Raw genomic sequence first — 265,943 nt, 5'->3', positions numbered from 1 at the left:
ATATTATAAGCTTTTCATTTGGAAGCCCACTGAAAACATCACTGTCCACATACCAACAAGTTTTTTTCCAGAAGCTCGTTATTCCTTTCCATTACAAAATTGTTCGTTAAAAGATTCCAAAAGGGCAAAAAAACAAAATAAACTGTACAAGAGAGAAGTATGAGAAGACTTGTAACATGGATCATATAGGACCATATTTTAAGTAGTATCTTGTTGAAAGTTGCGTGTGTGCACGTGTGTGGAGGCATGCAAAGACTTCAACGGTATGTGTTTATCAGCTCCCGGTCAGAGAGCGAACTGGGTCTCAGTGAGACACCTCTCATTGTTTTCCCAGACACAGCCTCATGGAGCTATCTTTGAGTTAATAAAATTTTTGTGAGTATTGTTTTGACAAATCTGCCACTGACTGGATGTTTAGAATTTTAACAGTAATCTTAACTAAACACACTTAAGAATTACTTATGTATCAATCTACACACTGAATTATAGTTTCAATGATTATATGTAATTTAATTTATCCTCACTGAAAAATGAGCATTGTATTCTGTGTGCAGTGGTATTTACATTATTGTAGATACTTTTATCCATATATTCTATGTCATGTGAAAGTTACATTTCAGGTGGAGGTTTCCAGTAGGAGTATAAGAAAACCTGAAATGGATACCAGAAGCGTTATTTATTTTTCAAAAGCCAAACTGAAGTTTGTGGAGGAAAAATAAGTCAGCATTTAATGGATGGAACAGAGTGGAAACATCTGACTGAACAGTAGGAAACTCTGTACTGTTTTGAATGCCTCACCACTACTCACACCATCTGTCATGCATTTCTCATGAAATAAACAATTTTCAAAAATGTTTTGTCCCAGGAGAGAGACGTTTTACATGTTATTGATTTATTCCTTCTATGCGAACGTCACATAATGATATTTAAGAAAATTGCATATGAAGGAGGCATTTGTATACTAATAGCTAGTATTTTTTATCTGCAACATTTATGGAGTATAGGAGATGCGGATACACGTTGTAATAGATGGATCGAATGGGAAATGCAGGGTGGGGTGGTCTGGAAAGCAAAGACGTGCTGCCAAGAGCGAATGCTGAGTTTCCTGCCATTTTTATTTCCCAAAATCTGAGTTGCTGAGGAGGATCTGGCTGAGGGAAGGAACTGGGGGAGGGGAGAGGGAAGATCACTCTTCTCCAGGGGGTCTCCTTCATGAAAATTTTAAACTGTTGCCACAATCTGGCCATATTTTTATGCCAGAGGAAACATGACATTCTCTTCATTATTTACAATTTTCATATTGTGTCTCAGTTGATTATCAAGTCTCTTCCCGCTGATCCATATGTGAAAATTAAGTTTTCTTAAGTACTTTTCATTCCCTTAATAGTCCAGGATCATTTGCCATCAAAGTCCAGTGACACCTTTGACTTTGACCGTTGGTGACTAGTTGTAAGGTTTTTATCATCACACTTCTAGGATTTCTTCTATTCAATAATTTCTACTTAGTTTTTTTCCTTTTGTTTCTTCTGTCCTATAAATGCTATTTTTTTCCATATCAAGGAGACAGACACTGTGACACTAGCCTCTGAATCGAGTCTCAGCTTCAGTGTAGCTCTATCTGTTTTTGCACGGGCTACCTATCCTCCTGTTTCTTCAGGCCTGGAAGGGCAACGACGGTGAGCTGCGCTCCCCAGGACTGTGGTGAAGGCTGAATGAGATAATGTATTGAGATCATCTGGTTCCGATTAGGAAATAAATGTTTTTCCCTCCCTACACTTACTTCCTCTGTTTCTGGAATCATTATTCCATGACTGTATCCATCTTTTCTGGGCTATCTTTCATGCATCAGCTTCTCCCCCTCCCCTGTGTGCATGGTGCCACCTTTTCGTCCTTTTCGTGGATGGGTGACAAGGCAAGGGGCACGGTGTGCTGAGGCCAGGTGCTCCCCCGTCTCCTATGCTGTGTTCAAAACAACTTTCAGGCTCCATCACTCACACTTCCTGGAGCATACAAAGTAGCAAGAGTTCTCACACCACCAGAGCGATTCTGGCCTTTAGTCATGCTCCTTAAGTTTAATTTGTCTTTCTTCTGCATACTTCAGTGTCTTCTGAGGTCCAGACGTATCATAGTGTTTCTTTCCTTTGTGCCCCCTACCCTGGCTTTTCTCATTGCAATTTCATTATTCCTTTGACTTCTAGTAACACTTTTTATACCTTTTGACTATCCCCTAATTGGATATTCATTTGAGATTTGAAAGATTTTTTTGGTTAAATCCAGTGGCCTAGCGTTTCCAAATTTAGTTGCCCTGTGCGGGGCTTAATGCTAGTCCCCGACCTCGGGGTTTGCTCCGGTCTGTTCTCCTGTGGTAGCGCTCTCACCCCTTGTCTCTCAGAGCAGTCCTCTTTCTCGCAGGGAGCAGTTCACGTTATGGTGCCTCTTTCTCTAAAACATCTCTCGTAATCACTTGTTTTTTTTTCACTTTTTCCAGATACTAAAAAAATCCAAAATTCTACCTATTTTCCATTTAATTTGCTGCGACATTGCATTAGTCAGGGTTCCCTAGAGAAACAGAACCCATAGGATATATATAGAAACCCATAGGAGGAGATTTAGTATAGCAATTGTCTCTTGTAAGTGTGGAGGAGGCCAAGCAGTTCCCCAAGTCTGCTCTCTGTAAGCTGGAGGAAGAGGTAAGTGGGTGGTATAATTCAGTCCCAGTGGGAAGAACCAGGAGCTCTGATGTCCAAGGGCAGGAAAAGACAGATGCCCCAGCTCAGGAAGAGAGAGAGAATTTACTCTTCCTTCTTCTTTTTGTTCCATTTTGGCCTCCACCATACTGGAATGATGTCCACACACACTGGTGAGGACGATCTCTTAGTCTGCTCAGTCAAATGCTAATCTCTTCTGCAAACACTCCCACAGACACACCCAGAGGTAAGTTTTACCCGTTGTGTGGGTATCCCGTAGCCCATTCTTCTGCCTAACATGATACAACTATCCTGTGTACAACGGAAAACGCACTCAGAATGCTATGACCTGAATGCCTGTGCCCCTGACCCCAATTCTTATGTTGAAATCCTAACCCCCACAGGTATGGTGTTGATAGAGGGAGCCCTTGGGAGGTCATGGGGATAGAGCCCTTTTGACTGGGCTAGTGAAGGAGATCCCTAGATCCCCTAGGAGATCCCTAGAGGAGACCCCTTCTCTCTCTCGTGAAGGAGATCCCACTGAGCTCCCTATCCCTTGCACCACATCAGGCTATAAAAAGTCTGGGACCCACAAGAGGGCCCTCACCCACCATGCTGATCTCAGTCTTCCAGCTTCCAAAACTGAGCGTAGTGCATTTCTGCTGCCTATAAATTCACCATTCTGCGGTATTTTGTGATTGCTGTCCAAACAGATTAAAACAAACATCTTCCTGGAAACCCCTAAAGATCCTTCTAGCCTTTTCCCTCCCTCTCTATCTTTAAGCTAATAACAGTAGCTATAAGTAAATGTTCAAAAACCATTTTAATTATTGTTACCTTGTTCAGAAGCTTGACATGGCTTCTCAGTTGCTCGTTTCTTAAAATTAGTACTGAAACCAAGTTTCTAGGTTTTCCATCCATTAGACTCCAGAAATCTGCTTATTCTTGATCTTTCACTGTCTTTCTCTGTGAGTTTCCCACGTGGGCCTCTAGAAAAGAATTCCACAAAGGATGTATTGCTTTGTATTGTCCTTGGCCAATATTTAGGCAGTGGTAAAAGGCAGAGGAGCACATGAAAAGTTATTCACAACCATCATGGAGAAAATGAATTATTTGGTTGTGGCTCTCTGTGTTAATTTATGTCAAGGTACCAATGTACCTACCTATGTATAAGCTCACTAGCTTTTCTCAGAATCAGGGAACTGTTTGGGGACTATTTAAACCCATTAAAATGAGATAAGCTTAAGCAAGATAAATACGAGTAATTATAATATAAACTGTTTGTCTATATGCATTTATATATATTTATATCTGTATCTGTCTATAAATCTCTATAAATCATAAAATGACAGGTCTATGAGTGACAGGCTGGATGTTCCTGACCTTCAACCTCAAAAGATGTCACAGATTAAATATTTTGAAAAGTCACCTGCCTCAGACTCTATCTCATGATTTCTATCCTTGGTATTCCTTCACTTCTCATCTGCATGAAATGTCTTCCTGACTGCCTCCTTCAGAATTATTTTTAATACCACTCTATTCCAGATATAGAGCCTTACAGACAGAATTAGTGCATTATTATGTGGGCAGTTTTTGCACATTAGCCTAAGCAAATCTTGCTCTCAAATTTGTTTTATGATTTAAAGTAAACTAGATTATGGAACTAATGTTTTTACATTATTCGCTCTGCCTTTTCATTCTTTTTATCATTGCTATTATTTTTACCATAATTATTATTTTACTCCTGCATACCTCTGTAGCCTGAAGCTCATTAGAATGCCTTGAACATCATTTATTTTCTCATAATTAGGAAAAGTGTAGGAACAAAACTCTGTTTACCACAGGTCAGCCTATGTTGATATTCTCAGTGAGTCTGTAAAGGAAGACTTTCCATCACCAGCAGATATAAACTAAAATAAAAGTAAGAGAGTATTCTGAAACATAATGATTTACTTATTGACAGTAATGAGTTGTTTATTCTTTCTGATGCTTTTACTCCATCTTCTGGTCCATCAGCAGAGACCTTGAAAAAGTCACATTATTTATCTTTCAAACGCTGGAGGACACCTTCAAGAAATCATGCAATAAGCATTTAATGTTCAGCGGAAACATGCAAATCCAGGAGCCCAGCTAGAGCCCAGCCTGCCATATATATATGCGCAGACACACACAGTGGCTAAAATAAAGCTCCACATTGTTCGCCCTACTTCCTGTCCAACTTACCACTTCCTCCACCACCTACCAACAACTGGCCCTTCTCAATGCACTTGCATCTCTGGCTTCTTTTACTTTATCTGCAGCCTCATGACATATCTCTTGCCTTCTGGTTTGATAAGCTAGAAAGGACAGCAAATTATTTGATTTATCTTACTGGACTGAGGACTCCTTCTCATAAGAATTATTCTGGACACTGTTGCCTCCCTGGTTCTGGTTCCAGAGGAACCGATGTTGGTTGTTATCTGGAATGCTTGTACCCCTGTGGAAATAAGGACAGTGAAATACTTAAATTTTTGTCAATGTCTATGATTGAAAGCATGCAATTGTTGAACCCACTGCACTTTATAGGAAGGATGTTCTCTTCTAGGGTCTTTGCTGCGACTTAAAAACTTTATGATCTTTTAGACCAATCAACGCTGTCCTGTCCTCTTTTTGTAATAACTATTTTTCAGTGCCATCTTATGATTCCAAAATAAGTCATTAAAATAGAACTCATTAACCCATACATAGTTTCAAAAATCCATCAGTATAAGGTATATAAAAGAGAAACAAGAGAGAATAATTTGTTATAGGTCAGTAGGCATTTCATTATACGAATGTTTGGGAAGGAGCTTTCTAAAAGACACAATAATGTAGTCACATGGTTGTGTCTATGCGCCGACCCAACTTGTCACAACTACAAAGACAGCTGGTTAGAAGTGTGTTTTTTATTTGGAGACTAAAATAAATGGTGCTACTGTTAGACTATGATTTTTTTTTAAAAAAAGTGGTAAAGTCCAAATAAAACACAGCACAATCTTTCCTCTGGGAATGTAGTGTTGCTATACAAAATGGAATTAATTCTAAGCTCAGGTACTATAAACAAGTTTTTAACTTACATGACTATCTTGTGACATATTAAAAAGTTATGTGGCTGTAAGGTAATTATTTATTGCTCAGACTGTCTTACCTATTACAAGATACCTGGCATTCCTGGACCCTACCTATATGTATAGTCAGAGCCAGGAGCTTCTTTATCATGTCAACAACCAAAAACTGTTTCTCCCTCCATGTATAAAATGCCTCCAAGAGGGTGGTAGAGCCCCCACTGAGATCCACTGCTGTAGAGTAGCCATCTGCCAAGGAAGGCGGACAGGGAGAAAAAAGTGGCAGACATGGTGGGGGTGTAAATTGATGTTACATACCTCTATATTGCAACATATGTGAAGGAATTTTACGTGTTTCAGCTGCATCTTCAAAATCGACCCTTGAGGTAGGTAGCCTAGACAGGTTAAATCACATACGTAAGGTCACGCAGCTAGGAAGTAAAGATCCGGGTACAGCTTGATTCTCGCTGGCAGCATTTTTGCTCTCTGGCTGTGCAGAAGACTAAGAAATGGTCCACATCACACACGAAGAGTGAGAGTCCCCTTCATGGAAATGTCAGGGGGGTTCCCAGCTGAGCCGTGCCAGATGCATGAAAGCCTAAGCCAGGCAGTGAATGTCAATCAAGCTATTCAGAGGTTCCAGCTGAGTGAGGTCCTGTCCGCCGCTGTGCCACAGAGTCTAAATCTTGGCCCGGGACCCAGGCCTGGGACAATGCTGCTCTCTGTGGGATTTTTCTTTTTCTTTTTCAAAAAAAGTACTTCATTGTTTCCCCTTTATAACAGAGAAAATAGAAGCAAATTGTAAAATGTTTGCCACAATGTAGAAATGTATAAAATGGGAAGTGGAGATTCTGTAATCCCAACCCTCAAATATAATTGTTGCTAACTAATTGGTATACCTCCATTGGACTTCTCCTGAGCACACAAAAGTAGTAACTTTAAATGAGATCACACTATAAATACTGTTTTTAACTTACTATTCTCATTCAACAATATATTGTGTTTTTCTGTCCTTGTCTATAGGCAAAAACAGATCTCTCTTCTTTGTCTTTAATGGTTGCACAATATAGGATGGTTTGACTACTCTTGTACTGGGTTTGTAATAAAACTTTGCCTAGAGGAAATAGACCACAAAAGATAGCATTTTTTATACTTCTGCTATTACAAACAGTGCTATAGTGAGCATCGCTAGGCATATATCTTTGAGCAAGAGCACAAATACTTCTACAGGATAAAATTTTAAAAGTTTTTATTGTTGTTCAATTACAGTAGTCCCCCTTCCCCCCCATTACTCTTCCCTGCCCTGCCCACCCACCTTCCACATTTAATTTTCTCCCCCGCCACTCCCGGAAGGGTCAAGGCAAGGGATATTTATGGAAGACCCATGGATAAGGACACAGGATGAATTCTTAAAAATTAAATTGTCAAATTGCCCTCTAAAAGGTTTCACCAGTTCCCAGTTATACCAATAGTACATGAAAACCTGAATTGTCTGCCCCCTAACCAACTCTAGTTGTTAGCAAATTTTTTCAGCGTACTTTAGAAAAATATATAAAAAAGTAATAATCTCTTGAAATCACACTCTTCAAAGTTTTCCATTGGAATGTTAACTGATGCCCCCACAAAAGATGATGTCCCAGTGTGAACCTGTGAATGTGACCTATTTGGGGAAATGAATCAGTATCAGTGTCAGTACTCGGTATTAGTCAGGGTTCTCCACAGAAATAGAATATATACAGTATATATTTATATATAGATTTATTATAGGAATTAGCTAGTGCTATTATGGAGTCCAAGCACCACAGTTTGCTATCTGCAAGGGGGAGACCCAGGAGAGCTGGTGGTGAGGGTGGATATTTTTGCTCAGTGTACCTGCTCAAATGCTAGTTTCTTCCAGAAACACCTTCACAGATATGTTCAGAAATGTTTTGCTTGTCTTCTAGGCATCCTTAGTCTGGTCAAGTTGACATAAAAACTAACCATCACAGTGCTTGTTTCCTTTTTTATGGCCATGTCACTGCTTTATTCCCTTAGATGGCTAAATAATTGTCCATAGGATGGGTATTCGACATTTATTTATCTAGTTATCCATAGTAGATGTTCAGATTGTTTCCACTCTTTGGTTATTATGAATAATGCTGCTGTAAACATACTGTATATACATTTCTGTGTACGTTTCCACTCATTTGAGTATGTAACTAAGGGTGGAATCGGTGGATCACGTGGTGATTTAATTTTTAATTTTCAAGGAATGACCACCGTTTTTCACAGTGACTGCATCGCTTTACCCTCTCATGCACAGTATATGAGGATTCCGATTTCTCCACATCCTCACACTGGTTAGTCTCTTTCCCTTTTCTTTATTATAGTCGCCTAGTGGATATGAAGTGGAACCTCATTGTGGTTTTAAATGTCCTTAATGACTGATTTTAAACACACAATCACTTTTAATGGTTCAGAATATTTCATTGCATGTAGGTACCAGAATTTATTTCATAACTTATTTAAACAGTTCCCTACTGATAGGCATCTGCACTTAAAAAAATTGCCATTAGAAACAACTTTCCAGTGTATCTATCTACTTTGCCTAATAAATAAAGTTCTTCCATGTAGAGTCCTGGGATTAAGATTGTTGGTGAAAGAGTTGCTTATTTTACATTGTAACACATATTGTCAAACAGTCCTGAAAAGCTGTGCTTTTTTCTGGTAGTCCCTGTTTCTCCCCATACTGGTCAATAATATCACAGCTAAGCCAGTGTGAACTGGGTACACAAGCAATGCCATATTTCCTTATTTACCTAACATAAACTTAAATTAGACTCAGGGGTCTCTTCTGATGGACTGGGAGTAGGGATTAACTTACAGCCCTAACTGAGGATCTCCCCCAAGCCTCCCCTGCATCAGGGGCATGTAAAGTCCCTGGGGGTTCTTCCTATTCCAGTACAGTGGAGAGCTCCCTCCAGTCTCCATCCACAGGCTGACTGCACAGATGGTTGTTCTCCAAAGCCTTCCCACCCCTTGGCCTCTGATGACTCTGCAGTTTCCATGTAACACTTGGGGACCTTTAAAAAGCTATGAACCTGAATGTGGTGTCCAGACTCCCCAGGGTGCTGCCCTGAGTGGGCCTCGTGTCCTGCCGCTCTCAAGATCCTTTGAACTTCTGCCTTCTTCCTCTTCCTTGTGAATCACTCTCTATCTCTCTCTTTCCTCTGTCTGTCTCTGGCTCTATCTCTGTCCACCTTCTCCCCACCTCTCTCTGATGCCAGCTGCAATCACACCAATAAGTTCAGTTGTACACAAATCACAGGTAAGTGATGCAATCACTGACTGGCAGTGACCGTGGAACGCTGAGGATGGCTCATCAACATGCGAGAAAAACATACACACACAGAGACAACCAGGTCCTGTGGGGAAGTAGGAACGGAATGGCCACTCTCTCTGGTGGGGAGAACACCCGTCCCCCGCCAGAGAGGCTTTTTATTGGTTTCGTTTGCATAAGAATTCAGGTAAAGCTCATTACTCATTGCTAGGAAGTAAGGATCAAACAATAGATAACAAGGAAGTCTGAGGGCCTATTTTGAGTCAGGGTCAAACAGCTGTAAAAAATTTTAAGGAACAAACTAACTTCCTCCTTGGACCCTTCTCATTCAACTGAGAGCATTCTAAACAAAGCAGGTTTCACAGGATTTTACATATTCTTTCTTAGGCCTGATTACCTGGGGAACCCGCCCTTTTCAGCACAGAGCTGCACCACCCTGTCATTGTTTCAGGCTTAGGTGGAGCAAGGGAACTAAGGCAACCAAGAGATAAGGAGATTATCTCCCAGAGGATGAGGACTCAGGCTTTGTCAAAGCCGAGGGGTGAGGGTCCATCATCCCCTTTTGCTGTAGCCCCCCACGTCCTTTCTTGGGGGCCTCCCACGTGATCGTGCCTGTCTTAGATCGTTCCCCCCTTGGGGAATCTTACCCATCATTGGCTAACCGACCAAGCATTGGGGTTCAGTTATGAATGAAGCAGCAGAAGCAGTGCTCCTGCCAGGCAGATAAGCTTTTGTCTCTTTGGTGGCTATGGTCCAAGATCACTCCCTCAGCCTTAGCCTTGGTGGGTGCTACAGCTTCTGATACCAGGCAGGGTGGTTCCCAACAGGTAGGCCAGGCAGATTTTACCTGCCAAATCTGGAAAAATCCATGAGATAAGAAAACAGAAAGGCTGTAGTGGGGGCAGAAGATATCTAGAAGAAGAACCACCACACATTATTTGCTCTAATTATTCTGCTTAATTATATTTGTCCATCTTTTTCATTTCTATTAATCTGACACACAAAATTTCTTTTTCTTTCCTCCTTTTTCTGTCAATGTGTTCTTGTCTTCCACATTGATTAGCAATATTTTTAATCTCTGTGGTCTAACCAGTATTAGAGTATATGTCACCTTGTTTTAATTTCTTTGTATTTTATTTAGTGACATTGGCCAACTTTACTCATGTTTGTTGTTCATTTATAATTTTATCCCAAAAATTGCTTTTCTCTTTTTCTTTGTCCATTTCCTAATGAGTGCTTGACTTTTCCTTATTGACATGTAAACACCTTTTATAACAAAGATGTTCAACTCTTCAAAGGTATCACAAACATTTTCTTGTACTCTTTCACTTGCTGGCCAATTTCCTATGGTTTTTAAATCTCCAGTTGTATGTGATCAACTGTTGACATTCCCCTCTGTAGTTTTTGGACATTTTGTTGAGGATGACAGTAGGTCTTTTCTACACCAAGAAAGAGTCTCCTTTATTTTGTTTTAGTGCCCCCAAGTTTTATTCTTGATACTCTTCATTTGCATATTTAAACCATCTGGATTGGTACATACATAGTATGGGGAAAGAATATCACTTTTTTCTCATTTTGGTTATCAAATTTTCACAGAAGTATTTATTAATTAATCTGTCAGTCACCGATTTAATTTCTTCCCGCCATTATATTTTCTAATTAGTTTTGTTGATGTACCGGATTAATTCCAGTATTTCCATTATTGCTAGTCAACTTACTGAACTTTAATGTTAAACTATCAATTATTTCTCTTGGTTTTCTATAGATAATAATAATAGTCTCCTGAAAGCGGGAGTTTTAGCCCTTGTATAAACTTCAGTGAAGTTATACAGTTTCCCTCATATGGGTTTTATGTATTTTTTGTTAAATTTAGTGAACGTGGTTTCTTTTTCTCATTGTGTACATAGGACACCTTGAACAATGTTAAATAATAAAGACACATGTTTCCAGTGCTTCTGCTGTGCCTCTTCCCCCTCCTAAAAATCTTCATGAATGCCCATTTAAAGTATTTAAAGGACTTTTCAAGTTGTCCTCCTAAAATTTTTTTTCCAGTTTATGCTCCAATGAAAGTATCTAAGATTGTCTGTCTCTTATGCCAATGTGGGAAAAGGTCATCATTCAACTGGACGTGAACATGGTCTTTGAAAGAGCAAATCCAGTCACTCTGAGTAGTTTGTCATATTTCTCTCTAGGCCTTGCTCTCCCGATGCACCCACCGTGGGCTCAGATGCTCTGCTGTGCTGCTGACACTTCCTCCTCTGAGCTCGTAACCTCCTATCTCCCCTCAGTCTTGGCTCTAACTTGGCCATTTCTGCTCCTTGTTTGGTTAACGCACCCCTACTGATACTAGAAGGAGCTGGCCTGGTCAGTCAGATACTGATCAAGTGGAGGAAAATGCATCAGAGATTGGGTCCCTCAGGGACTGGAGCTGGAACTAAGGCAAAGTCCGTAGGTTGCAATGCAGAAGATGCCGTGTACAAAACCAGGAGACCATGTGCAAACACGGGACTGAAGCGTTCAAACCCACACACAGCTGACTCACTTTTCAGATTATTAGGCCTTCTCTGACCTCATAATAAATCTTGATTCATCATAGCTCATGTCAAAGCTTAAATTTTTAAAAATTGCCAAGTAAAACCATTATCATAACCACTCATATATTGGGATTTAGTAGCTTAAGTATGGTGAAAACTCATTTGTTCCCTGAGTAAAAGTGCAGAGGGGAGTAATCTAGGGCTAGTATAGTGACTTTGCTCTATGAAGTTCTCAGGGACCCAGGCTCCTTGTAGCCTTGCAGTTGACCATGACAAAAATAACCCTTTCTTTAAGCACTAAGATGGAGCTTCAGAAACAGCAGCCATGTTCCAAAGAATAGGAAATTGCTGCCTCTGATGATAGGGTCATGGATGCTTTTACTTAAACTCCATTGGTCAGAACTCAGTCACATAATCACACTAAGTTGTAAGGGAGGCTAAGAATGTAACCTTTGCTCTGAGTGGCCACGTACCTAGGTAGAAGTTTTATTAATGTGGAAGAAAGGGATACCAGATATAGAGGGGTCGTGCAGAGGAAGACAGATATATGAATGAAAAAATAAAATTAATTCTTATGTCTGTAAACTATACGAGAAGAGACTGAGGTAATGGGAAAAAAGTCATCAATTCTCCTTGAAGAGGGGTGTGGAGATTTCATAGAAGAGGTTTCAACTCAGTTTTTGTAGTTGAGTACATTTTTTGCTAGGTGACTTATAAGGAAGGATGTTTGGGGTTGTAGGAAGAGCTCAGGCATAGAGGAATAAAATATGAGGCATATGAAAATCAAAAAGCATTTCCATCTAGCTAGTAGGCACAAAAGAAGTGAATAGTGCAGTAAGAAAGAAGTGTGGAGAACTGGGCAGGGACCAGCCAATGAACAGCTATGTGTACCCTACTTAAGAATGTAGACTTTAATCTTTAATAAGAGAGATGAGATCTGAGCTATAGAATCACAAAATCATGTCTGATAATTAAAGAGTAATTTGAAGGTGATAATGACTGCATGAAAGTCATAAAGATTAGAGAGTGTTGAGGAAGTCTCTTGGATTCTTAGCACAGAGATCCACGTGGGCGGGGCATCGGTCAGAGTTCTCCGGAGCAGCAGAACCAGTCGCATCATGGATACGGGGGTGTCCGAAGGGTGAGGGCAGGCCAGCAGGCTGGAGACGCTTGGGAGGAGCTGATGCAGCTGTTTTGAGGCCAAATGTTCTTCTCTTCAGGGAAGCCTCTGGTTTGCTCTTAAGGTTTTACAACTGATCTGATGAGGTCCACTCAGATTATCAAAGATAATCTTCTCTACTTAGAATCAACTGATTCTGACATTAACAACATCTACAAATAACTTCTTGGCAAAACCTAGGGTAGTGTTTATTTGAGTAACTGAGTGCTATATTCTAGGTGAGTTGACACATAAAAGCAACTATAACAGACGGTGACTCTATTAACTGTTTAGGGCCTACAGAAGAAACAAATTTGGAAACTATTGAGAAATATAATAGGTTTGGTTTGGGGCATATTGACAGTGAGGAACCTATGGTGCATCCTGGGGAAACTGAGATGTGTGACAGTGTTTGAGAATGTGTTGTGAAGTGAAAGTCTATAGTGCGGTAGTTCAAACCATAAGGAAAGATTAGATGACATAAGGGAGCACATGAGGAGCAGTTGCAAATGCTCATTCATGTAAATGAATTAAAGAGGTAGGTCAGGGACTCAAGACGATAGAAAATGGCAAGGACTATATTGACTGTAGTAACATAAATGTTGGCCTCGTGTTATCAGAAATTTCCGTAAGTGAAAAGTTCAGGTTTTAAACACAGCATCTTAAATTTGCCTAAAACACTTTTGAGCCAAAATTGTACGCATCCGTGGACTGTTTCTGCTCTAAACCCAACTTTGAAATCTTTGAAAAAGAGAGAGAAAAGACAACGATGGATGGAACTTTGAGAACCCGGACACTGAAAGCTCCGGACACAGTAAGAGACTGTGTCAACTGAGTAACATAACAACTAAAATGAGGCCTCGAAATACGACCATTAGACGTTAATTGGTGAATTGGTCTGTGTGTTGTTTTACTAGTATGGTGTAGTTAAAAGGTGGATTATGCATATTGAAGGAAGTTGAAACTATTCTTTCAAGACTTGCCTCATACATTTTTTTTGCTATAAGCAGTTTAGTAACTTACTTTTAGCTTTTGGGAACACAGTGTATGTTTCTCACTCCCTTCCTGGCCTGTGCTCTGATGGGGGAATATATGGTTCTATGATCCTAGAACACTCTGATCTTCTTGGATCCTGGGTATTAAGGGGTGCAAAGAAAAACAACAAAGAAACCATAAATGCAATTTATTTCTACAAATAAGTTACATGTCAGTTTACAGGAAGCAATTACCCAAAGTAATACCTTGCAGCAATTGGTGAGCATTGTCTTAAAAGAATCACCTCCACTTCACATATTCAGCAAAAAGAATAAAATGGACACAAAGTACTCAGCCTTCCCAAGACCCTGCCAGACCCCCAGAGAGTTAAGTTAATCAAAGGTCAAGGAACTGGAGGTTTGTAACATCTACTCTTGTCAATTGACAATTCAGGATTTAATCAGACTCCAATCAAACCTGTATTTTTTTCTGTTCTACAACCAGAGAGGTGAAAAAGTGCCCGTTGTCGTTGAAATTGTGTTTACTAATGAGTGAGGAAGAAGTGCTACTTTGTGTGTACACGCACACGTGAACGAAAAACTTTTTTTCCCCATGAGTTTATGCCAATCAGCAGGACTCTGCCAGCTGCTTTCATGATCCAGGAACAAAGATGCATTCTTGGTGTCAAACTCCAGATGACAGCCAGAAGGGACTGCTAATCCTTAAGCAGTATCTGTTCTTGGGAAACACATGTGGAGTCTTCAAAGACTGGTCCTAACCAAAGAGAAGGGAAGCTTCACACATGAATTGAAAGTTAAAGGAATGAAGAGAAGTCTGTTCCCAAAGATATCCCTGTCCTTAACCTCAGTCCCCTTTAAATTGTGTGGGGTGTCACTAATTGTGTATGAGTATGGGTCAACCTGCTTACGATGTAACATTTTACAAAGGAAAAAGCAGTCACTCATGTTTAAGTCCCGATTACTTGGCTTTTCTGTTTAGACAGACGTCTTGGAGATCGGCAGGTTTAAGACAATGGGAGTCTGACAGAAAAGGGAAAAAGAAAGGTAGTGACCATCGTCGAACTGGAGAGCCTCTGGGCAGGAGTGGTTGGCAGGTCTGGAGATCTCAGACTCCCAGCGAGCAGGGTAGGAGTGTCTCTGAGAAAGGAGAGGGTGAGGAAGAGGAGGATAATGAAAACCAAGAGACTGAGGTAAAATGCCGGGTACCAAAGACACATTTTATTTGCATCCTAATGCCACTTGACTCTTTGCAGTTAGCTGACAAAGTACTTTACCAGTGGCAACTTAGCTGACAGCTTCCAAAGATGGGGCAGGGGAGAGATGCTGTGGGTGGGGGAGGGGAGGGGGCTGAGTCCACCCAAGGATGTTGGGCCGAAGTGAAAATGAGGAAGAATCTAATTAAAATATCTCAAATTAAGAAACCATCGCAGTTGAGAGATGAGTCATCAGAATACTGCCATAGAAATCACTTTGAAAATCTTTATCTACTGGAGAAAAATATTTCTCAAATCTAATTTCTTCATTTCGCTAAACTTAAATTGAGACCATGTAGGTATATATACATATATAATAGCTAATATAATTTAATTGTATAATTGCTCTTACTTGCTAGTCACTTGACTTTGTCTGTCACAGGTTATTTTTGTGTGTGTGACGGTGGTTGTGTTAGTTCTTGGGTTTTGAACACATTTTCCGTAATTCATATGTCAGGGGAGGAGTTAAAAACTGGGGTCTCATTATCTTCAACATCTTATATTCAAATAGAGACTTATAGTGCTTTTTAAAAACCTTAACAGGAAAGCTTAAAAGAGCATTTTAACATCTCAGTGCTCACATATCCTCTGAGGAAGTCATTAATAATAATATTCCTACTTTATAGCTAAGGAAACTGAGGCTCGGAGAGTTTAAGTAATTAGGTTGCTTAACCCCAACCACAGTGCTAACCTCTGAGCCCAAAACCTGGGCAGTAGTATCAGGACATCCTTCTGTTGTCCTTCAGAATCATTCTCAATACTGCGTGAAGAAGAAAACAACTTTCTTCGCCGCCCTGTTTGTGACTCTGCTGGAGCTATTTATTCACATGAGTTTTGTTCAGAGGGTATCAGGAATAGGCAAGAAATGAGTATATAATCTCACTAAAGTGCACACCATATAAAATGCCACAGAGTTTGATTAACATTACAACTATTGAGTTTTTTTTTAATGAAGAGTTTATTTCAAGCAGAATTGAGATGACATGACAGAGTTCTTTTTTTTAAGATTTTATTTATTTATTTTTAGAGAGGGAAGGGAGGGAGAAAGAGAGAGAGAGAGAAACATCAATGTGTGGTTGCTGGGGGCCGTGGCCTGCAATCCAGGCATATACCCTGACTGGGAATCGAAGCTGCAATGCTTTGGTTCGCAGCCCGCGCTCAATCCACTGAGCTACGCCAGCCAGGGCTAACTATTGAGTTTTTAAAAATTGATTTTAGAGAGAGGAGAAGGGAGAGAAAGAAAGAGGGAAGGAGGGAGAAACCGAGAGAGAGTTGTTCCATTTGTTTATGCATTCATTGGTTGAGTCTTCTGTGTGCCCTGACCAGGGAGCCAACCCACAGTCTTGGCATATCAGGACGATGTTCTAACCAACTGAGCTAGCTACCTGGCCAGGGCATATAAATATTGACTTTTAAAAGAGTAAAGTAGAACTTCAGATTCCTAACAATTTGGCTGTCCACATGTTTTTGTAGTACCTATGACTTAGTTCTACCAAATCTTGTCCTCAATTTGCTGTGAAAGGAAAAATCCTTATCACTGCTGTGTAGGTCTCTGTTTTGTTCTGAAGATGAAGTAAAACCAAATGAAGTAAAGAGTGTGTCTAAATATGATAGATAAAAATAGTAGAATTATGTGTCAGACATGAAAACTTTAAAAAGGCCTATGATATTCCTACACTGTTATTTCTCTAAAGTTTCCCAGGGTATGCTAAATTTTTGCAAAAAGTCAGGAGGTTTAGAAACCACACAGAGAAACATTCCTTGGAAAGAGGAACTCTTCAATGGTCTAAGATTACAGATCCTTGAATTGGAATGGTATGCAGTTGAGTTTTCCATTCACAGTTCCAGGAAAAATGGGATTTTTTCCCCATTAAGATACTGTTATTTAGTTATTTTGAAGTATACAGTACATACATGCTTTTTTCTAAAACCACTAGATTTCACAAGAGGTACACATTTGAGTATTTAAAACCTTCTCTGTTGGTTTTAGATCAGACCTGGAGCTCAACTGTAGAAAAAACTTCATGTGAAGTACAGAACAGAACAGGAGCAGAGGCATCCATCATATGGCTCATAAAGGGCTTAAATTTACTATTTATTTCTTGAGAATGACTCAGCATTCACATTTATAATAATAAAATGCTACACAACTGCCAATAAATATTGGAAAGCTGAACTTTCTAGATACAGCACAGTAATTACTCTACCCTGACAAAATTTTCTTAACTTTGCTGGAAATGAAAGAAAAAAGTGTTTTAAAACTTAAAAGAATCTTAATTAGATAAAACATAATTAAAACCTTGCTCTTTAAGTATTTTTTTTCCATTTTGCCTTATTAAATATAGGCCAAGCTATAGCAAGTTGCTAAACCTCTCTAAACCTCACTTTATTTTTCTATAAAATTGGGAAAATATTAACAACCTGACCAAAAGCATAGGACTTTTTTGATTACAAATAAGAGATACTCAGCTCATAGAAGTCCAAGGGTAGCTCTGCATTAGTGTGACTGGATCCTGGTTCAAACAAAGTCACTAGAACTCAGTCACTACAATAGACTGAATGTTTCTCCCCAAATTCATATGCTAAAACCTCATCTCCAATGTGATGGTATTTGGAGATTGGGCCTTTGGAAGGTGATTAAATCATGAAAGATGGAGCCCTCGTGAATGAGATTAGTACCCTTAAAAAAGAGGCTTCAGAAAGCACCCTGGCTCCTTCTGCCATGTGAGGACACAGAAAATGGCATCTCCGGACTAAGAAGCAAGCCCTTACCAGATACCGAATCCGCCGGCATCTGCATCATCTTACAGCACCTTTATCTGGGGCTTTCTGGCCTCCATGATCGAGGGAAATAAGTTTCTGCTATTTACGAACCACCCAGTCTATGATATTTTATTACAGTAGCTGGAACAGACTAGGACAGTCACTCTCTGTGCCTTTGCTCTGCTTTCTTCTTTTAGACCCAAACGTCAGGCAAGCTCTCTCCTCGTGGGACAAGATGGCCTCCAGTAACTCCAGCTGATATCTAACTAGCTTCAGAAAGAGAAGGTCTACTTCTCAGCTGTTGAAACAGCAGTCCGGTCATTGATTGGCAATGACTCCAGTTAGTATGACTTGAACGTTACGTATGTCTCTGAATCTCTCTTTGTAGTCAAGCAGATGTGAAGTTTGATTGGCCTGGTCTAGGCCACATGCCCACCCGAAAAATAGGAGATAGAAACAGTAGGAATTGGAGAGTAGATGAGGAGTAGTAGCTCTCCATAGAAAAATCTGAGTACCATCAGGAGAATTAAAGAGACAAGTTTAAGGTCATCATAATAATCAAGAAAAATAATACAGGTACATAAGATATTATGCAAACATATGCCAAATGTCATTTAATTAGAATATTTCTTAAAGACTATTTTTTTCAATAGTGACATCAAGATTTTGGAACTTGAGGCATCTGAGTCTGTTTCTCAGAGGTCTCCGTCAGTTTACCAAATTCTTCTTTGTAGTTATGGTGGCAAATTCTCAGAGAGCTGATTGCAGGAAAAAAGAACCACTAAGTATTATCTTCAGCATAAAAGTATGAGTTTCTCTAAAAGAGCTAAGCAAACCTTTGGCATCCAAATAAAAGTGTTTTAAGTGAGTAGAAAAGAATAGTGTGGACTCCTTTTGCAATTAGGAAATAAATGGTCATTCCTTGACCAGTAAATCCACATGGCAGCATAAATTTTGACTATGGGTATGTGTATTTGTTATTCGAGCACTTATAAAAACTAGCTCTTTGATTTTCAGTTGCTGTAGAGACAAGCTGAATGGTCATCAGTCTTAGTTCCAGTTCCTATTCCTGGGCACAGGTCGGGTCTGGATTTACCAGCCCCTCTGCATTGGGTGGAGACCACGTGCTCTACCTGGTCAATGGAAGGGGGGCAGAGGCGATTTAAACCACTTCTAGGTCTAGTCCTTAAATATATCAGAAAAGTCTTCAGTCTTACAACCTAATGGGACACCCTCAGAAATCACATTTCTAAGATGGCAGATTTAGAAGACTACAAGAACCTGAATGTTTGAGCTAGCAGAAAATTTTCCAAGTGGAACCACCATACCCACTTTGTAATATTACAAAAATGGGTAAATTTTTATTACACTAAATCTCTGGTTTTTGAATTGTTTATTTCGACTTGCTGCATATAAGTATGTCTAGAACAAAGTAACATTTACTAATAACATTATAATAATTATTATATATCATATTACATATCATAGAAGTGCATATCATTATTATATATCATAGAAGTGCATGAACTGATGAGGGCAGCAATCGATTCAAGCTTCTCTAGACCCTAGACAAAGTTCCTTCTATCTTTTCCATTCTCAGGATAGAAATAGTTAAAGACATAATTTAGAAGTTTGACTTATTTATTTATTTATCATATAACTCCTATACGACAGAGTCGTGTAAAAAAGCATACTATTTGCCTACAGGTTCTCAAGCTCAACATATCCAAGTTGCATACATGATCTTTCCCTAGGTGGTCCCCAAACCTCCACCTCAATTCCTTATCCCACTGAATGACATTACCCTCTACCGAGTTGCCCAGGACAAAAACTTGAGAATCTTCCTTAATTTCTACTTCTCTTTAACTAGGCCCTATAGATCTTACTCTTACATAACTCTTTAATTGTGTATTTCTCTCCATTATCATCACTACTGTACTAGTAATTATTACTAAAATTACTTGTTCTTCTTATCCTGGTCTGCCCCTTATCCTAAATTCACTTTGAAGCTAGGTTAATTGTTCTAAAAGGCCAGTTTGATTGTGTCAGTTTCATTCTCAAAATCCCTCATCAGCTCCTATTACTCTCAGGACAGCTCAAACTTTATAGTGTGGTTTACATGGTTCTTTATGATCTAGTCCCTTTTTCCCTCTCCAGCTTACCTCTTGATACTTTCCCCAACACTTATAATGCAACGGTTCATTACTGTGAACAATTCTTATGTATCTGACCCTTGCAAGATAATATTTTCATTAAATTCACAGACATTAGAATATTGAAAATAAGTTAAATCTATTTGGTGCTCTTCATTTTAATCCCTTGTCCCGCTTATATTTGTGGGGCCCCAAGAAAAGACTCACGTACTTTATGTCTAAATATCAAAAAGTTACCAATCAAACTCAAAGGCTGTTAAATAATATATATTTCATCCTCCCATCTTATCTACTATATTCATACTAACCTGTAATTTTGAATTCTCAGGTTCTTCAGCTATACTGAAGTACAACAATAATGTGAAAAAAGGTATCCACAATCAATGGAACAGAGAGTTCAGAAATAGACGTTTACATGAATTACATACCATGGAAGTGTGTATCATTATTATATATCATAGAAGTGCATGAACTGATGAGGGCAGCAATCGATTCAAGCTTCTCTAGACCCTAGACAAAGTTCCTTCTATCTTTTCCATTCCCAGGATAGAAATAGTTAAAGACATAATTTAGAAGTTTGACTTATTTATTTATTTATTTATCATATAACTACTATACGACAGGGTTCATGCATTTTATTCATTTTATTCGTAATGATCAGAAACTGCAAACAGCTTAAATGCTCATCAACAGATGAATGGATAAAAAGTAGAATACAATCACCATGACAAATAATGAACTATTTGATGTATGCAACAACACAAAACAATTCTTCATCTCTGTGGAAAGTGTTTTTATGGCTTGCCAATATTTGACATTCCTGAATATATGGTGTTGTGGAACCAATGTTTGTATACCCTCACCAATGAATATGTTGAAGACTTACTTCCCAATAGGATGATATTTGGAGGTGGGGGACCTTTGGGAGGCAATTAGATCATGAGGGTGGAGCCCTCATTAATGAGATTAGTGCCCTTATAAGAAGAGACACAATAGAGAGATGATCTTCTTCTCCGCCATGTGAGGATAGAATAAGAAAGCAGAACAGTAAGAGGATGAGCCAAGAACTGTATCAGGCTGCACCTTGATCTTGAATTTCCCAGCCTCCAAAACCATGAGATTTCCTAGTCTATGGTTTGTTGTTGTTGCTGTTGCTATAGCAGCCTGAACTGATGGAGACATATGGTTAGAGTGATCTCACCGTACCATGACTGCCATGTTGTAATACTTACAAAGTCTAGACCAGGCATTGGCAAACTTTTTATGCAAAGGACCAGATAGTAAATATTTTAAGCTCAGCCGGCCAGATGGTCTCTGTCACAATCATTCAATTCAAACCTTATAGCAGAAAAAAGAGCCATAGACAATACATGAAAATTGGTGTGGCACTGTTCCAACAAAACTTTATTTGCTAAAACAAACAGTGGTTGTATTTGGTCCACAGAATGCAGTTTGCCAACCTCTGGTTTAGCCTGTTAGATCCGGTACGTGTGTTTCAACTTTCCCTCTATTTGATGTGCTGGATCTGGGACCTGTTGGTCATTTGTCTAATTCACTGATCCTGGGTATCAGGAAAGGCATCAGTGAATCTCAGCCATTTCTGTGATGCCAGGATGCCTGGACACTTAGAGTAATCTGGAGACCTTTCCAGGGTCAGTGAGAAGGTTCTTTATTTCACAAGATGCCAAAAGCCTATGAGAAGTGTGATGGATTAGATACGACTGCACATTCTTTGTCTCCACGTTGGGGAGGTCAAGTTTATTTCTGTGCCCCTTGAATCTGGGCTAGCCCTGTGATTGCTTTAACCAATGAATACAATGGAAGTGATAGTATACATATTCTACACTTAAACCTTAAAAAGGCCTTAGAAGCCTCTGATTGTGAACTTTTGGGAGCCCTGAGTTACTATGTAAGTTGCCTGCTTAACCTATAAAGATGTCGTTGGGTGACATTTCATGGGTAACCCATGTGAAGAGCTAGACGAAGAGAGAAGCCCAGCCATGCAAGCATCCAAAGCTAAGTTCAGCCTCTTAGCCACCCTTTTCCAGGCATCAGAGTGAGCCATCTTGGATGTTCCAAGCCAAGACAATGCCTCTGATGACTGTGGACTCAGCTAGCACTATTTGGAACAGAAGAATTGCCCAGGTTCTTCCAGTCAACTAAGACAATAACATTGTTTTAAGCAACTAAGTTTAGATAGCTGAAACAAGGAGATAAGAACATCAAATGAGACCTCTGTCTAAATGAAAAGATTAGAGTAGATCAGTGATTCTCAAAGTAGGTTCTGTGAGATGCACACAGTTGTTCACAAAACAAGAGCATAAGGATTTCATGTTCAAATGAAGTTTGGAACTATTTTGTGAATTAAAATAAACAGGTGCATTTACTGCAGAAATTTTCAGAGGTTTTAATGTGTACATTTAATAATAAACATTATGAAAGTTCAAGAAGAGAATATATTCTTTGGCTGTGACTTTCTTAAAGATGTACTTACTCATATTCTGAGGAAAAACTCCCAGAAGATATGATATCTAAGCTATATCCTGACCAAGAAGTCAAGTCCAGAAGATTCTGGACAAGACAGTCTCTTGTAATTATCTGTACTCCATTACGGACTGGTGTCTCTTGGCATTGTCAGGTGTCTAGTATAAGTGGAGCAAGCACATGGAGCTCCTGGTGGGTATCCGAACCTCTCGCACAGCTTTCACACCATTCTAATCATTATGGGTAAAGGCTTCTGCTTTGACACATTGAAATAATTTTCACCTCAAATCCTAATCAATGACTTGAGTGAAAACAATGTATGAAGGACCCATGGACAAAGACAACAGGGGTAGGGAGGACTGACAGTGGGAGGTGGGGGGCGAGCAGGGCAGGGGAGAGTAATGGAAGAAAATGGGACAACTGTAATTGAACAACAATAAAACAATTGTTTTAAATAAAGCAAAACAAACAAAAAGGCTTCTCTGCAGTGTGGCATATAACACATGTAACAGCAAAAGATCAAAAATAGTATAAATATCCCAGAGAAAAGACTGAGTAGAATGTGCAATAAAATAAAATTTAATATTATTTAAATTTTACAGAAAGAGAATCATGTCATTGAGAATGGGGGGAAAGCCCAAATCATGATTTAATGGGGTGAGAACTCAGCAAAAACTTTATATAGACTGAGCTTGTCCCGTGTGTGATTATATTTCAAAATAATATCATTTCTTCAGTGACTCTGTTCTCTCATTTTAAAAATAGGCTTATAGGCTTTGCTTTCTTAAACTAAAAATAAAATAAAATAAAAATGAAACTGATAATAACATATCACTGCCTGAGCTCACTCACTTGTTAAGGTATTATCTTAATTGTTTGACTCGACATCTTAGCACCAAACTTCTTGAACTGGTTGTGCACACAGCTGGCATTTCTCCCCTCTCTTGCCACTCACTCCACAATCTACTACAATTTGGCCCCTCCTCTCACTCTCAGTTACTTTTAAAAATGGCACATTTTCCCAGGTGATCTCATCCAATTCCAAACCTTCAGCTCTTACCTGTGTACATTATGATGGGGAGTATGTTGGGAACCGCCCTGCCTGGAATCAGAAGCTGTAACCCCCGCCTAAGCTAAGGCTGAGGGAGTGGCCTTGGACTGTAAGCCAGCGAGGAGACAAAAGCTCATCTCCCTGGCAGGAGTGCTGCTTCTGCTGCTTCATTCATAACTGAACCCCAAAGTTTGGTCGGTTAGCCAATGACAGGTAAGATTCCCCAAGGGGGGAACAATCTAAGACAGGTACGATCACGTGGGAGGCCCCCAAGAAAGGACTTGGGGGGCTACAGCAAAAGGGGGTGATGGACCCTTGCTCCTTGGGTTTGACATAGCCTGAGTCCTCCTGTCTGGGAGAAAATCTCCTTATCTCCTGGCTGCCTTAGTTCCCTTGCTCCACCTAAGCCTGAAACAATGACAGGGTGGTGCAGCTCTGTGCAGAAAAGGGCGGGTTCCCCGGGTGATCAGGTCTAAGAAAGAATATGTAAAATCCTGTGAAACCTGCTTTGTTTAGAATGCTCTCAGTTGAATGAGAAGGGTCCAAGGAGGAAGTTAGTTTGTTCCTTAAAGTTTTACAGCTGATTGACCCTGACTCAAAATAGGCCCTCAGACTTCCTTGTTATCTATTGTTTGATCCTTACTTCCTAGCAATGAGTAATGAGCTTTTACCTGAATTCTTATTCAAATGAAACCAATAAAAAGCCTCTCCGGAGGGGGAACGGGGCGCTCTCCTCACCAGGGAGGGTGGCCAAGCCGCGAGCTCCCCACGTGAGTAGTGGTGTGAGGAGTGGCCATGGCACCCTCCAGGAGAGAGGGTGGCCAAGGCACTTCCCACGTGAGGAGTGGCCCTGCTGTTCCTATTCCCCCACAGGACCTGGTTTTCTCTGTGTATGTTTTTCTTGTGTTTTGACGAGCCATCCACAGCGTTCCATGATCACTGCTGGCCGGTGACCCACGCATCAGGAGTAAGGAGGGTTTGTAGATCTGTACTCCAGTCTGCCTTCCACCCATGCCATGAGCCCAATGCTCACACCTGTTCAAGCATTTATTCATTGATTGAGGACCTACTCTGGGTCCAGAATTTTGCTAGGCTATAGGTTTTATTTTTTATTTTATTTTATTCATTTATTTCCAGAGAGAGGGGAAAGGAAGGAGCAAGAAGGAGAGAAACATCAATGTGTGGTTGCTTCTCATGCACCCCCAACTGGGGACCTAGCGGGCAACCCAGACATGTGCCCTGACAGGGAATTGAACCAATGATCTTTTGGTTCACAGGTTGGCACTCAGTCCACTGAGACACATGCCTGATTTTAACCATTATGAAGACTCTGCTCTTGAGAACTTAGGATTCAGTGGTGGAGACAGATAAATAACCAAACCCTTATATGGAAAAGCACACGTTTCTGTGGAAACACCAAGGGGAAAACCTTCATTCGGCCTTGGTAGTGGTGGTAGGGGTTTGGAGGAGGCTGCTCTAAAGGCCTCCCAGAGACAAAAATGACTAAGTCAAGTCTTTGAGAAACATAGAAAAGAGAAGAGAAAAGCAGCCAGCCAGAACAAGTACCTTGTAGGGAGACACACAGGGGAGAGACTGAGAGACTGAGTCCCACGCTCACAGAACAGCAGGTCGTTCTGCATGGCGTGGTCAGGGATAGATGGTAGACACGAAGCCATCAGTGAGCAGTGCAGCTGCAGAAGGAGCTGTCCTTATAGAACCCAAGTTCATTGACCACTCTGGGGTTGTGCAACAATTATACATTTTTGTGTTTCCCTTGTAGACAGAATATTTCAAATGCATACATCATGTTTCTAATAAGGTTAAACATGCTTTTACCCCATGACCCAGCAATTCTATTCTCAGGTGTTTACCCAAGAGAAAGGAAAACATATTATGTCCACACAAAGCAAAGACTTTTCTTTCAAGAGTGATCAAAGTAACCTTATTCATAATAGCCCTCAACTGGAAAGGACCTAAATGTCCATGGATGAGAGGATGAATAAACAAATGTGGTACATTCATACAATGAAATGACACTCAGTTACAAAACAAAGCAAACTACCAAGACGCAAAACAACATTGGAGATCCTCAAAGTCATTAGGCTGAGCAAAATGAGATAGACACACATCACCCATGCTGCTTAATTCTACTCATATGAAGTCCAAGAATAGGCAAAATGTATTAAGGTGATATAAATCAGAAAAAGGTTGCCCCGGGTATCAGGGTGAATGGGAAAGGGAACATTGATAGAAAAGGAACAAGGGGGACTTTCTGGGGTGGTGGAAATGTTCTCTCTGTTGTTTTAGGTGGTGGTCACATGGGTTTATTCAAAACTCATCAAGTGAAACGCTATGATCTGTATATTTTATTGAATGGTAATTATACTTCATTTTTTAAACCTGCCAACAAGGTTATTTTTTTCAAGAGTTGAAAGGTAGCAGCGTGGTTTGTCCAGATGAAAGTTGCTCAAGTCCTTCAACCTGGTACATTGCAATATAATGACTCTAAAACACACTTTCAAAGCAGGGAAGAGAAACATAAACACAAATGTGATGTGAAGAGTTATTCAGAAAGGTGATAAAGCATGAATACTTCATGTCTACTATAATTTGGAACTTTTCAATTAAAAAATACCTGAGAAATCAATGACTTCTAATTTGAACATGTATAAAGGGCATTTCTTTTGTTACTTATAATTTATTAATTTCTTCTCAGTAGAAGAGAGCTAAATGAAAATTAATGGACTATAAAAGAAAATTGAGTGACAAAATCAATAGAAATTATTTTGACATCAAGAAATACATTCTAACACAACATTTGCTGGTAATACAAAGAGCACTCATTCATTTAGAAGAAGAAAGTTTTGAGTTAAAGTACTGAATAGGTTTTTTATTCTTTGATAAGCTAATTAATGAACGGAAATATTGGAAAATATTTAAATTTCTTTCAAATGGATATAAAATAGTGACATTGAAAAAGATGAAATAAAATTCACAACATAACATTACAACAAAGACTCCAATGGCAAGCTGATTCTTGAGTATTATCAACTGAAAGAGTACTTAAAGTCATTCCTACACAAGGAAATTCACAATGCCCTGAAATGTTACAGCTCTTACAGCCCATACACGAAAGAAACTTAATTGAGGATCTTACATACTTGACAACAACCCTGAAAATTTACTTAGGAATAAGTTGTGAACCATAAAGAACACAAATTTTGATCAAGCACATCAGAGGAATAAACTGCATTACTACTCTGTTCTTTTTATAAGAAATAATATAACAAAATTCTTGTCATTTGGTCAGCAATATGTAACCAAAATTTAGAACAAATAAAATTATAGCTGTGAAACAAGTAGTTCATTAATAATAAAATATAGGGGTTTTTCCTCTAGATTTTGTGATATTTCTGGAATTTGTCAGAATTTTAAAACTTATAATTCATTTTTATTTCTTTTCTCTCCACAGTAAATATTCACTTTCATTCTTCATTTTGTGTTTATAATTTTGAATTCCTCTTCTTAACATGAAGCTCCAAAGCTACATTAGTGTAAAACCCCACCAGACCTTGACCCACCTGCTTTATGTGAGATGGTGTCTTCCTCAAGGTCAGGGGTTGGGACCTTTTCTCCTTTGTCTTCCTGGCATGGTGTCTAGCAAAAAACAGGAACCTAGCAAAAATGTGTGAAATTAAATGGAATGGGGCCAATAGTCTGACAGTTTTGTACAAGGCAAACTGTCAGTGATGGAGGGCGCAGTGCAGATGTGGTAGATCACAGCCTGAATTCTCTCCGGGGAACAAATGTCCTTTCACCTTTTGGGATACAGGTCTGGCAGATTGGAATAACGTTTAGCCAATGTAGTTCTCTTGTAACCAAAATGCCCTGGATACAAGTCCTACTCAGTTAAAATTAATAATCGAATATAGGATTCTGTATATTGTTTTATTGATAAATTTCTTGTAAGGTCGTAAACTCATTACCTTTCTGGTTTTTATCATATTTGTAGGAAATATTACAAATGGGGATGGTTTGAACCTTTGCTGTAAATTCAACTATATTCTGAATGATTTAGTTACCTACCTTTACGTTGCAAAAATCAATGACAATAGATTTACAACAATTAAAATGATGGACATTGTACGTCCCAGTTTGCTAGGTGAACTGAAATCATTTGTTACTTTCCACAACCAGAAATAGAAATGGTAAGATCACCAGACTATAGGTTTGCTTTAGAAGCTGTCTACTCGGGCAGTGCTACTATTATCCCATCCCAACAGATGTGATCCTATTTATAAAGACTTCTGGGAAAGGGAGATTCCCTAACCTTCCTTAGCAACCCGTTCTGATGTTTGACAACACTTGCCGCGGGGGTGCTGATCCTCTGAGCCTGGCGAGAGTATTTTTATGTGTTTCTATGTGTCGGTGTTTCGCATTGTTTCCATTTCCTCGTTTAGCGTGTATTTTATTCCCTTACTCCTTTGCCTTTTCCCCCCATTACTTTTGCTTGTAGACATATTTTTTTAGAATAAAAATAAAATTTAAAATGAGAAAAAACTGAAATAAAAGCAGAACAGGTAGAGTATTACTTTCGCTGTCACATGTACTTATGGAAATGCATTATAGCTTAAATTTTACACAGAAGATACTCAGGCATTTGATGTTCTCTTCCCATCTGTGTCTAGCAGATGTTTGTAAACTTGGGTGAGTTGAGGATATGCATCATTTTATTGAAACACATTACATTTTGATAACTTTAATTATTTAAAATATTTATATATTTGTTTTAGTCTAGTCTCTTCTGAATGCCCTCCAAATTGTCTTATTTTTCCTTAAGTTGATGAGTTCTGAACTGGATGTGAAACTCTAATAGTGGTCTGCATAGTGCTGAGCGTCTTGGGCAGGAGCCCTTTCGCTGATTTATAGTGTTTGCCTGTGGATCCATCAATATACCTATGTAGCTGACCAGTAGGCTTAAGCACCCAGGTGGCCAGGTATCTCATACGAGAGGTGTGATTTGATAGGTACCAGGAAAATAGTGTTGTTTTGAAACAGTCCTTATTATCAGGTAACTCACTACTTGAAGTTTCACTATTAGAAATTCAGTTCATTTTAGTTTATTTGTGTTTTGTAAAATGGAAGAACCTTTCTAAAATTATGGGTGTTTAATGAATGTACTCCAAGTAATCAGCAAGTGACTGGAAGTACTGGGTGCCTCTGGTAGATAGAGGGCTGGGAGCGGAGAGATGTAGGGAGAGGATGACTACATGTCCCAGTTGGTCCCAGACTGTTTCGGTTCATACCAGTTACCCAGGCTTATTTATTACAGCTTCTCCTTTCACTCCAAAATGTACAGTCACCTTAGGAAAATCAGCCAAAGAGGAAAGTGGTTACTGAGTGCAGTTGTACGAGTCTGGGACTCAGCTTTAGACTCTAATCTGCACTTTCACTTGCTGGCTGGGTGATGATGGGTGGATTACTTAACTCTTCTCACTCCATAAACAAACATGGACTTGATATTGGCCATCTTTCAGCTATATCTAGTAATGATGCACAGCCATGATTATTAGAAATTCCTGGATTTGCATCTCTAAACTATTGAAATCTACCAACACACAGACACTTTTCTACTCTCGAGTCACTCTCTATGTTGTTGTTTGCATTGCAGTTCTAATTCTTTTCCTAAACTTTACGCTTTAAATTTTTCTTTTATAACCGCCCCCCAACTGATCATACTTACAACCTGCATGTCCCTTCAGTGCTCTCTTTCCCCTTCATCTGTCATTGGCTGTGGGTCTTTGTGTCTCATCTCTGTTCTTCCCACCATTTTCCAAGTTTCTTGAAAGCAATGATTCATCTTTTTTTAATACCAAAGCAACATGCAATTTTATTTTTTATTCTTCAATTACAGTTGACATTTAATATTATTTTATATTAGCTTTAGGTATACAGCATAGTGGTTAGATACTTATATATAATTTATGAAGCTATTCCCCTGATAATTCTCGTATCCATCTGGCAACATACATAATTATTACAATTGTTGACTCTATTTCCTATGCTGTAGTTTATATCCTATGACTATTTCGTAACTAACCAATTTATACTTCTTTATCCCTTCATCTTTTTACCCATCCCCTGAGCAGTAGGACTCATCTGGACTTTCTCATAACCTAAAACAACACAAAAAACAATAAAGAACTGTCAGATTGATGTGGCTTCTCCAAGTTAAAATTCCAGGCAATATAGCACTCTCAGCTTTACTGTCAAACTATTTTACCTGAGAATGAAAGGTGATGAAATTATCACCATTTTGTAATGTGTGCCACAGAGCTTAAAAGAAATCTAAACATTCTTAAAAAGCACAGGAGCTGCATTCTCGAGGACTGAGATCCAAAATAAAAACAGCTTTGATTTTGTGACAATTTCTTGTAGCACCAACAAAGAGAACGACTCTGCCTTGAACTAGAGGAAACTTCTACGGAGCTCAAGCTGTGTCTTCATGGTTCACTGGGTTCCTAGCCTCCTCCTGGGGCCTGCCAATCAAGACTCTTAGGAGAGTTCTTTTTGGCAGACCAGCCCTGACTACTTGAAATGAGACAGACATCACCAGAGCATCTCAGAGGCCAGACACCAGATGGTAATAATACATTTCAACTATTAGAAGTTTGGATCAGAGAGCTAGAGGTGAAGGTCTTATCTCATTTGTTAAATGATGTAATTCATTATTAAATCAGGACAAACCAGTTAACATCTGAAGTATAATTTTGGTTGCTATTTATAACACACTTGCCAGTTCATTTGGCCTGACTGGTTGGCTGACTTGTGTGTAGCATTTCACAAAAATCTTCGTAAGAGCTAGGAAATGGCCTACGCAAGTCACAGCTCGGGGTAAATCAAAACTTTTCTTCCTGTGCCCATTAAATGTCAGCATGCTCGACTTGCTTCACGGAATGATGTATTATTTAAAATATGAAGCAAGAAACTCACCGGGTAAATTTAGTAAGCTTTGACAACATGAATGGAATTTATTTATTTACTAAAGACAGACATGTCTCTTAAGATTTTACATAATCATTAATTTTTCCTAGTTCCATGCTCACATGCTCATGAAACTGTTGGTGCTCTAAGCTGCCCAAATACCCCATTTTCTTTGTAAAGGGGAGAAATTGGAAACGTAGGTTTTCAAGAGCAAAGTAAATTTGGAAGTTGCTTTCTTAACAGGGAGACGTGATTTGTACTTAAGTATCTGCTAATAAGAGAAAGGTACCCTTTATAGATATTCAGAAGGCTATTATTTTTACTCATCAACTCCGATAATACAAAGCATGTTCCAAGACAAGCTGGGGGTGGTAACCAAGGGCTTCATTTATCTGAAATTAGAAGTGCCCACAATGGGTTGGCAGGGCTGTGGGCAGCATTGTGTGTTTCCCGGCTCTCTCTAATTAGCCAGAGAAAAATGTGAAGAATAGCACCCACATTATCTAAATTCTCTTTAGGATTTGCTACCTTAAAAACTGTTTTCCTTTTGTTATGTGCAGCATGTATAATTATGCTTTCAGAAGGCACTCGGCTTTGAAATTCTTTCTTCGCTGACCTGCCATCCAGTTGTAAGTCCTATGTGGAAGCCACTGCTAATTTCCTGAAGGTTCTTTCTGGGAAAAGTTTTAAAAATTAATTAATAGAATAGGCCCAATATATTTTTATCTCCAATGTCTATCCACTTTTTTGTCAACCCGTTCCCCATAAAGGGATTTTCCTCTGGCTCCTGCTTGCTTCTCTTACGTTATCTCTTAGGACGAGCCACCTTCCCTGTCCAGCCACACTGGCCTTTCAGTTCCTCTGGCCCCGAGCTGCTTCTCGTCTTAGGGATGCTACACTTTCAGTTCTCTCTTCCTGGGGCACTCTTCCCCTGGCCTTCTTCACTGGGTTCTCAGCCCAAATGCCAACTCTGCAGGTATCTCCCTTCCCCATCCAATGTTGTGCTGTCCCACCTACTTACTGCCTATCAGTTATCTTGGTTTATTTTTCCTGTTATTTTTCACGATTTGAAATGGTCTTATTTGTTAATTCGATTACTACCAGTTCCCCAATGGAGCCTCGCAGAGCCCTGAGGCCCTCATCTTCTTTGTTTACCTCTGTATCTCTAGCTACAACACAGTGCCCAGCATGTGGGCACTGAATACATTAGTTTTGGGGATGGATGGATGGATGGATGGATAGATAGATAGATAGATAGATGGGTGAGTGGACAGATATCTTCATTCAGTAACATCTATGGAGATCGAATTTAGAATAGTGATTAACTGGGCAGGGGCTCCAGGGAGCTTTCTGGAGCGTTAAAAAGATTCTTTGTCTTGACCAGAATAATGGTTACACAAATACACACAGATTCACAAAAATTAATGTAGCTGTATACATACGATTTGTTTACCTAAAGTAAAAAAATTTTAACTGTTGTGTCAACTTGCTACCTTATTTTACATAAAATTTCTAGCTAAGGGTGTGAATCACTGCACAAGCTTTGTGACAACTATTTAACTTTGTTTTCTTTTCTCCTCTTAACTCAAGGTTCAACACTATATAAAAAGGTGTCAAATCTACCAGAGATCTGACCAAGAGATTGATTCGGAGTGGGTCAGGTCACTGTTCTCAGAAATCCTAAAAGTTTAAGGTAGCAATAAAAGACTTCATTGGCTAAATTAAAGAAAAATACATTTTCCTGCAAAATATTTTAAGGCTGATAATTACAAACAACTCTTCTTGTTTCTGAGCATATAGCATGTCAAGTTTATATGGCATTGGGTTAAACCAAAATCTCTATCTCCTTCATTCCTTAAAACTGGAAATTGAGGTTTTGCCCTAAGAAACCATATCAAGAGCTTGGGAGGGAAAACGGAGGTCCCTGATGAGCTCTCTACCCTCTTTTGCTCCGTTCTGCTCTCCTCTCTTCCTACCTTCGCGTTTTGTTTTTTTCCTGACCCTGCTGGATCGTTAGCAGTTTAATTTTCCGAGTCCATTACCATAAGGAATCCTATTGTATTTTGGATGAGGAAGTGGAGGGGCCTGCAGAGGGGAAGCAAGTCTCCTGCTAGTTCGGAGTCAGAGCCAGGGCCTGTACTCGGAGCTGCAGACCCACCTGCTCGCTCCTAAGAAGCCTAGATCATTATGTGCCCTGTGCACAGGCCCTGAGCGGAGGCATCCTCAGTTTGGCGCCCAACACCTTTGTCTGTCTCTCACTGCATCCTCCCACACCCTTCTTCTTCAGTCTGTGTCCAGTTCCTAGGCCTCCAGTGCACTCCTTCAAGGTCCAGCCCAAGCTTTCGATCTCGTTGTCTCACCCCATCTTATACTTTGTCGAGATAAATCAGTTTGAGCCCTAAGCTAGCTGTCACTCTGGAAAAGCAATCTAATAAACTAATCTCTCAGAAGAAGTTAATGACTTATTAAGAGCTTAGGATATTAAGAGCTCACTACTTATATTTGGATTGTAATGGAAGATTTCAGTAGTTCAAAGGCTTAGCCTCAAGCAACGACTGCTAAGTGGAGGAATTTCTACTATACTCCGTTCTGGAGTGGGGAGAGGATGATGGAAGAGAGTAGGATGGTGGATGGGCTAATGCGAGGCTCTTGAGTTGTTCATGATGGAGTTGTAACCCCGTGTTCCCCTATGTCTAAGGGAGCAGTTCAAGCTTCCGCAATCCTGGACAGAGTCTTATTTCTACTACGGATTCTTTTCTAATCTGATTTTTGTTCTTCACTCTAAGAAGGTTTTCCACGAGAGACCAGAGAACTAGTTTTCCTCAGGAGAAAGACCTGAGATGGGTATATCTTGAGTTCACTCTCTGGGATGTAAGAAACTAGTTTCATTAGCAGCTTGGACTGCTGAAATGTGCAGTTTCTTTTCAGAAACTGTGGATGTAGCTAGTCCAGAAAATCTAAAAAGCTAAATCAGAAAAGTATCAGAGGTTTGTTTGCATCCTGTTCATCCCCACCAACTTACCTCTCCCTCATCCTTCTGTCCTCTGTAATTTCCAGTTCTGTGCTCCAGAATGCCTTTGTCCCTACTCCTCTGAAGCTTTCATTTTCCTAACATATTTTTACACAGATGAATCTGGTTAAAATAACCATCACAAGAATATCTTTGAAGAGTAAAAAGGGCCAATAAGGGATCAGGTGGAACCTGAGAAATAGGATAGAGAAGAAAGCAGGGGGTTCTCAGGCAGCCAGTCAGCCCCAGTGGAATCTTAGGGGCAAAGTGTAAACCAATGTTTCTCAAGTTTTAATGAGAACAGGAGTCACTCACGGGAAGTATCTTTTTCACCATGGAGTTTCCCAGGCCTTAATCTTGAGGATTCTGATTCTGTAAGTTTAGGGGGCAGCACAGACATTTAAATCAGCGTTTCAAGAGATGATGCAACGGGTGGTCTTTGGAATATACCTACAGAAGTTCTGGGAGTAAAAGGTGACATGTAGTTGGTTGGGTGTCTTTGAGCCCCCCCCCCCCCCCCACATCCTAAGAAAGCTAGGAGGATGAGCACCTCATCATTAAGTCCTAATACATATCACTTCGAATCTCCGTAAGTATGACTCTGGCTGGCTGGTCCTTACCACTCCCTCCCTCCACTCCTCTATCAAAAAAGGTTATAGTGGAATAAAGAACCTGGTCTACATTAGAGTGTTTGACTTGTATCCTATTAACAATTTAACAGACAGGCAGATTTTCCTTCAAAATTCTTTTCCTCAACTAATTTCTGGAGACCTAAGTCTTCTTCACACCACGAAAATTATGACTCTGCTTAATTTTTCTCTATATACCAACTACTGTGGATGAGTAACAAGTGGGAGGTCCATCAGAAGGGCAGTTCTAAATCACCCCTTTTTACCAAGACCCAAGGCTATGCTCCATTTATTCAGGTGAATCCCGCAGCAGATAAGCCCTTTAATATTTATATATAGTTCTGTATTTTAGTACTACATATTATTTGTGGGCAGGGCACGCCCGTTCATTTATTTAGCACAGTTGTAGGGAGGGACTTATTACAGAGATTTAATTGAGAAACCAAGGCTAAAAACTTAAGGGCTATTTTGGACACGCCCTCCGACACAGCTCCTCTTTTTTCTGGCTGGGAACCGCCCTTTCCTCCAGGCCTACCCTGCAGGCCTAGGTCTGACCAATCAGACCATCCCATCCCCCTAGTCCAGTGATTGGCTTATGTACAAGGACAAGATTAAGGCTGCCTGAGCTATCTGGGAAGAAGGTCTTCTCTCCACTGGCGTTGCTCAACTAGGAGAAAAGATAATTTGGGACTCCTGCCACCACCCTGCAGAATGGCTGTCTGAAACAAAAATGAAACGGAGATAAGAAAATCCAGGAGAGATAGAAAGACTGAGCCAGGGTAACTTCATCTGAGCCTCAGGATCTTGCTGAGTTGAAATTTAGTCCTTTCAGTTGAGTCAATGAAGTCCCTTTAATCCTTCAGCTAGTTTAAATTGAGGATTGAAATTTGCAACTGAATGAGACCTATTGGGAACACAGGCTTCCAGGTACCCAGTTGTCCTGCGGGGTCTGTCAGCCTACGTGCTAGATGGCAGTAGATTTTGAGTTTTAGGATGCTTAAGAATCAACCGCAGTATCTGTTAAAACTGCAAATTGCTGGGCCCACAAAGATTCAGAGTCAGAGGACCTGGGTGGCAAAATCCGTAAATCTGTCCTTTACCAAGCCTTTCCCTGAGTGAGGAAAGTCCTTAGCGGGTGGCCTGGGAGGCTGTTCCCTTCACTGGCTGTTGCATTCTCTTTCCAGCCACACTGTTCCCCTTGAGGTCTATAAACAGGCCAGGCCTGCTCTGGCCTTAGAGCTTTACCTTAGCTGTTCCTTCTACCTGCAAAGCCCTTCACTCCAGATGATCTCCAGTGCTCTCAATTTAAATCCTCCTCAATTTAAACTAGCTGAAGGATTAAAGGGACTTCATTGACTCAACTGAAAGGACTAAATTTCAACTCAGCAAGATCCTGAGGCTCAGATGAAGTTACCCTGGCTCAGTCTTTCTATCTCTCCTGGATTTTCTTATCTCCGTTTCATTTTTGTTTCAGACAGCCATTCTGCAGGGTGGTGGCAGGAGTCCCAAATTATCTTTTCTCCTAGTTGAGGAACGCCAGTGGAAAGAAGACCTTCTTCCCAGATAACTCAGGCAGCCTTAATCTTGTCCTTGTACATGAACCAGTGCTTTCCTTCAGGCCTTGGCAGAAATGTGACTTCTCAACAAGTCCTATTCTGACCTCTGTATTTAATACAGCAACACAACACTCCACATCGCAGGCATTCTTACCCTGTTTCATGTCCCCCTCCCCATAACTCTTTTTACTTTCCAAATGCCATACGGTTCATTTCTTACTTGTTTTCTATCCCGTTTCTACTCCACTCCCGGCCCGCCCCCCCCCCCCACTAGTATGCAAGCTCCAGGAAATCGGGGATTTGTTCACTGATGTATCCTAAGTATCTTTAGCACACAGCAGGCACTTGATAAATATTTTTTTGAATGAAGGTGCTTTCAGTTTTGAAGTGATTTCCGACTGAGAAAATGCTATACTGCCATGTGGAAATTAATTATTTTCCCAAGGTTACTAGATTTTTCCTTCCTTTGAAGTGAGAACTGATAGGAAAGATGAGTAATAAAAAGGAAGTTGCTTCATTGTTGTTGATGCACCCTCTGGGTGCCCAGGCGAGGTCAGCTCTGCCCACGCAGCCCAACTTTCCTTAGAGCCTCCTTGGGCCCAGGGCACAGTTCACCAAGGCTGGTTTTGTCTTCTGAGGATATCTGGGAAGAGGAGTTCTTTTATGACTCTGTTATGCTTAGAAGGTAAGCAAGTGGACAGACATGCTGCAGCATTAGGGACTGGAGGCGGGGAGGCATTTACTTGAAAGAGAGTAATTCTTCCCAGTAGAGGGATGTCACCAAGTTCACGCATACTCACAAATATTTTTATTTCTGCATCAACTCGCTTCAGGTTATATTATTTCGAGCCTGATGATTTTGGAACAAGGTAAGGGGAATACAACTTTGAGTAAAGAGTGTCTGTAGGGGGGTCCTCTTTGGTGGTAGGATCAGGTCATCAAAAAAGCTGTATACTGGATTTTTTAAAAAAATCATTTTAGTAGCTCAAGTACCTGAGTATTCTAATATTCACATTTCAACATTCAATCTAGTCTTTTAAAGAGGCATTTAAGATGTCAACATTCATTTGTGCTAGTGAAGCAAAGCTGCCTGCTACTTCCTTTGCTTACTTTGTGGGAGCTTGGGCAGCTGCTGTGTGTGCTGAAGGGAAATTGAATTCTTAAAGAAACTGCTTAATCTTCTCTATTAAGCAATTAAATAAAATGGACTTTGGGAGTATGTAGCAGGTGGGTTTGGGAGTGAAAAAAATTCAAAAATCGCATTTTGCGTTTTAAATGGACGCTTAAGAATGCAACGGCATACACTTAAGATGATGATTGGGGGAACTTTTATTAAATGCATCAAGTTAAGAAGGGCGGAATAATAAAGAACTTATACAATGAAAGGAGCCAGTTAAGCAGAAGTAGGCCCTGAATTTAAATGAGATCAACCTAAAAGGACACAGTGAAACGTACTCCGCATTATTCACATTTTTCCGCTTTGGAAAAAATATCCATAAAACGTGTACCCATCGCTTTACCTGCAGTCGTCCTTGACGGCAATGTCGGCTTTGGATAGGGAGCGCAGAAATGCACCGATCACAGGTCGAAACGAAATACAAACCAAAACAAAAAGGAAACTAGCAGCGCGATTCTCACTGTCATTTAAGGGGCTGCCTCCCTTTTGACGAGTTCGTTTTTATTGAAAAGGGAAGGGAATATTTGATATACTCGGCATGTGGTCCTTTTCCGCGAAACCTGAAACTTGAGACGCGAAGCATTCCTCAGTTGGTGAAATACCTGCCTTAAAAGCAGAACCACAGTTAATGTCTTTGGCCCGGAATTCCAGAGGCTAATTTCCACCCCTCCCACGGAGTCACCTGCTCAGGGGGAACCCCGGCCAGAAATCCGGGTCGCGCCAGGTCAAATCTTGCGTCTCTTGTTTACTCCGCCCCTGGCAGGGCGGCGGCGCGGCCTGCGGTGGGTAGGGCCGCTGGGGCCCGCGGCGCCCGGGGCACCGGGTTTCGCTGGCCTCCGCCGGGCTGCTCCGACTCCCGAGAAGGGTGGCGCCCGGTACTTGCCCCGCGGGAAGACCACCCGGAGGTGGTGCTCCCCGCGCCAGCCCCGCCTGGCTGCCACTCGCTGTTCTCCGGCCGCCGCGGCCTTCTGGGAACCATCCCCGAGGGTTCACACGAGTCCACACAAGCAGGGTAACGGCTCGAGGGAGTCCCGGTGTCCCCCGGGTGTCGCTGGGGAGGAAGCCCAGAGCTCCGGCCCCCACTCGCCTGGGCTTCCCCCGCCCTCCGGCCCCGTTCTCCTCGCGTTGGGTGTGATTTCACCCGCGTCCCTTCCGAGGAGACAGGAGCGCGCAGACTGCAGGAGGCGGCTCGCCCCCGGGTCCCAGCACGGCCCACCAGGAAACCGGCGGTAGCTCTGTGCGCCGCTGCCCAAATCGGTTTGAATATTCTGGAGAGGGCGGTCGGCAGTGCCCGACTGGGTGCGCCCAGGGCGCCCTGGTGAGTGACCCCAGGGAAGGCAAATGGAGCATTTCGAGCGCGAGAAAAGTTCGTGCTTCCACAGGGGCACGGAAAGTGCTAGTCAAAACACTTTGCAAAGCTCCAGAAACGCTGCCAGGAGCTACCTACAGTAAGATTTTGTTTATCTTGACTGATAACATAACCGTGAGTAGAGGCGGGGACGAGGGAGACGCAATGGATCAGAGGTGCACGGAGAAAATCATAATGACAATACTAATTATTATATAATTCCGTTTGTTATCAAGCCCGGGAATGATTATAAGGGAAGTGAGGAAGATAGGTGGTGGGGGGAGGAGGAGGTTTCCACAGCCCTAAAGGAAATTCTCAGGCTCCTAGAGACGCCCAAGTGTTTTTTTGCAGAACAAGTAGAAACCCGCTCTCCAGGGAGTTCCCGGATCCCGGCAAGCGGGAGCGCGGCCGCGATCTTCCCGCTCCCGGCGGCGGCGGCGAGGCCCGGCCCGGTCCTCGGGGCCGCCTCCCCCCCCACCCCCCCCTGTCGCCCCGAGCACAGCAGCACATCCCTCTCTCCTTTGCCGGCTCCAGACTGGTTTTTCTGGTTCAGCCTCCCTCCCTGGGACGCGCTGGGGGATCCGATGACGTCGCTGGCTGAGTCTCTCCCTCTTCCTCCCTCCCTCCCTCCGCCTCTCCCCCCGCCCGCCCTCGCCGCGCACTCCTCCTAGTAACTTCTGTTCGGGGAGGCGCTGCCAGGAATAACCCGGTGCGTCCACAGACCGGGAGGGGAGGCGGCCGCCGCGGCTCCCACAAGCGGACTGCTGCGGCCCGGGCCTCTCGGCTCCCTCCCGAGCCCCGCGGCCCCTGCCCCGGCCCGTCTCCGTACAGTGTCAGAAAAATAAATAAAGGGAAGAGGAGCCCGGGCAGGCGGTCAGGATCTCTTCCCTCCCTCCGCGCCCGCCCTCCCTGTGTCCTTAAGGAAATGCTACCAGACACCCCCCACCAGACACGCTCAGCCTGGGCGAGGAGCGGCCGCCGCGGCAGCGAGAACAAGGGCACCAGGGGGGTTTCCTCCCCCACCTTCTCTCCCTCTTCCTCCTCTGCGTCCTCCTCCTCCTCCTCCTCCTCCTCAGCGGTGACTTTCCAGGTGAGCGGCTGCCGCTGCTGCTGCGAGGATCCCCCTCGCCCGCTCGGTCTCGGGCCGCCGCGTCGCGCCCTCTTCCCGCCCCTGTCACCCGGCGGCGGCCGAGATCTGACAGCCGCCCGAGGGGCTTGCGGCCCGGAGGCGGGCGGCGGGCGGGAGGCGGGCTGGAGGTGAGGGGGTGGAGAGCAGGCGAGCGGGGCGCCGCGGAGCGCTGTCTCTCTACTGGAGGAGGGTCTCCACCAAAACATCTCCGTTCACTGTGGCACAAGTCTTGGCCAAGTTGCGTCTTGGAGGTTGAGGCTCCCAGGACCCTGGAGCAACTTAAAGGGTCTCATGGCTCGTTGACATCAGTCCTACACGTCTCGACTTTGGGGTGCTGCATACACCCCGGGGGCGCGTGGAGGGCGGACTGAGCATTTGGGAAACAGAGCGGCAGAAATGTAGGTTCCTCGGCTCGGTAAGTGGCCTCGGCGCCGTGTTTTTCCTGCCTCCCGTAGCGTTGGGGAGCTTGTTTCACTTTATACCGAAATAGCCTCCTCCGGACTCCATCGCCCCTCCCGGCGCGCGTCCCCGGCTGCTTCCCGGTTTCCCAAGGGTGAGGGTCGGAGGGGGCGGGGATGGGGGGGAGACCTCGCGAGGGGGGTCCGGCGCGTTGGGAAATGCGGGGAATACCCTGGCCGAGAATCTATGCAGAAGAGGGGAGGCTGATTTGCGTAATGTCCTGGGGGGAGGGGGCCGCGCGGGAGAGCTGGAGGCTGGAATGTGCCTGGTTACTAATGAGGGACGTGCACCGGCGCGCACCGCCGGGCTACAGCTGCGGCTGCCGCGGCCGCCGGCCGCCAGTCTCCAGGTAGCGGGGGAGGGGGCCGCGGCCGCGCCGCGCGGGTAGGGGGCGGGCGGGCGGCGCGAGGGCCGGGCCGCCGGCCTGCGGCCGAGAGAGCGCAGCGGAGGCACTGGCAGTTGGCATTTCAGTGACTCCTTTCTCCTGCCGAGGAAGGAAGGAAGGAGAGAAGGAAGGAAGCGAGGAAGGAGGGGACTGTCTCGATGGAAGGTTCAGGCGGAGGCGCCCTCGCCTTGCGGGTGCACCGGCCACAGAGCGGCTCCCGGCGGCGCAGGCTGGCCGGGGGCGCGTGGAGACCGGTGGGGGCGGTTTGCATGCATGTTCGTCTGTGCGTCTGCCTGGGGACCGGGAAGGGACATGTGTTTGGGCTGTGCACTGTGGGGAGCTGGGTCTGCGCCTTTATGTCTGTTCCCTGAAGTGGGTGGAACGTTGGCCCGTTCCGGGAATGTTCCATGACGTCGTGCACCCACAGGAAGGGGGTTAACGAGGGGCTCTCTGCCGCGGCGGCTCTGCCGGCTGCTATCTTAGCAGATGTGCTGCTGGTCCTCTCACCTCCTTTCACCCCTCCCCCCGCCTTTCCATTCTGTGCGTCTGGTGCTGGAAGGGGTGAGACAGGAAAACATTGCTGTGGAGGTGGGTGGGTGGGTGGGAAGGGGTGGTGTGTGTGTGTGTGTGTGTGTGTGTGTGTGTGTGTGTGTGGTGTCTGTCGTATTGGGGGGGAGACTCCAGTTCAGCGCTGCCACCTCAGCTGTTATCACAGATCGATGCGCTTTATACGCATGTGCCTCCCGCGTTCTGTCCCTCTTACATAACACATCCAGTGCAGCAGAGAAATTGCGACCCCAACCCTCCAAGCCCAAATCGGATGAGGATATAGAAGGTCAGGAAGCGTGCGCTGGTGTTCTTCTTGGGGGGACGTGGTCCCAGTGGGGAAAAGCTGTAGAGGCAAGAAGGTTTTCTTCAAGTGGCTTCTCTCCTGTCTGGCTTGAAAGCATCTAACTAAAAAGGACTGCAGGAACTACTCCTCTCTAATGAGAAAGCTTTTACATGCCACGCCGAGGGCAACTTGAACCAGGGTACTTGAACCTGGAGAGTGTAGAGAAAAAATAGGGTCCTTAATAAAGACACTTGGAGGAGATGGGCAGTAATATATGCGGGGTACGGGGCTGTAGGGGTAGCTTTGCGGGGAGGGGACCAGAGGAATCCTCTGATAATAGGTTTCACCGGAGGCCTTAGGACACCTGTAATGGCTTAGAATTCACACAGGAAGCAGTGTGTGCAACTGACATTGCGAAAGCCTTGTTCTCTGTACAGTTACTTAGGCCTGAAATGAACATAAAAAGGCTTGTTTCCGGTACTTTCACTTACAATGGAAAATCTGAACTGATTTCCTCCCCCCGTTTTTTTTGCTATTTTAAAAATAACTCAGTTTACCTCCAAATGAATATCGGTATTCTCCCTTACCCCCAAAGGCTAGACGTTGGTAATTCACAAGAGAACTCTTTCTTTTCCCCTAGTATACTCGGAGCTCTGGTCAAAGGCTATTGATTTTTCTTTTTAGTACAGTTTTTTTTTTTTTTTGGTAGTGGTGTAATCAAGCCCAGAAATTACTTGAAATATTAATAAGATACATTTTAATTAAATTTGCAATGATCTGTCTTCCTACAAAAAGGCCATTTAACTTTATTTGCATCATTTCCTCCAGTGATATTGTAGCCTTTGGTGATGTTTGGCCTTGAGTGCAGCAAGTTATTTTAAACATTTACTTATATTATATAATATATATTTTATACATATTACATATATATTAGGATTTACAAATATCTTGTGTTTTTTCACCTTATAAGATTGCCAAAGCAAAATTTTAATCAAGTAAGTTGTGTAATGCATAGATTGGGTTTGGGTTTGATTTTTAGGATATAGGCCAGATAGTTGATTAAGACAGAAATGCCCTCCCCATGAGTGAAATGGGTATCATTTCCATTGTTAAGACAAAATTACTGTGGTATACTCAGGGTCACGAGGGGAGCTGTGCATTTGTGTTTTGAGGTGAAAGGGATTTACCAACCTCCCCTTAATGATGGCGAGGGCTTCGAGTGTCATAATCCCTTCTGACCACTAGGTTCGAAACCTTCAGTGCATTCCTGTGTACACAAATATGTTACCTTGCTATGGTGAATCTTTTTAAAATTGTCTGAGTTTCCCGCTTTCAACATAGGTGAGGTATAAAACGGAATTTGCTTATTGACATGTATATATACACACAGACACACACATACACATATATATGTATTCCTGTTACAGTGATTGTATTTTATGTGGTTGGTTTTATTAGAGATTGCTGATATTCATATATGGCTATTTATGATTAAATTGATGTGGAATTTGATTTGGGGGTAATTTTAGGAGTGTAAGTATATTAATGACTGAAATTAAAATTAAAATTTTAACTGATTTTTAAATGGTTAACTGATTCAAATTTAACTGATTTTTAAATGGTTACATCTACATAGAGGCCTTTGGAAAAATACCGTGAAAACAGATAAAACATTTCTGTATTTCCATTAAACATGGATTGTGAAAGGGGTTTACCACGTGCATATTATAACATAATGAAATCATGCTGTTTAGCTACATTGAAAGATTAGCCAGCAGAGTCTTTTGATGGCTCTGGTTCCTTTTACCTGAGATGTGTTTACAAATGTTCTTGTCACTATGAAAACAAAACAGAGACAACATGCATGCAGGTGTTCCTTGTGGAACAAGGGTGCATGTGTCTGCTTGAACCTTTGGCACTTTGTCATGATTCAGAAAGCCAGGTTGACTCTTTTATGCTTTTTCAATTTAAAATGAAAAACCTCTATTTAAGAAGTTGCCTATTTGGTTTTAAAAAAAAAGTAGGGCTCATTTTAATAGCGAATTAACAAATAACGAGTACTCTGTGTTGGTTTTAGATTTTTTGAGTTATTTGTTACTAGCTGAAGTTAACTAGAAGGCTTTAGCATAGGAAAAGTAGTTTTAAAGCAAAAAGTAGTTTATTGAACATGTTATTTGGCATAAGTAAAAGTATAACCCATAGGATATATGATAATTTATTACCGGATGTGGTAACTCTTATAATAAGGAAAAAGTGGCTAAGACCCACTGGATGGATGGTTTTGGATCAAACAGGCTGCTCTGCACCTAAGTCTGTTAAAAGTAAACACCGTTTTCATGGTTTGATTCACAGTCAGCACCAGCAGAACTCTGTTGGTCCACGCAGTAGACCTGTAGGTGGAGAAATGGTTCACAATTTCAGTGATGTGTTTCCAGTTAATGGATTTCCATGCGAATTCTTTGTGAATCCATAGTTTGGCTGAACCTGGTATGTAAGTGTTGCAACTTTTTCAGTGATGTTTAAAAAGGAGCAGAGGAAGTTTGCTAACTCAACTCAGTGGACTTCAGGTTTCAAGGAACTTCAAACCACCCAGCATGTGTGGGTTTGCTGTAACTACCTAGGCAGAGCCTTTATTAATCTTGAGTAAAACGTCAGTGATTGTTTCTGTGAGGCTCCCCAGTGCTTGAAGCTATGGATGAACACAGAAGATTGAGAGAAAATGGGCAAACTTGATGAAAATAAGATTGTGTGTATTTAAAGGAAGTTGTAGAAATGATATAATTTTCTGTTCCTGATAGTTGATTACAATCAAAAGCATTGCTTACTATGTGCTGTTATGGCAATGCTAACAAAAAGGAGGTTATAAATCAGTTTTCGTAGCCATGAGATGGCCCTAAGTAACTTGGAAAAAATGTTTTAGCACTTAATCTATTATTGTGTCGCAACTCCCAAGTCTTTATGTACAAGAGGATCATGACATGGCTTACTTGGTGTGTGCAGTCTTTGGCATCTGAGGTGGACTATGGGTACTAACAGAAAGATAGACATAGGGCTTACCCTATCTTCAAGACTGCATTTGGAATAGAATCGGAACTTCCTGATAATTTGTGTCATGAACCATTTGAGTTATTAACTATGATGTGATCTATTCTACAACTGTAGATTTCATAACTGTGGGATTCATAACTGTGGATTTCCTATCAGGTTAAATTTGAAGTCTGGGCTTATTCAGGCACATTTGAAGAACGTGCTTTGGAGGGAAGAGATGGAAGTGATGTTTGTGTGCCTGAAGTTGAACCTGGGTAGAAAGCAGGTAGAGGTCGGCCTGCCCTTTCTGAGTCCCCTTCTGAGTCAGGAAGTACTCGGGGGCCAGCCAGCAGCTTTGACTTTTACTCACATATGATCTTCCGTTCTTTAGGGCACTGGGACAGGGGCCTCAGTCATCATCAATGAATACATTTTTTCATTCATTTATTCAACAAGTGTTTGTTATGGGTTGGGCTTTGTGCTAGACACCAAGGGTATACTCATAATCTAGACCAGAAAAGGAACGTGTAATCTAGTGGGGTTGACAGATACTAATAATATCATGGACCAATATATGTAATGCCGCATTGGTTATATGTCCTGTGGAAGAAAGGTAAAGGAGCGTATAACAAGGGGTACAGCATGCCTGTCTTGGAACTGAACAAGAGACCTCTCTGAGGAGCTGATGTTTGAGATAAGACTGAAAAATAAGGGTCAAATAGAAAAAGGTGGGAGCAAAGATGGGGAGAGTATCATACAGAGGGGGAACAATGCAAATGCCGGCAGGCTGGGGGGTGTGCAGTGTTCTGAGGGGTTGATAGACAGCCGGTGAGGCTGGAGCACAGGTAAGAAGGGAGGTGATGCGAGGTGAGGCCGGACCATGTGGGCAGGGTGACCACGTGAAAGATCATCTAACCTGGCATAAATGGTTGGGGGAGGAGGGATTCTCCTTTGCAAATCAGGATGTGTGATGACCCTATTATTGGCTATGCTAGAGACCAATCATTGGAGGAGGGGTTTGTGGGGCAGGGTTTAGAAGTTTGAGGAGACTGATGTATGTGTAACTTGTATCTCATCACGTTACTTCCACATCAGTGCTTCCTGGCCTGCTGGAAATCTGTTAGGATTCGATGTGCTGACTTCAGTTGGAGGGGTTTAGTGGTCGGTCAGCTGTTGTTATTTTGCATATAACTTTTTTAAGAATACATATTTTCACTTTTAAAAAATACTTACTTGGGACTCCGGTTAATTGGCCAGCATTATTGATTTCATTGATTTGAACTACAATGAATTACTAGTTCAACCCACTATAAAACTTCTTACTCTAGACAATATTCACAAATATTTATAGTAAATTGGCTATCAAACGCTGGCTTAGAAAAATGGTTATACTTAAGATTATAAGGTATTTACATTTTTAGGTATAAATATTTTAAGGAAAGTATACATGATTCATTTCATGGTTCATTAAAATACCACTTTTTAGCTGATGCCCAGTTCTACCTAAATCATGACAATACTGGACAGTTAGCATAGTGCAGTGTACTGAAAGGCATTGTTCTTTTGTTTTTTGTTTTTTTTTGGATAAAGATTTCTTTGATGGTTTCGTTTTCTCTGAAAAAGAAAGCAGGAGATCAGCGAAGCTCTTAACTATTTGCATTGTGGCAGACTCGCTTGATTTCAGAAGCCCAACAAAAAGGTGGGACTTTTGAAACGAGGCAGTAGGGAAATGTAGACACACCCTCGTTTGTATTTAATTAGTGATCTGTAGACGTGCACATGTGGGGAGGCATGCACACATGCGCGCGCACACACACACACACACACACACAGAAAATGATACGTGTTCCATGAGGAAGAAAATTTTGATACTTGAAATACAGCCTAAATTCTCATCCTGATAGTGCAGAAAGTACAATATTCCTTTTAAAATGGAGATTAGGTCTAACTCCATATAAAGAAGATTATAGGACAGGTAATTTAAATTGTAAGTAGCTTTGTTCACTAAAGTGCTAGATTCATTTGAAACAGTGTTTTATTTCTTTTGGAAGCCAGACAACTCATTTAATAGTGTACATATGAAACACTAATTTGGCCTGTTAATTGGATGCAATTAAACTGAGGTTATTTTATACTGCTTAATTGTCTGAAAATTACATGCATTACCATGCCTGTGTAATGCGAGGCAAAAACTGGGGGTAGAGTTGGAGAGGAGTGGAGGCACATATATATAGTCTGGTTGTGTCTTTGCACTGAACTTTCTGTAACAATTTGGAAACAAGTCGTTTAAATGCTCTGGACTTCATTTGGTAAGGGAACGGATCGGAACAGATGGCTTCTAAAGCCTCTTCCAGCTCATATTCTATCTGTTTGTGAATTCTACTTTGTAGTTCTAGAGAATGCAGTGTCATTATATTCTGTAATTATGGTATTACAAGGATGAACTAAACACTTTAAAAAATCAGCACAGTGCCAATTTAGGAAATCCGTTAGAGGGGAGGGAATTTAGGCTTGAGGAGCAGGGGGTTTGTGCCAGGCTTCATACCAGCCACTCTCAGTAACGACCGCAGTGATATTTGGTGTTTTAGTTTCATGTGTATACTTAGGAGATGAGATTCAGAAAGGTGAAATGGTCTTTGCAGGGACGCTCTGATAGTCAGTCAGCAGTGAAGCAGAATTTGAACTCAGGGCTAGTTGGCTTCAAAACCGTTTGGTCTCTTCATCATTCCATGCAGCCTAGGCAATTGTTAAACATCGAGATTATTTCAAAAATTATATTGTCAACTGTTTTTTTTTATCACATTGCACAGTGTTTTCCCCTAGTAGCTGGCACACATCTCATGGTGATATATACAGGTAACCTAGGACCTAAGAGCCTAGATTTGAAGTCTGACAGAACAGGATGGATTCCAGCTCCACCATCAACTGGGGCAATTTAGGAAAGTTACATAATCCCTGGGGTTTACAAAGTGAGGGTGGTAATAGCTGTTGAAGGATCACTGCGACATTTTTATGAGAATGTACGCATCTCAGTGATGTGTGAATGTGTGTAACATTGTACACGTTTACTCATTGTAAACGTGTAACACCTGGTAGCTGTGCTTATCATTAAGAAGGGATTAGACCAAAAGAAAAACACAAAAGAATTCAAATTGTTATATACATTTTCCAATGGTCTATTAATCTCTTGATTGAAATTGGTTTAAGAAATGATATCAGAATGCACATTTTTCAACAGTTAACAAATGGAAATATCAGTTAAAGTTTGGGGTATATCTTACTGAGTTCAGTCGGTGCCGTGGTAGTGAAATGAACTGATTCTCTGGTTCTCTGTGGATCATCTTTCTGGAGTTTTTGGTCTAAAAATAGCCTTTGGGGCCTGAATTACCCAAGTTGAACTATGTCAATCTCAAGAGCAGGGGAACCAGTGTTCCTTTCGGGGCCTTGGGTGTGCTTAGGAGGCACAACTGGAGTGTTCTTGGAACTGCTGACTTTTAAACAAACATTTATTAACCAGACAAGGATTTATTCAGCACCTGTCCTAGCAAAGGTGCTATTCTAGACACTGGAGATGTATCAGTGAACAAAATGGTAAAAACAAACAAATACATAAAACCCTGCCCTCATGGACTTCACATTTTTTGGACTAATTTAGAAACTTTTTAGCCCAAATTCAGTCCTTGCACTACGTTCCAGTGTTTTTACGTTGGGTCTCTAGAAGCGCCGTGAGACTTTGTGAATCCCCAGTGCAAATACCCCATTATTGTATCTAGATCTATATTTTTCATAGTAAGATAGTTTTGAAGAGGAACTGTTTTTACATAACTCAATATTATAGCATTATTTTTTTATATTTCTCTTTGTGGTTCAGGATTACAGCTTTTTAGAACCTGTAGCATCAGGCCCTTGTTGCTGTTTTGTAGGGGAGAAGAGAAAATGCTTTACAGAGACACATCCTATTGTGAAAGGCATTTGTAAGGAGTTGAAGTGAAACGATTGCCACAACGTATATTGGGATGCATATTTTTAATCTTATTTAAATGAATTTTTTTACAGAGGATTTTTGTTACAAAATTTATGTTGGGTTGTGATGGCTTATACTGTCACAAACCATGCGGGCAACACAGTGCGTGCTGTACAGTGGGCATGCAGTAGATATTTGGTGAATGTTTGAAGTCATAATTCACAACTCGCTTCAGTGCAAATGGTAAGAAGAGTCTGACCCAGTGGAAGACGGCGTGGGGCAGTCAATCAGAACCAAAGGAGGGATGAAGTCCAGGCTAGCCTTCACTCCTATAGCCACAGTCCACTCACCTGCTCGCTCAGATGTGTTTCTTCAGCTTCTTAAGAAGTCGTCTGGGAAACCGCTGCCTCACCTACCCACCCAGCAGTCACAGCCATTTCTTAGAGTCACGGCCAAGGCCTCCCTGGACTCTGCACTTCCCGTCCGATGTGCCAGCATGTAAACAGATGGGGCCACCTCGAGCTACCTTCTTCCTTCAGTGGGACAGGGAGGTTTACAGTTGAGCTGTTTTTGTTTCGTGGAGGACCGTCCTCTTTGGCCTTATTTTGTTCAGGGTCCTCTGAAAAGGAGAGCTGGGTGAAGGCGGTCGGTCCCTGCCGGGTTTGAGGAAGAGGTGTTTCCTGGTGGGCCTGCTCGGGTAAATTCATCAGAGAGAGCGAGTGTGTTCCTTTCTCCCATTATGTGTCCTTGTCTGTAGAGCAAAGAATGCTGAGGGAGTGAAAGCTTGAGGAGTGACTCTTGTCCTCGCACTGGAAGCTGGTGAGGAGATCTGTCTCGGCAGCTCGGCAGTGCCCCGTGGGACAGTGCTGCTGGCTGGCCCAACACTTCATGGACAGGCCAAGGGGAAGTTCAGCTCTGAATTATCCATGGGACAATGATCAAACTGCATTTTTCTTCTCCTGGTGCTTACATTTTGAATAACTTCTGTTTCTGTAAGCAAGGGAAAAATCCAGGGTTCTGAACATTCAGAGCATTTTTTTTTGTCATTCAGTGTGTTTGCCATGTGTCAGAGCTTATGCTGGGAGAAATACAGACTTCTGGGAGAAAATGAGGATTTCTAATATCTTTCCTGTCCTTGTGAGGCTGTGCTCAGTAGGGCCTGCACCAGGGTTGCAGAGGACACCCGAGTTGCTGATGGTAAACCTTGATCCTGGTAGTATGTTGCTTGCCTTGTTATTGATTTTCAAAATGATTCAGGGGAAGTGGCTATACCTCTGTTATGTTTCGTTGTGTCTTCATCTGTAAAAATGAAGCATTGTTTAGAGCACTGCCCTAGCTCCTGGGAAGAGAGCGGGGTAACATGCAAGAAAATTGGAGTGGCTATTTTTAGGGGGTGAAGCAACACTAAGTTTGAGAATGATTCAGTTGTTGAAACAAAATCTGATACACAGCAATACATTTGTGACAAGGGTGAGTAGAGTGTTCTTGAGATAATTGACTGCTATTGATGCAACTCATTACAGGCGCACGTAATTGTCTTCAGAAAGATGATGGCCAGCAGCTTCACAGCTCCTTGTGATAGCCTCTGGTGCGTTTACGTTTTGTGTAGTCACTAATGCACATGTGCAGCAGAATTTCGAGATAGCTATACCTATATTCAAGCAAAAGAACAGGAATCCAAAGTCATTTGTTTTTGAATTTGTCATTTGTGTACTTGTTCAGTGGCCTCAGTCATGTTGGTGAAGATTCAATCAAACGTAGCTTTTAAAAAGGGCCAAGTGCCTGAGAATATTCAAAATGACCTTTTTAAAATAAATCACCTGACAGTAGAGAATATAGAAAATAATTGGATGCTAAATGGGGAGATTAGGTTTTCTAATGGACAAAGTCCAAACCTGTTCAGTCATCAGTTGATTGTTGGCCACGTTTGGTAGGAGTTTGCTAATGTTAAACGTAATGATGCCTGAAAATAGTTATGATGGATAATGCTAGAAGATCTGGAAAATTTTAAATGTTAGCTGATAACTCCAAGAATTTATATGGTGAGAAAAATGCCCTGATAATTAGTCTTTCTTCTCCTGTATTCTTATAGTTCTTCTAGGATGGGGGCAATGAGAATCACTTAGAAGGCATTCTGAAATGAGGAACGGATTTGCCCTGGCTTTGCTGCCTGCTCTGTTAAGCCTTCCGACAGCGGTAGGAGCAAGCAGTGTCTAATGGTATACTCAACATTTGTGATCGCCTTGAAGCCCATTGGTTCTGGTTTAAATTTCGTAAGAAAATTTCTACCACACACAGTTGTGTACATCACATTATTATTCTTATCTCCGGTGTGTAAATATTTCTTACAGATGAGGTAGAGAGAAGAGAAGGGTATAGAGATGGGATCCTGAGGGTCCTTTGGAATATGCAGGTAGCCTGCTTCCTTAGTCCCTGGAACCTTTCCAAGTGCTTTTTACCAGAAGGGTCAGATCTTGGTTGGAGTGGGCTGCATCTTTAGTATCAATTTAGCATTGAGGAGTTCTGCTTTTTCCTGTCACTCTGATACAATTTGTGGTCCTACGGTGACGACTTATTTAGGGCATCTCTTAAATGGTCTAATTTAAATTATGCTGATTAACTTGCTAGGTGTAGAATCTGCCGTATTTGATTTGTCAAATGGTGGCAGGACCCTTTCGGTGTGATGTCTTTCATGGAATTTCAGAAAAGCATTGGAGGCATCATTTAATCCCCAGATGAGCGCGGAGAAATCACTCAAGACAGATCACCAAGGAGTGCCGGCATTCAGTCCCGACTCAAATATATACCTCTCCTTTCCTTAGGTTTATCAGCAGATAGAGAACCCTGCGGTTATCTAGAATGAGCGGGTTCATTGCCTTGCATGACAGTCTTACAATTATTTAAAAGTAACGATTGTGTTCCCCTTACATATTCTTTTCTCCAGGCTAACTATTCATAGTTCCTCCAACAATACCTTTTATTATGTCGTTTTCATTTTCATCTTATTATTTTCTTCAGGCATCAGGCTGTTCACATCTGAAATTTACTCCAGGCTATGTTTGTTAGGAGTCCTAAAAAAAATAAATTGCTTATCTCCAGTTACTCTTCAGAACATAGCCTCTTGCCAACTGGTTTAGAAACATTTTATTGAAAGGCGTAGACGTGCTTGCCGAGACTTTTACAGCTGGAACAGAGTTGGAATTTATAATAATATAATACAAATCTATTTTAACAAATGTAGTTATTGAGGTTCTGGCACGTGTAAGCTATATGGGAATACAAAATACAATAGCGATAGAAACAGAATGTAAGATACAAAGAAGAGTGCTTCACTATTTCCAATATCAAAACTTTCCTAATTTACTATATTAAAGAACTATGCAAGGGGGAGCTGTAATTAAAAGCAGCAATTTAAATACCCTATGAAAGGCATATATGAGGCATCCAACATATGAAATCACCCCTGGCCGATGAGGTCTGAAAAGATTTCATACCAGAGGGGGCTGCTACAGATAGGCCTTGATTTTGATAGGTACCAACGTGGCCAATTGTCAGGAGTGTTTTCAGAGCAGCATCTGATTTGAGGGCATATCAAGTGAATGCTGTTAAAAAAAAAACTTAGAACGTCTGGGGTATGTTGTCTAAGGACTTGTATTCCAGCTTAAGGACTTTGTACCTAAAACAATATATAACGGGGGACACATGTACTGTAACACATCAAAAATTTGGTCCCTGATTTTGGCATTTCCATAACTTTTCAAAAATTGTTAAATAAAATGGATGAAAGATATGTGAAAACTTCTATGCAGAAATTATAGTGTAGTTATAAAGAGTATGAAGGATGTATGTTTTGCATGTAAGACCTAGTGCTTTTGAATGAGATATTATTATTACTTTCTTTGTCCCAGAAGCCCAGCAATTTCAAGGACACTGACTAATGATAGAGGTAAAGTGCCTGTATTGCCGGTGGACATACTTTTTAAAAAAGATTTTATTTATTTATTTTTAGAGAGGGAAGGGAGGGAGATAGAGAGAGAGAGAGAAACATCAATGTTCTGTTGCTGGGGGCCATGGCCTGCAACCCAGGCACGTGCCCTGACTGGGAATCGAATCTGCGATGCTTTGGTTTGCGGCCCGCGCTCAATCCACTGAGCTACGCCAGCCAAGCTGATGGACATACTTTATACTCATACCTGTGCTGGTTATTAGTACCTTTTCTGTATACAACTCCTTGACCATGTAAATGACATGCCACACTGACATCAAGGTTAGCTCAGGCGGTGGCCATTTTAATACAACATGGATTAACCTTTTCTTCAATTTATGTTTTCTGTTGATTAATGATGGAGATACAGAATTTTGGGAAATACTTCCATGTGGGGTGTGTTACTTGGAAGAATATCACCTATGGAGTACCTGGTAGTATGTGATGAGTTTTATTGTATCTTAATGATAACCTTGAAAAATATTTTTACTTTAGATCAACTATCTTTAGTATCTATGAGAAAACTCTCTTCTTTGAATCTACATGCAGGTTGCTTATTAATCCACATAATAAAGAGTAAAGATGGTGGATACCTAGGTGGACGCATATTTTGTAGAACAAGTGGACCTATATGCAGAAGCAATACATTATACAATAACTAAAAGTTAATGATTATATGTTACCAAAAGAAAAGTTATCATTTCCTCAGTGGATACTTTGATTTTGGAACTTTTAACCACTGTGTCAAGTGACATTTTAGATTTAGTCACTCTTTTAGTCTCTGGAGACGTACGCAGGACTTTGTGAGGGGCTAGGAGAGAATACAAAAATACTTTATTATAATAAAATAACTTACACAGTTCATTAATTTTTAAGTACATTTTAATGCCTGTGGGGACACTGATGTTTCAGTAACAGTTGATTATAGGCCATCTGAGCATTTACTATTATTCAGGCTTTATTGAGGCTCTATCCTGAAGTATTAAATATAGATGGAGACTGAAAGAGGAAGTGTATTCTGAAACCCCTGAGTACTACATACACACATTCCCATTTGAAGAATGTATTGGCTTTTACCTAGAGGCTGAAAGGCATGAGGTAATGGTGCGTCCCCTTGTTATCATCTAGAGGAGGGAATGGACAGCATTTGAGCCACCTGTAGGCCTGGGACTGTCTTAGTGTCAGATGCTCTACTTTGTAGAGTTACCCAAGCTCAAAGGGATCAGAACACTAGTAATTTGTGCTAAAGGCCATTTAATAAAGAGAAAGTTGTCATTATGGGGGCAGTTTGTAAGAAAAATAGAATCATGGGGCTTGAAAGTACTGAAGTAGAAAAAGGATCTTATTGGAACCAAAGATGGTAAACCATGTAAGGTTTCTTATGGAAGTTTTCTTCTTTCATGTGTGTGCATACGTGTCTGTGTAATGCACTCTGTCTTCGTTCCTGTTCACTCAGTGAGCTGTACCCTTCACTGGACTGTGCTGCATATATTGACTCTTGAGCTGGGCTCTGGTTTGGCGGAGAACTGGCCCAAGAGGAGCACTACGGTCTTACACTGTGGCGTGGAATAGACTGTGGCCCTGAGAAAGAAGGGTGTCCTCATGGTTTTGCCGGTGTGCTTCTTGGGAGCCAGTTTTCTGGAAAAGCAACAGATGATTGGGGAGTGCTCATTTGAGAAGAAGAATACTCAGTATTGGCTCTTAGGAGAGAAGAGTAAGAACTTACCGTGCCATTCTGAACATTTTTAGAGATGTCAGCTTGTGAGGCCAGTCCACCTCTCACAGTCAAGTTACAGCAGAGACTGTGTGTGCAGCATGTGAGACAGACACGTGGAGGTTTCTGTGGTGGAGAACCGGGATCTCAGAAGCGTGGAGACCCAAAGAATCACTGCAGCAATCCACGGTTCTCGTGTTGTAACTACACACCTAACTGAAACCAGTCCTGAATTCAATGATGAGTTTTAAGAGAATTACCTTGAGAAACATCAAGTCTCAATCCTTTCCATTAAATGAAATAAGTATATGTCACTGGGTTGGAATTGTGTACTCTCATAATGTACTTGAAAGCATAAAATCTGAGCATTAAAAATTTTTTTCTGGCAATTTCTAACGATAAAGTGTAAAAATATGTTATCCTGCAAAACATCCTTTTATTCTCACAGTTTATTTGTTCTCTTTCATGATACAAAAGAGATGCATTTGAAAATAACACCAGGAACTTGAAGATTTCACATTTTATTTTTATGGTTTATATTTTCAATGATGTATTCATTCACAAGTTGATTTATTTCATTGCTATCATCCTGGTCTTTATATTCCAGTTTATACTGAATTTATGGTAATATTGATTTCATTTAGTCTGAAATTATGATTAAGAAATAAGATAATACTTAGTCATCCTTGTTTTGTCCATTCCAAATGCCATCACCAGCAATTACGTGTAAACCAGAGAGTGTGAATTTTGAATAAACTCTTCAGTGAGTTAGTATTTGGGCAGTCACTTGCAGCTTACAGAGTGTTAATTATATACCATTGACAGATGATGTAAAGGAATAGGAGAAATTACGTTCTAAAGGAAAACACAAGGATCACTGCAAAGATTTAATGGATAAATTAATAATTGATAACGGGGAGAAAAAAGACACTGTGAAAAAAGTTAGTGTGAGATCACCCAGGAGGCAGATAGTGGTCTGCTGTGTTTCCCAGGATTGGACACACAGGGATCACTTTTACAATCCAGAATTCTTTGATAACAATTTGGGAAGCTCAAGGAAGTTGTTTAAAAATCGCTGTTTTTCAGCTAGGTAGATAAAGCAGTTGGATGTGATTATTTTGTAGGCCCCTCCCAGCACTCACAGGCAGAGGAAGTGGCTACCAAGCCAACCTAGAGCGGCCTAGGAAGTACAGAAGGCCTGGTTTCAGTTTGGAGTTTTGGAATATGGAAAGGGGAAGGCTTTGGCATTTCTTCTGAACAGTATGGAAAGGAGCCCTTCTGAGATCCATACATTTATGCTAATCCTGTGTTCTCTGAGCCCATTTCTTGATAAAATGGGGATAGGAATATATATAAAACAAGTGGTTAACAATAATAAACTCTGCAGGCTTAAGATATTATTATGTGATAAAACACTCAATTGTTTTATTCAGATATTTCGAAAATAAGACAACAGAAAAAGTACTCAAGGGTTTTGGGTCACTTTAAGTGGAAGCCAAGGTCACCTTTCATGTTGCCCTTAGGTAGTAAATGACTGAACAGGACAACTAACATGTATTAAATTGTACTGTTTTTGATGTATATTAAAAAAAATTCTTTTCAGTAAACTTTTTTAAAAATGTAATTTCTTTATCAAGCTGAAATTCACAAAAGCTATCCAGATAATGATTTCTTTGTCAATTCTTAAGATTCATTTACTTGTGAACCTGTAGGTTACAATGCAGTGTATAGTGTAAGTATCATGATACTTATAACACCCTAGATATATATTTTTAAAATATACTTTATTTTCCAGAGAAGTTTTAGGTTTACAGCAAAATTGAGTGAAACAGATACTTCCCATGCTTCCCCTCCAACTTACCCCAATATCAAAATCTTGTACTGAAGTGACACATTTGTTAGCTGATGAACCTACACTGACCTATCATTACCACCCAAAGTCCATGGGTTACACTGGTGAAACCCTAAATATTTTAATTCCATGTACTGATGTGAAACATTGGTTAGTTCAAATGCTAGAGATGTTGGCACAATGCAACATCTGTAACATTGAGTCACCACGAGAAAAACAGAATCTCTAACTTGTTTTGTAATTGGCAGTGCCATTGACACATGTCTTTCGGTTTTTAACTTAAAAATGGTTATACAATACCTTATGGTCTTAGTGTTAACCCTTGTGAACCCTAAATCACTGCTTCTCTGGAATAGCATATGGTTATAATCTGGTTTATGGTTTGAAACTAAATGGAAAGCTGGGAATATAGGATAAAGGCAACTTTAAATCACACCATTATTTTTATGTGAGTGGGTAATTTCCATTTTAAAAACATTCTAGCCAAAAGTTTTGTGTGCTATTAAAATGAGTTAAGTATGAGATCGAAAGATTTTTAAGAGACTCTGATTTTTTAATATTAGCCATTTGAGATTAAGGATTTAATAAATAAAAAGGATTTTATATGTTGTATAATAGGCATTTTAATAGTGAAAACATATAAAATATGCTTTAGAAATGTCCTCTTGCCTTCTTTGACCTCACTGGAGCGATGCAGTGCAGAAACGTTTTTTTTCCTCTTTGACAGTTCAGAGGAATCCACAATAGGAGACAGAAATCGAGGAGACAAATTGCAAGAATAATGCTGAAAGGATTTTCACTCTTGGTGATTTAAAAATAATCCTGGTGGGGAAAAAAGTCATCTACTGAAAAATTAAGCTAAGAAACTTAGGCAAGGAGAATGCTTCCCCTAAACACCTGGAGACACACGCCCATGCCTTCACCCTGGGAAATAAACAGACACGCCGGCCAGCCCGCAGTAGTTGTGGGCTTGGTTTCTTCTGGGAGGAAAAGCGCCCCCACCCCCACCCCCAGCCCCCGCCGCGGTTCAGCCGGGGCTGTTCTGGTTGTCTCCGTCGGGTCTCGGTGCCGCGCCGTGCCGGCCGCGGGCGTGGGGAGTCGTTCCGGGAGACGGGAGCCCCGACCGCCTTGCCCTAGCCCTCGGCGCGCGGTCTGCCCGGGAAGGGCTTGAACTTTGCCCTCCCCCCTCCTTCCCGGTCTGCCGAGACCCGAGGGAATGCGAATGCAATGACGTCTCCGCTCCTTTCAGTTGCACAATAGGAAATGCTCTCGGCCTCCCCCCTTCCTGCCCGGAGAAAGTGGGGCTCGCTTCTCCCCGAGGCCGACGCAACGCGGGCCGAGACCTAGTTTCGCGGCCGCAGCGCCGGGCTGGCCCTCCGGGACGCTGGCTCCCGGGCGCCGGGAGCAGGGACACGGAGGAGGATGCACGTACTTGCGATGGCTCACTTTACCGAGCTCGCCAGGGTACGCCACTGTGCTGAACAGACGGGAGTGTCGGGCGATCACTGGCCTTGGGGAGACCACGTCACTTGCATAATAGAGAGAACACCCGCTCAGGTCAGGTGGGCCAAAAGCATTGGCGGGCTCCAGAAATCAGGGCGAATAATGCTGAATAATGCTGACTGCAGAGGGCCTGAGTAGACTCTTTAGTCACCTGGATAGAATGTACAATCTTTCTTTTCACAAAGCCCTGACAGGAAACCTCTTGTTTAACCCTCCTTCTAACTGTCACCTTTTACTTTGTTGTGGAAACAAAGATATACATGTTTAGTGCAAAGCACAAACAGGGTGCCTTTATGCACTTTGAGACAGAACCATTACAAGAAAATTATCTCAGTATTTATGATTTTAATCATTATGATTTAGGTAATGAATCTAGTTTTAAGAATGCTGGTGGTCCTGCCAATTTCAAAACAGTACTGTGACCCTGGAGGTACTATCCTCAAATTACAGATGGATTTTTACTGTTTTTTGACATTTTTATTTTTTTGGCCATCAGTAGGCTTAAGCAGTTAAAGCCAAGCAAGTAAATCTAGCCTTTTAGATAAAAAGGTATTTCAATTTGCATTGGTGATCTTTCAGGTTACATTTTAGAACCAATGTTTAGTACTAGTAACCTGTAATTCAGAAACATGGATCTCCTGTGTTTTCCATACCTGGGACAATGATAAAGAAGAATAGTATCAGCTGGGCAGTCATCATTGCCATAAGGCCTCTGGCTGACTCTTGAACAGGCTTCGTAATGGTAGATTGTTCTTTGGGCCACACAGCCAGAATGCCAAAGTTCACTGGGAGGTCTGCTGAGAGGATTTCATAGATGAAAATATTTACTTGTTCATAGTAAACCTAGAAATTATTCTAAATTGGACCAAACACTGTTTACATGTTTAGGTTAAACTGAGTCATCAAACTAATCACTGACCCATGCTTTTATAATTGTTGCCTAAATATTTTCCTTTAAAATAAGTCCCCGCAGGATCCTTCAGTTGTGTATATAGCACAATGTGATTTCCCTTGGGACACTTTCAGCTGATTTAGGCAACAAGGAACTTGAAGATGATTTGAGTACATTTAGAAAAAGAGCCATGGCTTTGAACATCGTATATTGTTTTAGATCGCTGTTTCCTTTGACAGGCTATAACACAAAGATTCTCTCTTTTCACCATCTGAGCCTCACTCAGGGTGTTATGGTAGCACTCTTACTTGGTTATGAAATGCACGAAAATATTTGTGCAGATATTCTCAGTGGCCCGCTAAAGGAAATAACGTTAGAAGTCAAGAACAGAGGGGAAGTTGTGGCTCCTTGGTACTGTGCCAAAGAGAGCAGGCTCCATTATAGTACAATCTCAGCAGTTAAATGGATTCAAGAGGCAAATGGGGTGGTGCGAATGAAAATGTTTTGTAAAAGTGGGAAGCACTATGCTAATGCAAGATGAGTTTTTTTTCTATGATTCTCTTTCCTTTTCTCCTCCTACAGTAGGATTATACCTAATGTGTATTTGCTACAACAAGGAAAACTCTAAAAGTGCATGTTAGTTTCATCTTTTGTGGCTCCATGATATTGGGTCCCCTGCATTATGCTTATTTGCTCTGTAATAAGATTTAACCACTTTTAAACCCAGCTTGGGCATTTATAGCACTGGTGTTATGAAAGTATTTATTTAGCAGTATTAATATAAGGATCAATTACTCCAGATCTGTATTAACAGTAATCCTCAGTTTTTATGCAGCATCTTGTTGGAGGTGCTAAGTAGGATCTTTAGACACATTAATTAAATCTTATAACAACCAGGAGATTAGCATGCTATTTTATGAAAACCGCTATGTGAGGAGTTCTGATGGATTATACATAGAATTTGAATTTTTATAATATTATCCCAGACCCAACACCTCATTTACAGATGTGGCCCAAACATATGTAATTTGATTCATACTTGAGTTATGGATTTATCTACTTTGGGGGATATATTCTATTGTTTTATGGTGCGGAAGAATTTTGTGCCTTTGTAGCGACCAAAGCTACAGTTCTGATTAGGGTCAGTAGAAAAAAATCTTTTACTTCTCACCCAAGAAGTCTGTGCCTCTTGGAGGAAAATTCTAGAATGAATGCAGCTCTCCACTATATCTTGCCATCATAATTTGAAATATTTTTTAGAAAGTGTTTTAAAGGAATTGGTTGTCTATGGTCTGTTTTATCCAATCAGCTGCAGGAGCCGGGCAGAACTGGTCTTGTCTTTGTTGAATCCCCACTTCCTAGAGCAGTGCTCCTCTCAGAGCGGATGCCCGGGACACTGGGGCCCAGTGAAGACATTCAGAAAATGTTAACAGTCTCTCTTATATTTCAGATGATATATCTTGTGCCTGGGCTATAACTTCAGAATCCTTTTTGTGTTCCATGGTTTGAATTCAGCAAACATGAGACAATATTTGCTTTTTTTCAGTGAAATGTAAACTTAGTAGGAGCACAATAGACATTTATTAGGTTGAGAATATTAAAAGAAGCATCATATTTAGGAATATTGTATCCTGGGTGCTTCATTGACTATTGTGATAATTAGCAACCTTCCTTTTTCATCTAAGGAGAGTCATTTTCTAAAAAAGCTTGTCGACCTGCTGATTTACAAAAGAGGACACATAGGGAAGCTAAAGAGCAATGTGCTTGAATTTGCATCATTTTTGACTAGCACTTAACCTTAAGGCTCTACAAAGCAGTTGGAATCCAAACTTGGAGCTCTTAAACGTAGTTTGTATTTGACTATTGATTGCCTAACAGGATCTTTGATGCTGCATTCAGGCCTTTCAGGATATTGGGGATGTGGATTAAAAGGCCACTGCTGTACTTCCAGAGCCTAGGATGGTGTCCCACAGAACCCAGGGCTTCGGTAGGGCCAGCTTCGTGGTGGGCAGGCGAGTGACCTGTGCGGTCCCACAAAACCCTAAGCTCCGAAGCACCCTGGAGCTTTGTTTAATGCGCTGCTGTCTTGAAATTCTTAATTTTTTGATGTGAGGGGTTCTGTATTTTTGTTTTGCACGGGGTTCTGCACATTCTGTAGCTGATCTTGTTGCTAAACAAGTATTTGGTGGCAACATTAGTGACTTAACTATAGAATTTAGAAACTTCGATTTTACTTCTGAAAACACTGGTGTGTCCATGGGCTTTAGTTTCCTGTCCCTCTGTGGGGTAATGAAATGAAATATAAACTGGGTTCAATCCAAGGAAGTATCTCACCTAGAATATTAATTGGAACCGAGTATGAATGACCTTAAAAAAAATAAAGACTTGTCCAAAGTGTTCAAAAGATCCCGGTAGCTGGTTTGGGCTAAAGGAAAGTGCTGATAGACGGGAGCTCACACAGCGGGAAAGGTGGTGAGTCGTCGCACTTTTCTCTTATTCTTGTCTTTATGTCCTCAGTTATAGTTTGGTTCACCTTTACTTATAGACTATGAACTTTTAAATATTTAACTATTAAATAAATGTTTATCCCAATTACCAGTGATGTAATTATACCTAATCATTGATGTATTAATAACTACTGTGTTAGATATGGAGCAGGACTTACATTAAAACATGTTCCTCTGTTTTCGGGAGACTGCCAATGAGCATGTAAGACAACAGGAGAGGGTATGTGGCATGGAGGGAGCTAGCTGTGGTCACCTGGTCCCTCCTTTGCGTCCAGAGGCAAATCAGCCTTTTGAAAAAAAGCGGTATTTGAGACTCTCCATGGGTGTAAATTTCCTAATTCTTGTTGAGAGCCAGTTCTGTCAGTTAATTGGATTTGTGGCTAGAGAAGGGGCAGCACAGAGCAGGACCAGGAATGTGAGTTTCAGAGCTGGGCTGCCCGAGTTTGAATGTTGCCTCCACCACTTTCTAGATGTGTGATTTTGGAACAAGTGATTAACTTTTTTTTAGCTTCAACTTGCCTCATCTGTACAACAGGGATAATTCTTAAAATGACCTCAAAGTTTCTTGGGAGGATTAAATGAACTAATATGTGTCAAGTACTTGATCCATAGTAAGCACTTAATACATGCTAAGGAGACCATGGTAAAAAAGATCTATTTACTTATTTGTTTGTGTTATATATTATCAAATAGTAATGAACAGCTTACATGGCTACCTTCAGAAACATCATGGTCTAGCGAAAGAACTGATTTATAATTCAAGGATTAAGATGTTGTTAGAATAAATGCAAAAGGAGAAGGAAGGGAAAGGAAGTAGGGGAAAGTAATAAGAAGGTCTAGAAGGAGCTCTAAGCCATCCTGGGGGGAGTGGTGAAAGGGACCCTTCTCCCAGCTGGCCTTCCAATGTCAGTAGGTATCCAGAACAGCTTGGGGAGGATTTGAGAATGCACAGAGGCTGGGGGAAGGTTGGAGAATTCTAAGTAGTTTAGTATGGCTGAAGCTTAAAGGACAACTGGGAGATGATGTAATGTAGTGTAGAGATGTAAGCTGAGGCCAGACGGAGAGAGGTAGGAGGGCAACTAGGAAAGTCTTATTTTATAAGCCACAAGGGTTATAGAGGGTTCAAGTGAGATAAGAACTGAAGAATGATTTAATAATTATGAGGTAGTTGGCATTTATTCTTATCTGTCATTTGCCATTGAGCGTGGATGACTATTTAGGTTTTGACTGTTGGTTAAGTGTAGGAGAGACATTTAGACTGGACACAGAAGTTTCTAAGAGAGGATTAAGTCCTCAAATTTCCAAAAGAAGTTTCATAATACGCTTGCTTATCTTTAGGCAAGTAAATTTCTCTGTAGTGCTTCCTGATTAGGGTAAACCACTGGTTTATAATTGGTTTATCGCCCTCCTAGATGATTGTCTTCAGTAGGGAGAGGGTGGTTGAGCCTTATTTATCACTGCAACTTTAGAATCTGATCTAGTTTTTAGTTCATAATGATAATTTAAAAAATTATCAAGTGTCAGGCATTTTTCTAGGCACTTTACATGTATGAATTAATTTAAGCCTTATATTTTATCTCATGTCTTTAAATCTTTATGCTTCTATGGGGCTGTTAGTCTCCTCATTGTACAGATGAAAAAACTGAAGGGCAGAGAGGTTAAGGAGCTTGTTCAAGGTCACAGAGCCAAGGTGTTTTGGAGCTTGAGTTTAAAAGTCTGAATTCAAACCCCAGACCCCTTTTTATTATGATCGCACCTCCTGCTTCCTTACTGCAACTCATTATACATTTGCTGGATAAATGAATGTCTGAATTACTGAAAAGAGGGTTAGTTAATAATTGCTTTATCCAGGTTAGTAAATCTAATTTAAAATTTGTTTTCTCCCTCTGGGCGGTAGGTTCCTTTTATTTTTGTAAGGGATATTTATTGTTTTATTATTTCAAACAATAACCCCGCTTCTAAATTCTTGAAATTTTAAGATGTGTTTGGGGATTTGTTTCTTGGTAGTTAGGGAATAGCTGAATGAGCTCCCCTTCTGGTGTGGGTCATGGGGGTGTCTTAGTTTTTTGGGGCTGGCGATGCAGAACACAACCGCACTATCTGAATGGCGCAAGAGTGGACCAGCACAGGAGCATCTCTGTCTGGTAAAGCCATGAGCCAGTGGACCAAGGCCAGCTCTGAGGGCCCTGCCATGTGGAAGCCAGCACTTAGGAGATAACCAAAATAATTGACAAATAAGGAGCAGGATATGACAAAAGGGACATTATTCTTATGTTTGTGACTTTCTTTTTAGTTATGACTCTTTTGCATTATGTAGTGATTTTGCAAAATGGGACTGTAAGTCATATTTGGAGAGGAAATGAATATGAAAGGAAGTGTTTGCTGGGCTTATAGAAAGATTGCGCGACTGTGTCTTTACAATTAACAGAATTACTTTATATGGTGAAACTAACTACCCTACCATAAAAATACTTTTAAAAAGTTTATATACATCTAAGGACATAAATGTACTCAAAACTCCACATTTTTACCTACAACCAAGAATATGCAGAGTGTTTTTCACTTCTTTAGTTACATCTGGTGAATAGGTACTCTCTGAGACATTTCTGTCTCCCTTGTGGACCAAGATTCTTGTTATTTAACATTAGTAACTGATATTTATTTGCGGTTTATTAATATTACTTGAGAATAGTCACACTAATGTGAAAGGAACAGGATGAGAGCCATGTCAGTGTATCTTCTCTTTTTAACTAAATGCAGTTATCAATATTTAAAATGCCACTTCATTTTTCTTATGTAGGTAATGTATACTGCATTTTTCCCTAAAGCTTAATAGGTTTAAAAAATTATCTTATTGTTGTTCAATTACAGTTGTCTGCATTTACCCCCCCGCCCCCAACTACCACCTCTCTTACCATCCCCACCTCTCTCTCCTGCTTCCACACCCCCTTGGTTTTGTCCATGTGTCCTTTATAGTTGTTCCGGAAAACCCTTCCCCTGGTTATCCCATCCCACCTCCTATCTGGTTACTGTCAGAGTGTTCTTAATTGCAGTGTTTCTGGTTATATTTTGCTTGCTTGTTTGTTTTATTGATTAGGTTCCAGTTAAAAGTGAGATCATATGGTATTTGTCCCTCACCTTCTGGATTATTTCACTTAGCATAACGCCCTTCAGTTTCATTCATGCTGTAGCAAAGGGTAGGAGCTCCTTCTTTCTGCTGCGTAGAATTCCATTGTGTAAATGTACCATAGTTTTTTGATCCATTCATTTACTGAGGTTGCTTCTAGCACTTGGCTGTTGTAAATTGTGTAAGGCGAAATAGGGTTGAATATAGAGTTTATTTGTAGAAGGCAAATAATTTATAAAAGAGAATATGAGTAGAATAATGATAAACTTATCCTTACTATAAACTGAGTTATGACATGTTTCATTAAGAGTAATGTGATTCTGGAAAATGACCTGTATATGAGAAAAAAATTACTGTGGACCTTGGTGTTTGAGCTGCAGCTGGTAAAGCACATTCCTGACCTTAACAATGAGACTTTAGGAGATTCATTTTAAAAAATTGTTAAAGCACAATTATGAATCAAATATTAAAATATAAAGCTCTGACAGTGGTGAAGAAAAACACTGTTATGAGGAAGAGGGCAGAGGGTATTTTATGGGAAAGGCACTTAGTGGTATTATTTTATTTTAATTTTATTATATTTTATTATAATATATATTATATATTTTATTTATATATTTTAATTTATATTTATATATATTTTATTTATATATATTTTAAAATATTTATATTTTTATTATAATTTTATTTTGAGATTTGTCTCACAAAAAAAAGAGAATTATGATGACTTACTTCAAAGGTGTTTGTAATTTTTGAGAGTTCTTTTTGCTTGTGTTTTTATAGACCTAAAATAAGACCACATTGACAATATACTGGGATTAAGAAAACCAGTGAGAGTGAAGGAAAATGTCATTCATCTAGGTAGAGGAGTGTGATAGATGGGTGACTAGGAGTTTACCAAGACATTGAAGGCAAAGCAGAAGGATATGTTTTAAAAATAAAAGAATCTAAATTGTATTACTTAAAAGTAAAATACTACATAGGGAATTATGTCCTATGAAGAAGCACATGAATGTGTTAACTACATATGTTAATGTATTTTTTAAAAGTCATGGTGGGAATGATTTAATCTGAGACTTCGGGTTCTCTCAGTTAAATTGTTTTTATGCTTTCATTGTTTCCTCCATTATTGGAACCTGGTGTCAGCTTATTTTTACACTGCTTGGTCATGGGAAAATACATTTATGCAAGTTAAGTCTCATTCATTTATTTCACCTTGTATTTATATAATTATATGACTGTGTTCGTTCTCTGAGATTGAAAGAACATTGTGTTCATTGGTGAACAAGAAGTCGGTATAGAGTGCTCTATTTTTACAGCTGTGCTTCAGGGTATCATGTTCCAAAGAGGTCAGCTGGGCATGACCTCATGGGCATGAATCTTGGGGAGACGATTCTGAAACAGCCACAGGCCTGCAGAGTTGAAAGCCAAGGCAGAACCTCCAAATGTTGTATTTAGGAGATATCTAGCCTGTTAGTGCTGTAGTAGGTTTTTCTTAGTAGCATCTAAATTCAGAATGGAATCCAAAGATAAGAGGACCGGGTAGGATATAAGGAACAGGAAGGTACAGTTAGTAGGAAACAGCATATGCAACTGTGAACACTCTGGGTACTGTTGTAGTTTTAACACTGGGTTTGTTTAAAAGCAAAAAATAAATAGGAAGTAAAGAGGAGGAGTTGAAGGAAGAAGGTATTGAAAAGGGTAGTAGAGAGACTATTGTGGTAGTTTCCTTTCATTATAACACTTTTTGTTAAAATCATAGAAAACTGGTATGTTTGGAACATGTGTGGGAAGCTACTAGAGAAATAGAATTAGTTTATCTGATACACAGATATGGTTATTTATGGGACATTGGCAAACATTGTTGTCCTTTGTACAATCATGTCCGAGGTTTGTAGCAGCTGTTGGGTACTCATATCTTTGGAAGTTGTTTATGAGATTCTTATTTAGTAAAATAAATTCAGAAATACTAACATTTCCCCGTCACTTAGAAAAGATGTTACATGGTCTTTCGTCATCACTGTTCATGAGAATAAAATGTGTTAATTTGGAGTTCACATGCACAGTTCTCCCATTTGCAGTGTGTGTCATTTTGCAGGGAAGTCACACATGTGGCTTCTGCTGGCTGCTGTCACTCCCTTCTCAACATCACCACGACACACACTCAGAAAGCTTTGTAACAGAGCGAGGGTAAGTAAGTGACTTTTTCACTTTGGTGATGTAACTTCAGTACTTTATTTTCACCTTTCTGGCATATTATATTTTTCCTATCAAGTAGGTTGGTGATCCTGAAAAAGGAAGAATTGGTGCTAAAACCAACAGTATATGATCCATGTAACTGTTACTTGATTTTTACTGACTCACATGGGAACTATTAGAATAAGAGTAGGAAAGAAGTTATCAGCTAGTGAGATTTGAAATCGTCAGTGATGTAACTTAATAATTGTTTATGGTGGCATAACTATTGACAAACCATATCAGAAAAAATGCATTTAAAATCTAGTTAACCTAAATGGAGTTTTCACCAATAACATGTATGTCCACTGTGCTAAAGTAGAAGCTTTTGGGAAATTAAAAAATACTGTATATGTCTTTCTAAAATAAAATTGCCTTACAATATGATAGACAATTAAAATACAATAATTTCTTTTGACACATGATTCTTGCTTACTATCCATTAACTTATTTAACACCTATTTATTGGGTGTGTGTTTTGTGCCAGGCACTGTCCTAAGAGCTGGGGATAGAGCAGGAACAAGATAGGCATGACTTCAGCTTGTGTGGGAGACACTTACCCTGATTAATCCAGTAATCATACAGAAGTATTATTCCAAATGATGTTTAAGTGCCAGAGAGGAGAAGAGGGCGCTTAATTCATTTGGCAAACCGAAATGCCGATAAAGTCTTTCCAAAGTTAAGGAAAGGTTTTCTGAGGAAGGGGTATGTGGAGCCCAGAGTGACTGACAAGAAGACAGGAGAAGAGTTGGTGGGTTGTGCGGGGCCTGTGGTGGGCGGGACCACGGTGCCGGTCCCAGACATCGGGGAGCACTGTGGCCATGGGGACTGACCCTGATCGGTTGAGGGCAGGTCTTCTGGTTGGCCAGCTTTTACCAATCTAAAATGTTAACAATGCAAGAAAGGCCACGGTGGTGAAAGAGATGGGGGTGAGGGTGAGGCTGGGGCAAGAGTGGGTGCCTCTTGTGGAAAATGATGCGTCTTCAGCCCCGTTTTAGGTTTCACTTCCTCTGCAGGCCGCCCTCAGCACCCCCTCCCGCCTTATCGCGAATCTCTCCGATTGTCAGCAGTTGTGCTCTCGCTGTTCAGCGTGGTTTCATTTCCTGTGAAGTTACCTTTCCTCTGATCTGAGGTGGCCCCATAGGCACCCCCAGCTTCCCCAGCTTGTGGGAAAGTGCCCGCGAGCTTAGTGAAGGATGGGAAACTGCATTAAAGTTGGCTAAATAAAACGCCAAGCAGTGAAGAACACACATTAACTTTTCCTTTCAAACGTTTCCCATCTGCCTTGACACATTCACTGTGTCCTGATATAGGGGGTTTTCCCATCAATTTTTTTAAAAATCAGATTTGGTGTATGTTTTAGATAATTGGGAACTATCCAAATGACAGAAGGAAGGAAATTGACCTTGTTCTAGTGGCCCAGAAGAAGTTCTGAGAGTGAAGTAGAGGGTCTCATTTAGAACCCAAGGCTTGAATTTTTTGAAGGTGTAATTACATGAGTAAGAATTGAATTGAATTGATACACACTTCTTGAAAAGCTGCTCCTCACCTATGTAGTCCATTTCCCACAGGTCACCATGAGCCCCCGCTTTGTCACCCCGCACAGTGGTAAAGGGCCAATCTGTGTGTGCTGGCTGATGATAGATAAAGGATAGCGAGCCAGAGCGCTTCTGATTTATGCAGCTTAGTATATGTTTGGACCTACTTTCAAAATAATTTGATTCTTCTTCTTCTAAATGTGCAGTGCAGGCAACATTTGCAGCTAAGCAGGTGCTTCTTTGGAATGATTACAAAACCTCACCACGTTTTAAACTCTTCTTCTTTCTTTCCCTCCTTTACATCTATATTTGTATTCTCTGGGTGATCCCATTGAAAATATGTTCTACCTAATAACCTTTTAATTCAGAGTAGATCCTGTATTTGTGGACCTCTTACCGGGCCAGGTTGTTAGAGAGTGCTCAAATGAATGGGACTGCCCTGGTCTCGAGGAGCTAACTGTGAGGCAGGTGGGTACACTCATACCTCTCGGCCCAGGCAGGATGTAGGCGGCAGTGAAAAGAGAGGTGTGATGTGCAGGAGGGGCCCAGGGATTTCTGAGGAGGAAGATGTGAATTTCTACTGGAATTTCTGCGTGGAAAGGCTTAGCGGAAGGGACAGAAGTCTGATCACTGTTGTTAGCATGTGTTTAGAACTCTCTGCACATGACAGTTGTGCATCTTGGGATCTTGCGCCGTGTTTGCAGAGAGAAGGATGCTGTGGAGCAGCGCTGAGCAGCTGAACTCTGCAGTGGTGGGAATGCCCTCTAGCTGCCCTGGCTGTAACGATAGCCACTAACCACATGCCTGCGTGTGGCTTTGGAGCGCACGAGATGTGGCTGGTGCACCTGAGTGACTGAATTTTAAACTTCATTTAATGCTAATTTTAAATGTAAATTTAAACAGCCACATGTAGCTATCCTGTTGGACGGTACAGAGAAAATGTGTGTATCCTAACACAGTATGGTGATTTCAGACCATCGTGTTGATTAGAAATCAGAAAGACTTTCGTTGATTTTTACTTTTCAACATGATTTGCCATAAATGCTAGCACTGGAACATTCATGAGTATCCAAAAATGCAGTAACTCTCTATAAAGGAAGAGCGAGTCGTTAAATTGGTTGGTGACACCTCCTTCACACACACTTTTGTGAATACATGTACACTCACATGTGAATGTGTACTCACATGCACACAGACACATACAACACACACATTTTCCCCCGTCTTCTTGAGATGGAAAGTGGGAGAAATATGTTGTTGAATGACTAGCTGTTCTGAAGGACCAGTAATGAATTAATGATCCTTCTACTGCAATTAATGTGATGTTGGGCAAACAGAGTTCCTGATGGATGAAAGGGACCAACTTGGCCCTACAGTAACTCTGGTAAAGGGTCCCAGAAGATTCTTACTTTTCTCATCTATAAACAAGATATATTAATACCTTCTCTGTCTGTCTATTAAAATAATATATATTTGTAAAACCTTTTCAGGGAGATTTGTCCAAAACAGTATCTCAGCATTTTTATTATTTTGCTTTGGGTCATTTCTCTTTCTCTCTGTATTGACTGTGGTACCAAGAAATACGATTTTACATATTTTTTCATTGACCTTAAATATCCTCTGGCAATTTGCAACCTCTTCTGAGATCCACACTTGAAAATCTCATCTTTGAAATTCTGCCCCAAACTTGTTTTGGAAGTTTTTCCTTTGTGAGTTCCGACCACACTCTGCTCAGCACTTGCCTCTGCCCCTCCCAGGACTTACTTGCCCACTGTACACAGACAGGACTGCGGCCGGGCACCCACCTCCTCCCCGTAAGCGCTGTGTGTACATTTTAAAGGCATATTCTCATGTCTATGTTTTATCTTCCTGATTAAATCAGAGACTTCCTGTGTTCACAAGGGGCCTCTAAACTTTATCTTTTTTTTCAACTTAATTTTATCCAGTGCTCTCTGGGTGGTGGCTCTTAGTAAATGTTGCAGACTGGTAGTAAAATAGAGGACTTGGGTCACTCAGGCTCATACTGACATCTTTACTCAGCACTCTTTGATTATTTAGATCAGTGGTTTCAAGCTTGGTCATGCTCAACATGCTCCCAAGGTGCTTTAACAATTTCAAGTTCTTAGGCTTTGTAAATATGATTTCACTAGGGCTGAGTTGGGACATAGGACACCTGGATTCTCAAATCTGGTCATCCCGATGCAGGTGATTGGAGGACATCTCTGAGAACAGTGGGTTAGATAGTATGATACTGTGTCTAAATAGTCTGCTAAAAGAAACTTTTTCTGGCAGCAAGGATATTTCTTCCAAGCAGAAATGTTGGGTTTTATAGTTTTTTTAGAAGAGGTTGGGAGAAGAGGTGGAAAATTTTGTGGGTAGAAACATTTGTTTAAATTGTCTTCCCAAATGTATGCTTGGGTCAGTGAGATAACAAAAATATCACATCAGAAAGAACTGAATAATTTCATCAAACTACAGCGGAGTCAAGTACTGATTAAGCATTTACTCAGAGCTTGTTTGTCCCTATTTTAGGCTCAGTTTTAACAGGCTGGATGATCCAATCTTCTAAAGAAGATTAGGAGCTGTACATTAGAAGGGAAGAGAATAGAATCATTGGGAAAGGATGGCATGGTGATTGCAAAAGTGATGGCTGACTGTCTGAAAGTGAAGAAGCAAATAGACAAACTATGAAGTTCAGACAGAAGATCTTTAAAAGGTGGAACAAAGTTTGGGCCAGTGGGGGAGCTGAAGATTGAAGGGGTAATAAATGCGTGAATCTCAGTAGCTGCAGAAGGCATCACTGAATTAACCCAGTTTATAATAGCTATTTGTTAACCTTCTTAGAATTTAACTTTTGCCAGGGCTGAGATCATACTTGTTCAACCTGGAGCACTATTTCCAGGGCTTAATGCACTGCTTGTCTTATATGGAGGCTAAACACACACACACACACACACACACACACACACACACACACATATAAATAGATGGATATATTTGTTATGGTAATCTTGTTCATGATAATGACTCTGGTATTTTTGTAGTAAATCAATAGAAATAAATAGGTTTGCTATGTTCATGATAATGACCCTGAAAATTTTCTGGCTGAGAAGAGAGCCAAATAATTTTAACCTTTTAGATAGATTAAAAAAAATCTTCCCTGGTTGATGTAGCTCAGTGGATTGAATGTGGGCTGCTAACCAAAGGGTTGCAAGTTTGATTCCTGGTCAGGGCACATGCCTGGGTTGCAGGCCAAGCCCCCAGTAGCGGGCACATGAGAGGCAACCACATATTGAGGCTTCTTTCCTTCTCTTTCTCCTTCCCTTCCCTCTCTCTAAAAATAAATAAATAAATAAATAAATCTAAAAAAAATCTAAAAATATTTTATTATGTGGAGGTTTATTGTACATGATTAGTATGTACTTCATCTCCCAGCTCTCTACTTTTTACTATTGTTGCCTTTCCTCCTGCCTTATTTATATTTAAATTTTCTTAAAATTCATGGGACTTATCTTTCAGACTATAAATGCCCATACATGTAGGTATAATAAAATATTTTGAGTTATCAACCAGTGTATACTATGTCAGTGCCACCTGAGCACAGCAAATTTTAAAGTTTTCAAAAATATTCAGATAAATTTCTGTAACTAGATAGAAACCTGTTTGTATTGATTTGACGCTGTCTTCTTTCTAAATACCTAATACCACATCATATTTTATATGGTTAATTATCTTTTTATAGATCATAATGGTGTATTTGGAGCATGATACCTCTATTAAAATAGGTATTTTAGCATGCATACTAATTAAGAAAATGCATATTATGTTCCAGGAAGGCACATAGGCTCTATCATATAGTAGAGAAAGCCATTTTTAGAATGGCATGCTGTCCAAGTGTTTCACATTTGTGTTCTTTAAACTTACCCTTTAGTAGATGTTTGTTAACAGAAAAAGGAGGACTATTTTTTGATATTATATAAAACAGGTTAAATCATGTGTGGTTACTTTGTACTTTGTTTGAAAACTGTGTTTTTAATTGGTTGCATAGAATTTGGAATTCATTTTCTCAGAGAGTTGAGTCTTCTTATTGGTGGCAGAACGGGGTAAAGAGGAAGTTCTCTTTTTCATAAGTACATGTTTGGTTTTAGGCAAAATTGTGAAATAAGGAAAAAGTGTGTCTTTGCCAGTGTCATGCTGCCACTTAGCAGCCCCTCAAACCCAGTGGGCCTGAAGGCACCAGCCATCAAAACTTAGCCCCACGTCTCCCATCAGTGTATTTCCTTCTTGTCTAAAAACTACTCCCTCAAACTTGTCTAGTTCTGGAATCATCAGAAGTTGCAGCCAAAAGTATCTGCTCTGACCTTGGTGATGGACGTGGAACTATGTATAAAGAAAGGTAATTCCTATACTACTCACATTCTCAGGGAGTATATGTACAATCTAGTATTGGTAGTAAGACATCCATAACTAACTCACTATCCTAAAAGAGAGAATATGCATAAAAGAAGCATAAACCAAATGAAAGGAAAGGAAATACAGGAACCAGGGAGGATTTTATTTGAAGATACGGGCCTTGAGGAATGGTTAGCATCTTTAAAAGCAGAGATGGCGTTGGGAGTTGCATTCCAGGGGGAGAGAATCAAATGTTACAGATGCAAGCAAGAACATCCCATATGGCTGCCCTAGAGTTGAGGATTACTAAACTTTTGAGGGCACCATTCACATAGACTATGACGTAAATGGTGCCCTCTGTAGTTGTGTAACATAGTGGCCATGAGTGAAAGCCAGGAGGCAAGAAAACCGCAGGGATATGATCTGAGAATCATAAGGAGGATAGCCTGGACCATATTGTGGTGACTTGAATGAAAGAGTCAGGTTGTTTTATTCCTTTTATTGGGTTGTAGGACTAAAAGGCCTTTCAACCCTCTCAAATGCTAAGATTCTGTGTTTTCTCTGATTCAGTTGGTAAGAGGAGCTGAGGAAGATTTTTGAGCAGTAGAGTAGCTCAAAATTTCAGAAGATGAACATACATGGGGTGAAATGAATTGAAAAGTTAGTAGATTTCCAATGTGTATAGAGTGATTCTGCTCTTTAAGGCCATTCAAATGAAGTAGGAGAAATCTATCGACCTAGTGCTTTGAGGGGTCACAAGCTTGGCCCCAAACCGGACCCAGCCTGGACTGGTCCTGGCTGTGGACATAGCTGATTGTTCTTGGGTTTTAATTTCCTTTGTAGGACTAACTACATGATTCAGTAGCCCAGGAGAGATGCCTGTTATCAGGCTCTTGCAACAGTATAGGGGAGAGTAATCTGGCTGAAACTACAGGAATGAAAATTCATTCATTCATTCATTCATTCATTCAATGTTTATTGAGTACTCTCCAGGTCAAGTACCAACTTTGTGTGGTTTCCCTGGCTGGTCCTGCATTCATTGTTTTCAACCTTTCTCCTTTCAAAATCTCTAAAAAGTTTAAGATTTTTTTCACAACAGCTGAATCTCTCTGGGAGTATCTGCAAGACCTGTGGTAGTGTTAGAAGGCAACAGCCTGGGGGACAGTGGCAGCTGGTTTTATTTTTGGTTTTCGCCAGTCAGGTGTTTGTAAGTTGAGAAGTGACTGTATTCAAACGCCGTGATTTGGTACTGTCATGGACTCCCGTAGAAATAATGCCTGCGGTACAGTTAAAAAGATTTCTATATTCTAGTTTTAGTGGCCATATAATCTCGATCTAATTTAATGGTCTACATTTTCTAAAAATTTCATTATTTCTGCCTATTGATTTTTTCTCCCATCGGATTGTTTGTCAAGGAATATAAATATTTTTATTATGCATGGCCCCTATTTTCATATCAGTTTCTCTTTTCATTACAATTGTGCCAAAGTAAAAATCTTCACTGCATTGTTGTTTGGGTTTGCATTTCTTCAAGAATTAGTGAGGTTTCTTTATTAATTATGTTTCATTTTCTGAATTGGCTTATCATATTTTTTCTAATTTACTTCCAGTTTCTGCTAACTCTTTATATATTATAAGTATTAATTATTGTTATGAATATTGATACTTGTAATATTTTTCAATGTGATTTAATTTTGTTTCATTGTTTTATAGTTTTACAATTTTACCCTAGTCTCACTTGGTTTATCTATTTATGATCAGTTTTTGATGGATGCTTTCAAAGTTACTTAAAAGTTATAGTCATTAAAGTAGTGGGGTTCCTTGCTTTTTATTATTCATATCGCTTCTTGGTCTACTGTCAAGTGGTTTGGTTCATATAGACGTGTGTATTCTAGAATCATGGAATTATCAAGCCAAAGGGAATTATCAGTTTCATTTTTAAAATTTAGAGACTCTAGTAAATAATATTTACAGGTAAATGTATATTTATAGATGAGAGTTTAGAATGCAGATGGAAACTACATTCAAGACCTTCTGAATATAGTGAATCTGGCTGGTAAATGTATTTAACTTATTTAACTTTACGTTTTAATATAAAAAATTGTTATATTTTACATTTACAAAGCACTTGAAAAACCCTCTGTGTTTGGAAAGTATTTTTTCCATGTTGTTTTTGAGCATTTATGACACTGCTTTCCAGTGTCTTGATTTTTAAATTTAAATATAATTTCAGAAATGTGTCTTCAAATTATTGCTATATGCAAAATTTATTTTAGCAGCCTCTTGTCGACTATCTAAATTATACCTTGTTGGTTTTCTTCTGAGGCTTAGATTTAGTTCTGTAATGGGGTATACATTTAGAATTTCTAAACCATTTCAACATTTTCTTTTTATTGGTTTAATTGATCTTTTAATCACTTAAAAATAAGCTAAGTTATCTAATAAATATTTAGTTTATTGGTAGATAGTTTAACAGTATATTTCTCAACAGTATTTAGAAGGAGGAGTTCAATATATCTTCTAGTATTTCATACACGGAAAAATTGTAAAAGCTCATGAGAGATTATTTTTCTTAAGTAATTTTAGAAGGTAAATTCTTATATCAAACACATTGTAAAATACCATTCACTCATATGTGAAATCTCATGAATAAACTGAACTAACAATTGAAATAGACAGACTCATGGATGCAGAAAACAGACCGGCAGCTTTGCTGGGGTGGGGTGGTAGAGGGGGCAAAACAGATGAAGAACTCATGGACACGGACAATGGTGTGGTGATTGGAGGGCGGCGTGGGTGGAGGTGGGAAAGGGGTTAAGGAGGGTAATTGGTAATGGAAAGAATACAGTAAAATATTATTTAAAAACATAAAATAAATGGGCAAGCAAAATCATCAAAACAGTTAAGCAAATAGATTTAAGTTGGTTTTAATAACTCGTAGAAGAGGAGGAGTCATGCCAGTTGTGTGTTTATGACATATCAGCCTACTCTTATCTCAGGTGAAAAGATCTGAAAACCACAGTTTGCTCATGGTTACTTTACTGATTAATGGTGGTGTGGGAGGCGAAATTGAACTGATCCAGTTAGAAAGGCTATGAATGAAGTTTGGGCAAGTTAGGATTGACAGATGAGAACAAATGAAAAACTTTTTACAAAATGTTATAAGTTTGACTTTGTTTTTTAAATATCTTCTGTATTGGTAGAGAAGTTTTTGTATCTTTGTTTTGTGTCTATTTGTTTTGAGGGATAAGAAAGGATATTTTCCCTACTTTGATCATATGATCAGTTATTGAGTTGCCTTATTTTCATAAGAAAGAGGGTAGGAACTAATATCTACAGTGAGTTACTATTTAAACCTAACTACACTAAGAGGAAATTTATCAGTTTTGATAGTGTTGGGAATGAAATACGACAGTTCATCTCTGATTATGCACCTCCTGTATTTTCTCATAGGTTTTATTTTGTCATTCATGTTTGATGTCCTTTTGTTTGTGCTGAATAACAGATTTACAGAAACATATCTAATATATTGAATAGTATTAAAGGAAAGTACATGGGACACTGTGTCCTTTTTACTTTACCATTTGTTTTCAGAGTGTTAATTAGTAAGTTTTCCAGGTAGTTATTTTTAAAGAGAAGTGCATGAAGGGGACTGACAAATCATATTTGGGAATGATTAGTGTAGCAGATGGGAAACAAAAGTAGAACATGTTCACATTCATGTATATCATTTCTTGTTTCTTCATTTGGAGGTACTTGTCAAGTATACTAGTTGAAATGCAAGCAGAGTGAATTGAGCTCATAAGTCTAAGAACTAGTGAAAAGCCAAGCTTTGTATGGATGTGAGCTTTTACGTTCATAGTTAGTTTCAAGCGAGTGAGCTGTAACAGTGTTTGCCCAGCTCCCACCTCTGTCTTCCTTCCCCAACACCGTGCTGCCATCCTGTCTCCTTGTCACAGAGCAAAATGACTGATCAGTGTCAGGACACTGGCAGTGGAACAGATCATTAGAGATTCACTTCAAGGAGCAGCTTGTCACTGAGACATGCTTTGATTTTAGCTATTTTCTACTTTGTTTTGGTGGAATAATCCGTAATAAAGCAAGAAAGAAGTGAAATAGATCAGAGATGTGGGTATTGTGGACCCTGAGAAGGCATTGGTACTACTAATACTTTCTTTAAAAACAAGTCCAAAAGAGTACCAACATAGTGGCAGTTTCACCTTCTTTTTTGTCCTTTTAATTAATTTCAGATATCAGAATCAGTATGTGAATAAGTGGGAATCGCTTGAGTTAGTTGTCCTGTGCTGAGTATTGAGACTCCATGTAAGAGAAGTCTCTGACTCTTGGTATTTTGCTCTGTATGTGAAGTACTATGTTTGATTTCAGAATTTCTTGAGTTTACTTTAGAAAAGAAAGCTCCTGAGCCTGTAAATTATTATTATTGTTGTTACTAAGCTGCATAAATGAGAGATTTAACCTGATAAATAATTGTTTAAATTGCACCTTCAGTCATCAGCAAGGGCAGATCTGTTGAAAGTGTCTTCTCTGGCCTAACAAAATTATATTTTCGCATTGTTGTCTGAATTGTCTTCAATGGATGGTTACAGCATTTGTTGGGGCTACAGTGCTCATGTTTCAACAACCCAAAGTCTTAAATCCTGTGCCTTGGTGATGTTATGTTGTGTGGTAGTAATATTCTGTAAATTACTTAGAACAAAGGGGAAAATACTGGAGAAAAGATGTGTTTACTGGTCCCAGTTTTCAACAAGGGAATACTGTGAAAGTTCCAAGTAGCTTCAGTAGTTCAGCAGTTGAGATATTCCACCCCCGCTCCCCCCTCTCTAACATCCTGTTTCATCACAAATATTTATCATTTTATTCATCATTCTCTACCCGCCTGTGGGCTGTTGTGGTTGCTGTCACCCAGCCAAGAGGCTGGGGAATGCCTATCCACAAGCAGCACAGGGCATCTGGCGAGGGTGCTCACAGGCCCTGCAATAGGCTGACACTGAACTGTAAATCGTTGTTGTGCCATTGAAGTTGATGTAGAGTAAGCCTTTTTAAATAACTGCCAGAATCTTCAAGAACAGGCACACTGTGGCTAGTCATAGTGAAAATGTACATACTATTTGTGGTAAGAGAAAAGCTGAAGCCTGCAGCATTCGGAGATGTCATTCTGATGGGTTTTGGTAGCTTCACAATCAAAGAAAAAGAAAAATTACTGTATAAACAAAATTATTACCTACAAAGGCTGGTCTGTTTGAGTGCTTAATTAATGGTTTTAAAGGGTCATCTGGTTTTACTGAGAAGTTCATTCAGTAGTATTAATTGGCTATTCACTTTAAAAATATTTAAAGCAACATAGCACAAAACATAGTATGATATATAATAACATAACATAGACACATACCATGACATATTTCAGAAGGGACAGACATTTTTGAGGAGTATTGGCCAGGAATTTTATAAACTGGAGTTAGGAGTTTTAGGGAAGAAGACCAGAGAGGTGAGATGTGCTTCTCATTGCCCTGTATTACGGACTACGTTCTGTCCGTATAGCTGGTCACTCACTGGTGATGTTAACTTCAATCGCTTGGTTCAGGTACAGTCTGTGTTTTCCATTGTAAAGTTACTCCTTTTCTGTTTCCATATTCTGTACTTTGGAGGTCACCTCACATTTGAAGGGAGAATAATGAAGCTTCACCCTTTGAAGAGAAGAGAGTATTTGCAGATTTTTAAATTATTATTATTATTATTATTATTTGGTGTGAACACATGGATATTTATTTTATTTTTCGGGTTATCCTCCAGTGCCATCACTGTTTATTTCGTCATTCATAAACTAATTTTTATTTCTTTAAAATTTCATTTTGATTTGCTTTCTAGTATTACATGCAGTTTGGTGCAGCGTGCATATCTATCTTTTTTTGGCCTCTTACTGCCCCACGAGTTTACGTTCTCATTCTTCAAATTGTTAAGAGTCAGTTTTGCTGCTCCAGTTAGCGCTTAAGGTCATTTTTGTAGTCCAGTTTTAGTGAGTGCACTGTGCAAGGAGAAGTGAAAATAGAAAACTTGTTAGCAGATTGGCGAATTTACCTGAGAAATCGAAACTCAAAAGTATGAGAATGTGTCAGTAGGACCACAAGCAGACTTCCGGGTAGGAAATCAGAATCCTTTTCTTTAACTCCTTTGCACTCGATTTTGTAGAAGTCAAATCACCATTTTCTTAGGAGAGGCAAAATCCAGAAAGGAGGGTTGGCAACAATATTTAGATTGCACTGGGAAATCACTTTGTGTTCCTTTTTTAGATTCCTTTATTATTTGGTTTTTAAACAATAAGATAACAGCTGAGCCTTGAAATGAAACCCAAGAGAAACTTGCAGGAGTATATCTGTATTTGCAAAAGTATTGCAGATATGATTTTCATTGTTGAGGTCTGTTTGAAAAAGGACTCACCAGAGTATAAATAGGATTTGTCATGCCAGAGAAAACAGTTACTGGTTATAGGATGTTTTATTTGTTTCACAAATTATTTACTAACTGTGGATTGATTTATATGTGGCCTTTCTCAGGAGCTCCTCGAAGAGGTGATGAGGTCGCACAGTGTCTCTGTAAGCAGGGAGGGGCCCCGGGAGAGGAAGTGCACAGAGCACACATATCCTCAAGTTTCTGCTTACCGATTTTACAAAAACAAGAATCAGTTTGCCAGCAGCTTCCACTGCGGTAATCTTACAAAGAGTAAGTTAAAAAAAATAGAGTTCATGTGAACACGGAGACAAGCAACTGAAAATCTGAAATAGAAGTGGAGTTAATATTATGCAGTGATTCTTACTTCTGCTGTTGGAAATCTAAAAACAGTGTGATCCCTCCATCTAAACTACAGAGGTTTCAGCTCCATGGCAACACGAAGAACCTATTCTGTCAGAGGGTGTGTATACACAAATGCATTCAAAGCATGGGGTTGGAAGTAAGTTTGGGGGGGCGGGGACCAACCCTCCGAGTCTTGCCCACGCATTTTTATTTGTGGATTATAATAAGGCCTTTGTGCAAGGAGGCCAGATAGGAGTTCATGTCAGCTGCCCTCTGGTTCCTTGCATGATCTAGCTGCCATCGTCCACCTCCCTTCTTTCTCCAGAAAGGAAGCAAGAAAAGGCAGTTAAAGAACGCTGCTGCGAAGAAAATGCGCTTGCCCCCTTCTCTTTTTTGAAATGTCAGTGCAGTTATTGCTCCTCTCCGTGTCTCTACAGGGATTTGGCTGCTTCTTTCCACAGTCTTTCTCTAGGGAGAGCCTTTAAATTGTAGCCTTCGTGCAGTGTGGGGGCTCGGGAAAGCTGTAATCAGCTTTCTCCTCTGTGGGAAGGAGTGCTTTGTGTTGGTCATCTGCTGGCCTGCCTTCTGCTTCAGGACCTGGGGCGGTGTGCGGTGATTGGTGAATGAAGTGTTCTACCCACAGTTACTGGCCTCTGGCTCAACTTGGACACTTTAGGTTTCTCTCTCCTGCCTCACAGCCAGGCCCCCTCTCCACCAGTCCCATCTCCCCTTTGCTTTCTTTTGTCACCAGGAAGAGAGGACCTCATGACTCGACTATTATATATCTGTGTTCCTGTCCTGCATTTCAGGAATGATAGAACAATCTGAAAAATGTTCATTGTTGCGCTCCAATTTAGTTGATCCAGGGGATGAATTGAAGATTCGGCTTTACCTTGGGTAGCTCTGAGAATAATCTCTAAGTCTTAGAACATTTTTGTACCACCTAAAATTTGAGGTTGAATACCGATAGGTATCTGCACTAGCTTCAGAGATTAGGGATCCAAGAAATGTTCTCTTGAATAAAGATCTTTACCCTTTGCTTTTACTCCTGAACATAATCCCTGCCCAGCATCATAGATGGCTGGAGTGGTGCCAGGAGAAAGTTATTGATGAGAGGCCCAAGGGTTTTATGTTTCTGAGAACACTACTTACACAATAGCTAAATGTTGTCTTCTGCTTATGCTTTGGATTATAGTCCTTATTTCTTCACACAAAGAAATAATATATTTCCCCCATTTTTTTTTTTTCCTGCTTGGAACATTCTCTTTGGATTTACTCTTAGAAATAAATGATCTGTGACTACACACCATCAGTTTCATATACTCACATACCATCAGTTTCATCTATTAATTAACTTGTTCAACTATTTTTGACATACTGTTGTGTGCTGGCCCAGACATGTGAAAAAGAACAGGCGTGTGTCTGCCTCTGCAGAGCCAATGTTCTGGAAGTTAAGTGCAGACAGCAAAGCACTGCAGTGCGTTGTGAAATGAGCCGTGAGAGAAGGACCCACGGAGCCTAGCTGTGACACGAAAGGGACGCAGTTAGCTCTGCTTGAGGGCTTGGCGGAGGTGTGAATGCTTGAGCTGTGCCTTGCAGGCTGAGCAGGGGTTTGCCTGGTGGACAGCCCAAGGATGGGTTTTCCTGGGCATAGAGAGAACACTGATGTACAAAGGCCCGAAGACATGAAAACAGCACGGTGCTTTTGTGAGCAGTAAGTCTTTGTATGGCCAGATTACAGGGTGTAGGGAGAGGAGTGGCGGTCACGAGGGGAGGATCCGGAGTGCTAGGCAGGAACTAAGTCAGGGAAGGTATGCCATGCTGGTATGTGGGACCTTCATTTGGTAGGCAGTGAGGAGAGACATGTGCAGATTTGCACTTTGCAAGGACTCACAAGCGCCACCGTGAGAATGAATTAGAGAGACCCAGACCTGCAGCGGGGAACATGGTTTGCAGACAGAGTACTCTTCAAAAGAAAATTATAGAGACCTGAGCTAATCCTGGGATAATCAGAAGAGTGAGCAGAGGATGGATCGTCAAGCTGGGAAATGGTACCAGTGACAGAGCCAGGGTGAAGGATGAGGGAAGAGAAGGCAATTCTTCGGACTTTGGTTGGACGACAAGGTGAATAGTGATGACATTTCTCAGGATAAGAAACACGGGAAGAGGAGCAGGTTCTTATGAAAAGAATGACTTACGTTCTAGATTTGTTGTATCTGTGGTCATGTGTGGTCTGTGGAAAGGTCACTGGTTTTAGGTGAAGAAAAACCTGCATTTTAATTTATTTCTCCAGTGTATAGCCTGTGTGTTTTTAGGCACGTTACTTAGCCCGGGATCCTTAGCTTGCTGGTCTGTAAAGCGGGGGTAATAGTCATTAGCTTGCAGGCTGTTGGTGAGGGGGGAAGGGGATAATCTCCACAAAGCTCTGGACTCGGAGCCCGCTACCAAATCAAGGGCAGATGACTATCGTTGTAATGTCCTTCAGGCAGATCTCCAGGCCTGGAGCCTTGCGAGAGTTTGAAAATGCAGTCCTGGAGTCAAGAGCATATAAGGGAGCAGAATTTATCGGTGGGGCTGAGGCGGCACGCACACTCATTCATCCAGAATCGTTGGTTGACAGCCAGTGTGCGCAAAATTCTCTGCATGAAATAGGGAAGTCAAGTTTCTGGCCTCAAGGATCTTAGAGTCTTCACAGGTGACACAGAAAGAAATCAAGGGTGTCTTCAATAAGAAGAGGGCCAAGGGTAAATCAATATATCCACATTTTTAAAATCGTATGCTATAGTATGCATTCAGAAAAGGACATATACAATTTAATGAATTTTCACAAACTGAAGAGCAGGTCAAAAAACAGAACATTGTCAGCATTCCAAGAGCACTCTCCTGCCCTATTCCACTCACAGTAAAACCCAGGGAACTACTAATCTGACTTTGAACACCACACAAATTTTTCTTATTTTTCTACTCTATATGCATGGAATCATACACTGTGTTCTCTTTTGTGCTGAATTCTTTCACTGAACAATGTTAGTGAAATGTATTCATGTTTTGCATGTAATAATTATTCACTTCATTGTATAGAATTCCATTGTATAAGTATACTACAACTACAGTTTATCGACTCTACCATTGATGAATTTGTTTTTATTTTTCTTATTACAAATACTGCTCCTATGTCCGTTGTTATACATATCTGCTGGGTGTGTACCTAGGGTTGGAGGTGCTGGATCATAGGCCTTGTGTATGTTCAGCATTAGTAGTTAACTGTCACGTACTTTTTCAAGAAGGTTGTACAGATTTATACTCCACCCAGCAAGGCATGAGGATCCTAGTTGCCATCCCCCTGTTGTAGTATTTTCATCTTTTTCTTTTTCGGGTTCTGGTACATGTTAAGTGGGGTAGCCTTGTAGTCTTAATTTTCATTCCTCTGATAATTAATGAAGATGAGCCCCTTTTCCTATGTGCTTGGTTATTGCATTCTCTCTTTTATCAAGTGCCTGTTTGAAGGCTTTTGTTCATTTTTCCATTAGGCTTTCTGCCTTTTGCAGCATTGCTCTTAAACAATGAGTTACTTATTGAGGGCCTACCAAGAACTATGGTAGCATTTAGAGAAGGGACCCATATAGTTATACTTTTGGCCAACATGAAGTTTATAATGTTGACCACTCCTTCAAAAAGCTCGGCAGCACAGGAGCGGTGAGAGGGTAGACAGAAGACGTGGGAGTTAGAGAGCGTTTTCTTTTTTTTTTTAAAGATTTTATTTATTTATTTTTAGAGAGGGAAGGGGGGGAGAGAGAGAGAGAGAGAGAGATCAATGTGTGGTTGCTGGGGGTTATGGCCTGCAACCCAGGCATGTACCCTGGCTGGGAATCGAACCTGCGACACTTTGGTTCGCAGCCCGAGCTCAGTCCACTGAGCTATGCCAGCCAGGTATGTTTTCTTTTTTTATGCATGTGAACCTATTATGTGTACTGACAAAACAGAGCCACTGGGGAGGAAGAGTTGATGACAGAAAGGAAAGAGAATCATTGAGCAGAATCCTGGAGCAGCCAGAGTGCTCTGAGATCTAGGAAGAACTGATTGGGGCAGGAGGTAGGGATGCTGGGGAGGTGCGCTATGAAGTTCATGGGTAGAAACTATATACTGGAGAATTTTCCCTTGAAAACCCTATGCATGTATGTATGTATGTATGTAAACCCCTTGAAAACCCTATGCATGTATGTATGTATGTATGTATGTATTATTTCCCTGGGAAACTCAGATACTATTGAAGAAAATGGGGGATATTAGGAGTTGTCTCTGGAGCAAGAATAAACTGACCAGTGACAGATAACCTTCAAAAGGCTCAGCAGAAGTAGGTCTGTCTTTGTAGGTGATTTTCCTCAGACGTTTTGAGTAGGTGACACAGGAACAGAAATCACAGTGATTTTTAGGATGGGCACATTGTGCATGCTGGTGAGGGGAAGGGTGAAATGGCTCCTAGTGGGATCTAGACAATACAGTGAAAGAAATCAGGAGGAGAAGGCAAATGAGGAGGGGGAGGGACATGGGGGGAGGAAGAGGGAGAACTATTGGAAAGGAGGGGTTAAGGAACTGGGGGTCTCTTTGACACTGATAACAACAGAGTATGAATATGAACGAGTTAGGTGATGTGAGAAGATTGATTCAAGTGGCCAGTCATATTGAACCAAATAGATCTGATTCCCCTGTAAGGTTTTGTGGAAAATAATCAAATACTTAAGCAAATACCTTTTCAAAAGAGGTTGTATTTTAAGTTTCAGCTTACCTTCTACATTATTAGTCAACTATTTTTTTATTAAATGAAGACTTCTGAATAAGTTTCATTGGGGCATTTTCTTCTAATATCAGCCATAGATTCTTAGTTGGTCCAGTAGGATTGGTTTTCGATAATGAGGGTAACTGTAGAGACCCAATGGTCAAGCTTTAAACTAAACTAAAATGATGAAAATAGAAATCTGTTGCATCAGCAACCTCAGCTGAAACAGATGGGGCATGTCCCTTTAAACAGTTACATTTGGTGTCTTCGTTTGATCCATTTGGAGTCCTCATTTGACCCAACATACATTTGTGTTTTTTCACTTCTGCACATGGAAATAAATAATAGAGTGTGTTAAAATCTTTGGTTTAAATAAGCAGTCTAAAGAGTAAAGTTTATATTTTCTTAAAATTGGCATCTGCATATACACATTGCTAAATGAAGAAGGCTTCTGTAGAAGACCTGTTTATAGGAATTGGCAGATTGAAAATCTTGTGCTTTACTGTGGCATGTATAGAATTTACTTGGGCAGCTCACTGACAATGTGGATTCGAGGCCTGTCCCTGGCCGTGATGATGTAGATTGTCCACAGACTCGACTTTGAGAAACTTACAATAGAACTTCTAGTTTTGGACGATTGCAACAGTACTGGGCACCACCCTAAGTCATTGTGACAAAGAAATAACACAGAAGGGAAGACAGGAAAAGATAAGGTGATAATAAGATGGGTAAAGGCGAGAAAAAAGACAAGGATTTAAGTCCTGAAGAAATCCTTACACATGGTTTAAAAGGCAAATTTCAAAGGATGCTAGGTGGAATCACACCAGCTTTAAGATTACAAATGAAAACAGTGAAAAGTGTGCAAGATTGCATGGAAAAAAACATTAAAAGTCCATGAAGAATTCTATTAAGTCCCCTGGTATGAATTCAAACTCTAAGTATTAAAATGAAAATGAAGCTATACATTTTTTTCCAACAAGCTTTGAAACTGTAATGTGATGGTATACTACTTGTGATAAGTTTTGGTTATGAAACAGGACTGTTACTATAAACAATTTGGGTGGATTAATTAATTTTTCTCCTGAATATCAAATCATGCCAGTGAATTATCAGGGCAACTTTCTGTCTCCAGGATGACTTACTACTGCTGCTTAAGGTGGTTGTGAAGGTTAAATGAGGTCAGGGTTCTGCATGCTGGGGCCCCTGGGTTCCAATTATTGCTCTGCCACTAACTCTATACTGTGGGCAAGTTAGTGTGGCTCAGTTACCTCATCTGTAAAATAGGAATAATAGTAGTAGTGCTGACTCACAGAATTGTTGCCAGGTACATTGTGGACGTTCAGTACATGTTATCCTGAAACATGACTTCTGTTATCAAGTTCTCTGTTAAAAGTACCTAAATTAAAAAATGATTATTCAAATAAGGACGTACATATGATTTTATAAAGTTATAGTTCTCTTGAGCCTTATGCCATTGAATCATTGAACACCTACTACTAACTGCAGTGAGAATGCTTGGGGCCCTACAGTGATGTGTAAGAAGGTCCAACTTTGGACAGTTAAGTTTTCTTGGGTAGATATTATGCTGTGTTGGGAAATAGTATAGATGTTTCTTGAAACTGTATTTTCAGCACAAAGTAAAAGACAGTTCATGAAGGACAGAAGGGGATATTAAATACTATATCATAACTTGATATTTTTAAGCATAGCAGATCACACAAGAAAAGTTGCTGAGATTTTTCCAATGCTAGATATAGGAAAATGGATGGAACAAAGGTATGATATCAGAAAACCTGGATATTCAAGTGCTGAATCTACTGTTTTCTAATTATGTGGCTATAGGCAGTTGACTTAACCTATGTCTCAGTTCTTCACCTGAGAAGCAGGTACACAGATGCCTTGCTGAGTAGGTTGATTAAATGAACTAGTGTTTATAAGGATGCTTTATGAACTATCAGATGTTAGGCATTTGCATATTTTTTCATGATTTATATTATATAGGTCTTGTGGACTTTGAAGATCTAGGACTCCAAAACAAACACTTAGAATAATGTAGCTTTAGTAGGCTTACAGAGAACTTTATTATTCTCTGCAGAATTACCTGTAGACCTATAATGGATGGACAACTTGCCACAGAGGTAGGACTAAAAAAAAAAATCAACTGGAAGGTCAAGGAGGGCAGAGAGGTTACATGACTGTTCTAAGGGAACAGTCAGTAAGTTGTGGAATAGGAATTGGACTAGGGGGTTCTTCCCACTGCTCTCCATGCCACTCCTGACTATTTCTCAATTGAGTGGATGAAGTATAGGCTTCGAAGTCAGACCTGAGTTAAACTCTCGGCTCTGTTAGTTACTAGTTGTAACTCCAGCAAGTTACTAAACCTCCGTGCGCCTCTTCCCCCTGCTGAGATGGGAGGGAACCTGCCTGGCAAACTTGTGAGCACAGCAGATCATGTCTGTAAAGTACCTGCCCAACAACTGGCTGATGCATTATTTTTCTTGTGATTATACATTGCCAAATTGCAGGGCAACTTGAATTACATGCTTGCTGAATAGGAGTACTAATACAACTAATAATGGCAATTGTTTAACTGAAGGGTTCTGTGTGCCAGGCCCTGTTCTAGATACGGTACACGTATGATTATCTTACTTAATTTCCAAAACATCCTGATGAGGTAATAAGTGTTACAGTTACTGCCGCTGAAGCTCTGGGGCTCTGGGAGTGCCACCAGTGTCTCTAAGGTCATCCAGAGAGTTTGTGGTGGAGCAGGTTTATGAACCTGGCCACTTGTGACTCCAGATCCCACTTTCCTAGTTACTGGGTTATTCCTGTTCTTCCCTGGCCAGTTTAGGGATGTGGGGCAGAGAATGAAAGGACTAGTTGTTTCAGGAGAGTTGTTTTGTGAATGGGGTGAGTATTTGCTTTTGGAATCTTCACCATTCTGGTAGCGAGTATTGGAAGGGGTCTGTAGTCACCCATTATGTAACTTTGAGTGCGTTACGAAGCCTCGTGGAGCTCCATGTCCCTTTTTTAGTGCAATTATTATGCTTGTAATGCTTGCAGCGAGCATTTAAATGGGATGACCGTGGAGCACAGCCCTGGCAGCCATCACCGTCTCGCATCTCTATCCTTGGGATCTTCTTAAGCAGCGTAGCACTGAAGACTGAGCCGTGGGGATGCCCGCTTTCCTTTTACATTTAAACTAGTGGGGCACTGTGATATTCAGCATTCGCCTTTTTAAAACCAGCAATGCTACATCACAGGATATGGCTATTGATTACATTAAACTATGTACGTGTTCACATATCTGTTGTTGATCAATTGTGTTCTTTCGATAAATGCCTTTAATGAAGATAGGTACATCACGTCAGTCTTTTCATTGATTTGCCTTCTGTGTCTGGGTCTGTGCACTTAGCTCATAGTCCCTTTAAGAACCACTAGCCCTCAGCAAAAATAGCCTAGAGCAGCTCGGGTTACTGCCAGGCTCCAAAGACTCTACAGGGCAGTCAGGTGGCTCATTTCTTTGGCACATACCTCAGCAGAGGTGCAGGAAGAGCTTTGTCTCCTCCAGCAGGGTGGTCTCTGTGGATTTGTGCACCGGAGTCCACCTTTAGCCAGGCACCCTCAGCTTTGACTTCTTCTGGACTTGCCCTCTTCTTCACGGTAGAAAGGCTTTTGGTTGGGCCACTTAAACGGCTTTGAAGTAGTTGTGACCCTGTCCCTCGGCCTGGATGCTGGAGCCTGCCTTTCCTCTCATGCTTGGGTTTTACTGTTTCTCTGAAAAATAAAAATGAAAAAGACATCAAAAGCCATGAAAACAAACATGTGCTTTCATCCCCAAAGTGGAAGTGTGATGTTGTGACGGAAGGTCGTGGGAAGACACACCCTTTTCTCTGGACCCCTCGGCCTGCACACATCCGAAATGTTTTACTGCCTGTGCCCAGGCCAAGGGAGAAACAGGGCCTAGTGAGCTGTGAAGACAAACAGACAAACACATGGAATGGACTCCTTAACTAGGTCTAGTTTGTTCAATTGTGGAAAAACAGTGTTATCTCAAGAAGCAGTTCATCGTGTGAGAGGGGACAAAGAATTAGCCAAAACAGACCACCTGGGGCCTTGTCTCAGAGATATTACTGAATTAGCCGAAGTAGAGAGTAATAGAATTTTAACAGCTAGGTAGTATCCATCAGTGACTCATTCTCTCATTTTTGGGGGTGGAAGGTGGGACCCAAAGAGGTTGGATGACTTACCTGAAGCTACTCAGCTGATTGGTAGTCTGGACCCGCAGCCCAGCACACACCTCGTTGCCCTCCATCACACTGCAGAGACGTGGTCCAGGGCAGGGTCTTTCCGAGCCCCTGTTGCCTTATCTATAATTGGGGCTTGTACTCCCTGGTGTAGCTTCTTTGTGAGGAATTGTAGGGATCTGCTAAGTGACTGTGAGTAAAGACTCTTTTAAAAGCTATTAAATTATGCATTAGCATTAATAAGTATTAAATTATGTATATACATATACGTATGATAAGATGTATGTACAGAGTGACACCTAATATTTTGTTAAAATTCTCCTTGTGGGAGCCCATTAATGAAAACCTGGATTCACATTTTAGCAATGTGAAACACCATGAAATTCCCAGGAATATAGCGGTAAAACTCTAGACTTTGAAGTTATTAACCTGATAATTGTACCTGCTGACTCTATTATTACTTTATATTTCTGAAAAGTGGAAACAACAAAATCCTTGGCCTGTCTTGAGTTGTCCTGAAGATAACGTTAAGGATGTATGTGAAGGCGCTCTTTGAACTGTAAAGCAGAGAAGTGAACCATTGTTACAAATCCTGCTGAGTGCCACGACCCTGTCCATACAGCACATATGGCTTAATCAAGGCCGTAAATTCAAAAGCACATTTCAACATTATTTGACCTTGGTGTCAGGTAAAACTGTATACTACAGATAGTGATTGCAATGAATTAATGAGTCCTTTTATTATGGTTTGCAAATGGAAGTGTAATTATCCTTGTAATTATTACTCTTCCCCTATAATTATTAATCTTTCCCTTTACCCAAATTGTCAAGACATATGCATAGGATACCTCATATTTATAAGACTTTATTTACTGTAATAGTATAGAAGGTAGAGATTTAAATGTTATTTTTACAGCTTTCTCAGTTGTACCATATGCCCTGATATTTATGTGTCTGTCTTATGTCATGTGATTATTACAGAATGTTTGTGAGTTGCAAGTAATGTTATCATTATTTGAAAGATGAGAGGTCAAAAGATTTTCCCAAGCCCTCACAGAATGTGAATGGCAGGGTCGGGATTGGAAGCAAGCTCTTCTCGTCCCAAACCCTGTGCACTGCCTTTGTGTCCTGCCTCTCTGTGTTGTGTTGGGGGTCCTGTTCTGTGTATTTTTTACTAGTTTCTTTGTTGATACAGTCGTTCATTTAATCTGAATACTCTAGGTGGAACTCTGTCATATGATCTTCTCATACTCCTTGGACTAGATCTGGTTGGATGGGATGGGCTGTTTTATGCCTGATTTAGTTCACAGAAGGAGAAGTATTGACACTGACACTTGAACCTTGCAAGTTGGAGGGAAGGAGAGGGGGCAGGCACTTAAAGGGGGGACCATTGATGTCAGAGTTGAAATAATCTTCACTGTCCAGTAGGGTAGCCTTCCCCACTCCATCTCATGGGGCTACTTACATTTAAATTAATTAAAATGTAAAAATCAGCTCCTCAGTCATAGTAGCCACATTCCGAGTGTCAGCCACATATTACTCAAGTGGCTACTATATAGTGCCACAGCAATATAGAGATAAGTGTCTAGTCCAACAGGGCTGAAATAGATAATTTTGCTGTCTGATATGTGTGTATATAATTGCATATTGGAAATGAAATCATTTTGTTACACATTTCTACCACAGACAATAATAGGTACCATTCTCAGTAAGTGCCAGCGATTGGAGGAGGCACAGAGTGCAAATGTTACTCCATTTTATCCTAACACTGTTTTGCAGATTGGGAACCTAAGGTTAAGAAAGGTTATGTAATTGCCTAAGATATGATAGGGCTCTGAATTGAACACAGTTTTCTTCAAAGAGAATGCTCTTTTGCTGTACCATGCTGTCTTTTTATCTAGTCTTGTTGGACAACACGGCGAGTTAAAATTGTCAGTGTGTTGCCCTAGTGTTCAGTTCATTTTGCCCAACCAACGGGCTGGACACTGCCTCTGCTCGGAGCTGGAGGTGCATCAGTCGGCACCGCACAGCCTCTGGCTGCAAGGAGCTCCAAATCGAAGAGGGAGTTCAGACATGTAATGAACCATTATGGTGGCACTATCTCTGGCACCAGACTTGGTGTGAGGCAGTGAGGATCGATCCACTGAAGGGTTTGATCCAGTACAGGCCACGGTCAGATACAGGTTCTATCTGACTCGCTTTGGGTGATGTAGAGCATTGCCGGAAGGAAAAGGTGAACTTAGGGTAATTACTGTATTCAGGTAAGCAAAGAGATCTTGAAGGCCAAAACGAAGGTCATGGTGATGGAGTAGAAGACGGACAAGAGCGGTAGGTACCGTGGTAAAATTGTCACGTTTTGGAGACTAAACCTGGGAGGAAGGAGCAGTTAAAGACGACTCCCGTGTATTTACCTAGAGTTACTAGGTGAATGTCTGGCCTCATGAAGGGAGATTAGGTGTGAGAAAAGGTTGTACAAATGTGTGTTTGTACAGGTGTTCGTGGAGGTGAATTGCATGGCGGCGAAGGGTGAAGATAATGACTTCATTGACCACAAGCCATGAAATGTCCAGAAAGCAACCATATTTGCCAAGTGGAAAAGGCCGCTATGAAACGATGAGCCATTTTAAGGGTGTAATTTAGAAAATTAAAAATAAAGCAGAATCCTGACATAATACTGACACTGAAAAGGAGAAGTAACCTTACCATCCAAACATGAGGGATCGCTTCTAGGCCAGGCACAGGATAGTGACCTGGGGGTGTAGTTTCCCATTTTCTTAATGTAGTCGCAGTTTGAGAAAAGGTTTGTTGTCATGATACTCCAGTAGTGACATAGAGGATGAATGTAAAGGTGGCGTCTAGGAAGCCTCACGCTGACAAGGCAGACTTTTTTTTTACATTTTCATTGGCATAGCCCTGCCCACCCACCCTATCCAGATAATTAAGTAATCTGGTTTTAATTTAGTGACCAGTAATTATGGTTGCTTGACATTTTAAAAAAAAGGAGTGTTTTCTAACATTTTTTGACATTTCTTAAGTTTAAGCAGTGGTTTATTTCATTGCATTAGAGCAGAAAATTGTCTCACAGGTTAAAATAATTATAATGATAGCATAGATTCTCATCTAGGGTAAAGCAGTTTTCTCTTCTTTTCAAAAAAAATCAGTTGTTTTGCTGATAGTACACTGACCAGGGTGCACTTACTAAAACCGGGAGTACGGAGGAAAATAATTTCTTACGGAAATCAGTCTGTGGTCTCTGGATTCAGAGTCATGTCCGTGCATTCTGAAGTAGTGCCTACCTTGGAGACTGGCATTTTCAGAAACCGTCTGAGGATTCTCAGTTCAGATTTGACCAGCACAGACCACCATGGCAGAAGGCTGTTGCATGTATGATGTGGGTGTTTATTTCTGGGCGCCTTGTCTCGTTTTTGAGCTATTTAAAAACATGAGCTTCTGTAAAATCTGAGGAGCATTTTTAGTTTCTGAATCAGTTAACTTTAAGAACATTCTTCCTTCGTTAGCAAATGTAACTGTCTCATTTATCTTGTGTTTATTTTTTTCTTGTTTCTTAAATTTTGCCCTCATTCATTTTCACAAAGGGGTAATGACACCTTATGAAATACAATAGATTGTAGATCGAATTTGCTCTATTGTCTCGCATTTTCTGTGAGGAATTAATTGCAGAACTGTGGCCGATCAGGAACTTTGCAGTATGTATGAGTGGAGTGATCGCAGGCCAAGTGTGTTTCTTCAGAGTTACTTGGCAGCGATCGACTAGAGGGCACCAGCGAACATTTCCATTTTGATTCTTTAAAGTAGGCCACATACTGTTGACACATATGCACAGGAGAGAAACGTGAACGCTTTGCGAAATCTTGTCCTAAAAATAATTTTCACCTGTATTTATAGCAGTGTTACCAGACTTGAGGAAAGTGAGGTAGAGCCTACCAGAATTGGAAGAAAAATGTCATCTTTTTAACTGTGGATGGAGAACTTGGCTGTAAATAAAGCTCTTAGGTTTGTCCAAAGTTACAGCAATGTTGCTAATAGGTCTCTGCCAGTCACGTGGGTAGGATAGTTAATATCATTAATCACTGAGATAAATTCTGTCACAGAGAGATGTCTTTTTTTTTAAAGATTTTATTTATTTATTTCTAGAGAGGGAAGGGGGGGAGAGAGAGAGAGGGAGGGAGAGGGAGGGAGAGAGAGAGAGAGAGAGAGAGAGAGAGAGAGAGAGAGAGAGAGAGAAACATCCATGTGCGGTTGCTGGGGGTTATGGCCTGCAACCCAGGAACGTACCCTGGCTGGGAATCGAACCTGGGACACTTTGGTTCCCAGCCCGCGCTCAATCCACTGAGCTACGCCAGCCAGGGCATGAGAGATGTCTCATGGCTAGTAATTAACTGGGTAACGATGAACATCTATCCACTGTTAGGAAAGGATGGGTAATTAAGACTAACAAATATGGTATGTAAGTAGGAGGCGTTCAAGTTCAGAGGCAGAATTTGGGTTCTCTCATAGCTGGTTGCCTTATCTGTGTCAGCACAGTGGTTTAAAGGGAACTGGCGAGGGAACATGTTATATATTCAAACATTAAAATGTGCAAAAATCCAGCATTTTCTGATATGTACGCTCCGTGAAAGACCTTCCTGTGCAGGGTAGCTCTGCATATGTTTGAGCAGGAGGAGTAAGAGAACAGATGACTTGAAAACTGGTAACATTGTTACACATGTAAAAACTTATTTATCTTCTCATAAAATTAAAAAAAAAAACCCAGGAATTCAGTTTGAACAATGTCTTGTCACTCAGTTAAAATATTTGCATATAACATTTCATTGATTGATTCATTAATTTTTTGGCAAACAATAATAATGCCTCCTATGTGTAAAATAGCATAGTAGGTGTACCTAACGAATGTGGTAATTATTTCTATGAAAGATCAAACCAATTTGGGGAAATTGAATTTGCAAATACAGTATGCAAAATGTCCATTTCTTTAATGAAATTTATAATTAAGTAATAACTCTACTTAAAAAGCATGTTTTAAAAGGATTTAGATACAGAACTGCAATTTGTGTTCTGTTCCTAACATTTATTTTTAAGGCAACTAATGCCATTCTTCTTTGGACCGATTATTAATGTTTGGGGAACATACTTTTAAAAAGGTGGAATTGGTTTATGGTGGAAAACATGAACAAAGTAAAAGATTACGTGGCATTTTATAAGATAGTTGGTGGTACTGTTTAATGCTTATAAAATTGTGTTAAAATTTACTAAACAGCGTGTTATTGCAGGAGCTTATTTGAACCAGTTATTTGTGGTTATGTCTGTTGAGGAAGCTTGAACTTCAGCTCTCTCCAGCCTTTGAGCGGCAGCACGTTGACTTCAGGTCTCTTGTAGGAAAGTCTAAATGTAGGCTGTTGAATAATCCCTTTGAGGGCCCTGTAACTATTTTTATGCCTGGATATGCGTCATCAGTGGGTATTTTCTCTGGTGACTGCTTACATCAGGTCTCCTACCATACATTCTATCAGTGAGTGACTTATGATTGATGGGAACCACGGCTGCTGTTTAGCTTTATCTGTGACCTCAGCGAACGGACAACAGGAATTACCAGGCTGTTAAATTCTCTGAATGCTTGAAGACAGGGGCTCCCGGTGTTGATCCAGGCAGGTAGCGGAGTGATATTATTCACCAGCGGATGACGGGAGGAGGGACCAACGAAGAAAGGGGAGGGAGAAGGAGGGGAAGGGGGGAATTCCTTTTGTGAACAGCGGCAATTCTGGCTCAGCTGGTTCCTTAGCCCTTGGAGGCAGTGTGTGGGGAGCGGTGCGTTTCCTGCACCTGAGAAAGCTGACAGTCAGGACTTGGCCATGGAGACACCCGCTGACTCTGTGGGGTCGCCGGGGGAGGCGCTGAGTTCTCTGTAATTAGCTAAGGTTTTGTTTTTGCAATCAGTTAGATTTATCCATGAGCGACTGGACTGTTTTCAGAGTGTATAGAAAGAAGGGCTTTGAATTGAAAGGTGTGCCAAGCATTCCTAGAGATACATAGGAATCTGCTGTTGTCTTTAATCTGGATGTGTTTGGAGATGATTCTGAAAGTTAACCTCCACCTCACTTGGACGTGCTTTGGGGAGTGGAGCCATGCATTGAGATATGAACGTGGAAATGAATTATAATCGCATGCATTATAATTCAAACAAAAATGTTTGAGAAATGTTGAGAAAACAAAAATGTTGAGAAAACAAAAATGTTTTCTCATTTTCTTCCTTGTCTCCACCTCTTTCTTACACATGGCGGATAAGGTTCCTGAACTGTAGTGAGATTGAGTCACCATTGTTTTAGCTGATTACAATTGCTTTCCTAGGAACGTGACCGGTGCCTAAACTTGTTTGCTGGTCTCTGTCTTTCCGTCTCCTCACACTCCTCCTTTTCTTTTTTACCCTCCTCTCTCCATCTTTCCCTGACATTACTTTGTGTGCAAAAGTAGTTCTTGACTTTTTGCTGTGTTGCAGAAGAACGGGTCCTGTACAGATTCTGGCTTGCCCATGTGTGCTGGCTATCTCCAGAGGTTATTTTGTGTGTGTGTGTGTTTAGGTGACAATTAGACAAGATTAAAACTCCTTTTAGTATAATGGAATTCCATCATTTAAGCATTTATACAAAATTGGTTTTCTTTTAAGACTATTTTCTCTCTTTTAAGACTGTTTTCATTATGGAAATATAACATTTGTTGATTTGGGTTACAAAGGTTTTTTAAAAGATTATTTATTTATTATGAAGGCATATCCCCTGAATGTAACAGAGTCCTAAGGTTACTTGTCACTGTAACTAATTTCTTAATGGCCTGTCTCCTATGGACCAAATTCTGGGGTATACCACCAGAGCCTAATACCTTCAAGCAGGTGCTGTGTGGGGTAGAAAAACCCTAGTGGAGAAAGGGGTTTTTATCCGTATCTTCTTTACCTCTTATAATTCCACTGAGTGGGCAGCAAACATTCTTAATTATTTTTACAGCCTCATTTCCAGTTAGCTATCCAGATGCTAAAAATCTGACTATCCAGTCATATTGTTTTAATTTTAGACATTTAAAACCATTATTATTGGAAAAAGAAAGAAAAATGAGCACCACTGGAAACTTAAAAACTTTTTCTTTTAAAAAATTGCTTCTTGAGTAAGCAATATGACTCATGCCAAGCACTATAATTTGAAATTTGTGTAAGGTTAAAATTCAGAGCTCCCTGAGTTTTGAGTGATTAGCAGTTGAATGAATTAAGACTTCGTAATGCAAGTAAATTAGAAAGAAATCATTAAAATATTGGTGAGATCCATTGTTTATTTCATCCCCCAGGTGCTATTGGTAACTAGTTTTACTTTCATAAGAGTAACGTTAGGTGAAAAAGATACATTTAGGGGTTAGTTCAGATGCTAACATTCTTTTTCTTCGCCCTACATTGTACAGGATGTTATTTGAAGCTATGAAATTCTCCCTCTCTTTAAAATGAATGTCTGCTTTCATGTGGGGGAGTGTGAGAGCAGCACCAAAGCATGTAGGAGGGTTATGTATTCTTCATTAAAAATATATTTCACAAAGGATTATAGTTTGTGTGGGAGGGAAATAGCTGCTTGTCTGTTGATTGCATTGTGCTTATTGCATACAAGCAGTGTTTGAGTTTAGGCAGGATAACCTCGTTTTGATAATCTGATGACTGCTTCTGCTTGGAGAAGAGAATATAATTTCAAGGCTTCGTGCGATGGGCAACAGTAATTATTCTCTTTCTGGTAGAGCTTAGCATGGGATCTGCTTTGGTATTTTTATAACTACATATGCAAATCTTTTCTTCCAGTTTTTTTTTTCTCCACTCTCCATGTGCAGAGCTTTTTATAATCTTTAAGACTGTGAAATTCTGAAGGTGTAATATCTAATGATACCAGGGTAGGGTGATGTGTAAATCTAAGTTAGAGCTGAATCTTGGTTTGAAGTGAGATCTTTTTGTTAAAGCAAATCCTTCACTGTGGGCAGATTCCACTGTATACTTGGTTTCCATGGAGACACCGTTATCACTTATGGGTGATCCGGTTGTTCGAATGTAGTGAGAATGATTGGTGTTCTGGCTTCAGTCCGTGCTGCTGATGGGGTTTCCTGTTTAGTATCTGATTCTTTCACTCAGGTTCCTGTCTTGTTACAGGGTTTACTTAGAAGGGTGATGCAAACACCAAAAACTTCCTAAAACACTGAAGTGATATGATTCTTAATTTTACCTTTGTATATGTACATTGCTCCAGTATTACATAAGGAAAAAAAAGAAACCCTCAAAATTACCTATGATTAAGATAGTACCTAAAGGACAATGTCAGAACAATTGAATGATCCATTTACAAATCTCATTCTGGGGGTAAAAATGTATCATTTGGCAAATGACTCTTTCACTTCTTACTGTGTAATTAGCATGTTAACGGCAGTGAAGGGATTCCTTAGTTTTATAAATTCTATTTAGTGATTATTCAAGTTTTAAGAAACTTGATATTTCATGGCTGTCATTTTGCAGATGAGGAATATGAAGCCTCATAAACTGGCGGGTTTTATACTCAGAATTATACCTTGCATTGACAGCAGCTAAGGGACAGCCCCCCGCCCCCATTGGAGCTTATCTGCTTGGGAGCTGGAAGGCTTGGGCCTTATGTATATCATGACTGGAGGGAGCGTGGTGACCCTGGCCCAGTCCTCCTACAGCCCCGATAATGGTAATAAAACTCTGCTCATTAGTTAGGTCAACGTTTGCAGCTTTGAATGTGTTGTCTTAATCTTCCTGTGACAGAGGTTGGCAAGCATCCCTTAGTGACTGATGCATGGATCCACTGTGAGGTACTCAGATTTCTACAACAAGATGTCATCATTTGAGTCAGCAGGGTACAGTTCTTGTTGAATGGCGGCAAAGGGAAGGGCTTTCATCGTGCAGGAAGCTGGGAGCTCAGAGGTGGACACAAATCGCTGTGCAGACAACAGTGGGTGGGGATAAACACATTCTGTTCTACCCTTTTCACTTAGTGTGGCAGAAGATGTATTTTCTATAAAAAAGAAAGAACCTCAGATGCCTTATTGAGTACAAATGATGGCATTCAGGTACCAGAATTTTCATCAATAGCATTCTTTAACCTAATAGCATTGGATGACACTGTCTAATTGCCTCAAAACTAGAGGATGGACAGGCATCCTCTAAGAACACGTGTAGGGGTGTTCTCGCGATGTTTCGGACAGGTTGCTGTGGTTACCTGCGCTCATCTTCTCAGTATTTACTTGCTGCAGAATTTCACTTTAGAAATATCCCCATTGTCGAAAACCTTTAGACTTTTTTACTAGACACTTAAAAATTCTTGACATGGAGTTTTACAGTTATCAAAATAACTAATTGCTGGCGGGTGCCTCATTTTCTATAAAAATCACAGCCTGACTCCTGTGCGAACTAGGTAAAGCCAGGCTGAAAATGGTTTCCTTCTGTTATTTGGGTTAGTTTTACATGAGTGGAGAGGTATTTATAACACCACATAGCATAGTCCAATAAAGAATTTATCTTCCTACCGAGGGAATAAGTTTATGCAAGACCAGGAATGTGTATTGCTAGTCATGAAAGAGGATCTATGCCGTTTAAACCATAAAGCATAAGATAAACACCTTTGCCCACAAGAAACTTGAGTCCAGTGTGGGGAGAAAATGGTGTACGTCCCATGCTCGATCCCAGCTGCGCACTGGAGGCATTAAGGATAACTGAGGTTGGAGCCCCAGTGGTTCAAGGAATGGGTGTCCCAAGAACAGACAAAAGAAAGACAAAACCATTGGGACAACGACAAATTTGATTTTGTATAACTACTTTGTCCAGGTAAGGGTATGAGGACCCTGAGGTCAGTTTGATTGTGGCCCTGATTTGTGCCTGGGCATTGATGGGTGGCAGGGATCAAGAGAGTTCAGCTGATAGGCTGAACTTGAGAGACTTAGAGTCACAACCATGGAGGCCAAAAGGGTAGGTTTGAGCTCAGTGGGTCAGTTTTCTCCATTTGTAAGAAAGTATTGAGCAGACCTCTCTCTTTTATGCGTCAGATTGTCTTAAAGGAAGGTCACCAAATGCCTCTAAAAGTCTAAAGCACTCGGGCCTCAGGGAACCTGGACTTTAAAGGCAAGTAATGATCTCTGAGAAAAGAGGCTTCTTTGTCATTAATGTAGGACACTTTGGTGACTGTGTTTGGTGGCAAAGGCTTGCCTGTCAGTCCCACTTGAGGCTCAGTTGTCCCCACTGGGAGGGTCCAATTCCTCTTTGACCTTTGTTCCTTCTCATTGAAGTCTCTCTCTCTCTCTCTCTCTCTCTCTCTCTCTCTCTCTCTCTTTTGGGGCGAGGGTGAGGTTTTACCTCCTGGAACCGTGTTCAAGTTGTGGGAATTTTGGCAGAAGTGTTGAATTTGGGATCTAGTGAGAATTATTGTCTGAAATATCTCAACATTCAACTGTGCTTGTGGGTGGGAGCTGATCTCTGTTGGAGAGAGAACAAAGGAGGAATATCAAGAGCTCAGTTTAGAAACCTGGGAAATATTCTTATTTTGGGGACAGAAAGAAAAATAGAATCTAATAAAGAAGAGCAGTGAGGGAGTAGGTGGAAGCCGAGAAAAGTGCAGTACTAGGAGAGATGGATTACAGAACTTCCAAGTACTATCACTTTTACTCATTCAATATATGTTGAGGGTGTTCTATAAGCCAGGCCCTGTGTTAGCTTCTGTGGGTACGGTAGTGAACCAGACATTGTCCTTGTTCTCAAAAAATTTATTGGAAGTCAGATCAGGACGCAGGTGACAGTGCTGAATGGTTTTTGCTGGATTGCAGTGTAATCTAGGGAGACAGAGCAGCTTGTTTGGAGAGGGGCATGGGAGAGACTGTAGAAGGCTGGTGAAGGGTGTTACTGAGATGTCTCCGTGATTCACGGTTGCCAAAACAGAAGTCTGATGGCCTGGGAAGGGTGGGATTAAGGGGCCAGAAGTCAGCACGAGGACAAAGAGTCCCCTCAGCAACTGTGAGGAAGTGAAAAACATCTGGAGAAAGGAGTCTGGTATAGCAAGTGGAGATCTGAGTTTGAGATAGAGGAGAAAGAAAGAGTATAAGAGGGTAACGGGATTGAATTTGAGATGTTAGTGGAGGGCTTGAAAAGATTAAATGATTGACTTGATTTTAATGCTAGCTCATGGAATATTAATCTCTAACATTATTAACTATTATGCTTAACATTCACATCCTTCCCCGCCCCCCCAAAAAAAATCCCTTACTGTGTATGTCAACTGCCACTGCCCTAGAGAGGTTTGCGGTGTCCCCCCTGGTCTACTGCAGCCTTTTAAACGGTGTCTCTGACTCAAGTTACTCTACCCGTGATCAACGCCTCAGCCCACACTGCAAGGCACATCTTCCTAAAATATCTGTCAACTGAGACACATTTCTTGGCAATTTTTTCCTTAGGTTGGGAAAGTCTGTCTCCTGCCAGGACATCTGGGAAGCACAGAAAACAGTCTGTACTCCCCCGATGCCATCCCCAGTGCCTACTTGTCTCATGTGGAACTTGGAGAGGACTGTCACTGATTTTTCATGGGTTTATGGGGTGGCTTTTGGCTGCTGATAGGACCATCTCTTCCTCCTCCAACTTTTCTGTCCAATAAGGTACACCTCTGAAAAATGCTTTGAATATTCACCTGATGGTCTGGAAACTTGTTTAAAAATGTATTCTCATGTGTTATCTTATTGCATGTATAGATTGGCTACCATTTAGACATGAACCAGTCTGGAAAATATTGTATACAGAAGGCTGTAGAGCTATGCTTTGGACTACATGTTAAAATCAGGAACATTTGTTAGCGATATAATGATTAATGAGTCTGTGTTTACGTGATGTTAGAGTACACTCTGTTTTCATCACTTTCTCATTGTACTGAAGCCAGCATAATTTGGATTTTGACAGTTTTTGGCGACAATTGACTGCATCAGAAGTTTAAGTGATATAAAAACTTTGCCTGACAATTGTGTAGAATGTCAAGAATTGCCTCTACTCCCATAAAAAATGATGAAGGGAATAATGTGCATGAAGATTAGTTTGATAGTGTATTGCAAGGGTGCCACATTGCCGTATGGACTCCACTTTAAGCCCCCCCCCCCCAAAAAAATCCCGATCATCTGTTTGGAAGTTTCGACCCAACGTCCTTAAAATTAGGTTTCCATAATTAAAAGGTGCATCTTTCTAAGGAGCAAAACTAAGAAAGAATAGTTTCAATATTTTTTTGTTGAAAAACCCAGTATTTTATAATCCTCATGGTTTTGCATCCCCTTTCAAAGGTACATTCCTCTTGAGGACAATAGTATAGTTTTTCAGGATGCTAAGATACATGTCTCTTAATTTTTCTTGTGCCTTTCACAAGTTGGAATTAAAAGGCCAGTAAATGTTTGCGGTAGGCGTGTGAAGGACTCAACTGCCAAACTCTGTATTTTTCCCCCTTTGATTTCTCTAATTTTGTCAAAAGTGTAGTGATATAGAATATATTAGAATGAAACACAGTTTGAACTTTGCTACTTAAAGCATTTAAGAGAGACAAAATATGTAAATTCTAAATAACGTGAAATGGAAATGTTTTTGAAATGAGATTTTAATTCTGAGCTGTAGATATACTGTATTATTTTTTAGATAATTAGAACATATTTATTGGGGTACTTATTAGATATAATTAATTGTATTGTGATCTTGTATTCTTCACCAAATCTAGTTACAATTAGCTGGCTGGCTGATAAAAATTGAATAATTAAAGAGGACATACTGGATTAAAAATAATTAGGCATATATGTATTTCATGAGCTTGTAAGTACATATGTTGGGCTGTGCAATATAGTCAAAGTGGTTAGGAAGACTAGCTTGTATTTTATGCCAAGTATTAGCAATAATAAAAGAAGCCTGCTTGCAATATATGATATTAAAGAGAAGAATAAGATATGGAAAGCTAATATTTTTGTAGCAATTTTTATGCCTTCTTTAAAAATACGTGTGTCATGGGTTATGTCCTATAATTGAATTTTTCAAAAGTGTTTAAAATTTTGTATTTCACTACATTATTTTCTCAAACCTTGTTGAATGATTTTTGGTACCAGTGTCACTCAGTTTAAAGTCATTCTAACTTTTCTGGTGCTCTGTGTTCCTAACAGAGCTTCCCTGTGGTCCCGTCACCTCCATTTTCGCCACCACAAATGTAGGCTCCCACTGTCCAGCCACTGTGGACCATGGCATCTTCCACCTTGAACTGATTGTGTCCACTACCACCAGATGAACTTTGCAGTAACTCTCTTTCAGCACCCCTCTCTCCTGCTCAAAATTCTTAAGGAGGTCTTTATGTCCATAGGGTGGGAGGCAGCTTAAAGTTAAAAAAAAAAAAAAAAAAAAAAGCTCTGGAGTCCAGAGACTGGCTTGTAAATTGTTCTGCCTGGAAACATCATTGTTTTTCAAGACTCCTCAGATTTGCCTGTCTCTACCAAGGGTCTCAAGTTCCTCACCTCTAATAAATTGTGCCAAAGCCACTGTTAATTCTCTCCCTTTGTATTTTTGAACCTTTAGCAGCATTTGGAACAGTTGACCATCATGCCTTGCTCAGTGATGCGCTTGGTGCCCCAGCTTCCGAGACGCTACACCTGTCAGGCTTTTCTCCCCCCTAGCCTCTTGATCTCCTTCGCTGGCCTGCCCATGTGTGCCGTGGTCCCCCAGGGCTCTGTCCCAAATCCCTTTATCTTCTTTATCAAACTTTCCTTCTAGCAGATATGAATAATTTCAAATATAGTTTCAAATATATCTCTATGCTGACAGTTTCCAGTTTTATACCCATGGGTGGATCTTCTCCTGTATTCCCAACCTAAATACTCCCTCATTATGTGCCCTTGGCTGTTGGAGGGATATATTGACATTAGGATAGTCAAAGGGGAACTATTGATGTTCTCTTGCTACAACTCTGCCCCAGCTCTGCTCTCCGTTTTAGTAAATAGAACCACCATGCTCTCCATTGCTCAGACCAAACTTCTAGACTTCATCTCCTTCCCTCTGGCCTCACATTCAGCGCAGCAAAGTCCTTTAGCACTCTCTCCAAAATAAATGCAGAATGTGAGGTCTTCTTGTTTCCTCTGCCATGGCCCCTGGACAAGCCCCTAGCATCTGGCCTGGTCTGTTCCAAAGGCCCTTAACTAGCCTCCCTGACTCCACAGTCCCCAGAATAGCATGTTACGTTTAAATTATGTACCGTGTTCCCATGCTAAAATTCCTCCAATAGACTTTTATTACTCTTAGAATAAAATCCAAGCCATTCACTGTGGCTCACTGGGCTCTGCCTGTCTCAGCATATCTACCTGGGCTTCATTCTGCTCCTTAAACTCATTAAGCTGTTCCTCTCTTGGTCTTTGCATTTAGGGTTTTCCTGCCTGAAATGCTCTTAACATGCATCTTAGATATGTCTTCTTCTCTTTATTCAAGTCTTACATGTCACTTCTTTGAACAGGCCACCTGTGACCCACGTTTGAGCAGTTTCCTGCCTCTATCTCCAGTTTGCTTTATATCACATTAGTGTCTCCATAGAACTTGTCAGAACCTGAAATGAACAATGCAATTGTTTATATGTTTTTTTTGGTCCCACTATGGACTGTCTGAGGTCAGTGGCATTTTGCAACTCACCCTTGCATCTCAGTGTTTAGTAAATAGTATTAATATTAATATGTAGTGGACACTTGAAAGTATTTGTTGACCCCTTCACCACTTTGAGCCTGACTTCCTTATCTATAAAACAAAGTTGGTAAGACAGGTGACCTTTGAACTTGCCCTACTTAGATAGGTTAGTTCTTGTCTTGTCTCTAGCTCTCTGATGGAGTGCAGTTGACCTCCCTAAGGTCTTATAAATGGGCCATGTTTCTTCAGCTCTTCAGGCCTTTGCTCACTCTATTCCTTTTCAAATGTCCTTCCTCTCTTCTGTTCCAGCCACATTCTTTAAGGATTTTCTTTTTTCTCCTTTTGTCTATACCCCTCAGAGAGGAATGCAGTTGTTTATGTGAACATGTCTTGCCTGTCCTCTTACATGGTTAGTTCCTAAGCGTGAGGCTATAATTAATTTATAGTTCTAACACTTTTGAATCTCCATGGCAACTATTATGATGCTAGCTCATCGGGCACACCCAGTGCATGCCTCATAACTGACAATGAGGGCAGTGTGTTTTCCAAAAACCCTGATTTCAGAGCAATAAAAATGTTTGCACTGTTTTACTAATTTTCATGGGACAAAATACACTTTTAAAAACCAACCAAGTATACCTTGTGGCAAACAGTTGTAAGCAATCTTACCAAAAAAGGTTTCTATAAAAATATACTAATAGATAGTGGAAAAGAGAAATAAATGGGTATTTTTAAATTATTATTAACTCAGGTTAAAGCTCAAGTTGGGCGTTTAATTTGGATCAGTTTGTTCAGGTATTTGGAATTCAGAGAAGCTCTATGAAAATATCCCACCTACACATTTTCAATATCCTCTTCCTGCTTATCTTCAGAACAGCTTGGTTCTTTTAATAGCAAATGGCTGAGTGGAGGGGAACCAGTTGTAGAGGGTAAATTTAAGTACAGTGTGTCCTTCCCATTCCAACTAGAACTCATGCTAACTGCTCAGGGATTGGTGCAAATGTGTTTTCTTCTTCTTTCTTTCTTTTCTTGTTTTGCTTTTGGTAAGGTCCCTGATAATTCAGGAGGATGTTCCTCATTTCCTATACAAGTAGAAGAATTACTGGTCAACTTTAAAAAATTTCAGGAGCTAGGGAGCACCTCATCTATTCTTTTTATAAACATGTTGATTTATTATTGTCCTTTCCGAGGCTGTTTTTAAAATTTCCATGGGCTAGACAGGAAGGGCTCATGTTGTGAAGAGTCACAGGCTTATTTCTTTACTTAATGCAGAGCCAATGCTGCGTATGATCATGCTTAATTCATACATACAAATGCTAAATTCTTCTTGATACAAGGTGGCTGGAAATGTGTGCTCCAAATAAAGAATAAGCATATATTCTGTTCATGGATTAACTGTTTTCAAAGAAATCAGTCAAACGCACTTACAGTATTTTTTATGTTTAATAATATTAAAAGCACTTAGTGACTCATGGTAATCATTGAGTGCATCAATTATTTGCGAAGTGTATTGTCATTCTAAATAATGCCAGTGATTGGATTAATTCTCGGACTGTCCCAGAATTTGCTGTTTTGCATAAACAGCTTGTTTTCAAGACATCCATTTCTTTTGGAAAAGTAGAGATGAGAAAACCGTCTGCTTCTATAAATATCTTGGTCAGGGTAAATAGCCCCCCCACCCCCTTGAATAGATGCAAAGGATTTCCCAAAAGGTTGCCGTAGTTTTGCATGGGAGAGCTCAGAGAGTGCTTGTGGGGCGTACTGCCGAGTGGTGAAGGCAGGTGGGTCTTGTTCCTTGTTCCTGTGCAGCAGCCTCACACCTCCGTCTAAAGCCGGGCCGTGTTTGTAAACAAAGTTTGCTGTGTGATGCATTAGGATTGACGCTGCACATTCTTTCTGTTAGGGGAACACTGCTGATGTGGGTGGTGAAGAGGTTGTGTCCTGTGGCTGATGGTGACTCTTAGATCCCTTGGAGAATTAATACCCATAGAGGTTTGGAGAGGCCTGGAATGTAGGAAAACAGTGCATTCGGGGTATTTCAATTAAAAAGGGTGGGAACCATTGGAATAGTACATTGCAAAATGTCAAATGGGAAATTTATGAACTGTAAGAAATGCTGCATGAAAACTTAGTTCAGTCCTCAAAATTGGCCATATGAGGGCTAAGCTAACTTCAGTTGTAGGAAAAGGGTAAATATTTAATTTAGACCTATGTGTTTAGGTAAATCACACTTAGATTTGGTTTGGTAGGATGACTTGGAAGTTTTCCTTCTGTTTTTAAGTCAATATGTGAATGCTGTTCGAGTGAGGACTGACTCTGTGATATTCTGTGGTTTTCTTCCTGGTGAGCTCACTGGCTTGCCAGCCCCGGACTCATCAGCGGCTGGTGCCTCACCGAGTAGTACTGTGATTTTCACTAGCCATTTGTTTGAACATAAAAAAGATGGCATTGATTTATATTTCAAAATAAAGTGAGTTTGAAAGATTTTATGAAATCACTGTTCATTTTGATTAGTTTTTGCTGGCAGCTCCCTGTTCTTAGGCTTTGTTCTTGGTTGATCATAACTGTTTAGGAAAGATTGCAGCTTTTTGGAAGTGGTCCCAAAGGCTCATTGTTCCAGACATCGGACATCCTTATGGTATTCAGCTCCGACAGTACTTGATCTAAAACAGATTAATTGCTAAACATTCAGTGAATAATTAACCATTTGACTTGTTCCCAAGTTATATACTTACTGGTTAGAAATGATTTCCCAAACTACTAGAGATAAGGGAAGGTTGTTCCTAGTTTCACAGTGTCCTCTTTGTTACCGACTTGTGTGTATGTGTGAGAGACATCAGCTGATACCTGCACACTGGTCCAACTACTCGATCAAACCACTTCCTGGGGTTTTCTCGGGTAATGGCAGTGATTCAGAAGATACCACAGTAGCTTTAGAGGAACGCTCCCCACGTGTTACTCGGGGCCTGAATGACTGGGAGCTGTCACATTCAAAAGGAGCATTTTTGTTGCAGTACCATTAAATCTGAGTTCACTGTTGCTTAACAGTTGCTTTTCAGCTGGGTTTAGGGTTGCTTGTCTGTGTGTTTTCAACAATATATATTTTTAAGACCATTGGTTTTTATAGTGGTGGACTAACAGCCTAATTTCCATTAGTTAGTCAGTCCATGCCTTTGTTGAGTCTCCACTGTATACAAAGTCCTATGGTAGACAGGGGTCCAGGGGCCGGGGGAAGGGGAAACCAGGAAGGGAAAGTCATTTGTAGTTGCCTTCAAAGGGTAGTAGTAATTGGGGAGCTGAGAGAGAAAAATGGTTGGGGGCCAAATAGGGTGCTAATACAAACATTTCCATTGTACTTTTATAAATACGAATTTCTGTGATTTCAGTTTCTGAATCTATTTACATAGTATAGTTCAAAAGGAAAACTTTGTACTTTTACGATTTCGTTTGTAATATTAAACTGCAGATATAGGATTGTGTTCATAAAGTTTTTGATTCATTTTATCTTCCTTAAAAAGGAAATAAGAATTTTCAAAATGATTTTGGAGTCACAAGATATATGTTCTTTTCTGGCCCCTCAGAAACTCCAAAATTGAATTTTCAGCCATCAACCAGAACTTTGGGAATTGAAGTTACTACTTTTCTGCTTGGTTATTCTGACACTTGGCTTGCCTTTTTCCTTCTAATGCCGCCTGAACATCTCCTCTCTTCATGACTGGGTGGTCCAAATCTAATGAAATATGTATATGAAAATATTCTGTAAGCTGGAAGGTATTATAAATGAGCATGCACTATTATTATCATTGTTATTGTTTTCACATATTCACTGCTTTGCATTATTCCACCCAAGATACTGGTAGTTACTTCTGAGGTGTCAGAGATGATTGTGGCTATTTCAGTGGAGAAGCCACTTTCTTCTTCAGCTGAAGGAAATTGGGCGCACTGAAAAGACCCTGTCTTAAGCAAAATGTTGATTTTACCAGTCCTGTTACTGAGGTCTTCACCCAGATTGTCAGGCAAAGGGAGTGTTAGGGAGGTTTATGAATGGAAAACATTCCGTATGTTTATATATGGATGGAATTGTGCATTGTTTGGCTGTCTGCATGGCATAAGGCTCACGGCACAAAAAACTGATATTTGGCTTTATAAAATAACTCTAGTTTTAAAGTGAGAGGCTGTTCTTGGTAAAGAGTGGACTCTGGAATCATATTATCCTGCTCCTTGTCCTGGTTCCTTCATTTCGAGCCGGGCAAAAATTGGACAAATGTTTCATCTCTTCGTGCCTCTTTTTTCTAAACTGTAAAACAGGGGCAGTTTTGTTACATGGTAGGGTTGTTACAAAGCTCAAATAGAATAATGCATCCAAAGCAGTTTGTACTCAGGATGGCTTAAAAGAAGAAATAAAATCTTATGTTGAAGTGACCAAATGCTGTTGTAGGTCCCATTTGATGGGATTTGGTTGAGTTTGATGATACATCTCCTGAGGAAGAGCGACGGGGCGGGGGGCGGGGGGCGGGTGAGAGAGCAGAGAGCGTGTGGGGAAGCGGAGAGAGGAGGTGCAGTGCCGTGGTAACCCGTCACAGAAACAAAACCCACGTGCTTTGTGGTGGTTGGCAGGTTGCAAAGGCCTTTTATGTACATTTATTTCGTTGAGCCCCCACAATGTCTATTTTACAGGTTTGGGGACCATGCCTTGGAGGAGCTCAGAGACTGCCTTGCAGACAGCAGTCCATGAGTAGTGCAGTGAGGTCAGAGAAGCAGGTATCCTGGACTTGGGTGGCCATTTCCTTTCTGTCTTTCTCTCTGCTCATTAAACATGCTCCCTTGTATATTAACCTTGGCACTGAACCCCAAAGGAGCAGAGGGGGGCGGGTATTTGTGAGGATCCAGCGATCTCCTTCGGGGACACCAAGAGCACTGACCCGCAGCTGCTTAGGGCTGCCTCTGTGGCGGGAAGGTGTTAAGCATCCCCACTCTCTTCCTGGCCTCGAGTGACCATTGTGTTTCATTGCTCTGAAGGGCCATTTCAGACCAGTGTTCTGTAGGAGAAACTTTCCGTCTTTCCTTTGTGCCAGAAGAGATGGTAATGAACACTTATTCAGTGGTTGAACACATATGGTACAAATTAGTAGTATGAATACCCTTTTAACCCATGCCTTCTTTGGGGGTCACTGTGTTGATCAACCTGAAATTATTAAGCAAAATTACTAAGGAATATAATGTAAGCCTTAGTTTGATTTAAGTAAGTCTTCTGATTGTGGTTCAATTGTACATCTTAAAATGCTGGTTGTTATATAATACGATTTCACTTGGGTTTTTTTTTTTTTTTTTTTTGGTTCTAAGATTAAACACAGCTTTAAAGTTCGATTTCCTCCTTATCATGTTCATCCTGTTTGTCATATTAAAATCAAATGATCAAAGTAAATTCAGTGTAGTGCTTTAGAATTTTACAAATATTGAGAACACATTTTGAAACTGGAAGAATTATTTCATACCTGTTAATGATTAATGGTTGAAATGATTTTTGTATTACATTAGAATGCATGATTTTTATGAAATCATTTTTTACCCTGAATAAAAAATGTGTTTATAGTTGGTACAATATATTTTTGTTGAATAAGTAAATTTATTTTCATGCATTAATTTTTGATTAGTCATAATACAATTTCTTTTGGTTTACACGCACTTTATTTTTCAGAGGATAGGCAGGTGACAGTGACTTGTTTGTCTGAAGTAACATCCAGGCCAGGGTTTCTGAGTCTTAGCACTGTCGGCGTTCGGGTCTGGACAGTTCTTCGCTGTCCTGTGCATCTAGGATGTTTAGCAGCATCTCTTGGCTGCTACCCAGTAGTTGTCAGTAGTATTCCCTGTTCCCACTCTTCACAGTGAAAAATGTCTCCAGACATTGCCAAACATCTCTGAGAGAGCAAAATATCCCAGGTTGTGAGCCACTGATGTGGGATTTTTCAATATATATTCAAATTTCCTACCTCACCCAAAGCTGTGAATAGACGTTCAGAATCACACAAAGAAGGAGAAAATTCTGTAGAAGCAATACATTGTACATATCAATTATGAAAAAATGTAAGATTTTTCGACAACATGGTTTGAAATGTTTTCTGATTAACAGTTACTGTAACAAATCCAATTAGCCAGAATTTCCAACATTTGGATGAATATTTTATCTTATTTTCTTTCAAACTAGATATGTCCCCTTGATTCTGAATTAATGTATCACAATGACTTGGTAGTGGTTTGTTTTAAACTTCAAACACATGGAAATATATGATTTGCCACATATTAAATGCTCTCTCATGAGAACATTCTGTGTTCCTTTAATTGCCTTCACAGGTGAGCGTGTGCCTCTGTGAAACAGTTGTGCAAAAGCTGCTGAGCATGGGTTTCAGAAGTCTTTTTATGGACATTTTAGTGGACGTTTTGGCATAAGGAGACAGAGCAATACACCTGGTTATTAACAACCGTAGGAGACACACGTTTCACTTGGCCCAGGAATTAAGTGACGGCTCTTTAAAATGTGTTTTGCTAACCATAGAACATGTTTTTATTCTCGTGAACCATGGCTGAAGCTTTAGCCAATCAGAGGGAGGAATTCACTGTACAGTAAAAGGAAGTATTTGTTCCGTTATTGTAGTACATGGCCTCTTGCCATCGTCGTTAAAGGATTGAAGTGTTGTACACCAAAGTCTGCTACCCTCTTGACCCTTCATCAGTCACCAGACGGGCTGTGGGGTTAAGTGAACTGTAGCTCCGCAGGAGGATAACTATTGTTTAGGCATTGTGTTACTCCTGAAAACGGAAATGACTGACACAGCAGTCTTGCAATGTGGTGTCTTTCTATTTTTAGGATTATGGACATATATTTCCTTTCTGTTGCTAATGTGTGCCAGACTAGAGGTATGAAACGATAACATATAAGACGCGATGTTGGGTTATTCAGATGAGTGACCCATGGACTGCTGGAAAAATTCTTTTTATTTTATTTTTTTTAAAATAAGAACACACAGAAAAATAAACTTAGGCCAGCACTCAATTTCAAGGACTTCACATGGGATCCTACTGGAATTCTTATTGTCTTGAGACCACCAGTGTGCCTCCTAGGTCTTGCATGCTACTCCTCGGCTATTAATGTATTAATTACCTAAAACCCACACTTGTCCACGTGTTTTCTGGGTAACTGATGGCACACACAGGTTCTTTCATCATGTATCTTATTTATTTTTCTGACTAGCTCAGGAAAGCTCTGTGAGTGCTATGCCCAGTATTTACAGCTTTATGTCATCTAATCTCTCTATTTATGCCATGCTCTTAAACAAGTAGAGTAATGTATCAGCTGCAGCTGTTGCTGACCAAAGCTGTCCCAGGAGTGGGTGGAGGAGGAATCAGAGATAGTGTGTTCAGATTCTGTGTATCAAAAGCATATCTGTTGCAATCAATCTGTGATGATAACAACTGGCTTGGAGAAGGCAGTTCACGCCAGATATGTTTTATCTTCGACCAACTACATAGTAGTTCAGATGCCATAGTAAAAAATACCACTGTTAGTGAATCAAAACTTGTCCGGGGCGTATGATTACTTGAACTGTGCAGTGAGAACTATTCATGAACTTGTAGTGTTTCGGCTGCAGCTATTCTTTAAAGTTGATAACATAAATCTGAATGCTTAAGAGGGTACAAAGTTTTAAAAAAAGGCCAGTGGACACACATAATGGTAAAAGAGTAAAATGTTTGTTTCTGATATACGCAGGCAATGATGCTTTCCAACTAAGAGTGTTTTGATTAAAATAAATACTGACACCGAGGCACACGTCCAGTGGCATGTTAGAGGAACACTAACGCCACACTTACCAGAGCTGGTTAGAACCACTGGAGTCGGTATGTCTGTGCTAAGATTTCTCCTAACTCACTGATCTCATCATTCTCTGCTGTTTATCTTGCCTCATTACCCAGTTTACCATGGACCCTGGGAGCAGAGAAGAGAAACAAAAGTCTCCACCAAAAAACTAGAGCTTGATTTTTATCTTCTTTTTCACTTTTTTTCGTAGAGACAGTTCAAGAGAAAGGGAAATTGTTTTTTAGCAGTTAGGGCTAATTAGTCCTATCAGGCGGTTTCCTTACGCTTTCACTCTGTTGGGGTAAAATGAAATCCTGATTTGGTCAAATCAACTAAGGCAGAGAGTTTCCTTAAAGATAAAAAATGAAAACCCTTTGCATAGCTTTACGTGTTAGTCCTTCCAACAATTCTCCTTATCACTAACTTCAACATACATATGTTTTTTTGAGATTGTCCACATATTTTCTAAGTAACTGATGGCATATACAAGTTCTTAAAGCTTCTAGTGCCTTATGGAGAGAATCCCCCCGACTAAATACCTGTGCTCTAGAAACTTAAAGATACACACTTCAATATGGGTGTACATCACACAGGACGAGGAGAGAAAGAAGGCATTAGATCTCACCCTAATTCTAAAAGAAAACTAGACAGCAGAGATTAAATTTCAGGAACTATTTATTGTTGTAAATATCTGTGTGGATGGAGGTTGGGAAAAAGGAAGTGTGTGTCAATGATTGTGCTCAGTGATTTGTTAATAGTTAACATTTTCTGAGTACTTACTGTGTGTCAGGCAGGAGTGCTTTATGTGTATTAAGTAAGCTAGTTCTCCTGCAAGTTTCTGAATCTGCTACTGTTTTTTATCTCCCTATATGAGACATGGAACTGAAGCACAAGGAGAATAAACAACTTGCCTGAGGTTCCAGAGGTAGTAGGAGGCAGAGTATGTGCCATCCTATCTATCAAATTTAATTTCTGTCACAGCTCTGCAAAGCCAGCAGTTTCTTTGCTTTACCAACGGAGACATTAAAGCCCAGGGAGGTTAACTCTGTCAGGGTCGCAGGTGACCGCTTGCAGAGGGAGGATCCGCATCAAGGTCTGACTCTCAGAAGTCTGTGTTTTTTCGCTGCAAGAGGAGGGAAGGCTCCGAGCCTTTTGGGAAGGCTTGGAGGCACAGCTTGTTGAAAAAATATGGGAGGTCTATCTCCTTCCTTATAAAGACAATTAAGGTTATAAAGAAACCTGTAAAGGTTGCCCTGAATTCATTGCAAGGCGCAGTAGAGCAGTGAGTGGTTTACTGAGGCATGCAGAACTCCTCCTGGTTGAACTCTATCTTGTAGGAATCACCCAGCTTTGCCTCTGTTCTGGGTGGTGCTTTGCTTCGTTTGGTGTGCCTCATTTCAATGTCCTGGGCTATTCCATTCCTGTTTATAAATCTTTTAAGTGTGCACATTAAAGAAGTAATTAAATTGTCATTATAATTTATAGCATGCCTGAAGTCAATCACCTAATTAAGCTGCAAGAGAAGAGAGGTGGTAGGTTCATACACATTTATTAAGTATTAGCATGTTAATTATGCAAGGATTTTGAGCCAAGTAAAAGAGAAGACTAATGGTAACATTAGTCTTCAAAAGTTTTTTTCATTTCTACTCTATTTAGTTTAATAATTTGAGACCCTCACCAGTTAGTAGCATAAAACCCAATGTCTTTTTTTTGGTTAATTTTTTTTAATAATTTTTAGTGAAATTAGGATTTGTATGTTTTTTCATCATTGTTTTCATACAACATTCCCGACAGCATTAATACCCACCATCCCACATCCTAACTGAATAAGCAATTAGAAGTATAATAGAAAACCAAATCTGAATGCATGGGTTCCAGATAGCAACCCGGATTCTATCTTGAAGGAGAAAGATGACAGCATGTTAGATACAGGGATCATTCAGAGGAGATTTGGTTTTCCTGAAGCAACCAACAGTGGCTGTCAAGATAGTTATTTTCTTATTAGAGAATAAAAACGACAACAACAAAACCCAAAACCATAGAGGCTGTAATGAAACTCTTACTGGAGGAAACTATTTTCAGAGAGTCTATCTTTCAGTTCTAAACTCTAGCACATATACATGTATGTTTAATATGTGAGGCTGGAATTGATAACTTAGAGAGGGACTTCAGCCCTTCAAGGAGCAGTTGCAGTTTGTAATGAAGTCGGCTGAGTTTGTTCTTTGGGGGTTCAGAGGAAGGACAGTGTTATGGGCCGTGATCAGAGGCATCCCTGTGAGGGATAGATTGTGTGCAGTGAATTTTATCCTCCTTGTATTTAATTTTTTGGGGGGGATGTAGATCGAAATGAAGGCTATAATTCCAAAAGAGGCGATTCTGAAAAAAAAAAAAAAAAAGGCAATGGAGAGCAGAAAAAAAGCATTTAACTGAGGTAGGTAATGGCAAATGTGTGCACCTGGAAGTTACTAGAGCTCAGAATATTATTGGATGTGCAAGTGTCATGCATAAAGGTTCCAGTTTCTTTGCCCCTCTGTGTACATAAAAGATATCCTTGACTTAAAAAAAACAGTTTTCTTGGATAACATTTTTCTTTGCTAAGTCACAAAAACTGAATTGACCTGCAGCTTACTTGAAGTATTAATTATTGGAACTATCTACCTGTGTGTCACATTTCTCCGGAGAATTGCCTTCTGAGTGATAAGCTGTGATTTTTTTTATTGTGGAAGCAGTGTTTCTCCCACTCTTGTTTGCTAGATGACTCCCAGAGTTCTTGGTTGAACGGATCTGGGGAGGTGCCCACTGACGCTCCAGCAGGCTGGAGAGTGGGAGAGAGAGCCAGGGAGGGTAGGGTCTGGTACGAGGCTGCAGGGCTGAGCGGAAGAGGGAGGCAAGGGTAAAATCCTCCATGTAGGTAGCAGAGAGGAAGGAAAGGGATCTCCCTACCGCCCTTTCGCTGGGCTGACTGCTTGCTCACTGGGTGGTCTCTCCAGTGGAAATGGAAAAGGTAAATCATGCACATTTAATTTGAAAATTACTAGCACATATATATCCTTTTAATACAGCCTTTGTTTATAGCGGTATAAACATTTCTTCATACAGGAACAAAAGCCAGATCAAATAATAAGAGTGAGATTTAAGTAGAGATTTTGCTTATAAATGTGTTCTAGGGACCTGTGGATGAGAAACTGTTCTTGACTGTGAGCTTTCCATAGGAAAAAACACGTCTTATTCCTCATAAGATTCCAGCGAGCACCTGTCTCAGGGTTTGATACAGAGGGGCCCCTGGAAATGTGTAACATGAAAAGGGGGTCGGGTGAAGGTAGATGTGAAGTACTGTGAACAATTTGGATTTGATGTTTTTCATTTACTTTAAATCTGGCATGACATTTACTATTGAATTTGACTTCTTTGGCAAAAGACTTTCTAAGCTTATTTTATTTCCTCTTTACTTCTGAGAACTCAATTAAGTGGGTAGGAGGATTCATAACTTGGTATTTGCCTTTAGAAATCTTTTGTCATTACATCCCGTATGCTTTTTGATTCTTCAGAAAGCAGTATTTTAGAAAGTTACTTTATATATAGTGACTCTTAATAGCCATTAACAATCTAGAGAAGTTAATTCATAATTTCAGGAAGGATCTGAGGTTTTAAAATAAAAACACTGTTATGTGTTAGTGTCCGGAATATTGACAAGGCTGAGAAAAGACTTGGTTTGTATTCGGAATCTATATTAAAGAAACCCAAACTACTATATTTCAGAGTTGATTCATACACAGAGTTCTACTATTTGAAATTCATGTTAAATTTAGTGATGTATTATGTATGGAGCTGTGATAGAATTCATAAGAAAAATACCACCAAATCTATTTTTGCCATATATATATATATATATCATTTGTTACAATATCAAATCAATTAATCAATAATTTTAACTGTAAAAGGTAGTAAAAATTGAGGAAAGAATGACCCTTGTCTTTCATATCTGGAATCTCCTAAAGTTCTTCTTTCCTTTTGTAATTACACTAGTCAAATGCATGTTGCAATTATTAGCATTTCTTCTCTCATGCAGATTTATGTAGTGGGAAAAGGGAATGTAGGGTAGCAAAAAGATTCAGGTATATAATGGTGTCTTAGAGAGATTTGCCAGGCTGATATTTATAAACCTAAAATTTCCTGGAAAAGTTTTCATGTAACATTATAAAAGTCTAAATGCTGTTTCATTGTTGTTGTTGCTGTTTTTCATCGTTACAGAAATCAATAGCGCCCCAGCTGTTTTCCCATCTTCCTGCAGCTGTCCAGAACAGCCATCTGCTCTTGCAGGTGGACCAAATCCTAATCTCTAGCAAGGCTGCCACACTGTCTGGTCTACTTACTTACCATTTCTTTCTTAGGAGTCTACTTTGAAATGGAATCCTTTTTAAACAGAAGTTTCATACATTGAATCATATCTATGTATAGTTTGAAAATGTGGGACTGATAATTTAGGATGTAAAGCGACATTAAATTGTTTAGAGGAAGAGGGCTAATTCCAAGGGCATTTATTGATGGCTTGGAAAGAAAGCCAATACAGATCTCCTAATTTGGGGAATATTCAATTTTTAGCATCCACCTGATGGCAAAATGTGTGTGTGTGTCTTTTATAAATTCGTATTATATGCATAGTGCTGCTGTACTTTATCCAAGAATACCTGCAAGAGACATAATTAAGCTGGCCATGTTGCTTATAGTTCATTGAATGTTGTTGCATTAGATCTTTGGTTTACATGGGACATGGCATTCCATTTGTTTTTCATATATAGAAACTGTGGTTTGTTCATCTCAAACAAAGAGTTCGTATGTTATAGCTCCTCATTATTACTGAATTGCTTCTTATGGCTCAATCATGTGAATATTAATACTGGGGAAGGCTATTTTAATTGATTTGCCAATGAATGGGGAAAGACTTCATTGCTTAGTAATAAAATGTAGCTGATACTGTTTACTTCCAAATGTACAGAAGCAAAGAGGCTTTGTTACTGTAACCAGCATTTTCCTTTGTTATTGTGCTCCAGCATTTGAATATGCTGTTTTATTGCCTACTTTGTCACTCCTTGGTTTGAGGCTCTCTTGTGGGGTTTTTTTGTTGTTGTCGTTATCTGATGCATGCATGTACTCTCTAAGTAAAATTCAACTTTTAACTTTCTTGATTATCAATTTAAATCTTCTCTGAAATGGTAGATGACTTCACTTCTGTGTCTTCTTTATTTTTTCCTGTATTTAAATGAAGCATACAGGAATTAAAGAAGATTCACCTAATTTTTAAAAGTCTGTTTCTTACTTTAGACAAGTTGCAAACTTTGTTAGGGAGTGTCTACTACCAGGCCTCACAGTGACAGGCCAGTAATGGAGAGCTTATAGAACTTGATAATACAAGTATACACATAAGTAATTTTAAAAGTCTTGAGATATAATAAGTATTGTGAATTTATTTCCCTCCCATCCAAAGTTCAAGTTTTAATCCTCTTGCTTCTTAATATTAGTGGGACTCGTGTGAAGTCAACCCCTGAACTTTCAGGTATCATTATGACTTGGGGTTTTTCTTATTCCTTCTACAGGGTGGAGAACTTTAGAAGGTCTAAGGGGATAGAGGCCTTTGCTGAATTTTTGCCTTTCTCTTAAAAGGAGAACTTAAGGGGTTAAAAAAAATGTTTATACTTTCCCTATTGTGAAGTTTAACCAAAACAAAATTTTGATTTTCATGAAATTCTTTCCCTTTTAATGACTTTCAAAGGATATTACCTCAACTTCTTGCTTGGCAGGATAGCGATAAACATTTTACTTTCAACTTCCTCCTAAAAAAAATTCTTTCTCTGGTCCTTGTTTTGACAAGTGTACGTGGATTAAGTCTTACTGCCTTGCCTTTGCGTGGATGCTGTTGACTTAGGAAATACCTCAGACTTTTCTTGTAGCGTCCAAGGCTGTAGAGCATTGCTAAAAGAAGAAAAATTACGAACAGAAATCTATTTTTCACTCCTTTTTATGTTTCTACACTGTTTACATAGCCCCTGGCCCCAAGGCAGACAGACCATCACAAATGACTCATTTCACCACGTTCAGCAGATGTCTACTGAGCACCTGTTCCGTAGTTCGGCCCTGAGCGGTGTGCACAGCCGTTTTCGCCGCCAGGAGCTCTGGGCCTGTGAGAAAGGTCGATGCAGACAAACCGCTGCAAAGTAGAGGAGGGTTTTCCACAGAGGCAAGCACAAGCAGGGGGCGAGCTCAAGGCAGCCATGAAAACAGTTGGGGGTGGGGGGAAGCGGCATTTGTTCTGGACAATTACTGATCAATCACCTGCTACCTTCCAGGCACCATTTAAGGTGCAGGAAGTCTACAGGGGTGAACAAACCAGGACTGCCTCCCCTGAGAAGCTTCTGTCCTCGTCTGGGAGATATATTCATCCGTCATCCTTTCCAGCACGCATTCTCTGTGTACGCGTGTATTAATTAGGTGGGGAGAGGGTACGGGAGGAGGTGACATTGGAATGGGGACCTGGTGGGGTCGGGCAGGAGGAGCAGCCACCTTTAAGATAGTGTGTCTTGAACATACTTAGAACTCCCCCTGAAAGGAAGGAATGGACATTTCTTTTTTTTTAATCACTATTTTTTTAAAGATTTTATTTATTTATTTTTAGAGAGGGAAGGGAGAAAGAAAGAGAGAGAGAGAGAGAGAGAGATATCAATGTGCGGTTGCTGGGGGTCATGGCCTGCAACCCAGGCATATGCCCTGACTGGGAATCGAACCGGCGACCCTTTGGTTCGCAGCCCACGCTCAATCCACTGAGCTATGCCAGCCAGGGCAGGAATGAACATTTCAAAGTGAGGAAGAGAAATAGCTTAGGGTAAGTGAGTTGTGTCAGGCCTGGCCCTTGATGCATTAGGCCACGTTAAGGCCTCCGGACTCCATCTCTAGGGTTCAGCCAACATGGAGGTGCCATTGACCTGCTCCTGGGCAGAGTGTGGAGCAGCTGGGTGTTACTGACGCCCAGCCTGAGATCTCTGTCCAGGGGGCACAGCGCCCCTGCCTCCCAAGGTCCCATCTGGCAGCCCCCAGTTCTTCCTCCTACTGGTGAGTCTTTTGGCACAGGGGAGGCCCTCACTTAGAAAGGGCAAATCTGACCTAAAATTAAACCCACAGCTACAATATAAAAAATGCCCATGATTAGGTGTTTACAGCACTGAATCTTCAACAATTAAAGAGAAAAGCAGTGGGTGGAGTAAAAAATAGCAATACCCACACTCTGAAGTTTTTGAGAAAAACAGGAAACTAGTCTTTTTTAACCAGTGATGCCCAGAACTGGTTATTGTGAAGAAGGTTGTTTTTCGAGTGCCTTGTGGTCAGCGCAGCTGTGCCCGAGTCGACTTCTGCTCATTATGATAGCCGTCTGGGGATTTCTTTAGCTGACAGACCTATAGACAGGCGAGTGTAATTATCACTAGTAACCTGGTCATTATGGCCGGATGGTGCTTGGAAAACAATTTGCACGAGTCCTGAAAGCCCGTGGGAACATACAAAGTAAGAGTGTTTGGGCAACATGTAGGTACTTCCTGGAGTTGTGAGTGACCCAGACCTGGGAGCCGTGCAATAGCTTATTGTGGAAGGACTGTTTGAATTCTCTCTTTCTTTCGGACTCCTTTTAAGTTGACGAGACAACATTTGCTGGCAAGAAACATAATATATATTTTTGAAAATTTGCTCATTAACTCAAGTTCCACCTTCTGATGTTTCAGATCCCTTTATTATTTTTTTTCCTTTCTGCTTGGTGGTTGGTGGCAATTAAATAATGATTTTAAAAGTAAAATTGAGGCCACACAGATGTTGTCGTCTCTTGTTCTGAGAATCTCAAAAAATGCACCATCATCACCACAAAGTAGGAAAAGCGATCTAAGGGACTGTTGGGGCAATTACTGATTGGATTTGTGTTCTTTTGAATCGTGTAAGACGCGTTGGAACCCCACCGAAGCGGAGCGATTCCCTTCATCTGCACTGTGTGCAGGCACGGAAGACCAGGTTCGAAGACACTAGTCACGGAGGTTTCCCTCCACTTCCTGTGTGGGTTCAGTGTAACTGGGGAGCCCCTCTAAACCAGAGCTCTCCCTTGCAGGCCTTTTTTTTGTGTGTGTGCACCTGGAAATGTCACCCCTTTGAGGACAAAAAGGGGGCATTCATCTTTGGAAATGGGGTAGTATAACCTAGATTTCATCGCTTGTTGCATGCTCTGGTCGCTAAGCCAAGCGTTCGGTTTGTGTGTAAGGATTTACGCTTGTCTGTTTGCATCAGACTTTACAGTTATCTCTTTAGTAAGTAAATTACTCATGCTTCTCTGTTGTGAAGCTTGCTCGCAGTGCCGGACCCAGGCAGGGCGCCTGGGCTTAGCAGTGCCCCCGTCCAGCCGACTTCCCAGGCGGCTCCAAAAAAGGCAGTTGTTACTGCTATTGATTTTTGTAGCACATTGCTCATGTTAGAGTTATTTGCAATGAGTGGGAGGTCGGCTCCTTGTATCTGTCTTTTTGTTTCACCACAAAAGTACCGTACATCGAGTCTTCAGTCTAGCAGCTGCAGTAACATCAGTTGAAGGAGATTCTTTTCTCTCCTTTCTTGGGTAGCTTGGGAGAACTCCTGGATGTGAGAGAAGATCTGAGGGGCTGGGGTGGGGGGTGGGAGGGTCTCCTGTTTTAACCCCTGGCTGTCTGTTTCTTAGCGAAATGGGATGAGAGTACCTGCCCTTTCCCCCTCACCAGCATGTGGCAAAAAGTAACAGGACAGACAGGTTGTCAAGTACTTGTAAGTGGCAGGTATTTTAAGAAGTACCAGCTCTACTGGAACACAAAAGGAAGCAAAACAACAGACAAACTCAGCAAACATGTTTTATCAGGAGGTTTCGTATTTCACACGCATTTAAATCCTGGTGTTTCAGCTGGGAAAACATCGTCGTAGAAAGTTGTGATAAATGTTAAGATGGCCGAAAAATGGATTTTTATTGTTTTCACTTCTTGTATATGCCCCTACCGTGGTGTGTCTTAAATATATTTTCTTCATCAGATTTTTAAAGTCTTGAGATCAGAAAATACAGCCTTTTACTTTTCATACTCGGTAGAGCCTGAGTATATCTTTGACACTGGTACTTTTAAATGCCCACACTAAGCGCATGGACAGAGGCAAAGTGTAGACTTCTCAGGGGGCGGTGGGGCCCTGAAAAATAGTATCATTCTTATGGCGAGCATGAATGAAGCCTATCCCAGTAGGTGGTGCAGTGTTCCTACATAGTGTCCCCAGAACTAATTTAGGCCTCCATCAAATGTTTGCACATATGTTAGATATTTGTGACCACTAAAGGCTTCTTATTTTGTATTGTTGCTGTCCTTTTATTTTGTTTTCATTCGTGATTTTTTTTTTTGTTTACAAAGACACTGTTAGAAATGCATGTACTCCTCTGTCCCTCCTAATGAGAGGTTGGTGCTCGGGAGGTGGGGACTCTCTGTGCAAGAGGCCATGGCTGGCGGACAAGGCCAGTGGGTAACGATGAGTCCTTGCCTGTGATGCACAGGAGGAGATCATTCCTTGATTTCTCACAGTCATCATTTCTAATGTAGCCTGGAGCTGAACAGGGACCTGCTCTGTCCAGCCAGGGGCCATTTTATCTTTGTTTAAAAAAGTCCCCATCGTGGAACCACTTGCGGCCTGGGTGGCACATCTGTGTGTTTACAGAGCCCTCACTCACTGTTGCAGGTTTCATAAGGTCTCAGATGCCCACCTACTTTCTTTGGAGCAGCCCGCTGCTCTTTACCATCTGGGAAGAAGACCGTTGGGGTGGTGAGAATTGAAAGGGAGGTTGGAGATGACTCAGGCACACGCTTTCTCTTTTTAGTTGAAGAGAGGGAGGGCCAGCAAGAGGTTGCTTGTGGTCCTTGCCCGGGTCATGGAACGTTTTGTGCCCTGTTTAGTCGCCCTGCGTTTGTTCTTGTTCACATACGCGGCCCTGTAAGGCTTATTCAAATAAGGCTTAAACAACACAGCTGCTGCTGATGGAAATGCTTAAGAAGCAGGATGTGGCGTCCCGTCCACATAAGAGCTTGCACCATACCGTGCTCTGGAAACTGAAGTTTGATTCAGGTGGCACCAAGTCCACGCCACACCCTTCGTACCAGCCTTCCAAAGTTTGGCTCTCTTGATTTACGCTCTTCAATTAAAAAAACAAATGTCACACTGTCATTCTGAAAAGTACCGTTGGTTGTTTGTAGAAATCTCTTAGTTGAGTACAGTCCTCACAAGGGAGTTTGAGCGATGTAGTAGTCTGCAGGTTTGAGCTGTAATCACTCGATTAAACCCATTGTGAATACAGGAACATGAAATGAAGTGTTACCGGAGCACGAAGTTCAAGGGTCTCTCAGCTTGGCACTACTGACATCTTAGGCTGGATAATTCTTTGTTGGGGGGAAGGGAAGTGTCCTGTGTATTGCGGGCTACTTACCAGCATCCCTGGTCTCCACCCACGAGATGAAAATACCGCCCCTCCCCCCACTCCCCAGTCCTGACAACCAGAAATAACCCCAGACTTCCCCCAGTATCCCTTGGGGAAACAAAAGCACCCAGGTTGAGAAAATCTGTAGACTAACAATAATCTGAGGACGAAACATCAACCAGCCTGAAGCAAGATTTTCATTAACAACTCAGAGCCTGACTTCAAGAAGCCAGAGTAAGAAAGTAAGGATTGGATGGTTCAGTTACTAAATAATGAACATTCCTAGTCAGTGACAGAGTGGATAGCAACCCAAACCAGGGGATTTCCCCTGCTGGCTTGCAGCAGGAATTCCCTTTCTCTTCCTCTTGCCCTCAGTGTCAGGACACTCCCTTTTCATGACTGCCCTAGCTTCTGATTCACTTGTTTTATGTATCGTCTTTTCTTGTCCACATTTCGGCCACCTCTGTTGCTACCAGTGACTGATCCGCCACTGCCGCTTTTGCAAAAGCCTAGAGCCACTGAGATTCTTCCTGCTGATGCCCTGGCCCTGCGCTCTGCCCCGGGATAATGTGTCGTGCTGTTCTTCATTATTTACTGCTTAGAGTTCTGCCTAGGCTATTGTGGCCCCTGTAGGAAAAGGTGAGGAACAGTTTCACGTCCTGTGAACTCATGTCCTCAGTGGGACTATTTTTTCAAACAGAAGCGATGCCGTATATAAAGTGACTAGGTTCTATAGTACTCTTGTTACATTGCCTTTGACTAACCTGGGATGCCACTCCCTGTCTGTGACTCTGGTTCTAGAGGGACACGCTCCAAATTTCAAACAGTAGCCTCAGGCTTACGTCTTGTTTTAAGCAGGAGCCTCCTTGGTAGGCTGTGATAGTCCGGGGTGTAGCTATTCCCAGTGAGTTCTTCACTGAAACTACCAGGAGACCCCCCAGGTAGGCAGCTTAGATTCCCCTTTCCTTTGGGATTGTACTCCATCACCCTAAGTCCCAAACCTGGAGGGCAGACGAGCTGGAACAGCTACGAAAAATAGAATCATCTGGCGGTCTGCTTGGGTTCCATTTGGGTATGCTCTTGTGTATAATCTTTGCCAAATGTACTAAGCCTGCAAAAGGGGAAAACAAGAACCCTTAATCTATAGACTGCAATACCAAATGATTCGGGAAATCAACAAGAAAACAACTATCTTCTTAGCAGGGTCTAGAAAGAGTAGGAGAAAAGATACATACTGTACAAGGATGCAGTTAAACTAAGGGGAGTTTAGATTAATGGAAAGAACAGAAATACCTTATTCTTTGTTCCTACATCAGATAACAAATGTTTACATCAAGTTTGTCACAGATAGGAATGTTTATCATTGTAGACTGGACACATACAATTGAAAAGACTGCTACTCCAAGACTTGAAAGGGTGTTACAATTCTGATAATTTTGTTTTTTTCTCTTTCCCTCTAAATTTATCAAGTTGCACAATTGATATGTTAGACTGAGAGATAAATCTGTGCAATCTAGAATATGAGAATGATCACCAGGAACTTTGGGGAAGTTTCTAGAATATCCATATTGATGCTTTTCAAATTGGATTCAGGGTGCCGTGGGACATCTAGCAGTTTTGAAAGAAAGTACAATTGTGGTGGATTTAACATGGGTCTTTTTTAAAAAAAAATCCATTTTATTTTATTTTTTAAATACAGTTCCCTCCATTTTCCCACCAGCACTTTCCCTCGCCCTACCCATGCCCACTTCCCACCCTCAATCCCACCCCTGCTTGGTTCTGTCCATGGGTTCCTCATACAAGTTCATTTACATCCCTTTCCCTTCTTATCCTCCTGCCCCTCCCCCCGACCCGCCCCCTTCCCCTCTGGTTACTGTCAGTTTGTTGTCAATTTCAATGTCTCTAGCTGTATTCTGCTTGCCAGTTTGTTTTGTTAACATGTGTCTTTTAAAATCATCTCTAAATTTGAGGCTTCAGATCATGACTGGATGGATGTTTAGCTTCCAAATTTAAAATTGTGTACCATTAAAGAGATGCTTTTCTCAAATACTATTACATAGCTTTCTGATTACATAGCATGCATTTTTTAGGGCATCTACATAGTAACAGTCTGTTTTCAATATCTGCCCTTCACTAGCCCCTAGTTCCACGCGAACCAGAACCATGGCTTTGGGAATACACAACCGTTGTTTTCTGAATGAATAATTGAATAAATGAAAGAAAAAATGGCACGCTATGAATATTTTATAAGAAAAGCATAAAGCCCTGACTAGTGTGGCTCAGTTAGTTGAGTGTTGTCCTGCAAAGCGAAACATCACCGGTTCGATTCCTCATCAGGGCACATGCCTGGGTTGTGGGTTTGGTCCCTCATTTGGGCACTTACAAGAGGCAACCGATTGATGTTTCTCTCCTTCTCCTTTCCCCTCTCTTCCCCTCTCTCTAAAAATGAATAAATAAAATCTTTAAAAATAAAAAGACAAGCATAGGCCCTGACTGGATTGCTCAGTTGGTTAGAGCATTGTCCTGATAATGCCAAGGTCATGGGCTCGATGATCCCCAGTTGGGGCCATGCAAGAATCATCCAATAAATGCATAACTAAGTGGAACAACAAATCAATGTTTCTCTCTCTCTCTCTCTCTCTCAAATCAATAAATAAAGATTTTTTTTAAAAGAAAAGCATCATGCTTTTTGGGTAGGAAAATCAAATAAAGATATTCTCCAATAATGAAGCAAAAACAAAAGTTAAAAGAATTATCATGTAGGGAAGTTTTGGGGAAAGTATGGCTTTTATTGAAGAACAAAGAAGTGCTGTATTTTCTGGAGAGGGGAAGCACGGCATGCCCTCCAAAATTAATCCAGTGGCACACGGAAGCACAGAGCCCTCCAAACCCATCCGTTTCAGTCTTCCTTTATTGGAACAAACACTTTTCAGTGCCAGAGTAAACCAGGGCCGTGATTCGGGTAAAAGAATATTCTTGAGCTGTATAAGAAAGATTTTGATTTGGTTGCCAAATTTAGAATAAAGACCCTCACTTCTGAGAGGGAAAGCTTTCCGTCACTGTTCAGTACAGACCTGGCCGGCCCACCTGCGGCTCCGTTACCCTGTGGTCCCGTCCCACCAGCACAGACAGTGAGTAATCGGGGATGGTTCCGTATATCAGACTTTCTTTGGTTTGGCACGGGTGGTCCATTTTGCCAGATTAAAACCATGAATGGAACTGAAAATTGAGTGCATGTAACTGCAGGGTTCTTGGATTTCTTCAACCCAAGAATCTCTTTATATTGCCAGTATTAGGTTTTCAAGAGCATTGGTTTAGAGTCAAACCCACTGGATTAAAAGAAAAAAGAAAAATATTTTTAGCCCTAATGGTGAGGCCATGGACACGTTCCGTAAACTCCTGGGGCCTCAGGTCCTCTGTAAGACCATAATAGTACCTGCCTCATGAAAGATTTAATGAGAAAATATGCATAAATCACTTAGCACATTGCTGGAACACAAGGACTCAGTAAATGTTGATAATTTTTATCATTCCATGCAATGATTGTTTCAAACTCCATGACTATTTCCAGGTCTTTCATTTTCTTACTTGTTTTGAGTAGTAAACCCCAAAAGTTTCCTTTTTATGGAAATCAGAGTAGTCTCAACAGAGTCTACTCTGCCAAAACTATCTGCTCCATCTTATAACGAAATTAGACAGTGCTTGATGTATATGTGTGTGTACATGGAACAGGGCCTCAACCCCAAGTCTTGCCAGCCTGGACGCAAGGTGACTCCAATCGCTGGAAGCCAAATCCTACGACCAGGGCTTACTTCAGGGCTGATAAGGATGCTTCCTGTTGGTGATTTTTTTCCTCGCCTCTTATTTAAAACATGAATACCAAAGGGAGTTGGAAATCTATGAAGTAAACTTGTAAAAGAAATAAGAAAACACTTCTGTTATTTGTTGTCACCCAGAAACTGATTTTATAAGTCATTTTCTAAGCTCTAAAGAAGCCCTTTTTCCTGACTTTTTCATTATAGGAATAAAACCGGGTTTTCAGTTATAATCGCATGACTCAGACTGTCACACTGTAAAACGAACGTCTTTCACTTGGTATAATTTCTTGCTTACTCTCTTCAGCTGGAGTATTTCCTTGTGGTGGTGTCACTCCCAGGGTGAGAACCACTCTGGGGCATGACCCAGGCTTGGGCAGGATGTGTTAGTCATTGGGTGCCGAGAGCGTGAGTGGCCAGTGGGTTCTTTCAGGGTGCCTCTGCAGAAAGTCTCCGGGTGTCCTTACTGGCGATGTGCTTGCCAGGGGGAGGCTGGATAAAATGGTTTAAAGTTTCTGAAACAGGGTAGTTTGCGCAGCCCCTCTGTTGCAAGCAATTTCATCTTCCGCAACTTACATTTGGGTGTGATATTTCCCGATGGAAGTTCTTATTTTTGTATTGATTAAGCTCTGTTAAAAAAATAAGGCTTTAGGCTGGATTGGGAGTAAAAAGGAGAAAACTGTATTTGAACAATGATTAAAATAAAAAAAAATAAGGCTTTAAATGGATGATCTGGAAAGTTTTGTTCACCCTGAAAATGTTCTGATCGAAGTTGACCTTTGCCTTGTAGAGTTTTACTTCTAAGATTTTTCCAGTTTTGTGTGATTTCTCTCCGATTCCTTTTGGGCATCCAAATCAGTAAGTCAATATTAGTGATTAGTTAATTGTTGAGAATTTGAAATAATACTTGAACACAGTTAAGTCAAACATTAACACAGTCAAATAATGTCTCTGTACTGTGGCCTAAATTTAAACATGCTCAAACCTTCCACTTTAAAAAGTAAACAAACAAGCAAACAAACAAACTCAAACTAAACCCTAATGGCTTCTCCAGCTCCTGCATCACCTGTGTCAGCTGCATCACTGTTTTGACCATCTGCTTAAAAAAGGAAGACCAGGAAACTTTCTAACTCAGTGACATCTTTTAGGTCTTCTTCACTTATTTGTCCAATTGTTGATTTGTACTTGACACTGTTTATCGTTTAATTTTTTTCTCCACTTGGCTCTCTGGTGCTGGGACCGGTCCCCCACCTCTGGTCTCAGCCCCTTGACACCCTCCTCTGGCTTTGTCGCTTTCCCCAAAGTGCAGCGCTTAGGCCTTCGCTCCTGTGACTGCCCAGTTTGCTCACACGGGCCAGTCGTTGTAGGTATCACGTAGACATGATGAAAATCATGTCATGGTCTCCCAAACTGGATTTTCAGCTCCACATTTTTTTGCGGGGTCTACAGCCATACCTCCAACTGTCTGTGTGGACTTTTCTCCTTGAATGTTTTGAAGGTATCTTAAACCTAGTTCAGTCCAAAACCAAATATACTATTTTTTTCCTTCTGAATTTGGAGTTCTCCTCGTCTGCCTGACAAGCTTGAGCAGATCACTCCAGATCCATGTCAAGTGTCTCCACCCTTAGCCCGTCCTTGACACGAGCCCTCGCTCTCCTACGGCACCTGCTGTAACTTGTACTCCAGCACTTTCCGTCCTCCTGGCAAACCGGGTATTTCTCAAGGTCAGAATCACATTTGTGCATCTTCTGAGGCAGCACAGGGCCTGGTGTGTGATGGGTGCTTAGGAAATGTTTGTTGAATATTAACAGAAATGGCAAATGGTAGTTCCCGAGAGAGGAGGCAAACCTTTTATTTCACCAGGCAGGAAAGTTTGTAAGTGGTGAGGTATTAAAAAGACATTATTTATAGTTTTGTAGAAAATGAAACCATCAGCCTTATTGATTAGATGTAGCCCCTAGGATGTCTGTCAGAAGGGAAGAGAAACTTCTATGTCCTTCCTAGACTCATGGTTGACCTGGTGCTTGTACGTGGTATGAATGGAGACTCATTCATGGAAGCATGGTAGCAGGTGCAGTTTTTTGGGTGCCTTTTCCAGCTATTCCAATAGAGTACCTGATGGACAGAGCAGAGCTGAACTATCTGCTTGGGAGAATATTAGGTGCGATTATTTCCTAGATACACTTTCTCCCATTTATTATTCTAACGTTCCCAAATGGGGCTATGCGGGTCAGGATAAGAGGATAATATATGTGCTTCCATTTACTTAGGCGGAAAGTAGTGAATAAAATTATGATTTCATTTCTAGAGGAGCTAGCCCTGCTCTGCCCTCCCTCCACCACCCAGATAAGACGGTCTTTCTAGCTGTGCTAGTCCTATCTATTTAGAATTATCTCTAAATCCACTAATATGAAGCTCATTCTTGGGTGCCAGTAGCTTCATCACATTTCATTGAAGGAACATTGGAAAAAGTTTGTTATTGGAATCCTTATGTTATTGGGATTAACTTCTAACTAAATGGAACAGGTATCTAGTTACCGTGGGTTAATTCATGTTAACTTTTAACGCAAGAAGTCTTAGCAATGAACACTCATCTGCGGCGGTCCTGTATTGAAGATTAAGTTCCCGGCATGATGATGCCGGACCATCACAGAATATGTAACTGTTTCCCTGTTGGCATTCCTGAAAACGAGCAACATTTCCGGAGAACAGAGATTTTTAAATACACCGATAAAAATTTTATCTCACTTTTTAAAGACGTGCAAACGTCACATAGATTTGTAGTTTTGTGTTTTGTGGCCTTACGCTGGTTTGTCAGTCTTCATGAGGAACAACGAACAAAACATCCTGTTTTTTAATATCCAACACGAATCCCAGTGGAATTATTACTGAAATAGCTAAGTTTCTTCCTATAGCAGCAGGTTTTAAAAAAATTTCCATTTTTTAATGTTTCTCTTCAAAGCCTCAGGAGTGTGACTAAAACAAAATTGGCACGTGTCCTCCAGCACTGAAGTCCTGCTAAGTGTTAATTGTTCAGGTTTTTTAAAAAGATTTTGAAGATAACTGATGAAAACGTCGCACCTGACCCACCACCATTAAAATGGTGTCTGTTTTAAATTGAAAATATTTGTGAAACTCTTTTGGTCTTTTTTTTTCCCCTTACATTTCATGGTTTCACCTCTTTGAAACTTTGCATGATTCTTTTAACTCTTGGCTTAGGTTAAAATAACTGAAATCGAATAGAAAAGATATTTTTGAAGGGTTGTAATATGGCTTTAGGACTGGTGAAAGAGCCAGACTGATGACTCAGAAGCTGAAAATAGCTCTACATTTTATACAGTCAAGTAAGACTCTGCACCTCGGCCTTCCCCACACCGGATTAGCCAAGAGCTGGAAGTGGTCCCACCCCCAGCATGCCACCCTGGAGGACACGCTGGGCTTAGGGAAAACCGGTGCCTCAGTGGAACACGTGCTGCTGGAAGGACAACCCTGATGCACAGGGTGGATTAGAGCTGAGTGACCTCAACTCATATTCATTTCCTCTGAAAGGAAAACCCACAAGGCTCTCTCTGTGCCGCGGAGCGGCTGCGGCGGCGGGGGTTCTCCTGATGGCTCCCAGGCACCCCCACTGGCTGCAGGACTGCGCTTCCGTTTGATGCTCGCCTCCCTGAAAGGGCCTGAGGACAGCGACAGCGTTTATCCTGGTTCTTAGGGATCCCATTTTAAGACCATGGCATGGAGAGTGATAGACTTTTTTTTTACTCTTACAGATCCCCCCCACCTTAGTTTATCTGCTGTATGTTTTCATGCAAAAAGCTGTGAGATAAAATGAGGAGGGTAGAAGATGAAGATGATTCCTGATCACCTCCATTGCTGTTGAGCAAGTGGGTGCACTTTTCTGGGAAGCGCCTCTTGAGGAGGTCCGAGAGCTGAGTCATCACCGAGAGTGAGCGTTTGATGCCTCATCTTCAATTCTTGTTACCGGGAATGGGACTGTCTGCTGTGTCCTGTCAAATATATAAACTGCCATGTCATAATTAACGCCCGATGCTTCTCTAATTAAACAGGACTGATGAGAGATATCTGGCAGGATATTAGCAATGGAACAGTGATGTTTGCATTTAAATGGTCTTAATTACCCCTTAGACTCAATGCCCTGTTAAGATGAACGGGAGAGTGCCACCTGTCACTTAGCTCTACTGTTCTAGACAGTGGCTGTGAGCAGAAAAGGGCCAGGGGGCAGTGACTTGCATTGTGGTGTCTGCTTTTGCAGACAGAAGGTTTGGGAATGTATATTCTTTTCTTCTCTCTCTCTCTCTTTTTTTTTATTCTTTTTTTTCCCCTCTCCTTCAAAGGAAATTAAATCAGAGCCCTGACAGGAGAGGGTAAAATCTCTGAGCAGACCTCCCCAGTGCTTGGAATTCACAGACTCTTCCACGTCCCAGTTTGCTATTGTCCTAAGGCAACACACTCCCCTGCTGCTCTCTGCGTCTCTGGCAGCTCGCCAGCCTCCCAGGGCCGCTGGCTTTGATGTGAGGAGCAGGCTGTCCTCGGGCCAGGCTGTTGTTGCCCTGGCCTAGGCTTCACCCACCGGAATGCCAGGAGGGATGTCCTGTCTCGCACTATACATCTTGACAGCCCAAGTCATGGTCAGAGGTTTCTAACACTCTGTGGCAGAGGGAGCCTGCCTCGGTGTCAGCCACAAGTGGCTGCCTGCAGCGGCTTAGCTCTGCTCTGCCGTCTCTCAGCGCCTGTCATCCGGGGGAGGGCCCGTCCGCCCCAGGGGGAGACACCAGCTCTGCCAGGTCAGCTGTCAGTCTGCAGGGCCTTCTTGGCGGGGCTCAGGGGAACCGACCCAGCGAGCGGAACAGCTTCCTCTGGGGACACTGCATCGACCTTCATTTGATCTAGGCCTGGCAGTCTGGGCAGCGAGGAAAAGAATCCTGGCTCAGAGACCTTTCTTAACTGAACCTATCTCCACCACGCTTCCAGAATTGTAGTTAGATGTCTGTGCTGTTGCAAATTTAACTCTTACAACTTCTGGTAATATCTATAGGTAATTCTAAAAGCAGGTGGATGCGTAAGCACAGAGGGTTATAATAATAAATACTGGGGGAGACAGAAATGGGACTATGCCTTGTACTTAACTGAAAGGCCAACCCAGGCCAGGATGGGGGTGGGGCGAGGGTGTTTCTCATTGATGAGCTGTCTTCCGAAGGGCCAGTTTAATTCAGATTGTCTCGGCAGACCAAAAGCAGACCGCATCTTGTTCTAGTTTAGATGGCATAGTACCTTGCACTGTATCTTAATAGGCTTAGTAATGGCATAGCTCACAGATGGGGAGTTTATTTTAGTAAAATCCAATCCCCAGCCGTACTTGATTTCTTTGTAGTACGTTTTGTAATGTCCAGAGGTTTTTTATTTGTTTGTTTGTTTGGTTCCATAAAGTAAATTCTCTAATGAGCACACATTACATTTTTGTCAGTCTAGCATGAAAAAGATCTTTTTTTGCAGTCAATTAGGGTGCAGCCTGCAAGATCCTATGACCTACTTAGGGGAGGTCACCTGAAAGGGTTCAGAGTAGAAAGGGGAAGAGATTTATGGAAGACAAGCTTTACTGGTCTTTTTAAGGCATGCCTGTTTGCATTCTATTTAGCACTTCACAGCCATTCATGAGTAACAATTTAGCGTCCTCATATTGTATCTTTTCCTTGTCTTTAATGAGTCGGAGCCATGTGTCATGTGCGTAATCTATTGGGGGTGTAGGTAAGTGCATGGGTGCATCCTGAGTACTAGGGCCTTATTTAACACAGCCCTAGTGACGCAGGTATCATAATGTTCAAGTCTAGATGCTTGGAAACTGCAGAGGTTTGCCATAATCTGCTGCTGAAACTCTGTCTTCCAGCAAACACTGGGGATTTCTGTCGTATAGGACCGTGGAAGGGACAGTGGCTGGTAGTCATGGCACTTAACACTAACATGCAATGTAGTGTGTGCAGGCATTCCATCTCTCATTTCTTACTGCTTACAGTAGGCTGTGAAGTTGCTAGTTCTGCAGATGATGCTGGAACTCAGCGAGTTGTTGACCTGACCAGGGAAGGCTACAGCATGGTATTTCTCTTTCAGATGTGTTTCTTCCCTCCTGCAGCTTCCAGGGACCCTCCTCTCCCTGTAATTTTCTTGAGTAAGGAAAGTTTGGGGATTGAATTTTCATATTTATGTCGATCTTGGCAATCCTGTTGAATCCATTGGGCAATATATCCAATACATTGTGGACTGACAGGAAAAATTAGAGAGATTTTTAAAAATCTAGGGCATAATTCATTAATAATTTCATTCTGTGTCTTGGTGTGTTTTCGTCCCATTGTCAGCCAGTGTGGGAGGCAAGGGAAGAAAGAGATTGGAGCCAAGGGTGCTGTGTAGGTGTGTGCCATCCAAAAGTATCTCAGAGGAGACAGAAGTGTTTGTTTTTATTATAAAAGTAAAATTAAAGCACTAATGGAAGATTATCAATTCTATTGTAGTGAAAAGTTATAGTCTAATGCTGTTAAAATTCTTAATCATTAAAGACATGTTTATCAAAGGCATATATATGCCTAATACCCAAATACGGTCATTCTGTGCTACCAGGCTTATGCCTAAAATGTCACTAAAGAAGCCTCTTGTTGTCTATGGGGAGAATTTGCATAAGACTGAGGCAAGACTACCCATTCCTCTAGTGACCCGGAACAGCATTATAATTCCCAAACCTGCAGACTTGAACCGAGGTCGGAACTTTCCTTCACCTGGTTAAAAGTGAATTCTGGTTAAAAGTTTCACACGATGTTATCTTCAACCGCAAAGCAAGTGCACTGTAGTATTCTCTCGTTGGAACCCAGGCAGTCCCTCTAGAATTTCCTTTTCTGGCCCCTGCTCACACTTCCCACAGCCGGGGTCTGATTTAGCCTGACCTCTATGAAGTCATTTGCCACTGTTCTAGCCCCTACTGAACACTTCCTGTTCCCAGTTCCCGGTATGGTTATAGCATCATTACCACACAGTTTAGCATTTGACACTTAAATTTTTAAAATAATTTTTATGTGTTGGCTCCTCTCTTATAACAACTAGCACGATGTTAGGTACCTTGCAAAAGTCTTAATTGGTGGGCTGTCATTTCTGTTGTCTGGCTCTTAGTAAACCATTTTTACAGACTAGAGAGCTTTGCTTCCTGAAATGTGGACTTGAGTGAGACCAAGGCATCAAGATTGCCTGGGAACTTGAACAGCCTGGACCCCAAACCAGACAGCCAGAATCATAATCAACATTTTAACAAGCTCTTCTGGTGACTCATACACAAGCTTTTCATAGCCCCGTTGAGGAAAGTCTCTTTTCCTGGGAGGGGTAGACACCCCAGGAGGCTGCCCTCCCTCTGTGCTGGTGTTCCACTGTGGTGACTTAGGGAGCCTGCTGTAGCTCAGGGAACATGCAACTCCAACTACAGCAGTGAGGTTGTAAATGTAGTCCTAACATAAAAAAAAAGGTAAGAAAAGGTTTAAAAGTGGCCAGAGGGCCTCGTTTAAATCATCAGCACTGTATTTGTATTCTGATTCAAAACAACCACCAGATCCAGGATCATTAAATTCCCTCTAAAGGCTTCTTAAAATTCTCAAAACGAGGAGCAAAAAGTACGATTTCCTTTTCCTTAGTTACCTTTTTTTTTTTCTTCACTTGAAGTGCTTACACCCACTCAGCTTGCTATTTTGAACTCTGGGAAAGAAAATTTGTGGGCAACTTGCAGATTTTCAGGAAACAAGGCTTAGATTAAATATTTGCCACATTTTTTTCTGCCTTTCTTTCTTTGGGAAAGTGGAGAAGCACATCACTCATGCTTTCACTCAACTTGGCACACAGTGTGACTTCCAAAGTGTGGGTGGAAGACAGCTCTTGTCCTCATTCGCCCAACGTGGCACAGAAACTCCTGCCCCTACCCATCCCTTCTCTTGTCCTCCCCTGTCACTGCAGTTTCTGGAATGCTTCCTGTACAGAGCAGGTTTTGTAAAATGTAGGGTTCCTTGAGGGTGCCTAGGGTTTTTAAATCAAGGAAGATAACATGTGGATGTAATTAACATGCACAGCAATAGGCAGACCAGTTTCAGTCGAATTTTAGTGTACAGGATGTTGTTATAATTTTTAGTAATTAACATTTCCCTCTGCTAGTTTTTCTATTTCTTTGAGTCCAAACCCACTTTGCAGACGACAGAAATAAGAGACGCTGGTTGGGATGGAGGGACAGGGGAGGCTGTTAGGTAACTTCTTCCATTTAGCTGTGTTTTAAATGAACTCAGGGCTCCGTCTTGTGAATATACTAAGAAAAATAAATTGGGTGCATGGGATATTATTTTGTGGTTGTGCCATTTACATAGTTTAATTTCACTTTTGTTGAGGCAAGTGAGATGTCTTATTTTAGACAGGACTTAAAATACTTGTCTTCTGTCTCATCATTGTTCACCTACATGTAAAGGATTCAGGGGCCCTTGTGAGGAATGAACACAATTTAGTTGGAGTTGAGGAATGAAGTATTTTTAAGCAAATTAAATGGAAATGAGGAAAGACACAGAACCAAGAGACTTGTAGAACATAAATGTTTATCAAATAGTTAAAATGTGATACATGTAGAGATGTATTATAATATACTATGACTTTTTAACATGGGAAACAAAAGAATGACAAGATGCTTGTATGTGTGATCAACACAATTTCATTCAGACTCCTAATGGGAATTTTTGAGGGGTATGATTGAATGTGGACAGCAAATAATACACTTAATCAAATAATATAATCTGGGGAAAATATGTGAGAATTTCATGAGCATGGATGTGAACACAAGGAAATACTGGGTCGGCCAAAAAGTTCATTTAGTGTTTTCCGTAAGATGGCTCTACTAGTGCTTAGTTGTCTTTAACTTCATTCGAAACAATTTTGTAAGATTGTACTGTCAGCTGTCATATCAGCATGCTGTTTTAAAAAAAACTTATCAAAATTGGTGAACTTTTGTGTAGTCATTTTAGTATTGAGGATGGAAGAAAATATGCAACATTTTTGACACATTATGTTCTATTATTTCAAGAAAGGTAAAAATGCAACTGAAATGCCAAAAAAAAAAAGTCTTGTGCAATGTGTAGAAGAAGATATTGTGACTGATTGAAACTGTCAAAAGTGGTCTGTGAAGTTTCTTGGTACTATTGACATTTTGGCCAAATAATTCTTTGCTGTGGGGCTGCCTCATGCAATGGAAGATGTTTAGCAGCACCCCTGGCCTGCACCCACTAGAAACCAATAGCAGGAGATAGCTGACATACTCAAAATATCCAAATCAATGAAGATAGTGGTGAAAATGAAAAATGTGCTTTGTATTTTTGGGAAAAAATATAACGGACTTTTTGGACAACCTAGTATTAAGGAATATTTGAAAAAAGAGAAAAAGGAAGCTAGTCTCATGGAGGATTCAAACATACCATAAAACAGTTGTGATTAAACTGCTGAAAACTCTGCCAAACAATGCCAGTCACATCATACTGCCCTAATAAACATTCCATTTTAAATATGTAAACCAATGTAACATCATGGAGAATCCAGAAACGGGCCCATTACAATACCATATGCACATAGAATATTATAACTATAACGTTGTGTAGTATGGTTAGTAAATAGTATCGTGGTTAACTTGGGATTTGTCTGAAATATTTAAATATGTACCTCACACTGTGGATCCAAATGTATGCCAGATACATTAAATGGGTAAACATCTAAAAACATACTTATAGAACAATTTGTAGAAAAATCAGTATATGCATCATATTAAAAGCCCATTTAAGTTCATAAGAAAAAATAGAACCTAAATGTAGTCAGATTATATGAATAGATAATTTCACTAAAGACAAAAGTCAAAATTATTTTAAAATAGCTGTGTAATTATGGTTACCATTAAAATTAAAAAGCAGCCCTGGAATACCATTTTACATGAAATAAATCACCCCAAATTTAGTCACATACAATGTGAGGAAGTTTGGTGCAAGTAGAATGCTCATATATTGCTGATGGCTTTATAGGTAATTTCAATCTCTTGGCATTAATTTGGCTATAAACTTGACATCAATAAATACTTATACCATTTGATCCATCGAGTATATTTCTCTTAATATTTTAAGGAAAAACCATATCTCCAGTGTTAAAAATAAATGAGAACATCTGAAATGTTCACGCATATAGGAATAATTAAGGAAAAGACTAAGCCTGCTAAATCTGTGGGATATTATACGGCCAGTAAAAACGAGAACTATGTGGATTACATGGAAATATAGAATGTTTTCGTGAAATGCTCAGTAAAAAAAGAGGATGCATAATTACATGTGTATTAGAAGAGCATCTATATGAAAATATGCTTACCTAGAGGTGAATAAATACTAGATTAATATTTTAAAAGTGAAGATAATTGTGATTGGGTGGTGGGAAGAAGGGTGTTTTTCTGGTTGAAAAATGTCTTCAATGTTGTTGTGTATTTGTAAGGATGATTAATATAAATTACTAAGTAAGACAGCTGTACTAACTCTGGCCATCACTATTGCTTTCCAAATGTTATCATGTAGTTCTGCCAAAATATGCCACATCCTGGATGTGTATGTCTCAAGGTATTCCAGTCTCCTTATTCTCCTTGGCCAGTTTTTTTTTTTTGCTTCGTTTGCAAATAAGAGAGTTGATTATAACCATGATGAAAAAGATGTTATGGGGCCTGTAATATTTGTGAGTCTATTGTCACTCACTTGCACTTATTTCTTTCCCATTTTAAACTGAGAAGCATCTTTAACATCCTTGGTGCTCAGTAAACTCCTGCTAAACATAATTGAGCTTTTGCCTACAGGAGGAAAAGATGCTCTGTGATGTAAAGGGGAAGACAGTGCAATGATAGGAAACCTGTCTTCTAGTTGCATTACTCTGGGTCAGTGACTGTGACCCTCTGGGCCCCAGTCTCCTAGTCAATAAGAGGAGAGTATTTGGTGGTCACTAAGGAGGAGTCCAGGGCTGTGAATACTTTAACATTTGCTGCCATAAAGTGCTCCTGAGAGAGCCGATTGACTGTGTTCACTGTCACAGCAGCACACGTGGCTGAAGTGCTCCCAGGGTGGCCAGGTCAACTCAGGAAGCATGGCTTCCGGGTGCTGCATGGGGTGACCCATTCAGCTAGAGAAAGCTACTCAGGTCTAACATCGTAGGCACATCTGATTTATTGTACGCAAATAACTGAAATACACCCATTGGTGACATCATTATCAGATATTACCCAATGATAAATTACTCCACTGTTTACACTGTGTAACTGAAATGCAAAGTTCAGATATATTGTATTTTGCTGTGCATAATGCGCACGTTTTGCCCGCATTTTGGAGGGAAAAATTAGGATGCGCATTATACCTGGGTAGTACTAATTCCATATCTATATGTTTTTAATTCTTTTATTCATGCCTATGCCTTAAAAGTGTAACTCTAGTAAACAATAATGATATCCATATGCAAAATAATACCCTGGAATATGATTATTGGTTTTGTTACTAAATATAAATAAATAAAAACTGAGTTAAAAATTAAAACAAAATATTTTTTCCTGAAAGTTTGGGCCAAAAACATGGGTGAACATTATACATAGCAAAATACAGGTATTTAGATTTTCTTATGGAGCCAAAGTGGACTGAGGTGGGGTTTTTGTTCTGTCTGGTTTTGTTTCTCAGTGTGGTGAGGCAGGCAGTACAAATAAATGGAAGGTAAGGAGGTTTAGACTCAACTGCTTTAGTCAGGTTATGAAATTATTTCAAGGGTTGCACTGCTGTGTCATGTAAAAATTGAAAGGAGCCTGTGCTCCTATCTCAGCTGTCACTGTTCACTTCTAAGTAAATGAACATTTCTAAAGAATGTTGTCTTGGGGTTTGGCCACAGAAGGCTTGCCTGTTCAACAAGCAACTGATCTGTATCTTCTGGGCTAATTAGGGGCAGTCATTTAACGGAATCAGCCAAACAGGAAACTAATATATTTTGGACTTCCTGAATTTGAAGTGTGATATAAGGTGCCGTGTCACCACTGAAAAATTTCTAGGTAATTTGAAATCACTGGCCACTGAGATAACCATAGTTAGATTGAAACTAGAGCATATTTGCTATGTTACAGGTGAATGACCTTTTAAAACACTCAATGACTGGCCATGCTTAAGTAATTGAAGTCCTTTTATGAAGCAAGAACTACATATTTTAAGAAAATCATACTTAACCTAAGAAAAAAAGACAAAGAGGAATGGTGGATGTATACTTTTGTACTGATCAATTTCGTATTATACATTGAAAAATTAGTGAGAAAGAATTTTTTAAAACTTAGTTTTTCCAAAGAAACAAGCAAAATATAACCAAAGACACTGAAATAGAGGACAGGCTGACAGTGACCACAGGGGAGAGAAGAGGGAATTTCAGGGGACAATGGGAAGGGTTCACGGGAACAAATTTAAAGGACACATGGACAAAAACTAGTGGTAATGGGAGGGAAGTGGGGAGGGTTGGGAGGGGGGCTGGATTGGGAGTAGAAGGGAGAAAACTGTATTTGAACAATGATTAAAATAAAATAAAAAAAAACAACCTAGTTTTTCATTGTAGTTGGCATACAGTGCCAACTACAGATGTACAACACAGTGATTAAACATTCGTATGCCTTACAAAATGATTACCACGATATGTCTAGTACCCATCTGACACATACATAGTTATTGCAGTATTATTATGCTCCCAGTGCTGTACTTTACATTCCCATGACTGTATTTATAACTGGAAGTTTGTACTTCTTAATCTCTTTCACCTTTTTTGCCCATTCCCCTAACCACCCTCCTCTCTGGCAACTATCCGTTTGTTCTCGTTCTCTGTATCTATGAGTTTGTTCCTGATTTGTTTATTTTGTATATTGGATTCTACATAGATGTGAAATCATACAGTATTTGTCTTTCTCTGTCTGACTTATTTCACGTAGCGTGATACCCTTAAGTTTCATCCATGTTGTTGCAAATAGCAAGCTTTCATTCTTGTTTATACCTGAGTGATATTCCATTGTGTGTATATCATATCTTCTTTGCTTACTCTGGTACCCTGGTATCTATTAATGGATACCTATTGGCTTTCATATTTTGGCTATTGTAAATCATGTTGCAGTGAACATTGGGATGTATATGTCTTTTCAAATTAGTGTTAGGTTTTGTATACAGATACCTAGAACTGAATTGCTGGGTCATATGATAGTCCTAATTTTTAATTTTTTGAGGAACCTCCATATTGTTATCCATAGTGGCTGTACCGATTTACTATCTCCCCAACAATTCACAAGGGTTCACTTTAGTGAGAAAGGATTCTTAAGAATCTTCAGGTTCATTCTGCACCATGAGAAGAAGCCCCATTACTTTTTCTTGGAAAGTGACTTACATAAACATAAGTTGGTAAATAGTATAATAATGCAAAACTATCTTGGAAAAAATTCAAAGATGATATTATGAATATAGCTACCAAATATTATTTGAAAAGAGGCTTCCTAATTCTTTCATGAAAGACCTGGAAAAATAAAAAATTATTTTCACAGTTCTAGATGTACAAATGTGAAAAATGACTATATCATTTTGTGTCATTTTGCACTTCACTGTTTAGGTGCCTATATTTGTTGAGAGAGTGTAGTTTCAAATAACCAAACCATTTGACCGTTGTCATATTCATGGCAAGAACCATAAAATAATAATAAAGACTGCCGTTGGATAAATAAGTCTTTTGAGACCATATACAGATGAGTTTCCTAGGTAACTATTTCTTGAATGGCAATCAGACGGGAATCTAGACCTAGGTTGTCTTAGAAGTGGGAACCTAGTTCCCACGACTACTCTGGATTTCTACTTTGTTTGTGTAATTATTGCTATTTGTCTTCATTGTTAGGAATAATTTTGTTTAGTTTTGTGTTTGAGCATCTCCCTTCCAATAGTGGATAGCAAGTCTATCTCATCATTTCTTCTTTAACTGAGATAATTATCAAGGAATTTTTCTAGCATATGGAGTGGGACTGGGGGAGTGACAGTCTGTGGCTAATTTCAAATTGTGTACTAAAAATCATGTATTTATGGTGTTGGAGTAGGTTTTTGTAGTTTCACTTGGATATAGTTGTATTTCATGTTCTGGGACTTTAAAATATTAACTCTACCCTGGGGGAACCTGATTCAGGAGCACTGTATTTTGCTGTGTATAACGCACACAAAGTGTGGCTGCGTATTATACACGGGGGTGCATTATACATGGCAAAATACGGTAGCTGGAAGCTGTCCAATTTTTTTGTCTCCTTCTTCTGGTCAACCCCCCAGCAATCCAATTTGTTTTAGGCTCTCACCCATTGAGATATAGCTTGCTTTCTCTCCGCCTTTCTTGTGGCGCTTAGTTAATTTTACATTTGGGCTTCAGAAAAGGTGCATCTACTAATAAAATGAATACAATTAACTTGTATTATTTATAAGTCATAATTAAGCTGTCTAGCAAACTCTTTCTGTGAGAGACAGGGTGTAACATTTTAAGAATGATTTGAAAATTCATCTTAGTGAGTTCTCTCCAAATGATGTATCTGGGTGTTAGTTCATAGACCTTAACAGCTTTAAGGAACTGCAAGTTACACATTTTTGTTGCATTAATAAATTAATAAGAATCAACCAGCCGAATTCCAAAACAGTCAGCTGTGTCGTCCCCTCATGCCTGATTTTATGTATCCTAGCTGACATTATATAGTCATCATTTCCATGTACCAATCAGTACTGAAAATAAGCTCTTCTGCTTTCACCCTGCTGTGCTATTTTATTGTTTTCTCTAGGCTTGAACATTCATTTTACCCCAAACTGAAAAATTTAATTTAGTTGGCAGATGCTTTTGTTGTTTTATAGTTCTAAGTAGCATAGTAACTGGGAGGAGCGACAACCATGATTTGATTTGACTTCTGTGTTACTAATGTATAAATCATATAATGCTGCTCTGATTCAAACACAATCTTTTGTTGTTTTTTTTTTTTTTTCCTCATTAGGTGGAGTCTTTGATTTTTTTTGAAAGACGATAGTAATCAGATCTACTTGAAAAATTAAGTGAATTGATTTGATTGGAACACTCTTACCAATTTTTTAACATTCAGCAGTTGGGTAAGTTGAATCAAGTGTTTTCTATGTGGTTTGGTTTTAGAATTATTGGAAAGATCTCTCACACGAGATATTAAGTTTTACGTAAAAATTTAACAGTAATAATTTGAGACCCTCAAAATATGTGAAAGAAGTCTGGGATGCTGTCTAAATAAACATGTTTTGAAGTTTCTCCATATTTCTGGAAACTTCCTGTGTCGAAGGATGAGATTAGAAAATGTTGTCATTTATAGTTTGGATCCAGATCTTTCTGTTTACTCTTTGAATGATCATTTGCTTTTAGTACTTGAGGTAATGTGAAACTGTCAGATCTCACTCACAGGGGGACGTCTGGGTGTGCCTGTCCTGTATTGTTTCAGAGTCAGATCTAAGGTGAAATGAATAAATCGGTAACTCTTTTTGTTTTAAACCATGAACATATTATAGAAATCTTTGTTTCTGTGATAGGAATAGATATCTTCAGGCCTGTCTCAATTCAACTTCCTTATCGCACTGTTTTTGCAGAAAGCTCTGGAGGTAGAAAACTGTAAACCAGGAGGAGTTTAGGCTTTCAGAAAATTATTGGTGCTGCCAAGGCAGCATTTAGTGTGAACAGGACTTTGGCTACTGTTAAAATGTCAGGAGAGTGAAACCTGCTCTGTCAAACAGATTTTTGGCATCAGAAGTCTAAATGATACTGATTTTAAGGTTTGGTAATTTTTTTAAAAAAAATCCAGGCAAACTCATGTTTTTAATTAACCCTTTACAGAGTAACAGAAAATTTGGGAAAAAACATTGTATTCCTAAATTTTATTCACATTTCTAAAGTGTACAGCTTGATTTCCCTCTGAATAAACTGGAGCTATTTCAAAACCTGACGAAATATAATGAGTAAGACAGGAAAGTGTCTAATCATGTGGGAAGCAGACTTGGAAACTAAACTAGTAGTATCTGCTTTACCTGTGGACATGTTAAGACGTGATAAGGTCAGATGGTTTTTCAGGGAGACGCTTGCATTGTTTGTGCAATGCCGATGACAACTGCCTTCATTTTGTCTAAAATAACCTCCCTTGAAGCTATTGCCCTGGAACTCGATTTGTTAATGTAGCCTTTGAGCATTCAGTGAGTGTGGAGAAACCAAGTGTGGAAACCCGGGGTATCTTTCCATTTTGCCTGTCAGGTTCATGACCCTCGGGTCACAGATTCACTTGTGACCAATAATTTCCATTGTTATGGACACGTGGTGCCATTCGGAAACTTTTGTGGATAATTAAAGGGACAGAAGGCAGTTAGATGAAAAACCCATCAGGAAGAGAAATGTTAAAAAGAGTTTCAAAAGCAAAGCCTTAATTTCTTCAATAGCTATAATAGATGTTCGAAGATGAAAATTAATACTCTGAGCCGCTAACTTAAATGGCTTTGTCTGCCACATTTTATTTTCCATCTGCTCCCAAGGCCGGCTTGTACAGCTATTCCCGAAGTACCCTACAGTGTTGCACTGAACCTCTGGTCGGCAGGACCTGGGTTAAACTGTGTTGAGGAGACTGTTCTGTTCGTGTGTCCGCAGGACAGACACGGCCTGGGCACCGGGTGCAGCGGGTCTCTTCCTTGCTCATCACACTGGGAGCTCTGGGAGACCGGGATGAAGTCAGCTCACCGGGGTCACTGTGTTTTAAAATAATTCTTTCTTTGAATTAAATTAGGATGCTACTTAATTCATAAGCCCATATGAGGGTTAAGTTCCTGGGAGGTAGTAGGGACTCAGTAACCAGTAGTGATTGTGATGGTGGTGATTAACAGCAGTAATGGTCACAATCACTGTTTAAACGTGACCATAATTATATTTTACCAACCATGTGACTAATTCTTTGGCTTGCCATCCTGGATATAACCCATAGAGATGAGTACATTTTCTCAATTAAACCAAATACTTATTTGGGTAAGGAAACATTTCCTATGAAATCGGTGAGCTCTCCTCACGCTGTGTATGCCTTGCGCAATCAGCAGTTCCTGGGGCATTAATCTCTTCGCCTGGCCTTGTCCATTAGCCCAAATGAGGGTTTTTTTTTTAAATAATAAATTTTAAAAATGTGTCCAGTCTTCCCCATTCCAAAATTGGTAGTAAATAGAAAACAGTTTGCAAGATGGAAAACCCTCACCATTAGCTTACTCTTCCTTTTATGGTGCTTTTTTTTAAAAGATAGTAAATGCAAATTATTTTAGCTATAAAATAATATGGGTTTTCATAGTCTGCCATTTCCCGTCAAGTCTCCGGGACTATGACTTGCCTTGACCTCAGTCATTTTAAGATAATATCAGCTGACCTATGAACTTTTAACTGCCTACTCAGATTTATATGCCCTCATGGCATTGGGGGTAATTATTTAAGAATTGTGTAAGTGGTATTTCTTCTTTAAGCTGAGAAAAGGGGAGAGGGAAGGTGAAAACTATTAGCTTTCATTGGGCATGTTCCACTGAGTCAAGTTCTTGCTGTAGCTGCTAAATTGTTCCAAAGTAAGAATTAAAAACCCCTATTCACTTGAGGAAATAGGGTTTCAGAGCAGTAATTACTTTGTTGAGAATTACATAGTTATGACAGTACTTTTTGGAATCAGAAGTTATTCAATCTTACTTTGAATTAAGAAATCGGAAATAGTTTATTTTCTGTGGAGATTGCTGTATTTTGCGATGTCCCAAGTGCATTGTCCACCCATCCATCTGCTCCTCTCTTTTCTGTGATGCCTTTTTATGTTTGGGGTTTTTTGTTTGTTTGTGCTTTTTTGGCCATTACTTATACCAATATGGAAAATATAAAACTTGTAACTCTTTCTACTTGGACATTTTTAGCAGGTCTTACAAAGATTTGATAAGTTTGCAAATAAGATCTGCTATCTGTTCTCTATGGTTTGCTACACCTTTTGCTGCTGTTACATATAAAACAGAGTACACCTTGTAAGCTGCAAGGTGTTGTGACCTTCAAAATATTTCCTTTTACACAGGGTCATTTTTACAGCTGTTCAGACGTATAGAGTTCTTCTTCTGGGGTCTTCTGTATTGCAAGGCGACTTAATAGAGTTTCAGTATTTCTGATTATTATTAAACTGATGTGAAGTGTTTGAATGCTTATGGTCGACTCATAAGGACAGCCGTCTATTTTCCCGCCACAGTCCGAGTGAGGGGAGCCCCTTGCTGCTAGGCACACAGGTTTATTTCCCCCCAATTTCTTCTTACCCTCTGCTATAAAACTTGACTCTTCTGCTTTGTTTTCAAGTATGTCACTCACCTGTACCTTGATTCCCTTGTACATTGTATACTTTACCCATTTATGAATTCATCATTCAGTCAGCAGGCATTAACGAAACCAGTGGTACCAGCAAAACGCGTTTTGCTCCACGAGCGTTCTGTAGCCATCTGAAAATCTGACTGTGGGTCGCTTTTGTATCCTTTCATAGTATTCCCTCCTGCCTGTCCTTCTTCCCGTCTCCTCACGTCAGCGTGCAGCGCAGGATGGCTGTGTGGGGGAACCTCTCATGTTTTTCTCACCACACAAAACCTGCACAATGCAACTTAGTAATCGTATGCCTTGTTCCTGTGATGAACTGAAATTTGGGTAATGCTTTACAGTTTACAAATGGCTCTGATGTGACATTATCTCAGTAAGGGCAATAGATACTATATAGATATGACTCACATTTTGTTTTGTGTATGAAGAAACAGAGGCTCGTGGGGTTACAACTTAATGATTTGCTCAGAGTTACAGTATCAGTGAGTCATAGAACCAGAATTCTGTTTTCTTAACTTTAGACAGTATGCCATGTTGGCTGGTGGTGTTCGAATATCGGGATTTTGTTGATGTGGTCACTATATTCTGTTTAGTGTGAATCATATAAGGAAATAGAAGCCATATCGGCGTTTGGGGGAAGAGTCACAGCTCATTAATCCAGCGAATTTTGGAGGCAGCACACCTTTACCATCCTTGGTAATATAAACTCTTACGTTCACCCAGTCACTCCCCCTGTTCTGAGAATCTCAAGCTCCAAGCCAACAGCTTTGTAGATCAAGACTGGTCTGTGGAATTCTGATTCCCTTGGCAATTACAGGTTTCATCATAAATGACTAAATTGGGAATTGGACAAAATCACTTACATAGGGAGCTTCGTGTTTTATCTCGTTTTCTCTCTGAGTCATTGTAACACTTGCTGTTTCTCCCGCGTCGTTCCGTGTGCATATACCTGTGCCCATGCTTTATAGTAAATGATTTTGGGGAGGTTCTTATCTCATATGCCGCGCCGTGACAGCTCACAGGCAAAGACTCTGTCTTCCTTTTGTTGGTGTCCTCTGCAACCTTGAAAACGGTGATTGGAAAAAATGGTTAACTATTCAATAAATATTTGTTAAATTTGATAGACATATTTGGTTGTGCATTTTCTTTCACAATTTATTTGGGGACTGCAGATTGATATCTGGGCACAGATTTAATTTTAATCATATTAGTGAGATGAATCAGCAAGTCTGATATTTATTAAATATCCAGAGCAGAGCCATAAGGACAAATTTATGTGCTTCTTTAGTGTTCTTTTCGAATGCAAAAAAACCCTTCTTACAGTGAAATAACAACAGTCCCTTCCCGTCTCACCAAAGCAAAACAAAAATTCCCACATTTCACTTACACACATGTTTCATTGTCTTTATGTTGACCGTGGGGACAGAAACAATTGACCTCTGCTGAGATTTAATGAGGACAAGGAAGATGTGGCCTCTGAGTATAAGGGCTTCCTGGGAGCTGCATGTGGAGCCGCAGCCGAGGCTGTGCACTTCATCTGGCCTGCAGTGGCGGGAAGCCCCTGGAAATTTCTGAGCAGCAGAGTGATGTAACCAGAGCTGCACTGGGGGAATGTGGCTCCTGCCAGGTTGTGTTGAATGGCGTGGGGGTGGAGGTGAGGGTGGGTGAGTGGGTGCAAGAGTTCCTGAAGGCACAGAAGACATTTAGGAGGCACTTCCATTAATTCACACAAGAGCTGTCACCTCCTGCTGTGCCCTTTACCTCTCCTCCCACACTTACATCAGAGATGAAAGCCCTGTTTGGAAAACTTTTGCATCCCAGGTTTAGGGAATGCTTTCTGACTTGACTTCTTCCTGTCTAGTCTCTTCCTTTGTTCCTCACGTCTCAGGTTTTGCATCATGGTGCCCTTGTGGCTCCTTTCAGCTCAAATTCTTTTCCTCAAGATTCTCCTGGTATTTCCACAGGTCACTGCTCTGATCATTTTCCCTGGCTTCCATATACTTGAGGGTACAGTGCCTAGACTTGTCCTTTGGAAGTTTGCATACAGAGAACCTTCTGATCCCCTGATTTGAGGCTCTGGGCAATAGGGCGGGTGTGGAGGGCCTGAATTAGAGTGGTGACAATGAAGAGCAACTGGATACAGACAATAGGAGGGGGGAGTGGGCAGGAAGCCAATGTAGGACTGCCTGAATGGGTAGAGTAGGGGTGTGTGTGTGTGTGTGTGCGCGCGCACGCACACCTGCATGTACACACGAGTGCATGCCCCTCGAGGGACACTGTCAATGATGACACCAGGCTTTGAGCCTGGGAGTTTGAATATCACTTTACAGAAAAAGAGACAAAGGGAGAAGAAGCTGGTTTGGGTAGTAGGGGGATGAATGTGATTGTATACCACTTGAGTTGAAGATAAAAGTAGATGAAAAGCATGTACTTAACTTCTCATTTTTTTCAAGAGGGTTTATTGTTGGAAACAGGAATTCACTGGAAGACGTGAGTCTTCTTCCTCTTCTTGCTCTTTTTCCAGATTCTTAAATATTTCCCAAGAGCTTCAGATGGTTTTAGGTTTTCTCAACTTTACTCCTGCCAACCACCCTCTCCCCGCCGGCCCCGCCAAAGTCACCTCCTCAAGAACATGTGTACTTGTCAGAGTACTCACAGCAGCCAGAAGTGTGCCTTTTGGCCTCCTCAAAGAAAAACATACGGGCAAAATAGCTCTCTTTTCCTTTTGAGGAGCATGGCCATTGTCGTCTCACAACTTGCTGAAATAGCACAGCGCAGGAACATTTCTTGGCAGGCTTGGAAACCGAGGGAATGCGCAGGCACATGCACTTCTCCTTTGCTGCAGTTTTCGGTCGAGGCACTCCAGTTCCGGGGAAGCTGGGCAGTTTTACTTGAGTGCTAAAGCTGAAAAAATGTGTAAGTTGTCAGAATCTAAAGCTGTTTCCTCAGCTGGTGGCGTGTCTAACAACAGAATCCTTAGGCTCTCAGGTTTGGTGGTGGCGGTGAGTTGGCAGGTCTTAGGGTAACCTCCTCCCCATTTCCTGTCCACTGAGGAGTGTTTGAATTTTGGAAGAGGTTCTCTTGATTAATGCAGTTGAAGAGCGTATAATGGTAATTATCGTTTGCCCCCCTACCTTGTGTATTAATGATTAAAGCAAGCATTTAATAACTATAGGGCAGTAAATATATTTCAGTTCTTGAGCCATAAAAAGATTTCCATTAACAGAATGTTTTGTGCACAAATAAATTATTCATTGACTGTAGCAGAGCTTGATTCTGTCATCAGCCTTAAGTGGAAATTTTGAGAATACCAATCATCACAGATGCCAACACTAAGTTGGCTTGAGCCCTCATCCTTCTTACAGGGAACCTGAGCTTTTTGGCTATTTGTAAAAGCTTTAGTTCGATTAAATTCAATGAATATTTATGGTATTTCTGCCATATGAAATGTAGTGTTCTGGTGGTTGGAGCAATACAGTGATGAGTAAGTCTGCATTTTAGCTTTCAAGTTGCCTATAAACCAAAAAGAGAGATAATGCTAGTATATGCTGAACTTGGATGTAAGAAGCCTAAGTGGCACCCTGAGAAAGGTATAAATAAAATGTGTTGCAAATTCAGAGAAAGGAATCATATGCATTTTCTTGAGATAATGTGGAGGAAGGCTTGGGGATCAGGAAGTGTGTCCTGAGGAAGTCTTTAAAGACAGGCAAGGTTTTCACAGGTGGAGAGAATGACAGCCACATAGGCAACGAGATGTGATGGGGAATATGAGTGCCATAACAAAGTGAAAAGTAACAGGGGGTGTTTGGAATGCTGCATCGGTAAGTGAAAGAGGAGCCGTGAAAGGAGAGGAAAGAAAAATACCAGAGATCTATGGAGTAGGGAGGACTTTGAATATGTAATGGGCGTATCAGTTAGTTAGGCCTTCAAGAACCTTTACCACTTTTGAGCTAAGGAGTGACATGATTGGATTGTATTTTTGAAATATATCTTACCTCACCAATAAGAAGTAAAAACCTGGAGGGAGACTAGTTAGGAAGCTATTGGGTTAGTCTCCATGGGAGGTAGTAAGGTTCTGAACTAGGCTAATTGTAATGGGGTTACAAAGGAGGGGAGGGACAGATGGAAGAGACACTAAGTTGCCTGTCGGCTGTGGCATGTGATTGGTTATTTGAGGGTGGGAAACAGGAAGGAATTTAAAATTCCATTCAGCTATTTCCGTAAACCTTTGAATCCAATCAGTGTTTATGGAAAACCACCCAGGTACAAGACCTTGTGCTTGGGGCTAGACGTGTATACTGAGAAAAACAAGAATGGCCCTGTTCTCAAGTAGCTGAAAATCTAGTTCAGGGTACAAAATATGTACCCAGTCAACTAAAATCCACAGCTGATCACGATCAGTGTAATAACAGGGGTAGAGCAAAGAGTTCTGAGAACACAGGAAGAGAGGCCTTAATTCTGACTCTAGAAAAGTGGGGTAGCATGTAGACGAGATGATACTTCGACCTTGAAGATCGGGTAGAGAACACCAACGTATTTTAGCTGTTAGAAATGTTGGAAAACCAAGGGAGACAAGCATCCGTGCTAAGAGGAGAGGAGCTTTATGGACAGAAGAGCTCTTACTTACTGTCTCCTGCGTATCAGATCCTGAGCTGGGAACTTTATATTTGAGGGAGGTATCTTTGACAGTGTAAAGTGCTACAAAGTCATCTTCAATGTTATGGTCAAAGAGAGGGCCGCTGTATGTTGCAGGGTATGGATTATGGGATGGCTTTTGAAGAAAGTTTCAGGAGGGTGGAGGGTAGAGGGTGGAAACATTCTAAGGGTTATTACCAACCTTGAAGAAATAATTAAACTACATCAGGGAAAGAAAAAGCTGAGCTTCCTCAGTGATTTCTCCTTAGTGGATCGAGTTCATGCAAACCACAGTGGATCTTAGAGCTTTGACTGGATTTAGAGGCATCACTGGAGAATGTGTTTTCCTGAGAAGTCTTTGCAAACTTTAAAATATTTCAAAATTGTTAGGTTCCTAGATTATTTTCCCACAAGTAAAAGATTTCAACACTTGCTGCCAGCTTCCCTCTTCCTCCCAGCTTCCTCTTTCCTCCTTCCCACTCCTTCTCTAGAAGCACCCAGCTGATTGGGGTACACACATTTTCCACACCCTTGGCCCCGAGGCAGGGAAGTCCTCGGGCTCTCCTTGGCTCCTTTCCCGTGTGGAGGGAACTTTCCGTGGAGAACAATCCAGGGAAGTGAGTACACACACACACACACACACACACACACACACACACACACCAGTCCTTTTCCTGTCCTCAAGGATGTGTATGTGCCAATAAACAGACGTGCAGTCATATGCAGGCGCCCTGTGCCACATTCACCCTGAGGAAACAGGGCAGGGGTGCCATGATCTAACAGGAGGTTGCAGGGATATTATTAACAGTTTAACCTTTGGGAATAATACATAAAAATCTTTAAATTGCTTTATTAAGGTGAATAACATATTACTATCGAATGTAAAGTGATGAGATTTATATCATGGTTGTTTTGCTTTTTGTTGTGTTTTTAAAAATCAATTATTATAGCAAACTGGGCAAATAAAAGATCTTTTACAGAGATACCTGTATTTTTACAACGGGTAACTTGAAATGATAACAGACCACCCTATAATTTAAAAGGAATGAAAGGAGAGAAATTCAAAAGAGTAATGGAATGAAAGAAGAAGCAGTTGTTCCCTAACCCCACAAATGCATGAATGTGCATGAGCATACTGTGTGTGAGTACAGTTATAATCCATCCATCCATCCATCCATCCATCCATCGCATCCATCCATTCACTTACTTGATTACTCAATCAATAAACATTTGCTGATTTCCTATTATCTTCTAGGCTGGGGACCGGGAAATACAACTGGGTAGAGAAAAAACATGCAACATTTTAAATAAAATACATTATTTTTATAGGAAATGGGCCAATGTAAGTAAGTTTGCCTGTTTTATAGGAAGATGGCATGACAAAAGTACATTTATGATGTGCTTTATGCTACTGCTATCACCCCTCAGAGCTATTTCCTACCATTGTAAACCCTACATTTGTTTAACCTGCTAGAATATAGGAATCCAGTTATTGGACTAATGGTAGTAGGACTCCTTAGAGATTTTAAAGAAATTGTCATACATTCTCTGTAGTAGATTTTACCTACTACAGAATTGGCATTCCTCTTCCTTAGAAACTGAATTGGCATGACGTTTTACCAGGCTGCTTTTCCCGTCCTATCAGAATCCTTGGGATGGATAGGGTCAGTATGTTTATTTAGGTGTACAGGTAAATATGCTGCATATTCTCAGGAATTCCCCACATGTAGGGATGTCTTCTACCTTTCGAAACACTGTCAAAATTTTTTTTTCAACCAGCAAGCAAACTCAGAAGTGGGAAGGACCACTGAGACTGAGGTAGGGCAGAGTAAACCTTGTTTCCACTCTCTTTTATGATCTCGTCTTGCTTCATTTTAATAATTTTCTATTTTCCTTTAAACCAGGAATTGTGGCTGGTAGGATTATGTCTTGCAGGCTTTATCCTATTTTAATTTCAGCTTGGTTACACTTATGAGAAAACCGGGCCTTCGTTTCTTCTCTCTGTTTGCTTTGCAGCCCCAGGCGTGACTGTCAGGGCCAGGTGGGACATGCCACCGTGCTTACCTCTGTTTTAAATGGTCACAGCTTCTAGCTGAACTGATAAACCACTGGGACCTTTGCCACAGAACTCTTAATCTGGAATTCTCCTGCTTCCAAAGCAAATTTTAAAAAATATGTGTATGATATATGCATAAAGTCAATAATTTTTATTGTGTCAAAATATAAATTTTGAGTTTCTGGAGTTGATGAACATATTAACATATGTTTTGTAGAGTTACTAAAATATTTGAATTAAACTATGTGTTAATTTAGATGTTTATAATGCATATTTTAAGAATGCCCTAGCCCAAATTTGGAAATGTTTATTTGACAGAGATAAAATGTTCATGTGGACTTTTTAAATTTGAGTGGGAAACAAAAGTTAATTTCACCTTGGTATTATTTTCTAATATATTTCTGCTTATATTGCTTTTGAAAGCATAAATTATCTTCTTACATGTTGTATCCGTGGCCTTGAATGAGAGGACAAGAACTGGTCTGATGTGTGTTTCTAGCTTAGTCATTCATTCACTCATTCATCGTTCAGGATGGGATGGAAGAATGTTGACCAATGACTTGTATTGTTCACTCTGATAAAACCAAATAGATGAAGTGTTCTTAACTGGTAAATGTAGTGTTAATGGAGGGAGACTAAACACCCTGAGGAGACTTAGGTTATTGTAAGTGGATGGAAAACTGCTATTGAGCCAGGACATACATAACAGCATCATTTTGATAAAGTCTTACTGAATTAACTATAAAATTCCCATTGATTGTTATAGGCCAAGGGATCCACTCTTTTCATAATATTTAGAGCTGTGTTATGTGTGTCTTAAAATTGCATGTCGTGAACATTTTCCAGTTCCCAGGAACAGGAACTGAAATGCTCTGGTTAGTCACCAACAATTTTTCTACTAGTTTCAGTAAAAATAGAGCTATTCCGAGTCTTCATATAAACTTTTTTGCTTCAGCTATTTAAACATGTTTCTAATGGGTATTTCTTCTAACTAAGAATTTATGATGAGATGTTTTACCTTACAGAGTTAGTTTCAGTTGTTGAAAAGGAGTTTCTCAGTCAGGCACTTTGAATGTGTGTTTTGGGGAGGAGCTTGGTTGACCTGTGTGTCATAAGGGGTAGGAGGTCGATTCACTTGGGATCTCGCTTAGAGTGTAGAGGTGAGCCAGTGGGTGAAGAAAATGATTTATTTCAAGATATCTATTATTTTATTTTAAACATCCACTGCTATAGTTATATTTACTTACTATTTTTAAGGTGCCCATGTACATGTTTGATGCTTTCTGGAAATCTGATAAAAAATTAAAATAAATTAATTCAATGTTAAGGTTGGTACTGTGAATTATTCTCCAGAAAAAATGCACTTAGTTAACATTTTCTGAGGGCCACATTTTAAAATCTTTTTACTTGTAATAATGTCATTATTCAACCCTCTTTTAGATATCTTTGAAAACTAAATCAGCAAATATTCTGGGTAATTTCTTTAATTTTTTTTTCTTTTAAATCATTTTTTATGTTTCAGTTTCAGTTGCCATACAATATTATGTTAGTTTCAGGTGTACACCCCAGTGATTAGACATTATATAACTTACTAAGTTATTATCCTAATAAATCTTGTACTCCTCTGACACAATGCATAATTTTAGAATATTATGGATTATGTTCCCTGTGCTGTTTCTTATAATTAGATGTGCTTGAGTTTATGCATTTAATAATAATGGATAAAATAACTTATAAGAAAGATGTCTCTGATAACTCAGTGATTTCTAAGTATTATTTTGTAATATTATCACAGCCTTAATAAGTGATTTCTGAACTGAATAACACCAGTATTACGTGGACTCACACAAACATCATGTGAGGGTAGGGACTTCTGGCGGGGAGGGAACAGTGGTGGACCGGAAAGGGCACTGGCCGGAGTGTCAGGAAACCACAGAGGTTTCTGCCCGGGATCGCACCGGGTACTCGCAGACCTTGGGCAAGTAGGTCAGCCCTTCCCCATCTCACCACCAACTTCCTGATTTCAGGGAGATACATACATATATGCTGGTATATATAGACTTGTGTACATATCTGCAAAATCTCTAAAAGTCTCTGTTTAAACCATAAGAATCAAGACTTTGTGCGGATCTTTAAACAAAAATTGATATGGATTATTGCAGGAGCCAGTCCTTTAATCCATGCCTAGGAAAAAACATTCCTCTAAGCCTCCAAGTGTAAAGGGACAACTTCATCCAAAACATTCATAGTGCTCATGTAAATTGTTGAAAAAAGGTTGCTCCAAGATTTATTTTTCAAGTTTAAGACCTGGATAATGAGCAAAAATGTGAAAGGGTGCTCTCTGAGGCCTGTCTCATTCTCTTTTGACCTTCACGGCTGTGCTGCCTTCTACTAGCAGGGGTGTCCAGCCTGGGGTCCGTGGGCCGTAGCCCAGGATGGCTGTGGATGTGGCCCAACACAAAATCATAAATTTACTTAAAACACTATGAGACTTTTTTGTGATTACGTGTCACAATGTATGTAATGTATGGCCCAAGACAACTCTTCTTCTACCAGTGTGGCCCAGAGATGCCAAAAGGTTGGACACCCTAACTAGACCTTAATTTTAATTAGGCCGATACAGAGATGCGGCTATATACATGATGTGGAGATGGTGGAGCGCATGGCAGCCCAAAGGGCCTGGGTGGCAGGGAGAGCACAGAACAAAGAGGAAAGAGGCGAGAACTAAGTACAGGGTTGTGTCTGTAAATGTGTGGATGTTACTGGACTCAAGCTGCAGAACTCCTCCTCTCTCACTTCTCATATGTGTTGCCACTCACCGATACTCAGCTCTGCTTTTACCTCTGGCTGCGATGGGGCAGTGGATTTCCAAGACGGGCTGTGTGGGGCTCACCTGTGGTCCTCCCAGCTCCTGGGACTGGATCTGAGCCGTCATGCTACATAGTGACAAGGTATTTGCAGCAAACTTAGAGATTCAGAAGAGCGGAGGCAAAACCTTGGTGGAACTGCTTTCGAGACAGTCTTAAAGGAGAATTGGGTAGAAGCCAGGCTTGGTTGGACTTTAAGAACACACAACTTGGGATTTGGCTGTTGCTGCCAGTACTTGTGGGGCCTCCAAGGCAAGAGTTCAGATGGAAGCCCTCATGCATTCTTCTTAATGTGATCAGTGGTACATTTTTTTATGTGTAAAGGATATGCAGTTGCAGGGCTTTCTGGATGAGGATAATTTTCTGACTCGTTTTTTTTTGTTTGTTTGTTTTGAACAGTAATTAAATCTTCATTAAATAAAGAATTTGTAATGTCCTGTTACTGAATTTTATATGGGTCATGTTTGACAAAAGTGTTTACTTTCATTTTTTTCCAGCTTTAAAAAGTTAAGCAGACTGACTGATTTTAGATTTTTTATTGTATTTTTCCTCCTTGACTTTTTAAGTTTCTGAAATACAAAAAAAAACCCCTACATATACCTAAGTCCTAGGTTGGGCTTATTCTCAGTGACCTGAGGGAGTTAAAAATAAAATGTAATTGTATTCAAAGTCTGCAAAATGTCAATGCATTTTCATTAACACGTAAATTAAAGTAAAAAACATAAAACTAAACTATTTTCAAAAAAACTATTTTTAATTAAATGTTCATAATTATATGTTAAACTTAAAAGGCAAACTATATTATAATGATTATGTAAAGCATTTTAAATCCAAAATTATGTAAACAAAGCTGAAGCTTTTAAATATTTATTTTTTTGGATATTTACTGTCTTTTAAGGTATTTTAATAGAAGCAAATCCATTTCCAGGCTTAGTGTTCAATGTTCATTTAGTCGCTAATGCAAGCACGTAGCATCATGCTTCATGCAGTTTGTATCTTCGCAAACATAAGAATAAGAATTGTTTAACTGCACAGTGTTCCTCATGTGCCATCCGTGGTTGTTACAAATACAGCTCTGTCATGAATAATTCCGGAACCACTGATCAGAGCACTAGAAAGGCAACGAAAGGGGTGAGGGGACTCTTGTCCCTGTTACCCCAGAACCCCGCTGCAGCGGTGCCATCTGAGAGAAACGCCTAGGTACCCTCTCTCGTGTTTTACCAAAGCCTGAATCCTTCCCACATCTCCTCTGCTTTTTAAATGGCTTCTAACACTACACTCTGCAGTGTCACAACTCACAGACCTTCGGGGCATTCAAACTCGGTCCTTTTTTGATTAAAGGAAAGAGATTGGGCATGAGATCTGGAAAAACGTTTCCCTGGGGCCTGAACAGCTGTACTGAGGAGCTGAGACCTAGGGTACAGGACATCTGGATGCCAGTGACAGACTAAGGCGCCCCTGTATTTTTCAATAAATCTCTTTTGTGTGTGCTTGTGGTACGTGGGCCTTCTAAAGCACAGGACCCTCTAAAGCGCGGGGCCCAAGGCAGGAACCCGTCTTGCCCAGATGTGTGAGCTCCCATGGCTGTGGGAGCGCTTCAGCATTTTCACCAGGGACACCATCTGCACAGGCAGCAGAGGGGTTCCTTCTGGGGGACCCTAGGGGGAGCTGGCACAGGAAGGAAGAATGGCAGATGGTTTGGGGACTGGCTGTCAGAATGCCTGTGGGATCTTGAAAGTCTCCCTTGCTGTCATCCTAGAAATACTCGGTTAAGACTTTTCTAGGGGACTGCAGGTCCCATGGGAGCAGGTGGGGCTGAACGGCAGATGTGGGTAATTGGTGTTGATACCACTTCATCTCTAATGCTCATAGGCTGGGAGGGCCGGGGTGTCTGGGCAGCTCATTTCCAAGTCAGTGCTCACTCCCTTCTTCACCGGGATGTTGCCAGGGAAAGACACTTACTTCCTCCTGTAAGTCTGTTTCTCTCCACATATTTGGAAAAGAGAAGATCGTTCCCTTATCCTTAAGGAACATTCTCTGTGGAGGGAGCCAGGGATATAGTGCAGTCATTGCTACTGCAGCACTGGAATTGTAGAGGGATTAATTATTCATTTTGATCGGGAATCTTAGCCACAAATTGGATAGAATTCAGAGGGATTGGGAATTTGGTTAAAAAAATTTAACTGTATTTCCACTCATCTGTCACTTGAACTTCAGCACCTCCTTCATAATTAATGTAGGCGACAAATGATAGTGGCTTTAGCCCTATCTGTGATTTTGTCATCAGTAGAAATCACAGATATTTTCACATCACATTACTGTTGTGGCTGATATCTCAAGTATCTTTATGAGCATGACTACTCAAAATTGTGATGGGTCTTATACTTTATCTTGTTTCTAACTTTCAATAAAGAATCCCATATGTTACTGTCAACAAGTTTGTTTTAATTTTTTGAGATAACTGCATTTCATTATAATTGGTTTCCTTTATAACCCTATGTATTTTATTTTACATAGTTTAAAACTGTTTGTTAAGAAGGGATCCATGGGCTTCAGCGGACTGCCAGAGGGGCTTGTGGCGGCAAAGAGGTGGAGAGGTGCCCATGTCGATGAAAAGCCATGTTTTACTGCAGAAGCTTAAGGCCTTGGAGAGGGCAGTGAGTTCCTTCAGGTCACATGGTGGAACAGGAATTAAGAGCCGTGTCCTTCCTGCACTGTGTGGCCTCCTGGCACCTCCACCCTGATCTCAGTGCCAGGGGAATGAGCTCCTTTGTCTTATTCAGAAGCCCTGTGGTTATGATGAAGGCCCCGGTCAGCGGTCAGTGTCCCTCTTTGTTTGCACTTCCCTGGCTGCTGGTGGCCTTTCTCCCTCCCTCCTCCCATTCCCAGGCCTGCTGCTGGTGGCAGTGAGGTGTGGTCACCTCCAACAGTGCTTTTTCCCTCCGGGGTCTTAAGGCGTCACAAAGCATGGTGTCCCAAGACGCCCAAATGAGTCAACAGAAAGAATAGAAAACATAACCCTGATTACTTGACCCACTGTTAATGGTACTTCTGGCAATATCGGTATCCCTGTACTGGCAAGGGGAATCTCTCAGCCAACCCAGGGGGCTTTCATAAATTCATTTGGGTACTCCTGTCACATTATTTCCTCCTTATTTTAGATTAACATGTGCCTCAAATATCAAGAGAAACATATAGAATTGCTAATATTTATATTTCACTTCCAAGTGCCATTTCTAAGCACTGTGTCATTTTTTAAAACAAACAATGTTATTATTATCCTCATTTTACAAATGGGAAAACTAAGGCACAGAAAGGTTAGGTAACTTGCCGGAGGTGATTTCTATGTCTACTACGTGTCAGAGATAGGACTCAAAAGAGGTGTTCTGGCCCCAATGTCCGTGACCGGGGCCACCTTGCGCCGTGGCCAGTTACTACATAAATGCCTCACAGCACTGTTGTCCAGACTCTGTTTCTCTTTTGCTTCGAGTTTGACTGGGAACCTACCTATCTGGGGTGAAGGATGCCTTGGGGTGATGCAGTCCTAGGAGGAACTCCTTCCAGTGTCTCAGAGCTGGCGCTGAAAGGTACTTACTTCATCATGTGATTCAGAGTGTGTTCAGCTTCTGTCCCTTGTGTGTATGTATTCAAGGCAATACGGGGAAGGGCAAATGTGGCCATACCCCAAAAGTTTAGTGGTGCGGCAAACTGCTCCAGTGGGATTGACTTTGTGTCCGTGTCAGGGACGCTGATGGTGCTTTGATCTCTGCGTTTGGAGCCTCCTCCTCAGCAGCACTGGCAAGTACACCTTCGAAAATTTCTATCTGAATTCATGTGTTTTGAAAAAAAAATGTTTGTTAGTGTTTCTCTTCTCTAACACTAGTTGATGTTTTGCCAACTAGTTGAAAGTCTGCAGATCTGAGTGCTGGCTGAGAAGCTAAGCTTGCTGTAACCAGTTATCCCCAGATGGCCAGATTTCGTTGTGTACCGCTTTTATAGATGCTCACTGGCTGCGTACTTGGGGTTATGAGGTGTACTGTTCCACTCGTTTTTGCCAGCCATGCACAGTACATTATTTGAAAGGTTGGGACAGATGGTATAGCTCAAACTAAAACTGTGAGGGAGAGAAGCAAGTGGAAAGAAATGAAAAGGGCACTTGATTTTCTATTTCACATTTCGGAAGTGAATTTTAGCTTCTGTGATTGACTAATAAATGCAGTGTCGCTATAAGACTTGAATTCATTAGCGTCTGTTTAAACAGATATAACTGAGTAATCGGCAGGAAGCAATCTTTTCCTCCATGGATGCTGTCCCAAACTTCATGGGACCTCCTCCAGATCTGAAAATGTTTGGGCCATTGGAAGCTGTCAAAAACAGATCCGGGTTTTTCAGAATAAGATGTACTACGACCGATACCAATCAAAACAGAAAAATCTCAAATTTTATTTTTAAACTGGAAATAATGTGTGTGTGTGTATACATATATACATGTATATATATATATATATGTAGCCTGGTGAAGTTGCGGTGATAAGGACAATTAATCAGTTTTCGTGCAGCTGCTTCCTGACATTTCTGCAAATTGTTGTGGAAAAATTAATGAAGGTTAGATCAGTAATGGTTTCAAGCTTGGCCAGTGGAAACTATGACAGTGTTTCCATCAGCAATTAAGCTGGGCTGCTTTCTTTTTTCTATAGGGGAAGTGGTATGATGTGTGTTCTCCACAGGAAATGGAAAACGACAGCTGAGCCGAGTGAGCACAGGTATGGAGCGCACTCCACTCTGGGAGCGCGCCACCAGCCTGTCCGTGATTCGCACGACAGAGATGCGTTTTCTGCAGAAAGGGTTCAGCTGTGCCACACTGGGGAATCATTCCTGAACAACGGAGGAAGGATTTTGGTATTTTACTGAGCTGCCATTTCAGAAACAGAGCTAAGCTCTAAATCTAAACTTTGGGAACCAGAAAGTGGAACGTATGACAAACAGAAAGTGAAACTCACCTATCTAATTTTATTTTTCAAGCCAAAGGTAGTTCAGTACAGGCCCGGTTCACATCCTGTGTAACCCTATGGGATTTTCCCCAGTATTAGTTAAAAAATTTTCCCATAGGGTCACACAGGATGTGAATTAAAGTAAACACTTAACAAGCATGATGAAAAGGAAATTAGCTTTCTAAATGATCCTTTCACTGTTAGCATCCTGAGTACTTATTAGAAATACGGGAAAGGGTCACTTCAATGTCTCATTATCAAGTTGTTACATTATTAATAGAATATATTAATATTCTTCCCTATTAAATATGAAGTGTGCTTCCTTATATGTGAAACTAAATTTTACATAAATGTTCCCCTTTTTTGAAAACATTAAATAAAACCTTAGCAAAATTCTCTGTAGATCAGTGGTTCTTTGGCCTTTTAGAGGAGGGGTTTATAGACCTGTTTAGGACTCTCTTAAAAGGCCCTGGCCCTTTCCCCCAAAGAAATGCACGTGTCAAACGTTTTTGCGTACAACTTAAAAAGTTTCACAAACCTCTTAAGTGACCTTGGACCCCAGGCATTTTTCACAGGACCAGGTTTTTAAAACTTTTCATGGACAGATAGGAAATTATAGTTTCAGTCATAAAATGTTAATTCGTCACTAGTAAAGACTTTGTCAGAGGCTTTAAGAAACTTTAACTGTAGCAATAATAATTCTTTCCCTTTTTCACTTGAAAACTGCTCCCTTGTCCTTGGGTGGGAGCTCATACATTGACCAGAACATGCAACGCTGGGCTTGAAGCCGGCTGGATGACCTTTTAGCAAGGCTTCAGGTGACCTGCTTCAGCCTCACCGGTTCTGAAATGGTAGCTATAGGGAGATAATATGACATTTTTGTCTGGCAAATCGTTCATGCTCTTAGTATATATTTTTTCTCTTCTTTCCTCCTCCCTTTGAGATCTAATTTAAATATCACTTTCTTGCACATCTTTTTGCAACTCCTTAAGGCAGATTTTTTTTTTTTTCACTTTCCTCCCAGTGTTCCTCTATTGCTTTGCAAATTACTCTTAGGATTGTGTTATGTTTCCTTGGTTACATCTCATGGAGTGCTTTTTGAGGATCTTGTGTCTTATTAGTAATGTTTTATTTATCTCCATGCATGCTGTGTCCAGCAAAGTGCTTAAGGCACACAGGAATTTTGTTTGTTAAATTGATAGTAATAGTCTAATGCTTTTTAGGAATGGAATAATTTGGATTTGGGCTTCTAAATGTCACCGGATTGTGTTTAAGTGAATACTAGTCATTTCAAAAGAGAAGTCAAATGATCAGTGTACAGTCAAGGTCAGATTTAGTGACAGAACAGAGCCTGTAATGAATGTTTGTCTTTTCTCGCTTTGGCTACAACCAGAACCACAGTATTTTGGCTCAAGTTTTCAGTCAGGTGATTAGAAAAGGTACTATTAAATTTATAAAATATATAGACCTATATATTATCAGAGTCTCAAAAGAAAATTTGGGCTCCCACAAAGCCTTAATTTATATTTAATTTTTAGAATGTGGGCTCAAATGATAGGTTGAAGGACATACTGGTCCCCCTCTTTTTGGACTGAGTCTTCACGTTCCCTTGCCAATGACGATAAACTTGAGTTGAACAAACATGTCCTCAAGGAGCTGGCGTTCTTCAACTTTTCTCTTTCTTTCAACATAAATATAATGAGGCAAAAGTAAGTTTACAGTTGTGAGTACAGGAAACACAGTTTATTCTTCTGTTATTATTTATTAATTATTGCATTATTTTCTGTATGAACAACTTTAAACCTACCTTTGCTCCTTTGTGTGTTTGTGTGTATGTATACTCATATGTATATGTATGTGTGCATGTGTGTATGTGTGTATATGGCCTGCAGGTCTTACAAATGTTTTTATAGGCGACTTAAATAAAAAATGTACATGAAACCAGATTGTCTTAGTACTTGAACAGCTTAGTGGCAGTCAGCTCTGTTCTTTCCATACATGATTAATGATTTCCAACCCATAAGTTATGATTTAGAGTCTTGAATATAAAGAGTGATTTTGAGCCAGAAGAGCCTTGGAAGAGGGAAAGGGATAGTTGGCTGCAGGAGGTTTTAGAACAAATTAGTGTGGGAAAAACATCAGTGAGTTACAAGGGAGAAAGTGAGGAGTGTGCGGAGGGGAGGAAGAAAAATGCAGGAGGTAGAGGATGATGTCTGGGGGTCTGGGGAAGGTCTGGCACGTAAACAAAAGCTGTTAGTCCTGATATGCAGAGAGGGAACTCTAAGTAGGACCCTGGGGGAGGTGGTATGCAAACCAGATCAATGGAAGGAACTTCAGAAGCAGAACTGAGGATCCATAGAGGTGTTCATGATGTTGAGTGAGTGAGGAGGGGGTCGTCATAGTTGAAACAGAATATGAACAGAAGCATGTGCTTATGAGATGTAGATAGAGAGATCAATTTAAGATACATAGGGAAGGAAAAATACACACTGGACATGGGCTGAACTGGGGACAAAGAACAGTAGGGTTGATGATTTTGCTCAATAAATCGTTGGCGGTGAATTCTTGGCTCTCATGAGATGCACAGCCATTCCTTTACTCAGGCATTTCCCCCTCCTGGAAAGCCTTGTCTCTGCCTGTCAGAATTTTCAAGCCCTTATTTAACTTTAACCAGCTGCATAAATATTTCTTGCACAACACTAGCTCACAGCAATCTCTTCTTTACTGAGCTCATACAGTACTGTTATAAATGTAGTAGCACTTAATGGATGCTTAAAGCTGTAATTTAAAATTTCACCTGCATGTCTTATCTCTTCAATGAGCCTCCAAACTTGTGTAGAATTGGATAGTGTAAAAAATCTTCTCTATTATCTAATACAAAGTCTTGCGTATGGCAATAACTCAAAATATATTTTTAAGAGTTTTAAAGGATATTGGGTTTTTTACTACATCCCTAAAACTTTACTCAATGGGACAAAAGAATGGAAGCATAAGGCACAGTCCTTATTCTTAAAGTATAGGTGGTCAAGGTGGATGTTTTGTTTAGAAGATTAGCAATTTGATGGAAATTTGGCATTAGAGGAAGCCTATTTTGGAGTCATCTAAATTTTCTAGACTTAAACAAGATAATGCATGTGAAGTGCTTAGTACAGTGCCTGATGGTGTGTACTCCATAATTACTTTTTAGAATCATACTTCTTGACTGGTCCTTTTGTAACTGAAATTCTTAAAAATCAATCTCTTAGTAATGCCAGGTTCTTTACATCCTGTCTAATAAGGATCTCACTTTAAAACTTCCACCCCTCTGCAATTATTCATGTTAAAGTCTCCAGTGGTCTTTTAATTGGCAACTTGAGTGGCGTTTTTTATTTTTCTCCTCCTTGACACATTCTTCTTTGTTGGATTTGTTGACACTACTCTCTCCTGTTTTCTCCACTGCAGCTCTGAATTTTCCTTCTCCGCGTCTCCACAGAACGTCTGTCTGTGCCTCAGCCCAACACACGTTCCAGTGGAGAGTTCTGTCACAGAGTTCCCTACTTCCCTGTGCTACACATGTTTGTGATTGAGTCCTTTTATCTCTTTTTGTTTCTTCAATTACTAACCTGTAGTAGAAGCTCTAGTTTCCTACTCCATGCTCCCAAATCTACAGAGTGGGGCAAAAGTACCTTTATAGTTTTTTGTATGGAAAAAAAATATAGTAGTTAAATAATAATACTATAGTCAACTCTGTTCCATATACTCACAACTATAAAACTACTCTTGCCCCACCCTATATTACTAGAGTAGTCCAAATAAACTTCAATTTCAACATGCTCAGAATTGTATTTTTTCTCTCAAGACTTGATCTTCTTTCTCTGTATTTATGAAAAGCCCATGGTCCCTGGAGTTTCTTCAGGGTAGAACCCTGGAGTTACCCCTCACCCTCACCTTCGTGTCATACACACACATGATTCTCATGTTCTGTCCATTCTTCTTCCTAAGTGTCGCTTTCTTCAGTGCCTTCTACTTCTGCCTATTCAGTTTTTCATTGTTCGCCCTGCCCTTGAACTACTGCAGTAGACTCTTGACTGGCATCCTTGCCTTAAGCTCCACCCACTTCCAGGTTGATCTCTCCACACTGCTTCCAGAGCTCTATTACTAAAAAAGAAATCTTCCTTCTGCTTTAGGATAAAGTTCAAAATCCTTACCATATCACACTAGGTTCTTTATTATGTCAACTTGCTTTTTAATATTACATCATTTCTCTCATCTCCTTAGTATTCCTCACATAACTTATCTTCAACCATACCCACATTTATTTATTCCCAGAATATATCTTGTCTCTTTATGCCCTGGTGCATCTAATGTCATTTTCAATTTCTCCATTGCATGAACTTCTGCAGTACTTCAGGGTGGGAAGGTCCTCTCTGTTATGAGGTTTCCCTTACCCCTGTCATCTCTCACGGCCGCAGTCACTCACCTTCTCACTTCTGTTCCCGTGGTACTTTGACCACACATACGGCGTGGAATTATTTTTCACCTTGAGGTTGTGTCCCATTCACCATCGTATTTCCTGTGACTAGTATGGACCAGCTAGGCATTTGATAAACAATAAAGGAAAGATTGTGAAGAGAAGCTGAATATATGTTCTATTATAAAACATCGGAATTGATGATGAAGCATCTGGACTTAAATGCCTTGAGGTTTTTAAATGATGGAACTTAAATGATTTAACAATATGCTGTTTCTTACTACACTAAAGAAAATGATTAGCTGTGTGTGTTAGCCATGTATATGAAGTAATAGAATCTTGAATATCAAAGATATTTTCAGAATCTAGAAGATTCAACAATGGAAGGTGGGAGATGTAGATGATTCAAAAGGTGGTTTAGTTGGAAACTAGCTCAGAATAACAAACAACATTAATCTTTCAAGTGAAAGAAACCCTCCTTACAAATTTGATTGCATTAATAGAATTGTCTTCAAGTACTGAAAATAAATGGCCTAATGGGTTTTTATTCTTGTATAATATACTACCATATATAGCTAGTAAAGTCAAACTAGCTTTTAAAACTGTACAGTTACTTATAAATTTTGTTGGTTCTTATTGAAGGCTCTGTAGCAGCAACAGGTCTTAGAAATAGAGGGTATAACCATCAACAGAAAGATTATAAAGTGAGACAAGTCTAAAAACTCACATACTTTTATTAGTAGAAAAAGTAAACACTTTCTTCTCACTGCGTTAAATGGACCTAAAACTACTTTTTGAATTTCGTCTCAGCCTCAGGACAATGGGCCTCATCTGACTGTCAGCACACTCTTGGAACTGTGGCGAGTGGAGCCGAGTATTTCGTGTCTTGGTGTCGTTTTGAATAATTCTACTGCTCAGCCTTCAAGTCCCACAGTCTTTTCTTCTGCACTGTCTAATCTGCCATCTGGTATATTTTTCCTTTCAAATTTTGAGGTTGTCTTTTCTGGAAGTTCAGTGTGGGCCTTTTTGATAGCTTCCACATTGCTGTTACTTAACATATTTATTCTAGCTTCTTGAACATATGGAATACAGTTAAAATAACTTCTAATGGCTTTACTACTAATTCTGTCATCTGTGTCATTTAGGGGTCCATTTTGGTCCATTAAGTTTTCTTATCTTTATGGGTCAGATTATTCTGTTTCTTTGAATGCTTGGTAATTTTTTATTGGAAGCTACACTTTTACCTTATTGGGTAACAGAGACTTTGTATTCCTATAAGTATTATTTTTTAAAAAGATTTTATTTATTTATTTTTAGAGAGAGGGGAGGAGAAGGAGAAAGAGGGAGAGAAACATCAATGTGTGGCTGCCTCCTATGCACCCCCTACTGGGGACCCGGCTTGCAACCCATGCATGTGCCCTGATTGGGAATCGAACCGGCGACCCTTCAGTTCCAAGGCTCGCGCTCAATCCACTGAGCTACGCCAGCCAGTGCCCTATAAATATTCTTGAGCTTTGTTGTTGGGCACAGTTAAGATACTTGGAAGCAGTCTGATCCTTTCAAACTTTATTAGGCAGGACCAGGGCGGCATTTATTCAGTTTAAGTGCCCCTCCCCATACGCAAACAATGCCTTTCTTAATATTCTGACCCGTGCCCCATACATTAAGAGGCTGTCCACTCTGGCAGTTGAGAACAGGCACTCTGCTTGGCCCTTTGTGAACACTGGGCACTGTTCCCACTCGTATTTTTAGTGGTGTTTCTCCTGACTGTGGGTAGTTTCCTCATATGTGTATACTGGCTGGGAGTCAGCTGAATACTTTATGGGCATATCTTCAGAGTCCTCTCTTTGTGCAGTGCTGCTGTCACCGTGCTTCGTGGTCTCCAGCCACTGTCCGTTCCCTGCACTTCTGAGTCCGTGTTTTTAACTCTGGGAGACCATTCGTTTCTTCCTGAGCTCCTCCTTCATAACCATGGTGAAAAATTTCTCCAGGTGGTAATCTGGGGCCATTTCGGAGCTCGGCTCATTTGTTTCCCTTCTCTCAGGGATCACTGTCCTCTGCTGCCCGGTGTTCAGTATCTTGAGAGCTATTATTTCCTATTTGGTAGCTACCTTTATAGGGCTTACCAGGCAGGAGAGTAAATCTAGGTCCTGCTACTTACTCCATGCTGATCTGAGGCTGAGTCAAGGCCTATTTTAGTTGTTATTTCCTCAATTATGTAATACTCATTAGCCTGAACATTCAAGCAGGCGCTTGTAGATAATTGCTGCAGAGAGGATTTAACTTAATGTACACACCGGACACTGGGAGCTAGGTCTGTGAAGTTTGTGTTGAGAGAATGTGTTAGGAAGTTGTTTCATAGCATAATGCAAAGCAGTATCGTTGGCTCTTTCTTTTTGAAATCTTTCATCCTTTTAAAAATTCTTAACTAAAAGTTGTGTGGTTTAAATGCAGTTGTGATTTGTAAGATTCCGAAATAATCGTTCTTTCTTCTCCTTATTTGCAATCTGACAAACTCAAAAGCAGCCACATTATGTGGCGGGAGAGGAGGGGAAAGACTTGTGACATGCATGAAATTTTAGCCATTGCACAAAATGATAGGGTTTAGAAGATGTAAATAGCGTGGTTTGGACAAATCCACCTACTTACTCCTATTTGTAAGAAGCCAGGTTTCTTAAACTGATCTTAAGTGATCATTTTGCTTTCACTAACCTTTCTGCATCTACAATGGAAGGCAGTTTGTGTGTGTTGCATTTTTAATGATTCGTCTTACAGTGCTTCTGAGGTTATTCTGTGGTGGAATGCTATCAGATTCTCTCTCTCTCTTTCCCCTCCACACGCACACACACATACACACACACCCTCATGAAAACATAGACATCTTCCAGAGAATTTCCTGATGTACTGTCCTTTGAATGTGATGACATTTGTTTACACAGGAAGCTAGACACTAGATTGTTTTCTTTGGAGACTGTGTCGGAAACGTATTTTCCACATTGGTTTTTCTCAATATGGCATACACATGTACCACTTACATATGTAATGTTTGGGAGGCATGGAGACTGATGAAGAATTCCTAATATGAAGTGTTCTTATTGTTTTACTTTAAATATTTAATGTTTAGAAAACATCCTCTTTTCTCCCCACTGATTTTCTTTTCATTCTCCTTGGCAAACCATGGAGCGGGAGTCAGATCGAAGGCAGGCCCTAGAACCTCAGCTCTTGTGCCGTGTTTCCATGCTTCGCTGTCAGCTCAATACAGCCCTTGTACAGTCCATTATATATATAGATATATGGACCCCCCTCTTTCTCTCTCTCTCTCTCTCTATGGATGGATCAAGCTTCTGAATAGAAACACAGAAAACAGTTTATAGCCTAAAAGATATGGGTTATATCTATATGGGGTTTCTAAATTAACCCTTTCAGGTTGATTTTTTGAAACGCCAAAGTTAGAAAAAAAAGAAGTTATACATATTCATTGAAAAATTCTTTGTATCAACATTTACTTTTGCCTCTCCTCTTAGCGTAGTACTTACAATTGCTGTCATTACTGAGCACTGACCAAATGCCAGGGACACCACTGGGCACCTTATTTCCATACCCTCTGGTCCCGGCCGTAGCTGCGGGGAAGGTGCTGTTGCCCTCCAGGGAGCCATGAGGAAATCGGCTCAGAGATGTCAGTGATTTGTCTCTGATCGCATCGCTAGGAAGGAGCAGAGCTTACATCAGCCTATGTTCCACTACCCTAAGAGCTTTAGTAACATATCCCGTGTTTGTTAACAGTGGAGAGTGTACTTGGTAGATAACAAAATCAGAATGTTAACCCGATGTTTCTAAAATAAAACACTAAGAAAACTTTATTGAAAGCCAAGTGTGTGCCAGATCCTGCTCTGGGGGTGATGGATTACAATGATAAGCAAAAGTGACTCTTCTGTCCTGAATAGGGCGCGGCAGTTACACAGCAGAGTACCAGCCTTGTTTCCGATGGGTGCACGCACATGATACCTAGGGTGCACACAGTGGAAGGACTAGAATCTTCGGGGGTGTGCAGTGGGAAAGTCCTGAAGGAGGAGTAGGCAACGGTGACCTTGACTATGTCTGGGAAAAATTTACCTGAGACTAGGGATCTCACCGTGGTCTGTTGTAGTTAAGGCTATGTATGCCCATTTACTGACCGAGGTACTCATTTGTATGTAGGTTTTATCCCTCACTTGTATTAAACTTAACCATTATGCACATTTGCCACCTGCTGCCAAGTATACCATGTTGCTTTCTGATATCTTGAGCATGCATTCTATGAAAGGCCTTGTGCTGGAAGTTGTGTGGGGGACAAAGGTGAATGTGGTTCACACTTCAAGTCCTTCCATTTAATGGTGTAGATAAGAACTGTATTCAGATGTTAGTGAAAGAAGAGAGCATGCGGAGAGCTTTATAAAAGGAACAGAAGTGTGCCGTGGTGCACTGACAAGGGAATGATCTCCACCGGGTAATGGATTCAGGAAGAGATCCATCCCTCCATTCACCCATCCAACAGACATATACAGAGCATTTGCTACATACCGGGCTTTGTGGAACAGCTGGCACATGAGCTGGATTTTGTGTCTCCGGCGCTTTTGATAGATCACAGTGGAGGTGGTAAGGGAAGTCTGTCGAGCAGTGCTCATGGCCTGGACAAAGACAAAACGATGAAAAATGTTGGTCCTGCTTGAAGACAATGACTAAGCCATCTTTTCTACAACTGAGGTTATTGGAATAGATGTATTAGAAGATTAAGTTGGGCAGACAGAGAAGAATCAGATTCTGGAGGGTCGCAAATGGCAATCCAGGGGATTGGTGGGACAGGAAGGATCACTGATAGTTTTTGAGCAGAAGATTAGGAGTAGAGAGATTGCTTTAGGAAGCTTCATGTGGCACCCATGGCATGTGGGTTAGCACCGGGACATGGGGAGACCCCCTGTAGCTGGGCTTGATGAACCCAGTCTGTTTGCCCAAGACTGGACTCCACAGGTTTTGAGCTACTGGCCACTCGGTTGTGCGTGGCAGTTTTCCTCCCGCTGATAGGCTTTGTGGTCTTGTGCATAACCTCTCTCCTGGGAGTCATTTTGGGCTCTTGTCCCACGTGGAGTCCCTCCCAGTCCTGCAAAGGCTTTGCCTCTAGGGATGGTTTCAATTCATTAACATTATGACTGTGTCAGCACTCTGTTTAATTTATATGTACACACTGAAGGCGTTACTCTTTAGCAAATATCAGTTGTGGGACTATTAGTTACAATATTTGGGGTGCTTTCACTAGAATATTGATATGAAATGTCACCCTCATTATAACATTGTTTGCATGGAAAAAAATCAGATGTGATTTACGTTATTTTAACTGATAGGGATTTCCCAGGGCTGTGGCCAGTTCCCCAGTTAGCATTCTTTCTGCCTTTGGACGATATACATGTCTGCTCGTCTTCCTTTAGCTGCTTCCTCTCGGTCCAGCCCTGTGAGACACTCTGCCTACAAGATCTCTTGATCTGGAAGCACTGCTTGGCCTCGATGCAAATTAAACATGGAGTATACTCAGGGCATGCAAACTGAGTTTCACATTTGCTTAAATTAAACATGAAGGCATCGTTGGCCTCAGATGATTTTTTCAAGTCTTACAGTTCTCAATTCTATGCAAAACTACCAAGTCCCAGCCTGGTAGACTCCTCCCTGCCCTCTCACCCTTTCCCATTTCTGGGCTATCAGTTCATTGTTCCGCCCCCCCGGGTTGCCTTTCCCTCTAGTCTCTGCCTTCAGAATCCTTCCAGCTCTTCCGGGTCCATGTCTGATATCGCTCTCCTTCATTCAGCGCCACTCCCCCCGCCCCCATGACTACTGCAACCACAGGTACATTTTTATCTCCTCTGGATTATTCTTGAGGCACTTGTCACAGCCTGAGAGCTGGGGTGTTGCCTTTGGATCCCAAAGCCAGCTGTTTACTTACAGCCCGTGTGACCCTGAACAAGTTACTCGACCACTCTACACCTCACCTGTAAAATGGGAGCAGTACCACTCACCTAGCAGGACAGTTTTGATGACTAAATGAGACAATGTATGCAAAAAGCTTCACACAGGGTTATCAGTCGCATGGGATGTGTTCGGAATATGTTAGTGATTTTTATGTCTTCTTTCTCTGGGAATAAGTTGAGATCAAGCATGTATCTTATTTGTTTCCTCCTCAAATCCTGCCTCTAAAAAAACCTTTCATAGCTCTTTGAATATAACAACTATTCCATAAATATTTATTTGAGGAAGGAACTAAGTATGATTTTTAAATTGCAGAATTCACAAGGACTTCATGAAGAAAGTGGTCTTAGGTTCTGGTTTGCCAGGGCAAGTCTCAATATTAAGTATTGCTAGCACCCTCTTTTGCTCTGAAAAGTGCAATGGTTTGGACTGTAACTTGTATGGGCACCCTATTTATGAAATATTTGCAGTTCTATGGTGCTTTTCCAGTTATTTTGCTATTTATATTGCATGTAGATGGGCTGTCTCTTAAAGGAGATTATAAACTACTTGAGTACATAAACCGTTTCATATCCTTCTTCAACATCTACTGAGTACATCGTGGTACTGACAGTTCAGTGAGACCAGGGCAGATACATCTACAAGCAGTGACATAGTAGGTGCTAAGGTTGTATTGGCACTGATTGTGATCTCAGTGCTGCTTTTAAATGAAGACATCAGCTAATGTGTAGACATATTAAGTGATGTATAAGTGGGAAATAGTCATTCTCACCCATGACAGGAGGGCTGTCCACTAGATAGAATTACTCTGGGGCAGAGATCCATTTATCTGCTTCCCCACTGTCGCCTCACACCCAGCACAGCTCCTGAAACATAGTATATGCTCAGTAAGTATTTGTTGAATGAATGCGTGAATGGTGAGGTTCTTAGCATGCCACATATTGAGATTTCATGAGTTTCTATCAAACTCCCCTTGGGTCCTCTGTAAATGGCATAATAAAATATAGAGAGAGTCTGAAGAGCTCTGGTATGCCTGAATATGAGCTCAAAGATTTATAGGAGGATAGAACAAGGTCAGGAGACATCTCGTCTCCTCAGACCTTCTCTGGAAACTCTTCTATGTAGCCTTCTTTTCTAAATGAGCTTGTTCTCTAGAAGAAAAGTATAAGATTTCTTCCTATAAAATTCTGCCCTGCTTGATAAGAGAGCAGAGGAAGGCTGGGCCCCTTTGCCTCTCTGTTCTTTGATTCCAATAAAAGAAAGAGCAAGTCCTGTGTAAAAGGTTACTCTGTTAGCTGGAGGAGGGGGGGTTGGCTTCCTAGCATTATACTCGGGGGCTTGTGGGATTCTCGGAGGATGGAGAGTGTTGGAGGGCTCCTTGAAAAGGCGTGTTGGTATGACTCGCTTTCCTCTTTCTTCCTGGGGAGCACAGACTGTGTTCTCCCATTTCCTTACGGACGCCTGCTGGCCCTTGCCAACCCCGAGCATTCCTCCTCTGCCTGCGGCACGTCTCCCATTCAGTTACCTGGAAGTGCAGGTACTTCACAGTCTGGCAAAGTGACGTTTGATTGCGACATGATGTTAAGGGTTTTTGTTGAGTATGTGTTTCCTGTTTTTGTGTCTTGTTTTGTTTATTTTTTGGACAAGGGGTGAGATTTTGGTGGCCTACCCTGTGGTGACAAATTGAAAGGGTTCCTATTCCCCCTTTATCTTTTTCAAGTCTATTCGAAATAATTATCTAGAATTTTTCCTCTGATGATTCTTTCAGCTTTTCTCCAAGCTGCGGTGAAATGGCCTTATATTCAGGCACCTGTCCTTATGAGGTTGCCCTGTTTTCTTAAAAGAATGTCAGCTTTGCCCTTCTCTCATTGACCATCTGTCTTAATCAGCATGGGCTGCTGTAATAGAAATGCCATAGACTCGTATAAACAGCAAAGATTATTTCTCGTAGTTCTGGAGGCTGGAAGTCCAAGGTTAGGGTGCCAGTATGATAGAATTCTTGGCAATGGCCATCTTCTTGTTGTATCCCCAGGTGGCAGAGAGAGAGGGGAGATGCGAGCACTTGGGTCTCTTCTCATAAGGGCACCAATCCTAGCAAGAGAGCTCCACCCTCCTGACCTAGTTACCTCCCAGAGACTCTACCCGGTAATCGCATCCCATCCGGGACTAAGATTCAGCATGTGAGTTGTGGTGGTGGGGGGGGGGGCAGTGAGGCAGGAATAGTCCATTCATGTTAAATTCACATGGAAGCAGCACATTACATTCCTTCTTCAGTTGGTTCTCCGATACTGCTCTCCCCCACGCCACCCCACACAGTTTTATTACCTTCCTGGCCCTGAATGGACTAGAGTTATGCACCTTGATGTTCTAAAACTTATCCCGGTATTAAGCTAGGCCAGTAGAGTGTTAACTATCATTGTGCGTACCTTCTAAAACCCCCTTTGTGGGACAGTCGATCTGCTTTAGTACTGATGGAATTTTTTTTTTCTGAACTTGAGTGGTGCTGGCCAAGCCACAGCCTTGTGTAGTCTTCACTTATAATTCTTTCCAAGTCCTTTGAAATCTGTACCACTAAGGTGCCATTGTTTAAGCTGCGAGCAGATCCTGCCAATTAGAATTTATGCATCCTGGTTAAAAATGAACCAGTGTATGGTCTCATGTGCAATTAAAGTTTGAACTGGAGTTTGCTGCACTGGATCATAGGAAACTTATTGGAAATGTCATATAATAATTAAAAGAGATTGTGAAAACAGGTAACCATATCTTTTGATATTCATACTTAAGAGCTCCTTGAGCTTCAAAGTTGAAACCTTTATGAGTTCAACAAAAGTTTAGATGAAAATGAGAGACTTTGGTTCCTTTCCCAGTACTTCCAACTTTCTACCCTGAGGACTCGGGTGCATGGAGGGACAACATTTCTACACACACAGTCACCAAAGAAGAGAGGTTTCTTCTGTGTGAGTTGGGCAAGGGCACTGTGGCCATGGGTGATAGGATAGGAAGAATCGCTTCATTGTTCCCTGTCTGTTTTCACTCCGTCCTGATGTTTGCTGTACACCTAAGCGGTGACGGTAACTACCGAGTGTAGTTTCCAGTGTAGTTACTGAGTGGGTGTCTGTGCTCTCCTGAGTTTAGGAAGAACATCTTCTCTTCGTGTTATGTGTGTGTGTGTGTGCATGTGTGTGTAGTTGTTTTTTCCTCAGTGCTATTTATATCTGTGCAAGATACAGGCAACAGTAGTTTCACAGTTAATCCTACCTCTGTGCCCACATGTAGTGTAGGTGAAATCTTTTTTTAGCCTCTTCTTCAACTAATTATATGCCATGCAACTGTAATTATTTCACCAGCATCTGCAGAACTTATGTCATTTCTCTTTTAAAACACAGTCAGAAAAATAGCAGAAATAGACCTATTTTGAGAGTTTGTGTGGTGAAGCAACTTCCCCTGGAGGACAGGGATCCTTGGGGTTGGTGCACTATCCCTAGCATTGCGTCACCTGAAACTCCCAGGGGGTGATGAGATACTGGCATCGGCACTTAGTTTCCTAATGGACCTTAGGCTTATCCTGGATACGTTTCTTTTCAGAAGAATTGAACGCACTAGCAATCTTGGCTTAGTCAAATGTAGATTTTTTCAAAGGACTTTACATACTACAGAGTTTTATATAATGGCTTTAAAAGACCGTGCATGCATTCCTTCTTGGTGTATATACAGTGACTTGACTCGAAACAAAAGTGTTAAGTGTCTCTGTCATCCATGCATTTGATCCATTTGTGCTCTCAACTGATTTTAAGCTACTTAGGTATTATCAACATCACAGTGTTATGATGTAAAGTCGAGCTCAGCTACAGAAACGTGACAGGGCTTCACCTCGTAGTGTTAGAAACATGTAAAAATTCTAAAGTAAATTGCCCAAGTAGACTTGGTCGTGTTCTCTGTATCTTTTTGTGATGTTTTGCAAGTGAATTCTGTCTCTGTTCATGTTTCTTCTTTCTCTGTATTATTCCCTTATGGGGTGATGCTTTTTTTTTTGACACTTTGGGCTTTGCTTATGATACTTTCCTTTTTTCTCTTGGTAATGTAGTTTTTCATCCTTATTACTTGGTTTGAGTATATCAGGAGAGGGAGGGCAAGGAGTGAAGTAGAGGATTTTAAGTGAATTAGATCTAAATACTATATGCTTTATATATAGTATACTTTCCCCTTTATTACTACATGGCCGAGACTTGGGTGTCCTGGTCAGTCTGTCCACAGACCAGAAAGTACCTCCGCAGTTTCTAACACGAGTGTGGCAGACACTGGTTGGCTGCTCACCAAACCTGTGTCCTGCACTGGAACTCACAGAGTGCACTTCCCTGCCTCCCCTGCAGCTGGATAAGCCAAGTCTAGTGAATGTGATGTGAGTGGCAGTGCTGTCTGCAGCTTCAGTGCCTGACTAGTGAAACCTTCCTTTGGGTGACCCTCCATCCTTTCCCGCTTCTGCCAGGTTGAGACAGATAACCGTGGTGGGAGCCTTGTTGGAGATGGTGAAGCCAGAATGTTGAAGGAGCCTGGGCTCTCGAATTACCCCGAGAGGGGAGCCGCCTACCCTACAGGACACTCCTTTTAGACTGCTGTTGTGAATGAGCCATTGTGTGCTTTGGGATTTGCTTGTTTTAGCAGCTAGCGGTACATTAGCAAATACAGGTAGAATCCCTGCCTCCAAGGGCCTCCGTGACACAGTGGGATGGACCATTGCTACGTGCCTGTCCTGTGGGATCACAGAAGAGGACTTGGATACCTTAAGAGAGGAGGGATAGTCTTAGACTTAAAGATGAATAGGAATAAGCTAGATGCATCCCTAGGTGCATGAGAGATCGAAGTCTTCAGTTGTGACACAGAGGGCTGTGCTGGGGACATTTATAAAATCATGACTGAGAAGGGCCGTGGATTTAACGTTCATATCCTTTCATTTTAAGACTTTCATTTTAATAGTACACGTTATACGTAAGTTCATATGCATACATACAAATATATACATACATATTTATAATATGAAGGCAGGACAGCGGAGTTATTGTGCTGGTTGAGAGGTGCCATGGGTCAGTGAAAACACTGGGGGTTCTAGGGTGAAAAAGAGTTAAAAAGGTTAGCATAGAATCCTGTCCTTGGCATTTACTATCTTCGTGACCTTCGGTCTTATCTAACTTTCTCGACTGTAATAATATTGTTTCAGTGTTAACATGAAAGTATTTTAAAGTGTGCTGGTATTTGCTTGAACCTAGCATTCTTTTCACGTTGTCGTAGTACCTCTACCTATATCCCTGCCTGTTTGTACCCCTTCTTCCCACTTATATTGACCCTGGCCACCGCCTGGACCTCATGCTCGTGGGGCCTTGGGGAAGGCCCTCCCTCCCGATCCGATCCGCAGGGAGCGTCAGAACAGGAGGCACGGACAGGCGGAGCCCTGGCATGAGCCGTCGTGACCATCCTTTCCCGGGCAGGCTGAGTGAGTGTGTTCTGCACGCCGCACACGGAGGGGGCTCCTGCCATCCTCTGTCTACTCAAAACGTAGAGGTTTCTACATAATGACCCCTATGTAATCAGGTTTGGTCAAGAAATGTCATTATATACCCATTAACATCAAGAAGCAACAAGGGTCAACTTACGTACGATGCCTCTGAAGCTGTTGTGTCTGGGAGAGGCCACAGTTCCTGGGCCGCCAGAGTTGCCTGTAGTTAGTGCAGTGCGTAACGGCACCAAAGCAGAAGGGCGTTCACAGCTTCAGAGAAAGTAACCTGTTCTTTAAATTGTTTCCGCAGACATTAATACATTAAAACTTCCCATGCATTTGGGGGGATTCCTTCCACTAAATCTCCCACATTCTCCCCTTGGTTTCCCTTATCATCCCTCGGAATATTAAAGGGAAGCCATTTCTAAGGTTTCTTCATCTGGTTTAAAATTTTAATCTTAACAAATGTAAATCTTTTCTCATCAAATAGATACTTATCACTCTAAGTAGAAAATGTGTCCCTTTGTAAGTTCCCATACATAAATTTATTCATGCTGGGCATTTATAACAATGAAGGACAAACACTTAAAAGCCTTGAGCTGATTTGCTCAGAAGAGGAGTCAGGTGTCTAGTAGGGAAGTATAAATCAAGTGACGATGCCATCTGGCAGTGTGATTCCCACCTTATTAAACTTGAATTCCGCACTTCTCATAGCAGAGGCAGAGAGGTGCTTAGTCAGTGTTAATAATGACTAACATTATATCATGGATGCTAATTGAATGTTGACGAGCATCTAAAAATCGCAGTAATAGAGACACACTTCAGCAGCTGAATGGGGTGATGCTCTGTCTCCGGGTTCACTGCCCCCGAGAGCGGTGAGCCGCTGTGACACTGCTCACACCAGTCAGTTGCAGACACTTTTAATGGTTTCCGATGCCACCCAGCTGTGCTGTAACCCAGACACTCACCTGCAGCGAAGGGAAAATATTTGCTGCTTCATGTAATTTCTGGGAAAGTTCTTGGGCAACAATAACATTTTTAACATTGGGGCCAGGGGGGAGATAGACTTTAGCACCTTGACCTGCATTGGAAGAGAACTTACTGTTCTTTGGCATTAAGTGACGTCAGCGGTGTGGGGTCCCTGTTAGGGGCCTGGTATGGATGGATAGCTTCTTGCTGGCCTGTAATTAGTGTCTTCTCCCACTAATTGGACCTTAGCCCAGAGACTTCCCTGCCTTCTGATGTCATCAGTTTGCTACTTTACCACTTGAACTTTAATTACAGTTTTAGAGTGTGTTATAGAAATTAGTTGATAGAACTCTGAAGTTTGGAACTTTTATAATGTTGGGGGGTGGAGAACACTTTTAGCAAATGTGAATATTCCAAATAAGTTGTTGATCGTGAAGCTGCCCGCCAAGGGCCAGAAGTTCCCTAATTTTTAGTCACTGTTCTATAGGACAAGAGGAAGCAAGTAACAGTATGAATATCCAGTTTTTCCAAGAAATGGTGATGCCCGATGTTCTCTCTCCCCGTTTCTTAGTGTTATAGCACCTCTCAGAGGAACGGCTCTGTGAGGTTGACAAGATTCATATTCTCATCTGTCCTTCAGGGACCCTGGGCAGCACGGGGGGCCTGGACAGCTTTCCTGCTGACAAGCCAAGAAATGAGTTACATTTTATGGCCTGTCATTCTGTCATTATATGTGTGTGTGCGCGCAATATATATTGCATATATAATACGTATAATATTTTATTTAACAATTTTTATTTTATGAAAAAGCATTAAAGCCAGTTTATCTTTTTGATATTTTCATGCTATAAGTTATATCTTCACTGAGACAAAATCTACAGACATACACACATGTATTCACAGGTCCTTGAATACATGCAAAGTCAAACAACCACTTTTAGCTAATTAGATATGCTTGTTATTCTTATAGGTTAAAAAATATACGTCTAGTACCTACCTACTTTTGTAACTATAATGTTTGACTTTATTTAAAGCTGCTGAAAATTTAACTCTGCTGGTATCTGTAAAAAAATGCCAGTACTTTGTATTTATTAGAGCTGGATATTATCCTGAACTATTTGCATGCAGTATCTTATTTAAAACTCACAACAACCTGCTGGCATAGAGCTGTTATTGTCCTCATTTTATGATGAGGAAACAGATGTTAAAAGTATTAGTAATTGCATCAAGTTTGTATGGCTGGTGAATGGTGTGTGAGAGTTGAGACCCAGCTCTAGCTTAAATTCAGAGTGCATGTACTCCCACTGTCTTCCTAGGGTCATCCTGGACCCTGAGCAGTTAGAAGCAGCATTATTCCTTGTTTTGACAGAGTGGGCTAGGCAGAAATTTGCAGCCCAGGTAAAAGACTGTTCAACCTTCCTGTTTTTTGGTTTCATGCCTTTGTGATGGATGTATGGTAGATCTGGGAAGTGAGAAAAGCCAACCCATGTGTTTTAATCGCAGCATTTGTATGGTGTCTCTGATAGCAGGGAACAGAGAGCCTGACTCAAACTCTCTAAAGCAAACGTAGAAATGCTAAGGCTCATGATTCTCAGCAGTCCAGACCTAGTGTGCTTTCAGGGGAGGCTGGATCCAGAGACTTGTGAGCCTTCGGGGTCTGATTTCTTTTGTGGGGTTCCTTTTGGCTCCGTCCCCTCTGTGTATCAGATTTGTCACTGTGCTGGCTCCTTTCGTGGTCGTTGCAGTGACAAGAGATTCCTGTCTCCCTCTCCTCACCACACAGATCAAAGGTAGAGAGAATTTCTTGTGGCTGTTCAGGAGGATGAAATTCTTCCTTCATGTTTGACAGGCAGTACCTGTCGTTACCAAGGAGCCCGCTGCAATTATTTACAATACTCTTCTTGACATAAAATCACTACCTTAGAAGCAAAGGGAAGACTTTTTCATATATATGAGTACATACTATTTGGGCATACCAAGTACTTACGTACACAATGGGAAAACTGTTATTTAAGAAGAATAACCGTTTGCTTACAATTTTGGATGACATCATCTGTGTTTACTACCTAAATGATGTGTGCCTATGTTACCTTAAAATCCCGATTACTGACTCCTTAAAGAAAGTGTTTGGTTTACTACTGTCGATAGTGTTTTGTTTGTTCCATGTAAGTTGTGAAACAACCTAGAACCAAATATGCTAATTCAGTTTGGATTTATTTATTTGATCATTTAATTAATCCCTAAAAAATAAAAAAAAATGACCATCCAGAACTCTTAAATGTAACTGTTTTACCGTCTAACCCATTTTTGTCTCACAGAAGTTAAGCCAGATAGCAGCATAGTCATTTAGAGTTTTCTTTGAGACGTCGCTGTCAGAGAAAACAGGCTGGCAGTGTGAACACCCTCCATCTAAACCCATGTAAACCCTCGGTGAGGAGGTACTATCCATACAAGCTTTCCGTATGATGTGCTTATATTTTCTGGTTCTGAGTACTACATCCAAATTGCTTTCTTCCTCTTGCTTTCTTTCCCCTTATGAGTAAGGATCTCCAGCTTGTTCCCCTTTCCTCCTGAGGAGCAAAGGAAGGAAGGTCTATTGTATGAAACAAGTCATCGTAGCAGGTAGTGAAGTAAGGTTCCCCACAGGCTTATTTATTATACGGTTTCTTCCCTCCTGCTGTGCACTTATCTCCAGGTTCTGAGAAATGGATTTGATTGTTAACTAGTTTGAAGAGAAGGGGCCAGAACAGTCAAAATGGCCATGGTCAAAATACAGGAAGACACGAAGCATGAATGTGCCAGGTGTCTTTGAGGGCAAAGCCCTTCCATTTTTCTGGACTGGGTGTCACTGAGTGAATGTGAATATTTCAGGGCCTTTAAGGGTATTGATTCCCCTGCCCCCTAAATAAGAAAATGATCTGGGTGGATTTTTTTCATGCCTCCCCTCCCACTTACTAAACTAAAAGTAAATGTCTGATAATAGAATGTTCCAGGGCCAACTGACATAATGCCTTTCTTCGCCCCTGGGTTGGAGATGCTGCAGTGCCCACACTCGCGGAACAGCAAGCCTTCCCGACCCTGACAGGTCTTTGCACACTGCGGCTCGGCAGGACTCCCACGTCGAGAGTCCCACCCCTGTCTTCGCGGACCCTTTGTCAGTGGAAACTCACTAGTTAATGAATAAAACGAATGTCAGTTTGCTGCTGCTGTATGTGTGCAGGAGGTTTGGGCTGACTTTGATGAACCATAAAGCGGCCCCGTGACGGCTGTGTAACAGCTTTCTGATTGGTTACTACATTACTAAAACTTTCTGAGGGTCCTCGGTGAAGTTGGAAGTCTTAGTGAGGCTCAGGCCTTTATGTTTCTTCTGTTTTAGCTTCTTGGGCAGCAGAATGGCTTTGTGCATTCGTATCAACCACAACAAGAAGAATAGCAACTATGTGGTGGTTTGAAATTGGCAGCCAGCTTTGACACGTCATCTCAATTTCTGGCTCACCGTTAGAGTGGTGTGAAAGTTGGGCCACCACGTTTATTACTCCCAATTTACATATGAGGAAATCCAAGCTCTGAGAACGTAAGGGAACCACCCAAGGGCAGTCCACGGTAGAGGGGAGGCCTGCCATCCCACACGTGCTACCTTAAGGGCTTTATAGGACCCATGTGGTCCCAGGAAATAGCTTTGTGCTGGCAGACGAGGGCCAGGGAGCTGCTCGCTGATTGTGTGATCTTGGGGAGACTGCCCTGACAATTGCTTAACCTCTCTAAGTCTCAGTTTCCTCGTGCTCATCTTATATGGGGAGGGTATTATGGGGCTGAAATGATAAGCTTTGAAGAAATAAAATAATGCATATATGCAAGACATTATTAAAACTATTTCTTCTCTGTGCTATATTGCTAGTTATTGATTAAGTGAAATATTATCATCTGCTTGTTCAAATAATTTACACCCTTGTTAAAAGCAGAGAGTAGTTGCTGTGATAAAATTAGTTCTGAAACCTTGCCTAAGACCCTTAATGGAACCAGGGCAAGCCTGATAAGTCAGACAATATGATAAAATATTTAGTTTGGTATTCTCTGTGTTATACTTTGCTTGTTTTTTCTTACTTGTCTCTACTTTTGTTTGTTTTAATGAGAATATGTGCTCAAGTAGAATTCTTAACAAAATTTTTAAAGCAAATTCTTTTCACAATGATATGTCAGGGAGAATGAAAGTGAGATTCCAAATAACATCAGTAAATGTGGAGTAACATCAATGAATGTCATGTAAATTAAGACCGTTTGTAAGCATGCAAAGTCTAGCAAACAGCTTTCAAAGCTGAAGCAAAAGTATATACATACGTGTACATATATATGTATACACATACATATATACAAAAAAGTAAGGGTAGGCAAAAGTAGGTTTACGGTTGTTTGTATAACAAAAGAATAAATAATAATGCAAGAATAAACTCTTTCTCGTACTCATAATTATAAACCTACTTTTGCTCATCCATGTCATAGATATGATTAAATCTATCATAATTTTTTTCAAGATGAATTATTTCTGGTCACATGGTTTAAATTGTGTTCTTCAAATTGCTTATATGGGTGTGAAGAACAATGAAATAAAGACAAAATGCCCATATTGGGTACTGGTCAATGCTGACTGAAATCCAAAATTATGAATCACGAACACATATTCTCTGGCATTTGGATTTATTTGAAAACAAAAGGTCAAATTAAATCACATATAATTGGTCATCAAAATGGCACTGAAATGCTTTTCAGACTCTAATTTGCTGTTTAAAATTTTAGTAACATTTAGGATACTTGATATTTGTACCTTAAAAGTAGAGGTTGATTTGGGACTTAAAGAGCTTTCTGATCAAGTGGATTCTAAACTTGTTAAAGTGCATGTGTCCAAATCTGATTTTATACCCTATGGCTGTTCAACAAATAGAACAACGTTCATCCAGCCCCTTCAATGCGCTGCACAGGATCTGCGTGTAGGGTCTGCCAGTGGAAGTCATCCGTGTCCAAGAATACGTCAGATGCATTTACCATGTGTGCGGCTGAGCCTTGACAGTGGCTGGAAATTTGACCATGTCTCAAAGATAATATAATTTGACCATATTATTTCCTTATTATTCACATGCAATTCCTTGGAGAAGGAAAAGAGTGACTGTTTCTCTTGAGTTGTATTATATGTACCTTTCCTGTTGTATTTATGAAATCCTTTCTTTCCTTGGAATCGATACAGTTGAAGGCTGAAGGGAAAGACAAATATTTGGGTAGTTTTCCCATTTCTTTTTGGATACCTTGAACCAATTGGTTTTCACAGTTTTGCTGACCAAACAGTATTGACATACATATAGATTCAATTTTGGAAACGGTTCCCAGCTACATTCATTATGTCTTTCGGAACAGTCCCATTCTTGAGGTGTGTGTGTGTGCGTGTTAGTAAGTGTGAACATGATGGGAAATAAGAGTAGACATAGTACTTGAAGCTTACAACGATGCTCGTGATCAAAATACAAGCCAGGAAGGCCTGGACACTTCCTTGAGGAAGGCCCCAAATTAACACCCTGGCTTGCCAGTAGCCAACCTAAAGAAGAACACTTAATAGGCTTAAAATGCATCCTTAAAACTAGCTTTCAGTGAGAATAAAATTCTTCTTGCTACTGACACCACATCAGTTTCTCCTAGGGACCTTCACTTTAAATAGACAATTAAAAATTATAAATCACATGGCTCCTTTCTAATGGTAAATTAAATAGAATAGGTATGTTGCCTTGTCCATAGCAGCAACCAGCGCATATTTTGGTAACCACTGAATTTGGGGGCGGGGGGGATGTGGTATAGCGTCACTGTCAATTTCTTTTGATAAATTATTGACGAAAACACTGAAAAAAGTCACCTCACTAATAACACCATAAAAAGTGAATATTCAGGCCCTTAATACGTATTTCCTAAATGTTGATGGAATTAAGCACAACATGACTGTTACGGTGTTTTCCTTTAGGCAGTAATGTAGAATTAGGAGATGGAGCATCTTTATTGTATTCTCCCCCTCACAGGAGTTCCCCTTCATCCCGTCATCTTTTGTAAACATCAGTTTATTGAGTACCTACCCTGACAGGCATCCTGGTTACAACAACCACGATGAAATTGTTTTCATTTTTGAGTGAAGAAGAAAGATCAAAAAGATTAAATAAATTGTCTAAGATTACACAGCTACCAGGCATTAGAACTAGCACAGAAATATGGATTTCCTGACGCAAAAGCCAATATTTTTTCCTTCGTGCCTTTTCTCCCTCACCTCAACAATTTTGTGTACTTTGTAAAATTGCATTAAAACATTATATTCGTCTGCTCAGTTTGCCATTTAAAAAAAGCTGCAGATTTGGTGGCTTAACAGAAAAATATCTCTCATAGTTCCAGAGATCAAGGTGTCATCAAGTTTGGTTTCGTTCAGAGGCTTCTTCTCTTGGTTTGTAGGTGGCCGTCACCCCACTGTGTGCTCACCCCACCTCCTCCTTGTGTGCGTGCAGAGAGACAAAGTGGGACAGAGGTGTCTGATGTCTCTACTTACAAAGACACTGATCCTATGGGATCAGGGCACCACCCCATGACCTCATTTAACCTTAGTTACTTCCTTGGGAGCCCCATTCCAAATGTAGCCTTACTGGGGGCTAGGGCATCGGTATGTGAATTTTGAGAGGACACAAACTTTCAGTCCATAGCAGCTATCAGTATAAGACAATTTCATGTAGAGGAATGCAACCAGTACTCCTTCATTTTTGTGCCTGGCATGTGCATGAGGATCTCAGCCTAGATTCAAGGGCTTAGGTTAGTTTCAGGGCAGGCTCGAGCGAGCCATTGTCATCCTGTGCAGTTGCCTTGAACCCTAGGTTGGCTGTATATCCTGATGCCACTCAGAACTAAAGTGACCAACACCCAGGCTAAGTCTCTGGGGGCAGTTGTGACCCATAGTATTAACAACCAGGATAATAACTGAATAATTGCCACATGCCAGGCACTATCTGCTAAGTGTTTTGAATCACTGAACTCATTGTGTTTCATGGAAGTCGCACAATGAAGTGAGATTGGTAGGTGATATCTGATACTGTTGCTTCCTTTATACTAAGATTTCATGTTCCTGGCCACATATAGCTGGTAAACACTTGATTCATGATTTCTTTAAACCTAGATGGTCTGACTTTGGTGATTTAAATACTATCCCATTCTGCCCTTCAAGTTAGCAAGAGGGCCAGTGTCTTGGTAGTCAGTAAGGTGAGCATGCACTAAGACCACAAAAGGTGGGAATATTCATGAGCAACTCCAAGGGGTGAGTTTTTATATCTCAAGGGCCATTGAGATCAGCATTGTTCTACTTGTCTTGCCCACCCCTCGGGGCAGAGACAGAAGTTTGTGGCTGAAGCATTCCTTCAGTGCTTCATGTTCTAATCCAAGAGTCATCTTTGTGTTTGGAAAAAGTATGCAGCATGGGGCAAAAGTAGGTTTACAGTTGTGAGTATGAGAAACAGAGTTTGTTCTTGTATTATTCATACGCATTATTAATAATATGGCAGTTATTTATTATTGTATTATATTCCATACGAACAACTGTAAATCTACTTTTGTCCTACTGTGTACACAGAATCAGCATCAAACATCACAGGTCTTTAGCAATTAAAATGACAGTGCCAGTCACTAAGGAGGCAGAAAAGAAAGAGTGAGACATTGGAGAGTCCAAGTTAAATTGTTTATAGTTCAGATTTTGGGTGAAGAGATTTAAGTCTAACTGTTAGTCACTTAATTTAGTTACTATATTGAGTTGAGATCCTTAACAAAGGATAAAGTAGTTGGATGTTTAAACTTATTATTTAGTAAAAAAAAAAAAAAGAATACACATTTCTGTTCAGATTTTTTTCTACATAAATTTATAACATTTCAAAATTACAAAATGTTTCTTTTTCTGTGTGGTAGATGAAAAGGTGCTAGAAATTCTAAAATGAATCCTTTTTGAGGCTTAGGGTTGCTCAGCTCTCCCGAAGCCCACTTACATCAGCCACTGAGCCCCAAAGGGTTTCCGCGTCCTTGCTCGTTGGGTGTGATGTTGGACTTGGTGAGACCCCTCCCGCACTCCCTGTCTGAGGGGGCGTGATGCTGTTTTTCAGTCATTGAGCCAGAAGAGTGTTTTCTCAAGTGCTGTATGCGCGTAGGGTGTATTCACAGCATTCATTGGTTCACTGATTCACTTACTCACATTTATCTGTTCATTCAATCACTCCACTGACAAATATCTTTTGACTTTCTACTCTGCCAGCCACTGTCCTATGTCCCATGGGACATTCAGTTGGCTTTTCAGTGTTCAGTACATTCCATACGTAGTTGAATACAAGTAGTTGATTCAGTGGGCAAGGAATCTGCATTGCAGGTATTCACTAATAGTTTGATCTTCTAAAACTTAGTAACATTTTACAAATTAATATAGATCAGTTTTTACATTTTGTAGTATAAAGAAGACCTCTGCAGCTGTAAAAGTATAGGATACAAAAGAGGGTTTTTTTTGAATTGTCTTAAATATACTATTTATAGATAGTGGTTTATGGTTCATCTTCAGAGTTTTATTGAAAAGTAAAACATAAATTCCTATATTTAATTATATTATTTGATATACTATGATAGTATATTATGTGTATATATTTATTAACTTAGATAAGTTTTACAAATGTCATTTTTAAATAGCGCAGTGAGAAAAAGTGGTCCACCTAAGACCGTCAATGCACTCACCACTCAGGGCGAGCGCGGCTGATGACACGCCTCACACCGCTCAGCCGGGCTGGCCGCCTTCCCGCCCAGCACGGGACCGCCTTCCACTCTTCTGGGCGGGCTGAGAACATCTTAAGGGAACTTCTCACTCTCTTTTTTTGTCTAAAACGTTAGCTTGCTTTATTATTTCTTCCCTCCCTCCAGTCTAAAACAGAACATTTGTCGTTCTTTCTACTGAAACTGATCCTTTAATCTATGCTTTTGAGTTCCCTCTCCTTTCTCACTTTTCCAAGAATTTTTTCTACAGATCATCTCTCGTATCTTTTCCCCCCTTAGCTTCAAACCTTTGTCTTAAAACACACGTATGCTCGATTTGATTCTTTTCAGGCTACACCTTGGCAGAAGTTGGCCCCAAAAAGGGAAGGAAAGAGACGAGATATAAGCGTGAACTTTCTAATGTGTCTCTGTGATTGTGGCCGTCTTCTGCTCGGAACCTCTGGTGGCTCTCACTGCCAACCAGATCGAGTTCCTCCAGGGTTGCTCCAGGTTCCTCCACCACCTTTCCTCCTCTGCCCCTACTTTTGCCCCAGTGTTGACTGTTCCAGTTACACTGATTGTTCCTCCAACACCCTTTGCCCTTCCTTGTCGCACAGTGATATGTTCACGTTACATACTTCTCCTCTGCATTTCTAGTTGTCAAATCTTAGCCTTCTCTCAAGACCTAAAAGAGTGTTTCTTAAATGCAGCATGCCCAAGTAACCTTTTGTTTCTCTCGTTTCTATACTCCCATTTATGCCTCTGTTGCTTTTACAGCTTATTGTGTTTTTGTGTTCTCACCCACTGAACATTAAGCTTTTTGAAGGCCTGAATTGTGTCTTACTTATTTTTGAATTCTACATGTGCACATTATTCTTAATTCCTAGTTGTTAAGTGTCCTTGAAATGGACTTAAATTACATATATTTATATTTAATAATATATAAATCTATATAAACATATGTATTTGGTAAATGAGGCAACAGTATCTGGATTCAAACTCAAGTAAATATTGAAATTTGCATTCCAAAAATATTTTACTTCTTTGCATTTTAGTATATAAGCTTTGGAAAAGATGAGATTTGATTGAGTAATGGACTGGTAGGTGGAATTCTGGAATTGTCTGACAGTTGAGTATTTTTCTAGCCTGAAACTCTGTAGACAGTGAGATATTCCAAGATGAAGCTGAAAATATGAGTGCCTCTCAGAGTTTACGGTGGCCAGGGGAGTCCCTGAACAGCCACGAAGCACAGGTAATAATGAAGCCTTTCTGCTTACTTCCTTCGGGTGAAGCATGGCTTCTGTGTGAAGCACTGACCTCTCTCAGGTCTTCCCTGGTTGTTCAAGCCCTTTTTGATCACACGCTTTCTGGAACTCTGACAATAACTGACATCCAGGTGTTTTTCTGCGTGCTAACTTTATGTTCATTTCTAAGGTCTTGAGGATAGTACGGTGTCATTTATTCACTGTATATGCCTCACCAATCCTGGGTTGGTGTTGAATCAGGAGTTTTCTCTTTGATTTACTGAGGTTGTCTACCTCTTCAGTGGCATACGCGTTCATTCCCCCACTCTGTCAAAATGTTCAAAAGAGGAGAGAGAACTGATTATTTCAGCAGCTTAGTTATTAGAGGTGGTTATGCCTGTGTGGTTAGATGATATGTCATAGGCTTCACCTTGATTTCTTTTTGAGGGGTATTTATTGTGCATAGTCCTAATGTAGGAAGACTGAGGACAATTCTTTTTCACTGCATCTGAGAATCACTTGTAGCGTGAAGTAGGGGATGTGATCCAAGGTTTCAGCCACGCTTTTAGTGTTTTTGGTATTACTTGCATTGATGTGGGAGGCTGTTCTTTCCTAAGAGATGGCCTTTTCTCAGGCAAGGTCAGCCCGTGTTATGTATACTTACGAATATAATGCATATTTTGTTACTTGATTTCTTCATTTTCTCTGTTTACATAATCCAGAGTTAACTTTGGCATTTCTTTATGCTAATCTTGGCATATCCAGGAGAAATAGAAAACTTGCAGAAAGAATCCTGATCTTGTTTATGTATACCTGTTGCAACCAAATAGTAAACAGAAGCACTGCAAAAGATGAAACTGGAGAAAACAATACGTCGGAGTTGTGACTTCGTTACGGCCTAGTTCTCATTAGAGAAGTAGTCAAACAGTCCTCCTTTGGTTGTATCCTCCAAATATTTAGTTAAACGGTAAATATTTAAGATAGCTTGTCAAGGAGTATTTACTTACCTGCCATAATAACACTAAGGGATAGAGTAGAGAGGATTGAAAAGAAGGGAAATAAAAATAAAAATTAAAATGCGTCACAAATGAGAAAGCAAGAAATATGTTTAATTCTATGAAACATCTCATTGGCCTTGCCCTTCTGCAGACACAAGGCAGCATACGCTGTTCCACAGGAGTGCCAGCACCTGTTTGGCATATTAAGTGATTTACTACTTATAGAGCTTGATTATTTTGGCAGTTATTGCTACCATGAACTCATTGTGGAAAAATTAAAATTTTTATTGAACTTATTCTATTTTCTATAAAAACTGATAGTTCAATGAAACAATGGTTTTTAACTACTATTATTTTTTGTTTCTTGGACTGATTAGCTTTAAAATATGGGCGATACATGTCTTGCCCTAAGTTCAATACTGTCTGTGTTTTATTTTTCATTCCGTTACTCAATCAGTTTCTGCAATAGGGCCAGGTTAAAAAAACACTTTAAATAAAAGGAAGTTGGATGGATAGTGGAAAATAATTGACCTAAAGTTTGAAGACCTAAGCTCCGGTCCTGAGCCAGCATCATGACTAGTGAGCCCTTAAGCAAGTCTTTTGGCTTCTCTAGTTCTCAGCTTTTTCTTCTGTTAGTTGGCTGATGGATTAATGATTTCTGAAATTTTTGACAATACTAACCACTCCCTGTATGATTTAGAATGAGCTCAAAACTAATGATGATTGAAGTGGGCAGCAATACAGTTCCTCCTTAGTAAGTTAGTCAGGTATGACTTGTTTGATGTCAAATATGTGGTCAAGAAAACAAACAGCAGTTACAACAATGTCTTGGAAAACATGGCGTGTGTTTAAGAACATTTGTGGGGGTGGGTTTGCATTGCTAGTCCCCAGTAATCACAGCCCCGATGAGAGTGAGGCCTGGAGAGCACTGGGCTATCCCGAATCATCAAAGAAGGATGAAATTATGTTCAGGAGACTAATTCACTCAAGGAGAAGGCTAATATACCGTGGAAAATGATTGCTAACAGGTGATCAAACAAAACTTTCCTCTTTGGTCTTTACCCAACCATGAGGTTGCACTAACTAGAACATCTTATTCCCTAAGCATCCCCAAGACCAACATGTTACCTCACTAAAATAAAGTATGTACCACTAGAGGGAAACTGCAATGATAGTCGTATTTTTATGTCACCCAACAAATGTATTTATCACTAAATCTAAAATGGAGAACTGTGTGCTTTTGTATGTTAGCATACATAGATTTCTTTAAAGACTTGCTCAGTGCCATTGCCTCTCTGAAAGCCTTTTCAAATTCTCTTGATAGGACTGACCATTTCCTGATTCGTGGTCTCCCTGCTCTGTGTTCACACTGATGTCGAAGCACTTTGTTGAACTTAACATGCTCAAAATGTTTCTCTTGTAGGTTCTGAGCTCTTCAACGCAGAACTTGCCTTTTCACTTTTTGTATATTGCAAGCTTAGCCCATTTTGTGGCACATAGTGAGCATTCATTCAGTACATGTCATAAAATAGTTAGAAACCCCAGTTAAGGAGGCTTAAGTTACAATCACTAATTCACATGTACCTGCTTCTTTGTTTTCAGTAGTGTTGATTTACGTGATGCTTTCATTTGTCTCTTTTCTGTGCTCCAGCACTGACTACCTGCTAGGAAGCAATATTAGATCAAAGGTAGGTCTGGTGTTACTTTTACAGACAGCTGTAGAACCAGAATCCTAAACAATTATGGTGAAATAGATGAATTTCGCCCTAGCCAACTCTTGTGAAAAATCCTTTTTCCCACTCACATTTTTGACTTTTCAGAGTCTTCTACCTTGTTGTCTCAGTAATGAATTGCCCAATGTTCCAAAATTACCACTTTTCCCACTTGTATCTCTTTAATCATTTTTACATTTCAAACCAGACCCCAACCTTTACCTCCATATAGTCATCATGCTGATCGAAATATCTGTGTGTGTGTGTGTGTGTGTGTGTGTGTGTGTGTGTGTGTGCGTGTGCGCGCGCATCTGTGTAGCCTTCTCTCCAGCTCCCTGGTGTCTCTTACCTTACTACTCTCGACACTGCAACATGGACCGATGGGTCCATTTAGAGCCTTTTTTTGTAGGGAAGGAAAGATGCCTTTGTCAAAACAAATAGTAGAATTGGTAAATTGTATCTTGAACATGCATTTTTACCTTTTAACACCTGTTTCCCATCTTTACTACTACTTTTGAATCTCTTCTACTACCTTCTATAAAATAAAAATGTCTCTTCTCTAATGTGTGAACAGTAGCGTTTGTTCTTTAAAATGTCATACTTAAACACTCCTTTTAACCAAGAAATATAAGGATCGTATTTGTTTTCAGGTCCTATTTGCCATTTTTATAGAGTTAATTATTACAAGTAATTATTATTTTTAATTGTGACAACTCTCATCTAAAGTGTTACTGATTTATAGTATCAGTTCTTTTACTAAAATTATGATCTAGTATGTATTTGTTTAATGTCAGGAAAAATGAGAATGGCAGAAGGTGCTTATATTTCCACGAGAGGTTTGCCAGTAAAACTTTAACCTCTTATGAGATTCATGAAAAAAATCATTTAAATCATTAAACCATAGCTTCTCTTAAAATAATTTGAAATGACAGAGAATGGAAATAATGAGGAATCTTGCCCACAATGGATAGTTTAAAAATACCCTCCTCTGCTAGCCTACCTATCATCTATCCGTCTATCTAATCATAGCTCAACGTGACCTATGACCCTTGCTTAGCTTAGTTATTTAGTGATGATAACCTGTAAGCATTCAAGAATAAATATCTAATGCCAACAATTTTTTTCTTAAGAGTAGAAAGACTAAGAAACCACTGGGATAAGAACAATAATACTCAAGCTTATCAGGTGTTGGTTGGAAACAGGAGGTAGAGGATTGGAAAATATTTTTGAGGAACTCTTCTACAAACCTGCAGGTAACAGAAGAACCAGTCTGTACTTAGTAAAGTGAAAGGCAATTTTTACCTCCTTTTTAAGAATGAATTTTAGATGACCTTAGGATATTTAACAAGGTCTCTTAACACTATTTTCTGAAAACTTGTTGGTTTTATTGAATATTGAGGTTTTATTGAATATTGAGTTTTCATTGCATGGTGATTTTTTTTATGAATCAAGTAACCTAAAAGTAAAATTGAAGAAATGAAAATCTCTTCTCTTTTGTTCCATTGTTTAATATTGTATTATGTGAACTGTTGGTTTCTACAGAACAGAAGCAGAGCTGTCATACTACATTCTCAACAGCTATGTGGGGAGAGATTTTTCTTTTCTTCATTTATGTTGTTGTTATTACTTTTAAAAATCCTCACGCAAGGATATATTTATTGATTTTGGAGTGGGGAGAGAGAAAGAAGAGAAAAGAGACAGAGAAATATCATTGGTTGCCTCTCCTATGTGCCCCAACCAGGGATTGAACACCCAACCCAGTTTTGTGCCCTGACCACCTGACCAGGATCAAACCTGCAACCTTTAGGTATTCAGGTATTTAGGTATTCAGGGCAATGATCCAATCCACTGAGCCACCTGGCCAGGGCCAATTTTCCTTTATGTTTATGAAGAAACTAAAGCACAAAAACTTGCTTAAAGTTAATGCAAAAATAATTTTCTGAGTTGTTATCTCCATGTCTTTATTATACTAGTACCCATAATCACCTCCCTTGCAGAGGCCATTACTGATTCCAATTTGCAGCAAAATGATTTGTGCAGAACCTCAGAAATTGGTGTCATATCTTTCACATTAATATCGTTGAGATCTTTGCGTTAAAATTGCTCTAATTACCTGGAAGTTTCTGTGAGGTAAAAATATAAGTGGAACATCATTATCATTGCTTTTTTCTGTTAGGGAAAAGCCAGACATTGAAGTCACGAATTTTAAGTCATATGACAGAAAACAATTTTTGAATCCTCTTATTGAGGGAAAAGCAGAATCTTCTGTAATCTAACATTCCAGATACGTAGGCATGTCGGGAGATGAGCGTTTTCTACTTCCAGTAGCCTCAGCCCTGGAAAGTGAGACTGGAAAAGCAGAGTCAGAACTGGGAACACTGCCCGGTGACGACTTGTCTGGGGTGCACTCACCTGCTGTTCTGCCTGTGGAGGTCGTTGGCAGGGGTGATGACTTCTGGGCTGGCCGTTGGTTGGGTACCTCCCGTAGTTGCTTCACCATTGGAAGAAGTGGATATCAGCGCTGACCTCCTGAGGATTACCTTCTCCTTTCCCCTTCTTACCTCTTAGTTCAGTGACTCTGGGATTGCCAAACATAGTGACTGAATAGTGCAAGTAATTTTTCCTATATGTAGCTAAATCTATAGAACCTGGGCCCATTGATGTCTTGGGTGAATTTTGCTCAGAGTGCAAAGTGACTCAGTGATTTATTTATTTATTTTCTGCAGGAGGCTGTGCTTGACTTTAGCTTAGATCATATTGCCAAGGTGTAATTTGGGGTTTTTCAAAACATTATAATTTGATATTATTCAAAAGGGAGTTGCTATTTGGTTTGTTAGAAATATACACATAGTTAATTATTCATTATCTTATAGAATATATATTTCCTTCCATTCTTTTTCCTTCCTTCCTTCCTTCTTTCCTTCTTTCCTATCCTTCCCTTCCTTCCCTTCCTTCCCTTCCTTTTCTCTTTCCACACTGCCACTAATCTCTCAGTGTTTAATCAATCATGCTCTTTGGCTTCAATGAAGCTTTCAGTTTTGAAAATAGTACAGCTTTATCAAGTGTCATCTTAAGTGCTAGCAAAAGGCAGATTTGAGGCAAGAAGAACAAAGTTTAGAAAGAAAATTAATGTAACATTTGCTTAATAATTTGCCCTTTGCAGCAAGAGAATCTTATCTGACCACCCACATTCATCTGGTTGCCAATGTGGTTCTTGCTTGAATTGCAGAAGCTATTTTTGCACCTTTTATGTCTTTTGAGGAACTGATGGGCCTCCTTGCTTACAGTGATTCATGTCTCAATGTGAACAGGGTGTCCCGAAGTGCTACTGCAGTGATGTGCAGAAAGGAGGGGACAATGAAAGCAAACTTCTTCCTTTAAGCAGTTTGAATGCTCTCATGAACTGGTACTGGATTTGAATTGTCGTGTGTTGATGCTTTAATCCTTCTTATGGGACAATAACTTTTCTGGAAGAAAGAGCAGGGTTTTAAAAAATTAATAAATATACAATAACTATCTAGGGGGAGTATAATAATATTTTATATGAGCCTTTTATATTTGGTGATAAACCAACCATCTTGAGATGGCTGATTGATTGATTGATCTGTTTGGGTTAAGTAATTTAACTGGACTTCCATGCATGTTTTTGGATCAGGCTTGGGTAAATATTAATTCTTAGTATGCGAAAGTCCCTTTTTTTGCTACTTACTAGGGTTTGTTAAGCATCAGGATTTGCCTTTGTTTGGTTTTGGCTTCCTATTTTAGAAATTAATTTTAGCACAGAACATAACATTGCCGATGTAAACTACAGAAAAGAATTTGCTACGAGGATCTGAGACTTCATCCTGTGGAGCTTCATTGCTGATGTCCCACAAATTTTGTGAGAATGTCAGCTTTAGTGCAGAAGTGTATCGTGGACTTCCTTGGTGTAATTGCTAAGTTTATTTTCCTATGGCTTCTGCTTTTATTGTTGCAAGCAGTTCTCTTTTAATACCTATACTTATCCCAAAGATTTAAACTATGTTCAAAGACAGAAACTTTTTTCTCGGGAAAAGAAAAGTCTTCTTGAGAGATCCAGTTCTATTTTTTCCGCCTCAGGGAAGGCAGTTTCTGCGAGTAAAGAACGAGCGTGCCTATGAGATCCACTACATGGGTCATCATTTTTAAATTTCCTGTTCACCTTTTAGATTCCCAGAAGTTGTGCATGAGTCCCCGTGGGAGAGTCGGCACCGTGGAAGGCACAGATGGCTGTGATGCAGTTTTGTGATATGAGGACAACAGGTTAATAGCTAAATTTATTATTTATTCTGCTCTTTTTACATTTAACTTGAAAAGCAGTTTTGGACACGATGCACCCATATATAAACTGACTTTGTCATCACACCTGGGAGGAAAAATGTATCTGCTATTTACAGAGAAAAGTGGTGTGATTTGTTTTGGCTTTTCTTTGTTATTATAGACCAGTTTTAATGATAATTTTTTGAATGAAATAACCTTGTTTCAAAGAACCTTTCTGGCAAAGTTTCTTTTCACGTAAAATTCTACTTAGTAGTAAATCCTAATTACTTTTGCTTATACATTCCACTACAAAACCAAAATCACAATTGTAAAAATACTGCAAAACAACTTATGAGAAAACATTAAAAGTAGCAAAACATAGTCAGATCATGATATTTTTCCCTTTCTCCAAAAGTTCTCGGAATTGCTTGGCAGAGTTTTGGGTAATACAAAGTATCTTCCTCGTATCGACAACTTGCTTATTTTAGGAAGAGCTGAGGTTATGGGAATTTTTACTAATAAAAGAAGCATTTATAATGAATTTGGCTCTCAGGAAGGTGCCTTTTTTCCATCATCCTGTGGAAATAAGTCTGTATTCAGCTGGACGCTGGCACCGGTCACAGTTTTCTCATGGGTCCTTTTTTCCCTCATCCGGGCGGGAGTCACCACGGTGGGACTTGTGGGCCATCGCTCAGAGCAGTGGCGCTCTCAGACGCTCGTGTGTTTCTGAAAACATGTCGTGATTGATCTCTGGCATTTGAAAATGAAATAGATGGAAATGGCTTCTGAAATTTTGCTCACTAACTGCTATCATAAGACGTAGGTTTGTTTACAAGTAAAATACCACTAAATTCTCAAAAAAAAAAAAAGACCAAAGAACCATTTTAGTTCTTAAGACTATTTCATTACTGAAATATTGGAAGTGGAGGAGTGGCGTCTGTTGCCAGTCATTTTATCCATTATTATTTAGGATGTTATTATTTAATGCTCACTTGAGTTTCGCCACCACTCAAGTAATGATTAATTTCCTGAGGTAAAGTTTTTTTTTTTTCTAAGATAGTGTTTTTCTAAGCCAAAGATCCCAGATGGACAACCCTGGACACTGGAGGCCTTTGTGCATCTGCGCGCGAGCCTGCCTGCCTGCCTGCCTGCCAGTCCCACCCGGCGCTATCCCGAGGAGACCTCTGTCGGGTCCGCACGGGGCGCGTTCCCGTGCCTGTCCTCGCAGGGCCCGCCCGAGGAAATCAGCTGCCCGGTGGCCCAATTTATTGGAGGGGCATTGTGAAGAGGGGCCAGAGGACAGGGCACACTGTTAAGAAAAATGGCCACACTTCCAGGCAGTGTGTCCTTTTCCTTTCTTTTGCTCAGTTCCTTTCGTGCCATTGCCCCCGAAGTAGCCGGGTGGAGGGCAGTACCGTTTGCATCACAGCCCCTGTCTGCAACACGTGCTGAGCCCGCTGGATGGTGCCTGCCTTCACTGGCAGGTAGACAGGTGCCTATGGGCTGGGGCGCCTTCCCCGGGAAACCCGGAAGTCACATCCTCCAGCAAAAGGTCTTTCTCTTTCTGTAGCCCTCCAAGACATTAGGGGAAATTTTAAATGGGAATGTGAAACCGTGTTTGGAATACCTCTCCTTTGTTGGCAGGGAGTGCCAAAAATGACTTTGCGTGGGTTTGGTTACCATAAAAAGGAATCTCAGAGAATGAAATGATAACTGGCTGCTTTTATGTGAGAACTGCTCCAATGCTGCATTTTTTTAAACCTATAGATGGATTGGGAAAACTGGATATTTACTTTTAACAATTAGAGTAAATAAAAAGTAAAATAATCTACCCAGTCATAGAGAAGTGATACAGCTGTAATTAACCACATTACTTATAGATCTTTATAGCACTAGGTGGGTCCATATTGAGAAAGCCAAATTAAAACTGCAGGTGTATAAGGTGGTACCTTTGATGGCTTGTAATACTACTATGAGATCCAAAGAAACTGTTTTCCAATCTGTAAGCATTTTCATACATTTAAATAATAAAACAGAAGTTCAGGAATGTATACCTTTGTTGGTAGAGTTAGATTACTAAATAAAAGTACCACCACATGAAACCTGACAAAGTGTCCTGATCAAATTTTGGATTAAACTTGGAAAAAGTCTTAGGATTTTGAAAGTGAGTTTCTTTTTGTAAATGTAAGTTGAAGAGAATGGCAAAGAGACTTTTGAACACTCCCCACTCCTGCCTGGCAAAGAGACAGTCATGCCATGCCTTGGAATAGGTCTGTGAACACAGCTTACATTGCAGAGTTCTTTCCGTTTCAACAATAAAGCAACTGTAGCTAAGAGGTTAATGAAAAGAGTCCACATGTTTAATGGCTCATGAAAATGATCAGTAACCCCCCAAAGGACTGACCACTCATTCCCTCCCCCATCTTCCTTTCTCTACATGTCTCAGAAATTCCATGAAGGAAACTGATTTTGTGAATAGCGCTTAGTTGGTGTTGGAGAGAATATCCTCAAATATGTTTAAAATGGAATGTAAAGGATTCACATAAAAAAGGTTTAAAATCTAATACAAAAGGTTCGTGGGAAATAGTAATGATTTCCAGTTCCAGAGTAATATTCTTAAGCTTCTCACTGACGTGAGAATTTGGACAGTGCAGCTCAGGTGACAGCAGAGCAGAGCGACCCCCGGTGCTGGGGGAGCTCCCGTTCAGGCACGGACAGGGCTCTTCCTGACTGTCCAGGGGGAGGCCGTGTGGCTGGGGGTGCCCTCTGACTTTGTGACCAAGTGGTAGGACGTGTTAGGTAGGTGTGCCTTAGAAACTTAAAAGGAAGAGATTTTTCCGACAGAAGCTACTTGCATAATTGAGTCAATGTGTTTTTGTGTTTGTTTGTTTTTTTTTACCTGGGGTCAAAGTTTTGAATTTAAAAAAATTTCTGGATAACAAGTGCTATTGGAATACAGGATGATAACATGTTAATATCAGCACAATTGATTGTTACTTTTTTAATAAAATAGTATATATGACTTTTTCTGATTAGCCCCCTTTCCTAAAAGCTTAAATCCAAGAACAATTAAGTGGATGTTGAGATCATTTTTGTTCTGACTGTTAAATACCTGCTTTGAAATTTTGTGTACATCCCTTTTTTATCTTCTGGTCTGTTCTTTAACAGCAAATTATTATTGCCATTTTTTATGGATTTTAATTGATACATCTCTTTCACGTGATATGTCCTTAAGAGCAAGAATTATATGTGTCTTGTTTAGGGAATAATGGTTTTAATTTATTACTGTAAGTTATAAAACTGAAAACCATCTGACTTATTAAGGTATTATCTCATCGCAAAGACAATATTATATTCTACTTAATTAGTAAATATATTATCTCAGTCCTGTTTTTCACATAGTTTTATATATGAAGTCTGTTTTTTAAGTGAAATTATAATTCTATGTAAACTAACAAATGGGAAGCAACCATACCCCTAATTTTCATTTGGGTGAGGCTCTTATTTTCCTTAAAAGTAATACTTTTTTATTTATTTATTTTTAGAGAGGGAAGGGAGGGAGAAAGAGAGAGAGAGAGAAACATCAATGTGCGGTTGCTGGGGGCCGTGGCCTGCAACCCAGGTGTGTGCCCTGACTGGGAATCGAACCTACGACACTTTGGTTCTCAGCCCATGCTCAATCCACTGAGCTATGCCAGCCAGGGCTAAATACTTTTTGAAAATTTTTATTTTTTATACAGTTTACATTCAGTATTACTTTGTTTCAGTGTCAAGTGTATGGTGTAGTGGTGGGACAGGCACATCCTTTCCAGAGTGCTCCCCCTGATGTTTCCGGCACCCGCCTGGGGACACATCATTACTACGAGATTATCGGCTGTTTTCTGTGCAGCACTTCACGGCCCCACGACTGTTTTGTGATTATCAGTTTGCACTTTTTAATTCCTGCACTTTTTCACCCGGTCCCCCTTTTTAAAGAATAAAGTAAGTGAAACAGTTGTTTGTCATGGGAATCCATCATGTTCTCATAAGCAGCTGTCCTCATCGATACTTGAATATACGTGTTTCAAACATTATTTAAAATATGGATTTGTTGGATGTTTAGGAAAAGGCCATTTTTATACTACTGCTGTGCAAGACTCATATATTCTCCCAGGAACATGAAAAATTTAAGCATTAAAACTGTTGGAGTCTAGTGAAAATATTTAGGGAAAAGTGATGTATTATATTAAGTTTTGATAAAACTTAACAGCAGAGGTGAGACCTCTTAGGCTTGGAGGCCCGCCAAACCTGTACTTGATTTTGGTCTGACACTCAACCCACCTGAGTATCCTCTTCAACTGTAAAATAGATGTGATAACACTTACTGCATAGGCTGTCATAAAGATCAAATAAGATAATATATACGAAAGTCTATACCAGTTGTCAGCATACAGTAAATGCATAATAAACAGCCAAAATTATTGTTTACTAGCAATGGAACTGTGTGCATAGATCAATACCATGATAAAATATTAAATATGAACAGTAACCTTGATATTATTCAGTTCAAGCTTTGACTTCTAATGAAGGAAATAGTTGCAAATGTTTCTGTCTTGACTCAAAAAATACACTTTATTTCCATTTTAGAAGGTGTAACTTACCTCTGAAAGTTTGACAAAGGTTACATCTTTAAGACGCTTAAATATTTAGTTAATTAAACAAACAATTCAGCCTATTTGGGGTTGACATTGCGTATTCTTCTCGCTAGCATGGTTGCTGGCGCTGGCCGAAGGAAGTTCACGCTGCAGTGTTACAAGGCCCTTACTTCGCTTTCCATCTTCACCTTGTTACCTACAGAGGGACGTGTAGGAAAATCACCGTGCAGGGAAATTCAGTTCAATACTAAAACTTTTTAGCAAACCTGGGTTAATGTGCTGCTTGTTTAGTTTTTCCAACAATTGCTTGACAAATCTGCATGGCTCTCAGCAGAAGGATCTTTTGATGACAGATGTCTTGCCACCCGTACCTGGGCCTACTGACTTCTCATACCAAAGCCTTCATATTCCCATGAGAATTTGCATTTTCTTTTCCCCTGTCTAAGTGTAACTGCTGTTATCATCATTACATTACCATTCCATATTAGGGAGCAAATTGGATGCAGAAGTGAGACTGGTACTTGAGAGTTAGTTCAGGAAATTGTAGTACATTTGCATCTTGTTTCCTTAAACAATATTTTATTGAAAAGATGAGCATGCGTGGGTTAAAAATATAAACAAAAATAACAAGCACAGCAAGTCACAAAATGAAAAGTAGAAATTCCTTCTGGCCCCTCCCTCTGACTCCCTGGTTCTACTTCTCCTCTCGAACTGCTGTTAAAAGCTGTTTGGCAGCTTTGCATAAGTGTCCTGTTTATTGCCTGTTTCTCTTTTACACAAATGGGATTATTAAATACAACCTAGGGTGCAATGTGCATTTTTTTTTACATTCAATCTTACTATCTTTTGGACGAGTTTTTATAGTGGTACTCATAGCTGTCCTTCATTTTCTGAGATGGCTGAGTTTTACGATGGAGCTATAATTTATTTAAGCAATCCTTGTACACAAACCTCTGTGCACTTGCGCAGGTGCATCTGTAAGGATAGATTTCCAGCCGTGGAATTCCTGGGCCCACAGGCATGAGCTTTTCTACTTTGGTAAGCACTGCCATGCTGCCTGCCCAGCACAAATGAGCACTGAAGTGCTCAGAATCCTCTGGGGACTGCATTGGAAATTTGCTTATGAAAGCAGACCATCACTTAAAATCTAATAGGTTCTAAGCTGTCGAGTTCTCCATAGTCATCTGGAGGAATCCTTTACTTGCTTGTGATGTGCATTTCCTAAGAAGGAAATGTATTCTTTTAAGTACTCAGACCTATAGGTTCAAAAAGAAAACTACTATTCTCAACGTTTTACTGTCTAAGGGATTGGAACCAGGCTAATTGTGTCAAGAAATCTATACCTTAGACAATTATTACTCTGAAGTTTGTATGCCTTTTCCTCTTTGAGTCATGTCTGGACACCATGTCAGTATAATGTTACTGCTTTGTTACAATGTATTCTAAGAAGTCACCTGCTTTTATTCTGTAGGGCACATAGTGTTGTGAGCTCTCGTGTCTATACGTGGACTTTAAATTGACACTGTGCGCATCAGCAGTGTTGCGGCAGCATTGTGAGCTCCGGTATAAGCGAACTTTGAATTGACACTGCATGCAGCAAACACTGCGGCAGTGTTGCGATGCAACATGCGGGGCAACTTTTCCTGACTGCATGTGTCTTCTCCCCAGGAAGCGTCCAGACAATCATGCCCACGAGCACTCTGCACCGCTCAGGTAGTCGTCGCGCTTTTTCAACTCTTCCTAAAACGTGTTTTGTTGTCCATACTATGAAGGTTTTATATATTAAGTATTTATTTATCTTGACTTTCCTGCTTCCTTCAAAGCTCTTTGGCAATCATCGATTCTTACAGGCTTAGTCAGGCTCTACTGATCACTGCTTTTAAGCTATAAACCTCTCTGTGTTGTCCATTATATATTGTTATGTATTTATATGTTTACATCATTATGTTACATATTTGTAAGTCTGTACTTTGTGTTAAGCTATAAAATATATCTATGCAGAGAAACATGTGCACCAGGATGATAGAACTTGGTAAGAAATAGCTCTAAATTTATTTTAATTAAGGCTTTTGAATTTTTATGATTTTATAAATAATATTTATCAAAAGTTTGTCTTAAAATTCTTTTCTAACCAAAATTAAGGTGTATTTAAAAGGATGACCGCAATTCAAGCATTGAAGAGATTTATGCTTATGAGTTAATGCTAAGTTTGATATTAATATCCCTTAATTGTGGAAACAATGTAGTGGCCATAAAAAATTCCTTAGAGTAAAAATCATTTTGCAATGTATCTAATTTCAGGCTGGTTATTTAGGCTTGGTTTTAGTTTTTTACTTGATAACGGTCTGTTTGTACTTGTTTCTCTCCCCTCCCCCCACAGATCATTTTATCTCAATGAAACTGGCGATTGCACTTTGCTCTAGTTGATGGGCAAAATTCCTCCTAGACTCTTCATCATCCCAATTTCATCCGAGTTGAAAATATTCAGATGCCATAAGAAAATTTTACAGACTTACACTTAGCTTTTGGGCGGACATTGCTGCAATGGAGAGAACTGTGTTATAGCCCTGGTCCAGAGACATTGCCCCAGCCTACGGGGTGGGCGTCAGAGGTTCCCAAGAGAAGGGGTGCTCAGCCAGCTTGCAGACACCTGGAACATGGAAGCGAGCAAGCTTTGAAAAACACAGCTTTGGAGACACTCCATGAGTCTGCAGGGCTTTCCAGCACATTAGCACTTAAGACCTTGTGTAACAAAAATGGACACTGGGGACACAGCTCTAGGACAAAAAGCTACCTCAAGGTCTGGAGAAACTGATAAAGTATCAGGTAGATGGAGACAGGAACAATCAGCTGTTATTAAGATGAGCACTTTTGGCAGCCAAGAAGGACAGCGGCAACCACAAATAGATCCGGAGCAAGTCACAGCATCAGCACAACTCTTCGGTTCTGGGAAGCTGGCCTCCTCCCCTGGTGAAGTGGCACAGCAAGTCCCAGAGAAGCAATACCCACCGCACCGTCCGAGTCCTTACTCATGCCAACATTCACTCTCTTTCCCCCAGCACATGCCGCAGGGGGTCATGCACAGCAGCAAGCCACAGCAGAGCCTCGAAGGCCCTCCCTGGCTTTTCCCTGGCCCTTTGCCGCCTGTCGCCTCTGAGGACTTATTTTCCTTTCCTATCCATGGCCACAGTGGTGGTTATCCTAGAAAGAAGATTTCAAGCCTGAACCCTGCTTTTAGCCAGTACTCCCAGAAAAGTATCGAACAGGCGGAAGATGCTCACAAGAAAGAGCACAAACCCAAGAAGCCCGGCAAGTACATCTGTCCTTACTGCAGCAGGGCGTGTGCCAAACCGAGCGTGCTGAAAAAACACATCAGGTCCCATACTGGTGAGCGGCCATACCCGTGCATACCTTGTGGCTTCTCTTTCAAGACAAAGAGCAATTTGTACAAGCACAGGAAGTCACATGCCCACGCAATTAAGGCAGGCTTAGTCCCTTTCACGGAGTCAGCTGTCTCTAAATTGGACCTAGAGGCTGGTTTTATTGATGTGGAAGCAGAAATACACTCGGATGGCGAGCAGAGTACAGACACAGACGAGGAGAGTTCCTTATTTGTCGAGGCCTCGGACAAAATGAGTCCTGGCCCGCCGATCCCGCTGGATATTGCAAGCAGAGGGGGCTACCATGGGTCGTTGGAAGAGTCTCTGGGAGGTCCCATGAAGGTGCCGATTTTGATCATCCCTAAAAGCGGGGTTCCTTTAGCTAATGAAAGCTCTCAGTACATTGGCTCCGATATGCTCCCCAACCTGGCTTTAAGTACTAAGGCTGATGACTCCCACACAGTCAAACAGAAACTTGCACTAAGACTGTCAGAGAAAAAAGGACAAGACTCTGAGCCATCGCTAAACCTCCTGAGCCCGCACAGTAAAGGAAGCACTGACTCTGGTTACTTTTCTCGCTCAGAAAGCGCGGAGCAGCAGATAAGCCCTCCAAACACAAACGCAAAGTCTTACGAAGAAATCATCTTTGGCAAATACTGTCGGCTTAGTCCCAGGAACACCCTCAGTGTCACAGCCACAAGTCAGGAGCGCGCCACGATGGGCAGGAAGGGTGTGATGGAGCCCTTACCTCACGTCAGCACCAGGTTAGACGTCAAGATGTTTGAAGATCCCGTCTCACAGCTGATCCCAGGCAAAGGAGAAGTCGATCCCAGTCAGGCAAGCATGCTGAAGTCCACCAAATTCAACAGTGAGTCCAGGCAGTCCCAGGCTGTTCCACCGTCCATCCGGAATGAAGGAAAACTTTACCCTGCAAATTTCCAGGCCAGCAACCTGGCTCTCTTAGAAGCTCCCGTGGACTCTTCACCCCTTATTCGAAGCAACTCCATGCCAACTTCTTCAGCAACAAATCTGAGCATCCCTCCTTCTCTGAGAGGAAGCCACTCGTTTGATGAGAGGATGACGGGCTCCGATGACGTGTTCTATCCGGGGACCGTGGGAATCCCCCCTCAGCGCATGCTGAGAAGACAGGCTGCGTTTGAGCTGCCGTCCGTCCAGGAGGGGCACGTGGAGTCCGAACACCACGGCAGGATGGTGAAGAGCATCTCAGGTTCGTCCTTGAAGGAAAAGAAGTTGATTCCTGGGGACAGGGCTGGCTATGACTATGAGGTCTGCCGGAAATCTTACAAGAAGTGGGAAGAGTCTGAAACAGCCAAGCCAAGCTACAGGGACATTTCCTGCTTGAGCTCCTCAAAGCACGGCGGAGAATACTTTATGGACCCCTCGGTCCCACTGCAGGGAGCGCCCGCCACGTTCGGACCTACGTGTGAAAACAGGAAACGCCGGAAAGAGAAGAGCGTAGGAGATGAGGAGGACACCCCCATGATCTGCAGCAGCGTTGTGAGCACTCCTGTGGCCATCATGACGTCAGATTATGACCCCAAGTTGCAGCTGCAGGAAGGTGGGAGAAGTGGATTCGCCATGGCTGTGCACGACAGCGCTTCCCACGGTCACTCCGAGCGCTTCGACCCGTGTCGACCCCAGCTGCACTCTGGAAGTCCATCTCTAGGGTCAGAGGAGTTACCGTCAGCCACCGATGCAGACAAGATGTCAGACCTAGGGGGCAGGAAACCTGCAGGAAATGTGATTTCTGTGATCCAACACACAAACTCACTGAGCCGACCCAACTCGTTCGAAAGGTCTGAGTCCTCGGAACTGGTGCCTAGTGCGCAGGAGAAAGCCTCTTCGCCTTCCGAGACCTGTGACAGTGAGATTTCAGAAGCCCCGGTGAGCCCGGAGTGGGCTCCCCCAGGGGAGAGTGCAGAAGGCGGGGGGAAACCGTCCCCTTGTCAGCAGGTTCAGCAGCAGGCGTACCACGCACAGCCCAGGCTGGTTCGCCAGCACAACATTCAGGTTCCCGAGATTCGAGTGACGGAGGAGCCGGACAAACCAGACAAGGAGAAAGAAGCCCAGAGCAAAGAGCCAGAGAAGCCTGTGGAGGAATTTCAGTGGCCCCAGAGAAGCGAGACCCTCTCCCAGCTCCCCGCTGAGAAGCTGCCGCCCAAAAAGAAGCGGCTGCGGCTGGCGGACATGGAGCACTCGTCCGGGGAGTCCAGCTTCGAGTCCACAGGCACTGGCCTGTCGCGCAGCCCCAGCCAGGAAAGCAACCTGTCCCACAGCTCCAGTTTCTCAGTGTCATTCGAGAGAGAAGAAACCATTAAGCTTGCCGCGCCGGGTAGGCAAGATGAGTTTGGGAAGCACTCAGAGTTTTTGACTGTCCCTGCTGGTTCCTATTCTCTGTCTGTCCCGGGCCACCACCACCAGAAGGAGATGCGGCGCTGCTCCTCTGAGCAGATGCCCTGCCCTCACCCAGCCGAAGTCCCAGAGATTCGGAGCAAGTCATTTGATTATGGGAATCTGTCCCACGCCCCGGTGGCAGGGACATCGGCCTCTACGTTGTCCCCGTCCCGCGAGAGGAAGAAGTGCTTCCTGGTGCGGCAGGCGTCCTTCAGCGGCTCCCCGGAGATCGCCCAGGGTGAGGCCGGGGCCGACCTGGGCGTCAAGCAGGAGCAGATGGAGCACCTGCACGCCGGCCTCCGGTCCACGTGGCACCACGCCCCGTCCTCTGTGCTGCCCCCGCTCCAGGCAGAGGACCTAGGGAAGCAGCTGGTGGGTCCCTGTGCCCAGCTGGGCGCAGGGCCGCTCCACCTGGCCCAGCAACAGATCCTGCACATGGACAGTCAGGAGCCTCTGAGAAACCCCTTGATGCAGCCAACACCCTATATGGCAAGCAAGCACTTGTCTGAACAGCCACACTTATTTCCACATCAGGAGACGATTCCGTTTTCTCCGATCCACAACGCCTTGTTTCAGTTCCAGTACCCTACTGTCTGTATGGTTCACCTACCGGCCCAGCAGCCTCCGTGGTGGCAGGCCCATTGCCCACACCCCCTCGTGCCACACCCTCAGAAGAGCTACAGCAAGCTTCCTTTCCAGGCAGAAATTCATCCCAGCTACCCCTTAGAGCACGCCGCAGAGCACACTGGAAAGAAAGTCGCTGATTATGCACACACAAAAGAGCAAACTTACCCGGGTTATTCGGGAACATCAGGGCTACACTCAAAGAACCTTCTTCCAAAGTTTCCGTCGGACCAGAGCACCAAGCCAACAGATGCGCCCTCTGAGCAGGTTCTTCAAGAAGAGTTTGCCTCGGCACCCGCCGGGCCTTTACGGTCCTTACCGGGGACAGTGGTCCCTGTTAGGATCCAGACCCATGTCCCGTCCTATGGGAGTGTCATGTACACAAGCATCTCCCAGATACTTGGGCAGAACAGTCCTGCGATTGTCATATGCAAAGTGGATGAGAATATGACCCAGAGAACACTGGTAACGAATGCAGCCATGCAAGGGATAGGGTTTAACATTGCCCAGGTGTTGGGGCAGCACGCAGGCTTGGAAAAATACCCCATCTGGAAAGTACCTCAAACCTTACCCCTTGGCTTAGAATCCTCAATTCCCTTGTGCTTACCTTCCACTTCCGACGGTGTCGCCACGCTGGGAGGCAGCAAGCGGATGCTTTCTCCTGCCAGCAGCTTAGAGCTCTTCATGGAGACAAAGCAGCAGAAGAGGGTCAAAGAAGAAAAGATGTATGGACAGATCGTGGAGGAGCTCAGTGCTGTGGAGCTAACCAACTCGGACATCAAAAAGGACCTCTCCCGCCCACAGAAACCCCAGCTGGTTCGACAAGGCTGCACTTCTGAGCCAAAGGACGGCTTGCAGTCGGGGTCATCTTCCTTGTCCTCGCTGTCCCCCTCCTCATCTCAAGAGTGTCCCTCTGCCAGTGCGCCCCTGAGGGAGCCGTTCCCTCCCAGCTCCAGGGCACCCTCTCTCGGGCAGCGGTCCAGTGGGCCTTCCGAGAGCAGGGAGTCTTCGGATGAACTGGATGTCGACGAGACAGCCTCCGATATGAGCATGAGCCCACAGGGTTCCTCACTGCCCCAGGGAGACAGTCAGCCGGAAGAGCAAGGAAGAGGCCAGAAGCTGCCTGTTGGCATGCTGGTCCACATGGCCTCCGGCCCGAGCGGGAAAGCGGCAAACTCAACACTTCTTTTCACGGATGTGGCTGATTTCCAGCAGATTCTTCAGTTCCCCAGTCTGCGGACAACAACTACTGTGAGTTGGTGCTTCTTGAATTATACAAAACCCAATTACGTGCAACAGGCCACCTTCAAATCCTCGGTTTATGCTTCATGGTGCATTAGTTCCTGCAACCCAAACCCATCGGGATTGAACACCAAGACCACTCTGGCTCTTCTGAGGTCGAAGCAAAAACTCACCGCAGAAATTTATACTCTGGCTGCTATGCACAGGCCTGGGACCGGCAAGCTGACATCATCGAGTGCTTGGAAGCAGTTCGCTCAGGTAATGACTATTGTTCTGAAAGCGTTCTGTATTGTGGATTTGATTGCTGAGCAGAATACATCGTGAAGGACTGTCTAAAACTTGCAAGTAAAATGAAGGTCAGAGTTGGGGAGTCCTGGGCAGCATCGGGCCTACCTGTGGGTGAGAGAAGCCACTGGCGTGAACTCAGTTATGAGGGTCCCGGCAAAAGTCCTAGCCGCAAAGCATCTCCTTCACCCAGGTGCCATGGAGGTGTTCTGTCTCAGGGACTAATTCTCCTGGGTCCTTCTGCCTCCAGACCTGTGTTAGTGACCTAGCAGGCTGGCTTCTCTGTGGATGTGAGGAATTCAGGAAATTGTGAAGTGGTGGCAGAGAGTGGGAGGGGACGCCAAAAGGAACCAGAGAGGGCCAAGGCCATCAGGCCAGAGAGGGCCAAGGAGTCAGAACTGAACCTTGCAAACTTCGAAGGGCTGGTTCCCATCGACAGTACCTTTTACTAAAATTTGTTTTCTGTGTATCTCTCCCAAAACTCATTTTTTTTCCAAATGACTAGGTGGTCTGTTCAGAAAATGAATAATTAATGCCTTACACGTGAAATTATAAAAATATTAATCAAGGGGCATTTGGGAATTTATGCTAAGTTATTAAAGAAGCAAGTGGAGAATTTAAAAATATATTTCACTGATTTCAGTTACCACTTCCCTTCCATGATTTTTGAAAATATTTCCTTAATTAATAAAGATGACTTTAATTGCTACTTCAGAATAGAAAGTATGTTTTCGCAGTTTGTCTTAGTGCTGCAGTGTGTAAGTGCTAAAGCAGTAGGTTTTGAAACAAAACGCTGAATTTATTCAGGAACCAGTGTTGTTCTTTTCTGATTTTATTCATATTGTCCCTTCTTTTATGGAACCAGCCCGTGGCCTTTTAGCATGGAATGTAGGCTAATTTTCAGAGATGGTAAAAGAGCGGGATCTGTGGGCTTCCTGTTTGTCTTAGGGAAAGCATGTGAAATGATTCTCTCTTTTTGTCCCACAGATGAAACCTGATGCGTCCTTTTTATTTGGCAGCAAACTAGAAAGGAAACTAGTGGGAAATATCTTAAAGGAAAGAGGGAAAGGAGATATTCATGGAGATAAAGATATTGGATCCAAACAAACTGAGCCGATCCGAATTAAAATCTTTGAAGGAGGGTAAGGAAACATAAGGGCAAATGTAAACTATTTGGTTTTAAGTCAGAGCACGTGGTCCCCAGTGTCTGCGTGGATGCACCTGTGTGCGCTCCTGTGGGAAGCACATGGCGAGTTCCTTTTCTGTCCACCCATCCGAAGTCTGGCTGGTAACGGACAATGAGTTCATGCCCTTGCATTTGTGACTTGCTTTTAATGAAAGTGTCCCTGTTGCCTATGGGTTGAGCCTCTGCTTTAAATTTTTATGCCTCTAATATAGTATGAAATTGACTAAATTGGTGGAATCTTGGAAGTTTTGTTTAATATTATTTTGTGGACATTTGTTGAGTTATTACTGAACATATTTTTATTCTGTGCTTACAAAAATGCAGTCATGTACACTCCTATATCGTCCTAGGAACTAGTTAATGTATTGTTTTATTGCTTTTATTATTACCTAAACTCCAGGCTTTTCTGGGATTTCACCAGTTCCATCAATATCCTCTTTCTGCACCCTGATCCAGGCCAGGAGACACATTGAATTTCACTGTCATGCTCTCTCACCCCCTCTAGTCTGTGACAGTTCACTGTCTTTAGGAATTTATTTTTAAGTGTTAAATTCTGAGTGGTAGAAACACTCAGGTTCAATGACTTTGTTGTCTGTATAATTAAGAAAAATTACACACATGTGTAATGTCTAGTTTTAGATTTTGATGGAAATGTATCTTTTCAGTGGGAGAAAAGCCCAGATTTTTGCTTTTACAATTAAACAAATATTTAAAGCTCATTAACTACATTTAGGGGATTTTGATGTAATTAGCATTACCTGTACAACAGATCTATAATTTACATATTTCCATCAGCATGCACTTATTCCAATTATATTTGGAGGACAAAATAATAGTACCTCTTTGACTATAAAATGTTGACTGTTTAGTGATATGAAGCACTGATTTCTCACATAGATTCTCAGTGTGGACATGGATGATAGAGATTGATTCCCTCATAGGTTTGGCATCTTTTGGAAGGATGTCTCGTATTTTCACTGTTGTATGTAGTCACGAGGTTTGTCTCAGTATTTTTGATGCCCCTCATCTTTTAACACAAATGAGAGAAATATAGATTCTACCTTTCCTCGGAGACCAAGAGGTCCCTGTGGCCGCATCACCCGTCTTACCTTGTAGCCTTCTACACAGCAGTGCCCGGGAACTAGATTAGAGACCTCCATGGCAGAGGCATGCTTTGGGGAGCCCATCTCCACTAACGAAGGACACAGGTGAAAAAGTGTATGTGAACATTTTGTTGTGAACGATACTTTGCATCTTTTTAAAGGTGAACGATATTTTGCATCTTTAGGTTCTTTTCTACTTTATTATAAAACACAATGTGAGATAAAGAAGAGTTTTAAATGGTTTTGAAGAACAAATTGATGTTGGAAATTCTTGTAAAGGGGGACAGATTTGAAGGAGCAGGAAGCATACAAAATTAACCATGCATTTTTAATACTACTTAATTCTTACCCAGATTGGTACTAACCAAAAAGCAGATAATGTTAAGATTAAATATCTATAGTAGAGTTAGTATTTAAATATGTGGATGGATTTTTCTTGCTTAAAAATCCTTCAGTGCATTGGATGAATGAAGTTGAGCTTGTTTTTATTCCTGATGACGGATTAGCTAGGACAAATGGAATAGTTTGCAATGTTCCTAGAATGTAAAAAAATGGTAAATCTAGTGCCTTTAAGTCAATCCCCAGTGAATTGAGACATTTTGCATGTCAGTTTACCTTTTGAAATTATAAAAAGGACTCCTCAAGAGGAGTGAAATATCTTTACAAGAATGACATTAGACCCATAATTCCAACCTTGCTGTGATTTAGGAGATAATAGTATTCAGTGATTTATCCAACAGAATGCTACCCTACTCCATAATAGACCATGTTTCTTTGTATTCTAAACAAAATGTGATGTTTGGGCACTATGTAGGTTTCTTCTGTCGATTATCATAGTTCATACCTAAGACTTCGTTCATCTCACAAAGTCATTAGACATTCTAATCATTAGAAGTTATCTACTAATGAAGTCATCTAACGATTTTATTAGACATTCCTTCAAAAGTCTCAGTTAAATCTTTCTGGAAAACAATGCAAATTTAATGGAAAAATAGAATCTTTAGTTTTCATTATATAACATTACCTCCCAGAAGCTACTTGAAATTCAGATTCCACTCGTATACAGATTCGAGGTCCTTGGGAAGAACAGATAAAATCTGTAGACAACAGTTGGTGAGCTCAGCCTGTGTAAGTTAGAAATTTCCAAGGCATGCTCATGCCAGGGTTGTGAAAATAGAGTGGAAACTTGCAAAGAAGAATTCTATTATCAGCTACATTAATTTTAGAAAATGTAGAGGGGTATATGTTTTGCACATTCACATTTTAAATGATATAATGTTAACACATGATCTATGATGATTTGAACATGTTGGTATAACTTTCTGATTATTTCTTGGTTGGAAGTTTTACTGGAATCCAAAGGCACTAAGACATAACTGCAACTCTTTGAGGCTTATATGAGCCCATTTGAATGCCTGTACCAAGTTCATCTATTTACACTTGCTGGAAGAGCCAATTCCATGTTGAGCTCCATGTAGAAAAAATTACATTTTGTTTACAATGCCAAATCTGTCTATCTATCTATCTTTCAGGCATTTGCTGCATAAATTTTATAGACTTCATAGAAGTTGCATGGTTGTAGAAAGTCCTTCATAAACATTTGCCATGGGAATGATTAGCTTTTGGTCTGGGGGTACCCAAAAAATGGAATTTATTTATAAAAATTGTGTACTTAGTCTTACATGTTTAAACTTCAGTCACCTTCAAAGTACTCTCCATTTGATGCAATGCACCTACTGAGATGTTTTTTCCCACTGCTCAAAACAGTTTTTGAACTCATCAATTTTGCTGCCTCTTAGTGCTCCTGCCTTTTTTTGTTTCACCTCCTCCATATCAGCAAAATATTTCCTATTGAAGACTGTTTTCATCCGGGAAACAAGAAAAAGTTGTTTGGGGTGAGATCGGGTGAACAGGGAGAGTGGGGCATTGGGGCCACGCCGTTTGATCAAGAACTGCTGAACGTTCAGCGCAGTGTGGGCAGGTGCACCGGTACATCATCCATTGTGAAATGGGCAAATGCGTTGAGTCTTCACACAAAAATTTGCTGACGCTGAACGCAGCCTCTCACAATAATGCCAGCCTGTCCACTGATATACATGAGTTCTCAGAATACTCACCTAGTGGGGGAAGCCTATACTACAAGGATCCCGCCATCTAGAAAAGATAATTCCATTTTGGGGGGAGCCCCCCCCTCGTATAACATGCTCAAGTCCTTGAAAACCCACTGGATCGCCTTTTTTCAAACAGGTATAAGTCAAATGAAGATTACGTATATGTCAGAGGACGTGGACGTGGGAAGTACATTTGTGAAGAATGTGGGATTCGCTGCAAGAAGCCGAGCATGCTCAAGAAGCACATCCGCACTCACACTGATGTCCGGCCGTATGTGTGCAAGCTGTGTAACTTCGCCTTCAAAACGAAAGGTGCGGGTCTGATTTTTTTCTTTTTTAGAGGCAAATCACTTATTTATGGCTACTCCGGATTCCGAATTGCATTTTATAACTAACTTTCATCGACAGTAAGATGGTTTTGTTTGTGAAAATATGACCCCTCAAAATGTATTTTCTCCCGCATGTAAGTGATCAAAGGATGCGTGTGAGACAGTGAGGCTCCATCTATGACTTAGGTAAGAGCTGTAGAGCTGGACCCAGGCCAGTTGTCTCCAAAGGAAGTGGCTCAGAATTGCCTGGATAGCTATTACTTCAGGCTGGAAATGTTATGTGGTCTAGATAATCTTTGCATCAGGATTGAAGTACTGCAGGGAGGCAGTCCATGCGGTGGCATTAGGAAAGCAAAGCAGCAGCAGGGGGGAAAAACATGCGCCCATGGTCAGTTTCAAGGTTATGAATAATGTAGAAATCCACAGACTCCCAGGTGGGCCCCTCCATCCACAGTTGCATTAATTATGCATAGAAATTTGATAGCTTGGGTTCTGTGTATTTATCAGCACAGAGACAAATTTCTTACTCTCAGGCCACAACTGTTCATCTCATAAAACTAGGACTTGCCTTGAAATGATACTCTGTCTTTGCAAAACAAAAAATCTGTTTTTAACAGGTATATTCATAGGAAAATATTTTACAGAAGGTTGCTTTAGTTTTGTTTCTATCATTTTGTAAAATCATGAACATGTTCATAAGCCCAGTGTTTGTCCGAGTACAAACAATAGTGAACTAGAGGTGGTTTGACTCTTGTAGAAGCACGTTTTACTGCTTTACTGCTACAAAGTACTGATGGATCCTATAGACACCCACTCACTCACCTCATATCATCTTCCAGAGCTTTAACCTTAAATTTGCTTGCCAATTGATCTGCTCACTACACATCAAGAGAAATAAGTATCACATAAAATGACCTTTGGTAAAGAAATGTGTGCTTATTTTCTCTTACAATCAAAATCCTGAACTGTTTCATAGGTTTGTCAGAAGTATAAATGTAAAGCCTCTTGACAGGCCTGGTTTTTTTTTCTGTATTAACAAGGTATCTATATTGTAAGAATGCCTTCTCTGAAGCCAGAAAAGGGAGGAAGGCATGTTAATTTGCATTTCAAAAGAAATAGACATAAGGTTCTTTAAATATCATTCATTTTTTCACAGTCAAACCTTTGGTACAGAATTTCACTCAAAGGCTTCCTGGGACATAAGAAAATACGTATTTTAGTTATAGAATATACTGCAAATCTGCCAGTTATCACAACTGATAAATCCTCCCTGGACATACAACGTGTCTGCAGGTAGAGCTCTGTGAAACACTGGGTGAAGAAACACATTTTAAAGATTTAAAAAAAAATAAAATTAAATATGTCTCTGAACCATTGTCCTGGAGTTTAGCAGGAAATAACTTACTCTTCGTCATTATTTGAGTTTCCTAGTCACCCTTCGAGAATGTGCAAATGTCTCAGAATCTTAAAATAAACAAAGTATTACGGGAAACCCCTCCACCTTTCACCTCTGGCTGAAATACTCGTCCAAACCCCTGTCTTCTGAGCTCGGCTGGGAGCAGGCTGCCTCCAGCCTGGGCCACTCCTTCTGCCCCGCCCCCCGCTGCCTCCCAGCCGCCATCCCCCTCCCCTCTCCTTGCTGGAAGCCCTTTAGAAGTTCAAGAATTCCATCAACCAAAGCCAGGGTGGGGTTGTTTCAGAGCCACATTTCTGACTACAAACCTTCCCTAAAGATGGGAACTCAAAGTCTGACCACCTGCTTGAAACTGGTGGACAGAAAAGTACAGAAGAAACACATACTAAGATCTAAATAAGTTATCCCGACACACCTAACATCCACACCCACCCACATACACAACTTGCTTCCCTGCAGAAGCAGATGATTTCTGTTAATTTGTAGATATACTTAATTAATTTACAGATTTTAGAGTTCTTGATTCATCTACAAAAATGTTTGAGCTTTTTAAAAAAAGTGTAGTAATATAACATAATAAAGAACAGTGTCCCCATTTAGAATTGTGACTCATATGTTACATTAATAGTAAACTAGACACCCCTACAAGGGGAACAGTCTATGTCAGCAGGCTGAGGATCCCCACCGAGATTCAATGAGCCAGTTCGTAAGACTCAGGCATTTGCTGGTGGACTGCTAAAGCGGCATCAAAGGGCATGGACAATATTATGGCCCTTCCAACTGAATTAGTCCCTGGATCTCTTTTGATAAGCTATCTACATGACATGGAATAGGATTTTTTCATAGGTCCTAAATCAAAAGTGATCAGATCAGTATTTTCATAATTTCTCACATGACATATAGCAAGGATATGAATCTATAGAAACATACACACACACACTTGTATGTATATACACAATTGTACACATATCATCATCATCATCATCATCATCATCATCCATATTTGATGTAAAAACCTTTTCTCTTGGAATGATGGGAGTTCCAGATAATACAAAGGGGGTATTGCTGCACCAGAAGGACACTCCGTATACATAGTAAATATTTGTATGGTTCTTTGCATTCATGTACAGGGTTGCCCCTAACATCAGTTTGCATATTTTTTTCCTTCTGACGTGGTAGGAGCCTATGAGTCTAATCTAGGTCCGATCATTGCCAGAAGGGCTGGGGGCTGGGGAGGGGGCATGTTGGTAATATTTCATTCTGAAGCTTCTCTGCAATGTGCAACCCAGCTTGGCTGTCTGTGGAGTGTTAGAAGGCTGGCCATTTGGGTCAAAGATATTAGATCCTTTCTCAGCCAGGAGAGCTTGGGATCCCCAGTCGTGCTTGGAGCCTGCTCTGGAAAAGACGCGACTCTGGGCTTGCACAAGTCCTCCAGAAGGGAGGAAACCTGAGGCTGGGCCGAAGCCCTTGTTCGTGGATGTCTCCAGAAACCAGACTGGGTCTCCTAAGTTTGAGGCGGGGGTAGTGGGTGGAAACAAATCTGTTGCCCCAAGTGAGTTCACTTCATGCTGAATTTTGGAGCAGGCATCACATTTGGGCAACAGATTAATTTGCCTCTCCTCTCTCCTCTCCCTCTTTTTCTCTCCCCCTCCCTCCCTCCATCCCTCTCTCTCTCTCTCTCTCTCTCTCTCTCTCTCTCTCTCTCTGCTCTCTAGGAAACCTAACGAAGCATATGAAATCAAAAGCACACATGAAAAAATGCCTGGAGCTGGGAGTCTCAATGACTTCGGTGGATGACACAGAAACCGAGGAAGCAGGTATTTGTCATTCAGTTTACCAACCACTTCACTATGCACGATGCTGCTTTGTGGCCGAAACGATAAAAAGAAGTTTAGGTATTTTTAAAAAACTGGTTACATTCCATTGTATTAAATACTAAATATGGAAAAGAAGTCTGACACATTGAATTGTTTGAAAACCTACTGAGAAGAAATGAATGCATTTCAGTTCAGACCTAGGGAGGGGAAAAGTCTTGCTATGAAAATATTTCTATCTAGAACCATAAAGGAAATCTAATTATACTTTTGTTGTGATAGTGATTTAAATTTTACAAAACTTTCTGGGAGATTTGGGAAGCATTCTAGTGTCTTAATTTTCCTATTAAGAGGAAATCTAGTAGAAGAGAAAATCCTCATTAACCTTGATAGAAAACCTGAGGGTCAGCCAAACCCCCGGGATATAGCACTTATACATGAGCTGATGCCTATAGAGACAAGTTCTTGCTTTCACTTTCCTTCTGACATCACTACTAAGAACATCATATACCCATTTATTGAGGGTTTTTTTGTTTGAGTGGTGCGGCATCTGAGATAGAAGGTCCTACTCTGGAATTTTTATTATTAGAAGGTGGGGATGAAACCGAACAGGAACACAACAGACAAGGACCAGTGCCCCCCCACAGGGGCGAGTGTCCGGGGAGCGTTACAGGAGTTCAGAGATGGAACCGTCTCTGGGGGCTGCAGGGTTGAGGAAAGCTTTTGGAAGGAGACGGGGCCTGAATTAGCCCCTGACCTTGATGTCTGGATCTTGATCTCCGCTATCTTTGTTCAATTGTTTCAGAAACTATGGAAGATTTGCACAAAACGGCCGAGAAGCACAGCATGTCCAGCATCTCAACTGATCATCAGTTCTCAGATGCCGAAGAATCGGACGGTGAGGATGCCGACGACAATGATGACGATGATGAAGATGACGATGACTTCGATGACCAGGGAGATTTGACACCAAAAACCAGATCAAGAAGCACCAGTCCTCAACCTCCTCGATTCTCCTCCTTGCCCGTGAACGTTGGCGCCGTGCCCCATGGGGCTCCCTCGGACAGTTCCCTGGGACATTCTTCGTTGATCAGCTATTTGGTTACTTTGCCAAGTATTCAGGTGACTCAGCTTATGACACCAAGTGACTCATGCGAAGACACCCAGATGACAGAGTACCAGAGGTTATTCCAGAGCAAGAGCACGGACTCGGAGCCCGACAAAGACCGGTTAGACATACCCGGGTGTATGGATGAAGAGTGCATGCTGTCTTCAGAGCCCAGCTCCTCTCCGAGGGACTTCTCCCCCTCAAGCCGCCATTCCTCACCAGGCTACGATTCTTCACCCTGTCGCGATAATTCACCAAAGAGGTATCTGATACCCAAAGGAGATTTATCACCCAGAAGACATTTATCACCTAGGAGAGATCTATCACCCATGAGACATCTTTCACCAAGAAAGGAAGCTGCATTGAGAAGAGAGATGTCGCAAAGAGATGTTTCACCAAGACGGCATCTGTCCCCAAGGAGGCCATTGTCACCTGGGAAAGATATCGCGACAAGAAGAGACCTCTCTCCCAGAAGAGAGAGGAGATACATGACCTCCATAAGAGCGCCATCTCCCAGAAGGGCTTTATACCACAACCCACCATTGACCATGGGGCAGTATTTGCAAGCAGAGCCAATTGTATTGGGGCCGCCTGTGAGTATAAGCAACTTTCTCTTTTTAAGGCGTAAGACACAGCACATGGGAACCTCTTGATAACACACTAGTGTGGGAATTTATAACATGAGTCTCTCTCATGGGGAGGTGTGAACTCGGTTACTGTAAATAGCAGGAAGACATTTTTATCGAAGCTATTGTCAGGAGCGTGGTGGTGGCATTGCCCCAAATGTAGTGTTGCGTCAGAGCAGCCGTGCATTCCAGCCGGGAACAGGTGAGGCCTTTCGGAGTGCTTTCTAAGGCTAACTAATTATAAACACGAGCTGAAACTTCGACACGAGTGGAGAAGATAAGGTCTTTGGAATGTCATGCTGCTCAGACAGACAGTCTTGGGGATAAAGTTGTCATAGTTATAAACTCTTTGCTTGGTAAGGAGTCTGATTCAGTATTAGCCTTGACTTTTAGTAAGTTTTTTTTTAAAATAAATAAACTCATTACCTTGCTCCCAGTGAGTGGACAGGTGAAATTAGTGAGGGACTGGGAGAAGAGAGAGTGACCCCCTTGGTATGTTTGTAACTCAAAGGCCTGAATGTATATGCTTTTCTTGCCATTACTGCTGCCTCCTGCTAACCAAGGGCACTCGCTGAGTGAGATGGCGGCCCAACGAGAGTGGGAAGTTAGGAGAATGAAAGGAGAAAGCATCAGAGGAGATTGTTACGGTACCCTCAGTCTAAGTTAACAACAGCAACTATCATGAGTTCAGTTTAGGCAGTAGCTTTAATGCAAATCCGTTGAAAAACTTGGGCCCCGCCTCCTTCCACAGCGTGGTGGACCTCGACGTCTCTTTCAGTATGAGTAGGACTTAAAAAGATGAACGAAGCAGCCACTGAGCACTGACAGTGAGGAATGCTTCCTCTTGAGTTCGCTTGATTTAAATGTGACTTTCTGTTTCGTGGTCTCTGTTCTTCGCCATTCTCTCTTCACTCTGGGTTTCTGTCAAAGGGGCAGCCCCGCCCTTCACAGCCAAAGGAAGCCCTGCCCGGTCCCAGCCCTGGCTTCTCCCCGCCCTGGTGGCCTGGCTCCTCCCCGCTGTCGCCTTTCCACCAGCCTGAATCATCAGCTCGGGTTGTCATCTTGGAACTTCAGGGTAGCCCCCTGCGGCATTCCAGTCGCCTGTCCACAGCACCCTTTTTTCACAAGCCTACCACCAACTTGGTTTTCATGGTGTAACTACTGCAGAAATATAATTTTATTTGCTAAGCTAATAAACTAGCTAGCTAAGGAAAAGGAGGTACATTTCCACAGGTTTTTGTGTCTCGGTGGCCTTAAATAGAAAAGAGTGATCTTCTGAACGTAATGCCATTGCGGTGTAAATAAAGGGTGATGAATCCCTCGGGTGCCTGGGTACTGCAGCTGGGGTGAAAATGCTTTCTCTGGCGGAGACTCACTGATGCCGGTGGAGTGTGGGAGGTGGGGCTCCCCTGTGCTGGTAGTGGGCAGGTGGGCTAAGGCTGGGTATTAGTGAGATGCAGGAGCATATCCAGTCAATTGCAACCACAGAAAATAAGCCTTTAGTGCCAACACACTGTGTTATTTAAAAAAAAATAGCACTCACAATCAACTCAGACAATGGAATTGGAGGAGTGGGCTAAGCGAGTTCATCTAAGTTTCGGATATGGATATATGGCCAATTCACCTAGGTACTCATGAAGCCCAAGTGCTGAGCCTTTGTCTGTTACCCAGTTTAATTACCTTTAGAGAATGTATAGCCAGCTGCTTTGTGTGCATGACACGGGAGCACAGGTCTGGGAATCCTCCCTGAAGCAGGGGCAGTCGGTCCCAAACACTTCTTTGCTTTGCCACGCGGTTTTTGAGGGGCGAAGGAGGATTTGAGTCTTTCTGTGAGCTGTGCCTTAGATTCCTGTTGCCAGAGCAAAGTAGAACTGACAATACCATGAGAGTTATTTCTCCTGATTGCTTTATTTGATGAGTGCCTCACCCTTTCTGAATAATGTCTGAAAATATTACATTGAAATAACCCTAAAATATCCCTTTTGGATGGAAATGCTATTAGTGATGCCTTATCTTGTTGCTTCACTTTGACCGCAAGACAGAGGCCATGGTGTGAGAAGACCCTGTAGCTCAGCATGATGCTTTCCTCGTCCGGCTCAGTCTGAGCGGTAGGCCCCAGGGAGCATGTTTGGAGGAGACGATGTGCAGTCACTGGGTCCTGCTTCCCTGCTGTTTCTGCGCTGATGCCCCCTGGGTAGCTTCAGTGTTAGGCTGGTTGGGTGGCTAGATAGATAGGTGACAGAATAAAAAGGCAGTAGTCTTTTTCATGCAGTAAATATTTTTTGAGAGTCTACTATATATGGCTGAAGAATAAGGGTAAAAATTGTATGGTGTCTGTCCTCACCTTTTCTAAAAAAAAATTCCTTTTCCATTTCTAAAGATTTGGTAGATAAATAGCAAGGAGACAGAAGAATGTCTTGGTCCTTGGGACGTAGCATAGATGAACATGGTGTCCAGTGAAAGAGTCCACATTCAGTCCTGTCCCCTGATCACTATGTGATCTTGGGCAACTCACTGAACCTCTCTGTGGTAGCTAGGGAGGTGGGGAAGCAGATTTCTGTCCCAGAGAGAACTTGCCATTCAGCTATAAGGATTGCCGTCAGCCGACAGCTGCTGCAGCTCCTGCGGGATACACCTCCGTTTCTCAGCCAAGGCCATACTCTCTGCTACAGCCCCAGCCAATGACAAAGCTCGGATTGGTCCCAGCTGAGCTGAGCGCCTGCCTCTTTTCCTGTCACCTTCACAGGCATTAGCTTCTCTGTTCCTACCCCTGTGTCCACACACTCACCAACCAGTGAACCTCTGGTTGTGCTCCTTCCTCCTTCCTAGCATTCGCTTCCAGAGGACCTGCTGACACTGCTGAGAAGACGAGTGGGATAATGTATTTGATACACACACACACACAAATACACATGCACTTAACACAGCTCACGGATGAATTCCTTATTTGTAGTTCTGCATCAAGATGGGAGTTTGTTCACCACATCACAACAAGGTCCAAGTTACAAAACAGAGTAGGTTGCAAATGGAGTAAAAGCCAAACTAGAAAACGTTATTGAGAGTTGTTTGGAGGGTGAAGGAGGGGTGAATAGGAGGAGGGGGCATGTGGGTGGGCAGTGGTTCCCTGGTAGGAGTTGGGCTTGTATAGTGCTTCCGTGGCGGTAATCATTGAGTTTCTGATCAGTAAAGGTCTGAATGTGACGCTTTTATTTTTAACACAAATACAGTCTTTGAACATAATGAAGAAATCTTAGTTGTAGAAGACGTCCCATCATTCCCTTTGAGAGCCCTGAGTGAGAGACCTCACGTAATGGGACATCTCTTTCTCTGTCTCTCCGATTAGGGGTATGCAGTGGCCATCACGGAATAGCAGCCAAAAGCAAAATAGAAAAATGATCCAACTATGGTTTATTTTAAACTATGAATCTGTAACAATTGTGATGGAAAGGAGATTCATTGGATTATTTCCAAAGATTATTGTAGGCGTTACAGTTCTTCCACCTTAACTGATGTTTGATGAAGGAAACATGCCTTTTTCTAAACCTGGGCCCACGCAAGAAGGATTTTTTGGTAGCATGTAGTGATTTTTTTTTTCTTACACCATAGAATTCTTCCCTGGCCTAACTTATGAGGTCTTTGTGCTTAGAGGGTTGGTGATTACGTGATTTCTCCCACACTTCCAAGACAAATCATTTGTTTCTAGCTTGAGTAAGTCAGAGCCCGGAGCAGGGTTAGGGCCAAGCCTGGCACCTGTAGCCCGGCTGATGCATAATTTATCGTTCCTCGGCCAGTCTCACAATCTAAATAGAACTGGATGAATCATTAATGGTATAACTCATACCTTGAGTTTTGGAACTGAAACACTCATGAAATGAGTTAGAACATTTTTTTGTCTCTTTCCTGGATTACTACCATACTTGACATGTTTACATCTATTTGATTTTAAATTCTCAAAAAATAAGAATAAACTGAGTCCCTTCAGGATGGCACTCCATTAAAAGAACAAATCTCAGTCAGCGAAACCAGATACTCTCATTAAAACCTGGTAATCTCACAATCTACATTGTGTTTTGCTACAGAAATATTTGTAGAAAATATGTTGTCCATTTTCTGGCTGAGACCATGAAATCTGTATCTCAGGCCCAAAATTTTAAGTATCTTGAATTCATTATTTTCCAAGAAGATGGGCAAATGGAAATAATAGGCAGTCATCTTTGCTTCGCAGCTATGTAGTCAAGTAAGAGTTATAACTGGTTGAGATATTTAATGTTAGCTGCACATCTGATGGATTGATAGTTTCCTTTCCAAAAACCTGCCTTGATCTGTGCTTCGATGGAGACTGTGGTCGTCTGCCTGGACGTCCCTTGGGCAGGAATTTATTCCATTAGACCAGTAACTTGCACTTTGGAGGGACCAGTTTGTGTAGCAACACCATTTGTCATCTGCTCTGCAGAACAAAAATTAAAATGCAAATTTTCAGGATTGTTACTTTGATTATACTTCTGAACACTTAAGAAAAATACTAAAATTCTTCCCGGTATATAAACAAATGGTAATCTTTTTACTTTTGAATTTAAAAATCTGTTATTAGTGTTTCTTTTTGCTCAGTAAACTTTTTCTAGTAATTATCCATGATTTTCTTTTCATTTTTCCTTACGAAAAAAAAAGCTGAGCCAAAATGTGTCTCTGTACCAGTAAAAAACTCATTCATGTGTTTATCACATCGCTGTTTAAAAAGTAACTTTTCAAAGGGCAGTTTCATTCAAGGATTTTAAAAGACAACTGAGAAATCTCTTGAAAATGAAAAAATCAATAAAAAGATTAGTTAGTTTTAAGATTTTGTTTATTTATTTTAGAGAGAGGGGAAGGGAGGGAGAAAGAGAGGGAGAGAAACAGCCATGTGTGGGTGCCTCTCGTGTGCCCCCTACTGGGGACCTGGCCCACAACCCAGGCATGTGTCCTGAGTGGGAATCGAACTGGCAACCTTTTGGTTCTCAGGCTAGCACACAATCTACTGAGCCACACCAGCCAAGGCAGGGTTAATTAGTTTTTAAGTGCTTTGAATAAATGAGTGAATGAATGAAGTAGGTTGACCTAAGCGTGATGAGCAGTGGGTCCTAACTCTCGTGCTTTCTGTTCCCCAACCCAGAATTTAAGAAGAGGATTACCTCAGGTTCCTTACTTCAGTCTCTATGGAGACCAAGAAGGTGCTCATGAACATCCAGGCTCCAGCCTTTTCCCTGAGGGACCTCATGACTACGTCTTCAGTCATCTTCCACTCCACTCTCAGCAGCAAGTACGAGCTCCTATCCCCATGGTGCCAGTTGGTGGGATCCAAATGGTCCACTCCATGCCGCCGGCCCTGTCTGGTTTACATCCTCCACCCACATTGCCTCTGCCAATGGAGGGCTCCGAGGAGAAGAAAGGAGCTTCCGGGGAATTCTTCGCCAAGGATCCCTATGTTATTTCTAAGCAGCACGAGAAGCCATCTCCTCACCTTTTGCAGTCATCTGGTCCACCCAGCATGCCCTCCTCTCCTCGGCTACTGATGAAACAGAGCACTTCAGAAGACAGCCTAAATGCAACAGAGAGGGAACAGGAGGAAAACATACAGACTTGTACAAAAGCCATTGCCTCTCTCCGGATTGCCACAGAAGAGGCCGCTCTGCTCGGGGCAGATCAGCCCGCACGGGTGCCGGAGCCCCAGCAGAAACCCTTGGAGAGTGCACACGCTAGCATTAGACACTTTAGTGGGCCTGAGCCGGGTCAGCCCTGTGCCTCAGCTCCCCACGCGGACTTGCATGACGGTGGAAAGGACAGTTTTGGTACATCACAGACTGCGTCAGCTCACGCCGCATTTTACAGCAAAGGTTGCGCAGATGACAAACCGTCGGGCTTTCATGGCAGCAAAGAATCACCTTCAAGCACAGAGGAAGGCAAAGAACCTTCATCAGAAAAGAGTCAGCTTCATTGATCTAAGATGCATGGGGACTTTCATTTCCACCTTTTCTTATTTTGTTTTGTTTTTCTAGAAATAGAGGTAATCGAGTTGATAGCATGCCTGTCCTAAGTTACAGTAGTTTGCTATTATATATACTTTTGTTATAGCAAAAGAATTAGGAAAATTAACAAGTCATCACGAGCCTGACCAAAACAAAATTTGAAATTAACCTATTGGGTCTGGTACTTTTAAACTTGTACAGATGTTTGTGCCTTTTCTTTACTTTGCTTATATTCTTATAAGCATTTTTTAGCAGTAATTTGTACATATTTTAGAATTTGTGTATCTGCTTTGTAATAAATGTAATTTCTTTCCTTTTTTGGACACTTGGATCTAAACGATGTAAAGCAAAACAGCATCAATATATATGTGAGGTTGCACTAAAACATATTTTTATATGATTAAAACTGAACAGCTTTTATGTACAGCTCTGATTCTGTAATACTAATATTTATTTACTTTGTTTCATAAATTGTACATTTTTTCTTAATGTTGTGGATTGCTTTTCTATGTGAAGCATGGGATTTACTGTTGCGTAACTAGAACAAAAATGTATATTGTAAACAAGTTATTTAAACTAGAGTATCTTATTCTGCACTTATGCATTAGTTAAAAAAAGATAAAGGATGTATCAGTCAGTTCTTAACTCTTGTAAATTTTTTTGACTCTTGTTTGCTGGATTGACTATAACTTAAGTGCTGATTGTGATTTTTAAACTGATAGTACCGTAAAGCATTAAAGTAAACAACGTGCTATTGTGAGTTTTTTCAAAGCTTTATAAATCAGTTATAAATAATATTAAAAGTATTTGGTCTTATGTGAACATGTTGATCTATATACTCATCTAAAAATATGGGAAAACATTCCGCCCCATGTAAATATGTACAAGTGCATCACTGGTACAATTTTATGTAACTCAGTTGGACACTAGGTTGCCACAGACCTATGCTAGGGTGTCTTTAAAAATTAAAGTGACAAAGCACATGGGACTGTGTAGAGCTTGGTTATCGGCCGGCCCGGTGGCTTGGCAGGCAGTGCTGTGCGCTGCCCGTGGAGAAGATCTGGGCTTAGAAATCTCCTTGGTTCTTGCTGCACGAGATGGTGACTGGAACTAAGGCTACTTCAGAGGGGTCGCACTTGGACTCTGAGGGGTGGGTGTGGAAGCGGGGAAGAGGCGTGGGGACCTGGCTGCTCACAGCCCTTCCCGTCAGCCAGTCCACACGGTGACAGGGTTGGCATCAGCTTTAGGAGAAGCCACTTTACCCTTCGCAAGAGGGGAAGAGTGTCACACTTCCGGCTATCTCAGGGGGAATGGGAGGAAGAAGCTTTCTGGGGGAAGGAACTCGTGGGAGCATGATGTCTTCTGTATATAGCATTCACAACGGGCTTTGGTGAGTGTCGAAGGTGGGCAGAGCCTTTGCAGGTCCAGAAGAGCGGAAGGAAGGGAGGGTACAGCAACATGCGCACGCACACGTGTGTGTGCACGCACACACACACAATCTGGGTTATCTTTGTGCTATATAGTGGATTATAATTCTGTGAAACCAAGTTTGTATATTGAATTACATTAAGGAGTGTTCTTTAAAAAGAGAAATAAATATACAATTACATGCTTGAGGTGTCTAGTTTTTATGTGTGGTTTTACATTTTCATTTCCCAAATTTTTTTCTAAAGGAATTTTGATGCTACCAACACACCATCTGTGTTTTTTCATTGCCAGGCCCTACCCATCCCAAGGTTTTGCTGATAGGAACACTTTTAACAAGTGAGAAGACTGCCATTGGCTTTCAGTCACCGATTAGGACAGACAGTGGTCACCACAGTGTGAGCTCCAGAAATGGAGTCGTCTGAACCTAATCGTCGGCACTGGCAGAATACACTGCACAAGAGTCATGAATAAAGCACATCATCATTTTCCCCTCCGCCCCCTCTCCATGTGCACATGCATCTGACATTCCACTGGGGGAACCTCTTCTCAATTTTTGTCAAGGTGACTGAAGGCAAAAACCAGCTGAAATAAGTATATCATAAAACATCCACATATCTCAGTTCTTTTATTAACAAAAGAGTAGAACTGTTTTAATAATGAAAATACAAGTTTATTAAAGGTCAAAATCCATGAGTATTGCCATTATAAAAACCTTCACTAGGTGGATTTACAATTTAACTATTTTTGGTGTATGAGCCAGGCTATCTTTTTAAAGTATGTTTTATGAAGGTGAATTAAAGGTCGACATAGTCAGCCAGCCTAATATCTGGCTCTTGTGGAGAAGAATCCTCGAAACATTTGATTACATAGAGTAATGTGTCCGTATTCCTCCTCCTTGGGACGTGTGTGTGTGATTCCAGGCCAAATCAAATCACTCTTTACTTCCTCCTCTCTAATTTGTCTCATGTATTCACTCTTTCATAAGACAGTTTAAAACAGCTTTTGAGTGCCTGCTCTAAACTGGGTACTTTGATAGGCATTTAGGATGAATGAGAGTATTCCTGCTGTCAAGAAGCTTAAGTGAGTAAGAGACACATTATGTAAGTCAATGTGGACAATGTAATAGTGGTGCTAAAACAATGGTGGATTTGGTATGTTTTATAATCACAAAGGAGAGGGCAATATCCCTGCTGAGAGTTGGAGGAGGGGTGGGCAGGCTTCATTACAGATGTGGCCTTAGGACAGGCTTTTGAAACAATCTATTGCCTTATGCATTTGACAGGTAAGTTTTCATCACCTACGTTGGAACACTGTTCTATCTGTTAGGTCGGCAATACTGTGCAAAACAGAGAAGGTCCTTGCCTGAGTGAATCTTCTATTCTAATAGGGTCAGGGGCTGAATAAATTGTGAAGGGCATGTTAGGTAATCCTGGATAGACAAAGCAGTAAGTGGGTAAAAAGCAAGGTATACCAGGTTCCCTGGGTATGTGGCAAGGTGGTGTATGTTTAAAGCTAGGGAGGCACGTCAGTGTCCAATCTCCTAATCTAGGCTAAGGAGCTCAGATCTGGCTCCGTAGGCAATGGGGAGACAAGAAAGGATGGAAACAGGAAAGTGGAAATGACATCATCGTCGTCTTTATTCAGAAAACAATCACTGTGACAGCAATGAAGATCATGGATTGGGGGGGAAAACAAGGCAGGTGGGGAGACCAGTTGGGAGAATTGTGAAGCTGTGGCATTTCCATTGAAATGAGGGGATCAACGACCCAAACAGGTAATGAAGTCAGGAAGAAAGAAGCGATAGTTTTGCTTCATGAAGAGGAATTGATAATAACTAGTGATTGATTTGTGTCAGAGAGGAGAGATGGAGGAGGTAAAGATTTCTGAGGTTTTTATTTGCACAGGGGAGAGAGTGGTGTTATCAACCAACAAAGAAAGTGGATTTGCAGTAGATGCAGGTACAGAAGACTCACCCTTATCCACGGGAAATATGTTCCAAGATCATATGACCCTAGATCAAGTGACTCGGGTGGGCAGTGTCTACAGCACAAAGAGTCTGGGCAAAGGGATGATTCACGTCCCAGGTGGGACAGAGTGGGACTTCATCATGCCCCTCAGAAAGGCACACATTTTGAATCTTATGAATTATTTATTTCTACAATTTATTATTTAATATTTTCAGACTGTGGTCGACCACATGCAACAAACCATGGAGAGGAAAACTGGATAAGGGGGTACACGGTAATGAAATGAGACCCCTACGCAGTTCAGCTGCAATAGTTCAGTCTCAAGAAAGACCCAAGTCTGAAATGACCAGTTCTTGTCATTTCGTCCTAGATGCAAATGCTGAATTGGATGAAGTCACTCAGGGCATAAGGAAGGGTAGAAGAGGATTTGGGGACTTCCACAGGAAGGACAGGGAACTTGGGAGTTAGCCAAGAAGACGTCTTTCCAATGACAGCACGTCTCATGTCTGCTGAGCCCTAACTATATATAAATTTGTGAGATTTTTGAAAACTTGATTTGTATAAGGTTTCCAAGATCAACTCTACAAAGCAAAACCTTAAGAACATCATTTTATAAGGGAAAAAAGCCCACTCTATTTATGGAATCCTAAAACTGTAGTGTTTACTTAGTGGCATCCTGGCAGCTTCGTTATTAAACAATTAGCAATTCTTAAATTAACCTGTCCTTTACAAAGCTCTTTGCCAAAGCCTGTGGTTCAGAGAAATTAGGAAGTTTTCAAGGAGAAACAGGATCGCCCCACTCCCTGCCCAGATTTGCTTAAAGACCAGTTTCTGATGATTTACGCTGCTCACGTAGACCAGCATCTCACTAGTGACGATTTACGGTGACAGTGCCGGGGATGAATGATCTCGAGGTAGCAGAAAGCCCGTTTCTGCCCTGATAACAAGGCTATTATTCATGTGGAATATGTCACTAAAAATGTTTGCATCTACTTTGTCACGGGTCGTTTGGCGTCCTATAGAGCATGAAAATGTTCCCGTTGATTTTTGAGTGTAGGGAAACCTCTGCTAACCCTCTAGACTCAGTGATAACCAAGGTTGGGGCATTCAGGGGCTGCACTGAAGAACTGGGAAAATGACAGAAAAGACTTTATTTGGCATTTAAAAGTGCTGAGGAATAACAAGCAGAAGGTATCAATCTTCAATTTTCTAGAACTCTCTATGGGTCATTTTCTAAGTACATACCATTACTTAGTAATAACTGGGATCACATTCCGAAATATATGTTGGTCATCAAAATGAACCAAACCATCAGATGTCCTCTCAGTTTACTGAATACTGAAAATGTGTTTCAATTCAGGCATAGATCCCTGGCATGTTCTATGCTTCAAGCACATGCCAAACTTTGTGATCTTGACATTCAAGTTGAACAATTTTATGGTTTGATGGGCATAAAATTTATTTGCAGCAAATAGAATGATTAATAATGATACATTTTATAAATTCATTGAAAGTCATGTTATTGGATAAAATATTCTAAAATAAAAACCTTTCCATTGAAAAAATGCCTAGGGAGCCATAAAATGAAATCAGTGGTCCAACCATATCCACAGAGCAAAGTGAAACGTTCACGCAGCTTTGTGGGAAATGAAGAGAGAGAAAATGGAAAAGGTGTAACAGGACTTCTCCAAGGGGAACAAAGTGTGGGATTACCTCAAAAACTGTGGTGGCTGCTGACGTGGGGACAGTGCGGTGGCGGGGAGGCCGGGCGCTGCACTCGAGCACTGGGCCTGCCTACCAAAGCCCACGAAACCATCATCCTCACAGGTGTGGCCCTTTTACAGCCAAGTCCCAGCTCTGAGAGGGCAGAGACCCGTGCGTCATTATCCCTCAGCATCTCTGCCCTTAGCGAGAATCTGTCTTCGCTTCCAGGTCTGGTTGTAAGTTAGCAGCCCTCGATTGTAGGAATACTCTTCGTCAGGATTTAAGGGCAGATGATGGCTTTAGACGTTGTTGTTGTCTGGGGCCTATTTCCTTGTGTTGGGACAGCATCCCAATATGAAAGCATTTTTAGATAGTGATGAAGAACTATGGGCTAGTGCTGTTTGGGGTGCATTAGTCCATTCACTCATTTAACAGTCACCAAACTGAGAGGAATGATGTGCTTATGTTCGCACAGATGCTGAGTAGAATAGAGCAGGCAGTGGGGTCTAGAGCACACTATCCAGTCGAACTTTCTGCAATGGTAAAAATGTTCTGTATCTGCATTTTACAACCACCGCTAGTTACCAGTGGCTACTGAGCACCTGAAATGTGGCAAGTGTAATGGAGAAACAGGATTTTCAATTTTATGTAATTATACTTAATTTAAACCTTAGTAGCTATTTTTGGCTTAGTGGTTTCTGAATAGGACAGCCCAGCTTGTGAAATTACACTTACCTTTGCCACCAGCTGCACCACCTACCTCCTCTCATGTGCCAGGCTCCCTTCCCGGCGCAGGCTATGTAGCAGTGAACACCAATAACAAAACATCTGCCATGATAGAACTTGTGTTCAGTGCTTACCACTAGACATCCAGTTAGGATTTTGGTGATGCCGTCCTGTGATTGCTCCTCTTTCTGTTGAGTTTCAGACCTTGGACCTCACCCAAGGAATAACAGCCAAAGCATGATTGTATGAGGAGGTAGTCAAGCCCCTGACAGGCAGCTCCTCCTCCTCCTGCTGCTGGAAATCTCTGTTACGAGGTAGGATGAAGGATGCAGCACAGCCTCAGACGGATGTGAGGTCTCCACTTCCTGCCTTGGTGTAAATGCACACTGTCCCGCAGGTCTATGGGAAAAGAGCCCTGACCGGGCTCCCAGGAGGGCCTGACGGCCTACGCTTCTGCACAGGAAACAGAGGTCTGTGGGAGACAGCTGTCTGCCCTGGGCCCCTGCAAGCCCCACCTTGCATTTCTGATGACCATGAAAAAGTAAACAGGAGGGAAGCAAAAGAAAAGAGTCAGCACAGCTCTGCCATTTCTTCTTCCACAATAATGAAGAGGATGAAGAGAGGGAAGAAATGGAGTGTTCCTTCCTGTTAGGTGAGGAATGCAGGAGAAAAGGCTTCTCTTTCAAACATTTCCCATTGGTCTGAGTAGTCCCCCAAATTCACAACCATACTATGATTGTTCCACCCTTTGGAGAAAACTCACTGTCACCAAGGACCCTATTCCCCAAAAAGCACATTGTATGACTCCCTGTCATCCTCTTGGAATCCGTGAGATAATAAGTCAAGTGATATGCAACGGAAACAAACTAGACAAAAATTAAATAAAGTAACTGCACTTTATGTAAATAATTAGACTCTGCAGCCTTTTCTGGGAAGAATTAAGCTCATCAGAAAATGATTTAACTATTTTCTCAAATCTCCTGAGGAGAGTACATAACTAGTACCATCCTCATACACAGAGAGAAGTTAATTCTTTACTCGCAGTGGGTATCTCAGGGCATTACTGCTTACCATGCTTATTGTTATGGAACAGTTTGTGAAGGGGGTGCACACGATATATTTCCCAGCTCTCAAGTCCAGTCCTGTTGTCCAATCTGGTTTCCCAGAAATCATACATTTAGTATCACGAAGCAGCATTGTACTTGAAATCTTACTACCTCAGATTGATGCGTGCTGTAAGGACAAAGTGTATGCCAGGTTCTGAAAACACAGCATAAGGAGGATGCCAAATATCTCATTAATCCTTTTTCACATTGATGACATGTTGAAATGATTACATTTGGGACATAGTACGTTAAATAAAGTGTTGTTAAAATTGATTTCCTATGTTTCCTTTTCTAAATATTGACACAGCGAGTTGACACTTGTATATGTGGCTCCCGTCAGAGGAGGCAGGGGAGACCAGGTCTGACGGGATGAGAGGGGAGACTGCACTCAGTGGAGCCTCCTTCCACAGTCAGGGCAGGAGGTGGTGGCAGCCTGAATCGACGGGGCAGTGGTTGAGGTGGAGAAGTCATACAGACTTCCAACACATCGGGGAGGCAGAATTTATGGGAAAGGTGGTTTATTAGACACTGGCTTCCGGAAGAAAGAAGAGATCATGCCCTACTTCTAGCTGGCGACTATTGGGTTAAAGAGGATGATGCTTTTTTACTATGGGTTAAACCTCTGGGGGTGGGGCACGTTTGGGGGAGTGGAGAGAAGGTTGGCGACTGAACTCCTGAGTTTGAGGGACCTGTGGGGCATCCAAAGGGAGCCACTGGGTATCTGGTCCTTCTGATACTTGATCAGTCATCATAATGATGATATTAATCATACATCCTATAATTTATATAAATCTGACCATACACCAGCATATCTCATTTAATCCTTACATGTATTAGTGGATAAAAATATGCCCACACTTTCCTTCTTTTTTTTTCTAATTGCCTTGTACTGCTCTATGTCAGTGGTTCACAGTGTTATCAAACCCAGTGCCACCCTCCTTTCCTACTTACATATTTTATAGTGCCTCTTTTGAATAATATCATTGCTCCACATATATAATTTTAAAAGTTTCAGTATGATATCCTAATTGCATATAAGGGAGAAATGGTTGGAAAATAATGCATAATAAAATTGTATTTATTTACTCAGCAATGTCCTCTTACTACTATAGTTAAAGACTACGGCAGAGGGTCTAATGAAGTATTATTAGGTGCTCACACCTCTGTACGCATTGCCAAGAATACAACAGCTCCAAACAGAGGCTCACACCAGCACGTGGTGTCGGGAACTCGTGTACCACAAGTGGAATTGCCTCAAGGACTTAATTTTCTGAAACGGTGAACAAATCTTGGAAAGTTGAAAACAAAGCAAAATACAAATTTTAAAAAAATTTACATGATCATTGCCTTCCTAGAAAATTCAGCCTACAGCCCATGCTGCTGTAACACTCATTTTAAGGTTTGTTCCAGTGCAGGTGATATATGAGGGAACAACTGGAACAGCTTTTTGGTGAGAAACACTATGTGAAGCCAGGAAAGCACACCTAGCTGAACCAGCTGTGCAGGAACACGCGCACGCACGCACGACACCTACCAGCTCCCGCGCTTCAGCACCTGCACTAGGAGCCACACTCACCACGTGCTGTGCGGTGATGCACCTTTCTGTCCCATTTTAGAGAATGCTCCTGCTGCCACTGCGTAATAACTCACTAAGTGCAGCTTTCTGCTGCCAACTTCCGCCAGCAAACTTTAGGTCTTTTTCATGTAAGTGCTGCATGTAGTGTAGTACCTGTGTATTTCTTAGCCATTTAACACTGTGCTATTACTGTCATGGGGATGCTATCTGTTTTCTGATGTGTCACTGTGTTGAGTATTGTCCCGCAGCCCTGTTGTTCTCGTAGGTCCTGTGGTTTTTAATACACAGTTTTGATAGCACAGGGATTTTTAGAAGCACACATGTCTTGTTACAGCAGAAATGACATTAAAAATCTATTCCCTCTATAAAAAAATTTTGTCTTTATAAAACAGAGTTCGGTTCTAGGTTCATTTAAATCTAAATTTATTTTTCACTTTCATGAGTGTACTGTCTGAAGGGTCATTAGGAAGTTGTGTGAACCTGTCCTGCGTGTTGCTGGGAGTCCAGTGCCCCAGAACCCCGTCCAGTAAATGCCAGCGGCTTCCTGCAATCATGGCACCAATTGAAGAGCCTTATACATTCCCAGAATGCCTTGGGTGGCCTTGGGGGACTCATAACTGCTCTAGATGAGAACCACTGGTCTGTCTGACACCAGAGGAAGTAGATAAAGATGGTAGAAATTCATCCGATAAAAATTTATTTACCCTAAAGGCTTATCTTTAATAGCTTAAAATCAAACATTTGACAGTTTCTGGAAGTCTATTTTGCATAGAGTAGTCAACACATAAATATACCCAGACTGTGTTAATAAGATGACTGCTATTTAGGTCAACTTAAAAGTAATGATGGCAAAAACTGCTTTGTTTACTACTGTGTTGCCATTATTACTAAGGTTATCAAGTTCAAATCCATGTAAGTCATACAAAGATCACTATAGTTTCTATTATACTATTAGAGTCCATACAGTCTCACTATTACCATCTTTATTAAATTGTAGTAACAGAAGATTTGTAAAACCTGTAACATGTAAATATCACTTTACTTACACATTCAAAGATCTTCAATCTGACCTCTACCTAACAGACTCATAAGAGTGACTGCATTTTCCCCTCTCTTCACAACCCAAGCTGAAGATCCAAAGCCACTCTCCATACGTCCATGCATTTTTGCTGTCACTGGTTGACTTATACGCGGTTGAATTTAATCCCTAATCAGTTTGTGCAAGTTTTGTGTCTAAGCTACATAATTCAAATCTCCTGTAAACCTATGAAGTATGAATGCAAAAAGAGAGTGCTTATATTTATAATAACCAAGTTAAATGCTTTAGAAAGACTTAATAAAGGAATCATTAAAAATGGCCATTGAATTACATGTGGGTGATTCAACTTTGAATCAAAAGATTCATAGAAACAAATAAAAAATGATTCAGCCCTTCAATTGACTTTTGAATGTCTTTAAACTCTCATTTCTCTTTAAAGAAAATGAAATTGAAATGTAGGCAATATGTTATAGCTGGGTTTTATCTAAGCCACCTGGCTAAATCTCCAATGGCAAATTCATGCTCAGAGAAAAGATGGGGCATGCACTGCACTACATGATGATAACTATTTGGGCATTTAACATTTTTAAGTTATAAGAAAATATTTAAAGGTAGGTGTATCAAGTTTTTATGATCTTTTGGCTTCTGAAAATTAACCAGCCAACAACTAGTTCTGGTTGCATTGTGCAAGACAACTTACACTGTGCATCGAATTTCTAGAATGTGGCAGGATAGAATCAAATCGCAACAGCTGATAATGGAGTATTCACAAATAAGGAAAAATATGTAAATATAGACCTTGATTTGTTTGTCTTTGTAACTTTGGATCTTTGTAACTTTGGATTCAGGATCAATAAAAATAACTGCTGTCTTCTACCTTTTGAACTAAAAAACAAAAACGAAGTCTAAAGAAAATTCCAGAATGAATAATTATGAACTATTTTCTCTGCTAACAACCTCTGTTGTCATATTAATCATCCACTTTTTTCCTGAGATGGATAGTAGAGATTAATTAACTGCACCCTTATTTTTAAAATGCCAACATCACCACAGAAACCTTCTTTTCACATTCTTTATCCATGAGCGAGTCCTCAGAATTAAAATATCTATTTTGAGGCCAACCAGTAACTATAAACACCAGTATAAACAAATCCCGCCTGGTGGGGAAAGAGGGCAAGAATGAGCAGGAGAGGTAATTTTTTGAAGGTCAATTTATTTCTTCCCAAATTTATACCAGGAAGGCCTGCTTGTTTCGTAGGTACACTATATACCAGCCAAGAGCTGGGAGGTGAACACAGTCAGGAGACCTCTCTCCCTTCATTTTTACTTTCCATAAAGTCCTGGAAACAACTACTTTGTTTCCTTAGTCACTTGAAATAAGGCATCGCACATCTCGGAGGGATGAAGACCTTGGGCAGTATGGATGGCCACAGAGCCAGGCCTGACACGTCTCTCCGTTCTCCTCCTTCCGGCAGAAGGGCAGTACGCTTCCAGACTTGTGTGGACCCTGGGCTTGGGGGCACTCCCAGGAAGGTGGCAGGTAGAATTGGAGTTGGAAGAAATGACACTTGAGGGTAATTACAAAATGCAAAACAGTAGTTCTGCTCCTTGAAGGAACAGTAGTAACAGTCCACTATTCTTGATGTTACCAAATGAGACCTCTTTGGTCAAAATTGGGTATCCAGTGGGTTTTCAAGACATTTATTTACAGTAGAATTTTTACTGCTTGTCTTTGTGCATCTCATTCTGGCTCAGGATTTAGGATGGGCATGAGCCAGGGATTTAACATGAGCATGCGAGCCCCTCAGGCCCTTCCCACCCCTTGGAGAATGTCAATCATCAGACTTGCCCCCTTCTCCCAGTCAGCGTTGTGCATGGTCAGTGAGCAGAACCTTGGCAACCAGACCACCTGGGCCCAAATCTGCCCTTTGGTGCTTCCTGGTGATGTGACTTCGGGTAGGTTATGGGAGGCTAAGTGCTAGGGAAAAATGGCCCCCAAATTTCAGTGTTTTGATGCACAAGCGGTCTATTACGCTCTCAGGGAAAGTTTTGCAGATTAGCAGGTGACTTCCCTGTAAGTGATGATTTAGGGAGGGACTCAGTAAACCACGGCTGCAGGCTGAATTTGGCCTGCTGCATGTTCCTTGTATGACCACTGAGCCAAGGATAGTTTTTACATTTTTAAATGGCCACATTTTAAATGGTTATACACGTAGTGACATAATATCCTCAGTTGAGCCTTATAGTCCTCAAAGACTGTGATACTTATTATTTGGCATTGTACCCAAAAAGTCTGCTGTTCCTTGATTTAGGAACCCGAGCTCCATCAATTTTATGGCTCCACCATTTTTCACAGGTTCATTCATTCATCTAGAGGGGAAAGGAACACACAGAACTGGTGGGACATGAGAGGATTTTCTGAGCGAGGACCAGAAGTGCGCACATCACTTCCTTCCCTGTTCTCGCAGCCAGAGCCCAGTCACTCGGCTGTACGGGAACTCTAGGAGGAACGTAGCCCAAGTGCCTTCCCAGGAAGCAAAAGAGAAGGGATGGACAGTAGTCCCTGCCACAGAAGATTATTCAGTTTCCCTGTGTCTCCATTTCAGCCTGAGTAAAATGGGAAAAATAAACTGGATTTATATATAAACTCATTTCAGAGTATGAGTGTGTAAGGTGTATATTATATATTATATATACAAGGTGTGTCTGGAAATAGCCCAGCCATTGTTAATATAACAAGAATGGTTTGCACAACGTCTATGTAACCTGGCAGCTGAGGAGAGTGGACTGGAATACGCATGTGTGAACAATGACGACTTCATTGTACTAGTCAGTGGGAGTGGTAAATACAGTTGAGTGAGCATGTGTACTGTGTGGCCATCACATTCAAAATGACTGAGCAAGTAGAACAACGAATATGTATCAAATTTTGTGTTAAGCTTGAACATTCCTCTGTGGAAATTAGTCGGATGATTCAGAAGGCTGCAGCTATGGCCAATTGGTGATTGGCAGCTTCATCACCACAACACAACACACCCGCTTATGAATCATGTCTTCTGCAGAGTTTTTTGGCAAGACATCAAATCACTCAGGTGACTCAGCCCCCCTACAGCCCAGATTTGGCACTCTGTGACTTCCGGCTTTTCCTTAAACTAAAATCACTAAAATCCCCTTTGAAAGGGAAGAGATTTCAGACCGTCGATGAGATTCAGGAAAATACGATGAGACAGCTGATGGTGACTGGGAGAACTACGTGAGGTCCCAAGGTGCTTACTTTGGAGGGGACTGAGGCATCATTGTCTTATATACAATGTTTCTTGTATCTTGTATCTTCTTCAGTAGAAGTCTCTATTTTTCATATTATATGGCTGGACATCTCCTAGACAGATGCCATATATGTGTATGTACAAACACATGTATGCGTACACACACATATGCATATATGTGTATACATATACACATATATGTCAAGTGCTTAGAACAGACCTGAAACATGACAACATGACAAGTGCCATGTAGGTGTTTGCAGGCTAGAGATCTACATATCCAGCTTTACATCTATACTCCCTCACTTCCCCATATTCAATCAACCATCATTTTTTTAATACAAGTATCCCCCAGATGTGCCCTCTCTTCTCCAGTGTGCCACTCTTTTAAAATATAGGTTTTACTATCATTCGGGTAGGGTGAGGCTAACCGACCAAGAGATGGCTGCCATTAAAGAGAGTTTGCTATGCTCAAGGGACCCCAAGTATCAGGCGGCACACCACTCCACGGGGTCACGTGGGGAAGCACCAGGGTGAGTCAGGAGGCAGAGGGAGAGAGATCACATGGGCAAGAACTTTTATTGTGGTTTCCACGGGAAGGAAAGGGAAAGGTAGGAACACCAGATTTGGAATTGGCTGTCTGAAGAATTTTAGTGGGCTCTGGGGCTGTGCTTAGTTGTCTGGTACATGTGTCTGCGGTGACTGAGCAGGTAGAAAGTAGCCCAGAAAGTAGGAGCTAGGTAAAAGAGGCAGTTAGGGGTAGGGGTCTGAGCTAGCTGATTTGCATATGAAAGGCAGGCTTGCAAGCCAGTTTTCTACATTCTTTAGGAATGAACTAACCTTCCCAGAATGAGGCCTCCAGGGTCAGCCAGGCCCCTAGGTCAAAGCCTGAGAATACAGAAAGTGAAAAGATGGTGGTTAATACAGCCAGTATTCCTCAACTGGACCTGCAGTGACCTTCTTCTATGTCTCTTACCCTGGTGAATAAGCCTTTCTCCCTGCAGGCAGAGTGACCTTCGGAAAGCTGACATTCGATTGTGTCACTAGGCAGTATAAAGCTGTTCAGGGGCTTCCAGGTGCCCTTGGGAGAGATAGGAAGGTCACTCAGAGGGCTCTGGAGCCTCAGTGCGTGGGCTTCCCTCTCACTCTCTTCTCTCACAGCTCTTCCCGGGCCTCTGAGCTTCCGGCACCGGCATGTCAGCTCCTCCGATGGGCCTCGTTCCTCCACCCACGAGGGCCCTGGACCTGCTCTGGGAAAGCCCTTGCTTGCTCAGTGCCCTCTCTTCCTTCTCTGTTTAACACAGGCTTTCAGATTTCAGCCCAGATTTCGCTCTTCAGAATAATTTGCCTGACCTCCCATAATTGTGTGATTAATTGCTTGAGTGCAATGTAGTAAAGCACCCAAGCTTTAGGGTTTAAGTAGGTTCAAATCTCAGCTTCATCACTTTTCTCCCTGTTCAATTTTGAATGCGCTTTTTGGTCTCTCTAAGACTCAGTTTCTCTTTTCGTGGCATAGGGATGACAATAAGAACATTCTCCTGGGCTTTTTGTTAGGATTAAATAAGATAATAGATGTGTAATATTTAATACTTTCTAAAACTTAAATGTTATGTATAATTATTCCCATTAAGTCTCATAATTCTTTGTTACCTAGAATGATCAGCTAATATCAATTAGTCAGGATTCAAACTGAGGCCATTAGAAGAATGGTGTGTTAATTACTATCATTCACTTCAGAAGGTCAATATAAGCTAATTAATAATTTACATACTGTTATGGAAATGACATTTGCTCACCCTGGGCACCAAAATGATTTTTTTGCTTATCGACCATAACATATACCATCATCCTTTTTTAATAACTAAGAGTTCTACATATTGGTAACATAACAAAGAGAACATAATTAAAAATAAGATATGAGAGAAGCAAATGTAAGGGTATCATTATTAAATTGCCTTTTCTCACTTTCTGCAGATGGAATTTCATTTTGATCCATGGTTTCTAATAAAGTCTTCCTATTATTAGGGCAAAAAAGTGAGGTATGATGAACACATTCACATACAAAGATTCGATTTATCAGGTAGGGCTGGAGAGGTTTAACTTCAAAGGGCCACGAGGGAATTATGGGGGGTAATAGAAAGTTCTAAATCTTGGTTGTGGTGGTGGTTATACAACTGCATGCATTTGTCAAAAGTCATGGAGTTGTACATTAAAAAGGTGAATTTTACTCTTTGCAAGTTGTACCTCACTGCCACGGAAAAAAGATTGGATCAATAAATCAGTTTTCTCCTAAGCTTAGGAAATGTTAATAATGACATTGGTTTTCCATTACAGAAGAGGTCAGAGTAACACATTTGCGCATTCACAAGAGCACAATCCAAAACTTTATCATAAAGCTCTAAAACTAACTACACCAACAGCTCAGCTGTACTCAGTAAATGTTGTCCTTGCCTCAGAGGCAGCAAACCGTGGTGTTGGGTAGTGGGGAACAGGAGAGGTGAACGTGGGAGGCACGGCACCTAAAGATGACCCCTGGAGCCCGTACTTTTATCTAAATGCATAGAACTTGGAAAATTCTAGACTTTTTTGGAAAAATGACGACAGCCCCTCCTGTGGTGTAACCACTGTGATGCTGGGATGGAGTGTGAGGGTGTGACACCAGCGTCACTACACAGTAGAGGGCATGCTGTCCTTGCCAAAATGGCTGGCGGTCTGCTAATTAACTCTTGCTGCAGTTGGAATTTCATTCTTATTTTTGCCAGAGAAAAGGGGATTTTATTATATTTGCTTGGCTGTCATCCCTACTGAATGCGGAATGAATGCCTCGTGCAGAAACATGTGGCTTCTTGGGAAGTAGGAGTCATCGATGGAATCAGAGGTACCACAGAAACAAAACAAAAAACAAAACAAGCAAGAATGTTCAGCAGGTGGTACCTACCCTGAGGCAGGGCTGTAATTGTTATTTCTAATATTGTTTCTATTTCCTGGGGGAAACCTTACCTCTTACTATCATGAGCTATTCTTGCAGTTAACAAACTAATTTGTTTTGATGTCCAAAGGGGCAAAACTAGCCATCACTTTGTACTTTCCTTGGAGTGAACTACTTATGAACTATTGGTAAGCTATTTCTTGTATTTGTTAAACATTTATGAATCCTTTACTATTTTCCAGGTACTGTGTGAGATAGTTCAAATTCAAAGACCTGCTACCAAGAGATTTTCTTATTACTGCAATGTCCGTGAGATTTTCACATTAACTAAGTCTGCCTAATTCAATTTTTTTTAAAGAGTGAGCAATCTTTTTTAAAAATTTTTTAGTTTTATTTATTTTTTAGAGAGGGAAGGGAGGGAGAAAGAGAGAGAGAGAAACATCAATGTGTGATTGCTGGGGGCTGTGGCCTGCAACCTAGGCATGTACCCTGACTGGGAATTGAACCTGCAACACTTTGGTTCACAGCCCAAGCTCAATCCACTGAGCTACACTAGCCAGGGCCTAATTCAATTTTTGAGTCATCAGAATTACTTTAAAAATGTTTCTATTCACCCATTTGTACTTACCTTTATATTCCCTATAATAACACTCTATTTTTTATACTTATCTCTAACATCATAATATTGTTAAATTCTTGTCACAAACTAGAAAAGCCTATTTATATGAATGAAGGACAAATAGCTAGTAGGTGTAAGTAGTTTAATTTCAATGGTTTTAGCGTGACAGGCACTTAAATATTTATCTGTTGGTTCAGAAATATTTTTTAGGGCTTATCCTATGCCAAGCAATGTTTTAGGTATCAAAGATGTAGCAGCACACAGCATGGATGAGGAGGCTGCCCTTCTGAAATTTATACCGCAGTGAGGTATGATACAATAAGTAGGTGAAGGAGAGAGTAAACGTGGTAAGTTCCGAGAGTAAAGTGAAACAGGGCCACGCAACCGAAGATGGGCTCCTTCAGGCTGAGGTCTTCTCTGCGTAAGTGCCAACTACAAAACACAGGAGCAATGAGAAGGCGTGGCCCTGTGAAGAGTGGGGAGGAGCTTTCAGGTGAGAAGATGAAAAGGAGAGACCTGATTAGATCCCTGGGGAAGAAGAGGGAGGGGCCGTAGAGGAGGTTGCCCAAGGCAATAGTAAATAATAGCCTAGGACAGGATTGGCTGAGAAGCAAAACGCTTCCCGAGTTCAAGGCTGCATAAAGAGGGCTGGCTCTCTGGCTCGCTGTCTCCTGGGTTCTTGGCCCCTTCCTCAAGGGTTCCTGGATGATCATGCTATGGTTGCCTGCATTTCCCAACAGACAGTATTTTGGATGGGAAGGAATGCCGGGTGCAGCTTAGGATCAGGCTGGCCTGGCAGGGTTACTCTTCTTTGGGTGTTCTAGAGGGGAGGACTTCTGAGGCAGAAATCTGTCATTCTTCCAAAATTTTGCAGCTTTTGTATCTTACGTTATTTTAGTTTGTAAACTAACCCTGTAGAAAAAAGACAATAAAAAACTAACAGGGGGAATGATAGGGGACTCAGTCGTTGAAGAGTTTAGCCATAATCGATAGGCTTAAATGACTAATGTGGAAAACTGTTACTCCAAAATTGTGAAGCTTTTGGATAAAGACCCCTTTCCTTTATCACCAAACCTTTGCCTCTGGAATTTTGCCTGGAGGGTGGCAGCAGGCAGTGGGACCCCATTTGTTGTGTAAGGAGAACACAAGTGTAAAGGCGCAGTGGAGATTCTGAACTTGGCCTATTCTGGGAGCAGGAAGCATGCACTGCGATGGAGGGAGGGGGCCCCTGGGGAGGTGAGCAGGACTCACTGAGGTGAGAAGTGGGCAGATGTGGGGCCACTTGCAGCCCAGGAGGCCAAGTGAGGAAAGCTGGATCCGTCCTTAGTGCTTAGGAAACTGTGGGAGTACTTCTAGGAGAACACTGGAAGGCTTTTAAGAAAAATTTGTTTGGAAATAATTTGACATTTACAAAAAAATTAATGTAGAGAGTACAAAGGCTATCTCTATACTAGACTCAGATTCACTTATTGTGAACATTTGGACCAATTTGCTTCATCATTTACCATCTCTATCTCTCTCAGAAACTTTTTCATCAGAACCGCTTGCGAGTGAATGGCACACGTCATGACTATTAAATTCTAAGAACTTCGATGTGTATTTCCCAATAAAAAGGCTACTCATTTCTCTGAGGGTTAATTTTGTGTGTCAATTTGGTTGAATCATGGAGTGCCAAGATCTTTGGTCCAACATTGCTGTGAGTGTTGCTATGAGGGTGAACTAGATGGGATTAACGTTTAAATTAGTAGACCGAGTAAAGCAGATTGCCCTCCCTGATGTGGCTGGGCCTCACTCACCCAATCAGCCGAATGCATGTATAAAGCAGAAAGGCTGACTTTCCCAAAGTAAGAGAGAATTCTTTGCCTGATGGCCTTAGAATTGGAACATTATTATTATTATTTCTGCTTTCAGACTCAAATGGAAACATTGGCTCTTTCTGAGTCTTAACCTTGCTGATCTTTAGACTGTAATGACATTATCAGATCTCCTGGGTCTCCAGCTTGACAACTCACCCTGAAGATCTGGGGACTGGACAACCTCCAGAATTGTGTGGTGTTCCAATTTCTTATTCTTTCTTTTTTTGCATCTATCTATCTATCTATCTATCTATCTATCATCTAATCTATCTCCTATTGGTTCTACTTCTCTGAAAACCCTAACTCTATACATAACTATGGAATAGTTATCAACTAGGTGAAATTTAGTGAAATTTAGGAAATTTAGGATTTCTAGGTGAAATCCTACTTCTATTCACAGCACCATCTGTACTCCAGTTGTGTCCGTTGAGTCAATAGTGCCCTTTGTAGCATGTTTTTCTCCTTCTGTCTTGGATCACAGATTGAGTTTAGTTTTCACGTCTCTAGTTTCATTTAGAGCAGTTCCTTAGCCATTTTTTTTTCTTTTTTGACTGTTAACAGTTTTGAAGCATGCTGTCTCCCACCCCCTGTCACCATACCTGCTCCTACCACCCCGTTGTAATAGGCCAGTTCCCATTTCGGGTTTGTCTAATGTTTCTCCATGATCAGGTTATGCATTCTTGGCAGGAATAACATAGAACTGGTGTTTGTCCTTGGAATATCCCATTGAGAGACACGCAGTGTCCATCTGTCTTCCATTTATATTCGTTTTAATCACCGAGTCAAGGTGTTATGCAGTTTCTCCTCACTGCTAATAAGCATTCGGGCAGATATCCTGACCATACCAAAATGTATTCCCTGTGGTTAGCATTTCTTGCTGATCTTTGCCCAAACTCCTCTTTACTCGGATGCTTGCAAGATGATGTTTTTATATTCAGTACTCACCTCACATTCTTCTGTTACCAAAGGCCTTCTCTTCTACAATATTTTTTACTTCATTACTCATTATTAGTATGCACACATGGCTTTCAAAAATGGCTTATGATTAATTACTGATTTTAATTATTTTATTTCTCAAATTGTCCCAGTGGGAGCTCCTTCAAGCTGTTCACTTTGTCCTTGTGACAAGTCCGCATCATGTTTGGAGAACATTTCCTTAATCTTTTTAATCTTTTATTATTTTTTAGTTAAAAAAATTTAATTACAGTTGACATTCAATAATATTTTATATTAGTTTCAGATGTGCAGCATATTGTTTAGAGATTTATATAATTTACAGAGTGATCCCCCAATATTTCAAGGACCCACCTGGCACCATACATAGTGATTATAATCATTGATCATATTTCCAGTGTTGTCCTTTATGATCCCTGTGACTACCAATTTGTACTTTTCCACCCAGCTCCCCAACTCCCTTCCCATCTGGCAACCATTGGTCTGTTCTCTGTATCTCCGAGTCTGTTTCTGTTCCTTAATCTGTCACATAAAGGAATTTGTCAGTATTGTGGTGTACTCACCATGCCCCAGCTTGGAAAACAATCAATTCTCTGAGAAACCCTGATTCTTTTTAGTGTAGATGGTGTACAAATCAACATCTGAATGCTAAATGTGTTCATTTTGTCACTGGGAGTATCAATAACTCCAAGTTTTTTTCAATAGATAGAACTAAGAAGTGCATGTGTAGGTATATATTTGCTTCTATACATGCATATGGATGCTTACGTATTTTAGAAATCACAAGTCCGTATCAATACCTCCAATTGCAATCTATTTTCTCAAGGGTTTCTCTTGCCGTCAGCAGAGCGGTACTCGGATGTTAAAAGATATTTCTTTTTTTTTTTTATTTTTAAAATATTTTATTTATTTATTTTTAGAGAGGGAAGGGTGGGAGATAGACAGAGAGAGAGAAACATCAATGTGCAGTTGCTGGGGGTTATGGCCTGCAACCCAGGCATGTACCCTGGCTGGGAATCGAACCTGGGACACTTTGGTTCCCAGCCCGCGCTCAATCCACTGAGCTACGCCAGCCAGGAAAAGATCTTTCTCAGTATTCTATAGACAATGCACTCTAGGGGGGCAAGCGCAGAAGTGGGGAGGCCAATTAGAAGCCATTGCAGCTGCTCAGGGAAGAAATGATGGCGACTTGGAGTCGGGCGATGATGGTGGAAGTCATGAGGAATGGTCATACTTGTATTTTTAAAGTATAGATAATACTGTAAGGACAGAGCGTGCTGACAAGCAATGAAGAAAAACCACGTATTACTCCTAGCAGTGAGTATGATTCAATTGGCAGGATTTTTAGTAAAGTTGATTTGACGTCATTAAAGACCAGGAAAATGGTGTTCTTGAATCAGATCCCTGTAGAGTATGGAAGTGAGCGTGTGTTTGAAATAGCCAATAAAGTCCCCACAAAACCAAACTCTATAATTAGAAAAAATATTTTCAAAGTCCAACATTTCAATGCTTCCTTTACCCACTTTACAAAAGTGTTTGGGATACAGACACCCTGAAATATAGGCTGTGTGGCCAAAGGAAATGTGTCAATATTCCCAATATAAACAAGTTCTGGGAGCAAAGTAAGAAAACCAGCCTGCTTTCCAGGTATTCCTTTATTCTATTTGATTTTTTAAATATTATTTACTGTGATAAGACTTAACAGGAGGTCTACTTTCTCAACAAATGTAAGTGTACAATGTATATTGTTGTCTATAGGTGCAACATTATACAGCAGATCTCTCAAGAATTCCCTAACATCAGAACACATTCAATGTACATTCCAGAGGAGTCAGGAATCGCATCGTCTACTGTTACAACAGTCGCATACCACACGTACGACAGCCATGGGGGAACAGAAGACCTGCTGTCCACGAGGAATATAACTGCTTTCATTTCCTTACGTTCCTCCTCAGCCGTGGCAACAGACACAGTTTCTACACTGAAGTGACCATTGCACACTTCATGTCTTTCACTTTTGTTGTCTGCTCTGATTTCATAAATTCTAACAGAAGCACTTTAATGTTTCTGACTATCCCGTTTGAGATTATTCATGTCACATCCTCCTAACATAGATATTCACTATTGTACCCCCATTCCCACTCCCCACCACAACCCTCTAAATAAATAAAAGCATTCAGAAAGCAGACATCACAACTTTTATTATCAGGCTTTTTCCTTATTGCTTATATCCTATCTTGCTTCAGGGCAAGAAAGTGTTTCAAGTAACATAAAAAAAAACTAATTAATAATTTAATGGCTGATTCATTTGATCTTTTAATCGGATTCTGGGCTGTCAGATCTAAGCCTGCTTTCTTATGCAGACGGACCAAACACAATTGGATCTGCTTCTTTTAATCTGGACTTTGTTCCCATGAATGAAATTCCACAGCAAAGTCCAGAAGGCACCTGGACGTATCTATCCAAATATGCCACAGCCTGTATCAAGCCCAGAGAGGAATCCCATCTATCTACATTTCCCAGGTCCTGATACAGCTCCAGTGGGCGATGACACCTTGAGAACAGTTTCCTGTCTATTCACTGTGGGGCTTTGGACTCCATATCGCTTATGAAATTCCAACGGGCTATCTAAAAACCCTGAACGGCGCAGGACCGTTCTTATCTCTGAGAGCACAGGGGCCTGCAGAACCAGCACTTCCTGCTCTACAGGAATAAGAAACACAGAAACTATGATTTATAGGAGCTGTTTCATGCTATAGCTCGTGCATCACCAAAGCCCCAGACAGTCGGCATGGCTGTTGGTTGCCTCTGCTGAAGGAGACTCACTAAGTGATGCGCTACTTACTCATCAGGAGGTATACTGACCGTCCATCACTTCAGTAATCTGATAGGGGTTTACTGATATGAAGAGGAAGTTGAGGCGAAGGAAACAACACAGAACTTAAAGGCAATGGTTTTGAGCTGCAGCCTCTGGGAATGTGATTTCATATTATCTTCCATTACAGCTGTTTCCTGCATACGCCCCTTTATGCCCCTGCCCAGGAGAGGGTATGTGTAAAACTTTATGAGGCAAAGGATGTTTTAACCTTTCTGTTAAAGGAGTGCTACTAAGCAAATCAAAGTTCGGACCTCTAAATCCAAAGGATCACACACATTTGGAAATAAAAAATAAAGTCTGACACTGCAGAAAGGGGGCTGCGGCTTGCAGCTCATAGCCACTTTTTCTTGGCATTTCACTAGCAATTTCCTGGTAGCAGATCTCAGGGAGGTGTTACCTGGAATTCTGCCAAAGCAGTCTTATGCAATTTGTTACAATGACTGTAGGTCACAATCTTTAACGGTTGGCAGGTGTTCTGGGCTTGCCCTCGCTTGAGGAACCCCAGTTAATCCAGTTTGGTTCAATTCTTTTCTGTTTAGTTCTTAAAGATCCTTTATATACTCTCTGAACCAGAAAAATTAGCTAGCATGAGGTCACAAACTCAAATCCCCATAGTGCTTAGAACGTTGATTTCCAAGAGCTGTGGGAATCTTTCGAGAGCTCTTCACATAGCTCTATCCATTCTGAAACAAATTTTCAATGGGTCTGTGAATATAACAGGAAAGTAATAGATACCAACATATTGTCAAGAGTTACCTGCCCTGCTCCTATAACCGTATGTATTAGTCTGCTTGGGTTACAATAACCAAATACCATAGACTGGGTAGTTTAAAAATAGGCACTTAACTTTTGCACTTCTGGAGGCTGGGAAGTCCGAGGTCAAGGTGCCGGATCGTTCTGTTCCTGATAAGAGCCCTCTTCCTGGCTTGCAGAAGGCTGCCTTCTGACTGTGTCTTTACACAACAGAAAGAGAGATAGGGCACCTCGTACTCTCCTGGTAATGCCACTAATTCCATGATGAGAGCCTCGCCCCCATGACTTCATCTAAGCCTAATTACCTCCCAAAGGCCTTACCTGTACAGGCCATTAAATTCAGGTCAGTGCTTCAGTGCATAGATTTGGAGGAAATGCAAACTTTCAGCCCATGACACTGTGCAATTAGACATCATAAATCCTGGAAGAAACCTTGTTGAGAATTGGATAAAATACCATGACAAGAGAGAATCTGTCATCTGGAAAAGTGAACACCCTAAGCCATTATGGCTTCAAGAAGTTTAAGGTCAATAGAATGTTTCGTTGCCCTTGGCCGAGAAGGTGTATTGGACGTTTCCCTGATATCCAGGGTGGTCATTCAAAGGCCAATGGCACAAGGTAGTTTTTACTGCAGAAGCGGTGTCTGTGACTCAAACAGTAAGGGCAGCTCAACCCATGAGGCACCTCTTGGAGTTGCGTCTGCCCAGATTTCAAGAGTAGAGAACAGGAGAAAGGGACTCTTCCCTTAGTCACCTGAAGCTTCTGGCTGTCACTTCAGCTCAGGCGTCTGCAGTCCAGTGACTGTGTGTTGTCGGATTCTCTCATCTACTCCCCTCTGGTGACGGGCTCTGCCTCCCTGGCTGTAACATGGCCTCTGCCTCCAGAGCTGCCTCCTTGTTCCTGAGAGGATGCCTCTCCAAACTCCTATTGGCCTCATGGTCACCACCCAGACTGTGGTTGGAAATGAAGAATAGCAAAAATGACCCCAAAAAGATAATCACTTCTCCAATGTCCCCAATTGTTGCAGATACTGGCTGCGGATGTTCGTCGAAACATGCTAAAAACATACACAGAGACAACCAGGTCCTGTGGGGGAATAGGAACAGAAGGGCCACTCCTCACGTGAGGAGCGCCTTGGCCACCCTCTCTCCTGGAGGGTGCCATGGCCACTCCTCACGTGGGGAGTGCCTCGTGTCCATACCCAAGCAGATTTTTATTGAGAAAACAGACTTAGTTTGTGGGTTCACAGTCTGGCAGAAAAGATCAAAAGATGTAAACAACTTACAAAGGTGGGGACAGCACTCCTGCTGAGATTCCGGGCAAGGTTTGTGGTCTTTAACATATTGCTTAAAGGGCTAGTTTTTGGTTTCCTGTCTGTGCTTTTAAATTCCAAGTTAATAACATCCTCCAGCAAACAGATCTCATAGGGTCTTGCATATTCTATGTCCCAGGCCTGATTACCCCAAGGGTCCGCTGTTTCTGGTCTGGGCTGTTTTGCCCCTGCAGGTCTCAGAAGACAAAGGCAGCCAGGAGACTTGGATTTCTCACATCCGAGAGCAAAGACTCAGGCTTTGATAAAGCCAAAGGGGGCAGGGGTTGATGTCTGATCACCCCATTATTTCCACAGCCCCGTGAGTCTGTTTTCTGTTATTCCTTTGTGAACGCGTCTGTCTTAGGTTCCTTCTCTATCCAAGAGAATTGTTACCCGTCACTGACTGCCGTTCATACCAGGGAAATAAGTTTTGTCTCCTTAGTGGCTCCTGGTCTGGAGGTCTTTCACTTAGCCTAAGTCACAGGGGATTACAGCTTCCTGAGACCAGGCAGGGCGGTCCCCAACACCCAATATTTTTGAGGTGGTTGTATGGTGATGGCCCAGTTACTTTAGATTTTCATTACAAAGGAGCCCACCTCTGATTCTGCCCCGTTACCACGTAAACACTGAGTAGCATCTTCACTTCAGCCTGGTCTCATCAGACCGCCCAAAGCACTCTCCCACACCGACACGAACCACGGCGAGAGACCAGGTTATCGCCTCTGCAGTGCTTGCTCATCTTTTATGATCAACTTCTATCTCAAACAAATGATAACCTTTCTGTATATGGCTTTGTCCCCTATACAGTTACAGAGTCATTTGTTGGGGAGAAATAAAGAAGTTATATATCTTTTCAAAAGGTTTTTTTATTTTTATTAATACTTACATAATGTAACCCATCGCATGTCCTCCTGCCTGGAAAACTTTGTGGAATTCAAGTGGCTATATATAAAACAATGATAGATGTCTGTGTCACAAAAACATGTGAGAACCTGAAATAACCCAAAAATGCTCAGAAATCTTTTCTTTCTCAGAAAGAAAAGATGTTAGGGGCACAGAAGAATGGTTTACTCAAGGTTCATCCCAGTCCTGCAATCTAGTCAGAGTTCCTCAAATTTTCGCACATGGCAATGTAGTTCTCACATTAAAAATAAAAGGAACGTAGATTTTATAATAAGGGAAATGTTGACTGAGAAGACATTATGATAATTGAAAGATAAATTTGATAGCATTTGAGATATACTTAGATTTTATCAGCGGTAAAATCACATAAACATTTGAAAAATAATAGCACATATGGGTGAAAAATTTATTCAGATAACAGGCCAAGCTTGAGACATAGTAGGCACTTAATATTTGTTGAGATTATTTTTATTACTCTATCCAATATTTTTCACATTCAGACAAATCGTTTAGCATTAATTTGAAAAGCAGTAATATTCACAAACGTATGTAAGTCCCACAGAAACATACTGAGGTTTCTGGCCCCTTGGTCTTCAGATCTATTAGAACATTCATCTGTAATATTGGCCCTGCAGTATTGAACAAAAGACTTCATGCTTGGGGGAAGTTTCCAGTTTGCTCTCAACCAATTGTTCGATGGTAAGGCAGCAAGGCCTAAGAAAGTGGTTCTCAAACATTGTCTCAGCCCCGGAGCCCTTCCTCCAACCCAGCCAGAGTCAGAAGCCACAGGATAAAAACCACGTCTTCGTGGAGTGCACCGAGGAGATGTCCAGAAACTCCCTGCCCTCTCCTCCAGTGCCGGCCTCTGAAGGACGTCAGAGAAGCTCGGGTGCTTTGAGGAGCGCAGTTTGAACACAGTGACCATTAGACTGAAGCTCGGGCCGTTCCAAGTCTACGAACCCTGGCTAAGGGATCTTCAGCAAATCACTTCTCCCGTTTTTCATTTCCTTGTCTGTTAAGGGAGGAATTGGAATGATCTGTTAGACCTTTTTTTTTGTCCTGAACGATAAACTTTCTCACCTGTGGTTCGATCCTCTCATTTTCTAAGAAGCGGAGCTGCTCTCCAGAGCAGGGCCTGTCCCTGGCGCGAGGCGACATCTGCATGTGCTCCTGTGCCAGGCACCTGGGAGGCTGCGAGAGGCAGCGCTGCTCCGTGGCTGTCACGGGGGGAAGTGACTCAGAAGGAGCCAGGCTGCAGCCCCGGGGGGGAAGAAGCAAGCCACCTCGGAGGTGCGCCTCAAGATCACGACTGAGGAGCGAGCCTGCGTCTCAGTTGGAGTGAGCCTTCGATTCCTCAAACCCCTTTCCCCTGCATTCCTCTCATTCAAATCTCCCTCCACCCGAGGAGCAAATTTTATGGCACCTGCGAACAACTAATCCATTACAAGGATATCATGCTCTGTCCTTCCGAGGAGCTGCCTGGTAGCTAAATCCTTAGTTGTAATAATTGATAATAATAATAGTAATTGGAATATGTTCTATGTGCCCACCACTACTTGCTGGCTCTTCACATGTATTAATTCTTTAAATCTGACTGTAAGCCTCTGCTGTATGTGTTTCCGCGTGTGTGGAAACGGAGATGCGCATAGGCTGCATGCTCCCTAAAGCCGCAATGTCAGTACCTGGCAGAGCGTTCATTCGAGCGCAGGCCCGTTTTATTTGTAATCGCCTCTCGTCTCTGACGGAGGAAGCTGCGTTATCTCTTTACCCCACATCTGCGCGCGGAGTGCTTTGGTTCTGTTCTCAGACTCCAATCAGAAATCAGTCCTTCCCATTCTGCACCCTCGCTCTGCACTGCTGCAGGCGATACACTGCAGTGGTTAAAAATGTGAACCACGAAGCCATACTTCTTGGGTTAAAATCCTGGCTCCTGCACGTATTAGCTATGTGGTTTTGTAAAGTTATTAAATCGCCCACTGCCTCAGTGTTTCCATCAGTACAATGAGGCTAAGATTAAGACTTACTTCACAGGGTGATTTGATGGTGAAAATGCGTGAGGCAAAGTGATGAGAATCATTTATAAACAGCGTCTGTGTGTGTAATCTGCATTCAGTAAATGTTAGGTGGTATGACTTGTTCTGTTTAAAGAAATCTATGCTGCACTGTAGCCACTGGGCTACATTTCTCAGGTCTGAGCCTGTGCTCATCGGCAACATGAGGGTCATTCTATCTGCACCACTTACCACATGGTCACGTGAAACCAGATGCTTATCACGATGCTCTGTGGGTGATAGCCTGAGTCTGTTCAGGGTACCGTAGCAAAAATACTATAGATTGAGGGGCTTAGTATTTATTGCTCACAGTTCTGGAGGCTGGGAAATTTAAGTTCATGGTACTGACAGATTCGGTGTCTGGTGACAGCTGGCTTCCTGGTTTATATTGTAAGTGGCCACCCACCTGCTGTGTCCTAACATGGCAGAAGGGACCAGAGGGCTCTCTGGGGTCCCCTTTATCAAGGTACTAATCCTATTTAGGAAAGCTCCACCCTAATGACCTAATCACCTCCTAAAGTCCCTGCCTCCTGATACTATCCCACTGGGGCTTAGGTTTCAACGTGTGATGGTGGGTGCAAACATTTAGTTTAGGGCAATGACGATGGTGACAACAATACATAATTCTGGGAATTTAAGTTCTTCTGAGGCCACATGCCCTGTACAGTACAGAAGAGGTCAGAGCTGGTCATGGAGTCCAGCTCTCTGACACACTGGCCTTTGTTTGTCTCCCTGTGAATAAATAAAGACTCCTGAAATCTCCAGGTTACCACAACCCATCCTGCACTCCTGGGGCAAAGTGAACTGTGTGGATTTCCAACAGATTCCCTTCTCATGAGGAAAATACAAAAACAAAATAAACACACACACACACACACACACACTAGTTATCCCACTAAGCACGCACTTGGAGGCCCTTTTTCAATCATTTTACAAACCACTGTGTTCAACCCCAGAAACTACAAACAATTTACTTTGAAACCCCTGGTAGGATTATTTTCTACAGCAAAACTCATTTCAGCCTTTAGTTTCTCTTCACTTCCAGGCTTATACACACCCAGACACACCACAAAAACAACTTTCAAATACCCATATTATCATTGCTCTTTTTGTTCATAGAAGTAACAAGAACACCATGCAACAAACAAAATAGTTTTCACACTCACTTTTGTTAATATTAATGAGAACCCTATGAGGAAAGTAAAAAAAAAATTCATCGGAAAACGCGCTTTTTTTTTTTCTCAGCATCTCCAGGGCATCAAATCTTCATTTTGTGTTCTTTTTAATGATGTGCAGCGTGGGCCCATCAATGACATTTTGCTAAAGCTTCCTGTTTTCTGAACGTTTGACCTTTGAAATGTCTGTCCTCCCCACGCCCGTTGAAATTGCCTTAATTAAAGCTGTCTTCTGCCTTGTGTCTTCCAGCAGCTCCAGTAGGTCTGTGTAGCTGAAGGCAAAACCGAGTGCCACTCACTGCTGTCAACATCGTAGCCTTCAGAGACTGAGATCCAATCTCATGCCTGTCAAGAAGTTATCAAATCCCACCATTAGAATTAATGCCCCTGTCACTGAATCCTCATTGCTTTTTCCTAAAAGGTTCTTCTCATGATAATATACAGTATGTGCTACTTTAACAATACCTGTGAGATTATTATGCTAAGTGAAATAAGCCAGCCAGAGAAAGACAAATGCCATATGATCTCATTTATCTGTGGAATCTAATGAACAAAATAAACTGACAAACAAAATAGAAACAGAGGTATGGACGCATGGAAGAGACTGGCAGGCTGTCAGAGGGGAGGAGGAGGAAGGGATTGTATGAAAGGAAGCGAAGGGATTAGCCAAGGAACATGTATGTACAAGCCATAGACACAGACAACAGTGTGGTGATGGCCAGAGGGAAGGGGGGGCAGGGTCCCTGGGGGCTGGGTGGAGGTGGGCAAAGGGGTGGAGGGGACATGAGGACATATGTAATAGTGTCAACAATAAAAATAAAGTTAAAAAATAATAATACCTGTGAATATTGATTCCTTAAGCGTCAGCAAGCACTTTGAGGGCAAAAGCTCTGATTGATTCTGGTGTGCAATTGCTCAGTCCCAGCCTAGCCCTCCCACTTGGTAGTGTTGCCCTGCTGAAAGAATGAAAAGGTCACGCCTGGCACTACAGTCCTCTAAGGTGGTCTATTAAATTTACTTACGCTGCTCTGACTGTGTAATGCCCGCACTATTTTCTCAGTGTTAGTTCTGCAGCAAATGCAGTTTTTGTTCATTTGTTTGCTTTGCACTGACTACTTTGATTGATTAAGTTAGAAAAACTCTTCCTTGCCCACAATTTTAGGTTGGCTTCTACGGAAATTTGCTTGAAAAGTCCATATAGAATTTAAAAATCTCTGTGACCTTGAGAGAGATGTTGAGGAGGAAACGAGGAAGTCGAACACGAATTGGGACAACTTTATTCACTGGCTTCCTCAAATTAAGCCAGCTATAGTTAACTGAAAAGTTCTCAAATGTTATACTTAGAGAGAATTGCATTTTGAAAAATGGGGTCAATGGTAAGAGGGTAATGTCATTCCAATTTGTCAAGATGAAGAGAATTCTGTCTTTTAAAACTGTGATTTACAGAGCATGAGTAATTGTTTCGGAGTTGTGTACAGGAAATTTCAAGAGGACTTGATTTTAATAAAACCAGAATGAAGTATTACTTGATCATTGGCAGGTTAAGTATTACTTGACAATTGGCAGAAAAACTTATCAGGAAGAAATCTTAAGGTTCTAATCTCTTCTCTGAACTCTATGTTTATATGTCCAACTTACCTATCTAATATCTCCAGTTGGGTGCCTAAGAGGGATCTTGCATACAGCATCCTCATTGTTAAGTACAAAAAAAGGAGCATATAAAGTGGTTTTTAATTTGTATATGTAAGAAAGAGTAAATGGAATTAGAATATATGATGTGTGTATATATATTTGTTCGTATTGTGCATCTTTATTCATTTTTCAAAAAGAAACATATGAAAAATAAACCAGTAATTAAAATGATTAATTCTAAAGGTTTATGAGAATGAAGTGGAGGGAATTGTTTTAGGAGTGCAATCTCTCTGCTAGTGTTGATTTACCATGTAAATTTTAAATATTATGAAAAAAAGAAATTAAAAATGGTTAAAAAAGAGCACACCCTAAAATTAAATAAAATTAAAAAAATAAACTGAACTATATATCAAATTTATAACAAAATTAAATAGAAAAATTAATTCAAATAATTTTGAACATAGTACTTTGGCTGAACATCTTACATGGGGAATATTTTAAACATAAGAATAATTGCAAAAAACTATAAACTTTACTTATTTGGCTTGTTATGGTAGTGGTGGCTTATTTGGCTTGTTATGGTTAGTGGAATAATTATAAAATTAGTTTTGTACATATTGAGCAAATGTACAAACATAGTGGTGTTGGGGATTAGGGTTCTCACTGTAGTGAGAGAGAGACACATACATAGCATGAGGGGATGTGAATAGGATGGCATTGGATTTGAGTTCGCTGTATCAGTTGGAAGTAATAATTCAAAAAGCCACAGACCAAATGACACTATAGGAGAAATGAGCAAATCTAGCACCCATATCTTGTTTTCTAAGTACTATCACCTACTAAATGAACCAGATCTCTTTGCAGAGATGGCTGATGCTGAGAATGGGACTGGGAAAACACAAAATGACCCTAGAATATCTGGTTGTGTTAGAAAGCAAAAAATGTAATTAAATTCTGATTAGGACTCAACAAAAAGACAAGGGGTTCTTTTCCTTTCATCAGTGATAGAGAAACAGGCACCTGACCTACCTTTTGGTCTTACGTAACTAGAAAACTCGGCAAAAATATGTATGTATGATACAATTGTGTTTGGATGGTAGGTATCACAGGATTTTGATTTCTGATAAAAGGAAACAAACAGCACTGCAATGGACCCGGTTTGCTGCTTGGAGGTAGTTTCTAGGCTGCAGCATAGGTAAGAGAAACCCAGCAGAGCCTGGTAGTCTCACTGAGTAGAGGAGAACGAGGTTAGGATTCAGTGAGGCCAAAGAGGCCAGAATTTTCATGTCAAAATATTGAAGAGAAGGGAGCCGCACCGAGAGTGCCAGGGATTTGCAGAGGGTCATCCCAAGGCTTTTGCAGAGTACTGTTTTGGGCATGCCTGAGAAGAAAATACTCAAGGTCAAAAGAAAGAGCTGCTGGAAAGCAGTAGGTTGAAGAATTCATAGAACTCACACAAGGCTAAGAATGGTCTGTGTTTCCACCAGCTGGGGGTAAAGAACTCACAACACATAGGACAGTGGATAGAGTTCTCAGGAGATGTCATCTTTGTGGTGGGGATAAGTTTGCCCTACACTAAAGGCTTCTCTTGACCCACCCCAACCAACTTATTCCAAATAACACGATGAACAAAACTGATTCCAAGTAATTCAACCGCACACCAGAACAAAGTTCAATAATAGTTAAGGGAATATGACAAAACGCAACACTTACAACCTATAAAACCACAATAATCAGCATCCAATAAAAAATGAGTAGCCATACAAATAAATGGCACAATATAATCCATGTCTATGAAAGAGTCAATCAATAAAAATTTACCCCCGAAGAAATGAGATTTTGGCATTGGCACACAAAGACATTACAGTTGCAGGAGGTAATGGAAAACATGACCATAATAAACAGGGGGCTTCTGTAATGAAGGTGATTAAAGAGATATGACACTAAAACAGTGTGGGAATGCTGACTGGGAAACTGAAGCTCACCACGTGTAAACAACTTGCCCCTCGTCACAACATTATGAGAGGCGGAAACAGGAGACCGAGTGGTTGCTTTTGTCTCAAAAACCTGACACTCAACTTTTTGTTAGTATTCATGGGTTTTCACAAAATCCTACATTAAGCTTATTAAAAGCTAGAGGGAAATTTAAACATTGGTTTTCCAGAAGTGCCATTTTCGCAATTCACCCTTCCTTTCATCAGCTGACCACAAAACAAGTCATCCCACAAGGAGTGGTTTATCTGAGACCACAACAATGACGGATGATTTACTCCATTCTAATGGGAAATTTCAGGTCAATAGAGGCACTCTTTAAACATAGAGGTAGCTCCAGAATATGGAATCTAGCTCTGACCTCCAGAGCTCCAATCACAGGCACCTTGCGGAGATGAGGAAGGAAGGGAGTTAACGGGAAGCAGGGAAGGCAATAACACACCAGGTAGAACATTTAACAGGAACAAAATGTGTCTGTAACCTGTCTCCATCTTTAGCCTAGCTACCACCCATCATTTGAAAAAAAAAAGCATGAAAAACATCCTGTTTGTATCGAGAGGGGGGAAATGTAGTGGTGTACTTGGTAGCAAGGCTCGGAAGTGGGAAGTAGTGAGGAACTGAACGTTTGTTATACCTGGAGTTGGGGGCATGGTTGCCAGCTTCAAAAATGGATTTGAGAATAAGGGCGAGCTAAAATTTTAACAGAATCTGGAGCCTTTTGAAGTGTGAATGAATGAAATGAGAAGTGTGAACGTGCACAGACCCGTCCTTCTGTTCAGCCTCGGAAGCTCCCAGCCTGCAGATCCCCAGATAACCGCAGAGGAAAAGACCTCCTGGATGAGGACACACTGCGGGTTTCCCTGTCAGAACAGCGAGGGGCAACCGGGCTGTGTCAGCCTACTCTCTGGCCAGTTTTGGATCTCTCAAGTGATGGAGCTTCCTTGGGTCCACGATGGAGCAGCCTGTGCTGCCAGGGATGTCTTTAGACATTCACGGGCAAGTTCACGGCGTGGATATAGCTGTGAAACTCATTTTGGCTCTTTGTCTTCTCGTCATGGTTGCCTGCCGTTCTGGGCATTGTGAAAGGAGCTCTGAAAAGCTGGAGCTGGCACCCTGCAGGCTTCTCCTGCGGGGCTCCATTTGGATGAAATCTCCCTTTAGAGTTTCATTTCCCAGGGGATCCAAATTGGAAGCTAAGTTCTTAGATGCAAAATTATCCCAGTTCTCCAAGATTTGGGCTTTCTGAATACTTCTGATGAGAAGCGGCTTCAGGAACATACAGAGAACAAAGGCTCTGCATGTGGAGGAAATGGGAATGGTCAATTCTCATATGTGCAATGAATGGACCAAATATTAATAATGTGTTTCTTCAGTGCTCTCAATTCTTGTTTCATATACTTCCCCTTTAATAGAATATATTCCTTTATTTATTGAAGGCAGTGATGATAGTACTTGAAAATGTTGTATATGTTGCCCTCTACTCTTCTCAAGTCATTTCCTTTGTGCTCCAGTGGTTTTTCTATTCAGATTTCTAGCTGCAGAAATGCCAAGCCCTCCCATTCCCAGGGTGCTTTCCTTAGGCGTCATTCTGCTTTAGGGATGTGGAACTGGACACTTGCCCTTAGTCCCAAGTATGTTAGTGATGGAGCATGGACCAGACTTCATAAACCCCGACTCCTCCTATCAGCTCATCGCCCCCCTGCCTCAGGAGAGCCCTAACTCTCCCCGTGCAACCTCCCCCCCGCCCCCCGCCCCCCGCCTAATGGGCAGCACAGAGGAAGCCTTCAGTAAGATCAGCCTTCAGGAAGCTCCCACTAACCTAAGTGAAAACATAAGTATCAAGGATGCAATGGTATTCATAGGAGGTTTGATCCATTTCCAGTTCTTGTCCTGCAGAACTCCAGCCTCCCTTCTCCCTCCCAGGGGTAGAATCATAGGCTGTCAGGGTACCTTTTTTGGTGAGTGGGGCATGTCAAGTCTACCAGAAGGCTGAGCAGTCCCAGTCTGAACTGAGTTGCCAGGACAAAACAATACTTTGTTCCAGGGTTCGTACATTGCTGGGCTCTGCACAGGAGTTAAGCAGGCAAGGGGAATGTTGCTCTGCTTGCTGAATGGGTGGACTATTTAGAGACTGTGAGCAGAGATGAGTAGGGACCACTGGCAGAGATGGGACACAGCATCTGGACACTGACCAGAGCTAGCAGAGATGTTCGAAGGTGTATGGGTTATTGCAGCTGCTCTAAGCAACCATAACTTTGAAAAAATGCAAGGGTTAAAAATGGATTCAGTTAAGAAGAAAAAGCCTTTACCAGAAGGGTCTCCTTTCCCTTCATAGGTACACAGGGGCTATGAGAAGAAGCTGGAAGGATTTAGTTAGGGCCTCATAAAAATCAGCAGTATCTGGGAATTTTCTTTTGTTCATCAATGGCGGGGAAATACACACACACACACACACACACACACACACACACTCAGTGAGAGTTTCTTCATGGTAGATGGGAGATAGAGGCAGCATTTACTAGAAGTGGAGGCAGGCATCATTACTGAGAATTAAGAGGTTGCACTTCAGGCAGAGTTCCAGATGGAAGTTCACCCCAAGAGAGATGCTCTGGGACAGTGAGAGGTGTAGGGTGGTGAAGAGGTGGGAGGTAGGCGTGCACCCCTAGAGGGGTTCTGAACGTGACACAGGTCACCCAGCACTGAGGAGGTTTGCCTGGACAGTGCGTCATCTTGGCTGGTTGGGACTTGTTCTCTCATTCCTCCTCCTCCATCTTTGGGTTCTTTTGAACTCTCTGACTCAGTGGTTCTTGACCTTGGTGGTATAGCAAAACCGTTTGGGACATGGCCACACCTTACCCACAGGAAGCCTTACTTCATTCTTCTGGAATCAAGCCCAGGCACCAGTTTGCTTAAGGCTCCCCAGGTGACTCTAGTAGGATGATCAGGATTGTCCACAAAGTGCAGACTTCAAACTCAGGAAACCCCTCCACAGTCTGACTCTGCAGGCCCAGGCATACTTACACCGCACGTGTAGGAGATTCTGGTAGGAAAGACCATTCCCATCGACTTCAGCAGCTTTCTTCACCTGAGTTCCCTTGATGATAGGGAGTTGGTATTCTGCTCATAAGCCTTGCCACAACTCTAGGAGCATTCCTAACGAATAACCAACGGGAAAAAAACTCCAAAATTCTGCTAGCTTATGAGGTACATTTCCACAATGGTGTTCGTGATGAAAAACCTTATAAGGGCTATTTCTGATTCATGGTGCCTCTTTATGCTGTGAAAATGTAGGTCATGGGTCACCAAACACATCTAGACTTTCCCGTAGCCCAAGATTTCAACCCTTTGATTAGTGTCTGATTTTCCTGAGATTTCTTGGAATGCATTACAAAATGGGACATTCCACTTCCACATTCTTGTTTGCCCTTAAAACTCTAGATTATCATCAAGACATAACCTAATTATTAATGCCTGCAACAAGCACCCAATGGTGCTCATTTTTTTTCTCAGTGCTGTGTGCTGTGCAGAAAACACAAAACTGGGGTCTCAAGCAACCTCAGTTCTAGTTCCCACTCCAGTGAAATCATTATACGTCTGTGGTCAATCTTCATTTCTTCCAGAGTTGCTCATTTGTAAGACAAAGGGGTTGAACTGAATCTCTGGCTTTCAGCGTACACACACACACACACACACACACACACACACACACCCTTTTAAAAGTAAAGCATCCTTTCTTCAAACTCATGCTTTCTACAAAAGGCAATATACGAATCTGTTGTTCAGGAAGCTGCACTAAGTGAGGGGCTTGGGGGTGCTCTGGGGCCTCTTGGGTGTCCTCATCTCCTCCCCTACCCTGGAAGGGATTCCACAGAATCCCTAAGACATGAAGAGGAAAGTAAAAAATATATGTACTCGTTAATTAGGATCTTTTGTGCTCTCTCACTCCTCAGATACGTGTGCATGCGTACATGTACATAGGTGCATATGTGCACATTTACGCATGTGCAGGCAGAGTTCGATGGGTTAGGCTTAGAAAGCAGTAGATACAGTCAGAGTAGGCGTGATCAGAACTCAGAAATTAGACACACTCACTTGGTGGTGGGGCAGGCCTTGGGAGTGTGCTGTGCCTGCTTCTAGGGGTAGGCAAGCAGTGAACTGTCCATAGGGCTTGGTGGACTGTCAGATACTCAGTGGTCTGGAGGCTCAACACCGGGTAGCAGGTGATATCCCAGGGGTGGAGGCTTCATGACTGGGAGTCTGAGAACAGGGCATTGGAGAGACTTCCCTGAGGAAACAGGCTGGAGACAGCTGGGGTTCCTTTAGGAAGCCCATGTTTGTTAGAAGTACTTGCTCATTGGAAGTGCCATTCCCTAGGTCCTGTATATTTCAGATATGCTGGTAATTTCCAAACCACCTGTTATTCATCCTTTACAGTTAGAAATGAAAATGAACATGTCTCTTCATTTTCCCTGGTTCTCCTGGATATCTCCATAGTTCTCAATGCTGCTTAGCTATCAATGAATATATTTGCCACAAGGAAGATTTCACAGGACTTTCTCTGCCCTGCAAGAATGCCTGGTCCCAATTCAGAGGGGTTTCAAAAAAAAAAACAAAGACATTACCCCAGGTTAGATATCCATTCCTTAAATCAGACCTACTTAACTAAGAAAAAATGTTTGCTGGATCTTAGACATTAGTCTAATATTTCTGGGGTCCTCTTTACCCCAAATGGAGTAGCTGTAACATCCCTTCCCTTATCAAAGAAAGGAGAAGGTTTGATGTTCATGCCCTGCTCTTAAAATCAAGCCATCTCAGGATTGTTTCTTCATATTAATCGTACTTCATAGTCTGCAGGTGATTTGTGCTATTCACCCAATGAAACCACTGATAATTGTATCACTTAAGTGAGGTATTAGACATCAGTGTCCAACACAGTGTCTGATGCCCATAAAAACAACAATTAAACAAACCAACAGGCTTCAAGCCAACAACAACAGTCTTGGAGGCTTGTTTTAGTTAGGGCCCGAGTGGCTGAGTCCAAGTCAGGAAAAGGCTGGTCTGCCAGGAAGCAACTAGGTAGTCATTGGCGAGTGTGATCTGAAGGGCTCTGACCTTCCAACAGCAACGTCTGGTTTGTCTTCTGTCCCCAGGGCCTGGAGGGTCTGCTGCTCCCTGACTGCCAAGTGGTGCTACCGCATGGTGGTGGCAGGGAGGTCACTATTGTTTTGGTATGCTCTCCCTGGATGGTTACAAAGGTAGAAGGTTAATGAATGACTTCCTACTGGGATATTGGTAGCAGACTTCACCAGCCACAGTGGAAGCGCTGAATGGGGTGGTGTGAGTCAGGTGGGTGGAGCAGGTGAGAGGAGATGGAAAAGGGAGCGGGGAGTGCCCCACAGGGCAGGAGACAAACTTGGATGGACTGCACGCTCATTCCCAGTGTGTAGTCAGAAGGCCGGCAGATCTCTTTGATTCAATTAGCAGCTAAACTGTGCGCTGGGTTGAAGTTTCAAAAGTCAAGTCTAGTTTGCATGTCATCGGTGGGGGAGCTCCCAGGAGTTCCAGCCGAGAACCTGGAGCGTTGACTGGGGCTTCTCCATCTTGTCAGGTCCTGAGCTCCTATTTTTGCCTTTTCTGTTCTGTGGGGCCAAAACTCTGTTCTGATTTCCTGTGAATTCCTGCTTAGCTTCTTGTCCTGTGTGGCTTAAGGATTTGCCATATGCCTCTAGGAGAAAATGAGATAACTAACTTACTTCTTTGTGCTTTCCTTCTCTCCAGGATTGTCCTCTAAGTCTTGGATGCATTGAATGCCCAACCTCCATACATACAACCTCTCTCTCTCTCTCTCTCTATGAGAGAGAGAGAGAGAGAGGGGATTTCACAAGGTTGCATGTATATATACATATAGCCTTGTGAAATTTCCATAAATTCTGTTTGTTCCACTGCTTACCAGCCACAAATCTCTAGGTGGGTTTTTAGCCTCTGATTGCAAGCCCCAGACTAGTCATTGCCCTGAAGGGAAAAGTGCTTGCAGAGTATCAGCTCAGCTCCCTGCAGGTCGCATTTCCCTACCTGCCTGGATTTCGGCCCCTCAAATCCTAGGGCTCAGTCATTTTCCAGTGTCTTCAATCACAGGGCTGTTGTTATGGTTTCTTTCCTTCATATTTTAGCTGACTTTTTAATTTGTTCCTACCAGAATATTTTCTTTGGTGCAAGCTACTTCATTTTAACTAGCAGTAAAAGGCTAACATGATTTTGAATCTATCACTCCACATTTATTTACCTAAAGAAAATATTAGCATCTGGCCTTAAATCTCCCATGCTATAGTTCATTCAAGTAAATTTGTAATGCGTTTGGTAAACTTTAGAAGTGAAAGAAAAACTTTTACCTTGAGACATACATTAGAAACATTAAGATTTGGGGAAAACAATAACTGTGAGATTTGGGGAAAACAATAATCCCAAATAAGATTCTATATGTTATTAGTGCAAGTATCAGCTGTCTTTATAATACTTAATATTTGTTCTCTTATTTTAACATACTAAGCTTTTCTTGGCTTCTCTTGGTAAAATATTTTGTATTGAGACATGAATCTGAATGTTTGAGGTCTGATTGCACTCAGAGTAGCACCTGCAAAACTGCAACTTATTTTTCATGATTGGTTTATAATTCTTATTTTCACTTTGGTAATTATTAAGGCCGATCATAGGTAGCTAGATTCCTGATGTTGAATTGGCACACTTCTTTTGTTTCATTTTGTTTGCTGGTATCATTTTTCCTTGAACTTCACTCTGCGTTAGCCTGTGGATCATCCCAACTTTGTTCAATGTTTTAGAAGGCAGTTTGTTTCTTCTTGCCTACAACCTCCTGCCTGTTTCATTACTTGGATCATTCCCTGAGGAACCCTGGGAGCGTGAAGACCAAGTACAGGAATAGAATGCAGGTTTTCTTACTTCAAGGCCTGAACTCTAAATCAGAAAACCGAAAGGCCAGCTCCCAGGAGGCTTGCTTTCTTTTTTATTTCTAGTGTTAGGGCAACCTCCGCAAGAAGTGACCTACTTTCTCACAAGCCGTGACTCTCCTATTTTGACCCATGTATGGGTACATTGCCACGATCTCTGTGATTCTTCTGAGCCTATAAATATGATCCCTGCAAAACTCAGTTCTTTCTCATTACCTCTCCTGTTACTTTTACCTCCTGCCACTGTATATGGGGAACAATGGTATTTATTAGCTATGTACCTGTGTACGTGGGAAATGTTACAGGTATTTGTCACTCTACAGATGAGCTCAATTTGGCTCCCTGTGAATGGAAACAGAAAGAAGCTAATTCACTTTATGCTGGGCCGTTCCTACAGCAGCCCATGCAATCATGTTATTATTGCTAATTCTTTGCTTAAAGTACTCCACCCACCTGAAGGGGACTCCAGGCATTGTAACGTGGTTCACAAGGACATCATAGTGCCATGGCCACCACATAGTTACGGGGGGAATTAAGACCGGCCTTTGAAATGTCAAGAAGGAGCAGAAGTACGGCAGCAAAAGAAAAGCAAAGAAAGGAGAGCAGTTCAGGAATCATTCTCCAGCAGTCATTGCTGCAGAAACATCCATGAAATGGCAATTTTGATCTAAAGAGTGCAGGGCGAGTAGTGGACTGTAGGAAGGGAATACTTTAGGGCTAACTGCCTTGACAGCACAAATCGATCAATGTACATGGCACCAGGATACTAAATATTTCTTTGAGGGAAAGGTTTTGGGGGAACAGAGATAAAATCAAAGCAAGAGAGGAAAGCATGCGGGATGCTGGCTTAGTGACCGAGCATCACTGTTTTCTCACCTGGCAGGAACTGTGAGTTTATTGTAACCCCCGCTGTGACAGGTGCCCGCAGGCCAGGCAGGTACTCTCACCGTTCCAGGGTACCCATCGGGAAAGAAGTTTACTTACTGATGGAAGGAAGCCACACTGAAAAACAAGGAAGAGGTTCATTGGTTTCCTATCTGTCTGTAGCCAGTGGCCCTCTCCGTGCACTGCCAGGGGAACCCCAGACTTGGGATGGGGAAGTGTACTCATGACCTAACACTGGACCCCCCAGTCACTGTCCTAACCCATGTTGACTCCTACTGTTGTTTTTTTAAATGTGCTTCATACTCAAGAAACACAGAGAATAATGAATGAAACCAAAAGACCCCTGACTAAGGAGGGAAGGTGCTCTGGCTTTGGCCACCCCTCACCTCTATGTGTTTGGGTAAGTTACTTGAACTCTCCGAGCCTTGGTTTCATCCTCTAATACATAGGAATAATAGTCAGGTGCCTAGCATTAGTAGTTACTCAGTAAATGGTAGGGATTTTTATTAGCTCATTTTTTTACAGTTTTATAAATAAAAGTAAGTGATAAGAAGGAATATGAAACTATTTTTCAAGACTATATTCAAGTGTAGCTGGGGGAGAGAAAGGTAATTCTCTTGTTTGTATTTGGAAGGGAATATGAAATGAAATGTCAACGATAAGAGAAAGTATCTCTGATACTTGATTTAAATGCTTTGACCAACTTTGGTGAAGCCTCATTTCATGCTGGTATAACACTGAGCCAAGCTCTCTCCCCTTGAAGGGTTTGCTGATTAGACCTTGTGCAATGGCTGAATGTCAGGATTGGGGTTGCTTAGGGGTCAATGAACAAGTTCTTTGGGATCAATAGTGAGTTGAGATTTTCCAAGATGCTCTGACTCCAAAGGATCTCAAAGACTCTTCAATTCTCCTTTGTGTTTTCAGGATCATAACAAATAAAATACAGAACTGTAAAGTACTCATTTGCTTTGTGATCAAAAAGAATATTCACGTTAAAGGTTAAAGCTGGCATTGAAAATAATCTCTGGAGTTAATGTGCACCAGTCCATGTCCTTCCTCATTGGTAGTAATATGTATTTCCAGGTGGACTGGATAATGTCTTTTTGCATTGTTTTCTTTCCTTCTCAAAATTTCTCTTGTCTAATTTAAAGACACAGTGCCCTGCCCTTTTTCATAGTTGTTGTCACAGTTGCTCATTGAGAGGGAGTCATTTGATAAAGTCTATTCTGATGGGACTCTGAGAAGACAAGGGCTTCCGACCACCTGTTCTTCTTCACCTGCTTTCATTTTCTATGGCTGTCATACATAAAACTTAGCGGCCTACAGCAATCCAAGTTTCTTATCTTATAGTTTCAGACTCAGGAGTCCCAGCACAGGTGTCACTGGGGTAAAATCAAGGTGTCTGCAGGGCTGGGTCCCTCCTGGGGGCTCTGGGGCACAAACTGCTTTCCTGGCTGGGCCAGCTGGTGGGGACTCTCTGTGTTGTTTGGCTTGTGGCCCCTTTCTCCATTTTCAAAGCCAGCAATATCTCATGTCTTCTCTTTTGCCTACCTTAAAAGAAAGAAATGAATTATGATTTTAACAAAAAGTATTCAGGGAACTTCCAAGTCTTATCGGCAGCTTGCTCCCAGGTAGGTGAGTTTCCCGGTAGAGGAGAGGAAGAGGTGGCTTGTGAGAGAGAATGGGACAGGAGGTCCCTGACCGAATGCTGTGGGCAGAGAGCTCAGCCTCCACGTGTCATGCTCTTCTATTACCTGCTGGGAAGCAGGGCTCTCCCTCACACTCAAGACATCATTGAAGGTCCCAAATCGCCCTCAGGATCCTGGAGAAAGTGAGAGAATGAAAGATTTGGAAAAGATCTGGAGAGTGGGGTCTGTCTGAGGAAGTCCCTGGACAGTGAGGGCAGGCAAGGGAGGTTGGGCAACCTCAAGAGATGGCCTCTCTGGAGACAGATGGGTTTGTCAATACGAATAAATATCCTGTGCCTGGCAATCTGAGCATGGTGGTAACGGAAAACAGGACACCGTAGCTCTGATTGGATTAAAGAGCTCGCAGGCAGCTATAGAAGCTCCAGAGTCAGAAACAGTAAAAAACAACCCTCCCTGCCCCCACCCGCACACACAGAGGCAGTGTGGCCATATGTGGTGGTGCCAAGGCAGCCGAGTATGTCTCAGGGTGGCTGACGTAACAGATACTTCTTCTTAGGGCCCAAGAGACCGACAGCAAGCTTTGGGGCCCAGGGGTGACAATTCTCTTCATGAAAAGTAAAATGTTGAGTGATACCCAGGATTTGTCTTGGACCCATTTCCTGGCACAGCTTCTCATGCTGCAAATGAGGAAGCTAAAGAACAGAGAGAGCCATGCAAGAACAAAGAGGAAGTGGCAGGAGTGACAGACAGGTTCTCTGGAGTGGTTGAGGGCAAGTTTCCCAGCCCTGCGCGCTCTGGCCACTTAGCGTAACAGGGGGCACTGCCACGAGCTCCCGGCATTTGAACAATCTTGAGGGAGGAAGCAGAGCAACAATGACAATGATGAGGATGACATGACTGAAAACAGGGCAGGGCAGGTAAAGCAGAAATTGCAACTCCTCATTTTAGAAAAATGGAGGCAGCTTCACCATCCAAGAGGGTCTTTACTGGCTGGGTTTTTTTTTTTTTTTTTTAAGCATTGACTGAAATTGTTGGGGCTAAACTAAAGAGATATGAGGAAGCTGCTGCTAGGGTACCACAGGAGGTGCTGTGACTTTGTTAAGTGAACATTCGTTAAAGAGAACCCCGGCGTGTCGGAAGGTGAGCCACAGGGTCAACCCAAGACCACAAGGGAATTGAAATGGAGAAGTTTACGATGCACAGGTCCTGGAAGGAGTCCAAGGCATGCCTTGTACTCTGGGGGCCACAGGGTACAACCAGGGAACATGGCAAGACCTGGGGCACATACCTTTACTATGGTCTGTAGGTGCAGTGCTTTGGAGTTCCCAGGCTGAAGCCAGATTGGTTAATTCATATGAAAAACAAGAGTGAGGTTTTAATAAACTTCCAGGGCTTCCTATTAGGGGCACACAAGGAGAAGGCTCTGGGGGGTGGGGGTGACTCGTTAACACAGCGTGGTTGGGGCAGGCATTGCAGGAACTTGCTTTTACTTGTGACCCTGCAGGCCATCGTGTAGGGAGGGCATGCTGGAAGGAGGGCCGGATCAAAGCCACACAAAACGGATGCCAGTGCAGCAACATTAGGGAGTAGTTTAGTTAAACTCTCAACGTGAAGGCTGTTGAAAGGGGATTGAATCAGAAACACCATAATTTGTGCCTTTGTGGAAATGCATGATAGCAGGCATGCAAATGTCATTGTTTTAGCTGTTTGTTGCAGTCACACTTCATGGAGTAGTTGCTTCATGCCAGGCTCTTTGGTGAAGTCCATAGGCTTTGAATTCAAATCCCAGTACTGCCACTTTTTAACAGTGTGATGCTGAGCAACCACTCCCAGCCTCACTTTCCTCATATGAGAAATGGGAGTAATATTATGGGTATCTTGTCATGATTAAATGAAATGAGGTATTTAAAGTGGTGCAATGCCTGGCTCGTCACATTAAAAAACATTAGCCTCTATTTCTTAAGTGTAACTTAGTAAGTAAATATTTTTACAGATTTACTCCCAGTAGGATGTTAGAAGTGGATATCTTGGGGTAAATGAGTTTATCAGACCAATTCTCCCCTGCCAGAACTCTGTTCACAGGGAGCTTGATGGGGAAATTTGGTGCTGGGTGGGAGCATGGAGACTCTGAGCCCACGTACAGGGCGCTAATTAAGAGTGTCCCGTGATGGGCCCTGGGGATCCTCAGGGCTGTACTCTGAAACCCTAAGTACTTTAAGGTGCAGACTACAGTCCAACTTGGTCCTTTGCCTAGTCTAAGCATACCACTCGTACAGCAGGGACCGCTTTTTATAACTTACCAATATGACAAAATTCTAGTTTCCAAGGTGTTGGATCTCACTGTGTTTGCTTCTGGAATAAAAAAGAGAATCCTAGTCGAGGACTTCCATTAAATAGCCTTGCAACTTCGGTCACTCCTCATTGAGAAGAGGATAGTAGAGGGCAAAATATTCCTAACGTTCCTTTAGTGTCTAACATGCCATGTATCTAAAATATTGCTAGAGTCAATATCCCATCTTTCTTTTTACAGGAATTCCCTTTGCCTGGGGAGAAAGCAAGACCATATTCCAAACATGTCTAGGTCAGGTCAGTACAGAGGGATTGCTCCTTCAGCTTTGGGTTTGCCTCAGCACACCCTTACAGCTGGCTCTTGATTTATAACCCTGTAAAGGACCAAAACAACTCCACATCTGACAAGGGCGTGGAGATGCAAACCGCAGTTCAGATGCATTCCAAAAGCATGAATTTTTCTCATTGATATACATGCCACCACACTCTGTGCAGCTGCATGTCTTAGATTTTTTAGGGCCTGATGACAAACAACCCCAGACACACTCCCCTGGGAGAATGGTGAGACAGCTGTCCCTGTGACTGACACGGCTGCTGCTTCTCCTCCACAGGATGGAGGCAGCATGTGTGAAGGGCAAAAGTCAGCGCCAGTCCTGGCACCTGAAGAATGACGTAGGTTGTTTAGGGATGGATTGGAAATCAGGAGCCTTCATCACCAATTTTCTTATTCTGACTTTAGTAATTTTCTTACTGTCAGTCCTTAAAAGTCCCCATTTCTACATGTTTAGACATGCTGACTCTGGGCCAGACATTCAGTCATTATTTTATATTCTGTTTATTTTGGTGCTTGATATCAAACTGCCTCCCAACCTGGTCCTCCAACCTCCTTGAACTCAGGCCTTTCACCCCTGGATCCTTAAAAATGGCTCAACTCTCACTGGTTTAACTTCTCCCAAGGTTCTTAATTCAGTCTCCTATCTCCCCACAACCCACCCCAGATTTCAGTTGCAAAGTTCTTTTAACCCTCGGGACTAGGATAAGTGCTTCTCGTCAATGGGCCTGTGGTAACCTGTGGTTATGCCTTTTCAAATACTTCTCATGTTTGTAACTGTCTCTATAGAATGAGCTCCTCAAGGAAGAGACTGAAGCTGATTCTAATTGTATCCCCAGCATTTAATACAGACAAGATATATTTGTGGAATGAGTGACTGTATCTCACCTTGGACACCAAACATGAAAACATATAGGTATGTTGAAGCAAATGATGGGCCCATAGGGACTCCTACCCTTGTCCAGCTTTTCAGTCTTTGTGGACCATGTGACCATCTCCCTCCAATCTCATGGAGGAAAAAAAAAACCTTGGGGTAATCATGATTCATTGCTCTGCTTTGTATACATACTTCACACAGCTGGGTTTTCCTCCTTAACTTCTCACATATTTTGTGAAGACAAATACTTGTATTTTTAGAAAGTCTGTGGCATTTTGATCCTTTCTTTAAGTGGAAATGTGGGGGGCTCAATGATTAAACTGCAATTAGTCCTCTGTAATAAAGACATTTGCCTATTTAATGGGTAATTCATTGTTGGTCCTTTATATTAGGGTAACCATATGATTTATATTCTAAACTGGGATTGCTTTGGGAGTGACCAAGGACACTATTAATAATTGCACAGGTCGACAGGGGTAAACTTGGACTCTATGGGGCATATGGTCACCCTATTTATAGATGAAGGTGCTGCTGAGCTAGCACCAGAAAGCCTGCCCCTGGGACAGCCCTCCCCTCATTGTGCCGTGTATGTGATAAGCCAGTTGTATCTCCTTACCGGGACATACTTGTAACTGATAGGATAGATGCGGGCAAGGTTGATTTATGCCTGGGTCTTCAATTATAAAGGTGACTGAGTGGTGACACAGAAAGACTTATGCTATTGAAAGAACCTTTTTATTACTTACAGTTTCCCGGAGAAGGTATGCAATGCCACACAGGGCCACAAGGGGCAGCACCAGGTTTGCTCAGGAGGCAGAAGAAAGCCTGGCCCAGAGTCTTGATTGTGTTTTCTGTGGGACAAGCACGGCAGGGCAGGGCAGGGGAAATGGCTTAGGACTGGCTAGTCTGTTAGTTGTTCGAGGGCTCTGAGCCATGGGAGCGATCTCTAGTTATCTGGTACCTTGCTCTGGGTAACTTAGGGCAGGGGTGTTACTGACTTGATGTGGGAGAGTCAGTTAAAAGAACTGGTTGGGAGTATGGACTTGGAACTGGTTGGAGGGTTTGTAATAAGGTTTTTGTCCCCTTGCCAAAGCTGGATCACAGGGGAGACGTCAGCAACGTTGGCTATTAGTTTGGCCCTGTGATTAATGGATGCCAAAGAGACAAATACAGAACCTCAGAAAACTTGGTTAGAACACAGGCAGTTGTTTGAAGGGAGGTGCAATTCCAGAAATGGAATGCAGATTGTCTCTGAGAGACTCACTGCCTCAGTGGGGACGGAAACCTCGCAATGCAGGTCATTAGCTCACGCTCTGATCCATGCAGTTAGCTGTTCTATTCTCAGTTGAGGAATAATGGCCCCAGACAGAAAGGGTAGCATGGAGTTTAGGCTGAAGATGTGTCTTTGAAACCAACGG

General features: G+C 41.3%; 2 protein-coding genes across 11 annotated transcripts; one reads left to right on the top strand and one right to left on the bottom strand.

Moving 5' to 3' along the window:
• Positions 1–36,987: 36,987 nt before the first annotated feature.
• Positions 36,988–39,520, bottom strand: LOC123821869 (translation initiation factor IF-2-like). The gene is made up of 3 exons (XM_045843573.1): positions 39,269–39,520; positions 37,520–38,233; positions 36,988–37,443 (listed from the first exon to the last, which is right to left on the bottom strand). Exons 1-2 carry the CDS (start codon positions 39,518–39,520, stop codon positions 37,583–37,585), a joined length of 903 nt encoding a protein of 300 aa, XP_045699529.1. The 3' UTR covers positions 36,988–37,443; positions 37,520–37,582.
• On the top strand, positions 39,153–221,270 carry HIVEP2 (HIVEP zinc finger 2). Of its 10 annotated transcripts, none has more exons than XM_045842647.1 (10): positions 39,454–39,729; positions 139,548–139,659; positions 191,303–191,396; positions 197,696–197,740; positions 198,408–203,946; positions 204,961–205,115; positions 208,510–208,685; positions 211,832–211,933; positions 212,736–213,631; positions 218,814–221,270. In XM_045842647.1, the coding sequence occupies exons 5-10, from the start codon at positions 198,784–198,786 to the stop codon at positions 219,636–219,638; spliced, it is 7,317 nt and encodes a 2,438-aa protein (XP_045698603.1). In that variant the 5' UTR covers positions 39,454–39,729; positions 139,548–139,659; positions 191,303–191,396; positions 197,696–197,740; positions 198,408–198,783; the 3' UTR covers positions 219,639–221,270. The 10 variants fall into 10 exon arrangements, with proteins under 10 accessions (XP_045698614.1, XP_045698611.1, XP_045698603.1 ...); XM_045842651.1 differs by lacking the exon at positions 39,454–39,729 and adding an exon at positions 40,018–40,122; XM_045842650.1 differs by lacking the exon at positions 39,454–39,729 and adding an exon at positions 40,320–40,412.
• Positions 221,271–265,943: the final 44,673 nt, after the last annotated feature.

Source organism: Phyllostomus hastatus, unplaced genomic scaffold, assembly GCF_019186645.2.
Source record: "Phyllostomus hastatus isolate PE091 unplaced genomic scaffold, TTU_PhHast_1.1 phas_contig_40, whole genome shotgun sequence".
Classification (NCBI taxonomy): domain Eukaryota; kingdom Metazoa; phylum Chordata; class Mammalia; order Chiroptera; family Phyllostomidae; genus Phyllostomus; species Phyllostomus hastatus.
The sequence above is the reverse complement of the archived record's forward strand: the minus strand, read 5'-3'. Positions and strand labels throughout refer to the sequence as shown.

What these genes read in the sequence shown, in the direction of transcription:
- HIVEP2 (XM_045842658.1), top strand. Translation starts at nt 198,784, where the DNA reads ATGGACACTGGGGACACAGCTCTAGGACAAAAAGCTACCTCAAGGTCT. An exon ending in CTTCGCCTTCAAAACGAAAG is followed by an intron (nt 208,686 to 211,831) that starts GTGCGGGTCTGA and finishes TCTGCTCTCTAG; the next exon opens with GAAACCTAACGAAGCATATG. An exon ending in CAATTGTATTGGGGCCGCCT is followed by an intron (nt 213,632 to 218,813) that starts GTGAGTATAAGC and finishes TCCCCAACCCAG; the next exon opens with AATTTAAGAAGAGGATTACC.
- LOC123821869 (XM_045843573.1), bottom strand. Translation starts at nt 39,520, where the DNA reads ATGTTTTGGTGGAGACCCTCCTCCAGTAGAGAGACAGCGCTCCGCGGC. An exon ending in GGCAGCCGCTCACCTGGAAA is followed by an intron (nt 38,234 to 39,268) that starts GTCACCGCTGAG and finishes TGTTTTGACTAG; the next exon opens with CACTTTCCGTGCCCCTGTGG.